A 272,968-nucleotide genomic window follows, 5' to 3' on the forward strand; every position below is an offset into this window, starting at 1 on the left:
TTGGATATTTCTGCATTTACTGCCATTGCACATGAAAGCTAAGGCAAATACAGTATGTGGAAGTTATTAACTGAAGTTCAGGAGGGATAACAACAACAATTCAATCTCTCCCAGCTGTTTCAAATCATCATCCATCCAATTTCTAACCACTTGATTCAATATAGGGTCACGGGATAGTTAGAGTTGTCCTGGCAAGCAACGGGCACAAAGCAGGATACACTCTGGACAGAATGCCAGTCCATCACAGGGCACACACAGACAAGCACACACTCACACCAGGGCCAGTTTTCCCAGAAGCAAATTAACCTTTCAGTTTGTCTTTGGACTGTGGGGTGTAACTGGGGCATGTAACTCCCCACACAAACATGGGGAGAACATACTGTACAAAAAACACAGATAGCACCCCAGGTCCAGAATTAAACCCAGAGCCCTAGTGCCCAACCCTAACCACTGCACCACCATGCAACCCCCTAATCATAATCACTACTGAAATTAGCTATATCAGTATATTAGAAATACTACTAAATTAGTATAGATATTATATATACTAAATATTAGTATAGATAGTATACTGTAGATATTAGTATATCTAACACAAACACCTCCTTTTACATTTATGTCATGCATCCCTCCTCCATCCCAGCTCCACTTTTTAGCTTCCCTTGACCAACTCTTTTGACTAAACAGGGTCCGAGCCTCCTCATTCTGTGCCCAGAGGGCTCTCAATCAAGTGAGTTGAGCCATAACTACCCTACCTAATACTAAGACTTTCACAAAGCATCTGATTTTTGGATGTTGTCGTTCCACTGGAAGACACTAGAAAATATATTTCTACACTAAAAGCTCTTATAATATTAACTTCTCCAGTTTAAAAAAAACATTCCTGCACAAGTAATAAGGTTTATTACTGTTACTGTGGCAGTGATACTTACATGGTTTTTACATAGTTAGCAATAGGAGAGAAATTACACAGAGGCCATTGTTAAATTTGTTTTTGATATGTCATTTTATCAGGGATGTTACTTAATACTAGTACCTGTCTGAAATCTTCTGTGAATCCTTTACCTCAGTGTTATAAGTCAGATCGAAGGAATTCAAATGACTACATTTACAAAAAGTTGATACATTTTTATTTGATTTTATTTGGATTTTGTTCATGATTCATGTAAAATAAATCCAATAAAAGATACTATATATCTCTTCATTTTATATAAGACAATTGACCTTTACTTCATTCTATAATTTTTTACATAACCAGTCAAAGCAAATCAAAGTCTGAAGATGCTAAGAAACCTCCTGCCTGTCTTCTCCCTATTATCAATTGGAATGGTATTGTAATGAGTGTCATCCAAGGTCAAAGAGGACAGTGAGACAATGTGAAAAATTGAAATTGTCACCTACACAGTCCAAAGGTTCATTACACATTAACACAGGCACTTTCTGTCACTGTCAATTCGTCTTCATTTTTTATCAATCTAAGCAAAGTCAGATGAAAGGCATCTCTTAGACTTTTGGTGTACAGAGAAAGAAACTCTTCTCTCATCTACTTGATGTAATGTTCCTAATATATGATATTTCTTTATTTTTTATATATCTAGAACTGAATTTTGATTTGGATTTCTGCCTACTGTGAAAACTGATTAAATCCCCCATTAGTAATAAGTATAACTAAAAGATAATATACGTCCATACATTACGTTACGATACGTTAGTATCTTATTGGATTTCTTGCTATATGGTTCACCTTGCAGCTGCAGACTTGGGTTTTGGAGCATATGGCTGTGCTTCAGCTTTTAAATCCTGTTCAAATAATATGTTTTAGTATGTCCAAAAAACTTACTACAAGAAAAAATAATAAAGAGCCAACCAAAATAGAATCCCAAGGGTGTACCTTCCATTTTAGGAACAGGAATACAAAGCAGAAAATCAATACAATATGAAATGGTTTAAAGTTGGCCCACTGTTCATATCTTGGTGTTACACTTGACTGATCTTTGCCATATGAGACACATATTGAGAAAATCAAGGCGAAAATGAGCTCATAGTGTAGAATCATCAGGCAATTAGCCGACACTAAGTAAGGCATGAATGCATCCCTGCATAGGTCAAGTGTGTTGGCTCTCTGCTACACTGTGATGGAGTATGCAAGTCTCATGTGGGAAAGGTCTGTACAGTACATTTAAGAAACGCTTTAATAGCAGTGTTAAATGAATGGTGTATAAGTTTTTATATTTTGGTCAGCACTGCATTCCTGTATATTAGAAGAATGGCCATGACCACCAATGCCAAACTCTCGATTAGATCCAAGAACTCCAACTGAACATGCAGGAACCTTATCGCCATTACAGGATCTTTCAGTTAATTCCCAGAAGATACATAATAAGGGGATCTAAACTTGTTAAGTGACCTGTGACCTGTGCCTCAGTTGTCACTCAGCATCTGAGCTCATCCCAGAAGTGTTCAATGGGGTTCAGGACTGGCAGGTGGGACATCCATGGCATATCTGTCACATGCTCATCTGGCAGTAAAACCATTGCTACATGACAATACTTGTTGTCCTGCTGGTGTGAAACGGAAACAGAAGCATTTGAGGACCCAGGACTTAATTATCAATTTAATTTATGTATTTGGTACCTTGCAGTTATTTGCAGTTGCAAACAATCATTACAAGCGGGGTTTTGTAACTGAATTACGCTTCTGCCAAGACCCTCAAACTTGGACCTCCCTTTCAACTGGTCTGTTCTACTCAACAAGTAGAATATTGTTCTATATGTCTGTGCCACAGTGGGGTGGTCTGCAAAAAACCTTACTTATTTACTAAATAAGACTTTACTACAGTGTACTCAGAAGGTGGAGGGCAATTTCCACAATGGAAGTTTACAGATGATCAGTATTTGCTCATATTGATGGAATTTATTTATATTGGTGCAACTGTATCAAAGGAAACATATACAATAACCCTTACGATATAATGTAAGTATATAAAGATTAGACTTGTTATATAATGTATTTATATAATGCATTTAATAAACATCTGTGAGATGCAGTGTGCAGAGACAACATTAGAAGGGCAGAAACAAAAAACATTTAATGTTGTTCAAAGGATGGTTTAGTGCTGGCGTTGGTGCTGAAGTGTGAATTGAAAAAAGACGTGAGATCTCCTCAGGCAATTAAAATGTTTAAATATGTGTAAAACATTAAAATATTAAAGAAGAATATAAATATAAACTATTCTGTTTTTTTTCTATTTTCAAATAATGGATGCATTAATAAAATACTGCATTTTATGTATAATGTTTGATAACATACTTTTAAGATAAGGGTTGTAGAAACCTGGAGCCTGTTATGAAAGCAGAGAATACGAGGCGGGACTTCACCCAGTATGGGATTACAGTCCATAACAGGACACACACACACAGTTTAGAGACACCAAATACCCTAGCAAGTACAGTATGTCTTTTGGAAGTTGGGAGGAAATCCAAACACCTGTTAAAAAATATTACATTTAATGCTAAAACAATTTAATTGATTTAAATAACTTATATACCGTAAGCCTGAAGCACAAAAGAAAAAGTGCTAACAGCTTTCTTAAATTCATCTTAAAATGTAAGCATTGAACTGGAAATTCTATCAAACACTTTCAAATATGTTTTATGAAAATTTGAAAGTAATGATAGGTTATTAAAAAGAGCAAACTGGTTGGGGTGTGGATTAGGTTAGGGTTATCCCAGATTTAAGGCTCTGGACATTAGTACTCATTAGGATTGTCAGATTGTCAATGCTGAATGAGAGATAAATGCAGTGTTTGTCATTATCACACACTCCTACACACACAGAAACCGTGCAGCCTATTAAAAGCAAGGCTGTCATTTATGTTCACATTTAGTTTTAAAAGCTGTTAAAAGGCAATACCATGTACTCCAGAACATGCATATACAGTATGTACATATAGTGTATTTTACTGTGGATCTGATTGAACAATTCTAAAGTAAGTTCAATAAGAGTTTCTGACACAGCCCCCACTGTCAGGATAATATGCAGGTTTCTGAAGCCTCAGGATGATTTACACTGCAGACTCCCACACCCTGCAGCGAGTATTCTAGAGCAGGTGCTAATGGTTTTGTTCTTCTCTGTGGGCGACAGGGCCATTATTTCTGCAGCTCCCCATCATTGCTTTCACACTGTTCATTTTGAAAAATACTTTTTTCTGTCATCCCTGCTGTGCTTCACAAAAAATAGGGTGTGTTCTGTTGTCTGAGTCAGTGGAATTTACTGCTTTTGTATGCAATAACAGTCAGGGGCATTCAAAAATAATTATTTTAGAGGTTGAACTTAAAGTTTCTAGAAACAACGTACCGCCAGAAAAAAAATTCTGAATATCTTCAAGTCTTCGGTTCTCTGAGCTGATACCATATTTTGATGTCAAGATTTTAAAAGAATGTCCCAATGAGTGATAAACATATTTTATGAGAAGGAGGTAAGAGAAACCTGAAGAAAATGTAACTGCTCACCATTAAGGGAAATTTCAAAAACATTTCCAAGAGTCTTCATTAATTATGTGTTTCCCAAATTAATAAATCCTTCTTCAAAATCACTATTGAATCATTGCCCATTGAATTTGGTGTTTTAGAATAATTCTTTTTAGTACATATTTCCTCACTATGCCTTTCATCTTTGTTAACTTAAAGGACCTGGCATGAACACGGGCAAAAATAGACGTGAAAGGGAACTAGAGATTGATAGAGGTCGGCTGCTGTATTTGTTTCCAAGAGAAGAAGGGGAAGGTTCACAAGAACTTGTATGATGACACGAAAAATTCGAACAGAAATGACGACACGTTTGGCCTTGCGTAAAAATGGATGGCCGACAAATTACCCGTTGCTGTTAATCATCTTTCAATCCAAACATCTTGTCCTCCAATAACCCTCAATTGTAGCACACAGTGTTTTAATGTGCATGTCCATAATTGTAAATTAATTATTTGTAGTTGGTTCCCCCTGGATAAGAAGCTGGTCCCATCTGAAGGCCAGGCTCAGTTGAGCAGGTACTGTATACAAGCTACCTGTCATGCAGATAAAGTAGTTAAACATTAAAATAAAGAATTACCTTTAAAAGACAAGAGAAAAAAAAAGAGCCCAAACCTCTGTACAAAATAACCTTTGAGATCAATTGACGTAAATTATGTAACACTACCAGCACATGGCTTTGCTATGTTAGAGACAGATATAAGCTTAGATTTACTTTCAAACACCACAAGGGAATCCGATGGTGAGTTTTTTTTTGCTTCTGTTACGCACAGGTATTTATGGATTTCTTTTCTATACATTCTAAAAATGTGTAATTGTCCTTTACAATAGAAAATGAATCTACTTTTGCCACAGCTAAGTTTGATATTTTGTCTTGGGTAACCTACAAGAGATTTGAACATGATGCATGATTTGAATAGTCTGGGACTTCAAAACGCAATGCTCTGAACAATTATATGGACTCCAGAGTATGTCCAAATGAATGTCAAAATGAAAATTTGTGTATAGACTACGTACAGAAAGAGAGCAGAGTTAGCTATCTTCAGTTAATTCTGTAATTTCTAGCCTAAATGAAAACTCACTTTAATTTTTCATTTAATTTTCATTTAAAGATCGACAGCCTTTTTTCTCTCTTTGTTTTTGTCGAGGCACAAGTGAAAATGTATTCACAGAATATATCGAATGCAATTGACAAGTCTTCTACCCATTCTGATGTCAGAGGGATTTCCTTTGTAAGTATGAAAGCATGACCACTAGATCCTTTGATTAATGTCATCTAAAGAACTGATGGATTTTGTTTTTCTTGCTAGAAAATGAAGCCAGACAGTAAACCATGGCACATGGAAACTAATGGGAGTGTAACTTCGACTCCACATCTTTTGCCATCTCTGGATTACAAAGAATATGAGCAGACCCCCAAGGCGCACAAGTACCATTCGGCTTTGCAGACCCTGATTCCTTTCCGGTCACAGTCGATGTGAGAGAAAAAATATTTTACATAGCATACTGTATATACTTTTGGTTATGCTTTAAAATCTGCTTCCTTTGATTATAAGGAATTAACATGTAATATGAGCTGCATATTAGTGCATTGTTCACAAATCAAATCTTTTGTGTTTACTTTCCTTTGTAAGGTCTTCAAACCCTTTAGATGACGCTGGTTTCTTTTCATTTACTACGTTTTCATGGCTTACTTCTCTTTTATGGAAAGTGTTCAGAAACAAGGTAGATGTGGAAAATGTATCTTCTTTATCAGCATATGACTGCACAGATGTTAATGCTAAAAGGTAACTAACTTATTTTCAAATACATTAAGTGTGCTTCATTTTTGCTGATTTCGGTTGATTGTTTTTAAAGCAAATCATCCCAAATACATATATTTTTGTAATTATTTTAAAGATTTTGGAGGCTTTGGAATGAAGAAGTTGGAAGAGTTGGTATTGAAAAGGCCTCCCTGGAGCGTGTGGCTTTCCGTTTTCAAAGAACACGAATGCTAGTTGCTTTTTTGTCATCTCTTGTGTTCATTACTGCTGCCTTCCTAGGGCCGGTTGGTATTTATTTTCTTTTTAGGTTACTGAGGGAACGTGTCTGTTGTGTAAAACAGCTTCTTTCCTGTGAACAACTTTACAAGAACAACTTCATTTTTGTTAAGTGTTTTTTAATTCGGTGGAGCCAACCAAAAGAAAAAAAAAGATCCTCAAAAAAGATATTTATTTGCACTAATTTTGTAAATGTTTCTGTATGGGTAAAATGAAGTATATTACAATCCTTGTGCTATTTAAGTTAAAAATACTATATATAGTATATACTATTAAAAATAATTAATTAATAATAATTAATAATAATAAAAAATATGTATACTTATTTAATTATACTTAGTTTACCACACCAGTGTTTCAGTATCCAATGTACCATTTTCAGAGTATGACTTTCATAGTCTAACTAAAATAAAATTAATATTGGCATTCATAGAATAAAATGGTTCAGTAGTGTTGCTGGATTTACATTTTTCTTTTTTTTTTGGTTTTAGTCGGTTCTTGTTTACAGTATTCTCCAGTACATCGAGTCATCCGAATCCAATCTCCTGTATGGAGTTGGCCTTTGTGCGGCGCTTTTTACCTCAGAGTTCTGCAAAGCATTTTTTGTATCACTGACCTGGGCTATTAATATACGGACAGGAATCAGGCTTAAAAATGCATTTTCTGCTGTGGCTTTCGAGAAAATCATTTCTCTGAGGACACTTAATGACATTTCTGTTGGAGAGGTAGGCTGTTCCTCTTTATTTATACAGTATGCATTTCATGTCAATAACAAATTTTGGTCTCTCTCTGCACAGTTAACCACATACAGTTTAACCCCCTTAACTAACTTACTGTAGGAGCAAACTTCTTAAAATATATTTTGAGATTATACAATGTCACAAATACAGTTACAGTTGCTAATTTTTCATTTGATAGGTGATCAATGTCCTTTCTAACGATGGCTATCGAATATTTGATGCTATAATTTTCTGCACCTTCATACTTTGTATACCAGTCTTGCTGATTATCTGCATTGTATATGCCTGCTACGTTCTTGGATATACTGCACTTTTTGGAGTCTTAGTATATATGGTCTTCATTCCTATACAGGTTTGTATTTTGAATATTTATTGAACCCGTTTTATGAGGAATTAAAAGAAAATTGCAATGTACAAAACATGACAATAAATTACATAAAATTAAAGATGATAACAAAAATGCCAATGTCCTTCAGAAATATTCAAGATTATAATTGAGTATTATTGCTGAGAAAATTGTCCTAATCTTTAATCTATTAATTTGATTAGCGATGGACAGTCTATCTAATATCTTTGTGAAATGATGGCTGTATTTTAATTTCAGTTGAATGAATTGTTCATCTAAATAATATGCATGTATTAGATTTAACATTTAAATTGACATTTTATGTTAAAACGTTGTTTGGTTTAGTCCTAAAACAATAGTGCTACTACTATGGAACAAGTAATAGGTTCATTCCATGCTGAAAAAAGAGAGAAAACACAACATTTCGGCCCACCTGAAGAAGGCTCCACAGCCGTAACGTTGTGTTCTCTTTCTTCTTTTTTTCAGCATGGAATAAACCTATTACTTGTTCCTTTGCAGCCTACGCATGCTGACGCAGCTACCCACCTGAACTACTACTACTATTACTTTAGTCTACATTTTTTGCCCCCCCATGCCTGTTTATAATGACTTTATAGAAACATTACTTTCAATTACTAAGGCACAAGCAGTAATCTTTAATTGAAAGTGAATAATGAATGTACATATTGCATGCACATTTTGTGAAAAGCACCTAAGGAAATTGGAAAAATTAATCTCCAATGGTTAATTGTAATTAACTGATTTAAATAATTGAAATATAACATGCCTATATTATCTTTTTAAGTTTGCGATGGCCAGGATGATAAATGTTGTCAGGAGGCGCGCGATAACCATTACAGACACAAGAGTACGAACCATGAATGAAGTGCTAACTTGCATTAAACTTATTAAAATGTATGCTTGGGAGAATTCATTTGAAAAACACATTTCTGGTAAGTTTTATGTTGTTACAATATTTCATATTGTTTACTTGAAACCATTTTATAAAGAAAGATAATAAAATAATATTGTCATGGGCACACTGCAATAATGAGCCCTTTTGACTGGCAAAAAGCATATAATACAATGAAAAAGTGTGTGTAATTTTTGTAATTGTAAGAATTGGTAAAAAAAAAGTTTCCAGAAAATAATATACAGCCAATGTGTTTTAAACCTAGATGGTTTTACAGGAGTAAAAGGAAAAGTAAAGCAATTAAACAAACTCAGATCATTAATTATAATAATTTAAAAAGGGCTAATATTTCAGTGAAATAGCTCTCTTCCACTATACTGCAATTATATATATATATTAACTTATTACCCATTTATATTAAGAAATGCTTTAATGTGTTTTTACTATATATGTGATAATGGTAGGTGTCATCTACAATAAACTTTATTTTTGTTCTTTCAGATGTAAGAAGAGAAGAAAGAAGCGTTTTAGAGAAAGCAGGATATATTCAGAGTGTCAATTCTTCTGTCACAATCATTATTCCAACACTGTCCACAATTGTCACTTTTGTTGCTCACACAGCTCTTGGCCTGAATTTGACTTCTTCATCTGTAAGCAAAAGACCTTACAAAAACCTTGATTCAAACATTTTAGTAATAATGCAACCCCATTGCAGAGCTTTCTACATGTTTGGTTTTTGTTTTCTTTTTAGGCCTTTACTGTGACTGCCATTTTCAACTCAATGAGGTTCACTCTTGGCCTCCTTCCATTCTCTGTAAAGGCTTTGGCAGAAGCCAAAGTTTCTCTAGCCCGGTTAAAGGTAATATGCAAGATTTCAAATCAAAAAGAGATTTTTGATGCTTTCCTGTGAGATTTTTTAATTCATTTTCTATATAATATACAATTGTGGTGTGGAAAATAACTGAAGTGAGAACAGACGGTTTTATGTATATGCTAATGCATAATGCAATACATTTAAGCCTCAAGGCATTTTAGCAACAGCAAAGCTATTTAATTAGCATTTTTGCTCAAAGGCTCACTGTTGAAAATACACTGTACTTTTAATAAGACTAAGCCAAGAATCTTCAGTCTCTCACGAGAAATATATTGAGTTAATAAGATGTATCTTCCTTTAGAAAATTCTCCTTCTTGAAAATCCAGAACAATATGTGACTCAGTCACAGGGTTCCCCCAATGCTGTAGTCATAGAGAAAGCAACTCTCTCCTGGGGTCGCCCTACAGAGAGTAATGAATCTACACGGGCCGCAGCGAATGGGCTCAGAGGTAAGGAAAATGAGCCAGAGGCTTCGGAGAGTGAACAAGATACAAATCTACCCGGAAAGGCAAAAAACAGACCAACTCTGAAAAACATTACCCTTACATTACAGAAGGTACGTAGGCACATTTTTTTCTGGTTTTCTTAGTAGTTATTGGAAACAGTACATACAATGTCTAATTTAGTAATGAATCTCATTTACATTATTAAAACAGTTGCTGCAGTCTGGATTCAGTGCAAAATCACACATACTGTACACTCTTTTTATTTTGTTGTGTGGGCTAGAACACATGGAGGTATGATGGAGGAGTTTATCTTGCAGCATCTTTGAATTTAGCATAGGAAGGTGTCAGCCACTCTGTTCTTTGCTATACTGCAGATACAGTGTAAGCTGTGGTGTAGCCTTGCTATTAATGCATCTATGTTTGCTAGGGGAAGAGAACAAACATTAATGCCATGGAGGAAAAGATTAAGATACCATGGGACATTTTAGTATTTTGAAGCAAGAACTTGCAAAAACATTGACTTTCTGAATTAGGATAGTTTATTTTAAGTACCCGAATTAAAATATTATTTCTTCTAACTTGCTAGAGCTGCAATTTGTTAACATTTCCATCAATCCCTTTTCTAATCACTTCTTCCAATTTAGGGTCAGGGGGCAGCAGGAGCCTACTCCAGATTTGCAACAGGCACACGGCAGTGTACACCCTGGATGGGACAACAATTAATATCAGGGCAGACAGACACAAACACAGACAAGCACAGATTTAGAGCAGAGCCAGTTTTCCCAGAAGCCAATTAAATGTCCAGTATCTTTTTGGACTGTGGGAGGAAACTGTAGCACCTGGAGGAAGCCCACATGATCATGGGAGGACATACAAACCAAGCAGATAACACCCCAGGGTCCCAGTGTTGCAAGGCAGCAATGCTAACCACAGTGCTGCCTTTGTTAAAATGTATTTGTGGAAAAACAGATAATAAGGAAAAGTATTCTGTCAACTTCATCTCAAAAGATTTTTGAAATCATAAAACAGGATGTTTTCTTACCATTGTGATTTTTTGTATTTTACCAACAAATTAATTTAGTACATATGCTCGTTTAAGGGAAAGCTGCTTGGAATTTGTGGAAATGTAGGCAGTGGAAAAAGTTCATTGATTTCATGCATACTCGGACAGGTAAGTACCTCCTCATTTACAAAAATAAAATTAGAATTTCATGTACTGTATACATTGAAGAAAATAAGTAAAAACATTTAACAATGTATCTGCATACTGTAGATGTCTGCATTAAATCTTTATGGTCAAATAATTTACATTTGGCAAATCTTAACATAGTTTACACCTATAGTTTTCAGAGTTGAGTAGAAAAACACATTTCACCAAATGTTTTCTGAGAAATGATTATAAGAGAATTACTATGGAATGGATCAGATGGCTCCCTTTCATATGATCTTATGCTCTAGGTTTGATACAAAATATTAATTTTCTGAAAATGTTTTCACCTGCTATAGATGCACCTGTATCATGGATCTGTGGCAGTAGATGGAACGTTTGCTTATGTCTCTCAGCAAGCCTGGATATTTCATGGAAGTGTTCGTGACAATATTCTCATGGAAGAGAAATTTGATAAAAAGAGGTATTTTCACTGCTTAAAAATTACAGTGAAGTTGAACAACACAAGCTGAGGTCTAAAGAAAACAAAAGCTCTGCTTCACAACTACATGACCTCCACTTGGAAGGCATTAGAGACCACAGGATCGGTTATGATTCTGTTTTCCATTAAAAAGAGCTTCAGGAACCATAGATAGCAAGGTCACACTAGGGACCTTAGGTTCAGTAAGTTCACAACCAATTCACAAACCAATTCAGAAGGATTTCTCTTCCACTTTGCCCAACAACTGTTTTCATTTTGCCATTTTCTGGTACACTGTTTTGGAGGTACAGTGACAAATATTTTTATTTTGTTCTTTCAAAGATATGACAACGTTCTTAGTGCCTGCTGTCTTAAGCCTGACTTAGCAATTCTTCCCTATGGAGACATGACTGAGGTAAGACAGTAACTAAAAAATATCTATATCTGACTGCTGTGAAAACACAGTACTTCAGGATCAACAGCAGAAGCTTAAAAAGTATGTGTCTGCAGTCTAGAGCCAGCAGAAAACTGCAATTTGTCTGCATAGTTGTATCTGGTGAAGAAAATACACTGTACTCTCCTGACAGTCCATTGTTTTATTGAAAAACAAATACTTTTCCAATGTTTTTTGATATACAGTATGGCACACATTGAATACATTGTACTGTATTGCACTAGTTTGGTCAAATTCTAATTAACACAACACGACAACAAATATTCAGGGATAGTATACTTTAGTGTTTAACGTCTGGCTGAGGAAATGACAGCCCTGGTGGTAAGGTCAAAAATCCTCAAACCCCCATTATGTGCAACGAATAAACCAGAGAGATTGCTGCAAAGGGTAAAGGTCTGAAGAGAGGATTGTTAGAAAACAAATGCTCATCAGGGGAATATTTGTCATATGCAGAATGGATACTAATTCTGTAAATGTTTTTTTTGGTCTACAGATTGGTGAAAGGGGGATAAATCTTTCAGGTGGTCAAAAGCAGAGGGTAAGCCTTGCTCGAGCTGTCTATTCCAACAGGAACGTCTTCCTACTGGACGACCCACTTTCAGCCGTTGATGCCCATGTTGGGAAACACATATTTGAAGAATGTATCAAGAAGGAACTTAGAGGAAAAACTGTCATTCTCGTGACTCATCAGCTGCAGGTACATTTCAAATGGTTCTACCACAGAGTTTGTGAATGTAAATCCACAGTGTTTCTGCATACTACCTCCTTACGAGTATAGAGTATAGAGGGTATTGGTTCATCATGCAGAACAGGGAACAAGTAAGCTGACATTTTTATTACTTTACAAATGGCCTTGACAGCAGATTCCACCATCATTTTGCTGCTAGACATCCTACACATTATACATAATGACTAACATTTTAGCATTTTATGTCTATGGGCCATAGTACAAAATGTTAAAAATCAAAACAGATCATTTCAGGACAATCTATGATAATTGTTTTATCTAGAGATAAACTACTTTAAATTTACAATGTTTTTGGCTTTCTCTAAAAATGTCCGTAAATGATTCATGTTTGTAATTTCTTTGGTTACAGTTTAGTGTTAATGATTTACCTTTTCTTTGTAGTACCTGGAGTTCTGTGATGAGGTCCTATTGCTTGAAAATGGAGAAGTGAAAGAAATGGGAACACACAAAAGCTTGATGGATGCGCAAAGCAAATATTCACAACTTATAAAGAATTTCCAACAGTCAGATGTAAGATGTTACTTCTGTTTTTTAATTACAATCCACAAGTGATGATAAACATACAATAAACAACAGTGAAAAAGTATTTATTTTCAAACAATTTTCTTAACTAAGATGTGTTTTACTTCATTCTGTCTTCACCTGAATTAACCTCATAAACCTACTGCATGTCACGTATCGTTTTTCATTTTTTGTACTGCATTCTAGGAAATGTTTGTGTGTAATTGTAACTCAGTGTTCAAATGGAAATTCAGAGAAGATATGAAAAATTCAACTATGTCTTTACCCAAAACTATGTATAAAGATATACATATCTTGTGAAACCTTGAATATACATGTGAAACCTTTTACATATTTCTTATAATTCACGTCCTTTTTGTTTTTAAATTTTGGATTTCTCTTCCGTTGAATTGTTTAGCATGTTTTCTGTTTCGAAAGGATTCTAATGATGTAGATCGTGAAGAACCAGCACCTATCTCACAAGAAGAGGACTCTGGTCACGTGGCCAAAGGAATAGAAAATCCAGGTAGGTCTTTTTGAGTTATTTTGAGCTTTAGTCACTGCGATTTGTGTTAAAGCAATCCAGATGCACCCCTTAATTATTATTCTTTTTTAGCTTTTGATATGTCAGATGAGAAGATGAAACCTGATGAGCACAATAACGATATCAGCACACACACTGAAAATGGTATGATTTAATTCTTAGGAATTGTGTTCTTTTACTAAATATGTTTATGACACAAAACGAAAATATAATTGCATGCAATTGATACATTTTTCATTTATATTGAAATGTATAAAAAAGTCAGGACTGTGATCTAAGTGACTTAATGGATTTGTGGTTTGATAATATTTATTTTATAGGCTTTATATGAACATACAGTAATACTAATTTATATTATATAATTTAGTGTATATTGTTTACTGCGAATATGAGCAGTAGTAACTGAGGATTCTAAAGATTGATTTGATCATTATTTACTTCTACTGTGACATCTCACATGGTATTCCTATGTTCTACTTTATTAAAGAAATGAAGGACCAGCTTGTTAAAGGGGAAGTAAAACAAGAAGGTTCTGTTACCTGGAAGGCCTATCATCATTACGCTAAATCCTCGGGAGGTAAGGAAAACACATTTCAAGCAGAGTCTCCAGTTCCAGGGCAAACATGAAGTTTTGCACTTTTAGTAAACATCAGCATAATTTATTTTTCTGGGTCTTGGTTACAGTTATCTGTAGTATTACCTTATCTCTGGTTTTATCCTCCTTTTTCAGGATATATTGTGACCTTTTGTGTTTTGCTGCTATTCATCTTGATTGTTGGAGTAACAACATTTAGCAGCTGGTGGCTGAGTTTTTGGCTAGAACAAGGATCTGGGGTAATGTTTTTTTTTCACCATTGTCATTTAATACCATTTGAACTGTAAAGTCAAAGTAATATTGCTTTTTATTAGCAAGAAATATTTCAAATGTTATGTATAATAATATATAAAATACTATTATGCAATCAAAATAAGGAAATGAAACAACCTTCCACACAAATATATATCTTCTATATTCTACATTTTACTGTATATTAAAAAAAAAAGATTGTCACATTGGATTGGATTTTTTTTCTTTACAGTTGCAGAATAACTCTTCATCTGCAAATCATTCTGACAAGATAAACTCTACAAGAGATGTGGGCAATATTACAGAAAACCCAGACCTTCATTTCTACCAATTGGTATATGGAATGACCATAGTAGCAATGGTTGTACTGAGTGTCATCAAAGGATATTCCTTCACAAAAACAACTCTGAGAGCATCTTCAAATCTCCATGACAAAATGTTCCGCAGGGTAAAGACATAAGAATGATATAGATTCTTCCTTTATATTAATCAGCTTTATATTAATTTAAGAAGATCACTTCAAACTACCGTAATTGTTCTTGAAAGACAAAGTTGAAAAATTGTCTGGAAATGCTGGAAAAAGTGTTTATTTTTATTAACTTTTTGATATAAACAATACCTTTCAGATTTATTCATATCATTGCTGAAATATGAACTAAACATTCTGAGTACAGTTACAGAAAGTTTTACAGTTAATGTGAAAATGTGAGGGACACATTTATTTACACCCCTGTAGACAGTTTTATGTCCTCCTCGTTCTAAAGATTTCTTAGGGAAACAGTTTTGACCATTCCTCCATCTGGCATTAAATCCTTCGGACACTTTACTTTCCATTTCCAGCCACAAATACTTGATTTGGTTAAGGTCAGGAAATTGATTTGGCCAGTAGAACATATTTAATTTGTGTGAAATTAATTATTTATTTGTTAAGGAATTTTGAGTCATTTTATATTTGGAAGTACTGTATGCTTTGGATCACTGCAATGCTGGAATGTCCATTTTTGGTCTATATTGCACTTCTTGATAGAGTGGTGTTTGGCAAAAATGTTCTGGTACATGTTGGAGTTCATGATTTCTTAACAAGGGCTCCTGAGACCCTAGATGCAAAAGTTAATAGACCTTCAGCCATGTGTCATTGTGAGCATGTGAGTGTTGGGATTTTCATTCATTCAGTATGTTATTTGGCAAATTCAAGTAATTTCTTTTTGAGATTCACTCTTAGAAGATGCTTCGGTATCTGGAGACCATTGATGAATACCACAGTAGTGCAAGCCACTTAGAATAGTATGTTTCAGCATTTAATAACCTGAAGATGTCAGTTTGTATTGGAGATCTCTAAATGTTGCCACTGGATGATCTCCTCCTGAACGATTTGTCTCACAGTCTGTCGTGACAGGATACAGTATGCCTGGTTGGTTGGTACTACCAGTAGCCTTCAATTTCTTAATAATACACACTACAGTAGAAAGTGGTAGATTCATCTTTATATGGGATTTTTATATCCATCCCACCAAAATCAATGACCTTTTGCCTGTAATCATTGGAGAGCTCTCTGACCTTTACTGTGATGATGTACTGTATGCTACTCCTGAATGGCTTATGTGTGTTACCATGTTTTATACCTCAGAGAAATGGGAAACCTTTAGAAGTTTCTTTATAACCCTGCAGATTTCCATTGCTTCAAGAGAGCAGAAGGCTATTGTAAATTTGTTTTTGTCTGATTTATTTAAAGTTCAGTAGGTCAATCAAACCCTGATTAAGGCAGAAAAGAGGCGTCATTTGTATAGGGAGCATTACAGGGGTAACTTGCCTGGCTGAGAAGAATAACAGCCTGTTCGCAAACAAGAAATGTGATTTGTACATTTAGGCACTCCAAAGTGGGTCAGACCACCTCCCAGTCTTTTATTTTAAACTCCATGAATAGGTATAAGTATGAATAAATGTGCCCCTTGTGTTTTCTTAAATTTCAATGTTTATGATAAATGTTATTTTTCTCACTGCAAAACTTTTACAATTACAGTTTAATGTTTTTAGATTGGTTTGAAGAAAGACACATTATCTAATCCTTATTCTGTTACGTGATACTTTTTGTTCCTTTTTATATCAGGTATATGTACCTTTGGGGGTTATTGCAATTGTTTTAGTATTTGGAATGTTTGAATTAGTTGCTTTGAATGTAATTTTTATTTTATTATCAACTTGTGATATTTTTCAATTTTCTGTAATAACTGATCAATTCCCCTTTTGCCTGATGTATTGGTAAGAAAGATGGTATTGTATATTTTCATTTAACGTCTGTTCATCTTTTAACGATGGGATGAAAGGTGGTTGCCTAAATGATATAGAAAATGACAATCCTACATGAAAAGCTGTCCACATTTTTGTTTTATTTAGATTATTCACAGCCCAATGAGTTTCTTTGATACAACACCAACTGGAAGGATGATAAACAGATTTTCGAAAGACTTGGATGAGATTGATGTTGGGCTACCCTTCAATACTGAGAACTTTATACAGTTCACTCTTCAAGTCTTATTTACCATTGTCACCATCTCAGCTGTGTTTCCTGCACTCCTCATTGCAGTGGCCATTCTGATCATTATCTTTGTGGTCATTCTATCGTAAGTCAAATATATTTTCTCACTACATATGCACAGTAACTGTGTGTACAGGACATTTATATACAGTATTTAATTTAACTCTTTAATTATTAATTGAAAGGCCTAATTAAAAACCTTTTCAGTTGAATACTTACTTGTTATCAATTAAAAATTGAAAGCCTTTGTTTGAAATCCTACAGCGTTCTTTTTACTTTTATATTAAATTAACAATGGAATGAAACAGGTACAAGACAAAAGTTAATACATTATTTGCTATTTACCAGTTGCAAAACAAGTATAACACCATGACAGATGCTGTAATAAATAAGTTAATATAATATATTTGTATAAATGTGTATTCATTTTTATAACATAGTGGAAACATTTTTCATTACAGGTCACACTGGTACATTAGAAAAATTTTAATACATAATCATTCACTTGGAAAAAGCTATTATACTGTATGTTTTTTTCATCTCTATGAGGTTTCTTAATGAGTTCATTCTAATGTCATATTTTAGAGGAATGCCTGCTGTCTTAGTTTAAAGGAAGTTACATTTTTACTCAGAGTTCTTGTGAAGCATTTTCAAAATATATGTCATGTTGTATATTTTTATATTAGCAAGTCCGGATTACTTTTTTTTTTCTTTTTTAAGATAATCGTGCTGCTAACTAAATTTCTATAGCTGTAATTACTGTACAGCTAAAGACTGTCTTACAAGGTTGGAAGAAGACTTAGATACCCTTAGGTCACGAGTGGCTGTATTAATTCTCTAAAAATATTATTTTGTGTTACTGTATGTATTACTAGTAGAAAAAACGTGACAACATGACTAGGTACATTATTTTCAATTTAAAACTTTTTTTTGTTTAAAAAACATTCTAAACAAGATTTTTCTGTGCTATTTTTATATTGTGTTCTCCTATTATTACAATGTGTTCACATTTTGTGGGTTTTTTTCCATTTGGTTCTTGTGATTGGAAAATTAATAAGTTTATTACAAAGATGTAAGTAACCAGACCTTTTCCTTTCAGCATTTTCATGAGAAGCATTAGAGGGCTGAAAAGGATGGAGAACATTAGTAGATCTCCTTGGTTTTCTCATACTACATCTACCATTCAAGGACTCAGCACCATCCATGCCTACCAAAAGGAAGAACACTACATAACAAAGTGAGATTTCATCTTTTTATTTTTTTGGTGATGCTTTGAGGTAATGGACACAAATTCATCATTATTTTCCTCAGCTGTGCATTAAATAATAAGGATTTGTTGACACAAGCATTTCAAGTCCAAAACTGTATTTTAATAAGCAATGTACATCCAACTATTCTTTCTAATTCTGAGAAATGTACCAGTTATTTGTCCAGTCGTAGTAGAAAAAAAGCTGTTTTGATAATTATCAACTATGATTTCCTTTCATTCATCTATTAAGATACATTACTGATTGCTCTTTCACCCCTTTAGCAAATTTGTGTAAATTTTGTCTAATTTTGCTTTCTTCTTAATTATAGGTTTAAGGTGTTGAGTGACACAAATTCTAGTCACTTCATGCTGTTCAACTGTGGCTCAAGATGGCTTTCTTTTAGGCTGGACTTTCTAAGTACTACAGTTACTCTACTGGTTGCGCTATTTGTAGTTTTAAGTCCTCCATCAATTAGCCCAGCCTTAAAAGGTCTAGCTCTCTCATACACTATCCAGGTAGGACAATTAAGGATTGAACAAACTAAATTCTGAGGTATTTTATTAAAATTCAATATTCTGAAGTTACAATCTTATAAGGGTACATTTTCATTATCACAATCATGTCTGAATTCTTAGGGATGGCTATTTTTTTAAATCACATAGAACCAGAATACTGTAAGTCATCCATTTTAATAATTCCCTTATTCCTCAATCCCTTATTCGCAAAAAGAAAACTGTAGTCAAAAATTAACTTCGTCATTTTACAAGAAAGGGACAAGTTTCAAATGATCAATTATTAACACAAAAGGTTAACATGCATGATTAAGAATAAAATGTAATACATTTGAATAGTCCACCTTGTTTTCATGAAATAGTGGAAAATATTTTAGAAAAAAAAGTTTTAATTCTGTCTTTTTCCATTTTAGTTGACTGGAATGCTGCAGTTTTGTGTGCGATTAGGAACAGAATTAGAAGCAAAATTCACTTCTGCTGAGAGAATGTTGGAATATATCCTGGTAAGAAGAAAAAGATTATTATTATTGTTATTATTATTATTATTAGTATTAGTAGTATTATGGAATATCTGCCTACGTTAATGTTTTGTATTCAGTTAATAATTTTTAGCATAGGATCGAACTAGTTGAAACCATATTATGGAAACTATTTTACTCCTACTGTATATCTAGAACCTTCTGTTCTGATGCTCTTAAAAATATGCCCTGCTAATTCATGCATTCATTTATTTCTTTATGTGCTGAAAGCATTCACAATTTATAGCACCTTTGAGTTAAAGTCAGTAATGTTTCTTCTAGGGAACTGTCTCAGAGGCACCCAGGAAGATTAAGAATGCAAATATCCCAGAAGGCTGGCCTCAAAATGGTGCAATTACTTTTAATGACTACTGCATGAAATACAGAGAGAACACTCCAGTTGTGCTAGATGGATTAAAATTAAAAATTGAACCAATGGAAAAAGTTGGTATTGTTGGAAGAACAGGTTCTGGTAAGATTTCTTTTTCTCTTATTATAAATTGTATTCTTATTTTGAATTGAAAAATAACATTCAGATGGCTGTAATTGAACAACTTATATTTTTCAAAGTATGTAATTTTCGATAATCAAAAAATTACATAACAAAACGTAGCATTCATTTTTAGATTATTATAATAGATTATCAACTGTGCCGATTATCAGTTCAATCATTCATATTTAAATTTTCACCTGAGATAGAAATATGAAATCTGTCATTTGAAATCAAACAAAATTTAAAAAGAGATCATGCATACTTGTCCAGTTTATTTTTTAAATCAATGGCTAAAAACAGATTTGTGAAAATGCCCTTTATGATGTTGGTAATTTAAATCTTGTAACACAACATTTAGATGTTCTTTGAGAATTAGAGATTTAGTTGGTTTTGTATCCTTCTGTTTTGTGTGATTAAATTAAGCAACCTTGTTTTTTTCCTCAGGGAAATCGTCTCTTGTTGTTGCTCTGTTCCGACTAGTTGAGCCAGCCTCTGGAACAATCCTAATTGATGATGTGGATATTAACACTATTGGTTTGGAAGATCTGAGAAGTAAACTGGCAGTAATACCCCAGGATCCAGTGCTTTTCACTGGTACTGTAAGGTAATAACTATGAACTTTATAGAACTTTTATAGCTTCATTAGTTTTGGTTCATATGTAAGAAATAACACCATGATGTGCATATTATTTTGAACTTATTTGTTTTTGCACATCTAACATTATATATAAATAAGAATACTGGGAATATTGTATTATATTTGTATGACTTATAACCAATGTATACTGTATATGTGTGGAACCCAGCTGTTCAAATGCTGATTTGTCACATATATTTAATGGTCAGCTTATGATAGAGATAATGCATAAGCCATTGGACTGATAACAGACACGTTTTGGGAACAAGTCTCTGTTGTAGATTGCAGTTGTACCCTTGAACTAGGTACTTGAACCCAATTGCTCCAATACATCCAGCTGTATAAGTGGGAACCTGGATTGCAAGGAAGTCATTCTGTGCCATTGTGTAAAAAAATTGACAAACACAGAAATGTTACATCAAAGTTCTTTTCTAATTGTATACACCAGGGAGAAAAGTGTATTTCCAAATACACTTGTCAGACTATAATGCCAGAGTTAAGCTCACATTCACACGAAGAGACAGCAGAAGTATTCCAATCAGAATATTTGATTGCAAAAGAAAGTCTAGCCTTTACCAAAATGGATCACTTAATTTCACTTCCAGAAATAAAAGAAATGGTGTAAAAATCAACTCCAACAAGGCCACTCTTGTGCAAACATTTTTGTTCACATAGCCCATGAAATGAAAGAGAAAGTGTTTCAATGCTGAAAGCTACCAAACCTGGTGTGAGCATTACAATTGATGAAAGACGTGTGTAAGCTTTAAACTACCTATTTATCTCAGATTGAATGTAATGCAGCACTGTGGAGAAATTTTAAAATATTATTCTTTATTTGGATTAAATGTTGAAAGCTACCAAACCTGGTGTGGTTAAACTCTAATTATTTAGCTCAGATTGAATGTAATGCAAAATTGGTGGAACTTCAACAGAGTGCATCTGCAGAAGATCTGCATATGAATAGTTAAGAAAATAAATGCTCAGTGTTGCGAAAGATTGTAAGCTGAAATGGTAAGTGAAGAAACAGGATTGATTGCTTGACTCAAGAAAAAGTTTTACTTTCTAAACTCAGTCCATGGCCTTGCACATCATCTCACTGTAAACAGCTGTAAAGCATACCCCCAAACAGTCAAAGTATAATTCGACTCCTTCAGATCACAACCAGATATCTCCCAAGATAACACATTTCCAACCTGCTAGAGAATATGCAGGACCTGTTTTGGTGTTCTTAGTCACCTTTGGGTTCATGGAAGAGAATCATCCTTTTGGCAAGGGATAGGCAATAAATAATTTACTTAAAATGGCAAAAGAGAAATAAAATTAGAACAACTAGTTAGAAAATGTCTATTAACATTTATCATTTTTATTTAATGTTTTCAATTGCTAGTGAACAACTATTCTATTAAGGTCAATAGAATAGTACAATAGTACAATGGAATGGAAGACAGTACTCATGAGTGACATTTTGTTAATACAAATGCATTACAATGTGTACGACAATACAGAAGTATTAACATAATGCTTGTTTTAAATGCAGGTATAATCTGGATCCCTTTAACAATTACACTGACAGAGACATCTGGAAGGCCCTTGAAAACACATATATGAAAGACAGTGTATGTGAAATCTACATTGTATTACTTTTTAAAAATATTTACTATTGTAAAGCAAAAAAAGTTGAAACTTGAAATTAGTTTAGTCACATTTCTCCTAACCTAAGTGAAATACAAATACTTGACATTATATGCAAATTGTTATTTTGAGCTATGTGTCAAATAGTTCTGCATTCTGCTGACAAAGTCTGTGTAAGGTGCTGCATTCAATGCAATGAAATTGCCCTCAAGCCTAACCTGATACGCCTGAATAAATGTGACATTTCATTCCACATAAAACCAATAACAAATACATAAATCCATTTAGATTGCATGACATTTTCTGTTTTGTACCTTTCACTCTTCATTTAATTTTAATTTAGAATAAAGAAAATATGTTGCTTTATACAGTATGACTGTAAAAATATAACAATGAGATTATAATTAAGCATTTTATTAACTTTAATATTAACAGTCTTATTCAATTATTATTGAATATTACTTGCAATATTTTAGTCCTTTCTTATTAAATGAATGGATAGCACTCAATTATGTGTACATAAAGTTAAAAGGTTTTTCTATCACTTATTTTGGCTATTAATATTTATACTCTTTTAAAATTAAAGATCTCTAAGCTACCCAAGAAGCTGGAATCTGTGGTGGTTGAAAATGGAGAAAATTTCTCTGTGGGTGAAAGGCAGCTGTTGTGTATGGCTAGAGCCCTCCTCAGAAACTCAAAGGTCAGGAGAAACGTTACTGCCCTGTATTTGTTTGTGCGGATATTGAGTGGGTGTATTAGTTTTTTTTGAGAATTTGTTTGGAGATTCTACCAAAATGTGTTTAGAATTGTTGAACGTACATATCAAATCACAACATGATAAATGATTTATAATTGACGACAAAGACATTTGCCTTTATTTTACATTTAATTTAGTTAATTGTATCTATTCAGTGTCAAAAACGCAATAAATTGACAACACATTTTCCAATAAAAATTGGAACCTTATCTCCTATATGGGCACCTTAAGGAATCGATGTGTAACATAGGGTAGCAATAATAAAACTGTTTTACCAGATTGTGTAAAATCTTAATTGTTCTTGTTCTTTGTTGGAACATTATTTCCCTTACAGATAATTCTACTGGATGAGGCCACAGCTTCCATCGACTCCGAGACCGACGCTCTGATTCAGCACACTATCCGTGAAGCATTTCAGGACTGCACTATGTTGACCATCGCTCACCGCATTAACACTGTGCTAGAGTGTGACAAGATCCTTGTCATGGAAAATGGAAAGGTGCAGAACTGATTTTAAAAAAAAAACACTGCGAGAAAACGCTTAAAGATTGTTTTAGTGTGTAATCAGAGAAATCAACTTGTCAGAATTAGAATTGCTTTATGAGGTTTGTTTCAGATCAGTCCTGGAAATGTTTTCTTATGATGCTGTAGCAATCTTGAGTATGATTTTTCTCCAGACTCTTTTTAGTCGGCTGCAGTGGGACTGAAGGATCACCTTCTGGCTGTGGTAGCTGCCAGTGCTTGGTGCATATACAGAAATCTGATGCAACCCAACCCTGAGTTTTGTTTTCTTGTCTGTTCTTTTCATCCTGTAGGCCGTTGAATTCGACAGGCCAGACATCCTGCTGCAGAGGCCGGATTCATTATTTGCATCACTTCTCTCGGCTGCCAACAGAGTGGAGACGTGAGAGGGATTGAGAACGTAGCTGCACTGCTGTACTCCTTGGTGACTTTCAACACCTAAAGGCACTTACAGTATGTCCATTATGTAGAGGCTTTGTCTCTCATAGTTCTAAAGCTAACAGAAAGAATAACTTATCTTCATTCAATAACTCTATTTTGTCATGTGTCCATCTGCATTCTCTTTAAGGACAGAGAAAGACATGGAGCACAAAAAGATATTATGTTACATTAATTGCAAACACCATTAATGTATATAAGACAGGATCAGCCCCTGTAATGTAAAACAATATTCTTCACGAGGAAACCTCTTATTCTCTAATACCCTTTCAAACTGTAAACAGAAATAAAAGAACTTACCTTGCATGTGCTGCTTATTTTGTTCATGTTACTGATTCTCTTAGCAGTGGGTATCTGCTAAAGCTGGTGGTATTAAAATGATTATAATCATTATAACAGGATATGTTAAAATATTTTAAGTGTTCATGTAAATATGCAAAAGATTAAGATAAAGGTTTTACTTCACTCTGCATGTTTGCCCTTCAATTCTGAAACGCCATTATATTATTTTCTTATTTCTCAACTGTTGCATGAATATAGTTCCTATGAATTTGTTAGATTGCAGCTGGTCAGCACTGTTTAAGGTACTCAGTAATATACTGCATTTTCAAAGATGAAACAGTTTTTTATTAATATATAACTATTACTATTACTATAATATATTAATAAACTACTAGAGTTACAATGTCATTTGAAAGCTGTATGTACGGGTGTGGTGTATGGATTTTCAAGATTTGTTCATGTATTTTGAAATAAGTAGCTATTGTACACAATTCTACTTAATTTTAATTCAAAATAAACTAGCAGTTCAAATATTCCCTTCTCCATTTATCACTGGATTTACCTATTCTCAGATGTTCCAGATCAAATGTCTTTTTAAGATTCACCAGCCATCATGTCTCATCTACTAACAAGTGCAATATAGCAATATATTGTATAACATTTTGAGCTCATATCTATAAATCTGAAGTGTTTATAGTAATAGTTTAACTGCTGTACCTAGCACATTAAAGGTTTCCTCCATTAAGAATAATCACAATGTCTTTTAAAAATCACCTGAATTGTTTCATTCCATAGTTTAGTAAGTATATATCAGCAGAGCCTCAATTTTACACAAGGACTTTACAACAGAATAAACTCAATTCAAGAGGACAAACACTGTGCAGTTTGAAAGTAAGTAAATAATCTTTTAAATCATCCTTACATATTCATTTTTGTTTTGGCTATAACTCACAAATTTAATTCAATAACCTTGAGGTGAGGTCTGCACTTTCATTTGGCAAAGGAACCCATTACTGCACCAACCACAGTTCATAAAATAAAACAAATCAATGTCTCTTTTTTGAAAAAACTACCAGAATAATGGGGTGGTTCATGTTTTTAACACAATACAGTCAGAATTGTTGACTGTTTTTTAAATCAAGATCTCATTAATGCCAAGAAGAAAATGGGCTAATCTATTTTATAGTAGTTCAGATGGGTAGCTGTGTCAACATGCGTAGTCTGCAAAGTCTGGGTAACAATTTTACGGTCCAGAATGCTACATTTTTACCATGGATATCATGTTTTTCTACACCATCATTCCCCACAATGACGGTCTTACAGCCCTCAAGCATATGCTAGAGAAACGCATTGTGCTTGATCCACCCACCCACACTCTAGTGTGTCTTGTGGAATTAGTTCTCACACTCAATGCCTCCTCATTTAATAACCTTTTTTATCAGCAGGTTAGTGGAGTCACCTTGGGCACCAGAATGGGACCCAGTTATGCCAATATTTTTGTCCGTTGGGTAGAAGAATGGTTCTTTGCCTCCTATACTGGCTTTTTCCCTGACCTCTACAAACGATAAATTGATCACTGCGTCGGTGCTGCTACATGCTCTAATGACCAGCTAGAGCACTTCCTGCATCAATTCACTATAACTCTCACCCATCCCTCAAATATACAGTTATCATATCTTCCACCATTCTTCCATTTCTAGACATAAATTTATTTGTTAAGCATCCACGATTCTCATCCTCGGTTTATTACAAACCCACAGATTCACACAGCTATCTCCTGTACAGCTCTTTTCATCCCACTCACACCAAAAACTCTTTCCCTTTTTCACAATTCCTCAGGCTACATCCACTCTGCAGTGACGACATGGATTTCCAGAACCAAGCACTCAAAATGTATTATTTTTTCATCAACAGAGGATACCCCACCCATGTTATCAATAGGGCCCTCACCCGGGCCAAAAACACACTCGGCTCATCAACTCGACCAGGAACTCCCAGGCTCACATCTGCATTCCTTTGGTGCTTCCCTACCACTCTAACAAACCTTCTATCCCCAGGACCATTATTAACAACTACTCCATTTTACAGGGCGATCCCTCCATCGGTACCCTTTTTTCTAACAGCCCAATCATCTCACACCGCCGACCACCTAATCTACGTAAACTTCTGGTTCACAGCTCCCTTGACTACACTCGGCAATCAACCCCACCAAGCACCTTCCCCTGCAACAGAACTCGCTGCATCACCTGCAAATACATATCTAACAACAAGCTCATTCAGGGCCCCTCAGGTCAATTCTGGATCACCCAGATGACATCCTGTACCTCCAGCAACCTCTTTTACTGTATCTCCTGCAAAAAATGCCCAACTATCTACAGTATGTTGGGGAAACCGGAAGGAGACGAGGAGACCGCTTCAGAGAACATGTTCGGGCTGTGAAAAAAATTAAAGATTTCTCCAAACCCATAGTTTCTCATTTCACCTCAGACAGCCATGATCACACTGATCTCTCTGTCTCTGTTCTCAAAGAAGGGTTTTTCAACTCCCATAGCAGAAAGACAACAGAAACGAAACTCATCCTGAAACTAGGTTCACACCATCCCCCTTCTCTCAATGACCATTTTTGTGTAATCTTCTCTATTCTCATGCAAGTTTTGACTTCACACTTTTCTTCATCCTTTTCACTTTGCACTTCCTGAGTGGCCTCTCTGCCCCTACTGCCTCCTCCCGTCTCCCAGCTTTTGTTCTTCTGTGCTATTTAACCTATGCTGTCTGTCCTGTCTTTCTCACACCTGAAGAAGGCTACACAGCTGAAACATTGTGTTTTCTCTCTTCTCTTTTCAGCATGGAATTAACCTTTTACTTGTTCCTAAGCCATTTTATTGTTACACTTACTCTCAAGTCAGGTTATTGCTTGATTAATTGAATCTATTTAGGTGTTTTCAGTTTGTAAGTGCAAAATACCAGCACTGAGACAATATTCACTTTGCTGTTAAAGGTCCTTACTTGCATCTACTGTTCTTGTAGTTAGTCCTTTTCTATATATTAGTTCTGCATATATATCTTTTAATTAAAATACACTTAACAAAAACTTGCAAACAGGATTAAACCTTTGGTTGCATAATATGTAGTTTAACAGTAATTTGGAAGGGTTTTGACTGGCAAATATTTTTTGTTCCTTTTTAAAGACTTCATAATGGTTCTTATATAGACAATATTATATGCCTTTTTGTTCTCAAAACAGTGTATTATACTATTCATATTTCATCACTTTGGAAAAAATACAATGCTTCAGTCATGTGTTAACCACAAGTCTCTCTGGAAGTGGTTATCACACCTCTGTATGTTTTTAACATACACAGTTAGGTATTCAGACTACAACAGCTGATACAGTAATACCTGTAGTAGTACCTAATTATTCCCTTTCACCACTGAAATTCATACACTAAATATACACTAAATCTTTACACCATCTTTGAAACAGCAATATACCTGCAGTGTATATTTTGCTTAGGCATTATTTAAATGCAATGAATTTGTAATGTTGTACAAAATTAGAACGGCTAAATTAAATACATTTTTCATCGAAGACCATTAAACAATCCACACTATCGGAAAACACAGTTTTTGAAAGGTGCCTCAGGGCTCTGAGTCAGCTAGTGTAGCCTGTCGCAAAAACTTGATCTTTCTTTCCTCCCAAACAATGCAGTACCAAACAGTTTGGAAGCAGGCTTTGTCAAACACAAAAAACATTTTTGCATCTTTTATCAATGCATTATTTTTCACATAATTTGTAGCAGGAAATGTCAGTGCTACCATACAATGAAAAAAAGCAATAGTTAAAGAGAGCAATGGAGCCTTTTCACATTACAGTGCTTTCACCAACATAGAGCATTTTCTGTAGATCACTGCATAATTTGAAAAAAAATCAAGAGACACTTATTTTTAATGATGCTATTAGCAATTTTAATAACTGCAATATAGCAAACATTTGTAATTGTAAGTTATAGCAACATCTTAATAACAAAATGGTTCTTAAATTCCAAGCAAGAAACCTGTTTGTGATGTGTAAGAAGGAAAATAAATCTCTCTCATACAGTAGGAAAATGTTAATGTCAGAAGCACTCTCAGACAGGCCTCTCAGACAGTATACTTTAAATGCAAGAAAATCCAATAATATTTTAGTGCCTTTATAATACAGTGCCCATAAAATCGATATGCAGTGAAACTCATGACTCCATGGTGATTTCAAAGTATACACATCTCTGTAAAAAAATCAATCAAAATGTCATTAAATATACAGAGACCTTAATTTAAAAACAGAAAAAAACTGAACTTGAGATTTTTTTCCACAAGGTATTAGAAAACTCAAAAATACATTTCTCAAAACAGTATTTAAAATTGCATTCACCTGTCAGAATAATAACTTTTATTTCACTTTTTTTAACACATTATCACACTAATCTATAATGATATAAAAATGCTTTTAGTAAAATTTTATGCATTTTCAGATGCACTACGGAATGTAAAAAGTAACAACAATTTAAGTATTGCTTAAAGTAACATGGAATGTGAAAGTTAAAATTCTCTAAAAGGCATGATTTTCAAAAAGAAAACACTGAAAAATTTACCTTGTTAAAAATGCTTTGGTGCATATTTAAAATTTAATTTATTTTCAAATGTGTTTGTATCGCATTTCTATAAAAAATGAAAAATCTGAATGTATTCCACTTCATAGTTTTAAATACTGTCTTATTTGAAATGGCATCTGCATGTTCCCTTCTCAGTCAATTCTCATGTAACTGAAGCATTTATTTCTGGGCATTAGGAGTCTGTTTCCTTCCATTTTTGTCCTTCCTCCAGTGGATTTCTTGCAAACATAATCCAAAGAGACAGTGTCATTGGGCTCAAAACTTCCCAGTTATTTCTGTGTCATATGGTTTATAATGGTTCTGCTTAACTCCATGAAACCAAAACCATTCCCTCCTCATTGAAAATCTTTGTTGACAACATTTTCCACAACAGTACTTAAACAAACTGGTTGTAGAAGGAGCCAATCTACAAAGGTCTATATTGTAAGAACCGTTGCCACAGTTATCGTAGATGGTATTGGGCAGTAAAAGAAAAAGCACAAAAGAAATGAGACATAAAGATCAATTATCAATCAGTGGATGAACATACAGAAGTTTGAAGTGTGTGCTTACATGCATTTATTCAGTTTTATCCATTTGTTCAATTTAAATTAAAGCAAACTCAGCTTTAATATTAGATCATAGTGCAAACCTGTATTTGTGAAAAAATATATTGTTTCTTTGCATGCCAGATACATACTTATACAGGAGTTTGCTTTGGTAATCAGAAAAGAACAATCTATACATTTTGGGAAAGTGGTCAAACATAATGATTTCATTTCTTAATCAAGAAACAATTTTAAGTTGTAAAGAGTTTAAGACTAATTAAATTATCATTCATTTTCTGTGCATTGAAACCTCACTTAGACAATGAGAGATGTACTGTATTATACTCAAATATGGTTTGCCAAGAAAAAGGACAGGCAATGCTGCATGAGACCAATTATTATAGACTTATAACTATTATTTTTACACTTCTCCATTGTACACAGTACCCTATCTTTGTCACAAACTCTGCTCTTGAAACCTATAGTTAGATAGGAAGAGTTTAGCCTACAAAAGCTAGGTTAATAAGTAATATATTTTTAGATAACTCTTATTCTTTTATATTACTCTATATTACTATTATTATTTTATTTTACAGTCAAAACTCCTGAGAAAACCTAATATTAAAAAAAACACCATATACACGTACATGAATATGTATAAGGTTGCACAATGGAGACAAAAAATACAAAAAGAAACAGAAACTAGCAACTGGACCACTTTTGACTACTGTGAACATAAACTGCAGTTTTTATATTATTATTACATTTTTCAATAAATTAAAACCTAGTAACTTTTAATTGGCTGAATCTATATCTAAAATAAGTATCCACGTATCTAAAAGCCTGAATAGAAATAATTTTAGCACAGAAAGAAAAACTTGAGCACAGGTGCTTTGCATTTTCAGTTTTATTTTACAACAGAACAAAAGTCTGAACCTCTTTGATATATGGCATTGTGGAATTCTGCAGATAATTAAACGATTAATTTATTTATTGTTTGTGTGAATGTCATGTTTGTTGGCAAGGCACATGTCTGAAAGACAAAATAATCTTTTTTGTGCTGTGATTGCAAAATCTTAGAGTAACAAAGTCATTATCTAACACAAGGATTGCATCTAAATGCAAATGTCCCTTTGTGCCCCTCCTTCCAAACATTCTTTGAGGAATGGAGCATGACAGACCATGAACTGAAGAGGATGAGATTCCAGTTTAACAGCTAAGCTTGAAACAGACTTATGTTTCACTATAAGAGTAATATGACATTTAACATGCAATAATCCTAAAAATATATTTTAGATAATCCACACTTTTGATGATATACGATATACACCATTTAATCTTATCCACACACTGTATCTTGAATTCCTGGTTCACTTGTGCCTTATACCTAAACTACTATGTGAAAAATATAATTCTTCATTTAATTCAAATTACAGAAAGTGGAGAACTACTAGCTTTTACAGTATATTTCCTACGGTATGTGGTATTTTCAGTCGGAAAGTGACTTTAAAAATATCATAATATAAAATACATAATATACAGTATATACACTGTACAGTATATGACGTTGTAACATAACATTTGTAACACTAGTATAAAAGCAAATTAAATTAATCTACAGGCCATATTACATATACACATAAACATTTCTTTTTGAATACTATAAATTTAAGTCCAGCTTCATAATCTGCATACTTATACCACTTAAAAGGGTGACTTCATCATCTCATGCGAATATGGTTAATTAGAAGCCTACATACTTTTTATCTTTGATAGAAACTGTTCTGTAATAATACCCATCCATTTACATGCTGATGTGCAATTACAAAAAAAACTCTGTATATATTTTTAATACTTACAATTTCATTTTCTGGAATCAGAAGATCAGATCAAGTTTAACAGCATTTTTTATTAATACTACTTTTACGTCAAAATAATTTAAATTAAGGGTGATTTTTTAAATGTAATGCTCCTAACAGGATTTAAAGATGCCAAGGTACTTGTCTTGGAGAAACACAATAGAAAACATGGTCTCTCAAGGTTTAAAGTCTTGTTTTACAGTACGGGCTGAGAAAAGGACAGAGTCTAAAAAGTGCAAGCAATGTATAGGTGTGTAGGAAGTTAACAGTGCACTGATATAGGCAGGAAGCAACCATTCAAGTCCTTTAGTGTGAGCAGCAGTATTTGGATTTATTTATTCTGAAATTCCCAGTGAACCAGTGCAAGGAAGCTCATGCATTTTCATCCAAGTTAAGATTTAAGCATCTGAGTTCTGTACTCATTGCAACTTGTTAAGAACACGTCTGGTTAAGCCTAGAAATAACAATCGCATTCATTAGCTTCCCTTCATCAGACTGGAGAGATGTGAATGGATACCAGCAATATTACTAACAAAGAAAAAAGACACCTTCACACCACTGTGAACTTCTAAAATAAATCTCAGATCAAATATGAGACCAAAATGTCTTGAGTACCTGGACTGTTCTTGGTCCCCATGATCACAATTTTCATGCGCCTAGACCACAAAAAACAAGAAAATAAATCTAACATCTCTAAGAACATTAAATAATTTTTGTTAGGCTTTTCCCATTGGCTCCTACGGTCATTACATTGTCAATACTATATGATTACAAAGGAGTACATATTCATGGCAAGTCACTACTGACAAATGAAATGGTACCAGTGCAGGAAAAAAAAGTTTCATTCTTAAAGAACAAGCACTGATTGCATATTGATATGCATAAGTTGTGTTCAGATTGGTTCAAATGATTATGTCTATAATAGACTTGAAATGAATACTCCAGCACCGGGTTTCCGACCGGGAGGGCCTTGTGCACTAGTGACAGGAGCAAATTTGAGATATGTGCTACATCATAAAGTTTTTTACTTTCAAGTAACCCAGGAATAACCCAGGAATGTTAAACCGATGCCACTGTGGAATAAAAATACGATGACAGAAAACATTTCAAGGAGACCTAAAATAAACCACCTGACAGACACTAATGCATTTTGGAGTTTAATAAGGATTACAGTGCTAGAGCTGGGGTGATTTACAATGTATTTATTGCTTTAAAACCTGTCTAAGGTAATAAAGGGTAGGCTTTACAATATCTTCAGGTGATGCTGTGTCATGAGAGATAGGGTAAAGGTTTATGTCTTTGGGGAGATAAGGGTGTTCCATTACATTCAAAGCACATTTAAAGCATGTGTGAATTAGAACACCTATCTTATTTTTACAGTTTAAAAATACTGTGTGTGTTAAAAAAGAGCTAGCCTTGAACTTTATGTCCTGATTAGCTTGTAAACAAATGTAGGGTATTCAAAGACTAAATTGTAACCATCTGACAAATGCATTTTATTTCTCTTTTTTAAAATTAAATCTAACTTAATCTAGGTCTGTCCCATTTGAGTAAATAAAGATGACAGTGCAGCTCTTACTTTTTTCAACTTAAATCAATTTGCAATGAACTGGGTTTTAGATTTACTTTCTTTTCTGCCTACAGGTGTATTTACCAGTGTCGAAATCCTTGTGAATTCATTGAAAGTAAACACCAACAGATAAAACGGTTTCACTGTAATACAGATACTTATCATGCTGACAGGACAAACTCAACAACACTGACTCATTTCCCCTTTTCAGTCTGGTGTAGCTGCTGTACATTTTATTTACCTCAAGTGCAACCCGTAATCGTAAGACTGTGGAGCCAGAATACTGTAAGTTAGTATTGACAATACTGCCAACACAACAAAAAGTTTGTGATAGCAATATGCTAAAGTGAATTGAAGAACCACTCCTTTTATGTCAAAAATATTGTCTAACTTTGCTTTGACATAATAATAATATAGTCCTTAGTATCTTCATGTTTGAACATGAGAATGTAATAATTATCTGGCTACGAGTACTGAGCAAGGTTTATAGTTCCTTGGTAGAAATATGTCTCAAAGAAATAAAGGAAATATTCATTTTCACATTTTTAAGGTTAAGGAAACTTTCTGAATGAAAAGAAAAACGTAAATATTCTTCAACAACTGTTTAATCTGTTATTCACACTTCTGATAATATAATCATTCTGCACTAAACATGTAAACAGGGATATACATAATAAGAACAAAAAAATACAGGTAAGAGTATTTTTATAAATTATTCAGAGCATCCAAAAACTCACTGCTTAACTCAACAGCTCCTAACCACTATATGTGAAAAAATAAGTAGTTCAAAATACAAACAAGCATTAATCACTGAAATGTAAAATGTACTGTAGCTTTCAGGGCAGCCTTTTTTTAAAACGCATAGCACAGCTGTATTGCTGAACATTCATCTGTCTCACAGTCAAAAAGCCTGAATACATGTGCTCCTCAGGTCATCTGTCTCCCTCAATCTTTTAGACTGCATCTCAGACTTTACAGTAAAAGCCTCAAGAAGATTATTTTTCCTTATTTGTATAACACTGTTACACTTATTAAACAGTTTCATTCATGCATTCTAATTTACTGCCTTTTATATTGAAACGACCTCCGTTGCATAATAGTAAGTGAGAGAAACACAGCAGCTGCAGGGTTCATCTCTTTCAGCTGACAGAACAGGGGTCATCATTGCTTGGCTTCACGTCTCCCTCCAGCAAAGCAATCATCACAGCCTTGGTCAGGTAACTAGATGTTCCTCTTTTGCCAAGTGAAGGGGTATTGTAGAATGCTGTCATATCATCCTGCAGAATAAATGTATATTCTGTTTTATTTGAAGACCAAAGAATAGCAAGCTTATATACATTAATATTCCTAAATGAATGTCTAGTAATCATTTTCATATTAATAAAAATCTTTATTTAGTTTTTAAAATTTTAAAGGAGATTTTAAGATTTATCTAAAAACACTAAGTAATTGAAGTTTACCAAACTGGGTCAGCTTCTTCACTTTTTTAATAGCACTCTGTTGTTGTTTATAAAAAATGTGGCAAGAAGAATGTTACAAAGGATAAGCAGGCACTTATTATATCATCATTTTAAATTTTGACATGTTTAGGGAATACAATAAAAAAAAGATTGCTACAGGTGTACATGTCAGTTCTGGTTTGTCACTGCTTGTAAATCCCAGACGTGTGTACCCACCTGTTTCTCCACCCCCTCCAGTCGGCTTCTGTCCCTCTGGAAGTCATTAAAAGCCTCCTTCACCAACTTGTCCAAGTCCACTTTATCCTGAAACTCCAGTTCAGGGTTTCTCTCCAAAACAATAGACACAACCATCAGCAGCTGTAATTACAAAAATAGCAATAATAAATAAGGCATTTCTATACCTTTTAGAACATTTACAAATGAGAGGAGGCCATTCAACCAATCTAAAGAAGTAGGTGGGGTATAAAGTTGGGTATTTGCCAACTTTGGGTATGGCACATGCCATAAAAAGAAATTATATTTCATTTACAGTGGACACTTATTGGATCATCCTGTGAAGCACATATTTAACAATGTGCATTACAAACCCCTATTTAATGTTTAAATCAAGGTTTACTTAAAAGGTTTAATGTTGTCTGAGGTCTTCAAAATCTACCAGTATAACAGCACAATGAGAAGTTATGCAAGTTAAAGCCATTTCACGAGAAACTTAAGAAAGAACACAATCGTGGTCATACCTCCACAATGATTTGCCTGTACTCTGGTTGAACAATATTCTTCAGCATGTCTTCCACCAGTAAGGAAAAGTTCATCTCATACATGGTCATATCTGACAGTGTTGGTTGCTTAAGGGAATAAAGTAACAGTTAATTACTCATTAAACACTTTTAAGAAGCTCCACTAAGTGATTTCTGAGGCACAGTTAGGAGGAGTATATTTAATTTTAAAGACATAAAAATAATGTAGTACGTAGTGCAATTAAACCAATACTCATACATAGAGAATGTTAAGATACATTACATGACTACTTGACTTAACAAGTTCTAATCAGTAGTCCTTTGAATCACACACCTTACCTTTTACTTTAACAAAAAAATGATGCAACAAGCCAATTAATTTGTCTTCATCGTATTATAATAAATACTACTATTAATGCGGCCTTCATGGTAGATAAAACACTTTCATCTAACATATTTCATCTCATAATATTTAAAGTATTTCTACATACAGTATTTTTGTTTTGTTGAAAAACACTTCTTTATTCCACAATAATCAAAGAAAGCACTGGTTATAAAAAAAGAAGCTAAGAAGTCTATCCTAGTTCAAGCAACCATGATGAATAATTTATAACATACTATGCCCGGCATCTTAGAATGAACACCTTTCCAGGCTAGGGTGGGAGTTCTTGTTACTCATTAATTTTAGTTATCAATATTGCATATGGGACAGCACAGTGCTGCTGTGGTTAGCATTGCTGTCTCGCAGCACTAGAGCACTGGGTTCAATTCTAGATCTGGGCGCTATCTGCACAGTATTTATATATTCTTCCCGTGTTCGCATGGTTTCTACCCAAAGTCCAAAAACATACTGGTAGATTATTTGGGCCTAGGTGTGAGTGTGTATGTGTCTTTATGTCTGTCCTGTGAGGGACTTGTGTCTCTTGCACCCTATGCTTGTTGGGATAGGCTCTGGCTCCCCTGCAACCCTGAATTGCAAAAAGCAGTTAGAATGGATGGAAAATGTTTTTGAAAACCAGCTGTTTCATGACTTCTTATTTTGCCTTTCTGCATAAAGAAAGTCCAGGTCAGACAGCACTTCTAATACATAAAATATATACTTCGACTTTATAAGTATAATTAATATTTAAACCAAAAAGTTTCAAACCCATAATTCATTCTATACTCATTCATTCTATTTCATTGGAATTCCACAGCTATGAACATTCTGTGTGTGTGATGTCTATATTATCTTCTTTAGCTGCATTCTCAAGTGGGCTGAGAAACTCATTTGTTCCTATAGCCCTGGAGAAGGTAATACACACCCAAGGCTCTTACATTAAAATGGTTTAATGCATTCTTTCAAAATTGAAACATTAGCACATGAGACTTCACAGAATGATTACAATAGCCTTCTGGAGAAGAGGGTATTTTTACGTGACTAGAGTACTAAAAAAACAAAAAAAAAAACAGATGCCTATTGTGCTAAGTGCTGAATTATAGCTAACTTTGGGAGTACTCCATTTTAAACTTTCAAGCATATCTCCCAAGAAACTTAATGAGCTGTAAAAAATCTATGTCAAAAAGCTTTCTTCATTCAAAGCACTTGCTAACTGCAGTATTATTTCATTATAGTTCTTGGATGTACATCATAGTTGATAATACTCATAAAAAAGAAATATTTTGATAATACAAGAAAAAACTAATAGCAAAATGTTTTCTTTTCATTTTTGTATGTTTTTCTCTTTGTAATCAATGGCCTAAAATAGTTTTCTGTAGACTCATCTAGAGGAAGCTCTATGGCTGGCTTGGCAACAAGAATAAACTCATCAGCATCATTCCTAGAGCCCACTGACACATACAGTGATAAAGTTAAAAAAAACATTTCCCAGGGAGAACTTCATTAATGACAGAACAAAAAGGCAGAGTGTTTTCTGATCTGTTTATCCCATTATTCTGTAACTACTTAATTCTATACTTACAGGATTGTCCAAGAGTTACTGGGTTGGAATCTGTTTTGCATACTAAACACTTTTTTCAGGGTATCTGACAGGTCAGGCCTGCATTCTGAGAATATATTTGTCTTCCATTTACTTATCAAGAAAATCTAAGGTAAGCAATTCCAAGTTGGACAGTGTTTTCAAGAAGATTAGGAATTAACATGCAATTTTTTATTAGAAGTGACAAATCCCTTATGTAACATTGTTAGAAATAGTTTTGTCAGTTTGACATCATGTCCTATTTTCCCTGTATCAGTTATGAGGTAATTTATTTGAGACCATCTATTAACAAATTTCAATAAAATATCTTACTTATTTTTACCTGTGGAAGGTGTACACCAGCAACCATAATGCCATTTGGAGTCCTTTCCAGAATCTGCCACACTCTGTCATAAAAGCCCAGAGGCGTTCGGTTGAGACAGCCATCAATTTGACGCCTATTCAACCAGGACCTTCGAAGCGAAATATGGCAAAGAGTGATATATTACACGGAGAAAAGGAATGGAGCTACATTTGTTAAGGTTAACTGGTACATTTCCTTTGATTAACTCAGATCTGTCAAATATAAACAGTCTCTGCAACGCATACATTATTTTATGAATTATTACTTGTAATGAGCCATTAATATGTCAAATATTAGAATACTGTTTCCCAGAGAATATAAGAAAAGTGGTTTGATGCTGACAATTTAAACACTCATAGTTCTGACACTATTTTATGGACACATTTATCCACTTCAACTGAGAGATTGTAGATTCTCAGTTTCTTCTTCACTACAAAGCATTTTGTAATTTAGGTTTCTAATAAAAGACAGCTGGTTTTCACACCTTCCTTGCTGTTGTGGCTGGAGAACATCCAAAAGCAACTGTTTGACTTCACTGGGTGAGAGCTGATACAGGTCTTGGGCAGGCATATCCCCAGCTCTGATCTTCAGTTCATGCTTCATGGCATGGATGATCCATCTGTAGAAGAATTAATTGATGTTAGATGGAAAGACTGGTGTAAAAAAGTGAAGATATTAGACAGCTTTGAAATAAGATGCAGCTGCAGCTACCATTTTTCTAAAAAGTAACAAAATGAAAAATAACATTAAACTCAAAATCCATAAAACACAGTAGATAAAAAGTACATTATACGGTTTGTAAGGCACATTATAAATCACATCATGAACTGCTGTGACTATAAGCAGCTCTAAAAATATGTAATCCTGAGTTCACTTGTTGATGGTGTTGTGCTCTTCAAGCAAAGTTAAGAAAAACTGTACGATTTATGAATTTCAGTCTATCAATATCTTATTTTGTCCTAAAGAATGACACAGTAAATTATTTCATTTAGCAATGAATGCACCTAGCTGTACCTGTAGGCAACATCATCCAAAATGGATTCATGTGTATGCAAGTTCACTTTCCTAACATGATACTGTTAATTTATTCAACCACTTTATAATTAACAGTACATGTACTGTGCTACACACACATAACATAATTGGAAGGGTCAATAAAAAAAACAAACTAAAACAGCTCTTGCCTTTCCACTTATTGCACGAATTATATAAAGAGAAAGGTTCTCGTACCCAATTCTTATTTTGAGCATTCCACGAAAGAGTTCCGGAGTGTTAGAGATGATCCAGCCGATGTGAATGACAAGCTCTTGTTGGAGGACTGCTTCCCGTTCCCCATGTGGGCTGCACTTACTGTAGATAATGCCTTTAATGACTCCAGGAGACAGGGGGTTAGAAATCACCTCCTCTTCATGGCCAAAGATCCCCAGTGTAACCTAATGGGAGAAAATGTGCCCATCTTATTTTTTTATTACCCACTGTCTCTGCAGTTGTTATAAATGTGATACCACCTTTGCTGGGGTGAATACATACAGTATTTTCTTTAATCTTAGTTTCTTAGATTTCTTTAATCTGAATTGGCTATATTTTGTTCCCCATAGCCAATTCAGAATAAGTGTAGAGGAAGTTCCACTGCGTAATAAACTGTAGTAAAAGAATTAGTATTATTATTAATGAGTTAAGGATCATTTCTGGTTTTGGTTTTAAGGGCTTTGCTTGTTAACTGGAATTAATTATTATTAGAGCAGCAAAGAACACCTACCTCTTCTTCCTCTATACAATCAAAAGGTAGTTTTATTATTGATATGCATATCAAAACAAGGTTAAAGTTATGATTAATTTGTTAACAAACTACATTAAGATTTGTTTGCTAATATTATGTTGTTTGTTTCCACACTGAATCACACTGTTGTGTTCACTAAATTAAAGTGCATGAAATACGCATACCCTGACATTTTGTGTACTTCTCTGACAGTTCTTTAAGAATAAATTCAAACCAAGGGACTTGACATGCTCACTATCACATAGTTAAGACCTATAAGACTAGGAGGCTCAGAGGCAATTAACTTCCATTACTGTCCAGGGATATATTTAATATGAACTTCACCATGTTTTAATGATGGCACTGGGGAATACTAGGGTCAAGGGAGTTCATAACAGTTCAGAAAGTCATGATGAATTAATAACACAAGAATTCATCTTGGGTTAACATGAAGGGCTATGGAATTGGAATTTATTCAAAGAACTACATCGTTTAACAGAATTAATAGCTCAGCTATGCATTACTGCAGAAGATGATGTTAACTGCATGCTGACAACTAGAAGCAGACAAAACAAGCAGTGAATACAGAATATCAGCCTTAATTTAAGTCTCCCATACAATTACCAATATTGTTTCATTTTATAAAACAGAGGCAAATACATTTTGGGCTCACATGAATCAGTGAACATTAAAATTTCTATTTCATCCAATACTGTGTGTGATTGTATATACAGTATTTTGTTTTTTGAAAATGATTTTCAACTTACCTGCTTTCCCTGTACTAATACATTAGTAATAGATGGTGCAAGGCTGTCCACTAGTTTACCTAACAGACTGGCAGCTAGACGTACAACAGACCTGGTGAACAGAAAAACAAGGTAATCCTAAAAAGAGTTCAAACAATATCTACTAGGGTACAACTAGTACTACTTTACATGGCAATTTATGATAACATTTTGTTTTTTTAGTGTACAATAAATAATAATACCCCTTAAAATAATATTGTTTAGTTTATGCATGAGGGTTCCTTATCTTTTACCTAATGGAAGAAAATGAAGATGGTAGAACGTTCTCAAAACAACTTACCACTAACACACCATACTATTTTTTAAAATACTAAAGACCATACTATTTTTTTAAATAAAGGACAAAAAGGCAAATTTAGGTCTCAAGCTCCAAGGCTTGGACTTAACTACAGGGAAGCTATTAAATACTGAAGGTTTTAATTAATGTTACTACAATACTGTATTGACATTTAATGTAAATTAAAAAAATAGAAAGGAAGTTTTGTGCAGTATGTGATATGATTACACAAAAGGCAGAATTTAATTACACATTCTGACTTAACAATGGAAGTACTGCATTTTATTTTAGAATATTTTTCTCATTTGCAATACACATTTGAAACAGCTTTAATGTAGAAAAAATAAAAATAAGACTGCTTCCAAAAGATGCATATTTCAGAAAACCTTTCTTGACAGTGGCATTAAACCACACATTTTTTCAGCTGTATTTTTTATGAGATATTTCTTTTTTCCTGCCGTTGAGAAAAAAATGAATAAATAAATAAACCAAAACATTGAGTGAAGACCCCTTGAGTATCACATTAGAATTCATGAATTTCTGGCCTGAGAAACATTAAGACTCCCATTTCATTCTGAGCTGTGGCACAGAATTAAACATAATGACTTTTGTGAATTCAGGTCCTGCACCTGCAATCTGTGCCCAGACTCACGCAATTAAGTTTTAACATTAGGTTCAAAATTGCAAGATATTTTAATGTTCACTAATTTATGATTACATTATTCGGAAGAGTGGCTGCAAATTACATGTCACACTTAATTGATGAATTCCTATATGGCAATAGCAACAGACATATGTTAAAGTCCTGCAATTGTATTTCAACCACTAAGTTGCAAGTGTGGCAATTAAGGTTTTCCTTTAACTTTGTTCTGAGAAAGGAAAACCCCGAACCAAATTTTCACTTTAAAGCTAGCTTGACATTAGAGCTTTATATGATTTTGAAACACAATTATTTAGACAAAAAGCAGGTCTTGGTTTGCCTTTAAGCCTCATATACGGCAGTTGCAGTTTGGCTGAGCCACAAAGCATATTTATCGTAATATTAAGGTGATCAAAATTTTAAAATAAATGTACACAGACAAAACAAAACAATGTTGTTATAGAAGGTTAATAGTGATACTAAGCACCAGTGAGCACTTAACTGACACAATAAGAAACATGCAGCAGTATGGCAGCTCAAGACCAGAATCTATTACCTGCTTGCCATGTACAACCAAAGTTGTAATATGTGGAGCTATAGAGCTGGCAAACTTCTTTGTAAATGCAGCAGAGTAACGGATGGCCAGCCTAGGTTTTTTTGGTTTGTATTCAGATGAGAATTTGGGTGCAAAACCAAACAAAAACACAAACAGAAAACAAGGACAAGAGAAATTGGTGACGGTTATTGCAGTTTGAAATATATGATGAATGCGCTGGAATGAAATAAGAAATGCTGTTATTTTAAACCGACAAGAATGAATACCGGAATCGTAAAAATATCACCTAATTTAAATGTCTGGAGGCAAAAAGATCATAAGCTTAAGAGAAATGTTTTTTAACCAAAAGCATGATACATGTTTTGGTTAGCAGGTGTCTTAGTGGTTCTTTAGCATTCTGTCTTCATGATCATAAAATGGCTTAATCAAGCATTGAACTCTAACGAGAGCAGAAAAATGAAATGGAAAAAAACTGTCACCTGATACCATTTATGTTACCCACAATCAGGTTTTCTATCATCATGAAGAGAAAAAAAGAGACAGCTTACATTTTTTTCAGATTCAATATTCACTTTCAAAAACTGTCAATTGTATAACATAGGGTCTCTGGACAGTTGGCTGTTTTGTGTTCAGGCTGATAGTCAGAAGGATCGAACACCTTTTCTCTGCAGTTAAACTTAAAGTAGTGAAAAAAGTTGGGTGTGATCATTAAGTACTACCTGAATGTAATTAAGGGTAAACCCTCATACAGCACTACAGAGAATATCCCCTTATTTTGAGAGGACAGTGCTCATAATCATTGTTAAAAAACATTATTAACCATTTTTGCATCTTTCTGTGAGCACATTATTGAAACAGAAATTAAGATAAAAAAGATGCTGACCAAAGTTTTCTACTTCCAGCTCTTCTGTAGATTCTCTCCAGTTCATCCATGAGGGTCCCTTACCAACAACAATTAAGTAATAGATTAGTTTACGCATGTAATTAATGGAATCTTTTATACATATACACATATGTGTTATTGTAACAAAAATTCTTATAAAAGTAGCAATAGGGCTTGATATTATCTGCAGTTATTTCAGCATCTTACTAACATTCAATTTACAATTGTGTGTAGCCTTTCAATTAATTTAAAAAATCATTGACACTATTGTAAAAGTAAACAAAAAAATGGACAATATAATTATATTTAATTATCAAAAAGAAGAATCATGTCTGCAACATTTCTCTATTTTTCTTAATATTTATATCAACCCTACAGGCCAGATATTCCCTGTGGGCTTAATCCATAATAAATGAATAAGTCAACCAATAAAGAAAATCAGGCCCTGTAAATTTCACTTTCATATGCGAAAAACTATGACCATCACCACCACGGTTAAGGCAGTTAGTTATTACAGGAGGCATAGATATCTGACTGACAAAGGTAAACAATAAACACAGAAGGAAGCAATCTGAATCATAAGTATTTTGCTGTAGGGAGCTAAATGCTCTGGACAACTAGTATATATGGCTTCCCTCGAAGCGATTGTATTTCTCTTCTCTAACTCTTACAATATGAAGGCGAACTGACAACTTTTACAGAGGTGAGTTGTACTACATCAACAATAGAAACCTACTGTAAAGAATAAGAGCATTTCGGAACAATCTATAAAAGCAGGCTTATGTTTGCTGCTGGAGTCTAACTGAAGCTTTAATGTACCTGCAGTGCAATTCTTTACCAAAATTTAAATCTTACGTACCATCTTTGACAAAGAAATCAGGGCCTTCCCTTTTCAGGAGTATGCCTGCAAGAAGAGCTTGGCTTGCAAGGCAGTCACAGTCCTCGATGAAACCAAAAAAACAAGAGTCAGTCAAGAGTCAGTTCATGTACACACAGTATACGTAATTAATTTTATATACAATAAGATTTTAACACAGACTGATTTAAGTTACTGACAAATCCAAAAAAATTACATTTAATTTTTGGATGATCTCGTATGTGTTTTTTTGATTCCACTCATTAATGTCGATCTCTGGCTGCTGCTCCAGGTCAGATGCATTGGGAGTGCTGGTCTGCCTCTTCACTTTTGAGTGCTTAGGAAGCTCCAGCTCTTCAAAACTCCTGAATTCAGGGATTCTAGCAGGAACAAAAATACAGCACAAAATTCACATCATTTTCTAGATGTTACCAACAGATTTCCCATTAATTTAATAAAAAATATAAATAAATTAAATAGACTTCCTACTCTTCTGCTTCATTTATGCGAAGAAAGTCCAGCTGTTCCACAATTGCTCCAGATATCAAAGTCTGAAAGATTTGTATAGCACTACCATCAATCACAAAAACTCAGAGGACAGGACCAGAATAAAACTTTTCAGAAAAAAGCAAACATAAATGTGAACGTAAGCCTGCCTCACAAACTGAACTTTAAGCATTTCTTTCTCTCCATGCAGTGATGGGCACAGAGAACAGGGATTAAGCTTTCTGCTTATTGGTAAACTACTGGGATGAGTACACCAGGTGAGTTGTAATGGACTATTTCATGTTTAACTCCTCAAGTAAAAGCACAGAGTGTTACAAAAGTGTACAAGCACAGCCTGGTTTAGAAGAAATCTTTTCATTAGGTTAAACTATGTATTTGCAGCTTTCATATAGTTTTTGGTTACTAATCAGCTAAAAAAATGTAATATAATTTAAAAAAAAACTTCAGAACTTATTTTGTTTGGAGGAAAAAAAACTAGAACATTCACCTTTCTGACAACTCAATTTCTGAAAACATGTTATTTTAAAAAGAGGCAAACAGCAGACCACCTTTCAGCAGAAAAAAATGGGTGTTGAAACTAATGACTTAGAAGAATGCTATGGGAAAGACTCGAGCAAATTAAATAATTCTCAAACGATTTCCAACTATTTGTCATTCATTACTTACGCAGTTCATAACAATAAAAAATATCACCTGAAGTCTGTCCACGTGAACCTTCACACCTCCAACATTTCCCTTCTTGAAAGACGCCAGCATGTCTAAGACTGGGTTGAATCGACTACCCCTGAGTAGTTAAAATAGGCAGCACAATTACCAAGCACCAAATCACATGGTAACATACAGCAAGAGCATGAATATTTAAACCTCATTATTTTTTAAAACTGCACATTTTTTATACCAGTCTAGGAAAAAAAAAAGCACTGAATATTATTTAAGGTTATATATATTTAACGCAGCATTCACAGATTATTCACAAACTGAAAATAAACAAGCTCAGTTAACGAAAAACCCACATCTCTTCAAGACACCTGAGATTTCATAGAGGAACTGAACCCCCCCTTGTTTCCTCCAAAAAAGATTAAAAACAAACAGGTACTTATACTGTCGATATACAGGCCTAACTGCAACAACAACAAAAAACAGCTTAATGAAATTCATACATCACATAAATGTAACAATTTTTCTGTTGGGCTACCTGTTAGTTTAGAACTCCTTCAAAATTAAAAAGACAGAATAATGAGGCTGTAAATAGAAATTCTCTGTCACCAAAGCTCACCTGATGTTGTCTTCTCGAATAAGTACAAGGAACAGAGGTCGCCCATGCATTTTCCAGTATTGCTTGATGAACTGCAATGCATTCTGAAAAGCCAAAGGTAAAACATCACATACTCATCTACACAATCACTTTTCTGTTACAATACTGATAACTCTATGGACATTTCAAAAGAAATTTGGGCTGTTTTATGACTCTACTATGACTCTGCATCTGTTATAAAAACAAATTGCAGGCAGTTTTATAAGTAATCCTTAATGAGCTAAAAACATTATACCAGTCTCATGTAAGTCTAGGTGTTTCCTTTTTTGACAGCTGTGATATATGTATCAGCATTTTCCTAAGCTTACCTTGATATCATCAATCAACAACATGACATCTTGGGACAAGTAGAAGTCACTTAAATCAAAGACTATTGGGTAGCACACCACAGTCTTTCCTAGAATTCGATAAATCTTTGCAGAGAAAGAGAAAAAAGATGAAAAACATTACGTGGGCTTGTAAATCAAGATAAATGACTCTGTGTGCATAACATACGCGTCTCGGTGACAGGAAATAAAACAAAAAATTGATTCTGATGAAGAACACACAAATGGAGTAATAGACATGATGCTTTTTGACAGACTTCTCCCTGATATTTTAACAGAGAAACTATATATTATCTTGAGTCATGACTCTACTTTTCTCAATAGTCAAGACCACTATAGATGATAAAAGAAAAAAAGCTCTATAATTTCTATGCTTCTATAGCTTCAATGCATTAATTACATAAAATAATAACTAATAAATCTAATCACTTCTCTAGTACATCACAAACAAAATGTTTGTATAGTTCTCTGACTGGAGATTTGTTTTGTAAACAGAAAAAACAGAGAAATTTGCTCTTGAGGATAAGATTTTTCCCCCCAAATACCGGTAACTTACAGTATATAAAAATTAATTTACAGAAATTAAAACATATTTTTTCCTTGTATCCTGAAGGCTACAGGTACAAAACTGTGAACCCAAGATTAAAAGCAACAGGGGAACATAATGCAAAAATACTTTACTCTCTTCTTGATTTAAAAAACAAACAACAAAACCACTCACCTTAGATGTCCCAATGCACCCAACTGGCCTCTCTGGCCGTCCACTCAACCCAAGCTTCTTGTTCACAGCCAAATAACGATACGCCTATAATATTGATATGGAGGTACAGTATGTGTACATGAAAACATCTCTCCATTACTTTTACATGCGCTTTGGTATAAACAAAACTGGAATCTGTTTCATTCCAGAATCCACATTCTGTGGTACTAGTCTAAATGTTTCCCCTTTACATGTGTTTGATTCTTTAGGTATGTAAAACATTTTGCAGAACTCTCCGACATTGTGTTCTGTGATTTCCGATTTCTAATTCATTACAAAAGGCTCAAATTATAAATTCAACCAAGAAGCTTAAAGCAAAGATTTTCCATGTCCACCAGAATTTAAATGTACAGTACTATCTGTATTTAAATCATTAAAGCAATATAGCTTCATAGAAAATTTATTAGCATTTAATATTTCTTGGTGAAATATATAAAATGAACATGCTTACACAGCCTTTCTATGGTGTAATTGTAAGGGCCCTACATTTCACCTCATGAGCTGTAGATAAAACCTCAAACACTACGGTGATTACAGATTAATATATATTTTAAATATCAGTTTTAACATAAGACTTCATGGAACAGTCAAAACTTCATGTGGCTTTTTAGTAATCTTTGACAGGTTTGTACTCATTCTGCATTCGCTTTCATGTTTTCTTTGAAATTTTAAGCTACAGCCAAGCACAGTAATCATACAGTACCAGTCGAATGCCCTGTTTTTGCTTTCCCTACTCTTTGCTCTTCATAGACATGAAACCACACACTTCAAATCATATGTTGCTGTTTTTTAACATGTCAAATATAATGCTGTGTAAAAAGAAAGACTTTATGAAAGGTCTGCATAGGTAAGAGAGTGGAGTTACCAACAGCTACTTAACAGCTACCGATGAACCAGGACTCTGGGGTCTGAATTTTTATATCAACTGATATTTGAAGGGGGTGAGGGCATTCGCAGAATACAACGAGAGCAAAACTGGATCCCTCTAACAACAATTTTTCAATTTTTCCTTCCGTATTCTGTGTCTAAGCTACAGTTTTGCAATTCCCATCTGCTCTGGAAATGAATGCTCACAAGGTTTTAATTCTCTGAAAGCTTTATATGAAATCAATTACCAGTGTTCCATTGTAAAGCAGAAAACATCCTAAATGAGTACTGGACTTCAGCTAAAGAAGGATTCTGATTTTATAGCCATTCACTCTCCTGTTCGCCTCAAGGAGATGCCTGTCAGCGGGCAAAGCTCTCAAAGCTGAAACAAATGAAGGTTGCAATTGATAGAGCCTTGAACGTGAGCTTGGTGAAGGCTGAGAATCAATACCGATTTGCAAAGCAGTGCAAACCACATGGGGTGAACTTGCCAAAAGCTGCTCAATAGGATCAGAGGCTGAACAGGCAGCTCACAATTGATTTTATAACACTTCATATTGCATGAGAAACCCAAGAAAAAAAGGAAGATATGCACAGGAGCAGAAATGTATGCCAGCAGCAATTTTGTGTCGTATACGACATATACATGGACTAGAACAAACAGTCTCCCAGCTTAGGCTGGGGGAAGTCTTATGCCTTCTCATTTTATCTTTTGTTGTTTTACAGAAATATGCAATATCTAGAGTATATAGAATACAGATACAGCATTTATGTATAACTATATTCGTTAACTATGTTAGCTATACCATACCCACCTGAACTATATTAGATACCCTATGAAGAGAATGTATAAAAACCAAAACTGAAATGAAAAATTAAATAGTCAGACTTAGTAATTGACAAGAGCTAACAAAGACAAGATAAGGGGATAAGAAATGATACTGCTTTTAGTTTACACAGATAGTTGTCAACTATTGTGAAGGTGGAGTTGTTGCCAATGATACAGAATCTTTGGCAAAGCTACAATCTTCTTCCCCAACTGATTGCTTCTGCCTGATCCTTGCTAAAGATTACAGTGTGTAGGAAAACTTGATCATAGCAGATGCGTAACTCAAAACAGGATTATACAGTATATACACAGCGTGAAAAAATCTTAAATGTTGATAAATATTCACTTATATATTTGATTATTACTCTTGGTCATTAGACAGTTTTATTACATGACGTGCACATTTTACTAGAAAAATATGCTTGTTACTTAATTATATAAATTATTCTTGTTAGTTTTAAGATAGTTATATTCATTGTGACACTAGATGGAGCCCTATAACCCTTATTACTCTGCTTCTTGAGAAAGAAAAAATGTAAAACACTACAAATCAAAAGACATCCAAAAATGATGGAGAGAACATAATTTAAGGTAATCATTACAATGAAAAGATGAAACATTCAATTAAAAATTAATTCTATTGCAAATTTAATTTCAAAATCCCTGGCAAGTAAAGGAAGTTAATGTACTGTGTCTAGGTCTATGTTTAAAACATGTACTTCCAGAAGTAAAAAAGGGTAACAAAAAAACGAAAATCTGATTACCAAAAGTCAGTGTTATTGTTACTTGATAAAAAGGAGAACCTAAAAAGGCTTAATAAAGGGCATGCTCCTACTATAGAATTAGAAGCACAAAATCAGTTTGCAAATACAACATTATACAAATAACATTCTACAAAATAAGATAATATAAAACAAACAGTTAATAAAGAGCAATCCTATCTTTAAAAATGTACAACTGGAAATTTAACAAAATCACTCTCCAAAATATGTTTTTGTAAACCTTTAAACCAAATAATGCAATGCTAAAAAAACAGCCTGTCCTCTGTCTTTGGACTACATTTCTTTTCAAAACAACAGCTAAAAAAAACAAGGTTAGTTTTTTCTGCTCAGTGTAAATCTAAAATACCAATAAAAGGGCTGTTCAAAACAATCCACAGCTTTTCAAAGTTGAACTTAACCATCGATGCCACAATATGTAAAAAAATGTTAATAAAGGCAGGTAGAATCAGCAGTAAAACTGTAATTTTGAATCCCAAGTAGGACAAAAAGGACATACATGAGACAGTAACGTCAGCATAATAAATTACCTTCACTAGCTCTTGCTGCGGCCATATTTGTATGGGCTCCACCTGCTGAGGGGTTTGTGTCTGAATACCATAGGTGTTCAGGAAGACTTGCAGGCTGAAAAACAAAGTCCACCTTTTCATCTTCCTGAATGGAATGTATGACAAATGTCTGAAGATATGTTTTGCAGTGAATTTTTGTATTTTGTGGAAGGCATAAAGAAGTATTAACTGTTGTTGCCAGCAGCCATATCACTCTACAACTCACAACTGGCAACCCACTGAAGCTCAGCAGGTGTGAGCCTGGTCAGTACCTGGATGGGAGACCTCCTGGGAAAAACTAAGGTTGCTGCTGGAAGAGGTTTAAGTGGAGCCAGCAGGGGGTGCTCACCCTGCGGTCCATGTGGGTCCTAATGCCCCAGTATAGTGATGGGGACACTATACTGTAAAAAGGCGTCGTCCTTCGGATGAGACGTAAAACCGAGGTCCTGACTCTCTGTGGTCATTAAAAATCCCAGGGAATTTCTCGAAAAGAGTAGAGGTGTAACCCCGGAGTCCTGGCCAAATTTCCCATTGGCCCTTACCAATATTTTGGTTCTGGTTAGTTCAGTGTAGGGAAGTTAGGGAGCATGAAGACGCCGAAATCTTTAGATTTTTGTTTGTTTGGGTTAGTTAGGTTAGACTTCACTGTATTCGCTAGATCCGTTTGGTTTTGTTATTTTCTTTCCTTTCGCACTGCTCACTTTCCTTTTCTCTGTGCGTTATTGTGTCCTGTATACGTACCAGTCACTTATTCACCTTTTTAAAATAAATCACTTTCGCACCAAACTTTTGTTGTCACGCTTCCTAAGTCCCTCACCAGAAACCCACCTACATCCAAATCCATCCTAAATGTTACATCCCTTAACCCCTGGACACCTGGGGATGAAATTAAATAGATTGCGATAGAGTGCCAAGACAATGGTTTTCTTGTCACCTCACTTAAAGCAGAAGACTTATAACCAACTTAATAACATCCAAATGTTCAACAGATTTTTAATGTGTTATCATACTTACCGCTGGCTCTCAGCAATCAGAGCAACATGAATCACCACGTCATTTTCAATAGGACCCTGGAAAGCAGAGCAAACTTGCATCAGCAACTTGAATCCAGATCTTGTTAGTATAACATCACAAGTGCCATTAAAAAGAAAAGCAGAACAATGACAGCCTTATAACTTCTCTTTAAACAGTTAATTAATAGGTAAGGAAACATGGCATCTGAGATTCTCTCCTGGAGCTTTTTAATCAAGCAGAATGCAAAGATAGCATATCAGCTGTGTGGGATTCAAAGCTGTATATCTTTATCACCCGAGGGGGCATATTGCCAAAGACATTGTAGATGACAAAAGGGCTGAGGTCTGAGATGTGCTGCCACAGATGATTTATAAATAATATTCATAAATGTAGCTATTATGAGTCATCCATAATAATCATCTTACATGTGAATACAAGTTTACCCACTCTGGAGACCCAAAATGCAGGTTGCTTTTCATTTCAGTAAGTCGGTCACTATGATTATTCTTCAGAATGAATGTTCATTAAAAAATGTGTTTCTGTACCGTCTCTTTGTTAATTACAATTGGACAGCATTTTCTATTAGAAGCACACACATCTGGGTTATAGCATGTAATTGAAAAAATATTTTCAATTCAAACCACTACTTTTCATGTTGTGCTATTTTCTTTTTTTTACAAAGTCAGGTCAAACTTTGATCTGTTTCTTAAAGGCTTTCTATAAAAATGACAGTACTTCAGGCTTCACTTAGAAGTATAGACTGCCTTAGCCGGTATAAACAGGGTGAACTTGTCACCTCCCAATTACAAGCACACATCGCACGAGCAGGCATCTGATATAGGCTTTTCAGCTCCAACATACAAAGGTAGATGAGCAAGAGCAGATGGAGCATAACAGCTCTATGGAGACTACAGCTTGGTTCATTGGCAACAGACATACTGTATAACACAGTTCTCAAGGCTTCTATTCAGCTTTGATTTGGAGAAATCCAATTCATGCAATATCTGTAAGTACTTGCAATCCTGTCAGAAATGCTAAAAAGACGTACCCCAGTCCATAGAAAATATAATAAAAATCAACCATCCATCCATTTTCTAACCCCTTCTTCCAATTAAGGATCATGGAGGAACCATAGCTTATCACGTCAAGTAACAGGTGCAAGGTAGGGCACAGCAATGCTTACCACTGCACATGGTGACACCTAAAAATCATTGTTACTTTATTTTTTTAAAATGTTTTTGTTTATGTTAATTTCTCCCTCAGAAAAGACTTATATTTAAAAATGTTTTAGAAACAAAATTAAAGTCACATTTCATAAAAAGTACAGAGATACTTTTGACATTAGGCTAAAGTAGCTATACATTTTTCCACATTAAATGAAAAAAGAAGCTCCACTATCTTGTTTTTGACTTTTCAGCATTATGGTATTTCTTTTTACACAAATTTCTCACAATACACATTTGCAAATAAGATTAGTCATGGGCAGTCCCAGATCACCAATTAAAATTAATTTTATTCAGTTCCATTTTTTCCCCCAATAATAAATTATGACCATACAAATAAAGCACAATATACATTTTTGAGCAATTTAAACAGACAACAGCAACTTCAGTAACCTTTATAGATACTGTAATACCCTATAGTCTATTTTTACTGTATTCATCTGATTAAACAATCTAGGTATTTACCCTACATAGTAAGTCACAAACTGTTTATATTTTAGTAGACATTAAAAATACAACTACCGTGCACATACAACTTTGTTCCTAACTACAATAATAGAATGTCCTTTTAAGGAACATTAAATCAGATTTATGAGTTCTGTATTAAGGAAGAAGATGTGTTATAATGCTTCCCCAGGTACAGGAAAGTGTAATGTTATTTGTCATGAGGATTGGATTCATTTAGATGTTAAGCTGTTACCATCTATATTTACAGTTATATATTATATATAGGCTACCATTAGAGATACATTTTATGTAAACATTTAATATAGAACATATTCCACTCACATAAGATTAAAGGGGTACTGAAACTAAAAAGCACATTAATTAAAATGAGAAGACAACATTCTTAAACAGTCTTTATTTTTTTACGTCAGTGAGGCAAAAAAGCATATACTGTATGTTGTATCAACAGTGCCTTCATCTGCGCTTTTTGAAAGCAGACGGCTGAACTCCAATAAACACTTTAAACAAAATGTGACTAGTTCAATTAGTTTCATCCACATTAACGTTCAGCATTTATATCCTTAAATGAGTTATATGGTAACTGAACCACAGTTGAATCACTAGCTTAGATTTAAAAACATCCGCTAATTAAGGTAAAATTATACACACAGAACACATTGCTGCTATCCATAAAAAGCAGCAAATGCTGGGAAAAAAAATGCTACAGATTTTACTATGCAATACCTTGGGCATGATTTCTTTGAACAGTTATCACATTATATACACGGTACACAGTTCAGCACTTTGTACAGAGTTTCTGGGTCATCACCCATTGCTGAATCATCCATCAAAGAACAGCAATTAAAGGATACTCACCAGGCTATACAGAAAGCTGTCAGACCATTTTTCAATTCCATGACAAATCTTTTTCCACCTTTTTAACTACAGTTACAGTAAGACTCCAAAAAAGATCATACATATAATGCTAGAATACATTATATCAGGGATATATTAGGCTTTATTATTATATTGCCACAGAGACATATTATTTACAGCTACTTACAATAAAAAAACAGATTAACTAAACAAAATAATTGAATGTTTTTTAACAACCCTTGTTGTCCTTGTTGAGGTTTTAAGCTGCCTTATTTACTGTATATTTAATTGAATATGCTCAATATACAAAAAAAAATGTTACATTATCCCCTAGTGTGTAATGAAATAGACAACATCATCACGAGTCAAGAATATTTTTTCCCAAGTCACGTACAATGTATGCAATAATGCTGGGAGGAACAGTCTTTCTACACAGCATGAAAACTCATATTAAAGAAACTAGTTTTCTGTGCAAATTAAAAATGGTGTGTGAAAAAACCTAAAGACAAAATATTTCAAAACATGATGAACAAGTGAACACAATTTAGTTTTAAAATGCAATGTGGGTTATCACTTAATCAATGTCTGTCTGTAGTAATTAATCCTAGAAACATTACCATAAGTACACCAAAATTCCATCCATCGCCGCAGGATGTAAAAAATGTATCGGATACATGGCACATTAAGGAAATATCGCCTAAGGCAACTTCTCAGAATACACAAGGTCAAATATATGATTGGTGGAAGTACTAATAAGACAACAAATTTAAAATGTTTTAGTTGAAAAAGTAAACTAATTGTGAATTCAACAGCGCTCCAATGCCTGTATTGAATCTCTGATTGCTCCAAAGCGAGCCAAACAAAAATGCACATCATGTCCCCCAAAACCAGCAGCCCTTTTTTATAAAGTATATTATCTCCAGAGCCACACTAGATGATCGATCCATCCATCCAGTTGAACCAACTGAACCCAAGGCCCCAGCGCTGTGAGGCAGCAATGCTAATTATTGATTACCTATTACTTATTATTATTGATTAGCATGTTTACCCTCAAAATTGTAAAGCAAGCTACATAGAAGGGGTATGAAAATCTGAAGAGTGAAGCTGGACATTTTCACCAACCTTAAGAAATAAACTTGTAAGAAGATTTCCTCTTAAGAATGAAATCTTCAAGGTTCTGTTAACTAAGGCTTTTATGTGTACAGTGAGAAAAATGTCAAGGGTTTTTGGTTATGTTGCAAAAAAACTCTCAGTGCATTTATTAAATCACCACCATGACACACTCACATCTGTTCACCTAGAGACAAGGCTTCTTTTGTCTCAAATATTATGAAAGGTGGAGGAGACAATGAATAATAATAATAATATAAAAAATTGTGAAGAATGTCTCACTCAAGTACAATTACACCATAACGTAGATACCCTTTTCAAGAACTATCTTCCACCTGGTTTTACATGGTACCCATCAATCTGCTTTCTGTTCAAACTCATGTTTAATGTACAGTATGAACTACTAATTGGTGCAAAGGTTTAGACAGCCAAACCAAATCTTGGATGCTAAGCCATGTTATCACATCTCTAACAAAACCCACAAATCATAAAAAATGCACAAACAACCAACTGAAAAGTAATAGGAATGTACCAGTTTACAAAACTGATTTTCTTATTTAAAGTGCATGCTATTTCCATGCATTTTAATGTCTGTTTGCGTACTTAAGCTTTTACATAATAAAAAAAAAATCATAAAAGACACAATACATCCACATTGCTTATATTCTAGAGAACAGTAAGCATAGAGATGCTTTTCTTAAAAAATGTAGCAAAACTATATAAAAAATAAATTCATATGTACTGTATATCTTGAATCTGTTTTGGGTGCCCAGCAATGGCACTAGTTTTGCTTTGCATGCATAGTATGTTTGATTGTGCTAGTGAGCAATATACAAACACCATGTAACAGCTAAAATGAGGAAAATACATATTATTCCCAGATGTTTACAAGCATCTTGTGAAGATATGTGGAATAAATTGAATTGTTGCCAAGTGTTTGTGATTTTATTTTTTGTGAAATTGTTAATTGTGTTTCCAGACATATAAAGTACACATACATTTAATTGAAGTCAATCACACAGCATTTTCAAAAAAAACATTTAGTACATTCCCTGTTTAATGAGAAACTAAATATATTATACTCTGCAACAACTAAACTGATGAAATGGGTACGATACAGCACTTTCTGTAAGTAGAAAATGTGTATATAGCCTATTTGTGGACTTTATTTCAAACATTTTATATAGTTTAAAAAAAAACTCAAAACACACACAACAACAAATCGCAATGCTCTAAAAAATTCTGATGCGATTACATGGCAATTTTGAACAATGCTGGCAACCCCTTCCCCCTGTGGGCCCTTGATAATCGATGATAACCTACTACAACAGTCAATGAACCTTGCTGTAATAATGCATGACTTCAGTATTCAGGCCACAATTTTCCATTGATTTTATTCACTGAAAATACATTATTAAATGCAAGTACCTCTATTCTTACACTTGCCACATGAGTTTCCAGGGATAAAAGATTAAACAAAGTCCTTCTTTATTTTTAGGGATTCAATCTTGCTGATATTTATGGATCTTTGACACAAATTTGTGCTTGAAAAAATCCTGTCTTGTCAAGAGCTTTCTTAGATCAGATTATTTATAAAAGATAAAATAGTTACATTGATTACCAGGAAGCACAGGCAGCAAAGCAGCTAAAAACATAAAAAGCATTAATGCCACTGTGGCATCACAGACCCTGAAACTTTAATCCAATTTACCTGTCATACTAGAAAAACAAAATGCCAATTCAGCTCCAGGCCAGGTTGCTTGTTATGGGTCTACTCTATGTGCATGTCATTTAGCCATTTGCCTGTAACAGCATGTCACAAACATCTATTGCACTAAATGATTTCTCTCTGCTGAAAATGGTCATATTAAGGCATGGCTGTAATAAACCTAGATAGTTTTACTAATTTTCTAGAATTAACGGCAACAATATTTTCCACACAGAATAATGTCTTTGTCATGAAGCAAGACAGCAAAGTACAAACAATACAATCTTCAATATGAAACCTACTATCTTATGAAAGTTAAACAGGTGAGCTGTTATTTACCATTAATGAGGTTTGAAAATGGATATTTCAGATGTTATTTACCATTAGGTAGATTTGAAAATCAATGAATCAAAGAACAGCCAACAGGTTTCTTATCATAAGCTACTGTTCCAATATACAAGATACAGGTGAACTTTATTTAATGCTTTATCTAATTTTAGTCATTCTAAAATTCTTAGAAACATTAGTCATTCTGTTTACAGTTATAAATAATCTTCGCATCCATTTAATATTCCTGAGAAACATAATTATGTATTTTTTAATTTATATATAATCTTCAGCATTTTGCATTTATAAATTCTATCTTTAACATACAGTACTAAATTTAACGTGTTACTACATCAATGGTGGTCAGTGTAAGTATCAACCTAAGTAACAAAGTATTGAGAAGAGAATGAAGAGCCAGAAAGTCAGAGGCAAACAAAACTGAGATAAAATAATAATGCCCTCGTCTTTTAAATACAATACTAATACAACTATATTAGTGTATATCCTTGCAACATAATGACAGTACTAGACAACACAGTGTACAAATATCTTGAGCTTACAGATGTCTGTGTATTTTGTAATCTCAAGCTCTTTTCTTATCTATTAGTAGAGGTAGTCCTATGAGCTTTGCTGATGCTTGTTATGGTTGTAGAGTAACCTGTTGAGAAGGTCAAAATCTCTCTGGAGGCAGGCTCAGATGAAGACTTATCACTTTCTTTCAAACAATAGCAACCATCATTCATGCAGCACAGACCTGGAAGGTTAGTTCTGGTTAAAGGTTTTGTTTTGTCTCTCTTCACTTGTGGATAGGCATTACAGTATCTTCACCTCAGATCATGAAGCAACTGTGTGGGTGACTGAAAGCTTCTAGCAACAACAATACTTGAGGGTTTTTCCATCAGCCTCATCTTAGTAAAGAAAATACAGAATACATGCATTTCACAACATAAGATATTTATCTTATACAATAACAGTGAAGGTGTTGCCTTTAAAATAAGTCAAAATTGCAAAATTGTATACTTATATAACTTCAACAATGTGTTGGAAATGATTAAAAAAAACAATGAAATGCATTAAAGCAAATTAACATTCTCTGACAGTGATGTAAAAATGTGTTTTTCCTGTATTTTAAACTCTCCTGTGTATAACTGGTATTTCACCTCTGAGCATCTGGCTCCTGTACTACTTTAAATGAAAGAAAACCAAAACCAAAAAGCATAAAAATGTCTTTATTTCCCATCAATACCTAAACAGGCAAGGGAGGAAATTTCAATTTTCAATTTTAAGATCAGCAATAAGTAAGAAAAAAAACATCTTATCCTTGTTTAGAAAGCAAAGCAGAACCATTCATTTTCTTCCTCATAATGAGTCAAATCAAACAGCAAACACCAAAGAGAACAAATACAGACAGATTTATTGCTTGATAGAACTCAATAAATATACCTTGATGTTCTTTAATTACATAATTTTATCACTTTATACTTCTTTGTAAAATGAATAATGGAAAACAGCATCCCTCAAATGATTTCCTTCAATTCATATTGTATAGTTACTGTAGTTGTAGTATAGTTATCTATGAGATGCAGTCAAAGGCTTTTTTCAAGAAAGTTCTACTGTATCTGTATACAAAAAGACCTTGTCGAAATTATTGAACTGGAAAGCAATTTTGCTTTTTTTCAGGGCGTACTCAACAAATCACTTTTCCTGCAAATCATTGAAAATCAGACTTGCTAAAAAAGAATTAAATTTACCACATACAAATAACCACATTCAGACATTCTGTTGAGGTTTTTATAGATCTAGACTAGAACTGTTACTTTTATGGGAAGTGACCCAGACAATTACTCAAATAATTTGCAGCATTGAACGTTTTGCAGATATGCCTCTTGTTAGTTTGGCACAGGGGGTATTGGTAGACCACATATTAAGAAATTCCAGTTGCATCCAGAGAATTACAGCATGCTATATGCATTGAATCAACCATAAAATAAGCCTACAGACAAACAAAGACAAAATGCAAACTCTAGCAATAAAAAATTATATTTGAAATACCGAGTTAGACCATGGAGTAAGTTACATTGCTAATTACTAGGGCATAGACCCTGTAACACCGAGGAGCAGGATAATATAACACAAGTACCTTCCCAACACAGAGGGAGTGGAAATGAAAGAGCCTGGAGAGACAGCTTGAAAGCCATGAAACTACAAGTCACTAGCAAAGGAAACTTGAACATTAATAAAAAAGGCACAAAAAAGGACTATGATGTTTTTTGAATGACTGTCCAAACAACTGAATATTAAGCCTAATATTAGATTTTTTATCAAATACTTAATCAATTTTGAATCAGAAAAGGCAAAAACCTTTGTGTGAATGATGCATTCTTCAAAAAACATTACTTATGAAAACAAAATAAAGAAATTAAAACAAGAATATGACTGCCAAAATTTCTCCAGAAAACACCTATACAACCTGTCACAAACCAAACTTAAATTCTACAGTCTAGCTGTGATTATCTTAACAGTCTAAGCTATTCATCTATTTGAAAAATGTTCTTAAAAGCACAGATCTATGTAATATCACTTATACTTCAAATGAAAATGAAATCAAATAAGATGTGCATACTTTGAAACAATAGACAAGCAACAGTTAGTGTGAATATTATGCAGTTCCATTACAATCAATCTTTGAAGACTTCCAGTTTGTCATTTTCCTTTTTCATAGGCTTTGTGAATAAAGAATAAATACAATCTAAAATAAGAACTATTAAGAATGATTTATTAAGGTTTTTCTAAGAAACAGAACAGGCCTATGATGAATCTAGTACTGTGCTGTACTTCATAATGGCTAATGTGATAATTGTAATTTAGTATAACCCAAATAGTGCATGAGATCCTTAGATCAATTAGACACTAGCAAGCAAATTAGATGGACAAATAGCCTCCTCTCATTTGTAATTGTTCTTATGCTCTCAAACGTTTCAGCTGAGCTCTTCTGAAAGATATTCATTATGTGTCAATGAGCCTGGGATTGATGAAATGGTGGTATCATTATGATTTACCTGATTGGAGTATCTCATGCTGACATTCCTCTGATCTTCAGGTGGCACATAGCGCCTCACTGGGTCAAGGTCTTTTGGGCTAATCAGACCATCCACTGATCATTAATCCATTACATGAAGGGAAAATGAGACAGTTTTGTTTTTAGCATTTCAAAGAGAGTGTAGTTTTAGAATAAAATGATGCAAAGGATTCCTTGCCCTGCTTAAAAGACAGAACTTTTGACACAATAAAGCTTTATGTGGCAATAACTTAACTGCAAAATCTACTCAACAATCACTTGCAAGAAGCAATTGCACTAAACACTGAGCACTTCTTTTCCTGCACTTTTATTTGTAAAAGGCAAAACATTTCACCCATACTGATCTAGTTATTTTTTTTTACTTACCAAGCAGTTTTGCAATGTGATAGAGGGCCTGCCCCCACAAAAAAAGTCTCCCATCACGTCCAGAGTTACTGGGAAAACGCTTCTGGCTCCCATGATTCTTCTGCTCGGCCTCTACAAAATCAGCTGGCACATGGTAATACTTCGGGATAATAGCATGCCCTGTGGAGGTATTTGAAAAATATATACTTCAAAGAAAATGAAGAAAAAAGAAGTATTGTTCATCAGACAAGCAGAGCCAAAGGGCTATGTTTTTTCTTTTCAAAAGAAACAGATGTGATGGATCCAAAGGAGAGACTACCAAGCTTGTCTGTGTTTTAAGCCATTTAATTTACAATGCAATATAACAATATATGGCTTGCTGGAAACAGATATTTCATGTTTTATGCTGTGGCCCAAAAGCCATATTTAATCTTCCTTTTATTATTAATCAAGGATTCATCCCTTAAAGAACCAAATCTCAAGCTAAAGATGCAGCCTAGCATTTTCTACCATTTATCTACATAGTCTAAGACAGCAAATTCTTAACATTAATTAAATGCATATAAAAACATACTTGGGAGAGATACCTTTTCCATAGCAAACCAACCTACACGAGTCCTCAATGGATTAAAGCTATGTCAGCATTATGAAAAACCAATGCATTTTATAAAAAAATGGGGAATTCATTTGCAAGAATAAAATGACTTAAACAGGATCTCAGATGCCACAATAATTTGTTACCATGAAAAACAGTGCAAATGTTTCTATGCATGTACTTTCTTGCATAGCTTGATTTATTTCCAAAAGTCAAAACAATGAATGCAATTTCTTACATTAACACAAGTGAAACTCGAACATTAGTGATATTTTGAATATTATTTTGAAAACTGAATCAGAATTTATAAGTGCCCATATCTATATTTAAAAATGAAAAAAAAAGATTAAGAAGGATATAAAAATAACAAATCGATTCAAAATGATTAAAACTTAGTTTTTTAAAAATCAAAATCCAGTTAAAGAAAAAGAGTGCAGTAATGGAAAGGAATATTGCAGTGAAGGCTAAAATACGTTTTTTTCAGTATTAGAACAGCAAATGAGCCATCAAGAATGAAGAATGAAGCAAACATTTGGAAAAATGAGAATGTTTTTAGACAATGAAAGGGAAATGCGTGACGTAATAAAAACAGTATTCCCCTTAGGTGTTTACTAGCGATTAATTCAACAATACTGTACATCTACAAACACTCAAAGTTAATAAATCCCCAACTTGAGACTTACATTTATACTCAAGCTAATAATACATATGAACTTATAAGCCATTAGTACAAAAGTCAAAAGTCACTGAAGCCCCTCCCCAGACTAGTGAATCGCAAATGTAATGTTCATCAATGTGGTGATAAAAAGTCAAGTAACTACAGACCCATAACTCTAAATTCTATTACATGTGAGGTGATGGATACACATTTAAGATCTAAGCTCTAAAATATCCTATCTTGAAATAATATCCTAGTAAACAGCCAGCATCTTACCATCATAGGAATGAAAAATCACAGGATCCAGCAATTTCTTATATTCTTTCACTTGCTCCGAATTTCCTCTAAAAACACCTTGAATGTAACAAACAATAGAATAAAATGTTACCATTTTTATCCCTCTGAAACATTATAATATTAAAAAATAATTTACCCTAAAGATGTAAGCACTCACTAAAACATGACAGGTACTAATCCTTCTATTTATGAGTTTCTGTAAAGAAGAATAATTCAAACACATTTACCAAAGTGAAATAAAACATTGCATTGATGATATTAATTTTATATTTACAGTTCTGAAATTTGAACTTATTTAGCAACAAAAGTATTTTAAAAAACAAATTACTAGTGATCTATTAATTACTAGTAATTTTTAGAAGCTTAACAACTGTGATAAGGATACATTACAAAGAAGTATAAAGGTAATTTTCATTAAATGGATGATTGTGACTTACCATCAATTATCATGTAGATGTAAAACAATGGAAACTCGCATTCAATTCCATCAAAGAGCTATAAATATATGAACATGTTTTAATATGCAAATCATCTCTATAAATAGTTTAATAATAAAGTACTATACAAACTTATAATAACAAAAAAAGTGCCTTGGCTTTTGAGAAAAGAACACTGCATTAATATGGTTTGTTAAATTACTTCTTTTTTTTTAAATGGGTTGTTCCAAATTATTAATAAGAACCTTCCAGCTGTGGGACTTAAAACAGTTAGATACGTTTATTTTAATTCTCAATATATTTTATCACTTACAGTATATAAGAAATTTAAGTTCAATTCAATTTCAAGTATTCAATTTAAATTCAATGTTCAATTATGAACAAAATGACCAGCATTTTTGTAGCAGGGGCATTGATATGTTATTGAACAGACAGAACCGACATGGGATCAATACAAGCTGTACTGCATGTCTGTGATACATGTTCTGTATCAGGTTGCATACAGTATGTTGCCTTGTGGGCTTTTCACTATCCCCATAACACCTGGAAAAGCATGTGCTTGTTCAATAGTCTCTGGGTCCTAGATACCACATATCTTCCTTCATATACGGTATGTCAAATAGGACAATCAAGGTATAAGTGTCTTAAAATCATGTTGCAAGAATTCACTCTGTTACTTGAGCAGGCAGTGTGACAATGTGTGTTGTCTTACAGGAATATATTCATGTTAGGTTGAGCCCACAGTAAAGGTAGCACATGAGGACACAGGGACTTGATTAATGTAGCATCAAGAAGTCAGATTGCCAGATGCAATTAATTAATTCCTAATGATTAGTTTGTTATACAAAACAATCACATTAGCATATTATTCTGCACATCACAGACATACTCAAGGATGTCCATCAGGGGGTCTACACAAAACCTTGATTGATTGTTCAAGAGAAATTAGCTTCACTGCTGGCAAGACCACCCGAAGTGTTGCTCCAACATAACAATGACACAAAAGTGTTCTCCTCATATGTGGGGCATATTTGTTCCTTTCTGTGATATACTTGTTTGATTTTTGCCAGGCTTAAATTTCAACAGGTTAAACAGGTTTCACTAACGGCTGTAATTGCAAACACATGAGCATCTCATTGAATTTGCTAATGACACAGTCCTGGTCAGGTGATTAAGGAACCCAGAAAATCATCATGCGGCCACTCTTAATGATTTTACTAAATGGTGTGATGACTTGTCTTTGAAGTAAAATGCCTTGAAAACAAAGGAGCTTGTCATTGATTTCAGAAAAAATGAAACATCACACCAGCTTACTTTAATAAATGGTCAGACTGTAGAAATTGTCAATGTTCTTGGGACTGGACATAGACAAAATACCTAAAATGGGACTTCATTTATAAAAAAGGGCCAACGAAGACTGTTTTGCTTAGGAAACTAAGGTATTTAAGGTAGATAAAACAATTTTAACATTTTTCTATAAGTTATTCGTTGAAATTGTTTTAACAATGTTTCACTTCAGTACCATTAAGCGTAATAACGTTGTTAAAATGAGTCAAATACGTAGCAAAATAATTGGTGCAAATCAAATCTGATCACCTTAAATGTGTGTGACCGTGCGACTTAAATTTGTGGAGTGTGTGACTCACCCCATCCACTGCGTATTTACACTACTCCCATCTGTGTCCCCAGGTGTAAAAGTAACTGACTCAGGAAATCTGTCATCCCCTCTGCAATATCTCTCTCAAAGAATGTATAATAAGTAGTCTTTTATCTCCTGTAACACTACTGTACCATCTTCTCAGTTGGTAATGCTCATCTTCCTTGCTTTATTTGTTGTATTGGACTGTGCTGTAAAACAAATTTCCCCCAGAGGATAATAAAGCTTAAACTGAAAATCACCTCATCGCCTGTGTGCTAGATTAACTCTCACTATTGTGGAAATTTTGTAGCAATCATGGTCACCTGAGTGTATCACAGTTAGTCATGAGTGATCATTTATCATTAAGTTATCAAAAGCAATCAGTATACAAAATATGTATGTGTTAAAAAATACACAAATATGTTTTATGTTATATGTGTGTTTGCTGTTATGCAAGTCATGAATGGGTAGAGCCTCTAAAGATATTCATTATCATACTCCTCTCACTAAATATTGGGGTATATTCAATCACTTCAAACCCATGTGGAATATTTAATGACATTTGTAACAACATAAGTCAACATGCAACATAAGTACCCTTATTTATATGTATACTATGCTGTACAGAAAAGACAACAATCAGTTACATGCTAAAATATAACTGAAAATCAGGTATCCAATGTAAGGTACTTGTAAAGAAGAAAATATTGATTGCTTGTTTCACTCCTAAAATTAAATAATGCACACATTAAAATACAAAACGGGCAACTGTGAAAGTGATCAGTCATGAAATTGTTTATTCATTTGTGTAACTGCATTTGCAAATTGTAAAATCATGAAGATTCTCATTCAGACAAGTGTGCATGGAATAATGGAACAGCTTTCAGGTGTTGCTATTTTCTGCAGTGTGAAACCTCCTAGGAATATATTTATTGGATTTGATTACTGCAGAAAACATTCTAGGTTTGCCTTACTAATGCCCAAACAATTTTGAGCCCTTGCAAATGCACTACAATCCAACACAAAGCACCACAGCTTTGGTGAAATTTAATTAGAGGCTGACGCCAGAGTTCCCAATCTCTGTAAGTAATCAGACTAGCAATAAGAGTCTCTAGCTGTTGAAGGAGATTGATTCCACTTTCACAACAGTCGTGATTTATTTGTTTACCAAACACAGGACAAGAAAAGATATTTATTAGTGTAATCTGGGAGGAGACAACTAGAGCTGATAATTCTTCACACAACAATCAAACTTAATCCATTTACCATGTGCACTTAAAATAAGGAGATCAAAGAACATCATTATACCTCTACAGTCTTCAATCTTGTTTTCTTGGTAATTAAGAAATAAATATAAATTAACTAAAAGTTAACCTCTATAAAAAAAAATTCTTATTTAGCTAGACGCAGTACCTAAATGTGTGTTTAGCAGAACTGTTCAATAGCTTTCAAGAATTCTAAAGATTCTAATCAGCAGTTACTTGTTTGGAATTCTTGTTTACCACTGCAGAAATGCAATGTCAATGTCAACAAAATAGGCAAATGTTAGACAAACGAAAGGACGTTTAAAACCTGACCCAAGTTCAAACACTGGGATTAGGCAACTGCTTAAAAACAGGTGTTGACTTAGCTGACTCCGGTAATTAGAAATTGAACATACACCTTATAGAAAGATGGTTACAATGTTTCAAATGATAGGATAATCCAACCATACTTTTATTCTTGTGTAATAAAGCCAGAAAAGTTGAGTATGTTATTTTAGAAATACAACTCAAGATGTGCACTGATTTCTCCATTTACTTTTACACAGTGCCCATTTAATCTGTTAGGTCAAGGCTATAGATAAAGCAACAAATTTAGTACTAAGTACTTAGTTGCCATGTTATGAATTTATATAGGCAGATTCTGCATTAACCTCATTTCAGCTAAGACAGCACAGATCAGATGGAATTGAACAAATAGCAGGCAAATTAATTTGCTTTCCTTCAGCAAAATAAGAGGAATAAAAGCGTATGAAAAAGTGTAAATTTCATGGTTACATACTACAAACTAGGTTACATACTACTCACAGCCATTTATTTCCTGTTCTAATCCTACAATAAATGTTTTTTAGCCCTAATGTTCCCACTTCAATACAAAAAATAAAACCCTTTAAGGTGCTATTACAGGATAACTAAGCTCAAGTTTAAGCATAAAGTTTGCTTCTGCAATCTCCAAACATCCTATGACATCTCAGATAAACATCTCTAGTTAAAAAAATACACTTTAATAAAGTAAGTTTTTTTCACATAGTCTTTCTCAGATGAAACAAAGGAGCTGCAATACAATATTTGTTTTCTAATCATGCCTCCACTTTTACACGTAGACCCTTGGCCTAGATCCCAAAAATGTGCTACCATCAGTCCTGGTCTTTTTACACATAACAGTTCTCAATTTCACACATCAATCAGCCTCAATTTACACATCACTACAAATAAAGAGCAGTCAGACCACCAGTATGTGGAGACTCTGATCACTGTAGGAAATGTGGTTTCCTTATCAATTATCTGATATCCTACCTTGATTTCTGCAGGCTTGTAGTACCTCCTGTTTTTATCCTCACGAGCTGTTCTGTAACCATCTCTCAGAAACCGCTTGAAGCCGTATTTTCCTTTCAGTTTTCGCACTATTTTGTCCAGGGTCTGATTATACAGAGCATCATCATCCACAGCAAACGCAGGGTAACTGATACACGGCAGGAGGGCAGCATCCGTGTTCTAGAAGAAAGAAAACATACTACTGAGAAAATGTAATTTCCTAGCACAGTTCTTAACATCAGATAACTGACATTTAATGTAAAATTAGTCACAGCCTCTAATAAGTGAGCAGATTTTTTCTCCTTAATTATAGACAATTTCTCCTAAATGTATTTTATATAATTGATGTCTTCTCATCAAAGACATAACTAAAATAGTCGTTTCCATACAATTGAAGTCACCCCTCCAACACATATGAAAAGCAGTAAATGAAGTAAATGAAACGTAATAGTCCCTGCGGTTGGATATTCTGTATGCGGTTGGATCACCCTTAATGCCACTGAATTTAGCAATAAAAAAATTCAACCTAGTTTTCAAATGAATCTGAAGCAAGACTATAATTATGTGGAGATTCTGTTTTATGTAACTACGGAACACTTCAAAAACAGAAGTTGAAAGGCTTGCAAAACCGCAGAAAATATGTTTTTATCTACAGTTAAATTAGTGCGCTCCCTTTATTCACATATGTATGTTCCCTGCATGTACCAGTTTCTTCAATCTTCCAAAGACAAGCTGTCTTAGCTAATTGGGGTATACAAATTGTCCCTGCGTGTGTCTGTGATGGACTTGCATTTCACTTGCACCTCATGTTTCCGGGCTCCAAGTTGCCACAACCCTTACTAAAAACAAAGAGCATTCCGATAATGGATAGATGGAATTACTTACATGGGATCTTGATTCTCTAGGGAGCAGGGAACATAGTGTCTGTCGGTTTCTGTTATGAGCATCAAGGTCTACAAAAATGACAGACCATGAGCAGCCCTGCAAACAAGATCAGAACGCAGACAAAGTTAATTTGCTACAATACTTCTACATCATGCCCAGTGATGGACTGGCATCCCATCAATAGTGTATCCTGCCTTGCTAGGATAGGCTCCAGTTCCTCCCCAACACTGGATTGTATAGAGCGGTTAGAAAATGGATGGATGGATTTCTGTATCTTTTCCTGGAGTATTCTTGTAAATAATACATTTGCTTATCAAGAACCCATTACATTGCAATCAGTAAAAAAAAAAACTGGTGCTGACTGAGAACAATTCACCTCAGTGCACCTACAGTAATAATGGCTTTGAAAGAGCAAAACTCTCATGATTTGCCTTTGCTTAAACTATTATTTTAGTGTTTGTTTTCCTTCATAAATCTCAGTTTTTGAGGTTCGCTGGTTTAAGAAAACTTAACATTCTGAAGAAAGACATTAACATCCAAAAATCTAAAACAAGCTCTACAAAAACAAGGCAAAATAGCAAGCAATTTTCCAGTGGTGAATACTGAAAATCCAAAAAGTCCTATCAGAGTTAGAAAAACACACAACCAGATGATATGCATTAATAAGTACAGCCTTTGTAAAAAGATCACATTCAAAATATGCTAATATTCCTTTTACTGTTTATTTATAATATGCAGCAAATGGAGGGTTTGATTTGAACATCTGTGTGACTCTAGGTCAAGTGATGAACTAGGCTATTATACAGCAGATGTTACAATGATTTACAGAGTAATTCTAAAAGCTTAAATACTTTAAAAAGGAGATAAAGAAAAAAAATCTCTAGGACTGAAAGTACTAATGAGCAACAGCTGGTTCCAGACCTCAAGCTCTTTTCTCTTTTGTTTTTCAGTCCATCCCTGTAGCAAATTGTAAGATGCCATAAACGCATTTCAGATAGTATGCAAAAATTCTGTCTGAGAAACTACCAAATTAATATGCAAGACATAAGGGTAAACCATCAACTGTCAATGTACTTTTTACCTTGAACACAACACTGTTTTCAAACACTCAAGAAATTTATTTGACTTTTTTATAAGTAAAAGAGGATTGAGGATTCTTTATATGCATTATCTCAACAAAAAGGCAGAAAAACTAGTGTTTCTTCAAATGAAAAACTGTGACTGGACTGAAGAAAACATATTGCTTAAAATCAACTGCCTTTATTAGTGCTTTCATTGATATACTTCAGGTGATGTTACATTGTCTAGCCATGTAAGCGTCACTGGCATTACCTATTCTGGCCACTATATGGAAATTTAATTCCTGCTAAGTATGGCCTTACAACAGTTACTGTGGAATATACATTAAATGACTGTATCCAGTACTTTCGAGGGTAGCATCTATATGTCATACTGGCTATTAACTTCTTATCCACTGCATAAATCATAGTCAGTGAGTATAGTAATTTTTTTTTCAGGAGTTATTGCAGCTAATGCCTATTCACAGATAACATCAGAGTCATTTACTCAATTGACATATATCATTTACCAACACATCATCTATATTAACATCTGTGCCACAGCAACCGGTATAGTCCACTGAGAAGTACATCTTGGTTTAAATTGTCTATGGCTCCTCTCTGAGGTTATTTGCCTTTGTTAGAGTGGCTCATTTGTTTGATTTAAGCCATTTTCCAAAAGACAAGATTCTAGAGTCAAAGACATCTAAGCCAGATAGCCCTTATTTACAACACGTTCAGTTACTCTGTGCTGTCAAAACCTAATTGTGGAAGCGTGGTAATGTAAGCAAGCTAATCAGACATATATTTGTGAATGAAATTCCTTGAAGAGAACATATATTTATAAATAAACTATTATAACAATTTGCAATGCATCAAAACTTGTCATTGCATTTGGATTTCTTGTTGGTAGAAAATACATCATGTATCAAATCAAATAATTTTCAATTAAGGAAACTGTTGAGCTGTCATTAGTAACACATATGTTAAACATACATTAAAATAATACATTAACATTAAGCATTCAGTAGAAGTACAGAAGTGTTTACCACTTCAATTTTTTAATTGAGAAATAACAGTGAGCTGTTGCTGGAAGCACACATCTGAGTGATCACACCTTGATTCAAATATAAAAGTGAGTAAACTAATGCAGTCTAAGAAAAACTCAGAGGGCTGAAGATATAACTGAGTATACAGCATACCCTTTTATTATTACATAATGTAAGCTCACAAATAAAAATGAAATTATGCTAGTACCATAGTGCATTCTAACTGTGGGCAATTAAATTTTGTAGAATGGAAGATAAAGAAAATCCACCAAAAATATAACATGATTTAAGTAGAGCCAAAAGAGAACTGGGTAAAAATAGACATGAAAAAGCCAGCCATCCTACAGGGGTGTGTGCAGCTTGCGTAGAAGGAAAAGCTCAATTAACAGACAGCTAGAAGTCACTCTTATTCCAAAATGGTTAGGATCCAGGAGAAACATATTAGCTCAAACCTTCATATTTAAACTCATAGAGACTTAAAGTTTCCTTAAGCAAACTTTTAAATCCTCTACATGCAGTACCATTAAATTTAACATGATTAAAATTAACCAATATGTCCAATATGAAGACAAAATATTTACCCTTTATTTAGTTAACTGCCTCAAAAATTGAGTTTTAAACTCAACCATTCACTTTTAGAACAGTAGTCAGCATTCACTAGTATCACTTTTGGCTATTCCCAACACATTTCAAGAAATGTACTCTCACACTAAATGTAGTTCCCTAATTTCCAAAAATCAAATATCTTTCAGTATATAATTTTATGAAGTTTAGTCAGAGGGTGAGGTTTAGTAAAACAAAGGACACTCTTTAATTCATTCACAAAATAAATAAGTATATTTTTAGAAACAAAAACACACTTACATACTTTGAATTTCATGGATAGCACGTTAAAAATGAGCCCCGTCTTAATTAGCTTAACACTTATGGTTAGCATTGTTATGGTTCAATGCTGTTACTTGTAACATGGCAGTAAGCCCAAAGATCTTTAAACAATGTGGAGATAAAAAAAGTCACTGAAGACACCAGACCTTCTAATCCATTTTATATTATTATATAACATTATATAAATCAATTTTAATTGATTCAGTTACATTTAAGACATTACAAATGATTGGTGACAATGTTCCATCTTGTTTGTATGTGTCCCATTTAGATCATATTATGAAGCAGATGGTTGCATTAATGACTTCCAACTACAACAAACAAATTGGATATTATCTGATGAGCGCTTATATAAAGTAAAACCAAGAAACAAAGAAAACAATAAGTAAATAAGCAAATGCGAGATAGTTATACCTGATTTCCAAACAAATTGAATCCATTAATAGCTTCAAGCGCTGCTTTGGCCAGACCCACAGAACTAAAAAAAAGCCAAGGAAAATATATATTTAGATTTTGCTTAAAATCAAGAACAGACGTGATATCGATGTGCCAAACAAATTGTTATGAATTGCAATCTTTTATCTTAAATAAACTTGCCTCACTTAAGATACCAGAATTTATTAAAATAATTTTCTTCTACTTTTATGATACTTTAACTAGTGTTTTTTTCAATTTTAATTTAATCTTGGGACCCCATCCAAATGGCAAATCTACAATATCAATGAATACACTTGGAGATGCTGACCACAATGTTACCCAAAATCTATACAAAGCATTCATTCTTTTTTTTCTTTAAAGAATTAAAGAAACCTGCCTGTGACACAAAAGGAATAGGGCAATAAGCTTAATATGTTGCCAACATACAATTCAGAAGCTGGTATATACAGTATATTTAATGTACCTATAACCCATAAAAGACAATATATAGAAATAGATAACATCACCAGCTGCTTTCAAATTGCAGTCTCATTGAATCCAAAGAAGTCATTCACTCCTTTAGGGTAGATTTTTTTCCTCACACTGTTCATGCATTATTTATTGTTAGAGCTCAAACCTTGATCCAAAAACTGAACTTTAATGCTGGGGCTTAACAATTCATATAGGAAGTCATGCGCAAGAGCATTTTCTACAAGAAGAAAATATGTTAGCGTTTTTTGCTCTTCATAATATTTTTTTTTTATTACCAGAATAATCAAATTCTTTTGCAACCTTGAAAAACTTAAATGAGAGGACTTTTTACACTGTGCCCCGTAATTCATTAACTATGCATGTGTGAAATGACAAAGCAGAGTGCCTTGTAACAGGGACTCCCTGTCAAACCTCCTTCAAATGATTAACTCTTTTAACCAGTTCCATTATCCCTGTATTTCTGATCCCATCTCTATAACCAGTGTGTGTTCCTCTGTTGTTGACTATTTATAGAAATTCCAATTAACAACAAAAAAAATACAATAATTGATTGAACCATAATATCACCTTGAATGCAGCTCAGTACTTCCATTGTTGTATTTACTTCCTCTCTCCCATATTCCAAAATCAGGAACACGGTAAGCTCTCTCTACACAGAACACAAGGTTCTGGATAAAAGCCACCTAAAATAGAAGATTTTGTTTGTTTATAATGGGTAATGATTAAATGTAATAAAGCACAGTAAGTATTAAACAACCTTAAGCGTCTCTGTTTTACATAATTAAATTACATCTTATTTCCCAGATTATTTGACAGCCACACTAGATTTAAATCATTATTTATTTGAAAATAATATATACAATACACATACTCTTTCTTGTATGTGCATATATTGTGCACACCCAATATTACTTGTCTACAGTATATGCATACAGAAGTGTAAAAATATAGTTTAAAATAAATAAAAATGATTAAGCAATAATTGGATAGGATAAAGAAATAATAACAGCCTGTGCATATTAAGCATTTAATTTTATACAACACTGACCATAAGGAAAAAACATGTATTGCATTTGCCAACATACCGTAAGCAACTGTAAGCTTTCAATGAGAGTTGGGTTTTCAAAAGAGTCTAAAGCTACTGAAGAATTCAGCAATGGTTTATTCTGTGTAGTTCAACTAAGAACCTCATACTATTTTGGCATAGGTTGGTCCTTGTCATCATATTTAAAGTAATCGTTCTCAGATTCTAATGGAAAATGTGCACAGTGAGTCCAAGACAAGTGTAGGATGCAGTAAATTAGCTGTATAAATTAAAAGTATAAAAATATTTATGCTGTGTTCTACAAATTATGCAATTTAAACATCTTTTATGCTTACCTTCATTAAACAGAAATATTTTAGTTTAAAATATATTTTTTAAACACTGAAACATTCCTGCACACAAGAAAACCTGAGACTGAACAAAAAACATACAAAACACAAAAATGGGACAAAATACAGAATTCATACATAATTGCTAATTGCCAATACCCAGGCTATTTAGGGAATTGCTTTAAGCTGTGCTATTAAACAGCCTCTTTCCTCTAACAATTCCCTCTGTGTTCTATTTTACAGTTAATATAACAAACAACATAAAATTATTCATTCTCGTCTCTCTTAAACAGATGTCTGAAGTTTTCATGTCTTATCATGTGACAGAACCATACCTCATCTGTATTGTAGATAATCTGAAGCCCAGAGCAGATCATCTCCACAAGGTAGAGCAGGAACAGAGAGACAGCATCAATCTAAATAAAAAGACAAAAATTGACTATCAGCCAAGTTCAAGCTAAAAAAAACCTGGGAAACCAACTCGCATAATGAATTCAAATCAATACATCAACAGCATCGTCAGCTAATTTATTGTAGCACAAGGTCCAGCTGAGCGGGAAAAATGAAGAATGTTTCAATGAGACGCTGATTTGATGTTACCAAGATTTTTTAAAAGCCATCAGTGTCACAGTTAGCAATTATCATGAAGTCATAAATGGGTATGATATAAAGTACCATTTTAAATAATTATATAAAAATAACATATACTGAAAGGAGTTTTGTCTTAATTTTAGAACTACACAAGAAATCAATGTAATTATGACTTAAATTCCCCCCCACCCCAATTAGACATGTACATCATTCTGCTTATGCATTACTTTATTCTGATGTTTTTAATATTAGAAAACACTGATTCTATGTGAATAAATCCATTATTCAATTCTAAATTACAATTCCATTCCAGAACATATGTATATACAGTATAGTTGGAAATACATGTTGTAACATTTTGTTGTGTAGGGTGTTATTTTCTCTACAGATCAGAAATTATTCTTCACTTAACAGTAGTTCCAATTTATACAAGATATTTTATACTTCTGACCATTCCTAAAATATTATTGTAAACAATTTATCGTGAGTGCTCTTGTCACAGCTACAATAAGTAAAAGTTGAGCCCATTCATCACAGTAAAAAATGAAGTAGCTCCATTTCAAGACTTCTGACACTGCTTAGTTTTATTCCTCACTTCAAACGCTAATATAGATGTCCAGATGTCAACTTTGATATTAACAGAAACATATAGCACAGCTGAGAAAAACACATACCTGCAGGTGACAGTATGCATCATAAGAAAAGATTTCATCTCCTGTGTGCACATTGAAAACTGAATGAAGGCATTTTGAAGGACTTGGATCTTGCTTAAACTGTTCTACCTAAAAGAGAATAAAAGGAAAGAGGTTAAAGCAAACCTTGAAAAATGTAACATGATAGAGCTTGCAGCTTAAAAGAGGGAATATATATATACACATTATTAAGGCTCAAAATCACTTATCATTCAAAAAAGGGGTAAAATCCTCAAAATGCTGCTCTTCAACATTAGATCAAGGTGTGTCAAGATACTTATTCTTGTGCTTTTCTGAGACTCTTTAGATTTCATTGCTTGGGAATATATGAAATAAGATCAACTCAACATTAATAACAAAGGAAACAATATCAATCCAAATAAAGATTCCCCAGCTACAAACAAAATCTGTTTAAAACATTACAAGAGTTAAAGAACTTTATTACTAGGAATCTTCTGCCTACAGTAGGTACTTCTGCATATTTCTTTTCTACTTGTAAATTAAATCAGAATGATCAAATCTCTGAAATAATCAAACATTTTCTCAGGCTTCTAAAATCTTATTTATTGAGATGAATTAAAACGAAAACAGATTTTTAAGTCTTCTGGGAAACCCTTCTATCAGCAGCCTGAGCTCTCCATCAGGGTTTTACAATGCCAGCTTGTGAATGAAGAAAAAGGGGGTTTGCACCACTTACACATAACAATGCTGTGCCAGGAATAGGTACCAAGAGTAGCAAAGCCCTACGGTATACCAAAATGTTATAAATAAGTTTTCTATTTTTAGGTCACCCCTCACTTGGTACTTGCTGGGTCACAACAAATACCCTCCTGTCCCAGATTTTTACTTCAGCCCTTCGGCAGCTGTTCAGAGCAAGAACACTAGGGTTGAAACTAATCAATATGCACCAGTCTTGGTCTTTAATTAGAAATGGGAAAAAGGTACAACACTTTAACAATAGTAATAATAATCTATCTGAAATGACTCTTCTGAGTCACTGACAGTCATACACTGTATACATAGAATCTTTCAGGTACAAATTACATGTTGCTGTAGAGAAATTTGAATTTTAAATTAATGGATAATAATATGCTTTCATAAACATACAGAGCATTTTATACAAGACAAAAATAAAATAAGATTTTTCCCCCAATAATTCCCTTGATAATTATTTAGTATTTAGTGACAAACTCCATTTCATTAACTGCTAAAGCTGTTTTCCTTCATTTTGAGACTTAGAATTATTTTTAGATTTCCCACACACAATAACTACCATTATTATATTTGCTCCCCTCATTTGGTATTTATCACTTAAGTGTTTCATATTCCCAGGGTATTGTGAATGTATATAAAGAGCTTTTTTTTTCCTTCTTAAAAGTAGATACAGATGTAAATGGCTTATTGCTGTGCAAACTAATTAACTATTCAACTAGTACATTTTAATTACAATACAGGGAAGGTTTTTAAAATGAGGTCATTAGTAAAAGAAACATAAGGACTGAAAAGCTGTGAAGGTGTTTTTACAAAAAACATACATAAACAGTAGCTAAATTATACAATTTTGCAGTATACAGTAATGCCCCACTTTTTGAAAAAATGAATTCCCCCAAGAAAATGATCACTGAAATTAATGTTGTGCTGTAAACTTTAACATTCCTGATTCCAGCTGCAGGACTCCGAGATATTCAAAGACAGGAATGCAGGTGGGAGACCCTTGGAAAATAAACTAAGGGTTCAATATTTAGGTTGATTAGAAAGCTAAAATTGCAGATACAGTAAAACAAATTGTTTTTTATTCAGGGACTCTGTGCAGCTTGGTAGGCAATCATATCCCTGTGTTATGATGAATGATGCATTTGCACATCAGATGCTAAGCATTAATTTTTTATACAGTACCAACACTAGAAGTCAGTGGAATGCTAAACACCCTCTTATGTATTGAGGCAGTATGAGAAAATAAATCGGCACAGGAATGTTTCAAAGCATGCTCCCTCACTACTTTCAAGTATAGGCCTTTTCTACTTTGACTTGTCAGTTTTCCTTCAGAAAGGTTTACTGCTTCCTCTGGCTCCCAGCAAAGATGGTGGTGTAAACGGGATGTTCACACACACAGTTTCTTTAGAAAATGAAATTAAAATTCCTTAAGGTCAGTTTTCTGTTCATTGTGTTACTCAGGCCCCCTAGAAGCCCAACTCGTAGACAGCCGAGCTGGGCTATCAAAGCAGCCAATCAACACCCTGACTAACGTGGGCATTTGCTATATTGCATATGCTAGGTCAAGTCACTAGAATATATCCGTCATGAATGCTCAATAAATCAAAATTTGGCCGAAGACGTTTAATCAAAACTCAAATTATGATTTAGCGACTACTGCAGCCACCAGCCGACAACGCCTCCAGGCAAGGCTCCAGGGCAGATTCTTGTTCTGTCCCCTTTGGGTGGGTTGGTTTTCAGCTGGGACCTCGTCCTACACCTGTTCATCAAGGGACAGCCTGCCAGGAGTTCTAGGTTCTAGGGGTTCACTGAAACACACAAGCATCTCCACGTCTACAAGGTAACGATGCTCAAGAGGTGGGGGGATCCATAGCCGTCAGTAAAGATTCCTCAAACTTTAAGTTGCCATGAAGCTGAAGTCTTTGGAACAAAACCACTTTTTAAACACCATCAACTGAAAAGTTTTAACTTTAGTGTCTATCCAAAATGGTAAAAATGTGCCTTTGGCACTACCATAGAAAGTTATAAAAACAAATAACACACAATAGAAATAAATGTTAAAAACAAATAATTGCCCTAGCCAAGCAGCAATACATATACAGTACACACATCTCACTCTGCCCAAATTACACTAAACTTCACACCAGAAACAGTCCCTTAGCTGTATTTAATAGTATGCCGATTGCATAGGGAACAACATATTTCTAGTATACATTTCTCTTGGCCATAGGCATTTAAAAAATTATCCTTCATTCCCTTTGACAATGGGAGTGTAGAGGGTGGGAGGGGTAATCAGTAATATCTCTGGCTACCATACCACGCCATAATAGTAAGGAAATCAACATTCAATAAATTTCTCTAAAATGTTGTGACTGACCCCAAACTCTTTCGACTTCCTGATCAAAACTATACACCGACTAGCCTTCTTAAAAATGCAACTGGCATTCTCAGCAAAGTTTAAATGTTTATCTGTTACTGTTCCTAGGTATTTGGAACACTGAACGTCTTCCACGCACTGAATAATAAGTGAAGCAGGTTGAAAATCTAATGTTTTCACAAGCAGCCGGTTCTTTGGTTTTATCAACATTAATCTGAAACATGCTTAAATTACACCACCTTTCTAATTGATTTTTCTGTTCAAAGCAATTGTCCACCCCTTCTCTATTACCCCCAGTAAATAATTAATACAATTGTCATATTTTCTTCTAATAGATTATCACATGTTTTCTGCATTTTCATTTCATTCTTATAGACAGAAAATAGTAAAGGCAACAAAACACAGCCCTGGGGAACACCAGTATTTAAAACAATTTTATCTGAAAATGTGCAGTATTGCTCATAAGAACCTGCTATGGGCAATCTGTTAGAAAATCATTAATCCATTTTATAAGCCTCCCTTTAACATCCAAACCCAGGAGCCATTTCAATAGTTTGTGGATCTGGATCATTTCAAATGCTGAACTAAAATCAATAAATAAAACATGAGCATATTACTTTGCCTGTTGCAGATCACTAGCCCGTCAAAAGTCACTTAGTGGTTAGGGTTTAGGTTTTCAGCTACAGGAATAGTTGTTGAAACTTTCGACTTTTTTGGAATAATACAAGAATCAAGTAGTGTTGATTAGAACACAGCTTTTTGCCCAACAGACCATTAAGCCCAGGTGGCTTGAGAGGCTTAACCTGGCAGAGACGCTCAACAAACTCTGTCTCAGTCGGCTGTATGGATGAACTTACAGGAATCTCCTCCATTACCTCATTGCACATCTCTCTCAAATCAACAGTAATAATTCACAATTGATAATAACAGACCACCAAGTGCTTCAGAGCACTGTAAGGCATGTCAATGAAAACAACTGCATATATAGTGTATTATCATGCTGAAATTTAATCTGTACTGGTTTTGGGATATCAATGAAAACAAGCAGTGGAAAAGAGTATGGATCCAATTGATAAAAAAAACAGGCAAGACAAAAATGTTTTACAAAAGCCTAAAGGTAGCCAAATTCTAGGCTGTAGTGGAGAAGATAATTCTCAGCACAAAGGAAACAGAAAATCCTCAGTTCCGTTACTGCAGCTATAACAGAAGGAGCTTAACTGACTTAGTTGAAATCACCAAGCTTCACTTGGAGAGGTTACCACCCAGCAAATTACTTTGAATCCTGAAAGATTTATAACACACCGGAGCTACAATATAATAAAAGATAGAATACAAGTTTTCTGCAGCCTATGTACATTACTTGTATACTTGAACTCAAGTTAAAGCTGTATTTCTTAACATAGGAAAGCAGATGAGCCCCTTATATAGTATGCTAATCTTACAGCTTCACTGACCTGACTTTTGACCTTCTCTGGGTCAAGCAGTACCCCTGCATTCTTTCTGTGGCAAGTCATAGGTTTGTAGTTCACTTAACATATTTTATGAGTTAATCAAATGCTTTTTTAAATGCTTTGAAATGTTAGTTGATGAGGGTCTGGATCCAAAATATGGACAAAAGGGGCACTTCTGACTTATGTAAGATTTGGGTTATGTAAAGACTTGAGGAATCAAACCCTTGCATAACTCGGGGAGTGCAAGTAAAGATGATTTCCAATCTCTACGAAAAGAAACATCACGCTATCAAAAATAAAATCAATAAATACTGTGAATTGACTTTCCACACCTCCAGCAAAGTAGATGGAATGCCTTCTAAACCAAGAGATTTCTACTTCTTCATAGACTGAGCAGATAAATTCCACTAAAGTTACAGGAACATCCAAAGACTAAGCCATTCCATTACTTAATTGAGGTCATTTTAGTGGTTCGAAGAATTATTTGGTCTTGGCCAAATAATTTTCTGTACCAGCTTAAAAAATATAGAGCTACAAATAAAAGTCTCCTAGAATTTATTAAGCTCCTTTGGCTACGTGATAGATGGTGAGGCCTGGATCACCACAATAGAACCCAGATGCTGGTTTTGTGTTAGAGTTAGTGCAACCAACCAGCAAGGACATTCAGCATGTTTGTACTAAACAAGTACTAAAAATTCTGTTGCAATTCACTTTTCCCAATTAACTGTATTTACAGATGAAAAATCCTTCTTCTCTTGTATGTTGCTTTCCATCTTTTGTTAACTGCAATCATATTCCGAGCAACATTAAAGAGGACAGCAGTATGCATTCGAGCTGCATAACAGCACAGCATACTAACAGCATCATCAATGTTGTCCATCAGCAAGAGTGAAGGGATTGAAAGAGCTTGTCAAAATCATTTTGACTGACACTTTCATAAAGGGCATACAGTACTGGTTATCAGGCTAATAAGCTGGTAAATTACACCTTTATGTTCACAAAGTTTTGCTAGCATATTTATATGACACAGCTAGATGCCTACAGGAAACAGATGATTACTTTTGATTAAAAGCTTTATTATTTATAAACCTGGTCATTCATTACGCATTCAGGAAATAATTGATCAAATTAAAAAATAAGGAAAAACAAATCAATTAACCAATGAACACAGTGTTTAAAAAAAAGAAATATCTGGTCAGCACTGAGGAGCTATCTGATGATAAAAATATATTTTTTTTAAATCAGGGGAAAAAAAAGACCACGATTTCTGACAAAATGGATTTGCTTCTGTAAAGCACCCTAGGTAATTAAAGCCAAAGAATGTCACAAGGGTCTTTGTACACAATGTGGGGAGTAGAAATATCTCATATACAGGTTTTCTGCAGTTTTTCAAACCCTAGTGGTTACCCCTTGTTGTAACATGTTTAGCATGACAGGGTTGCTTTATATTCTTCCAAGGACTTCATATGCTGTGATTGTTCAATTCTCACAGATAATAGGGTGATTTCTCTGTCAGCTTTTGCAGATCATTTTTTCAGTACTTGGATCTTACCTAAGGCATAAATGATATAAATACATTTAAGGAACTGACATGAGGCTAAAGCTAAACATGCTCTGCACTTGTAAAATATTGATACCTGCATATATACACATTTATCACATTTTCACATGATCTGGTTTAATTAATTTGCTCAACTCAAGTGAAGAACTACAGTACCAGTGTTGTTAAGAGATACGAAAACATAATAATGGAGCACAACACATAAAACACAATACTAGTATCAATTTGTCATTAACAGCCAAAAATGTCGAGTTTAATACGGACCACAGTTAAACTGTAAATGATGTGTATTCAAATATTTGAAATTGATTTTAAATGGAAAAAAGATCGCCAAAAATGCTCATTAAATCTTTGAATGCACTTAAAAAAAACACAATTCAGCCTCCAAACCAATTTTAACTTGTCAAAATGATTATTTTTTTTTACTCCCAAACAGTTTTTAAAAAGTTGCTTTTAATCCAAAAGATGACATCCTTGGATATAAAATTAATCCTTTTGAGCAAGGTCAGAGCTCAAGCCCATGCAACAGTGCTTTACCTTATCAGCCTGCCGCATGTAGCAATACAGAATCCCTCTCATACATTTTATAGCAGAGTGCTCCAGCTCATAAGTCCGTCCCTTGTCATCATCAATGCGCCTGGACCAGCAAGATAACATGCAAAAGAAATTGAAAATGTAGGAATATCACTGCATCCTAGCAGGTACAGTGCACAGAACAGTACTGTTATGCATTGCAAAACCTATACAGTGTACATATAAATATGCATATGAAAAGGACATATATATGAGGCAAGAGGTCAATTCAGAGCATACATATTTTTTAATGGTGACTTTGTTTCAATTAGAAAAAAACTGAAGTAGCGGACGTTTAACAATATATACCTAATTCTTTAAACAACATTCATACTGATGCCTTAGTTGTTGTCTTTTATGCTTTTTTCGACTTTTTCCAACTGTAAAAAGAACATTTATATTTGTGTTTATTTTGTCACAGCACTATATAAATATAAGAGCTACATTTTAAATGTTCCTGCTGGAGTAATTGGAATTAATGAGCAGGGGAACATATTCCTCCTAAGATTGCCATAAACATTAATCACAATGAGGTTCCCCTAAAAACACACCCTGAGGCATCAACATTAGTGAAATAAGATAGGAAAGATTAATTACTGGATTACTAAATCAAGCACCAGAAATGTGATAAAATAATAAGCTTCAGAGACAGGACAAAATACGTATAAATAGGGGGAAAGCACTCAATACATTTTATCACTATGAATATACTGTATTTCAACAATTAGCTAATTATCTGTTTTAAATAGCTATATGTATTTGTGTAATGATCAGTTAAATAAAGCAGGCGGTTTGGACTCAAATGCTGTCAGACTGGAATAATTCTCAATAAAGTGCATTAATAAAGGCTATTAGAATAAGTTCTCGAGGATCTTTTGTGAGCCATTGAACATTTTTACACACCCAGAAAGCAAACAAAAACACATGACTAAAATTGTAGATCATGAGCCAAAATGTGCTCAGGTACAAGAACATTTAACAAAAAAGGTAAAGCATCCAGTACTTTTTACCTGTATGCCAATGATAGAGCCCAGGAACTGGCTGCACAATACAAGCTGTCTCGGACTTTAGCCTCATTGCATTCCCCAAAGGTCTTGACTGGAAACAAACCAGTGGTGGGACTCTGGTAGTTGAGTATTGTTGATTTAACTACAGTGGAACAATGAAAAGAAAAATGCTGTGATCAGCAATGCACCTTGTTTTTACAATTCTCACTGATGCTTCTGTTTATGTCCTCTGTATTTTTCCTAAAAAGTGTATTAATTCAACAAATGAGCAAAGACTATTCCCTTCTATGTCTTCATAGGGCAATAGCATCATTGAGTGCAAAAATATTTTTTCCAGAATATTTTTGGAACATTTTATTGTAAAGGTACCAGAGAACACAGTAAAAAGATCTGCTGCTCGTACCTTTTTGATGCAATGCCTGAATTACTTAATAAGGTTTTAAAATGAATCAAACATAAACCAAATGAACCCATTGACCTTCTCTCATTTGTAACCTTTGTTCTTATGTTTATTCTTTCTGGTTGAAAGTTGGATTCCTTTTAGTATTTTGAGCAAGTAAGCATTTACAATACAAACACACACAGGATTCATGAGATAAACAGAAGTGTGTATTAAGGAGTGCACCATCACATGTGCAGATGCTTGATCTCTGGAATAAGAGGAGATCAGTAGTTTCAGGTCATGCCATCATCATTTGAGATTAGTACAAATGTATCTTTTAAAGAGTTTAAATTAAATGTTTTTTTTTCACCATCTATTATAATAATGCTAATAAATACTAGGTGAAGGAACTACAGCCTACATGTTACTGCCTTCTGTAATCTTTCTAGCCATAATCAGTCTTACATAATTATAATACCTAGTACACTTCATTCTTTATCACAGTGTTATGTCAGGGCAAATGACACACACATTATTTTCGTGTAATCTTTGTTAGAAAGTGTCAGGGTCAATTTGGAAAGACAAAGAAAGAGCCATTTCACATGAAGCATGAAAAAATACAGACTATTCACCAGAAAAATTAAAACCACAATATCCTAATAAATAATTATGCAAATTATTTTCACCAAAGCATGAGATCCATTAAATTGTTCTAGAAAATAGGATCACAGCACCTGTTATTTAATGCATGACAATCAAAATTAATGTTTCTGTGTCTTACGTAAGAAAAAGCTACTATCTTACTGCCATATCTGTCTGTTGTTGATGATTGGAAAAACGCCTTTAAAATACAAGTGCAGCATACATTACTTAATGTATTACAATCAATGTCTTCGCACATTTGTTCTTGTACTTAACAGATGCTGAAGAAAAAACTCTTAACTGTATTGTAATTACAACTCATTATTAATCAATTTGGAAAAATCAGTTATCTTTTTTAAGTGCATACAGAAATATTGAGTTTATATTAATGCAACCAACTGTTCATTATAAGGAGCATTACCACCTTCTAGCTTGATCTTATCAGATCTTAGAAGCTAAGCAAAGTTTGGACTTGTCTGTTCTGAAAAAGGAGTCACTGAGGAAAAAACAGGTATATGGTAGTTGGTGGTTCGCTAGGTGGCACTCTTCCCTCTAAACCAGACATTCTAGACCAACGACCCCAGTGTGGGGACAGAAGGCACTGTACTGGAGGAGGTGCTGTATGTCGAGTGAGAAGTTCAAGTGAGGTACTGGGAAGTTGCCCATTAAATGTCCCAAGACATTGTAAAAGTATTGTAAAAGTGTTATAATGTGTTACAATGTGGGCTTGCTTAATCCGTTTACCCTAAAATGTCCCTCTTAATTCAAATGTAGTGATGTCTCAAAGCTGCACTTGTTCTGCTTTGTAGTGGGGATGCCAACATATAATGGTCATTGTGAAGCCATGTACAACCCAAGTAATAGATGCACTTTGGTAGCAGATGAAATAGGTCACCTCCTCTAAATGAAAAGCTTTGCTTTTGGGATGAAAAGTGCTATACATATCCGATCAGCTATTATAAAAAAAAGATAACATCTAATGTTATCTTTGGTAAAAACATTCCTTTTAAGTAAAGGGATGAAATAATTTATGGCATGTCATTTCCACTACAAGAGTGATATACAGAAAGATCCTCAAGTGTACTTGCATCAACTAAAACATGCAGGAAACTTTGATTTAAATCTACGGGATTTAAAAGTCACAAACCTGTCTTGTGTCATCAGTCATTATAATAGCCCTCTCAGTCAGCACAGAATGCTTCCGACTGACAAGTCCATGCGTGATTACATGGAACTCAAAGGCTTTTCCTAAAAGTATTCCTGAAGAAAATATGCATTACTATACCTTCCATTAAAAAACAAGTCTTGTTTTCACTGTTTAATCTCCTGAAACCCAGGAAAGATAGCAGCACTATGCCATCCACTACAATCAGCTGCAGCAAATTAAATTCACTGAAGCATTACAACATTACCACATAAATAACAAACAGAAAGCCATCCAGAAAAAGAACTAGGACATTTGTAATAAGGTAATCTTTAAAGTATCTCTCTTAGAACAAATGCAGATTTCAAATATTCAATATTCATTTTCTTTTTATGGGAGTAAGTTATCCTCTTACTTTTAAATTATAGCCTACTTGTGATTTTGAGGCTTTGACTGAATACCTCAGTCGGTTGAACATTTTAGTTTGCCATACACTCCCAACTAATTCTCAAATAAGAGAATAAGGTATGAATGAGAAAATGTCTCTGGCTTAAAAAAATAAAAACATTATATTGTAAACATAATAGCATTGTATAGAGCTATGCCATATTTGTCATATGTAATGAATCCTGGAACAATATGGGGAATACATTTATTCAGACTATACAGAGGTCTGCATGGTCTCGGCCCACAATATTTGAGTGATCTTTTAGCTTCTCACACACTTCTATCACAAGGAGCAGGTTACCTAGTTGTTCCTAGAATTAAAAAAAGTCACAGCTGCCAACCAAGCATTTTCTTATAGAGCTCCCCAATTATGGAATATCCTTCCCACTGATGTGCAGAATTCAGACAAACTCTCAATGTTCAAATCTAGGCTAAAAACATATTTGTTTAGTTAATTGCTTAGCCTACAGATTGATATTTAGAAAAAGTAGGCCATGCAAACTACCAATCTCTGCTTTCATTGTTATTCACTGATACTTTATCTCCTTTCTATCCAACCCAGACCCAGAACACAGCTCCTTCTACCAGCCGGTCCTCTATAAAACTTTTCCTCCTTTACTTCTGTTAAAGCTGATATTGCACTCCTGCTCACTTGTCAGACTCTGACTTTACAAGGCCACCAGACTGACCAACCCCGATGTACTCTCTCCTGTCTCCACCCCCAAACTCAACTTCCCAGTGAAAATTACAACCAAAGGAAACTGTTTTTACATATTGCATATGTAATGCAATATAGACAACTTTTATATCTGTACATTTTAATTAACCAGTGCTGGCCAGTGGGGGATAGGCTCCCCCTTTTGAGTCTTGGTTCCTCTCAAGGTTTCTTCCTACTTTAGTCTAAGGGAGTTTCCTTGCCACTGTTGCCTTAGGCTTGCTCACTGGGGGTTCAGGCCCAAAATTCTGTAAAGCTGCTTTGTGACAATGTCCATTTTAAAAGGCACTATACAGATAAAATTGAATTAAATTTAAAAAAAAAGTCTCCAATGATTTCCTGTTTCCCTTGGGTATAAAAGGATGCAACACACTAAAGACATTCAGTAGTAATGCCCATCATCATGGTCATTGACACTGACTGAAGTTGGCGAAAGATAAAATAACCAAAAAAATAATTTTTAACTTTCCATTGGAGTGTCCAATATTAAGAATTTTAAGTTTACTGGTATAGTGGTAAACCCACCCAGAAAGAGAAGCTTAAGTGTATCTGCCACCATAAACTATTCTGCAAATAGTTTAAGAGGAAACTGTACATCCAAATGCAATAATTGAAGATTTCCAACACAAACTGGCATTTCCAGTGTACAAAGTGTGGAACACTACCACTGCGACTCAAAACTGCCTGCATGAATGTGGCAATCATGACCGTATGACATGGAAAAAGCCTCTTCTGACATGCATATCAGCATTATGTTGGTGTAAAGAAGCAGAACAAAATACAAATGATGTAATTCGGTGTGGTATTTAAAGTGGATTGAGGTTGTTTTGTATCTATGGGTCCTGAAGCCCTTATTAACATAGGGGGAATCATTAACTCCAACATGAACCAGGACATTTTGGCAAAGACCTGGATGCCTTGGCTAAGATGTTCAAGCATGGCCAAAAATGGGCATTCCAGTATGACAATAATCAAATACATACATCCAAATCGACAAAGGCATAGTTAAGTACCCCCTACATCAATAAAGCTTAATCAAATTTTAAATTTGCGAATCAAAGTCTTGAAGGCAGTTCACAAATGGAAATCAAATGGTCTCAAGACCCCAAAGAAATTCTGCTTGAAGTAACAGTTGAAACTCCTCCTTCAGAAGGACCAACTACAGGAGGTATCTTGTCAGTGTAATGTATGCCAGAAGAGGATTTACAACTTACTACCAGTTACTAATTACTAACCGTTACTAAATTATAATCTTCTGGTCTTTAAATCTTATGTTTTTGTTATAATGTTTTTCCATTCCTAATTCATATATGAAGATTTATATACATATTTTCATTTAATATGACTCAAAGAGATTTTATCAAAGAGATTTAATATGAGTACAAAACATGATTTTCCTATATACTTAGTCCTTTTGGAAAAAAAGCTATTACAATTTGAATAAGCCTGTACATTACTGAGTGACCATTTTTATTAGGTTTAATATCGTAACATGCAAGCTCAAAGGAATAAAATAAAAGTAGAATCTCACTTTCTAAAACAACTTTAAAAATTATCTTTCATGTAAAAAATTGTCTTTCATTTAGAATGTCTTTTTTCTTCAAGAGTTTAATTAATCTGATTTGAAAACTTTCATCTGTAATCCCCAGTCTCATAATTAGAATTTCTGGGAAGTCTTTCAAGGTAATTTTTTATACTCGGTCAGCCATCATATTGGCTGAAGATGTACAGCGTATATCTTGAAAAAATAGAGTATCATGAGGTGAAAGCTTCCACGCCACCTATATATGTAGATATCCAAGAATTCAAATAAGACACTAAAAGTGAAAAATATTGGTTTCTCATGAAGAGAAAAAAATTATTATGGTGTTATATCACATACAGTATAATCAAAAATATTTATTCTATGCAGTCAGAAGTCACAAATAAATAGTGTGTAGCCACCAAGAAGCTAACAAAGCTAATATCAATTTCTATAGCACAGGCTTATGATTTTGCACCAATGGCCTCCATGTTTTTCTGAAAAGGAAAACAGGTTTAGTGGATCCATCCAATTAGTTTTAAATTAAGTTGGTAGTGGATTTGTATACAAAGAAAATACCAGCCACAGAAGTGGGGGTGCTTACATTTTCCATCCGTACATAAGAGACCCCTTATTCCTGATATAGGTTGTGGCAACTGTAGACTAACACAAAAGCATAGGGTGTAAAGGGGAATGCCAAGGCATCACAGGGCACTCTCACACACAGGCCCAATTAAGATTAACATTTGTCCAATTAACATAGCCAGCATGTCTAAGAAGAGTTGAAGAAAACTAGAACACCCAAATAAAATCCAAATGGATATGGGAAGAACACGCATGTGTATTTTACTATTCCTCCAGAGATGTTGCTCAAGAAATTAACCACGTACCATGTGGGTTCCGATGAACTTTCTAACTGACATCATGAAATAGACAGGAAAAGGTGGGGGCGGATGCAAACTAGCTCACAGTTTTCATGCTGTTGCGCAGGAAAATTTACGATATGTTTGTGCCCACAAAAGGAATCAACATTCAAGAGATGAGCTGTCAAATCAATGGATGCCTTGTTAGATTTATTTTCATTTAATCTTCACCTGCCCTTTAACATACATAAGGGAAGGGGAATTAATTGAATATTTAATTCTCCATTTTATAGCATGAAAGGTCTTCAAGGCACCTTGAGCGGATCGGATTTTAAAGAGCCATTTCAGAACCAGATCCGATATTAACCCAATCCAAATCCAAACAACCAGCCAGCTTCTTATCAACAACAGTGTTTGCAACTTTAACGGTTTCGATGTAATCACTAATGTATTATAAATTATGATTAACTTATTTCAAATACCATTATTTGACATCAATTTTTAACTACTGCTACAATAAGTTTCAAGCTTTTCAACTCAAAATTATTCTGCAGAATAAAGAGATATTTACTTTCCAGCAAAGGTAAGACAGCTATTTGAAGAAAGCTGGAGAAAAGAAACCAGACTTCAAAGACTCTTTAAACTCAAATCATTGCTGAAATGCTCTTTGCTCCTTGCCATCAGTATCGTGTGAAGTTCTCATACTGGGAATAGACTGATTCCAGTACAGGTTTCCTGGAGTTGTTAAACATTACTAAGCTGCATGAAAGCTCTCAGAGCATGGACTGTATTAGAACCTTAATTCATCACACAAACTACTTTTGAAAATAGATGATCTAGATTAAACTTCCAATTAGTAGATATTGTACTAATTCATATGAAACTTGGAAAGATGTAGCTCAGATGATGGGAATTGTTGTCTAATTTCCTTTTTAATAATGTGTTCCGATAAAGGTAGCAAACTTGCTCAGAAAAAAATTAAATGCATTGTTTACATTTGGTTTAGAATCTCGAAAGCAGTTTATTAAAGAACCAATCAACACACTACAAAGTAAGAAATGATAAAGCCCAACGTGGACTTATTTAGATTTGCATGCATAATTTAGCTTTCCATATCATAATCTATGTTTTAAATTATCTTTTATATTTACCCTGGTCATAAACCCAAGCATATCCAACTTGGTTGTTTTTTGATACCTGTGCATTTAAAAATTCTGTATAATATCAAAGACATCCCCAGAAACACTTTGAATGACACAGTTGACATTATTTTTAACTCGAGTTTAAGATGAGCTGCAGAAAAAGAAGGTAATTTCAGCTGCATACAGCCATTTTATTCTGTTAGTTTCGACATTAGGGGAAATTCTACTCTTTGTAAAATAATCCATCGATGCTATACATGCAGTATAAATTATACTGCTTCAGAAAAACATTTTCTGGGCTAGTAAACTGTAACTCTAAAACTCTTGTATTCAAATTACTCTTCCTGTACACATGTACCATTATGTACAAGACTTAAAAAGAGCTTTAAAAGTTCATACAATTATAGTTGCAGTCTGTGTAATTGTATTTTTAATAGTTACTGCTGTAGTAATTGTGTCTACAGAAATTGGCTTTAACATACTATGTTTTTGATGTAGCTTTGATGTTTTATACTTCATAGTTAGGTTTAAAAATGAAAGCTGATTGATAATGCCCATTTTAAAACAAACTGCCTGTGAACATTAAAGCAAAGCTAATAGCGAATAATTAAAGATTCCATCAGAATGAATCGGACACTAAATACGACTACATTTCTTTCATCTACACACTACTAAATGGTAACAAAATAACATTTCACTGAAGCACATAACTTTTTAAACCAAAATATATATGGAGAGGTATTATCTCAATTAATTTTCACCATTTGCCATCATTTTCAGTTTCCAAAAAAAGATCCTGGATTCTTCATGCATGCAAGGAAAAAACTAAGGCTAAAAAAACTATTTTTACATTCCTGTTGTGCCTACCTTACAGTCATGCCATTTTAAAATGGGTCATGCATTTTTGCTAAACATGCAAATGTTATCAGAGGTCAGCACAAACTAGGTTCTACAGGTACTGTAACAACGCATGCACAAGATGCTAAAAAAGGTCAGAATGAGTCCGATTCAGGTTCTTACCTGCACTGTAGTATCTGTCCAATTTATCCCATAGAGACTCATCATCTAGTCGAGGAAGATTAACACTCTTCAAAGGTTCATAGACAGAGCCTGAAAAGTAGACATTTTAATTCCATCATGTGAAGTTTAAATTTGACTACTAAAATGTGATAACTATTTTACTGCAACTACAAGCAGACTACTAAAAAGAGTCACCAATGTGACACCTGCTTATATCTGTACTGAAACTGAAGCACTTGTAGGCAGTCCTTAGTGCAGAGCTATACAATTCCAGTTCTGGAAGGCCACAGCGTCTGCATGTTGTAATTTACTCCAAACTTCTATATACATAGTTATTGGTTTAACCACGCCAGTATAACACCTTTCTCAAGTTCTTTCAGACTTCAGGAAATAAAAAGAAACCTGGAAAACCTGATTAACTGTGGCCCTGCAAGACTGGAGTTATATAACTATGTACTAGACGGTACTTTTAAACAAAATATGAGGATAAGGCTTCATAATAATAGCATAAAGGCTACAGAAACAAATACTAATTCAAATGATAAATTCTTACCTATTCATAAATACACTCAGGTGTAGAAGAGAAACATGTTTTTTTTTTAAATAATGAAGTAGTATATAAGTTACACTTCAGATGATGAGATTTACAATACCAAGACAGAAGACAGAAGAAACATTCTAGGAGACAAAATGCAGGATGGTAAAGAAATTGGATGCAGAGACCACATCAGTGCCGTGAAGAATTTAATTTGGGATTAATTTTATATGATGAAACATTAAACAGGGCAAAACAATGAGTGAACAGGGCATGAAATATCTTAGGACAGATAAATTTGAATTCACTGTCAAAGCACTGTGTACTGCTGACAAAGTAAGAATTCTCATTTAACTTGCCTTTTGCTGTTTAGTATTGGGAACTCACATGTGCACAAGGGAAATTGAGAAAATATTCTGCTGTTGCTCAGACGACAAAAAAAAAAACCAAGGCTCATATCAGTGCTAACAAAAGCAACAAAGCATGCAATGACAATTGATTCTCTCTTGTGGACATCAAACTATTTAAAAGGAGCTACAGTGTGTAGGAATAGCACAAATATAGGATGGCAGTAGAAATTCACAATATAATCTATCTTGTCACCAGTGAATTCATGCTCACTTTTAGAAGACCTAATTTTAGTACTCCCTGTATTTGTTGGACCACATTTATAAGAAGTTCAGTGTGATTTGCATTTTAATGGGATCAACCATGGGTCAATACTTCAGGTACTGAAAAATTCATGTAAGGATATGGAAATTAACAATTTCCATTAGCTTGTAAGTAACATGGACAAAACTATTCCTTTTCAACTGCTTCTGTATCAGGAATATATGTTCTGCAGTCAAACCAACATCTTTTTTTCCGTCAAAGTTCTACAAGCTGGTGACAACCTACAAGCTACTAGGGAGCAGTTCATTGAATATACTAAATAATGCAAGATACCTGTGATTTAAGATATGTTTGTACATTTAGTGTGCACATAAAAACCCTGTATGAACCCATACACTGTCATTGTTTTCACTACAGTCTTGATGACTGATTCTTCAAACTGTAATCAGAGGATAACTTTCAGAATACAAAGCTAACGGCTTTTAACTTCAACTCATCACCGTAAACTTGTTACGTCAAATACACTCCTTAGGGCACACGTACAAGCAGCTCAAATAATGTGCTCAAAGGGTTACCTTTGTCTTACGAAAGGCTGACGTACTGAACAATTGAATCTAGTCTTGTTCTGATATTCTGCTGTAAGCTGAAACACACATTGGTAGCTATTGGAGCATAATTCTTAATTAGAAAAGTAACACTTCAATTCAGCTGAAAAAGCATTCAATGCTAATACATCCATACATATAAAAGAGTTAGCTATTACTGTACTGTACGTGACACCATCAATGAGTAATGGAAATTGAAAATATAAAGCATTTGTGACAATGCTTCAGTACAGTATCAGTATTTTAGAATGTGTCACAGAGGTATACATGCTATTTGGAAACAGCAACATAGAATTTATTTCTATTTTAAACCATAAAGAATAATGTTCACCTATTAACTGCATTAAGCAACAACAGGGGTGACAAAAAAAGAGGTATACAACCACCCTAAAGTTTCTTACACTTTCACTTACAAGACTGTGTGCTGGGTACCAATGGAATGTCCCTGTGATGGAATACTTACTGTATCTCTGAAGAATATGATCAGAGCTGGGACACTCATCTCCGAAGCTGGCCATTTTCAATAGGTGTAGTTTATGATAACCGTCTTTCAGCTAAACTACATCAATTTATAAAAACGGTTAGTAATGGGTTAAAGGGAAATTGTCGGAATTACACAGCAAGCACAAAGTTAGCAATGTTAAAATTAATGCAAGCTGAAAATCACAAGTACAATTAGGTATATTGATATCAGGTTAGGCATGTTGACGTTTTTTTATATATTTTATTTTTCTCAGCTGTTTCGTGTGAAAAGTTTCAAGTTACATATTGATCGTGATTCACTTCCATGCGGCATACAGTATCAAGACTTGATCTGGGGTAGGTGCTTAATTATTAATTGGAGATGGAGCACGACATACGCGTATTTCTAAACAGATTTAATCGGTCCAACGTGCTAAATACATTTCAAAATAGAAAACTGGATAAAAACTACAGAGCGTCTTTTCTTTAATGTGAACCGAAAAGTTTACAAGACGTCCATTACTACTCAAAAAACATTTGGAGCAAGACGTCCAGCAGATAGGTACTTTATTTATTTTTACTTTTCAATGCGAAGATTTAATTATCTGAAGATTTAAAGGAATACAGTAAAGCTCCATTGCAATTGCACGAAAATGAAGGCAGGCGATACGTAGTGCAGTGTACTTAAAATAGCTACCAGTGTAAACTTATGAGCCTGACCTTTCCATGGTTGGAAACCAGTACTGTTGTAATCAGCTGGGGAGCTTAGTCTTTTTAGCTAGAAAACACACACACACAATCTACTCCAAGAGCGCATACTAGCACAAAGGCAGCTCACTGGTTAAAATTTATAAAAGATCATGCAAGTGAATAAGTCAAACCTGAACGTTTTGATCTTGCTCTGAACTCCAACACCTTCCAGCTGACTTCTGCCAAACTAGCCATATTTACTGAAGAAACAACGTTGCGACACCGTCGTAAAGTCGGAAGAGAGGCGTTAGTTACGTTATCTCACTGGTGTCAACATAACTCTTTTTTAAAAACTTGTATCCTTAATAGGTTAAAGACGAATCAAGTAAACGTATTATGCGTTTTAATGGCAACGGATAAAAATATTTTTCTTTTAAGTATTAAGGTCGTTCCAACTCTTTTTTGATAGGCAGCCACACTGCCGTAAAATGTGTGCTGCTGTAAGCTGGGTTGTGTTGTTGGAAGTAGTTGAGCAATGAGGATGTGGATATCATGTCAGTTTTTATTTTGCCTTATGGTATCATTTGCCGGCCATCGTGCTGTCCTGGCTCTACAGGACGTGACAGCCGACTTATTTGGATCTGAATATTATGGCACTATCGCTGCCTTCGGAGATCTCAATTCAGACAAGCAAACGGATCTCTTCGTCATCAGAGCTCGTTTGTATTCGTACTTAAATAATTGCTAGCTACATTCCAATACATCGTGTTTACGTTTCCATTTATTGTAACTATAGTTTTTCAGTATAAATATGTTGAGCTGAAAGCTAGAATTGCATTGTAACCTATTAATGCATTAGCTAAATAAACTTGTTTGATCAAAGAGGTGTGGTCAACATCACGTTCATGTTACTAACAACCACCTTTTAACTCACTGAAATCTACAAAAGTAGCTACAAAATGTTATGTTTATCTGTTTAATCGGTAACATGTAAGTCGAATATTAAACAGTTTTGAATTGTGAGGATAACTACTGAATATGTTGTAGTTTCTTAGGGAGGTGATTGCTGAAGCCTTTATAATTATGTGGGATTGTGGGAGAGTCTAGCTTTGCAGTCGTGTACGTGACGAAAGAAACACCTCTTGTAGACAGTCAGTTGTCATTGACATACCTATAAATTTTGTGTTTCAGAAAAGGATTTGGTTGTGTTCCTAGCAGACTTAAAAGCCCCTTACTTCAAGCCAAAAATAAAGCTGTCCTTAAAGTGAGTATGCTGTTTTAAAAGTTCCTTATGTCTTACCTAGTTCACACAGGAAGATTTAATGTTCAAAAACATTGTGGGTTTATTGTTTCAGTGATGTCATCAGTAGTGTGGTTCCTGGAGACTATGATGGAGACTCACAGATGGATGTCCTCCTCACCACCAATCAGAACAAGAATGTCAACAATCCAGAAACATTTGTTATTATCTACTGGGGAAATAATCAAACTCTAAGTAATGCTTTTTAACATCAATACCTAAATTATCTTTAAAAATGGGTCACAGAAACATTTATCACAGAAAAAAAATGCAATAAATTGCTGTATATACATTTACATTTGAAGGAATTTAGTGGGTTTGATATGAGAAGGATTTTACATTCTGTGGCACTTAAACACTGCTGTCTCGCTGCCCTTGAATTCTGGATTTGATTCAAGACTAGGGCACCTAGTCTTGTGTGGAGTTTTTATCTTCTGCATCCGCACGGGTTTTCTTAAGGTACTCTGATTTCCTTCCACCTTTCACAGACTGCTGGCTAAATTACTTCATGCCCACGAATGATGTGTGTGGTATCATTTGCCAGCGTGTCTTTGGAAGACAGAAATTGGAACTGGTCGGGTGTAGTCCCTCCTTATGCTCCAGGTTGCCACGATCCTTACCAGGAAAAGCTTTATTTCAGACAATAGATATAACAGTAGGAAGAATTCAGGTTTCTCTTTATTTTCTTCCTTTATCAAAAGTCAAGTGAAGTGGGCATTCTGCTTACACTTTGCCTAAAGGAGAAACTGGGGCTAGGCTTTAATGTCTGCCATTCAATGAAATTTCCTGTTGTATGATGGAAATTTGGTCATTTAAAATGTATTTTGGAATCATGGTAACATAAACATACGCTGAATTAGAATTTTTGAATATTTTGTAATTTTGTTTGTAGCCTTACACAATACACATTAAAGGGTCATGGCCTTTACTTAATAAATTAGATGGATTCCAGGTAATAACAAATATCTATTTTTTGACAGATCAGTATAATAAGACCCAGCTAAACCAAACCTTTTTGGATCAACCTTTGGTTATGGAGTAAGTATAATGAAATGCTGTATAATATTTGATATATTGATATCTTTTCTCTCCATTTTTAAAGTTTTGTTTTTTTTCATAAGGACAAGGTTATAGATTTCTTTTCTTCAGATATAAAATATATTAGCATTCTGTTTTGTAGTATTTAGTCTTTATTTTAATATTGTCTGTATTTCAAGCTTGGTGGTTTACATTTTTAATTTTCATTTTTCCCGTTCGATCATTCATCAATAAAAAACTAAGAGAAAGGAAGCTAATAAAGCAATTTTCATATCAATCCAATCATACTGTCTCTTATAGGATAAAGACAGTAAAGTGGGTTAAATTGAAATATTAAAAATAGCATTTTTAATTTAGACATTTTTTACATTTTTTCTGTTTATGCCAAAAAATAATTCTGTTTTCTCAATAGTTTTAATGCTGATCTGGTGCCTGATATTTTTGGTCAAGTCAAAGGAGAAAATCTGCCGCAGGTGTGCTATCTAAATGGAAGGTATGTCACTTTCCACATGGCTGAAAATAATTTTATTGCTTTGTTATGGGAAATATTAGTGTGTATAGAACTGTTCATTTAATAGAGTAATTGAATAGAGCCAAAGAAACACAGGCTTTAGGAGGCAAATATGTTGAACTAATTTGCAGTAAGAATAAACTCTTGGCAAATTATTTAATTAGGTTCCATGTCACTGGCACATCCAAAAGTGATGTTAAATGTACTGGGGGATAAAACTCTTAAATGAAAATTGCATAAATATCATAACTATCATTGAAATGTTATGTTTATTTAGTATTAGCAGTATATCTCATTGCATCGCCTTTAAAATTGGCATCAATATTGACAACTGTCTACCAGTTTTTAGTCATATCCATTTTTGAAGTGTTCCTTTTTCAAATTGCTTATAGTCTTCTTTGTGCTGAGAAAATATTATCAAGATATAAGACAATATTATAACTGATTTGCATTGTGACCAATTAAGGTGTAGCTCACGGGTGCACCTAGGCTCTTTAAGGCCACTTTATAAGAAACATAGAAAATAGGCTCTGACACAAAGGCATTTTTTTTTTAAACCCAGGTGCAGCAGTGCATTTATTTACATTCCTTGACAAAACCCAAAACAAAAACAGAAACAAAAGCCTATTTCTTTGTTTAGAGCATTAACTTGATTCCTATCAGTCCTTGACTAAACTGTTGGATGGCTAAGCTGCTTACCAGCTTAAACAACAAAAACATTTTTTTTTTCATTCCTTCAGTCTCTCACTCAGTCTGTTGATGGAATGTTGCAGGTTATCCCCACAGGTTTCTAGGTAATGTAGAGCAAGCAAGATCCACTGTCAGACACCTTAGAAACAGGCATTCCAAGTCTAAAGCTCCCCCACAGTAAAAGGCAGAGAGCAGGTGGGACAGACCAGGATCATGTCAACACCCTGTATGTGAACACAATAGTGTGTTCTGTCAAATAGGTCTCAGATAAAATCATTCCCCTTATCCAGTGCGGAACATCACGGCAACATGTCCCTCCCTTTCCCTGTTTAGTGGTGATTGCAATCCCCATCCCGCAGTTATTTGACCATGTTCTTGGCACTATAGTGACCACTTGTCCTCCTCCAAGCTCAAGACAAAGTGGCACGTTAATGGATAGATAACAGAGATGAGCAATAACAGACAATTACCCATTATCTAACGGGGTTGATATAGTACTCCAAATTAGTGGTGTGCCACAGGGGTCGGTAGTACAACCACTGCTATTTCTAATTTTTAACCATGAATCTAGATCAGTTGTATCTCAACCGCTGTATGAAGGACTGCATAGTCACCAGTCCCAGATGACATGTATGATTTGCCTTTTTGCTTGTTTAGAAAAAAAGGTTTCCCTTCTTTTCTGGTTTCAAAAATTCCATAAATTCAGTTATTTCTTACTGATAAATAAGAATTTGCTCCTGACCAAAAAGCAATTAATAGGTTAATAACACTTAATATATTAGACAAAAACAGGTGAGAATGACAGTGTATCACACTCTCCCAAGATTAGTGCGATTTTTTTCTTATCACACTGAGCTGTTGAAATTGACTATTCAGGTGATGGCACGCAGCAGGTCATTTGTACACAGGCTTCTGGTGAATGCAGTAGTCTGTAGCCTTGCTCCCCACTTGCTGCAGTACCAGAGCATTTATTTGTAAATATGTCAGTTTTGTAAGTGCTTAAGGAGGGATACTGCCCTGTTCTTGCACTGGTAATCTGAAGTCTTTAATTTGTGCACTCAGTGTTGGAAAATTATGTTTTGTATGAATTTAGCATTCAAAGACACTAAGCAGGTCAGCAGAGCAGTACAGCAGAATCATGCTGGGCCTGTTGCCCAGAGGTTGATGGATCAAAACCATCTTCTACTAATTCTTATGCAAGATGGGTTTGAACGGCTTCCCCTCATTTGTAGCCTTTCCATCCTTTACAAAAATACATGTTGGAATCAGAACTGTTTTAAAGATGTGTGCCTCTTTATTTCTCACTGCCAACATATGATAATTTATCAAAGTAAGTCAATCCCAGAATTTTTCATATAGCATCTAAAGCCATGTGATCCATTCTGGTTTATCTATGCATTTTTCACAAGGCATGTATTCCCCTTTCCCTGTGCCGTAGGAGGTAGCTTTAATATGTAATTAAGACCATGGAAAACAGAAACCTGATGTTTCCAATAGCAACTGCTCATCAAACTATATCTGAAATATGGATCATGTCTTTATTGCAATGCTTTCAATCCCCCCACCATAATAACATTTTGTTGGTTTGTTTGCATAATTATCAAACTATTCTTTGATATCAACACATTTTTACACACTTTTAGTGTTATTGGATATATAGTACTGAAGTAATATCTTAATTGAACATCTCTTGGCATCAGTAATAATACATTTGAACTCATAATAATTTAAACAGTAACTTTGTTTCTAACATATATTGATGTTACTGGATTTGGATATTGACGCTATCGGTAACATAAGGCAATTAAACATTCTTTCCAGTTACAGTATTTTCAGAAAACTATGTTGCTTAGTTGATGTTATATATAAAAGTATGTACGCCCGTTATTATTTTGTGCTTTTTGGTTTGAAACTGTAAACAGGGATTTCTTTATAGGTGTAGCAGGTTTCAAAGAGGAAATAAAGAGAATTGTTGATTTCCTTTAAGCTGCCCAGTTATAATTTAACATCTTCCTCCTGAAAGATGCCAAGCAATCTGAATCCTGAATGATATGGTTCTTAACATGCATTTTTCATTGGGGAACTGGTACAAAATACCATTCAAAAGGATTCAAAAAATATTTATTTAAAATATGAAAAAATATTTCCAGTGAATAAATACATAGTCTTTGACACTCGATTGTTTTAATACTTTGCATTAACAATTTTATTTATTGTCCCTAGAACGGTGTCTTGTCGGAGTGCTCTTAATTCTTCCATAAAGATGCGTGTGCCACACTCTAATGCCTTCATTGATCTGAACAAGGATTTCACTGCAGGTAAGATAGACTTAAATGGGGAATATACAAAAAAGTTAAGTAAAATAAGTTTAGGAAATTCTCACTGTTTTCTTTAAACATCAGATATTCAGGTTTCGTGATTTTTTTTTTCCCCAAGTAAAACCTGACCAAAGATTTTCTCCATTATCAAGTCACTGCTCAGCAATGATGGTTTATAATGACAAGAGTTGTAAAATAAGAAGCACTGATCCGCACTCTGTGAGGTTTCTTTCATTTGTTTTCCAAGTCAAAGCAAATGGGTAGGGTCAATTACTGAAGAATAAAAAGATTACAGACTCTGTGTGTAGTGAGTTCTATGTGGTTAATGGAAGTTATTCTTCTTTGTCTTTTTTACTAGACTGTCTATGTACTAGACTGTATATGCATTTGTGTATCACAGTCAATCAGCATAAAGGTGATTTCTATTTGATTGATCTAGGTGATTGATTTCTATTACTTCATTTTTTATTGTATAGTGTTTTTTGTGCAACCTTAATGTTCAATAAAAATATGTCTTGGTACTGTTTAGAAATTTAGCCACTGAAGAGAAATATATAGCCAGGATGCTTTACACTTAATTAGGAACCTTCAAATAAATAAGATAATATACATATGCATGTACATATTTTAACACTTAAAGTTGTCACACGGTATGTATGTTTAACATTTAAAGTGCATCTTAAAAATCTTTAAATGTATTCCCTGAAGGACATGGCTGCATTGGAATGGAAATGTCAGACTAATTACTGCTGTGTAACCGAGGAATAAAAATAGAAAGTCACGTACTGTATATTAATTGAGCCCATTATGGAAGGCAGTGGATTCTTTTATGGATTTTAAAACTTTTAACCCCTGTTTTCTGTATTGTTCAAATGGGTCTATTTTTTTTTTCTTCTTAATATTGACAAGCATATTAAGTATGAAGGGAAAGGAGGATTATTAGATGTATTGGGTGTATAAAGTCTGAAGATGCCTTGTGGAAATCAAATTCATGAATGCGTATTAGATGGTATTAGTGATTTCATTTGGTGGATTATTATCCGTAATCCAGGTTTCCTAGAGTTAAACACCCTGTCTGTTCAACACAGATGGAAGATATTCGGTAATCTGTTGTTTCCATCAATATGGTAACAGAGTGCAGGGAGGTATGGGTCAGGATTAACAGCTTTTATATGCTGGGGACCAGTGACTTTAGACAGCTGTTCAACAAGGTTCCTGTGGATGATTTACAAATTTAGATTTTCTTTACACAGCTGGAATAACCCTTCCCTCAGCATTGTTTTAGAGACTTGACACAAAAGGTGAATCAACCTTGCTTTACGGCACAGTCACACCCGTTTAATATGTAACTATTTTATCTTTTTTTGGCATATTCAGGTAAAAGATTAAATGTGAGTGTATAAGGAATGAGAAATTTAGTATAAGGTAATATGGCCGTCTATTTAATGAGTTGGTAAAATTGCGTTAAACATTTGGCATGTTTATATAGGATTTTCATATACACAGGAGCTGTTGACATTAAATCTCTTCCATATCTCTTTAAATAATATACAGGTTATAAAATCAATTCCTAAAAATGAGCTTCTTTACTTACTGTCCTTACAACGGTAACTCTCATTTTTCATAAATGGTTTTTAAAATCTTCTTTAAAGTGCGCACAATTTGATTAGAATACTTTTCGGTCATACAATTTTCTAGTCGAATGAGAGGTTTTCCTATTTTCTTAGCCACTGAATAACTAAATCCGCTTCCTCCTTGGATTTTATTCATGTTGCTTTGCAAAATGTCATCCAGCTACCTGGTGCTGTGTATTCATATTTTCCTGGATTTTTTCAACATGAGGCAGACACACTGGCTAATGACACTTTGTATATCACAGTGGTATTTGCTTACGGTGCTGTGATGTTTGACTGAAACATTAATGTTTAATCTGGTGGATAAAAGCAAATTATTTTTGCACTGACTCTTGATTAGGAATCAAGTAGGGGGAATCCATAAGAGCTTTTATCAACATATACCGGACGTATGTGAAACCAATGTGTTGGAATACTAATGTTTTAATAGACTCTTGACATACTAATGTTCACTAGAAAACATTCTTAGGAGATGGCAAGGTTTTCATATATAAATGTTAGTTTTAGTAGTAATTTATTTCCAAACCGAACTCCAGAATTATCTTGGATGCGTCCCAAAGTAGCTGAATCCAGCCTGCTGCCCACTGATTTGCAGTAATAAAGAAAAGAGCTTTCTAAATCTCTGCAGCTGTAGAGAAATTGCTATAGATTACCAAAACCAAATGTTGCATTGCAATTATACAAGTTGGGCTCCAACACCTTTTGGTTTCTTTAGAATAAAGCTATTAAACGTAGATGAGCAAAAAGACATTCCAGCAAATAATCATATACATGTTCTCTGTTCATCGTGTACAGTTTGGGTTAAGCCACTTCAGAATTTAGCATGATAATTTGCTCTGTTTTTGAGATGGCATAAATGCCCCATGCATATACATTTATTACAGAATATTGCAGCTATGAAGCAAATAATGGTGTCGAGTGAACAGTTTCTTTATCCAATTCTTTCGTCTCAACTGGGCGATCTCGCATTACAGATGAGAAATGTATTAGGTTCCCGTAATGGCAGATGAGCTGAGTTGTCAAGGCTCATTCAGTGTGATGGGGAAAGATGAAGTGGCGTGCCTTTCTACCATCTCGTTTTCGTGTTCCTTCCTTTTCTACACTTCTGTGCTCTTCTGTCAACAGTTGGAAATAATTCTGCTCATAACCCATGGTAGGTTGCTGTGAGAAGAGTTTTTTTTATTATTTAGCCTTCAGTGATAGATTAGACACTAAAATAAATGTGCTAATATAGCTGCAGTTAACGGTATCTGTTACCTCAATGTAATGACATAGATACCCAGCCCTTGACCTGCACATATGTTTATTGCTCTTTACTTTATGACTATCAAAAAAATATGTTGCATATAATTGTTTTTTGCTTATGTTCAATAAGGTGAAATAGCTTAAAACGATCAAATTGCTTAAGCAAAGCCAGTGAATGTGAACCGAAGCAGGATTTTAATTTTCATGTTCCAAAGTACGAAGCCTTGTTACTTCTAAGATCTGGCAGTTCACTTCTATAAGTTTTCTTTTAACTCTATGTTTTCAGGGTGGTTTCTTTTAACCATTTTACAGTTTATTTTACTTAAGACCAAGCATGCTGTCTGTCCACATCATTTATTAAGACATGCTGCATTAAATCATCTTCAGCACAGGCCCTTGGATAAATACTTTTAAGTATTTCTAATAGGCTAATCCAGTCTGAGATGAGTAGCTTTATTGCTGTAGGGAGCCACGCTAAATTTGAGTCACTGTAACGTTCTCTAAAAGAGCAATCAATATTTTAACTGCAAATGAGCTTGGATAAGCTTCACGCAAGTAAAATACTTAGTGGGATAGCATACTTTCGGCAGCGTAGAACTGTATTGCCTGGTTTTTAGCAGATTTCCAATTTGATAACAGTTCTGTTAAACCTTCATATGGGACTGTAGGCCAAAGTAATTTGTTTAAAAGCTGGTAATAACCAAATAATTATAAAAGCCATTATATTATGTAGTCACATAGATACTGACACCGCAGTATGACTGGTTGCTTAGCAACTCTACATTATAATGTTCACTGCAGCAACCAATTAGCCAACTTTTTCCATGAGAATGAATAGTTAATTGTTAGAGTAATGTGAAGAAACCAGATTTAGCTTATTAAGAGGTTACTGCAGTTGGAGTTAATTAAACGATTAACTCTACTTTAAAGTTATTGTAGGAGTTGATAAGAAAAAACAAATGTGTATGAGGAGGAATCATTGATTTTTATGGCATGCTTATTATGGTGATTTTCCTTGACTTTTGAAGCCTTCTGCATGGTGAATTTATATAAATGCTGTTCAAAAATAGTTTTGTCTTCCAGAACTGTTTGCTTAAAAATGTTCCTAATTTAATGTCCCTCTGAAACTAATCAATTAAATGAATAATGGCTGAATTTGAAATCAAGTGATATATGATACATTGACTATTGCAGATAATTCTATAGCACTCAAATATGTAAAATGTGTTTTTACACATAAACAAATGTCAATGTAAATGTATTTTGAATTCTAAACATTATAGCACACACAAATTCACAATGTGTGGCTATTTTCAAGTATACAACTTCAGAAAAGACAAATTTAATATTTCATATATATATATTGTCTATAGCACTAAATAGCACTATGGAGTTATTAACATTGCATATTAGTATTTTTTATTTTAAATACATAGTATTTAATTGTATCAATATTAACATGTAATTTAAAAAGTTTAATATTATTTAGTGGTACCTTGAAAATAGTAATTTATTTAAGAATTGTATTTGATTTTTATTTAATTGTCTTAAATTGTAGAAAACAGAAAGGGCTGTCCTCATTATTGTTCTGGTGCTTTTCAGCTGTTCTTCAGAGATTGCACTGTTGAATGCCTGGAGGCAATAGTGGGGAAAAAATGGAAAAAAATAAAATAAACTGGTGCATGAAGATGTTGATTCTCCATTACATTGTTATTATGATTTTATTTAGCCTACAGCCGTAACCTAGACTATAATGAAATTATTTATACCTAGTCTTTAAATTTTATGCAGTGACACTAAAATATCGCAAATTTGAAATTTTACGTAATTATTGTCTGATTCTTTGACTGATTAATTGGTTGGTTGAGGTACAATTATATTTCTTTATAAAATGTATATCCTAGAAACAACTGCCTTAGATTTAAGGACTTCAATTAAATTGTTGGTGTTTAATATATGGGAGGTGCTTGAATGGTCATTAATCTTACTTTTGATTTTTATATCTGCTGTTTTAGGAAGACCTTAGATGTTGATATGTGTATGTGTGGTATGTTTGTTGGCTTGCTGTTTGTCTTATATACGCAATTTATAAAACCCACATTGTTCAGGAAATGGTTGATGGTATTTTAGTGAGAACTTTGTAGATGGCTTCAAGTAAAACAGACATTTGAGGCAGTTCAAATTATAAATATTGGCAGTGAGAAGAAATGATAATTGTTAGTTATTCCAACATGTTTTCTTTTTACTGACAGAAAATCCTGGCTTCTGGCTACAAAGCTATTTAAAGCTCAGCCAATAAGTAAAATTTCTAGTGAAAGCTACTGCAGACAATATCTTAACACTCCCTCTGGGTCCAATTCAAGAAATCTGCATAATAAGAAACAATTTATTTAAAGAGAACTAATTGAAACCTGTATATTAATTCTGCTTCAAGTAAAGTAATTTTTTTACTACTGTAGTCCCATGTTAATTAGCCAAGAATGCTAAGATAAACTTAACATTTGATGAAACTTTTAATGACTTCTGTGGTGATCTAGAGGACATCAAAGATCAAGATATCCTTTCATGGTACAAGTTTAAGGTATCTCATCCTTGTCCGAAGTTGCCTCTGCCCATATGTTTTCATTTACATCCTGTTCTGTTTATCTCTTTGTATAATTGAGGTAAAGCTATGGCTACTCTTCTAATCACTTGATTTTACAGATATCAAAATACCGCACTTGTATTATAAAATAATTTAAGTAAAGTTTCACTTGCTGTCTTACAGGAAAAAGTTACAAAGCAACTAGTGAACAACCTAAAAGGTGTTCTTAATATCCTGAAATGTCTGAGTAACCTTTATCTAGGTTTTGATTTGTACTTCTGAGAAGGATTTTATAACCAAGTCCCTCGGTTATTTGCTATTCACCAAAATTACCTATAAACTTATCAGTCTGTCTATATCTCACATTGTATGCCTTATGTGGTTTAGAAAGCCCAAGTACATAACAATGTAGAAATCTGCATAAAAAAATGCACTCGGTTCAGTGTTTACCTGGGAGATTTTTTGATGTCTCAAATGTGTTAGTCTTGTTTGGAAAGAGTGATTGTCTTTTAAATTAAAGAAGCTCTTAAAATTATTAGCTTCTGAAATATGACAAATGATACTCGAGGTTGTCGATCAATATTTGCTTTAGTGCTCTTAACAACACTTTGCCACAGAATGCTTTACACATTTCGGTAGCAGTTTGTACTATAATAACAGTTAACCACTGGGCATGGAGTAGAAGAAAACACAAGGTCCACATGGGAGAAAATAAACTTCTGCAGCCACACACACAATGGTTGCCCCCCTCGATTGTGGAGCATTAATGATAGATCGAGACCAGTTTCTGCAAAGTTCAAAGCTGATGTCCTGCCCTCCTGGGCCTGTTGTCATGGTTATCTGAGTGAGGTAGAGTACTTCAAGTCTGTCATCTTAATTCCAATGCTACAGGTTCTGATGTCACAAGCCGTCAGGATATGCATGCTCAGGGGTAGATCCCAGAAAAAGGATCCATCTAAGCAGTGGTATGGCCCCAGGTATAAGAAATACGTCGACTATTGCTTGCACATTTCAAATCTGGAAAGAAGTAATTCATTACTCATGGGCACAGTATAAGGTCATCTGCTAAATTTCATGTTTTTTTTTAGAACTGAGAGAGCAAAACAAAGCAGAACAATTGTATTGGACCACAATTATTGTAGTCATTTAACATACTCTTAGGTCATTGCTCCCTGTAAAGTTCACCATGATGTTATTAAGTCTGTGATGTAAACAGGAGACTCACATTGCTAGATTGTTCATGATTGTGTTTAAATTTACTTTTGTTCCTTCAGCATCATCATATTGATCTCAAAGGTCCTAAGAAACTATAGTGTTTGAACTCCTTTGCTGTTATTGGTTTTTTTTCCTGCCACAGAAACTGATGAGGCATTACGTTTTTGCTGTTCATGGCTAGAACTCTGAATTAGGATGACTCATTGGATGCTGAGCTGCTGATACTGTTTCCTATTTTAATGACCACATCTACACATATGGCCTCATAGCTATCAAGATCTAGGTCAACCACGATTCTTTGGCATATACTAAATCTCCTATAAGGCAGGGTATGCAGATTCAGTGGGTTTTGATGGTGTTATTCAGAGAAACCAAAATGAAACCAAAATGTCCTTTTTCAACCTCAAATTGCAGTTTTAGTACAATATTGTATTTATATAAGCACTCTTATAATTAATGTGAATCATTTGTGCAAATAAATTTCCTTTTGAGATGTTCACTAATATACATATGTGAATTTGTGTTTATCAGCTCTAGCTGTTGCATTCCAAAAATATTGTGTAATACATATTAGTTGTTGCATGGTGTTTTTGCCATTTATAAACATACCCCTGGTTTCTATTGCTGTGCTGTACAGAAGCATTTGTATCTGCCACACTGTACCATCTCAGAGTTTCTTTTGTTTTAATTTGAACTGTACCATATGAATGCATTTAATGGCTTGTGGTTAGGGTATTCATTTCAATGCTGACTGACACGACATTTTCTTGTTAATGTCAAAGGAATTTTTCTGACAACAGAAACGTGGTGTTAAATGTGGAGGTTAAAGAGGGTTGAACAGAGAAAGTGCAATCAATAGAATTTGAAGAGAGTGTAATAGCTCATCTGAAACTGTCTTTGCTGCTGATTTTATTCTGGGTTGACCCATTTTCTTGGCTCTCTATAGCTTCACACCTGTCTCATTAGTCTCTGAGGTCCATGTTTCTCTTATTCTCCATCTAGAGTTTGCTGGACCTATGAAAATAAATACCTTTTTTTATCGTAACATTTTATAATGAAACACAAATGTTCTTTTGTTAAGCCTTATCATTATATCAATGGGGAACCTATTGCTTTTATTTCTTTAAGTGTCACTGCAAGAGAATAGGTATTCTGGGTTGACGGCACAGTAAATGCCTAACAGATAGTCTGCTTTGACCTATTAAATTCAGAGATAAAACAATACAAACCTCTCATTCATTGCAAAAAAGGAGGATCGTTGTAGATGAGATCCGTAAGATACACAGACAAGCAGAATTCTGGAGACTTGTGGTTCAATACACACTAATGCTGAACAATAAGGAGGAATGTCAAGTCTAGTTCTTGTATCACTGTCTCTGACATAACCCTGTCTATGTGGCAACATGAAAATCTAATCATTGTAATGATTATAGTCCAGGGAAACAGAGTTTTGTTATTATGGCAACAAAGAGCTTACAACTGAGAGGGAAAAAAGATTATAAGATCAGTGTCTTTCATGTGTGTCTTACAGAGTCACAGCTGTTATAAAGTGTAAAAGTGGCAAAAAAAAACTTTTTATAAAGCTTTATGAAGTTAAGACAGTAATGTGGAATAGTGGCTAGGGCTCTGGACTCCAAAATGGAGGGTGGTGGGTCACAATCTCGGGTATAGTGCTGTTGTATATTTTGAACAAGATAGCGCTCCAGTCGATATCCTGCTTCTGTATATAAAATAGTCCTGAGATTGTTATTGTAGATGAGAATTTGTTCTCAATTGATATAATGTTACAATAAAAATAAATGAATAAAATTTAAGGACTTTAAGAAGCTTACATTTTGCTTGCAAGGTTGGCTTTTAGCCCAATCTTAATTAAAATGCATTTATTATTAGATGTGTTTCAGTGCAAATTGATGTCAAGTTTTGAAATGCCCTGGGTTTGTCTACATTTCAGAAAAACCGAGCAGACAGTAAAAAGAGTTTGGAAGTCTCCAGAGATGTACTGAAGTAGCGTGGCTTCAGCTAAGAAAAATACCCTTTTTATTGTTACGGAGCAACAGTGTTAGATATCGATTTGTCCTTTGAAGGTTATTTTTTTTCCAGTGTTTATCATGGCAGTTTGTTTCTGTAGGAAAGGTAAATACACACCAAATTGAAAATGTATCCCCTTTATCTATAAGCTCTGTGCTATTTAGTGTAAAAGGTTAGCTGGTGTTAAGGTTATGAAAGCCACTGTTTTTGTGCCTTGCTTCTTCATGGATGATTAAGAAACAGTACCCCTCACAAGTTAGAAAATGGAAGTCAACAACATTTTCGAACAAGTGGCCTTCATCGGAGATAAACCTAAAAAAGTGGAATTTCCGTTATGCTAGCCAGTAGAAGTATTTCAAAGGGAGATGAAGGGAATGTGGAGGCCATGGCAGCTAGATCAAATTCCATTGTGCCTCTTCAGACCAGTCAAGGATGACAGCAGATCCAAGCATCATAATCCAAAGAAATGACTTGGTGTAATACAAGGTATATATTCTGGTTCCTATAAATGCTGACAGCATGAAGTTGATAATGGATTTAGGACAGCAGTAAGTTATAAACAGTAAACAAAAAAGGCAATTTGTTTACTTTCTTAATTTTTTACTTGTATGGAAACTATTTGACATGTTCTATCACTGTATGATATTTAGTATTACCTCCAACTATGAAATACAGGCTAATTGGGTAGTAAAAAATATTAATTTGGCTCTATTAGGCTATATATATATAAAACATATCACAATATTTTAGATGTTACAAAATATACAAATTATTTGTTGATCTCGTATCATGGTTTATTTTCATACATTTGTATTATTGCAAAGAGTGTTTGACATCACATTTTTATTACTTGTCTTAGGGGTAAGAATATTTGCAAAACATCAATTTCCATGATATTATAATAAACAACACTGTTTTTCAGTATCCCACAAACCCTGGGACGGACATTGACAGTGGTATTAGGCTGCTGTGGTTTTTAAAGATAACTATATAGTGGGACAATAACACATCCAAAATGGGAAACATTCAAGAAGAAAGACTGACCTTATTGAGGGCAGCATTATTAAGAGTGTGAAATGGATTTGCCTTTAGCTTTTTCACCATTCTAAGTTCCAGTCAAGCATTTTAGATAGGTCAGAGTAAGTTAAGATTCTGAGATAGTACAACAAAGAAATGGCAATATAAATGCAGTTGATAATTAACAATAAAAATACTTATTTTTGATCCATCAGTTCATAGACAAAACAATACCAAAACGTATTTAAAATTGAAGTATTTTATGTACATTGAATTCATTCACTTTAATAATGAATTACATTAAAAATTCAGTTTGATAAAGAATTAAATAATAATTGTATTTTTATAATACACCAAGCAGTTCATGAAGCTGGACATTTCAAAAGACTTGACACTAGCAACAATTGAAATATCCTGCAAAAAGGGAGAAGTGTGGTAGTTAGACACAGGGTTATGAATATATAAGAAAATCACTGTTAAAGCATTCTGTTTTAAAATATGTTTCAGTGTTTCAAAATCTGAAAGGGTGTAAATACTTTTTTTTCCCAGAGAAGTGTAAGATGTGCTGGTCGAAGAAAGATTCAAAAACAGATGGGTTTGTTGAGCCCCGAAGAAAAACTGTCTAGTCTTTGGATTGATGAAGACTCACTCATGTGAATATATTAGTCATTCAAGACTAAGCAGCATTTGGACTGCACAACTCCTTTAAAACTTTGTTTGCTGTGTTCAAGGACTGTCGTTTTTCACACGTTGCTTTGTGCCACAAACCTTAATTTATACAGACTAAAAAAATCACTTGTCACTGTCAGTACTTTGTAGAGAGAACTCAAAGCAGATGTATTGTTGTGGAAGTTTAATATTCTTAAGATGTGACTTTCCCCCCCTCAATCCTTTTTTCTGCTGTTCCGCAGCTATCCCGAGGACAAACAGGTTTGCTGCAGTGCAGGTGACCATATCTAAGTATTTAACATACCCATTAAGAGGGTTCAGTGCAGTTGTTCCTATTTAAAGGCATTCATTGTGCTTTATTGAGTATCCTAATGGGAACAAAATACATCATAAGCAAGCAAATGAAGATTCAAATGTGCCTGCTTGTATTTTATATTTTATACTGTACATATATCTAGTATATACCTGTACATACCATAGTATATAACTGATTTCTACGTGTTTCTATGCTCCGATTTATTTTTTGTTACAGGATGTGTCAGGTAAATAATTGGTTCTAGCTTTTATACAGTATATAAGAGGTTTTAGTGTCATTTGTTTTCTGCTGTATTATAAATTCAGTGTCTGCTGATAATCTACGTCTTCTCATTTTTAGTGTTAGAGTTTCATTTGAAGTATTAATTGCGTAGTATAGCTAAAAAGCAGACTAAGTAATGAATTGTCACAGCAAAATCTTACAATTTTAAATAATGCAAATTTAGTTGAAATAATTGTGGGGAAGAAAAGGACTAAAAATGCATTAAAGACTAAAAAGGTAGTCTATAACTACATGATGGAAGTGAATTATTTTAAGTTACACATTTTCCCATGATGAGAAGCTTTCTATTTTAATAATTTAAACATAATGATTTTGATGAATTGCAGTGAAATCCAAAACACTGGGTCTTCAAATGCTGAAGCACATGATTACGTTATCCAAGACTGTTTCTCCCCTATCTTAAGTGAAGTGCAGATCATAGCTACTTAATCAAAGCTTAGCCTGAAGAAAAATCTTGGCATGCAGATTTTGGATTGGTTTAAAAAATGTAAATAGTAAGATTTCTTTGGTGTTTCATGGAGCTTTTCTGCTTAAATCGTATTTTGTACTCTTCTTATCATATATACAATAATGTAAATATTTAATCATCTTATTTTATAAACTGACAGTATAATATACAGTACAGTATAAATCTAAGCAAACTTGAAACTGGCATGACATGAAATTAATTGCAGTAGATGTGTATGTGAATGTAACAATGCCTCTTTTAATTGTATTTGGTAAGCAAAGAAAAAAAACATGAAACAATAAAAAATGCCATTTAAGGTAATGTTTTTTTCATACGTTTAGACTGGACTTGTGTGTGTGTATGTGACTTACAAACCAGTTTATGTTTTTAAAAATGGCTTTGTGGGGAAACATGAAATTACATTGTGGTAAGATGTGTGTTTAAGCTCTAAACAATTTTTCACACACCTTTTAAAATTATTATTTAACTTTATGGCATTACCATAAAAAACTACATACTCAAAATAAATACACATTAAAAACAAACAATAGTTCTAGCCATACAATAATACTTATACACATCTTGCCCTGCCCATATTCATTACATCATTATAATAACCTGGTAGTGTCATACAGGAAGTCATTTAGCTGAGTTTAATATACCAAGATGAGAAAATGAGAAGGTGAAATTAATATGCCTTTAATTTAGGTAAGTATGTACTCCCATGGAAGTTTCTATGGGAATTATTATGTAAAAGAAGCTGCCTCACTTTTTACATTATTAAGATGCTTCATTAATTAGCTTGTTGTTTCTAATGGAAATCAACATTGCAGTTTTGCAATTATTTAGTGACATTAAGAATTACATAGAGATGAGAAGTCTTACATAAATAATTTATGGAATGTGTAAAAAGGCTTATCTTTTTAAGATAATGCAATATTTTCATTACAGATATCTTTATGAGATCTGTTTTAATCAAGTATTTCTACAATTTGGGAAACAACAATTTGGGAAATAGAAATAAAGTAAAATTGCATTTCACCCTCATAAACTGAATTGAAAAATCTTTGTTTTCTTGCTTAAGCTGCTGGCAATATATTAGTAAACCCTCAACTCAAACAAATTGAAATGACTTGTTTATTGTGAATAATTGAGAATATGAAATTTGTCATTAACATACTCTGTTAATTTTGTTGGGCAAAGTTTTTTTTTTTATTTCCTACTCTATTGAATGTTTCATATGCAGTAATAAACAGAATTGCCATTTACTTTCAACTTAGTTTGAAATCCTGCACTGTTTAATTTTTGATAGGTGTATCCAACAAGGCAGAGATAATTAAAATTAGTTTAAAATGGCATTAAATGTCATTCAGCTCATCAGTTGCTTCTTCGCAATCAATATTCCACAGTGCTCCCCAGTCCTTGATTAGCACATATATTTATTCTCAAGTGAGTTTCCATCAGTAAGCTTGAGATGGTAAACGGTACCTGTGGAGGCAATATCTTGAGACAATTTATTCGAAATAGCAGCAGCTTAGAAAAGGGATGATTGACCTAGTTTAGTCCCAAGCTTAGTTCCCAGACAAGTGGATGCGATTTGCCTTGGATAACAAATGAAAGACTTTGATTTCCATTTTTAATGAAGGTAAAATGCAAGATTCTTGAACAAAACCTCCAATTTTTTTCACGGACTTGCATACAAAGCACTACACATAAATATAAAATAAAAAAACACCTGTAACTTAATGATTAGTTCTTGTAATTATTATTATAATTTTGTTAAAATAATTGTTATTAGTCAATAGAGTTTAAATTGCATATTGCTGCACAATAATTTTAAAAGGTTAAGGAAATGAGCCTTTTGATTTCAGGAATTTAATTATGGAATTGAGTTGTTTTAAGTTTAACATCTGTATAAAATGTTTTCGTTTCCTGCTAAGGTACCTATTTTGCTGGACAAATTAGCCTAGCCTGCAGTTGCCTTCTGTTCAGTGCATTCCTTCTATCCCTGTGTGTCTGCTGTGGTCTTTACAGCACCCCTTCACAGCAGCTACCAAAATCTCTCAATTGCCTTTAGTCTGACTTGTGTATGCAGTACCATTGTCCCCACAGTGAGCCTCTTGAGCAATGTCATTGTCAGTTTGATTAATAAAGGCGAGCAGTTCTCATGGCCCATCTCTGCCAGTTATTTTTTGGTACTGAATGGTCCCACAGAGTAGCTTTTTGTACTTGCTAGTTAATATAGGCTATTATTTCATTTAGACAATAAAGGTTTATATTAAATGAGAAGTTCTCAACCCCAAAACCCTTCCTGATAAAACAAGTTCTGTAAAATAGAATGATCTCTAATTTACCCTTAACTGCAGCTGTGAACATGTCAGGTTTAGGTTCATTTTTCCTTCAGTCCTTTTCTATAATATTCTGGGAAGCTTGAGGAGCTCAGGTTTGGTTCAGTTTACATCAGTGTCTTGCTGGTTGGTTTCAAAAACATTTGTTCAGGTTAAGTGTGATTCCATTAGTTATGGGGAAAGTTCCCTTGTTCTCACAGATCTACCAAGTTTTCTCTGAGAAATTTGGTTTTCTGAAAGTTATCCACTGGGTAGTGTGAGTGCTTGTTTTCGTCTAGAGGTAATAGAAATGTTACTTCAAGCATTCAGCTATAAATGAAATAAGCCAGGAAAGCAAATCTACCTAATCTGACAACAGATTCTTGTTTTTAGTCTTCAGCAGTAAACAAGTTTTGATTACATGGCAATATAAATTTGCTGTTTTTAGTGTTTGTGCTTTTATATTTTGTTTCTGAATGGTTTTTTTCACATAGCTAGATATTGGATGGTGTTCTAATGTGCACTGTTTTTCCTCGCATTGTTCTGTGGTCCTTGGTTATATGATGTTTCTATTTAGTTGCTGTCCTTTGGATTACAACTGTTGAATTGGATATTAAATTTACTGTCCCAGTTTTTACACCTGGGCACCTTATTCAGTGGGATCTTTAATAGTAACACTAGTAATGTTCCTGACTTTTGTTTCATTTTAAATATACATATTTATTGTGTATATTGGTTTTTATTACTCAAATGTGTTTCCAGACAAAATACACTTTTAGTATATGCAGGCATAGCTGCCCCTGTGTGACATCAGTGTAGTTCTAATAATAATCATTACTGTATGATCACTTGGCATATACTGATTTTTGTTGTATTAACATGATAAACCAAGATCTATATATAGTAACATTATTATTGTTTCTCAATTTTTAAGCAGTAATTGATGAAAAGCTTTAAAATGTTGTACGAAATCATGTTTTGTGTTTTTTTTTGCAGACTTGTTCCTAACATCCACAAGCTCTGACACCTCTGACATTAACTATTTTGAGACATGGTTGAACAAGGTACTTGTACATTTCCTTTATTTTCTACTTATGCTACAACTTTGATGACAGGATTTTGCAGTAGGACTTGCCAAGGACTGGGTTCTGTGCATGGCTTTCATGGGCTAGTATGCAGTTAGATGTTTCTTCTTTCAACAGTGTTAGCAAATCGAAATTAATACATGATTAAAACATGCATTTTCCATACATTGCTGACATTCTGCAAACTTATTTTCATTCTAACTCATATCTGGAATGCTATGCCAGATGTCTGTCATTTGGTTGCACTTGAATGCTGTGACATTCAGAAAGGCAAGAACTGTGGAATAAAACTAAAGAAAACTCTGGAAAGAGTAAGACATAAATTAAGAAACAGCTAAAGGCCCTGTAATTTGTTTTCAGACATGTCAGGATCTTTATTAAAACTCTTTTGGTCATTTCATTTCTCAGCAAGTTACATGCCTTTGATGTTGATGGAAAATAAAATATCTGTAGCTTCATTATGAAACTGGTAATCTTGTTTGTGATGTCCTCAAGGTGAAACTAGCTTTTCCACATCTCTGGAGCAATATTTTTGATTCTGATCTCTGGGTATATAATTGGGTGTGTAATTAAAGGGTATCAAGGGCTTACAGATAATTTAGCCTGAGTGACCTTTTATTTTAGACAGCTTTTGGGATGAGTAATAAATAACCAGCATCAACTGGCATCTGCTTTAGTTAATTATGTGGCCTTACGTTGCATTTCAAAAACCTGCTCTGTTGCCAGTTTCTAAAGGGAAATTTGGACTTTCTGAACTTTTTTACAAGTATTTTTTCTGTTGTTGTAGCTATAAAAGAGTCTGTCATTTTAATGTATTTTAATTTTAGCTTTCTCACATTCCCAGAGTTGTTTATTTATGTATGTGAGTTTTTTTGTTTTGTTTTTCTTTTGTCAGTCAGGGTTTTAACTGGATTTGCATGGGTCTTTACTTAATCCAAGAAGAATTCACTTATCTAAAGAAACTACTTTATTTCTTTCATTTGTTCCCCCCCCCCCCTTGATAAAAAGGATACATATAACATTTGGATTCTAAATGCTGCTACCATAACACATTGATCAGTTAGGTTTGCACAGGCATAATAGATTTATATTTGCAAAAAAGGTCAATAATGTGTAGTATAATTTATGCAAATGTATTTGTGTGATGCACTTTTTAATAAAAGTAATATGGAATCTGCTTTCTTTTAGAAAGGAATATCTGAAGTACTGAAATTTTGTCTCTTGTGCAACTATCCTTGAGCATCTGTTAATCCATTTGCATTATAATATAGAATCATATTGCAGAAATGGTCTTGAAAAATCGCAGGGAAATGCATAATGCATCAGAAAACACTGAAAATAAAAGAAAATATCTGTTGTAAACAATACTTACAGAAACAGTTCATTCACACAAAAAAGAAAAATTGAAACTGATGAAAAACATGGAAAAGATCTGTTTTGCATAGAAATTCCCCCTTGGTTTAGAAAAAACAATGCATTAGGAATTAGGAAAAAAATCTAAAGGTCACTTTTAATATTGTTTCTTACAAACAGTTTGGATTTTTTATCTTTATTCAATTCTGATGCATTCTGTTGTTTGGTAGTGAGTCACCAAGATTAAGAGAAAATATTGTATGTGCCAAGCTAGTAATATGCTGAGTGTCTGCGATGGTCTTGTCCTCTTTCAATCCCAACATTACTGGCATGTTTATTACATGTATTCTATATATGACATCAATAGCTCAGATTTAGATCACCATGTCATATAATCTCAAAAGGCAGGTTTATGTGTATTGCTTTTCAGTGCTGCCTTTCCCTGTGACTTGGATAGAGATCAGAACTTGGTTTGCTGGTACCAAGCCATGGAAGTCAGTGTTGCTGTCCCCTGCAGTGCTTCAGGGCCTTAATGCTCCAGTGCATGCTCAGTGTATGCACAGATAAATTTCATTTACACTCACGATCCACGGTGTGTTAATAAAGGCACCCAAATTTCATTTCAAGAATGCACAGACTATTTGATATGAAATATTTCAAAGAAAAGGTATTGGCTGGTGTGGTAACTTACAGTAGGAATCGGTAAATGTTCACCTTTTCTACTCGGGGACCATTTCCTGTGAAAACAGAAATAAGGTCAAATCAGTTAAAGCAAATATATTCATTAATAACTCAAAATAATCCCTTGCTTTTAAACTTTTAACATCAGTTAAATACCTGTGTCATAGAAATTAGTTGGCTTATATTCTGAATAAAAGGCAGCCTTCATTATCTACCTGTTTTTGTAGTTCTGATTGCTAAGCTCAGAGTAAATAGCATTCCTGCTGCTGGCACTGTGAAATGCATTACAGATCAGTGCAGAGTCAGTACTGCTGGTAGTTCTACATATCTTTGATTCTTTTTTAGCATTTAATCAGTGTTGAACTGGGCATTGCAGCTATTGAATACTGAAAACATGAACTGAGAACTCAGCTCAAAGCAGTCTCAGTTTGTCTACACACAAGTGTATGTTATTTAGGAATATAACCCGTTTATTAGATGTTGAAAGGCAAAACTGTTTCAGTTGTTTCATAATTTTATTTACCCCATTTTTCCATATGTTACTGAACAGCAGTATTACTTCTTTTGATAGCTTACATGTGTTGGGAGCTAATTTAAATGAACAGGAACCCACATGAATGCTTTCAATATACTAAAATGACTTGGAGTGAGGAATAATAAGAAAGGTTTAAATGAGACTGGATGCTGCTGAGGAGGATGGAATAAAAATATGAACAAAAAAATATATATTTTAGCAGGAAAGTGAAATGTTTTTCATAAAGAGACTAAAGATCATCACTGTCTAAAATATAATACTATTAAATTGTTCAAAAAGATTTAATTAGTTTATTTCCTTGCTTTAAATAAAATATTCTTTAAATAAGATTAAGCCATTTAATTTATATTTACTTTTTGAACATGAAAACATGTTATGTGAATGTCCATCACAAAAATATGAAATTGTTTACAACTTTTGTAAAATAAAATTATTTGTAAAATTATATATTTGAAATAAAATAATAACGCAAATGTTCTATATTGTTTAACTATGTGAATCTTAATGGAAATGATTATATACTTCATTAGGTTATACATACAGTATGAACCTCCAGACAGAGCTGAGCCATTTTCATATGATCTTGCCCACCAAACTTAGGATGTATTTTCTTTTTTTCAGAAATATTTTAAAATTATATCCTCCACATGAACAGATGTATTGTTTCTGTATTTTGTACTTTAAAAAGCAACATTCATTATTGTATTACGCAATTTGTGATATTAATTAAAAATAATAAAATTGGATTTTAGTAATGTTCCACTGCTAATTGGTTCTCTTTTAAATGGACACCCATTAATGCTCAACAAATTGAATTAGGCCAATTAAAACGATACAGCTTAGGGATTTAAAATTATGTATGGGTGTCCATTGCTTAATGTATATTATGTAATGTACACGTATATTGCATGCAAATGCAAATGAGATTAGACATAATTTTATATATGCAAACTGTGCCTTGCAAAATAATTCAGATCCTTCCTAGAGTTTCCCATTTTTTTAATGATGCATACTATTTTTATTATTTAATATTATATTCACAACCTGCATGGTCAAACATGCTCAAACTGAAGACTTATAAGTTTAAGATACGTTATTTATCTGGTGGTGTCCCTACTTGTTTGATCATTTCAGAGACAGCCTGGTCTAGACAGTGTTGTGGTTAGTAAAATGCACGTTACATTTCTTGACGATTGAGTAGTTTGTGCTCACAGGGATATTCAGAGACTTCAACATTTATATAGTTATAAAATCAGTGACTTTATCCCTTACTTGCTCTGAAATCTCCTTAGTGTTCATGATTGCATCTTTTACTCGATATTCAATGACCTGACCAAGGAACCTCACAGAGACAGGTGTTTTATTCTGAAACGCAATAATTACACGCAGGGTGTGTGGCACAAAATCAACTAATTGTTGAACAGATTTAAAGGTAATTTTGAGCTCCTAAATTCATTTTGTGGTTTGAATATGTGTGAAATTGTGACTTTTCCATTTTTCTTTCATATTTTCTGTTTACTCCTTTATCCTTTGAAAGTGAATTTGTATACAGTATGTTACATTAATTTCTTGTTCAGAATGATTTGGCTGCAAGTTTTAAAGCAACAGAAAGTGACAGCTGTGCAAGGGTCTGATTACTTTTGCAAGGCACTATATATAGCGTGAGTCTTTACTGTATATTATAATATGTGGATTGACATAATTGTAGACAATTTTGTGTACATTATCTGTCTTTCAGACTTATGTTACACCAAAACTGTATATTCCATCAGAGATAAATGTGTTTCTATGTAAATAAAAAGGAAATCTCAATCTGAAATAGTTATTGATTGTCTAGGTTCCAATTCAGTATTCGTAATGACAAACAATGGTTTCTCAGCACCTATCTTCTTGTGTAAAAATCAATTAGCAATCACTGCTTTTTATTGTGTTGCCTAAAGAAACCATCCAAGACTGTGCCATCATTATGTTACTGACTATTTTATAGTAGGCAGTATTACAGAATAAATGTTCAGTCCTCTGTTCTTCAGCAGGGGCTGCTCTGCTAACTGTGCCTCACAGTTCCCAGCAGTACATCGGTTGGATAATTGATTGAAACATTTGGTCCATCATAGGTAGTTACCCGCGGTTATCTTCCCCTCTGATATCAAGCTGCTCGATCTCTGCAATCAGTGAGAACAACCAGCACACTGAGCACATGCCTTCCATCACAATCAGCTGCCGCTCATCCATTCTTCATCACTGCGGGTGATTCTGTTGGTTATTTTTTTAGCTTCAGGAGCTACTGTTTCATGCCAAAGCCATTTCGGTAACATTTGGAATATAACAAAGAATGATTTTAAGTTCAGCTTCCATTGTAAATGAGATTTTTTTCAACATTTTATTTATACGCATACTTACAGGTTTCCAGTCTTCATGTAGCACTTGTACCCAAATAACGTTAGCAGGGAAGTGTTTCTAACAAAATCCCTTTGTCTTCTAGTGTATGCTAAATTCATAATGATTCAAGTACTAAGTATTCCCCCGCAGGAATTCTTAAGCACTGAACAGTGCACCCCAAAAGTGCTAATTGTTCGGTTGAATACTAGCAATATGAAATTAATTTGCTGGAATAAAGTCACAGCACATTTGAAATCTTTAAAATACTTTGTCATAATCTATTGATATGACAGTGCACATTGATGGCAGTCACATCTTCTAGTGATGCAGACATTAAAAGAAAACAGTTCAACTTCTTACCTGATTTTTTCTTCTGTGCCTTTTGATAAGACAGCCAAAGGGTGTTTGATTTGGTTAATTAAATGTTTAAATCATCATTTGTTTTAAGATTTAGTTTTGGTCTAATAGTAAATCCATGATTAAATGTTTAACATTAATGCTATTTGAGTGAAAAGAATGTGATTTGTTTTCATCTTATACATTCAGTTTAATTAACTTTAGTGTATGGTACAGCATCTGTAAATCCTATCTATAGTGGAACTAAGTTAAGTGTGTAGATACAACTAACTGAAGGTCAAGTACTGTATCACTGTTAAATAAAAGCTACCACAAGAAACATAATGAGGACTAATTGTCATTTATCTTTAATGTTAGGCAGAAGAGTAATGTTCTGAAGAATCTTTATACAGTAGCTATTTTCAGTATAACAGTGCCCTGTTGTTCTGAAATGGTCTATGTTCTCTTGTATTTTTCATGAAATTATGAATCAGCGTTAAGTTAAATGGTTGTGGTTCAGAATTTAGTAGACGTTTACATTGGTTGACTTACATGACTCTTCAGATGATTTAAGAGAAAGGATGTGGAACATGGGATTAACCAAAAGCTCTGATTGGAGCATAAGAAAGAATGTTTATCAAGATGTAATAGGGTGAAGGGTAAATTGTGACAAAAGCACACATTTGGAGCGCTATGTATGGCACAAGCAGCCTTTGCTGTCAAGAATGAAATGTATCACATGGTTTTATACATTCAGTGGTGGAACTTTATTTTGAAGGGACTTTCAAGATTCTGCACGCCATAAGGCAGGAGTCTTGATGTTTAAAGTCAAGCTGTAGTTCACTAAAGAAACGCTGCACAAGTCTGACTGTGTGACAGCTGAACTGTGAAATCCTCCCTCTGAAAGATAGGGCCCATGACATATCCTAACAGCAAGGGAGTTCTTCTTATAGGTTAACTAACTTGTTGTCCTTGAAGCAAGACGCACTGTGTGGCAGCACTCTTCAGCTTACAGAGATATCTAACCTGCACTGCTTGTTTAGTTTTATAAAGCACTTAACTCCTTTGAACCCGAGTGTGTCTGTTTCAAATACATTTCTAATTACATCTGAAGAGATTTCTGAAGATTCAAGAAACAACAATTGTGATGTCTTAAAAAAAAGTTTATTCTGTTACAATATTATTCTCAGCCTGAACTAGTAAACAAAATTATTTAAATATTTTCAATGAAATATCAAAAACCAAATATGTTAATTAATCTTTAGTAAGATAAAGGGTGTGACTATTGATTGTGTATTACGGATGCTACTCATTAAAATATTATTGTTTTAAACTAGGATGGGAACTTCTCCAAAACCACCATATTGAAAACTCCAGATAAAGTGGCTATCACTGGACAATCAGCTTTTGCGGACTTTGGTAAGATTGTTCTTTCTTTGTTGTACAGTATTAATTTTACTTCATTTTCACATCAGTTCTCTTTCCCATTTCTAATAGATTTTATTGAAGAAATTTAATTCAGCACATACGGGCCAGAAATCATCTTGATATTTTTCTTTAAAGAATATTAGTCTACTTTTTTGGTCTGTGTAGCAACCATTTTTGTCATAACCTCCTTAAAAAAATCCCAATTTCAAAAAGCTTGTTTTGTCTCCTTTGATTTTTTTGCATGTCTGAGATGAAGATTTAGCGCATATGAAACATCTTCAGCTTCAGCCACCCAATCTCTATACCTTTCACATTAACGAACATGCTTTGTATTTTCCAGTGGTTAATTTGTTACCAGAAGCTAATTCTTTACTACTGCAAATCATGAGCTATGTTTCTTGTGGTGGACACAAGTGTACTTTCAGAATTAACAATGCAAATTCAACTAATCTGAATACATAATGTCTTGGGAAATACTGAAAGGTTGGTATTTAACAGCACTTTGGAAGCGTATAATTACTGTAATTTAAATAATTGATTAGAAAGGTGAAATGGTAAGTAAAAAAAAGCTTTTCCCTGTTTGGATTTTGGCCTTTTGTTCAAAGCACTTGGTTATCTAAGCAAACAAGGACTCTTCATTATTATAATCTATTATTTTCTGTGTCACTATGGAAATTTCATTTCATCGGTTACCATGGTTAGGATGATCAATCCTCAGGAGGCTGTGTATTTTTAAGAGAGGTGTTTCTGAAGAGGAGCTAAACAAAGGCTGTGGGCCAAGGTTTTGGATTTCATTTAGCGAAATCTCATTCTTGGTATAGCTTTTAAGTTAAACAATGGCAGTGTTCATAAGCAACAATGCAAGATAAGAGATAGAGCTTAATTGCTTTTTGTCTTGTTTCTGAACCAAGCACTTTTGTTTAGGAGTCTAATTTTCTTAACTTACATAATCATTCCCTTGTTATAAAAATGCAGTTAATTATATGGGCCTATGGGCATAGTTAAATAGAAGGAAGCCATTCAGTCAGTTTGACATTTATGCACTGTGGCATTTATTCCATGTTAAAGACTGACGGTTGAACTTGTAATTTAGGACACCTCATGACAATTTTATGATAAAAACTTCCTATCACTTGTATGTTAACACTTCTGTCAGGGAGTCCCATATTCATGTAATAATAATGTCGAGGTCTTCATTGCTGTTTTACTGTTCGGTTAGATTAATAAAACAGAATCTCTTTTCAAGCAACCTCTTTTCATGTAAATCAGTTGTAAAGAAGGCTGTAACATTGTAATGTTTTCATCTATATTTATTATTTTTCTTTCCTGAAATATGTAAAATATTTCTGTTGCCTGCTATTTATGTGTTGGAAGATTGATTAGCTGTACATCATTTATGTTTTAAGGGCATAGTGTGAAACAGTAGGATATAGGTGTAAAATGAAGTTAGTTGATTTTAGTCCGTACATCCTATGTAATCATGCAGGGGACGTCTTTGCTCAATTATGGAACCAGGAATGGGTATAGGTATCTTAAATTACTGCTGATTTTCTACATTGCTTTTAAGACAGTTCCTAGATTAATAAATGCAGTGCTGGCCAAAAGTATGACATAAGAGATGACCAAATACACATTTTAACATCAGTATAATTAATGTATTAGTTTACACAATTATTCTGAGATAAAAACAACAAACTTTGTTAGTCAATTTTAAACTGTTTTTTTTTTTTGCCTGTGGAAGTAAATTTCCTCTTGTTTTAAATAACCACATAGTCTATGCTTCTAGCTGTAGACAGCATTTTTCTGAATTTGTGATATTCCAGCACTAATCAGAGTATTAATCTCATAATGCATTTTTCTTTAATTTTCCTTTGATTTTGATCTTAAATCTAGGTCTTTGGTTGGTAAGTGATTTGAGAACCTAGGTGACCAGATTATGTTCTGAAGGACACAATGGTCTCCTTGTATTTTCAATAGCATTTCAAAATAGTATGCATTGTCACCTGGTATTTCTCTTTATTTAGAATTGTAAAACAAGAAAGACTTCCTTTTATATAAACCCGTGGCTTACTCTGTTCAGATTTTCCTGTTTTTACCTGATGAGCCGAAGTGATCATTTTATTTTTGTGAATGTCATGAAAGTGATTAACAGATATTAAGTGAAGCATATGTTGTGATGTATCTCGCGAATGTATTTTTGTACCTTTGGATGTCTGCTGCCATGCAACACTATTAATCATCTGTATCAGGAGCGATGCACCTTTACTGAAGATCACAGCAGGGGCTTCTTACATTTCCTTAGGGATCTGTCCAATCCATAGGTCTCACTCAAGTCAAGTTATAACTCACCTGAAGTTGGTTTATGGGCCTTTGCAGCAAAATAGCTAATCAGTGTAAATCATTCAAGTCAATGGACTGCTCTCAGTGATGTAGTAAAGCTTCGTACTCTTCGAAAGAAGTTAAGACTATGGTACATAAAAAGGGTATAGGTATTTTTGGAAAACTGCTGAGTTTGTGAAACCGTATTTGTTTATAGGCACTTTCGGTGTGGCAGGAGGGTAGGGTTCCTCAGACAGGCTTTGCATTTAAAATGGTTGTTATTGATTTCCTGGTATTCAAAAAACCAACTCCTTGGGTCATGTGAAAGCCGAGACAGAAAGATCTAGGGGCTGAAGGGAATGCAGTGCACTGTGCTGCATGCTTAATGATTTATGGGGCTCTGCGTGAAATGTATGGATTGTGACAGGGATATAAAAAATTGTTGGAATACTGTCTTGTAATTAAGATGAAAAAAATAAATGAAAAACAAATGTCCAAGTGGTAGAGAGCCATGTGACATTTGAACCTTTACTGAAGCTTTGTTGGCTAAATGAAAGAAAATCTTATTTGTTTTCCTAGACCTTTTATTTCTTGCACTACTTGCAGTGGATCATTGCCTTGTATCCCCTAGTGGTTCTTTCTCTGCATCACTTCATCCAGTATAATTATAATACCTTATTCTGGGGCACAGTTGCAGATGATGTGTTTTGCTAAACTTAACCAAAATACAGAACAAAACAATTGTTTTTTCGTTAAATTGTCTTAGTAAAAGAAAATAGAAAAATCAGCTCAGGTCTAAATTGGGATTATGAGCTCAATCTCTGTAGTGAAATCATAGATATAAGAGAATTGGCATTAGCAGAAGGACAGCAGATACAATCCACCTCTATTTTTTAAGCCACTTTCAGACATGCAGTTAAGGTTTTCTAAAAGATTTCATGTTTAACTCAGTTCCTATTTATGGTTTGAAAAGAACAATTATAACATCTTATTTTGATATCTTGATTTAATTATAATAAATATGAAGTAATAGTACATTGGGCATTTTAAGATGATTGTTGCACTAAAAATTTAAAGTATGTAGAACTTCTTTATTTAAGACCAACGTGTCTAGCTATCCAAAAAAGCTAGAGCCCAAAGAAAAATATTTACCAAAAGGCAGAGTGTTCTTAGCTGCCATTCCAGGTCACTGAGTGACCATGCCTTCTTCTTGTCCTGAGTGATTCTAAAACTCTAACTTAGTTCTTTAATATTTCATAAATAAGGCGTGAATGCAAAATGTAAATGCATGAAAAATATTGGACTATTAATTTTGTCAGCCCTTGATTATAATAATAAAATATTACTGAATATTTACTTTGAAAGGCAGAAAAACATCATGCTTAATAATATTCAAAACGGTTATTTCATATGAATAGCACTGCTTTAATGAAAGCTTGAAAATACAATTTAAACTTTTTAAAACTATTTTAAAACCCTTAAACAGATATGTAAATCAAAATAATAGGAACAGTAACTTTGTTTAATAATAAAAAAACAGTTATAAACCCTCTGGACAGCAGTTTGTTGTTCAAGATGATTATTTTCTTGAATATAAACTAACATTTTAGAATATATTCTTACCTCTTTTTGAACTCTAACTGTGCATAGTTTCTAGCAAGAAGAAATATCACTGCCAACCTACATTTATTTGAGAGGGTTGTAGTATACATGCATTTTGTTCTCAGTTCATAAACAACAGAGAAATACAGTGCATATTGACTTATACATACGTACACAGGAAACAGACCTGAATTAATTAGTATTAGTTGAGGTTGATTAATATGTATACAATGATGAATTTTGAAGTAGCATTTGTTTTCCAGATAAAATTTTAGTCTACACTTGAAATGTTTTATGAACAATCCATCATTGTTGAGTTTTGTAGGTTGTAATTAACGTACCATTCTTCATTTATCCATTAACTAAATTTCATTAACCTATGTGATCGTAAGACTGAAGACTGAAATTATTCATCTGTTCATGGTCTTGAACCACTCTTTAAAATGTTACTTTTTTATTAATTAACAATTTGTTTAGTTCTGTATGTAGGCCATTTGTGAGACCCCTCTTTATGGTATGTTCTTTAAATACCAATCAAACTAAATTTCCAGACTAATTACTATTAATACAGAGAACCTCTTCTTTTGAAAAACATGGATTTGATCTCAAGGGATCACACAAAAGCAGATTCTTTCCTTTTAAATGTAAAAGAACTTAAACTTCATACAAAATGAAATACTATATTCATACAAAGTGTGAACAAAGTGATGAGTCCTTTAGACAATGTGATGTTTGATGTCCATTTAAAATTATTCCAGGCACACTTTCACAAATTCCTGTGTTTTTTTACTTCTTTTTATGCCACTGTAAAGAATGCTTTCAAAACCTATTCTAAAATGACCTTCCTCTGAGGATGCACACCCTTCTCTTATTGCAGGCAGAAAGAGTGCTGCAATTTAGAGAAAGACCAAAACTTTTTGAACCATTTCTACTACCTGAAAAAACAGAAGTATACTCAACCTTAAATTTTATTTTTTATTGCCCAGAATCAAAAAGGTTGATGTACTCCTAAAGACTGCTGCTTCTATTAACATGAAGGATTGTTAGGAGTCTTGCATCCTCCAAACTCAGCAAATGGGGCTCTCATAACCAAGTCCACAACAGCAGAACAGGCAGAACATGTTCCACCTTAAATATCTCAGTGGATCTTCTGACAGACAAAGGCTGCAGCAGAGAGACCTCAAGCATCTTGGTCTGCATCATTTTGAATCACAATTGTATTCTGTCAAGATGTGTGGAAGAAAGTGTTCAGTGGTTTCTCCACAAATAGCAGATGTCATACAGAGACTTGTTCCATCCCTAGCACATGGTCCAAGCCCTTTGGTGACCAGCTAATGGTGACCGAAGAAGGTCAGTCATGTCTAGAAGCTCATAGTCATGATCTGGGAACTGTTACAAGAGGATTGTCAAGGCCTTGAGTTGAGGTTGAAGTGCATTTTGGCAACTACAACTGTGACTGTGCAGCCCTTCTGAGGATCCACCATGCTCAACCATTCTGGGGGCGAGGCTAGAAAAGGTTCCTGAAAAAATAGTCTGCCTCATCACGTATGATTAAATAGTCCCATACGGAGAAATCACCTTCTTGCCATTGAAAATCACAAAAGATAGTCTAGACAAATTTACACAGAGTGCTGTACTTCATTTGTGGCCCAAGGACTCCAGAGACATGATATCAATATCACCCTAAGTGAAAACTGATTAAATGGAAATGTTTACATTTCCCAAAGCATACAGAAGCCCAAGGTATACAGAAGTGACAATATTTTCTTCTACAAGTGAAAATCAGAGGAAGAATGTCAGATTCATGGAGCTCAGTTTGTCATCAAGCATGAATCATCAACCACATTCATGAGTTACCTGTTGGAATCAGTGAATGCCCCTTAATAATAATAATAAACGTTATTTTATATGCGCATTTAAAGGTGGCTTCTCAAAGCGCTTCCCTTGACTCTTTGTCTCAAATTAACAAGGAGCCATGGTAGGCATCAATACACTAGAATATGATTGAATTTGACATTGCCCATATTTAATATCATGCTTAAAACAGGAGTTCATGACTGCTGGACCCCATCTTATCTGTTCAAATATGTTTATCAAATTAGATCTCAAACACGACCTGAAAAGAAAATGAAAGCTCTCTAGGAACCAACCAAAAGAGAGGAGAATGCATTAAGGAAAAACTCTTCATCCTCAATCAAGAACAGAGGAAAGGTATAAACACTACTTGGGAAGATGTCAAGACAGCACACATGGAGCAGATCCATCACTGAACCATTTGAATTCCAGACAATAGTCAAACTTTGGTGTGTCATCGTCGACTCTGATGTGACTCTGTTTTCATTATTTCTGATTCTAATATAGAGCATAAAGCAAAGAGCATGGAGTAACTTCAGTCAAACTCCAGTATGGTGATGATGCTATAGTATGTGCTTTGACATAAATGGATCTCCAGACAAATGTCAGCAATATTCATTAAGGTATATGAGGAGACTTAAAATTAAGAAGACCAAAATTCTCAGCAAGTGCAAAATTCACACACCTCAGTGACATTGATTTTGATTCACCATGAGTCTCTGAAGAATTAGAGCATTTCTTATACCTTGTGATTTAAGTTTCACAGATGACTGATATTGATAAAAAAAACACCCAGCATCACCTGAAATCTGCAAATGCAGCCTTCAGCTCTTGAGTTTTTGAGAAAACTGAAAGCAAACTTATTGTCTACCATGCAGTCACCATTCTTACTTTATCGTAGGGAGCTGAATAATGAACAACATTAAGGAGACTCATAAAATAATTAGACTTGTTGATTGTAGATACATAAAGATTTTATGTATTAAATGAGAGGAGAGACTCATGAGCATCAGTGCTCTCACCTGCGCCGGCACTAACAAGCATTGAAATATGACCATTCACTATCAGCTCTGTTGGGTTTGTAATGTCATTTGGATGTCAGACTTTGGGCTCCCAAAGAAGGTTCTCTTCTTTTGATCGTAGCCATGGCAGTCACACCAGAAGAAGAATTTCAGAGGTACATTAAAATAATATATGAAGAAAACATCCTACAATCTGAAGGACAGCAAATGATTGCATGAAAGGGTCTTCATTAAACAGTATAACAGTATAATTTTGTATCCAAAAAATGTATTGCAAAATGTAAATAGTTCACCAAAGGAAATGCTTTATTTGAAATGTGCTGTATAATGGTTTCATAATCCCTTTGTAACTGCTAAGTGAAACGTTATAATCACATGTACAACACTTTACAGGGAATTATGAAGCCATTCTACAGCCTCATTCAAATAAAGCATTACTGGAGTTTTTTTGTGTTTTATTGATTTTTTTTTAACATTCATGGGTACCAGACTTGCTTATTTGTGAAAATTAGGTGAGAATTTTCTGTCCGAGATATTAGAAGGCAGTGCTCTTTTTTCATTCATGTGATACAGTTTCCAAGTTACTTCCTGCAGATGTAGTGAAAACCATCTTAGAAAACTACCAAAGCAAATAACTGAGATAATTAGTCTGTTAATGGTTTTAAACCTATAATTCAAAAGTGTCAGTCCATGTTTTTATTTGATAAATGTCTATAAATACACTAGAAGGTTACGTTTTTGCCAAAGTTCTGTTCTGTAAGTAGGGACACTGATCGGCTTCATTCAGTTGCAGCCTTTGTTTTATTATAATGAATCTGAAGACTTAATGGATACAGAACATATGCTAGACAAAACATTCCATCTGCTTTATTATACCAGTAATTGCTTTTTGAAGTGACAGTGCCCTGTTGCATAATTCATTAATTGGATTTACTATAATCAAGAATCACAATGACTAGCACAATATTAGGAATGAAACAACTTGCTTATTAATATTTTTACTATTATTTTGTTGAAATACCTAACTGTACTCAATATTGTCCAATAGTGCCATTGGACACAGCTTGTTATAAATCAGCATTATTTGTTCTTAATAATTTGATCTTATTACAATGTTTTTGACACGAGTAGATGGGCCATCATTCATCACCTCCTTGGTGATCTAATCTTCGAGCAGCATATGGAGATGATGTTTCATGAGAAATCATGTTTAAATCAATGATGACTTTCACAATTGTATTATTAATTGAAATTGACATGGCAAAAAGCAAAAGGTTCCAGGATGTGTTTTTTGATCAGCAAACAAATACATGTTCGATAAATGCCTACATCCTCACACATTTTACCTATATGCCTCTAGGTATTGCACAGGTACAACAATTGCATTTTCCTTAACATTACATCAGATTTTTTTTTTTTAATGTGACAAAAATACAAATGCATATAATTTTAGTTCAGAGTGCCTTAATACCAGAGGCAGAAGTCACATGTAAAAGGCAGTGGGTTGTAATTTGTTGTACTGATGTATATTCACCCGATTATCTGTTGTCTGTAATTCACATTGTTATCATGTATACTTTATTCTATGAAAGTCATTAGGTGTCTGAAGCAGCCTCACTTTTTGTTTCCGTTTTTGCAGATGGTGATGGGTTTCAAGACCACCTGCTGCCTGTCTGTATGGATGATGGCTGTCAGAAAAGTGCAATATACGTCAGCAGCCCAGGGAATAAGGAGGTACTGTATGCAAAAGCTCTGCTTTTAGCAGAAACGTGGAAGGAAACAATTTGTCATATATGACATACAAGGACAAAATCCTTTATTGGCTTGCGACATCTTCTATTTGACATCGTGATGTTGTTTTGTAAAACTACCTGTCTGTAAGTGCTCTTGTGCATAAATGTTGCTGATGGGAGGTGTTGTTTATTTACTGAAGTGCCTCATCACTGCAAAGAGGGTTTCGTGTTTTTTTGGGGGGTACTCGGTGACCCTCAAATTGGTATTCTTTTTTTAAGTAGACTATTTGTGTTGAGTCATTATTATTTTTTTATACTTGGTTTCCAAGGCGAATTTTTGCACACAATTGTAATTGGCAGGTCTTTACACAAACCGTGTCATAGTCACATTTTGTGCAGAAGGTAAAACGGATAGAAAAGAAGCATATTTTGCAGGAGATAAACAAAGTAAGACTTTTTTAGGGAAAAATTGCTGGCTTGTTTCCAACATTATCCTGAAGGGGTTTACAAATCAGACAGGTCTTACAACTTGTGACTGCATAGCCACTTTTTGAAACAAACTGTAGAAACTCTATACTTTTGACACTAGAATTTAACGCCGTTCTGTTTTACTTTTTATATATTTATGCGGTATCGCATAAAACAAAATTCAGATATTACAGTGAATATTTGTCATGTGATGGTTAAATGTCCAATAAATGAGAAGCATCTCCAGCTGCAATTGTGAAGATTAGAGAAAGCCTTAGATACAGTATATCCTGTTTTAGAAGAATATGTGTGATCATATTTGTATTTTACAAGTATAATGTTTTCATTAAATGTAAATCCCATTTATATGGATAAGCTTTGAACAATACTCTTTACAACCCGTGTTCAAAGGAGTTCTGTTTAGGTAACCAGTTGCAATATTAGTAATATATATCTGCCAGGATTTGGGCTGAAAGCAGATATGTTAAGGTGCCTGTTATGCACAGAACAGCCCATAAGGGAAATGCACATACAGCAGAAGCATATGGTTTGCTTGCTGTAATATATCTGGAGGAAAGTCCACCCATAATTCTTTGTTGAGCCATAGACTTTATGCAATTGCTAAAAATTGCATGGGAAGGCTTGAATGCTACATAGTGTACATGGAGAAGGAAGAACATGTGATATTGTTTTGCATTTCTGGAATTCCTCATCCAACATGTAGAAATTTGTTCAATTTTAATGTAGTGTACAGTATGAGATGTTAATTTTCACACACTTGACAATAATTGCTATCTGTCTTTTTTAGTACTTAATTTGTTTAGTATTGGATCAATGAAAAAATGCTAGTCTATGCAGTAAATAACTAGTGGTCTCATACTTACACATGTGTGCTTTCCATTTTTAGTCACGATGTCTTAAAACAGTGAAACATATCTGTCTCCTTCCATGGTGTTCCACAATCCAAGCAATTTCTTAGGTCTCTTAGGTCTGTAGCAGGTTGACACCACAGGTAAGGGTTAAATTGGTTTCATAAAGGCCAGTTATTGCGTTAAATTGTTATTAATAGTCAGACTAAGACTAAACCACCAGAACTAGACCTATGCATTGTTCCCTGCCTGCACATGTATACTGAGTAAAACACGCTACTGCATAAAATCAAGTACAAATGGCATACCCAAACTGAAATAATCACAGGCAGTGTTGTTTTGATAAGTGCATATGTAGAAGACGAATGATCATATGAGCACTGAAGCTTTCGAAATGGCCATTATCATCTCAGTAACTGACTTCTCAAAGCATCATTCACAGTGGGATCAGTTATGGTTGATTCAGTTCTTTATATGGAGAGCTCAATGTCTTCTTTTCAGGGGGAAAATCTTCTGTACAAACCTTCCATTTACATTTTAAACGTTGGTTTCAGCCAGGAAAAGAGACCAGGCAGTAAGGAAAGGACGTATTCATGAGTTCTGACACTTACAGGTGCCTTCAAGGTTGAGAGAGGTTTGTCACAGTGATAGGTGATGATCTTCATGCATTTTCACTGTCTCAACAGTGTCACCTGCACCCCCTGCTACTTTTAATGAGGCATTTGCGTTATTTACATTCTGAGTTCAGGAGCATCTGTAGAGCAAAAGAATTGCCATGTTAGTGCTGAATGAGCTGACAGCACCTTCATTCATTTTGCGGAATGATTCAGCTGAACATTAGCCAAGTGTCAAAGGTTGACATGCAAAATCTTTGAGTAGTCTTGGAGTTTGTCCTAATCCACTTTTTTTCTGTTTTGTGAAAACAACAGCTGCCAAGTTTCACAGAGCATTTTTCGATCCATGAATTCACCAAGAATATCACACTCAGTTTTATTCAGTTGTCAGTAAAGCTGCCTCTGTCAGTGAAACATTGTGTGCTGTTGGGTGTCACTGATAAATAAATAAATAAGTCGCATTAAAGTGAACAGGTTGAACACAATGCTTCACTGATAGAGGTAGCCCTTCTGACAACTGTCAGTCACAGTATGACGAGTCTGTCCTGAAACCACAACAGTGGATCCCGTTAACAAGTCAGAGAGTGTAAATTGCAGACATTGTTTAACTCAATTATGTCCCAAGAAAGCACAAAGTCTGACCCAGCCACTAAATCTTTATGTGCACAAACACTGCATCCATTTTGTGTTTGAATTTATGCCTCTGTCCCCCCTCTTTCACCACCCCACTAACAAACAAAACTTATCAGTGCCAGATGCAGCATTACAGTTAATGTGTGCAGTGTGTACTGCTCTCAATCACTGGTTCAGCCCTTTATCTCAATGTTGAATGCATAGAGAATAAAAACAGAAAAAGCTTTGGCTTCTTAACTATACAAGGTTCTTCAATTTTCAAAAATATTTTTGCAGAATGTTTCAACTCTTCTTTTTTACTGTAAATACCTCCAATAAGTATATATAATAGGGAAGATACTTTATTAATTTATTAAACATAATTTATCATTTAGTTGTTAATTTTAAAGTAGAAGAGATGTAAAATGCGCTGGAGCAGTATCCTCAAATCCAAGCCCCTCAAAGGAATATATCTCATTATATCCATTCAGCAGTTCTCTTCAAGACATAATCTGTACCATCTAGTACACGTGAGGGTTATTCAGAGTTCATTAGGTTTCCATATTATTCTACTTAATTTATTATTGTTTATTTGCAACAAAATACCAGCAAAGAAAAAAGGATAATTCCAGTGTTGATTGTTCATGCAAACTAAGGTAGACTACACCTTTAGTGTGGTTTTCATGTCATACTGAAAGGAGGTTGAATAATGGCATTTAAATTAATCTTTTGTTCACAAACACTCTAGTTATGACTGTTTTTGTGCTAAACTCCTGCACTGTTGGTTCAAACTGGATTCAAAAGTATATACAATACCTTTCTGCCATTGGTATGAAGGAGGCAGGACTAAGTCAGTGCACATTTACTGACTCTCTGGGGTGTTCACAGCCAGTAATTTATAACCTGGGAAAATGCTGCAGCCAGACATGGCTGAATGACAAACCATGATTTAGGAGACTGTGAATGATAATATCTCAGCAAAAAAGAAGGAGAGGTCAAAATGTGATATTTTGGGTAGGAATGTCTAATTGCTGCAGATGTCAATCTGTAACTATTGATGACAACCTGAGTGCACAGAATTACAAGCCTTTTCTCCGGGCTGATTCTGATTTGACAGTATTTCAGCAGGATAATGGTTGTGTGGCAGCAGATAGTTATGCCGTGGATACCCTACTTGCCAGAATTGAGCTCCACTGAACATTTGTGGGATGAGTTTGGAAGATTTGGCATCTAACTATGTGGCTATATGAGGGAACAGGACAGAATACCATAAAATAACATGAGCATCCTGCTGCAAAGCATGGGTTGCAGATAAACAGCTTAAGTGGCTTCTTCATTTTTCCTTCTTCTTCCTCCTCCTCTTCATGGCCACATACCCTGATAGGCTGTGACTTTAACAGTAGACACACAGTGTGAATGCCGTTAATCAACATAATGAATTTAATTTGGTCATGTCTCTTCGATAAAATGTTAGAAAACATGGTACCAAAAATATATATAATTGTTATTCTCCTGAAAACCTTATATGAGTTTTTTTTTTTACATTTAGAACCAGTGTTTCTTCTGATGCTTGGTATATAATCATAATAAAATGAGAAGCAAAATTAGCCAAAAGACTATAAAGGCAGAAATCAACTTGGAAATTAGCAGTTTTCTTACTTATCAGTGCATTCATAAATGATCTCCCTGAGTGTGCAGACCTAAATTTATTGATATAATGTAATTCTTTGTACCGTTGCATTTCTGTGTTCTAAAAATTTAATTTCTCAGACTAATGAAGCATGTTTTATTTTGCGTAGAATCAATAAAATTTAGATTTGCTTGCATTATTATGTTTCGGTTTAATAAACAATTGAATGAAAAAAGTTGAAAGTAAAACACTTTATTAGAGATTGTAAACATCTATTTGGATGCCAATGAAAAATGTTTATATGTATATAAATTAAAGAACTCCTGCTGATCAACTGAGACACTGTTAGCTTGCATTTGCCAACTTGTTTAGCAGGTGTGTGTTTAGAATGAGATGTTTTAATGTTCACAATCTGATTTATTGTGTTTTCAGAGGAAATTAATGCAACTCCTTGTTTAAATTTGATGTTTTTTTAATTTTACACAACTTCAGAGATATAGTTCTGATCTGTGAAATATTCAAGTGTGTTGCATAATACACTTAACGTGATGGTTCATACCCAAAGTGAATAATTTTAATTGCAGTAGCTTGTAATGGTTAGTTGTGCTAGTCTTATACTGGAGTCTTTTAGTCTAGCCATAAAAATTTACCCTCACAGACTACATAGAACATCTCAAGGTTATTGTATTTTTTTATCACAAAAGCAGTACTGTGCAAGTTGGAGGTTGAATGCGTTTCACTGAATAGCCATTTAAAAAATACATACTGTAGGTACTGTCACTTAAATACTATACTGTTGCTGCTGACAGAAAACATCACTAAATATGAGTGGGCAATACAGTCTGCATCATCTTCATCCTAATATGTTTTTCAATGTGTTTTTACTATTAATATGTTTCTTTTCTTATCATTTATATAAAGGAACTTTATAGTATATTTTTCAGTTTACACTCAGGGAAAAAATGATTGATTTGGTGCTGTACATTAATATATTATATGGTGTCACTGGAATGATCAGCTTTTGCCAAAGAAAAATTATAATATAAACTTTCACTATGACATGGGTTAACTAGTCCCTTTGTTTCAGTTTTTAATTGGGCAAAAAAGGTGCCATATGTACAGATCTCTTTGTGTTAAAACCTTGTTATTCCTCTTATTTTCAAGCAAAACCAAAACATGTCGACAGTGTATTAAACTATTTTACCCATCACTAATGCATGTCATAATTTAATTCAAGCACTTTGCTTAATGGTTTACAAATATTACATTTTTGGTGTTCATCTAAAGTGAACAATATTATGATATTATACAGTGACATTACAGTGACTGGCATTTTTGAAAAAGAGTTTAATTTTTCATGGGTATTTATTTTCAAGTAAATAATCTTCATTGTTTTGACTATGCTAATTTGTTACTCAATGTATCATTGCCTTAAACGGTATTGATCATGATGTTTCATATTCTGTTGCTAGTACCTTGGATTACTTCTGTTTAAGATTATTCAAGTGATCTACCTGTGTAGTATATGTGGAATCTGTGTTACCTGTAGATTCAGGATTGGCATAGCAAAATACAGTAAATGTAATTCTAGGCATTTAATTGTTAATAAGATAGTTGCCTTCAAGAAATGGTGTTTCTTACATTAAATTAAGGATTCGTCTTAATTTTTCCCAGTAAATTTATAGATACAGTGGTGCTAGAAAGTTTGTGATCCCTTTAGAAATTTTTTAATTACTGCATAAATTTGACCTAAAATGTGATCAGATCTTCATCTAAGTCATAAAAATAGATCAAGAGAACCCAATGAAACAAATAACACGCAAAAGGATATACTTTTTCATTCATTTATTGATCAGAATGATCCAACATTAAATGTCTTTGTCTGAAAAAGTATGTGAACCAGTGACATGTATTGCCTTCCTAAAAAAGAATCTTCTAGAATAACCCCTTTCCATAAACCAGTTTCTGCCTTTAAAGGAAAGCACTGGCCTCAAAAGAAGGCTGACCCTTTGTGAATTGATTCAAAGTCGTCTGGCACAGTGAGTGTGAAACTGTGCCGTTTCAAGCTGCAGCCACAGAGCCAGCCTGCATTCATATTAAGCCACTATGCCAGAGATGCTCCCAGCTTGGATTTCTAAGATAGACCACTGTGCATCAATAATGGTGCTTACATAATTTGGCCAGCATTAATATTCTGAATGTGTTCAACCTTGTATTTTAAACGAGCATAAAAATGCACATCCACCCCCGTGCTTGCAAATATTTCACAATTTGATTTACATACCCACAATATTTTATTTCCATTTTTAAATTGAGATGTATTTTGTAAGCTTGTTGAAGCTTCTGTGGTAAATGACTTATAAAGTGCTCCCCCTCTTCTCCAAAAATATGCTGCAAGGCTATGTGCCAAAATCACAGATCATGGCTTCTTAGTCACATTGTAAGAAGAGGACTGCTCTTTTGTTGTATTTCCATAGTCAATCGTGGTATTCGTCTTTCTGAATGTTTTTACTGGGGAAATGTGGTCACATCCAGAATCTTGATATATAGGTTACATGTTCAAAGCCCTTTAAGTAACTCCCAATTTGTTCACTACGGGCATCCACACAGTACTCTTTTTCTATTAATTTATCTTCATTTGTAACCTGGCAAAGATTATTTGCATTTGGTATATTGTAGAAAGAGAACAGTTTTAATTATCCTTCCTTTGCATCAGTCAGAGCTGTTCAAGTTTGGTCTTTGGAGCAAATTGCAATATATGTTGCTAACAATCTGGCATAGCTTGGTCATGAGATTGATGTCAGAAGGTCTATTTCTTCAAATTGGAATTTTGTGGTTTGATTCTGTTAAAATGCTGAACTTGATGGTTTCTTCTGATATTCTTTAAACTAATTTAAAAAATATTGTTCTTTTTAATAATTTTGTTGATGGAAAATTGAGTTAAATTATCTTTTGCACAAAATAAGCACACCAATATCGGTCTGACTCACCAGTTAGTATGCAGTGAAGACACCAAAGGCACTCTCACTGGCAGAGTACATTTTTTAAAACTGGTATTATAGGTTTATTTGGAACAAGTAATAGGTTTATTCCATGGTGAAAAAAAGAAGAAAGAGAACACAACATTTTGGCCGTGGAGCCTTCTTCAGGTGTGAGCCTTCTTCTTTTTTTCAGCATGGAATAAACCTATTACTTGTTCCTTTGCAGCCTACGCATGCTGACGCAGCTACCCACCTGAACATATAGGTTTATTGCTATATATCTCAGTTTTCACGTTTTATCCATATGGCTTATCATGGATCCATTCTGGAAGTCCAAACCAGCCGACATTGATGTCTGTTTTTTGGATAGCAATAGTATAGTGACCAAACCTTTAATAAACCATTACTAAGAGATATTTGACTTCTGGACATCATTGTACTCAGGGAAGTATGACAAAGCATGATAAAAGCAACAGTAAAATGCGTTCCTTTACAGCATAAGGAAAACCTCAGCAAAAGTTAGTGGAAAAAAAAATAGAAAACACCTGGGTAAAAGAGTGACATGTCCATTAATTATGGTTATGCAGAAAAATGCTAGACAGGCCTGGAAGCCTACAATTATGGCTGTCATGGCTGCAGACTTAAGTGATTTTGAAAAACGGTTCATCTGGGGGGCTCATTTGGCGGGAGCTTTAAGTAAGTAAAACAGCTTAACAATGCATGGTAGCACGTATTTCAGGATCGTAATATCCATGCATTAAGTTGAAACGTAAGGCAAAATTGGCATACCACTACAGATCAAATGGCTACAAACGTCAGCCTGTTGTGCCCAGCTCCCTATTAAGTAACTTTACATTGGTATTTCAATTTTCTTGTCCACTACCTCAATGTTAAAGAGATATGACAACAGCTTTTTGTGAGGAGTTTAAAAAATGTTTGATAAAAAAATATTTTATTGTTCTCAACATCATTATACTTTATTTTAAAGAGCAGCTTAGTCAGTGTCAAAGTTAATTGTGTACAGTGTATGTGTTGGCCCTATTAATCTCATCTCTAATATATTCACCTTTAGCGTGTGGTAGTAATTTGTTTTGATACTGCATTTGAAGTTTTATTTTATATTATACTGTACTCTGGCTCCAAACCCTCCAGTTATGTCTCTGTTGGGAGCACTTAGGGAATGTCTCAAAGACAAACTTGATTTGGTTTAAGATGAATGCATGTTCTGTAGGCAGATCTCTTACTAGCTAAAATATTTATTTTTGAAAACTTTTTTCCATACCTGCACATCTCTAGAGATACAGGATGAACCGCAGTGTGGTACATAAACACTCCTATGCTGAATTATGTAGATGCCTTGTGACATCGTTGCTGAATTCCAAATCAGTCCATTTCTACTGATTAGTTGTGCAATTCAGAGTATGTTCATGAATTTGTATATATCTGAGAGAGAGCCTAATCTTAGGTTGAATTTTCTTACCCTTGCATCATCATTTAAAGGCTTCAGATTATACACTGGGAGGAGCATGCATCGCATGATGTCAGTATTCAAATTTATGCTTAACTCTTAACTTTAAAGTAAGTAAATGTGTGCTAGAACTAAATAACCCAAAATGGCTGAGTTTTCTAGCATAGTTTAGTAACATAGTATCCACGAACCAGGCACATTGTGAAAAAACAAAAGTGGTATGACTTTAAAGAGAAGGGGCAACCATTTTCTCACAAAATGCAATGTGAAATGGAAGAACAGTCTTACTCTATTCCATATTCCATATTCCAACAGTCAAGATCCCATTTGTCTGGTGTAATGTCATAAATAAATAATTAATAAATAACACTTATACTTATATAATGCTTTTCTGAACACTGCACTCAAAGCACTTAAGTCACAACCCATTATTGAAGCCATACCCGAACAGGAAAATCTAAGAAGGCAAAGAAAGCTTGCTTCAATGTACAGAATGTAACAGAAGAGTGATCATTTTACTATCAACAGTATGTTTGTTTGTAATACATTTATCTAAACAACTGTATTAAAGTTATATTATACATAACTTATGTGTTATATTATATATAACATATTACATATATGTGAATGTATGTGTTGTGTGTTGCACAGAAGAAAACTGTGCCTAAAGGGGTACGAAAATAAAACAAGTACCACACAGTATTTTATAATGTAGGGAGACAACTTGTAATTTAGTTGTGTAGTCTTCATAACAGTGCATGTGAGTCTCAACGTGATGTTCAGAATCATTCTTTTCTAATTTAGATGGCAGGCAATGGTGGTGAAGGTTGATATCGTGTGAAGTTACCACTGGTGCTAGGGATAGGAATGTGTTTAAGACCTTGACTGTTCTGGAAGGTGGCTGAAGTAATTCCTGATCTTATCATAGTCTATATATTTTTTTAATCCAGCAGTATCACCGCAAATATCTTAAGAAAAAAACACGTCTTTAATTAAACGGGGCTGCTTCTTCAATGTGAATGAATGCTTAGTAGTGCTGCTTCTACTAATGGGAATCGTCTATTACTATTACCAATATTAATGTAGTTCCTCTTTCTAAAACGTCACACAGCCGCACATTTCCTGAAAAGTACCACCAAATCACCATAACAAAATAGGTTTAGACTTGTTCTTGTAAATGCCACCAATGGCTTTGCTCATTAAATGCAGGAATTGTTTCCTGCAAATTATATCCTACTTTTTAAATAGGAGCAGATGCTAGGGAGAACTCAAGAGTCCTGAAGATGAATTGTTGGCTGCCATCCTGAAATTTCAACAGCTTTGACTCAAACACCTCCACATATTCTTTGACTAAACACATGGTGCATTGCTAGTCAGTCATTTCCCTAGAAAGATCATTTTCAAGCATCTCATTACAGCATTGAAATGTGTTACAGCCATAATAAATTGATATGATCTATAGAAAATATGTTTCAATACCTGGTAATAATGATCATGAGATAGGCCCTCATAGCAAAGCACTTACTCTCACAATCATACACCTGTTTCTAAATGTATTCATTATTTTCAAACAAAGCCTGTAGCATCTCTTGATGCTGTATACAACTGTAATGGAAATCTTAACTAATTTTACTTTCTTAACCGGTTTAACTAGACAAATTGCATTTACAGTATTTTGTAACAGATTTAAAAGAAATCAGGAAAAAATATGAATACCCCAGGCAAACAATTTTAACATTTGTGAATCCTTTGAACTATAACATCCATCTTCGTTCTTTATTCAAAAGCTAGTGTTTATGTCTTGGGCAATAAATAAAATATGTGCTGCACAAATAAAGATTAATTCTATCCTTTATGTATTCGGCAATTTAAAGCTTTAAAGAATCTTTCCTTTGTAATTCTTATTTCTGCTTTAACCCAAGCAAAAGCCATGTACAGCATACTTACATGCAAAGCATGTGGCCTCTAAGTGAGGAAGACTTTTGAACAAAATTTCCGGGTAATCTTTTCAAATTCAAGTAAAGGTACTGTCAATAGGATTTGTTTTGTGGTTCAACTGTGGCTCTCAAATGATTTCTCACTGGGTGGATGACAATGTTTTATTTATTATGGTTTTTTATGAGTGTTCTGTCTGAATGCCTATCTTAAAAAGATATGCACAATGCTGCAATTTCCATTTTTTTGGCTCTCTAGTGGTCATTCAGGTTTAATGTACATTCCATCCCGATTGATCCAACTATGAGTGAGAGAAGACAAGTCCATCACCAAGGAAAGGCACGCATGTTTTTAAAGTGGAAACGGTGTGTCTTAACACGTCTCATAAATTTTGAGGCCTGATTGTATGTAGATGGCCTCCCTGGAGAAAGCGAAAATCCCTGTTCCATTTTTTATTATTCTGATTGTGTTTTTGTTACCAAAATATCACATCTGGGAAGAGTGGGAGAAAACAGGGCAGTTTCTTTCTCTCATAATTTCCTTAAGCTGGATATTTATTGCAATATTTATGAATACCTTTCACATGAGAGTAAAATAAAGTCAGATCTGTATTTCACGCCCACAGATGCAGGGACTGGTCCTTAACGTTTAGCTTCCTTCAGGTCAAAAAAATATGTCTGACTGATATTTGTTACGCATCACCTAATTTTTGTTTGTCAGAACAAGCTAGGACTATGTTGTTGTACGGGTATAAATTGTGTTTGTCGCTCTGTTTTTTCTAGATCCGGTGGATTCCCATTTTAACAGACTTTCAGAAAAAGGACACGCTTTGGGGCTTTGTTCCGCCTAAAACAGAATCTCAGTTTAACCTTTACAACCCTATTACCTTGCACCTCGGGGACTACAACATGGATGGTTTTCCAGACGCACTGGCAATACTGAAGAACACAACTGGGAGGTGAGTGCGCTGTTACAGCCCACTTATATCAGCAGCTGCCCTGTAGCTAGTAAAGTTGCACTGGTAATTGGAAAAGATTTAAGATAATGAGGTAAAAAGAATCTAATTAAAGTAATAGCTGGAGGCATACAGAGTTTTTAGTTGTCTTTTGCAAATGTGGAATCTGTTTTTAATATCATGCAACTTTTTATGAATGGCCTTGGGTAGGCTGTAAAAAATACTTACACCTATCTTACTGCTACTCAAGACTACATGGTAGGAATTAATAAATGTATCTGAAGAGAACGGTATTAAGGAAGTCTTATATAGCTAAGGAAAGTTTAATCCCTGAGGTGCCAGAAGCTTAACTCTACTGTCTTCTTTGGTCAGTTTAATCAGACACGTGGCTATGTGCTTCCTCTGTTGATTTAATCATGTAATTCTTATCCTCCACAAGCTCTTTTTAATCACTTGTCTGGGTGGATGTACGAAAGCAAGAGTAATGGTAGTATGTGACTGAGTGGAGCACGAGATGAGCACATGCATTGAAGCGCTCAGTTCTGAAAACAAAGCCTGTAGCAGAGTATTTTCAGGCTCTCAAATGCATATTGTATTCTTCATATGGTTGAATACTCCAGTGCATGGTGATGAATGAAGACAGAGTGAAGAACTTATGAGAAGATCTAGTATGTGAGGAGTATTTATAGTGCTTATTGCTAAATAAAGACAAAATAAAAAGAACTCAAAAATAATTTATTATTAATAGTAGTAGTATTACACGTCTGATCTGTCAGATTATACAGTCTCCATAAAGTATCCAGACACTTACCCACAGTTTCCACTTTTTGTTTGTTTAATCCTTGCCGCTTTGACACTTTGGAATATCAATTTCATAAACACTCAGCTTGTACTGAATCATGTTGTTATATGTGCACCCTTCTCTGCACAAACCCTTTGCTGTGGAAAACCTAAATTAATTTAGGTGCACAAGAATACCTTAATAAGCTACACATTAAGTTAAGCATGCACTGTCTGAGCGCAATAATGATGGTTCTTTAATAATTTCTAAATAAAAACATGTCTCTCTGAGGCTTCTTGGTCAGATATTAAATTTAAAACTAAGATCAATATTGAAAAACACAGTTCAGAGGGGCACAAGAAATCAAAGTATCCCTGTGAGCACAGCCTGTTCAATCATAAAGAAATGGAAGGTACATCATAGTACCCCAACAGTGCCTAGATCAGGCAAAATTGAAAACTGGTGTCACTGCAAGGCCCATGACAGTTTTGAAAGATATACAGGGTTCAGTGAAATGGGAAAAAATGTGTATCAGTCAACCAGTCCCTACACAAACCTGGCTTATATAGCACAGTGGAAAACCCATGTCATATGCATGATGGTAGAAGTATTAACCTACAGAGATGCTTCTGCTCAGCAGGGACTAGAAAAACTGTTCAGACTCGAGGAAAAATGGATGGAGCAAAGTACAGGCAAGTCTTAAAATTCCTGTTTCAGTCTACGTAAGACTTGGTTGAAAACCATGTTGAAAATTTAACTTTGAGCAGGTCAGTGATCCAAAGCAGCTTTACACTGGAGTAGGTTAAGAATAAGAAAGTGAATAGCCTTCAGTGGCCCAAAGTCTTGACTTTGAATCTGACTTGATTCCTATTGAGAATCTGTGGAGGGACTTAAAAAAAATTTCCATAAGGGTCCCAAGCAACATGAGAGAACTTGGACAAATCTGCATGGAAGAATGGGAAAAATTGCACCAAGATGTGCAAAGTTAATAGACTTACCAGACAAGACCTGTGGCTGTTTTTGCTGCCAGAGGTGCTTCCACCATATTTTGAGTTCATAGGTCTAAATATTTTATACAGCATATATCTGTCACAGCCCACTTTATTTAAAGCCGATATTTACTGTAATGTGTCTTACATTTATACAATAAGTCTTCAGTTTGAGAATTCAGATTTGAATAAAATTAATTCATAAAACATCGTTTTTGTAATTTCAAAATGGGGCACCATTGAAAGTGAATACTTTTGCAAGTCAGTGTGTTCTTATTTAAGTGCTTACAAAATACAGTATTAGTAATCATAATGTCTCATCGATAAATGTTATTCCTTTGCTCACTAAAAGTATTATCTCAAGCTTGTGTCATTCATTCAAAACCAAATACTGGAGCACTTTGTAGTTTAGGTTTTCTGGGTGATGATTACACTTTAGTTCTCTCTCTTTCTTTCCTTAATAAAAATAATGATAATGGAAAAATAGTATTGGAAGTCAATTTAGTTTCAAAATACAATTTTCCTTTTTTTTAAGTATGGGCTATTACTGCAGTATTTTGAAAGGGTGCTTCAAAGCTGCTGTTTCTGTCCATTCTATACTGGGAAAAGTGACAGCAGCCTAAATTAAAACATGTAATTAAGTTTTAAATGTATTAATATCATAAGAGCCAGCATGGAGGTTTTCAAGCTTGCATTTTCTTGTCATCAAAGCCATTGACAGCCAGGAAATGTTATCTTTTTTTAACAGCTTCAGAGATTAGGGGATTCATTTTAGGTGTTTTTTTGTTGTTTTCTTGTTGTCTTTTATAGTATTTTCAGAATAATATCATTAAATAATGGGAACTATATGCCCTTATTTATTTTCTGAATTTTAAGCATCTTTCCTACTTCATGCTTTGTAGTCTGCAAAACAGTGTTGCTAGCAGAAACCTTCTGATTTAATTCTACTGGGCTTCCCACTTTTATTTAGTGTCTGCTTGCATCTTGAGTGTCATATTGGCACTTGATTGTTTAATCTTGATTTATTTAATCTCCCAATTGGGAGAGTTTGCCTCATACTGCGATTTATGAAAGAGAAAGGAACTGAAATACATTTAATTACCAAATAAACCTAATTTGATTTCAGTTTTCACACAGGTTGTTTAGAGACCTTTCCCAATATTAAATGAAGAGTTATTATGCCACCATAGCTGTGCTTTGTACAGTAATTGCTGTTTCCATGTTTTTAATCTTCCTCCCTATTCTTTTCTGATTATTATTTTCTTCTTCTCCATTCGATTAATTACTCTCAATTAACCCCCTGTTATATTTATGTATACAACCTTTTGACTTCAATGGTGCTGTGCAATGAAAATCTTTAGTAACGTAACAGTCACAGGAAAGAGTCAATTCTTAGGAAGAAATTTAGAGGAATATTTTGTTTTTCTCCACGTAAAAGTTGTATTTTCTGGGGGAAAAAAATTGAGAATCCAGATCCACCCCACTCGTGCCAGATGCCCAGCTGACATCACACCTGACCTCCATCCTTTGCCTTGTGGGTGGTGAGACCACACAATGGCTCCATGTCACCATTTTGGGCAAAGCCAGTGACTACCACCCTCCAGGCCTGGTCCAGGTGTGGATTGAAGTGTCCCTGATCCGGACAGGGTTCTCTGCCATCATGGAATGCTGCCAATGTAACCATCATGGGAATATGTTTGGATCATTGTTTATCTATCCACAACAAAGACCAATTTGCCAAGGATAACATTACCAGGAGCACAAAGCTCCTGACAGCATAGCTCTAAAACTCTTTCTGGCACTCAACCCCCTCCATCGTGACAAGGTCACGATCCCAGGAGGTTTCTCTGTAGGGCTGCTGGACCTACTCTGTGTGACAGGGTGAGGAGCTTGGCCAACCATAAGGACCCTGGAATAGAGTCACTGCTTGAGAAGATCCAATTGAGGTGGCTTGGGCAACTGGTAAGGATGCCTTCATGCCTGCCACTGTAGGTGTACCAGGCAGTGGCCCACTGGGACGAGACTCTGGGGCGAATCCAGGACACACTAGAGGGACTATATCTCTTGGCTGACCTGGGAGCACCTGGGAGTCCCTCAGAAGTAGCTGCTAGACTGTTGCTGGGGGAAAGAAAGTCTGGTCTGCTCTGCTCAGCCTGTTTCCACCATGACCCTAACCGGGAGTAAGTGGTTAGAAAATTAGATGAGATTAGAACATTTGTGACGATAGAAAGTTGATTGTTTTTAGCTGGGTCTCGGAATACCAAAAATCTGGTTCCAAAGACCACTAGCAGGAAAGCCGTCTAAGATGGAACCTGAGGTTTTTACAATGCAGGGTTGTCGAATTCCGAGCAAATTACCTCTGAAGAAAGACTGTTGTCAAGTTAAATTATATTTCCTAAGAGGTTCCTAGAAAACTAGTAAGTTTTATTACTCATTTCTAGGCTCCAAATATCACATATTGCTGTTGCTATCTGCCTTTGCTTAGAGCTTATCGTGGATTCCTCAGTACCTGTAAATGAATGCCACTTTCAAGCACATGACTCAACATTTCACTTATTTGTAGAGTGCACAGTTGTGAAAATCACGCATTGTAGCTGTCAAGTAATATTTACGTCTCAGAGTCAAACAGAGATTGAATCTAACAGTTAAATGTTTAAAGGCAAGCACGTTATTATGACATTTCATCATGTTGGAATGGAATAGAACCTAAATAACAAATGTATTGTATTGAAGAAGTGTTATGAGGCATTATGATCAGTTGCAGTGCTTTGTGACTGCTTTCCTTTTCCCCTCATGCTCTTTCAAATGTATAACAGGTTGTAGTTTCTCAACAGTATTTCTTCAGGGATGCAGAAGTTGAGATAAAAATATAGTGATCAACAGTGGATGTATATAGAAGGCAGCTTTGACATTGGAAAAATGTCAAAATTATATCATAATTGTACCTCAGTATGGCACAGCAACAATGGAACAGGGAATTCTGTGCTGGACGCAGAGATGGCACAGAACAAAATATACTTTTTTGATATTATACCAGTCTTAAGTGTGAATTTTAGAGACTTGCATGCAGTTAAAGTGTTTAATGCAAAAAAATGAGCTCCTTTTGTTATTCTCCAAAATGTATTTCAATTATTAGATTTAATTATGTGTACTTGCCTCTTCCTAAGTGTGTGTAGCACATTATTATGTTGTAAGGTGCAATATACTGGAAATCCTGAGTGTCTATTCTCAGGCAGCATTATTGCACAGAAATGGCATCCAGTGCTATGAAAGTAGTTTCTACAATAACATACAGGTCATGTACAAGTGCTACCATAGATTTCTGTTTCAGTGTAAGCTCCATCTGCACTATCAGCTTGATTATACACCCAGATTACTTGTAAACATGGGTGTCCCCGCTTCATTTTAAATCAAATAACTTGCCCTTTAATCTGTTTCTGTGATAAATCTCATGGGGAATTTAACCAGATTCTGTCAGTACACTTCAGAAAGCATCTGTTCTGTTATGACAGTGGTCATCAGCATGTGCATGAATTTCCCAAAACTGTTTTCTTCCTGATATTTTACCATTCTATCTATCCATTTTTGTGATGGAAAAATAAACAACCTATTAGTGTTGGCCCTATATATGGAAAAAATGTACTTGTTTTCAGATTTTTTCCATTGTTAAGTTTCTTTAATGTACAGGTAATTTAATTCTTCCAGGTACTACAGAACTAAACAACATATTTAAGGTTTTATATACAGTGTGCCAGCTATTCTAATTATCCATGACATGTCCAAAAGTATATTGTTATGTGTGATAACAAAATTAGCTACTTATGAGTAGATTTGATTTAAGAAATCAGACACACTCTGTGCTCTTGATTACTGATTTCCTTACCACACTCTGAGGAAATAGTGTCTTTTCATATACTGTGTTTACATTTAAATTTGTTGCAATGTTTGCAAGATGACACTTAAAAGTCTACATAGGTAAATCAAAATCATCTTTGTCACCAGAGTAATGCACTTAACAGAAATAGAAATAGCAACCACAGTGAATTGTCTTCCACAATCCACCTATTTAGTGCTTTGAGGTTAATTAATGTTATGCATTGGCAAGGTTTTTTGTCACTGTGAAAACAGGACACAGTTAGTCTCAACAGTGTTCTATGAGGTGACATTGTGATTCATACTGCATTGGGTTTTAGCCTGTAAGCATTTCCTGAAGTGGAAAACTTATAAGACAAAGTTGATTGAATTGTATTTATTGATTCACTAAAGAAGTCATTATGTTGTCACAGACTACCAATCCATCAGATGAGAGACACTGTAGTCTTACAGCTGCAACTATTAGATGGGGAAAAAGCTCATTATGTTCATCAAGAACAAACTTGACACATATGAAGACAGAAAATGTTTTGCTAGCAAACATTTATAAAGAACATGGGTAACATAAACAGGTTCTAATTCATGCCTTATACCGAGGATTACATCACGTCACCATCGTATCACTTTCAATAACTAATTCAGCGTCACGGTGGCCTGTCCCAGGAGGCACTGGGCGCAAGGTGGGACACCAGTCCATTAAAAGTCGTGCACAGACAAAATCACGGACACACTCACACAAGGGCCAGTTTTCAAAGAAGCCAATTAACCTACCAACATGTCTTTGGACTGTGGGAGGAAACCCATACCAACATCGGGAGAACATTCAGTCAAGCAGATGGCACCCCAGGAGTTGAAAACAGTACCCCATCTCTGCGAGACAGCAATGCTAACTACTGCACCACCGTGCCACTCTTCTGAGGTTTACTTAACTTGCAAATCTCTCCTTTACCTCATTATAAACCTACATTATACAATATAGTAACTATAAAAATGGTTTAGTTAAACCTCTGTAACAGCCATTCTATTAATGGCACATTATACAGTGGATAAATGAACAAAATAACTGAAATCATAAGTTTCATAGGTACCTGCTTGTACCTTTTTATTAAACCAAAATGCATTTAAACCAAATGCATTATCTTAGTTTTATTAAATTAAGACAAAAATAGTCATATTTTATGCATTTTATGCATATGGCTTCCCATTAGCTATACTGTATATTGAGCTCTGCCCCTCCTGGGGTTCAATCGCTGTTGATCTCCCACAGGTGACCCTGTGACAGCGGCCCTGTAGACAGCAGCTACTTCAGCTCAGCCCAAAGATTGGGTCAGAATTCTTTACCATCTAGATTTTGAGGGGCATGCTAGCATTTCCATAACATTCACTGCACTCAAACCTGTTACATGTAGAGTAAGGTTATTGGAAGTTCATACTGTCAGATTCTGAAACCTTATCGATGACACAACCATCAGAGTGGAAATGTTTCAAAATTAGAATAGACCTAATAGCATATGATTATGGTATTTGAAACTACTATTTAAAAAACTGTGTGTAAATGTGTTATTGAAAGTTGTGCCTTCAAATGAGTTAAAACTATGTTACATTGATGTTATTTGTATGTCACAAGTAAACAATCTGGTACCTTCACTGTCCCATGTGCATCTCCTCTCTCTCACATTGAGAACCAGGCATCTTGTGATGTACAGATTAAACACGGTCCCAACTGCAGATAGCCTATCCATTTGATGAAGCAATTTCAACCTTTATTTCAGCTCCAACCAAGAGACTCCCCATAAGAAAGCTGAGTTGTAAATGAATCCTTTATTGAAACAGTGTGAAAAGGAAGTCCTTTGCAAATAAACACAATGGTCTATGAGCTATAACACTCCACATGAATCCCAGCTAAAAGAAGTGTTACTTGAGCCTACGGGAGTTTCAAAGGTACTGCTGCTTTATACCAGCTGACTGCAGGTTCCTGATATGTCTCCTCAATTGTTTTTATACCTACTTGTTTTCATTCTTTAATGTGACAATCTCAAGTTTGGGAATAAGCCTATTTAATAAACTGACTTAAGTGCAAGGCATGTTTGTTTTAGTTTGTTGTTTGGAATACCCTTCCAGAATGAATGAATGAATAAATAAAAAATAAACTAGATAAGTAGCTAGAAAATAGGTCAAATATACAGTTTGTGGGTTAAAAATGTATCTAATGTCATCTTTGGAAATATGCAGCTCACAGTGTTGAGATTGCACACTTGCCATTGTAAAACTCCTCCCTTTGATGCAGAATAGGCTCTCCAGATTGCTATTAGTGGCTGCTAATAGACCTTGTCATAAAAAGCTGTTCAGCTTCACAGAGAATACGCATTTCTCAAAACAGCAGGTGCATATTTGCAGCTTCAGCAATGACAGCACTTCTCCATGTTTCTCATCCTCTGACATTTTCAGCTACATGCCAGGCTTCTTGTTCAAAATAATGTTAACTAGCAACAATTTGTATCAAAAATGCTCTTTGTCCCTATAGGTATTATGAAATTATATATTTTTTTCCTAATGTAGATTTTTATCTGTTTTGATATCTGTCATTTTTTCCAAAATGCATGTATAATTAAAAAAATAAATTTTGAAGCAATTCAAGGCTGCCTTTTAATATGGAGTTTCACGCTACAGACATGCCCTTTTGAAACATTGCTGTGTTTATCAGCATGATAATGCAATGTATCTCAAAAGGGCATTTTTAAAGTGTAGCAACCAATGGTGCATATTTATCCACATTTTATTTGCTTATTTTGTGTTGCTTATTTTTTTGGTTTTTTGCCTGCATAGCAGAATGTATAGCTTTAGATTTATTTGTTTTTCAGAGAAAATACAGGATAGACAGTATCCTCTCATTGTGCATATTTTTTTTCCATAGTTGTTTTTATCATTTTGTAAAGTGCTTTGAGAAGCCACCTTTAAAGGTGCTATATACAGTAAAATAAAATGTATTTATTATTAGAAAACCTATAATGTGTTTGCTTTGCTACTTTAGTTTCTTAAGAGCTACCTAGTTCTCATCTTTAATAATTGGAGAGTTCTTGATGTTGGCCACATGGTTTGAAATGTAGTCGTGAATTCCTCTTATCATAAAGGCACAATCTGCCAAATGTCCCCGAGATATTTGGAATCCTACACAGAAAACCACTTTTAATTACCAACCAAAGCAAAAGCACAGTGAGAGGGGCAGATTGAGACTGGGAGGAGAAATAAACTCCTCCTGCCAACTATGATTCTGTATAATGTTTGATCATCGAAGGGTAGCATGGACTAACTGCATACTAATGTACTGTTGTGTTATTAATTTTTTGATGTCTGTATACTGTACTTGCATTTACTGAGACATGGTTTGATGTGACAATGAAAACTTAAAGTGATGGGTTTTCATTGCACTGGCTGAATAGACAATAGTAAGCCACAGGTAAACATGTAGCAGGGGTCTATCTAATGGTAAATAACCTTTGGTGACTACATATTATTGTCAGAGATAGTGTATGTACGCCTCCTGATTGTCTCTGCATCTCTTCTATCTCCCTTTAGTGTTTGCCCAGCTTTTTATAACAATTCCATTCACCCTGAAGCCACTGTGGAAGAGGTGTCTGAAATAATTTTTGATGTTGCTTAAAAATTGCATTGCTAGGAACTACATCCCTAGATATTCCTGAATTAATTCTGGGAGATTTTAATCATTACACTCTAAAATATGCTTTCGACTTATCAGTATGTGATTTTCCCAGGTAGGTGTACAGAATTATTGATTGATGTCTGCTCATCTCTTACAAACCCTTCTTTAGGTAGGTCTGTTCACAATACCGAGCTGCTCAGGCTTGTTTATGAATGAGAGATGAGATCAGTACAAGACTTGGAAAAATAAAATACTGAACAGTTAGAGGGTTGTTTTAACAGTGCAATGAAATGTATCCCAAGGAGGATATCCATGAACTTGTTGATGTGGTGTCTGAGTATATAGTATTTGTGTGTCAACTCCTAAACATTTAAGTGCTAAATGTGGAATTATTAAAAACAAGTTTTTTTCTCAGGGAGATGCAGAGCTTAGGAGTGCAGAAAGAAGTGAATAGAAAAATCAGTAAAGCTAAAAGTCATTACGTACATAGAACTGATGGTGCATATCAGGTGATACTAGGGTTCCATGGCAGGGGTTTAAATCTATGTCCAGGACTACTAGAAAGAGCAATGTGAATATTTTACTTGTGTTGAATGTCCCGGAAGGCCAACATCAGTCAAATTATCTAAACATGTTTTATACCCATTTTGAATTAAAAGCTACAATTACCACAGATACAAATGCCGACTTCCCTGAATCTGAAAATTTTAAGATTGACACAGTAGAGGTTTGTAGGCAGTTTAGGAGCATACATATAAGTAAGTGTACAGGCCAAACTCTGTGTGCAGTTCTTTTGGACATTTTAGGTGTGTGATATTTTTAGTTGACTTTTTCTGCTTTATATTTATAAATCATCTCCTCTCTTCGAAATAATAAGAATAAGAATAATTGATTATTCCAATTCCCCAAAATACCAGGCCAATTGAGCTTAACAACTACAGGCCTGGCCACCACTCACCCCTATAAAAATTCTGAAGAGAATAATAAAACAACTCTTTATGAAAGACCCGCAGGACCTTACTGATACCCTGCAGTTTGCGAATGGAAAAAGGAAAGGAAATGATGATGCAATATTTACCTTCTTAAACATGCTTTATTAAAATCTATACTCAGCAAAGTAATTCTTTTATTTTCCTCTACTTTTCATTCAGCCACTCGTATTGGCACAGAAGCTCTCAAAGAAGTTCAAATTAAATGGTAACTTGATTGGAGGATTTTTTCATTTTTAGTGGGAAAATATTCTGATGTGTGTTGTACTTCTATATAGATCATCATAAGGCTGTGTCTTGACCTTCTTGCTGTACATTTTTGTAATGTATTGATTGTGAAAGAAAACATATGTATTATAAAGTTTTCTGATGACACAGCCTATCAGTTTATTAAGGAACACACATTATTATGTGCCTGTTCTAAATAATTGTATTGAAGAGTCTGATGTGTATTTGTATTTTGTATTCTTTTGTTTTCAAAACTCAACGTGGATTTTGAAAAAAAAATGTTTTTCTAAACCCCACTGTAATTAATGGTCAAACTGTAGAGTTTAACGATGATTACAAGTATTTGGGATACTAAGATAGGGTATACTCTATGTTGTAAAAACTATTTAAAACAGGCTCACAGATACTTTTTTCTAAGGTATATTTGATTTTTTAAGGTGGAATTAATTCATTTAATACTTTTCTATAAATCATTTAGATTTATTCATCATATCAACCTAAGGGAATGTCCTAAATGCTGTCTTCTGGAATAGGGTTCTTAAGAAAACTAAGAGCATAATGTAGTGTGTGGCACACCCTTACCACCGTGAATTTGCATTATGCCTCTGTGCCCTAAGGCGCAATGGAAATAGACTAAGAAAATTGTTTATCCCCTTGCAGTTTCATTGTTAAACAATATAATATAATTAATTTATAGATATTGTGTGTCCTGACCTCTTTCTTGGGGAGGGTTGTTTTTGCTATATTGTTGTGTTGAATTCTGAAGCAAAACAAATTTCCCTTAGGAAATAATGAAATTTGAATTGAATAGATAAAGGATTTAAAATTGCCCCTTTGCGATGTATAGGATATTCTGTGAAACTTTCTCAGTAACCTATTCCATTGCTTATTTAAATGGCCAAGCCTCCCCACACACCACATTGGTTAACTGCAGTACTTAACTGTGATGAGTAAATTGTACTTACTATGCAAGGGATCTCTCATGTTCTCTGCTTTAGGTTAGCACTTTTTAAAATTGGTTTCATTTTAGATGTACAGAATTGGTTATGCCACTAATCAGAACTTTGTTTTTAGAGAAGCACTTCCAGAACATCTGTGATTTAATGGGAACACTTTATGATTTAGCAGTCATTGTTTCTTTGCAGTCATTGGCTGTATTATTTTTCATGCCTGCTATCTGAAAACAGCTTTTCTCCACTATAAATTATTTGAAACCATATTTGAGCAAATATTTCCTGATATTAAGTGAAATACCAATTCACATTTCATGCTATACTGAAAATAGTATTCTGTATGAATCTAAGTGTATTTTGTTTTACTTGCAATACAGTATTTGAATTCTGTGTAGGAGAGTGTTTATTATAGATTCTGGCCACCTAACCGAGAATTTTATCTGTCTCTGGAAGGCTTTTCTTAGGATAGTGATACATATTAGAAACAGCAGTATGCAAGCCTATCACAGAAAGAAATTTGCCATCAGCATTCCAATGTGTCTTGAGAGTAGCTTGCAAGACTAATGGAAAAGCACTGTTTGTTTATAAGAGGACTATGAAAAGTGTCAAAGGAACACCATAATATTGTCAGTCCAACAAGTCGAAAGATTTACTGAAAAACATAAAACCATAGGTTTAGGTAAACACATACATCTGAGAGTTCTGCTTTGCATTGTGATTTTTAAATATAGATTTAGTAAATATGTGATCTTTGGATCTTTTGGTAATATGTGATTACAAAATGAAATTAAAATGGATGTTGTGCTACAAAATTTAAACTGAAAGATAAAATTCTTGATAGGCAGTTCCAAGCACGTAAGATAGTTTTCAAAAAGGTTTTATTTGTCAGTACTTCAAGGTGGAGGGTGCAGTTCATATGAAGCTTAATAGAATTGCACTCACTGCATTAATTTAAACTTACCATTTTCCTTTTCATCATTGAAGAAATTTACATAAACTGCATCTTTGCACTCCCAAAGCAAGGTTTGAAATCTGTAAAGTAGGATTGTTCGTGCAATTTTATGAAGCAGTATGGGTATTTCTGCTAGGATATATTGTTATGAACACAATTTTTCTACAAAGTTTACAATAAGAAATGTTGAGGGATCAACTGTAGCCATTTAGAGAATGCCCAAAAGGTAAGAATTGGAAAGGAATGCAATGCATTCTCTGTGCTTTCTGTGTGTCGCTCTTTAATTGACTGATCAACATGAAAAATTATCCATGTAAAGTGTTGGATAGTGGTAGCTGAATAAGGTATCCTTAATATGCTGCAAGGATAGTTGTTGGAAGTTGTTGGAACAGAAGAATAGAAACAAAATGAAAAGTTAAAACTTCAGTAAGTAAACGAGTAGTATTTATTTTCCAGAAATCTGCAGCTTAATATCTTAATTTTTTAGAACTGTTTTTTAGGATGTATTTGAGTAGTTTCTAATTATATTAAATATCTTCCTGGCTGTAAGATTATGAAGAATATTTTTGTGGGGAAGCATCTCAGCTTTTTAAGAATAGGGTTATCTTGTGAGTGTAGACAGATAAAGTAGTAGGTATGTTTTATCCTGTGTCTCCTTTGATGTGTACCTCTATAATTATTCTTTAAATAGTTATTAAAGTTACATATATATAAGAGAGGGCAGGGAAGCCTTAAACTGCAATTCTGAAAGGAATATAAACAGGCTCCTGGCTGGGAGTGCAGTAACTAAACATTCCAATCAAGAAAACTGTTGAGCTGTCCACATGCTTGCTTTACTTATCTTTCTTGACGAAAACTGTGAAGTAACAAATAGGAAAATTAGGATTGGGCTTCTTTCTTCAAAACAGAACTTCATGAGCATTCTTGTGGCGCTCCCCTTGTATAACAAGTCTGAAGACATCAGACAAATTATGTATGCATTCTAATTAAACCTTTGCGCTTGAAGATTACTTGCTGAATGTTCCACATTTATTAAGGCAATGTACTTTTAATTGGGTAAACTCCAGTATCACTCAGCTGAAGACGAACTACTAATGCACTGTGTTAAAGCCTGAGAGAAAACCGTGGAAGGCAGTGCCAATTTTCATAATCATTTACTGTACTTTATAGCATAATTTTCACCTTCTATTCCAGAAATGATTCAAACCAGCATGCCTGTAAAGAACCTGAAATAATTCAAGAATACAGTGGCTTTTTTGATGGTATAGTGCTGAAAAAAGCGAAGTTTTAAAATTCAGTAATTACAATAATAAAAATGAATAAATTAAACTGTTATTAAATATGTATCTCTATACTACTGCTTCTCCTTCTTCAAGCACCAGTTCAACAGTGAGATTGTCCTGGATGTAATCACAATTGTTTAGTGTTGCTAGGCAATACCAATTCTTGATATCTATGTGCTGTTAAGGTCTAAGGTTGATGCTATCATAGTGGAGCTTGCTGTGGAAAATATATATGGTTAGAAAAAAATGGACTGCTACTTTATGATATAGTGATCTATAGAAGAGGTTATAATATCTTGTTAAAAGCTAAGGTTGAAGTATGCATATGGCATGTTTAGGTGTCATTCTAGTTATAACTGGGTGCTAAGATGAGTATTGAATTTTATAAGACCATGAAGCTGGAAGAATTGGCCCTGTGTCCTAGGAAGTAATGTTATGTTCACATCTAAGATGATAATTGTCAATATTATTGCTCTTCCCCTCTTTGGAAGACCTTGAACAACCTCTGCTCTGTGCCCTTCCGGGACGTTTTTTTTGTTTTGTGGCAAGTAGCTCACCCTTAATACCAATTTCCTGGTGAATTGAGAAGAGTTTGAAATTTTTGCAGATGTTGATCATTCACAGAAACGGATTTTAGACCTTCCACCTCCTCTTCAAGTGGAAGGAATTGTGGAAGTAATTATAGCCTGCAAACTTAATTATTAGAACCCTGTGACGATGTTTCATGTAGCTAAAAGTGTTAGGAGGTAAGGAACAGCAAATGGTATGTCATTACCATCAACTTCTCCCAAACAATTTTAAGAAATAATTAAAAGGCCAGTGTTTCTGCTGCTCTTCTGGCAAACTATGATGAACATTTGCTTTCCCAGCTTCCAAGGGGTAGCTCAGAAGACACTGAAAAATTGGAAGAAATACAAATGCTAGAAACTGCAATCAGCTAAAGGTAAATTAACAGGTCGAGACCAAATTGCTTCTTGTCAGGTGAAAGGATTCTGGTAAATTGCAGACAGAGGGAAGTCCTTGATTTGATGAGAGAGTAGACTTGAAAAGCAGGTTCTAATGTGATTTTTAAATCGATACCAGAAACAAGCTCACTGTTTTCTTGGTAGAAGGAATCCTTTTTAAATCTGTCAGAAGGAAGTTTCGTCTACTAAGTTTACTATGAAATAAAGAAGCTTGTGTTGCATGTTGTGTTTTTTAAAATAGTTTGTACAGCTGCATCACAAGGTGAAAGAAGCACAAGCCTAGCAGTCCTACACTGTGTACAGCGAGTGTCTGATCCATCTTTTTTCTTGCTGAAGGATTAGGTCTCCTTTAAACACTGGTTCACAAAGGAAAATCTCTTAGAAAACAATTGTTACTTGTAGCATAAATTTCTTTTCATAGCCCTATCTCACTGGTTCTCTGTGCTCAGGAGAATACATTCATAAGTCTAACGTTCCTAGTAACACATTGGCAGTGAGCTCTGTTAAGATGGCAGTGACATTATTGCGTGAGAATGAGGCACAGGATAACTTGAGCACAAGTGCAACTGCGAATTACCTGTCTTTTTGTTCAGGAAAAAACAGCTGCTGAAACAAGGGTCCAAAGTGACCAATTAATGTAGAGCTGAAATGTGTTTTGTCAGCGTGGCCCTTAGACATGACAGTGCTTGGCAGGGAGAGTCTTCTACTGCTAGTTTGAAAACCAAATCTTGCTGGTCTAGAATACAATTACAGTACATGCATTCAAACAAATGTTTGTTTTCTCTACTTCTTTCCATAAAGTAAACATAACCAGAGGAAACATCATTGTATTATGTGAATTCAGTACATGTTTGAGATGGTCCCAGAATCATGGTCTCGTTTACCACAAGTCTATACTGAATATCTATCCAGTTCTTACTGCAGGTCTATAGTGAACCCTTCTAGATCCTTGTCATTTGATGATAATTGATTTAAAATATTTTTTTAATGAAAAAAATGCATGCTGCTGAAGTCTAGGACTAGTTTTAGGTCGTTTTCAGTTGAGCATTAAGGTGTTATTAAAAATCATACATAGGCAAAAAAAACATTTCTTTATACTTCCTAGAAGTCCTACCTCTCAGTTACTCAGACAAATTCATTATTATCCCTTCTATATTCAAGATTGTTTATGTATTCTTCTGAAGTAGAGTAGTGAAGAACAGCATTACAGTGGGCACCCTGCGTGTTAGAACTCAGTAGCCATTTCAGTAGCCAGTAGAACATTTCAGATATAATAGCAAAAGAGCTATTCAATGACAGCTCAATGTTGGAAGCTCCCATTTCACCTCATTTTATGTGATTAATGTGTGTTCTGCCATCAGTAGTAGCAGGTAAAGAGATGTAATTAAAGTAAAGAGAAAGAAAACGCAGGAAAAAAGCTACAGGCATTGTAATACATATTAAAGAGGTTTTAAACACCAGCTGTACTGCTGAAGAGGACATTGTCAAGACAGCTCGTGGGTGTTTTATCAGTCCAGTTTTAATGCACAAACCACATAATCATAACCTTGTGATTTCTGTCTTTCAAATATCTTTGGAAAAGAAACAACAGAAAGGTACTACAAAGTCTACAGGTTATGAATAACAATGATTACCTATAATGTCTTTTTTTTGTAGTGAAAATTTGCAGAACTTCAAAGGGTTCTTTCCTTACACATTTTTCGTCATGTATTCAGAGCACACAGACAACAAATAGCCTAGAATCTGAGATGTAACATGACAGAGTACTATCTTGAAATGCAATGGTACATTATTAATGGTCAAAACCACGAAAAGGAAAGTGTTAGGTCTTTTAAATAAAAAATGATGGTAAGCATTTTATCTGGTTTCTGGTTCAGTACCATACACACCTCAGTCAATTGTGATAATAAATAGAAAGATGGAGTCCCACTCTACTGTCCTGCAAATGACTGTTTTTTTTCACTTGCCTAATTTGAAATTTGATGTCCTTGTCTTTATTTTTAAATTAGTGTTTTTTTTATTACACCAAAACTCTGTCATGCTATATCCATTGTATTTAGTTAACCACAGCTGTGCTCAGTACAGGTAAATAAAGTAATACATTAAAATTGAGTCTACATAAAGTATCACTAAATTATTCAATGGAACAATTAAGGTTACAAAGCAATTTTGTGTACTCAGTTTCATTCTTCAGCGGTACAAAACATAACCTTCTGAAATCTTGGTGTTTACTTGAAAACACCGTAAAAAGCTTTAAGTATTGTCAAAGGTGACAAGCATTACTTAGAACAAAAAGTGCCTCAGTCTCTGTTCTAACATGCTATCCTGCAGTGCTAAATATACACAACCTAGTGTGTTTTAACTGTAAAGGCCAATTCAAGTTAGTTAAAAGCATTTTCCTCTGACTTTGAAGACCACTTCAACTAGGATAAAGCACACAAAAATAAATAACCTAAGGTATAACAGAACAACAACTAGAGATAAGAGATTTTTCATTTTGCCGTCTCGTGCTGTCAAATTCATAAAGGCACAAAAGAGAATCACCCAAAGAAAAATAAACACAATAATTGCTGTAGTGTTCAAAATATTTTCTTTCTGTACCTCTGTAATCCTATCTAAATTTGAAGCTTTTCTCTATATCTTTTTTTTTTTGATGCACTGCAGCCTTGTGCTTTTACAGGTTAGTCTGAGGTGCATTCAGGCAGCTCTATTTTTATCCCCGACAGTCAGGTTTCTTTCCTTTCCTTGTCAGGATCCTTTTAAGTGTATTTTCACTCAACATAAAGACTGTCACCCTGTGCATTGTTCTAATGGGCAGGAAGCTGCATGGGTAGTGGTCAAATCGTGCTTCAATTCCGAATTCCATGAAAGACCTGCATTACAAAACTTCTGATGCTGCTGCACAATTTTCAGATGGAAAAAGTTTATATCACAATCAGCCTCTTCTATGTAGAAGACTGAAACGTGCTAAAAATAAAACAGTTAAGAGAGTCAATGTGTTTATTTTCAGTTTTGGTGTTTTTTAATGTGTGTTTTTTTTTTTGCTATTCAGTCTCTTGTTCTTCTACAGATGCTAACATCTTTTTTTCTGTCTCTGTTTTATTCTGTGTGTCAGTAATCAGCAAGCCTTTCTTTTGGAGAATGTTCCATGCAACAACGCCAGCTGTAAGGACGTGGGACGAATGTTCAGGGTCTTTTGGGACCTCTCCGACCTGAGTCACATTACCAGTGCTGTGGTGGCAACCTTCTTTGACATTTATGAAGACGTGAGTGCCACTCTTTTTGCTGTGCCTTGTTTTTCTGATTGTTTTTATCTTTCGTTATTTAAAGCCTAACAGCAAATCATTGTTAAAAATGTGGAAATCCATGTATGAATCCTGGTTTAAGCTTTGCAATTAATTAATTTCGTGGATGGTAGTTGATCAAGCAGTGGCAAATAAGTAGAGCTATCGCATTCAAATACTTTAAGATTAAAAAAACTACAGGAATTGATTATAAGGAACCTGTACCTAAGGGGGTTATTAAGAGTACATTTAATGCAAACTAGTAATCATTGTATTATAAAGAATAAAGGGTGTTATGTTGTTAGAAAGGTAATTATTGTGGATTAACTCTGTAAACATATATGATTAGATGTAAGAGGCTGGTCGCCTAGAGGAATGTCCTTCCATATAGAATTCTTTGGGTTTTTTTTAAATTAACATTGCTGAAACCTTTTAATATTATTGTCTTATCAGGGGGAAATAAAAATAAAGTATAAATGCTCTATAAGCACAAATGCAGTTTGCAGCAAATTATACTTGCAATATTTTCTCATAATACCCCTTGCCTAAGACATCTGATGCGCTGCAGGACACAATTAGTTCAAGATGGTCCATGACTGTCTTATAATTAAGTGACAGTGCATTAGAGGAAAAGCAGAACCTTGGGTCCCCAGAGGGATGGTGTAATCTCATAGCTTCTCTCCCTCTTAATACTTTTTCATGTTTAAAGGCGTTTTGACAGTATGTTGGAGGTGGGGAAGCAGAAGTGGTCAGTGGCCAGTAGACCACCAGAGAAATAACAAAGGCACAATAGTATTATATAATGTTGTGCCATGCTCTCTAAATTAGACTTCAAGTGATCCCAAATGTGAAACAAGTAGCTATTTTGTCCTGCCACCACAGTACACATAGACATAGAACCCAATAAATAACTTCTGCAGATCTAAACAGGAGGATCAAGGGAAATCTGTTTCAGTCTTCATCTGCCAGTAGAGGTCACTGTGTCACAAAGATCAATTAATCTTATGGCTTTTCCTTCACTGTGTCATAGTAATAAGCCTAGATTCCCTTTGGTTTGTAACCATAGCCAAGCTTGGAAAGTTAACCAGCTCAGCCTCAGGAATGTCAAGTGACATAAATATTTACAAGGTAATGTGCTGATGTGAGGATAATGATCTGTGGGTGTATATATCTTGTATGTATATGTGTGGTGGTGGCAGGTTTGGTGTAATAAAATTTGTCTGGGCATTTACATCATTAAAATGTCAGAGTTCACTGCTTTTTTTCTGTTTTATAAAACATCTAACGGTGTTGTGAAAGTCTTGCACAATAAGAAAAACAATCACACTAGGTCTTTTTATAGCACTTGAAGAAGGTAATATACCAATCACTGTAGGTCTTTTTATAGCACTTGAAGAAGGTAAAATTCAGCAATAAAAAGCTGCTTATCCTCGTTTTGTAACAGATTTAATCAAATTTATCATTACAGGGAATATTAGATATGATCGTGCTCAGCAAAGGAGGAGCAAAAAATGAACTAGCAATCCATGCTTTGAAAAACAACTTTGAGGCTGATGCCTATTTTGTAAAAGTGATTGGTAAGTTATTTTATTTTACTAGTTTCAAATGAAATTGAATTTTAACTGAAGATGTTAGAAATAGGAAAGTCTAATTTTGAAATCAGGGCCTGAGTGTAGAAAAATGTTTAAAATAGCAAGATCTTTTACAGGCACCAGTTAGCACTGATGATTATGGGCCTAGCTGGAACAAAAATCGGCAGACACAAGAGCCCCACAGTACCAGGATCACTAGAGAATCACTAGTTTAAAGCCTCTTTAAATGCTGAAGAAAACTGAATTTGAAGGAAAAGTCGGATATTATTAGACTGCACTTTGAAGCAATATGCTTTTTTTTAGGATTTAGATTAAAAATCATACTTTTGATTAAACCAGGTGAGGTGTACAAAAAAACAGTCAATATTGCTGTGTATTTAATATGATGTTTTTTTCCTCCGATCTGTTATTGTCTTTTTCAAGTTAACCACTCTAAACTTTTAGTGAGAAATTATCCATCGACCATTGACTATAAGCATGTAGTGTTTTATTTCTTTATTCACTTGAATAATACGAAGTTGCCATGCAGCTGTCAGATATTGACATACAGTTGTTATTGTGAACCTCATCTGTATTATTTGAAATTATGTTTTAAAGGCTTGATTGATTTTCTTATTCAAAATATTAATTAAAATGTGTATTAACTTTATATAAATTCTGAGCATGGAAGCTCTGCTGAATCTTGTGGTGGTTGTTTCTTTGTTTTAAGGAAAGAAATGGAGTGTGAAGATATATATAGAAGATGTTAAAATTGATAATGCTGACATTTAGAAATAGCAAATTGTCAACAAATAGCTTTAGTGCCCTTTAATCTGTGGCTCCAAGGTTTTAATTAAAGATGAACCAACATGTATTTTCACAGTGACAGGAGTCTTGCTTTGCTGCTTGGTTTTTGTCCATGCTGTAATCAGACCTGGGATCCTGTCAGGTTCAGTGAATGTAGACAATTGCTTCAAACTACAGATTAGCCATGTCTACAGGTCTACAATTAATTCTTTTTTGTTGTGTTAAATGTTTTTTTTTATTCAAAAGATTACATAAATAATGCAGCAGTTTTTTAAAATTAAATAGTACATTTTTCCTTGATTTTTCTTTTCTGTTTTTAGTGCAAATACAAGTAGTGGGTTTCCGAATGATTATGTGTGCAAATCACTAGCTACTCTCGAGTGAAAAGGAGGAACAGCAAAATTTATGGCAGATTTGCATCTGCTCCCCTGCCAGGAGGACTATGCTGATTGCTACATTATATGATGAAGTTGTCAAGCATCAGTAGAGAAAAAAATACACTTCCCTGAAGCTCATTGTGTTAGAAAAAAAATGCTTCAGTGCTTCTAATGCCTGCAGAGCAAAAATGTATATGATAGCATTTGTAAGTGCAAAGGGAAAACTGAGTTGATACCAAACCCTGTTTGGGCTCTAGGGATAATGCTTTGGAAATTTACATTTGGACAGTTGAGTTCAGCTTTCAAAAAGGTCTGAGCTTTCTTGTGCAACACTTTACCTAATGACTGTTTAACAAGGTAGGCACTTGAATCAGTATTTCTGACTCACCAATAAGAATTCATAAAAACATGGGAAATGTTGCAAATGACAAGAGATAATCTAGCCCAGTTTATTTGGTAGCTGATTCGCTTCATCAGTATAAAATATTATCCAGCCATTTCTTAAGAGAGTTTGGGACTCAACCCTTTAGCTGGGAAGCCTCATTTAGATATCCACAACACAATGTGTAAATCAAGGTTATTTATACTTCAGCCTACATTAATTCACTTTTATTTGCCAATTGTAACCTCATGTCCCCCTTTTAAAACTGAGTGTGACATAGTTCCTTTATTGACTAACTATGGTACTTCTCTCTGTCTAATCCTCTCAGCCTCTTTCGTTCTAGTTTTCAGACACCAGGATCGACTCATATTCTTATTTGAGCTCTTTTTAAGGATATAATATCCTTGTTTGTGGTATGCTCACTAAAACTGAGCACAATATTCTAAATGGCGACTATTTACTAGTATAGTATAAAACGGGGGTGCAATTTGCCTTGGTTTTACTCTTTGTTTACTCTTTCTGTCATATAAGCAAATATTCTTTTTGCTCCGCACAATATGTCCTCATTAAGACTACTGTAGTTGAATCTCTTCTTAAACACCCAGATCCTTTTCATGCATATCATCCTGCAATACAGTACGTCCCTACTAGCTGTGAAGCTTCAAAAATCCGTTGGTACTTATATTAAATTTCATTTGTCAAGAGTCTGTCCACTTCATGATGCTGTCATCTTGTAATTTCTATTTCTGTGTTTGCTGCTTCCCTTATTTTTTTAGAACATCTGCAAATTTAACTAGTTATCCAAATCAAAATAATTGATTTTTGACCTGTAGATCAGGAAGAGCAAAGGGCCTAAAATGGGTCTCTCCGGGCTGCTTTAAATCTGCCCAATTAGTGGTAGTACCCTTAAGATAACACAGTTGTCTAGTGTTCATTTAACCAAGTCTTATCTTAGATACCTATGTCTTCTAAGAATGAAGCTTTTATAAGGGACCTTATCCAATGTTTTCTGGAAATCTAAATGTGTCATGTAATATGTTTTTTGTGGGGGGGTCCTTGTTGCTTCTTTGAAAATTTGTATGATCCTTCCTTTCTAAATCCTTGTTAGTTCTTAAAATGTTTTTGGTTTTTTAAGTACTCTTCTAATATAGCTTTAACTGTGGTTTCCATAACTTCACCATTAAGAGAACTAAGATGGACTTGCCTATCATTACATCCTCATTACTTTAAGTATGAAGAATGGAAAAATGTCATCAGGCTTAGGCATGTTATTGTTTTTTAAGATACCACTTGAGCCCCTGTAGATCTGTAGATTAAGTTACACTAAAATAACCCTGCTGGAGCATGTTATTGACTAAATTAAATTTTCTTAAAAAGCGAAACTTGTATGTCCTGAAAAAAAAACTCTAAAAAGCTACCCAAGTTAAATTTAGTTTTTTACCTATAAATGCTGTAACTTATACTCTGTAAGTTTTGTAAAGTTCTGTTTTCACGTGAAGATCAGCTATTTTTATCAAAAATAGTATATCAACAATCAAGTTATTGAATAAATGATTTTATATTTTATTATTTTATATGATTAATAAATAATCAAACTTAATATTTTCTAAAAATATTAAGTGGAGGTTAAGCCTTAGTACAATCAGAAACTGCCATAGATATCTGGATAACTTAGATGAGAATACTTATGATAGCAAGAAACTTTCTTTAACTGTGTCTACAACTTTATTTAATCACAAGGTTTTACATGCTTGAAGCATCTTAAAGATTTTGCTGAAAGGATAAAAGAAACAGATGTTTCTAGGGGTATTACAGGGGTTGAAGAGACTGAAATGAGAATGTAATTGCTAGTCTTTGACAGCTCTCACTTGACTTCTTTTCTTCAAGGACAGCAGGCGATTTCCGCCAGCATTAGTTCCCAAACTGTTATCGACCAATCAGCTTTAATATTGACTTTACGTCTAGGTTTTTTAGAGGATGACATTATAAAAGATAGGTTTCGGGATGTCAGAAAGATTGAACTAATTGCAGCATTCAGCACTAATTCAAGTCATGGCTTCATCATTTGAAATACACACTCATTTGCCTGCTGTGCTGGCGTCATGTTGGCGTTTTATAGCAATTAATCTGAGAAATCAGTATCTTGTGGCAATTAATTAAAATAGCTCCTCTTATTTTTGTCTTTTACTGTAGCTAAATTCTTTGTTTTACTGTGCTACTGGCACCCTTTATTGAGCTGTAAAATGTATTCTAATCACTCCCTCTTTTAGATTTTTGTTGATCCAAATTGACATTTAATTTAGAGGAGTTAATAAACTGTAAATTGATTAGGGGCAATATGTCACAAAAACCTTATTAAGAAGCTACCCATTGCTATGAGGGTAAGAGACAGACCATTAACTCAGCATGTGGGTCTCAAGCTATTACAGAACCTATGGCTATTGTATTTGTAGACTTGCAGTGTGATTGTATGCTAATTGAAAGAATGTTAATCTGTCATGCATAATATGTTGATCAAGGTTTAATTGGTTTTATTTTTTGTCCAGGTTATTTTTCTTTTTAAGCATTTTCCAGTAAACTGCCTTTTATTTAAATGTGTTAATTGTTCTCTTCCAAGAAAAATTTTAAACCTGAGCATTGGCCCAGGTGTCTCTGATGTTCATTTCACAATTATATATTCATATGTACATAGAAAATGTCACCCATTCCATTATATGTTATATGTGCATCTATATTTTTATATATAAAGGGAGAATGTGGTATTAATGTTGAGGTTGCGGTGTTGTCAGTGACAGCTGCATGACTAGCACCTGTCTAGGCACTCCAGGTCTTGCAGTGTGAAAATTCACAGCTTCGCCGACGATAGCCTGTGCCACAGGAAAACACGCAGAAGCCCCATCCCTGTCCTGCTGGTCCTAGCGCTACATACAAGTTAATGGGCAATTTGAAATTCCTTTTAAAAATGTTCTTTGTGAATCCAAGTTTAATTATTAAGGAATAAGTCATGAAAAGAAAATGTAAAGTATTTAAAGAAATCAGCACTGTTTTTTTTTGTATGACACATGATGTGTCATTTTAAAAAGCCTGTTGGTAAGGTGTGTTTCTTTTTAAACTCTAAAAAGTAGCTGAATGACAGAGATTCAATGATTTTGAAAGAAAATCTTCGTGTGATCTTATCGATTTCTTGCAGCAAAGCTAAATACCACTCAGTGAATTAATGCCCTCCCTCCTCCTTTGGGAGATTATATGGTCAGATTCTGAAACCCTTATGGTATTCTGAAATTATGGTATATGAAACTACAAATTAAAATTGTTTTTCTTTATGTTGCCTTGTTCACATGTTACCAACAACAGTGGCTTGCAAATGTGTTGAAAGTGTGTTACATTGATGTTATGCACGTCAGGATAAAGCTCTCTGGTACATCTAATGCCCTCTTACATCCATTCTGTCCTTTCACATTGAGCTGCAGCATCACATGATTTACAGACTAACCACTGGCTCATTCTCGTTATATTGGTTTTTTTAATACAGCCCACTGTGGTTGCTGTATAGTTATCAGGTGCTGAGATACTGTAGTATGATACTATGGCACAGCCATGTTATATTAAAATTGGAAGTACATTTTAAAGATAACACTATTCACATCTTCCCAGTAGACACATGATTAACGTAATATTTCACTCTTTAAGAACTAAGACACTCATTTCCAACCAGATTTTTGATGGTTTCAAGTTCAACTATTTGTAAAGAACCAACATATCACAGTGTTTAATTAAACAACAGTGAATCAATAGTGATTTATTGAGAAATTGAAAGGGGACAAAAAAAATCAGTCTCATTTTGCAGAAGAACATCCTGTCAAAAAAATAAACCAAAGGAGGTGATTGCACTTCTCTCATATTGGTATGCAAATTGCACATAATTCAAATACATCTGCAGCCTTTATCCCGTCAGGAATGAAACCTCTTGAATTGGAACTGTGTAGCCATCTGTCACTAATAAAATTGAAATCTAACACGTCCATAAAAGTAGTTATTGTAAGTAAAGAACTCCTTCAACAAAAATCATTGAGCACACAATACGCCTTTTCCTTCTAGTATACATTTAGTGTCAGAATGTTCATCCATGATGGTTTCTCTAAGCAAATAGTGGTCTTTTAGAGCAGTACTAAATGATTATGTACCATGTACTACAAAAGAAAATTGACAGTTTTAAAGCATATTTTTCCTATAAAAGAAAGATTAAGAGTTCTTTTATCCAAGTGAACTTATTTCCTTTTACAATTATTGTCCATATCTCTAACAGTATTGTCATGTTTATTCCAGTGTTGAAAGAAAGCTACTTTTGTTGTAAACAGATTTTGTTGTAAAAACATTTTTTTTTATAAATGCTATAGGTTTCTCAACCAGTTTTCTTCAAAATTTGGTTCTTAAATTATAAGAATCAGAACTCTGCTGCCTCTCATAAATTCATTTAACTGCTATATAAATTATTGAACTTTTAAAATGTATTTTTTGTGTTCAATTATGTTTAAGTTTATTTCTCTTCAAAAATCAATTTTACTTGCCTAAACCAGTTTCATACTTGCTTAAAATAGGATTAGGTTTATATTTACCTCCTGCCCTGCAAAGTAATTGATAAGAGTTATAGGCAGAACAGGGCTATAAAACTGGGCTTTGAGTTTCCAGCTAGCAAAGTACAGTTGGTATGGTTCCAGCTGTTGTCATGGTGAAATTAAATTTGGTTTTGAGTACAGCACAATTTGTTATGGAACAGAGTTGAAATTTATATACAGAGAAGCATAATATAATGCCTATAAGAGGCAAAACAAGGGACCACCTGAACCTGAGTGACAGTGAAATGAACGTGGGCGAATTCTCAGTGGTTACTGTTTTTTATACTGAACTTTTATACATACTGAACTCATTTAGAATAACCATTCCTGCACTTCTCAAGTCTTGGTTTGGGGCTTCAAACCCCCACATTGGACAGTGGGGGTGCAGGCAGAAGCGTCCAACACACCCACTTTTGGCCCACTCATCTTTTAACACGTCACAGACACTACGACTCTGTACCAGAAGTAGAACTTCTGAGAAGAGGTGCAGCCCCTGGGAAGAGGCAAGGGTCACAGTGTCAGTTTGTGACACGTGACCTAGGTTCATAGAGCTGAGTCAGACAACTGAGGCGATTTCCTTTACAGGTTGACCACTCAGGAGCCCCCTTGATGTTGACTCTCAAAAGCAGTGTCTTAGAAACCACTGAACATCCTCAGAGACTACCAAGGGGACCCCCCCAAAAAAAGAAACTTTTCCCCATATGTAGTAGTCTAACAACGTACGAAATCCGTACACTTTTTGTGAATGTGCTCTGACAGTTCTTAAGTCTGGACCTGTTGAGCTGCAGTACTGCTTTTGTTTCTCAGTGTAATTATTATTATTATTATTATTATTATTATTATTATTATTATTATTATTATTATTATTATTGTAGTTGTTTAATTTGATATTGCATGCAAAATAGGATGTCTTAGAAATGGACATTTTGAAGGGAAGGTCTTCAAGTTAAAAAAAACCTTGATCTAAAGTATATTAATTTGATGGAATAAACTAAAATAATATATCAGTCACTATTGTCATAATATACATAATTGTTTTTTGCATAGACCTTAGGAAAATCTTTATTTCTTCTCTATAGGACTTCTAGTATGACAGTTACTCCAGAACCTTAGCAGGTGGTTTCTTATCTTTAAGAGCTTTAATATATAAGAATAAAGCTAGACAAATAAGACTTTTATAAAGACTACGGAAATTAACAATATTTAACCTCCCCCTTATGTCTATGTATGCTCTTCGGCTTTACATAATTCCACTTTGTTCTGAGGTTAGGACCTCAGTTCCAGATTAAGGGTAAGGAAAATTAATTCCTAAGACTTTGAGTTCTTAAAGTGTGAGATTGGAATTTGTGACCTTGCCTGTTTTGATATCTGGTGTTGTTCTTGCTATTGTTTTCTTTATCAGATTTATATTCTCTACATCTGAAATCACGGTAGTTTCTCCTTTCGCTACTTGTTCATTCGCTCATCTATCCATTTATTCATTTAATCTCTCATAAGAAGATTTTGTTGGTTTTATTTAGTTTTTTTGGTGTTTTTGTAATCCCAGCAGTGAGAATATGGAATGTGTTCAAAGGGATGCCTTTTTAAATATAGAAATTGTTATATTTCAGGGATTCTGTGATAAGGTCTGACTCACAGTTAGCACTAATGCAGGCCATGCTTGAGTTAGGGATTAAATACAAATCCAGATACTTTACAGTTGTTCTTGCCAATTCTTTCACCTATTTTAATATTTTGAAGCACAGGAACTGGCTTCAGTAAAGGGAAAGAATAAAAGCAAGATGTTTAAGGCTCTTGTGGGGTGTGATGATGATGTTATCCAGTCAGTCGGATCCGACTCTCTGCGATTCTATAGGCCATCTCTCGCCACTCTTTCCGGTCTTGGACTTTCCCTTGTGGGATGTAGGTATCTTTAAAATAAACTCTTTATTTAATTGTATTGCCATCTTCAGAACTTCTTTCCTTAAATCCTGAGGTAGTCTTAATAAACTGAACCTTTTATATATCGAAAACATGGCTTTCCAGTTCTCAACCAGGTTGGCCCGTAGTCTACTGATTTTAAATCCAGCTCCTCTTGCAAATGTTTGAGTCCTATTATAAACTAATAATTCGATTAATCAGACTTTTGTGTTTCTTATAAGTTACATCAAGTTAATGTGAAAATTGCATATATAGCTTCCCTCTCAGTTGTAGATTAGGTTAATATGTAAGTTATAAACAAAGTCAGTTTTTCTACTGTGTAATTGTTTAAGGATTTCAAAGTACACAATCTTCTTCACCTTCACACAGCAGCCTGTGTACTGTTAATTTTTTCAATTATTTTGTTTGAACATCAAACAATCACTTGTGGGTGAGTAAATATCTTCTTGTTAGGTGTTTGAAATTATTCAAACAGGACGTTTTTGCAGGAATAGTGAGCATTTCTACACTACATGCAAGACAAATCAATATTTGAATTTTCTTTGAATTGTTGAGAAGGAAACAACTAAAACAAAATAACAGTTCAGAAGGACTTGGAAATATGTTTTGTTGAAGAGAGTCTATTGTACTTATAGAATGATATGTGTGTGTGCATAACACCATGAATCCTTTAGATGAACACATTCTAGAAAGCAGTAAGCAGTGACAGTATCAATCCACCATAAGCTGCCTTTTTACTTCATTGATTTATAGAGGCTGGTCCAGTGCGGTATGAAGATGTTATCTTTGTGACATCTGGCCTGAAGAATACTTATTTTCTAGAATTCAGCCATGACCCCCCACCTCAGCTTGAAGTTGGTCTCACAACATGCATTTCATTCTGCATATGGATTAATGAAACAGTTACCCTAGAAAAACACACAAATACATTTAAGTTTGTAGTGAATTGCAAGGTAAATATGGTAGATATGTTATGATCATTGACTCCTCTTTACTAAGCCAGGGTTTTTATCATAATATCTGTAGTATGGAATGGACCACAAATGCATTCGCACTACTCTGTTGACATATTTTGAGAAATGGCTTGGCAGGCAGTCTTAACTTTCCACTGTCTATAACTCAATGTGAGGTCTCAGTTCACTGCCTTCAAGAGAGTGACTTAGTACTTGGAATGCACCGTGGTCTGGTTTACAAGTGTATAGCGATCTTAAAACATTGGCATGACATTTTTTAATAACGGTAATCGTAGAGCTAACATGCTATCTAAATTATTTGTCATCTGTCATTTACGTGAATCAAAGATTGAGCAGTCCTTCATGAGTAGTTGAGCTGGAAAAAAAGAATCATCCATTAAATTACATTTTTAATCTCTGTGTAGAGATTATTAAAGACTGTGCATATTTGTGCACCCCTCCTACAGATCTAATAGTCTTTTTTGAGAAACTGAGAGATGCATTCAGGAACTTGTGAAATTATTTTCTTTTAATTCTTGTTTTGGCAACAATACACTCCAAACGTCTGTTTGATACATTGGCTCATTTAGCATATTCTACTTTCTGAAATTGCCATCAGTTTTAACATTTTCCCTTATCTTGGTACGCAAAATGAAAAACGGCTCGCTTCAGCTGCCTCTCAGCTAGGCAGAATTCAGATGTGCAATTGTATGACTGCAGAGAAAATGTAATGACTGATAATGCTATGTTATGGCTCCAAAAGCTTTTACAGTACATACTTGTAGGAGAGCTCAGGGGCTAAGTTTGCTGCAAGCACAGCAATGAAACATTGATGGAATTCAGAACTCTCTATTTGAGCTTTGTTGAAATAGATAATAGTTTAAACTAAAAAGAAAGAATCAAAACAGACATTGTCAGAGTATAGATATTAAAACACTGGATATGACCACAATGGGGTTCTGCTGGTCTCATAGGAAACCTGGATTTCTGTATGACTAATATGACTGTATCAACGTAATTTATCTCATTTATATGTCTGGTTCTGCATTTGATTACTGCTGATCATTTGGCTTTAGAAATGTAGCTGCATTCTGATCTGTTATAAGGTTCAGTGAGATCAGCCTTATGAAGTCCAGGCTTTGGTATTTTAATATTTAGCCACAGCCACATATTTTCATTAAAGGTGATTCGTATCTGTATCTCCATTTGACCGAATGAAGTTGTGTATACCTCATGTAAATAGGTAACTGTAAAAGGTTCATTTGAATTCTTGATCCATCATTAGCTCAGTCAGATTGTCTCTCAGTCAATTAATAAAAAACAGAAAAGGTTTTGGTTTATACTTAAAGAATATGAATTCCACACTGAACAGCTGTCATAAATATTGTATTAATGTTTCTTCACCTCAAAGTCTTTCAGTCATTCACTTAAATAATGATGCACCATGTTTTTAAAAAAAGCCACTGTTCACTTTGTGTTGATAGCATTGAGTTACACCTGAATAACAAAGTGTGGTATTTCACTGGAACTAGTACTAGTGATCTTTTGGCTGTGTTTTTTAATTATAGCATGGTGATTGTTTAAATGTATTTTATTAACAACCATTTTAAAATAAAATTGGTTTAAATGATATTATACTGTCCATACAAAATCCACAACATAAATATAACTGTCGCAGACTGAATCATAAGTGGGTAATGTCATTCAGGTCATAGTCTGGTAAACCTTTTGTGAAGTACTTTTTCATGAACCAAGAACAGATTCTCATATTTGGTGGCTTTTTTTCACATAGTACTTTGTCAAGACTAATGTTCTAGGACTGTTTCAAAGATTTATTAACTGACTTCAATTTTTAGCTAACGATTCTATCACTGTAACATCTGCTGGTTTCCCTTCTCCATTAGTGGCTCCATTTTCATTAGCAGCATTCACATTAATTTCCTTGAAGTATCTTAAAAGAGTAAATTTAGGAGGGTGGTTTATGTGAAGCATGGCAAATATTGAGTATAGAATTCCGTGTAGAATAAGGTTCATCAACCTTTAAGCTTCACTTTATGTGTCTGTCTCACTGTGTATATGCCAGTCAATCCCTATGTGTTTGTTTACTGTACCTGTTTTTTTAGTTTCTGTCTTTCTGTCTGTCTTGTAGTTTCTTTGCCAAAATACGTTGTTTGTTGATTAGCCGCAAAACTTTGGTAACTGGAGATTTTCGCTTGCTTTGGAATGTGTGGTTGTTTTTATTACAGATATTATCAGAACATACACATATGCTTTTGAAATCCTAATTAAAGTTTTATTCATCAGTGAAACATCAATAGTCAGGTCCACAGAAGCCAATCAGTATGCTAATACTAATTCCTCTTATTACTGATTAAAGATGTATGATTTCTTCAATTCGCATGCTCTTGGATATGCATAATGCAGAAGGAAATTGAGTTAGGTTTTAGTTTGCTTCGACTGTTACATACGTGAATATCACTAGAATTCAATTTACATTTTAAACCTATAAACTCCTAAAATGTCATTACATGCAGTATATACAAATTTGAAAGATGTGCGTTCAGTTATCTTTCTTAATCTGCTGTTTGGTCAAAAATCAATTTTGATTATGATGTCACCTCATTCACCTCATTCTCTATTTTTTTTTTGTCTTTTCACTGCCCCTCTGGCTGGAAGCCTTTTTTGAAATAAACTTTCTCATGAAAACAGAAATTCAACAGCAAAAATTCAACAGCAAAAATACAAACTGAGTATCTCAGTGCTTTTGGTGCTGACAGTTCTTATTTCTGCTAAATTCACTTTAGTGTATTGTAGAGTGAAAATACTGAAGACATCACAGATTGATTGAGCTGTGTTGGTGCTGGTTTGCTTTCTCCAGAGTGCTGGTCATAGGAGGTGTAGTTGGAAGGTGAAGGATTAATTGGAACAGCTATCCACAATGTGGCACTGACAGGTCACATCTCTGCAGAGAGCTCCCATCATGAGCAGCTGGCCTCTCTGACTCTCACCAGGAGTAGCCTATGGGTCAGCAACAAATTTAGACTTTAGTCAAAAAATTCTGTGATATTATGAAAGCAAGGACATGACTAGTTTAATACCATGTGAAAAATATTCCTTTACTTCAGTAATTTGTAATCTCTGATGGGGTTTCACTTGACTTGGTAAGATAACAGTTTTTTTGCAAAGGTGTGGAGGCTTGTAGGATTTTATTTTTAAGAAGCTTTCTTTCCTGAGTAATATTGTTGATAAGGTTGTCAAATTTGTGATATGATTTCTCATGTTCCCATTATTTAGCACTCATTAATATAGTTAAAATGGTTAATACAATAAAATACCCCGTTGATCGCTGGAGTCTGGTTAAACGACAATATGGCATTGTTAATTCCTGACGAATGTATCGCAAAACTATAGTTATAGTTGTTATACTATATAATAAAATCATTATTTAGAATGATATTTTTATACATTTAATGAACATAATATATCCTTAAATGTTCTTGACTGTACTTTCCTTTAACCTGAAGCATTCTTAGCAGGAAAGATATTTAGCTGTTTTTGTTGCTGTAAAGCAACCAAGTTTTTTTTTTTTTATATTACGTTTCATGGGTTATTAATGCAAGTGCTTTACTTTTTTTCTCAAGTATCTGTTATGTATTACATAATTTTAAATTAGCCTTTTTGATTCTCCATCTCAGACGGACTAAAAGCATGAGAATTAGATTTTGCAAGACATTATTAGGCTCATACTGTGTAATAAAAAGGTTTTTATGTATTTATTCTAATTGATAGTAAAACAAATGATCATTTTTACTTTTTCTTGTTTCAGTGCTCAGTGGACTTTGTTCCAGTGACTGCCCAAGGAAAGTCACAGTAAGTCTCACTTACATATTTTCTCATAGAGTTGTCCATCTGTTAACAGAAACCAGGAAACTGCATATGGCTTTGTCACGCTGGTAGAAAAGTAAACCATCAAGGTATCTGCAGTACCTAGTACACTCATAGAATCATGAGAAGATTTTTAGATCTGATTAAACAGTCAGGTGAGTGCTAGGCAGCTAGCTGTGACTGGCAGTAATGGAGTTCATTATCATATGTGTTTTTAAATGGAATTGTGTTCAACTGGCTGCCCAATTTGTCTGATTTGTGCCTGTGAAAATGTCGTAAAAATGTATCATTTCAGTTAGCAACTTTGAAGTTAGAAAGGAACTATTGTGATTGCTTTTGAACACATTAAATCAAAAGATATTAAAAAATATCAGAATACCCCAGATTGCCAGAGTTCAACAGATTAACAGAAAGATAGTTTACTGAATCTGACTTGTATACTGTATTCTGTTTAGAATACAGTTGTCCGAATAATAAAGTCAATTCACTTTTCACCTTTTGCCCATAGCTAATGGGATCAAAAACATATTTACTTGTTTCCACAATATCTGTTCACATTCTCCTCAAGCATCAAACTGTGGCATGCAAAATGATTCATTCGTGTGACATCCAACATCCCAGTGTCCTTTTTCAAAAACATAATTTGTCTTTTTTGTGCAGTGCTCTTTCTTTTCTTTTATTACAATCCTCACACGTCGGTTTAGGTTTCTGTTTGTTGCTGAGCTACACACCCAGCTAAGTGGCACTAACACAATTCTTTGCTGGGCATTCAACTTGATCTCTTAGTTTCCTCTGCTGTTGTATTGTCTCTTGTCCGATGATTTTACAGACTTGTTACAATTCAGACATCAAGCACCTCCTGGAAATTAGGTTTTATAATTCACATAGGATAGTATACCTACTAATAGATAGGATAGCCCAAAATAAACTACAATTAACACATTTAAGAGTCTTGTTTTTAGAGACTGCATAAATGCTTGCCAGCAGGAATGTTTTTTTTTTAATAAACAATGCATAATTCTTACATTGAACCAATTTCAGTAGTGTTCTACTGGACAAATCCTACCATATTCTTTAATTGCATTTGTTACATTATATGCGTAGTTCTTTTTTTTCTACAATCTATCAAAATCTTTTTCTTCATTATCCTACAAACAAGTGTCTTAATTTTGCCTTTGCCAGCATCTTTCTGAGATCTCCACAGTATCCTCCGGAAAAGACACTCAAGCAATAGAATTATAGACTAGTCATGAAGGGCAGAATGTCTCTTCATTAGTGCTGACACATAATAAAGAGAGGTATTTGTCTTGAAAGCCACTGTTTTTGCAGCTTTAATGAAAAGGTATCACAGTCTGTCAGAGGCATTACTGCAATCTTTAAACAGCTCTAAAACACATGCTGTAACTCAGAGACTACTCTGAATTGAAATGACTTGGTTCCTACAGGAAATTCAACCTCACTTTATATTGACACAAATGCCAGGAAATAATATACTGTATATATATAGGCTAAATCTTTGGTTCAGCTGCAATAGAATTTTTCTGCTTCAAGAACAGTTTAGTTTTTTTCTCCCAGTGCTTCTGCTAGTTTTTCAGATGTATCAGCTTGGTTACTTTGGGCAACTTCTGGTACTTTTAAGTGTTGAACCAGCCCTTCTGGCAAGACTGCATTTATCCACACAACTTCTGTGGAAGAATTAAAAAGTGTTAAATGTTTTTAATTTTAGGTCCTGTAGCCTGTAGATTTTTGTATAGATATGAAAATTAAACTAGCTCTTATACATTTTGATGAAAAAAGAATAAAACAAGGCAATTTCCCTACGATAACATTTGTGAACAGTGAGGAAAGCAAGTTTTAGCGCACAGCTTTATGTAGGTTAAAATTACAAGACCTGACTGGCTTTGAATAGCTGCTGAAATTTTGTTTGACTGTAGAACTCTGCTTACCATTATAGTAATAATTTTATTTTAATCCATAACTATGATGTATTTTTATATCTCGTAATAATTATATATATTTTATAGTTTCTCAAAAATTGCACATAAATGATGGCAGATAGTCATTGTAAACACTGACTTTCTATAGACTGTTTATTAAACTCTTCATTATTTATTGCAGTTGAAAGGACAGTAAGTCTGAATAATATTCCGCAAGGTTATACATGAATGCAAATTTATATCACTATTAATGAGTTTATCTTGAGTACCGTAGGAGCTTTTTTCAGTACAGGGTGTAGTTATACGAATAAATACGTTTTGCATCCTAGGTTTGTGTTCGGTAAACCTTTGCTTGTATGTTTGCATGTAACATTCACTGTTCATAGACTGTGCACCTTTTTTGTTGTTTAGGAAGCATGTTAATCAAATAAGTTAAAAGAAGGAAGATATTTCTGTACTTACGGCATAGTCTATGAGTAAGTTTAAGACGAGTTAGGACCAGGACCACGTCCATTCTGTTGTTGTTTTTAGGGATTAAAGAATGTTCTAGCTTCGTACTGCTGCCCACACCTATGATATTGATATCCTTTTTTGTCATGCGTAGGGGGAAGTTAGTTAAAAGACATTTCTCTGTCAGTTAATGTTTTGCATTGCTGGCCTCCTAATATTGCTGTCTCTAGTACATTTAAGGGTCATGTGAACCAAGGAAGGAGATTGATGCTTCCTCTTTGTCTGTTTTTGAAAGATCATTGACCAACTGAAGCAGCTTGGCCATAGTCAACCCAGAGGGTGGTCGCATGCGGTGGCCTTTTTCTTTATCCCCTGGCGTTCTGCCTTCTCTGGATCATACACCTCTCCCCAGTCTCCCACAATCAGAGCGGGTTTTCTTGAGCCAGATCCTTTGTTACATCTAAGGATAGTGTGGCCTGGCTGATCACACCTGAAACATGTTTGTCCCTTTGCTCCCTCTGTATATATAATGGCTGCCTATCTAATGGCTACCTACTTTGATGATTTATTTTTGTAGTGCATCATATTACTTTTCCATAGATTTTGTTAACTGGAATTCCTATCTCCAATATTTCTTGATGTTGTGTGATTCTTTCAGCATTTCAAGAAAGAACTGATTCTTTCTGCCTGTGTAATATAGACCTGATTGCTACTTATAGGTAGTGGTTTAATGGGTTTTCCCTGGCTTTTCACTATACTGATAATGGTTCCCTGGTTGCCTTGTACTGCTCCTAAGGATATACACTCAGACACTTTTATTTCTTCCATTGTCTGGGGGATGTTAAATAGTAGGCCGCTGGTCCAGTCCCCAATCTCTGATATACTACTGCACTTCCCCAGCTATTTTTGGAAACGAGACTTGCACAAGCTCATGCAGATCCTTTGAATGCCTTGCATTTACAGTACTTTAATCATATCTTCCATCTTATCCCCTAACTCTGTATGTTAATTTAATTCTGGGTGTATTTGAAAGTGTCATCTGCATTTTCCCTCCTTTCCCCTGAACCTCTCTCTGCCTTATTCCCCCTGCCTTTGGTATCGCTTCTGTCAGAGCTACATGGAGGTGAAAGATTCCAGTATTGTTTACAGTTGCGCTGCCAGACCTTCTCATCTAAATCATCACAGTCTCTTTCTCGCTACTTGCTATGTTAGGGTTCCATTGTACCTGTAATTCTCACAAAAGCTTGACTAGTCTTCTCAGTTTTCTTCATTAATCTGCAGAGGTCCTTCTTTAAGCTTTCTAGTTTTTCTCTGTTTTCTCATTTTCTCTGCTTGTTTTCTCCCTCAGCATCAGTTCAAGCTGTTTGTTGCCCTCTTTCAGCGCTTTAACTTGTTTATTAGCTGAACTGCACAGATGTTTGTGAGCATAGCACAGCAGTTATTCCTTTTTCCTTTTTATCTTTGTTTCTTTCTCTCACCAATCTTTTTGCTGGCGAGGGTCCCAGTCTGGATTTCATCCAGCTTTCATCATCTTCTCTTTAGTCTTACTATTTTTCTGTAATAAGAAAATCAGCAACTTGTCTGTTGTCTTCTATAACTGTAGTAATATGTATTTTTTGCTATAACTTAAAATGTTTCTACACCTCCTTATTACTGCAGCTCCCTGGTTTTGTTCATCCTGATAATAAGACAGTCCCACTGGAAAGACACACTTATGCATACTTAACATACTGCTCAATCCCAGTGGCTGCTTATCATTTGTATTGAGCTTTTAGTTGTCAACATCACATTCAGTCTCAGAGGCAACATGGTATGTTTGTATTGAATCTCGTTCAATCTCACAGGCGACAGGTTACCCTTCTATCAGCTGCATGCTGTTCACTGTGCCCTCCCTTGTTCTTTTACCCCTGCAGTCCCGGTAACTTGTTCAACACCAGGCCCATCTGTATAAGAGTGGTAAAACTAAATGTCTTGTCTCTGATGTCTGAAATCATAGGAAATTCGCTTCCTGCCCTGTGTCCTGTCCCTGCATCCTGTTTTTGACGCAAATTTGCTCAGGGAAGTTACCACTCATGACCCTAAAGTTAACTTTGCTTCTTTATTTCTTGATCACTGGGAGAATCAGTGATATACTGGTTTTCACTCCACCAGCTCAGCCTGCAGAGATTACAACTCAGTTATGTACTCAGAAATTCTCAGTATATAAAAGCAACATATTAAGTTTATATACTTTATAGAGTCCATAGACTTGGCACCCTGAATGTAGGTTTGCATATATGCAGTCACTTAGGAAACCATGCTCATTCTTTTCATGTTTTCTGTCTCAAGGCAGCATCAGAGAATGTTCCAGTTCAGCAGAGATTCAGATAGTTTCCAAGGACATTTGTTAAAAAGCAACTTAGAATACAAAGACTGCAAAGTCGATAGCAAAAATGGGTAATAATATCAACTAAGTGGAACAATACAAGTTTAGTTCACAGAGCTCACAAAAAATTCCAATAACACGTTCAAGGGCAGATCTCAAAGAATAATGTAGAACTTGTAACATATCTGAAGGGAAAAGTACAGATGTGATTCTTAGCTGATTATTACAAGTGCAGTTGTTTGTCTTTTCAGTATAATACAATAAAGTCTACCTAGTCCCTACTTTTCCAGTACAAAATATATTCAAGGAAACTCTGCAGAAAAAAGTTAAGGTCAGTCATAGTCCAAATACTGTAGAATGAAAGATCTCCTTTAAAAAAGTACCTTGTTCTGACATGGCTGATTATATTGCCTGTTGCTTGTGTTTTTATCACAGCCCTTTGGTGTCAATCAGCCTGGTCCGTATGTCATGTACACATCCGTAGATGCAAATGGATACCTCAAGAATGCATCAGGTAAGAAAAGAGTTGTTCAATGCTTGTTATTAGAGCAGTGCTAAGATTTCCAATGTACAGGAGATGAGGCATTCTGACTGAAGTGCTACAGTAAACAAATATTGAGAGCATACAGTGTCTGCAATGAGGTTTTCACAGGTGAATCATCTCTCTGTTTAGAAGGGAAAAACCCCTATCAGGAATGCAGTGTGCGGGGATTAATTGACACTTTCTTTTATCCTATTTTTCTGATAATTATGTTGCCACCCACTCCGAGGTTATCATTGGAAACCAACAGCGTGGCTAGAGCGTTTTTAAAAAGAGGACAAAAAGAGGATGATTGTTTAATTCCCACCTACATATTAGCCTCAGCAGCGGCCAAAAACAAAACAATTGCAATGAGAATGATTTTACATTATAAATGAGGAACAAACACAATTTCAAAACACACATTTTTAGGGAGGTGATGATTCTGGAGTCGCTGCCTATCAGTCCAGTTCAAGAGCTGGTCATTCCCCTTATTCCATTCAAGTATTTCAATGCCTGTATGAGCCCAAATTCTGCATGTTCCACTTCAAGGGTGTAGGTCATCTACGTTATGTTTTTTTCTACTTTTTTGTTATGTGATTCAAATCATTTATGGTAATGACTCACAGATAATGAGCCTTTGGACTGAAATGTGTACTGGTGACAGAAACAATCACACATTTACAGATCCAAGAGAGGCAGTCACACTGTCAAACCCCACATAAAACACACCATACTGCATAACCTCTTTGTTAAATATAATTTGAACAGTACTGAGTGCATGGCTTTTAAGAGATGTTCAAAACTGTTTGAAGTGGCAGAACAGTGCTGTTCACAGGTCAGAGCAGTTAATATGTTTAATGCAACTCACTCTGTTGCTTTCAGAGATGACAGAATCATTTGAGAGATACATTATTAAATAGATTAAGAAGCCACATTATTTTTAACTATATTAAAATGATGGATTTTTTAATACTTTGACTGTCATAAAAGTATTCTGATGTCAGGGAAATCTGCATTTAAGAATCTTTCCTGAACAGTTTGCATCCAGTAGAAGCTGTTATTATTTTCTGGACCATTCTTATAGAACCTGCGGATTGTTATAGGACCTCACCTTTAATCTTTAAGCTCCTCATCTAATCATTCCTTTTCCACAATACAGAATAAACAATGTGTAGTCTAAATGTCAATACATGCTTCTACATGCCTCTTAAATACTGACTTTTATTAAAAAGTATATAATATTAAGTATTTACTTATGCTTGGCATTGACTAAGTTCTTTATCACAATTTCCTTTTTGCTACAGTTGTTCTGCAAAGCCATGCAGTATGACGCCAAAAATAATGAATGTACATAATCATGCAAATCTTATATTTTTGTAAAAATATCTAATTTGCTTTCTTCACTTAATTTGTAGTCTTGGCACCATTTTGTGCCAGGTTTAATCCAAGGAAAACTTGTCACATTCCTTTTTTTCCACAGTGAAGAAAACAATAATAAAAATGGTGTACATTGCAAGGAGATGAAGTAGACTGAGCACCTGCTGTTCTGGATACCTTCTCCTTTGTTTCATTCTTGTTTTATTTCTGAAAGTAATGTACTGTCATAAATTATATCTCAAGAAACCTTAACCAAAAACTCTGTCTTGGTAGATGCCCTCTTTTAGCTTTGTAATGAGGTAACCTGCTTTATGCATTAGAGGTTTCATTGTATTTGATTAATTGTTTAATTATATTTTCATAATTCACAAGGGTTTCTAGAGTTGCTTAAGTGGAAATAAGGTGCCGTTTCTAGAATTAAAAATTAATTTCCATCTGCATGACCTGTAAGTGTTATACATCATTTTGCTTTTTATATTTATCGCAGCAAGATCCTTTTAAATACAGCTTGTCTGTGTTAAATTAGCTCAAGCATGACTGCTTGTATCTCAAGTGATGAATATTTCTACTTAAACTGATACATAACTGTTCTTCCAAGGCCTGTATGAAGTCTTGAATGTCATGAAGATCTTTCTGCTTTGCTGGGCAGAAGATTGGCAGCATTATTCTGTGAATTCCCACCAAGGGACACAGTGGGTTTTGAAGGTTTAATACTTGGAATGCAGTAAAGGGCTCTCTGCATCGCTAGTTACTTCGGCTCAGGAGCATGTCTTCAATTCACTTCTCCTGCACGATATGACGTGGAGTGTCTTGCGAGTTCAGAAACAATTCAGATAGATGCTTGCAGTGATCCCTTGGCTGTAAGCACACAGGAATCAAAAGGGCAGGGAAGCAGGAAAGTCTTGTAATGGCAGCAAGTGTTGAGATTTGTGGATAAAGGAGAGAGTCATTTCACTTAAAACCTTGTCAAAAAAGCTTAAATGTTTTTTTTGGTATATAAAAGATTTTGCACTTCAAAAAGGATCAACTGTTTTGCTTTAAACTGCTGATAGTCTCATTCTATAAAACCTTTACATTGCTAAGGATTGACCCACTTCTTTTCTCTTTAATTGTGTACCTCATCCTCTTGAGGCAATGACATTGTAAATTTGCCATTGTAAAGTAACAACAACTAGGCTGTAATAATTAGGGGAGGTAGTAAAGCAAATAGAGTGAGAGCTTTTGTATTGGATTTTTTTTTAATCCAGGATGTTTCTAAGGTTAAAAGCTTAAGGTCTCCTAAATGTTCTGGTAAGACATCATCTGCTGTGATCATAGCACTGTTCTTCTAGGCATATCTGAGCATCAGGCAAGATGGTATATTAACAAGAAAACAAATGCACACCCTGGAGAATTCTGGATTGAAAAGCTATTCTTAGAAAAGCCCATTCCACTCATTGCTTAAGTTGAAGCCCCAGAAGAGCATTAGTATTCATACATAGTTTGCCTCTGCATACTGACAGCCTGCACCAATTACACCATGGAGACGTAACATTGATAGGATTCACAACTGTGACCACTATCTCCTGAATCTTGATCTTTGGGCCTTCTACACCTGTTATTTGATTTTAAAATAAAAGGGCATCATGTTTCTCTCAATGCTTGGTGTGAAATAAAGCTTTTGCCCTCATACCAAATTTTCGTAAGACTCAGAGACTCATGTTTGTTGTGGTAAATTGAGACATTCACAATTATGGTAATCTGGGCATATGGCATCACTTTTTATAACCATTTTTGTGCATGTTCTAACCCTAACCTTCCTTATGTTAGTACAAGGGGAAAGGCATATCAAATTAAATCTAAAACCTGAGTAAATAGCAGAGTCTACTAATCCAATAAGCAAGTAGCACTGAGTTCAGCTAAGCAAGTTTAGGCATAAATGCCAAAGGAAATTTCATTTTAAGATTTTTTTAAGAGGGAAACTGGGAACCTAGACTGGTGGGAGTCTAAGCTTTCATGGAGCTGAAGGAACAGATCCAGAGACTAGAAGAATTCATTAATTGCTTAAGTAGGATTACAGTGTGAAAGTTGATTGCTAACTAAAGCAAGTCTTCAACATCACCAAAGTGATTAGTTTAAATCCTATACTTTGTAACTGCCAAAAGCACTGGCAACAGAGATAAAGTTTTAAGATTAATGGCACCCCCGGATCTGTTTATTCTTTTGGGTGTGTCTGTGTTCTTTATTCATCCTGGCAAATGAATCTTGCTTCTGGAAATGTGTGCAAAATAAGAGAAAACATCAAAAGAAACATGTTAGAGTGATTTCCTTTACTAGTTACTTAGTATTATAAATTGCTGTATGTAATGAAGTAATTGATCCCATTACATATAAAGAAATACAATTCTATATTTACAGTTACAGAATATAAACAGGTAATTAAATGCAAATCATAACTGGTAATAACACTAATAATGAAACAAATTTCTAACAAAACAAAAAATACATGCAAAAAAAGAACAAAGCAAAGTTTTGTTTTCTATAAATTTGATCAGATGAAGGAAGTTGAGCACATTGCATCCTTACCTTAATAGGTGTTCATAAAAAAAACACATTTTATTACAGTGTTAAGCCTAAAGAAGAAGTGATAATAGAATGATAGCATTTCTCTGATTATTCATATTTTGTGTGTATTGTGCATATGTAGATGACAGTGAACTGTTTAATAAGCAAATTGTCTTGTAAGTAAAGGGGTAGGATAGGCACATTTGTCCGCAGTTTCAGGTAGAGATACTGTAAATAATGTGGATCCAGCCAGCGTGTTCGATTTATCTGTCAGATGGCTTTGGTGAATCTGATGGTTAATTGAGAGGAATGCTCTAGCTTTGCCAGCAGTGTTGAACTTGTGTGATTTTTCTGTCTTAATAGTGAAGGACTCCGCTCACTCCCAGTTGTCAGTCTTGTCATGTTTCTGCCACATGTAGCCTTGGGCTCAGATGTCCCTGGGGGTTGACAGTATGCACGCCTGTCTCTGGTTCTGAGTGTACAACAAGTTCAGTGCCACAGAATTAAGTCAAAGAAAAATAATTGGGCATTTGCATTTGCACAGATCTGCAGTCACAGACCTAAACCTGTGAAATGACCGAGTTTGTGAGTCTGTAATATTTTTTGTATTTGCTATTTATTCCATGTCTGCTGGAGGTATTTTAAATACTTTGTCATGAAAGTCTGAGCTGGAAGTGCAATGCTTCTTATTTTCCTACACCTGCTTATGCAGGACAAATATATCTACTGTGCCAATTTACTGTATCCTGACTGTAAGTCACAGTGTTCTGCATCATTGTAAAACATGGAACATGGTGCTATAATGTGCAATGTCTGGTTTTACAACACAGTAATATTGAAAGCAAAGAAATTTTAGAAATCTTTGTGAAAAAACATGTTAATTATGACTTGCTCATTACAATAGATGACAGTGGACTATATGAATGAAAAGAAAATTAAAGATGTTTCAGGTATTTCATGAATATGTGGTGTTTTTGTGGTGTTTCTGTCAGAATATACTAAATGCTATCATGTTATGGTAATTCTAAGCTCCATCTTATTGTCTTCAGTTTGGTATTCCATGCTTATTGTACAGAGAAGACTAAGTGCTGCACATTTCTTAGGTTTACATGTCTGGCAGTCTTTTGTGGGGGTCTGTGGTGCTGTAGCTCCACTGTTGAAGCTCTGAAATGGTCTGGAAAATGAGGTCAACAAGTAATCTGTGTCCCTAGAACTGCAGTCATTTTTTAATAATCAATGGTTCAAGTGAGGGGTGAAATAGCTCTGGACTCCTAGTGCTGCTGTGATGTGTCTCCACCTACATCACTCCCTCCAAACAGGAGTTTTGCTTGGAAATGAACTGAAAACCAAGAAACATTTTAATTTGAAACCTGTATTTCTCTGATCAAGAAGCTTTATTTAATTATGTGTTCTGGGTGTGTAGTGTTTTTGGTGGTAGATTTGTTTTGTCATCTTGCATCACTTTAAACTTTACTTTGGCTAATTCTGATTCTCTTAAATAACATTTGTCCATGATTTCCACCTCGATAATCTCTTTGGCACATGATGTTTGCAAGTGATACCGATCACTCGTCCTAGAGCCTGTCAACCTCAATTTTCAGGTCTACATTTTACCAGTTGATATTTTATATTTTTGTAGTTGATATTTATGTCTTATTAAACAGGTAAATATAAACAGCATTTCATTTTCTACACCAGCAACATTCTTTTCAACAAAACACAGATTTGGGTAATGTACAATAAAAACAACTGCAGTACTTACAATAATTAGGGTTAGGTAAAAGACATCCTTATACCCAGAGCCCAAATTGGGGATAACATAATGACTGCTCATTGCAAATTTAAAGGGAGATATCCATCCATCCAATTTCTGTCCTCTTCCTCCAATTCAACATCGCAGGGGAGTTAGAACCTATCCTGGCAAGTAATGGGCTCAAGGCAGGGTACACACTGGACGGCATGCCAGTCCTTCATCGTGCAGACAAGCACCAACACTCACACACTCACACCAGGGCCTAAAGGAAGATGTGTTATTGTAAAATAAACTGAACATAAAAAACACTGCATATTTTAATTTTGAATTTGGGTTTTTAGATCAGTGTAGTTACTTATTCTTATTATTTTAACATATCATATTTGCCTATATTAGTCACTGGATGTAAATTAAATGAAATAGGGTACCTGTAACCCTGCTAACCTGTCCCTGGCACCCTGTAAAGACAAGCAAACGAGTGAATGAAATCTCGTCCCTGGACATTGCTGTTAACATAATCCAGAAACCCATAAAAAAATCCATATTTTTTTAGTGAATCAGAGTGAACAAACGTAATGATTTTCTCATTATGTGTGACGTAAATGACCAAGTGTCCTTTATGAACTTCTAAACCCATCTTCTTTACTTATTTTTCTCCTGGGTTTTATTAGCAGAACGTTGGTGTCATCTTCCGCTAGATTGTGTGAAATGAGATGAAACAATCCATTTATTTTTTACATTAAAGAAGATGGATCTTTCTACCCTGCCTGATCTTTCGGTCTGTTGCCTGTGCTACAAGCAACATGATGCTCTTTAGACAGCAAAATAATCTGAAGTTTGTAAATAATATTTTAATAATGTTTAGTCATTTCCTTAATCAGCCTTATTTCTAGTTGCTCAATCGCATAGAAAACACTTTCAGTTAGGATTGATTGTATAAGCTCTTGCTATGGATATGATAAATGAGCATTATGAAAAGGAATCGGTTTGCTGCTCACTTTATAACAAGGCTTTGGCCAGATAGATGGAAAGGAAAAAAAGCATGGAACAAGGCTGTATAAAAACTTCCTTGTCCTTCAGAGACTGTGGCTGTCAGGCTGATGAATGGGACTTCTCTGCTGTAGGTCTGAGGAATCCCCAGTCTCACTCACCTTCTGCCTGGCTTCCTACAAGCATGGCATTCTGAAGGACGAAAGAAAAGAGGCAATCACGATCGATAGCCTACCTCTGCTACTGCACTGAGTAGATACTTTTAATTAGGGGAATTAAGGAAAAAACAATTATCTATGCAATAACAAGTTCCAATTCACGAAACCCCCACACACACTCAAAAACACACATACACTTGCTAACATGTAGACTGCCCCTCTCCAAGTTTGTGCTACCCAAGTTGAACTGAATTGAAATTGTTAAAACCGCTTGGATTCAGCCAAGCTAACCAGCTGTAGCGGGAAGAGGGATTATTATTGATCAGGGCTTTGCACGCTGAGTGATTTCGGTTTCTGCAGTCAGACCATTAAGTTCTTGCTTGTCTGAAAAGAAATTGTGTGGAGGCGAAGGAAGCAGTGCTACAAGGAAGCTGGCACAATGTGCTGGATTAGCCTGGACTTGGAGAACTCCTACACAAAAACACACACTGGCCCTTTATCTCACATACACACAGAATGCACAAGACACCCTCTCACATACACATACACCTACACATGCTACTCCAGCACTTGGGTTGATTAATCACAGAGACTCATGTATGGTGGAAGCAGCAGCCGCACAAAAAGATAATATTATTCAGTTCATAAATGCTCTCTTTAGATGCTATTATCTTCCATTGCTTTATATGTTTCTTATTATATAAGGTATATTACTTTTTTTAAATAATAGTAATTTGATAATTATTTAAACTCATGTAAAGGAACATAGCTTGAAGTTAATTCTGGAACAATTAACTGAATAAAGATATGGTTAATTGAAGATTGTATTTTGAAACGATTTTGACATTTTGGTGAACTGCCTTGTTTTTTCATAAGTGAATATTTCGATAGTTTGTTATAAATTCTATGTTAAGCACAACTTAAAAAATTGCAAGAACATTTAATGAGCTAATCACAGTAATATACTAATGTTGCAATCTGTAGTATTCCTGAAACATTGCATCTACCAGCAGATATACTGTGTATATGCATGATGTATGGCATACAAATCAAAACTGCAGAGAATACATTTTTAGTCTACAAATGTAAAGCATTCATTATAAAAAGCCACTAAATAATTTTTTGTGTTTAACAAATAATATTATTGTATTTCTTCTCACATTCGACTTACGATTTAATGCCTTAAGCCAGAATTCTTCAATGCATGAGCAATGCAAGATGCCTTAATGTTGAAAACACTGAAGCCATTCTGAGAGATCTTGACCTGACTCTTTGTCCATTTTGCCCTTTTTCCTGCCTCTATGTTCTAAGCTCGGTTGGTTGCTCTCGTTTCAAGCTATTTCAGGCTTTCTTGTTTAAAAAACTTTGGCCTTTTTGCAGATCCCTTGTTTCCTCCTGTGTTTTTTTTTTCCTGTCTAAAACAATCAAAAAACAATGCACAAGTCCATAATTACGCTGTTAATCGCAAAGCAGTGCACAAATCCATAATTATACATTTGCATTGTAATTATGGACTTGTGCGTTTGTTCTGTTTTTGTTTTTGTACAATAAATAAGTGATGATTTGGCTATTTTTGTATGCTGGCTGTTACAGAACTGTGACAAGCCAGCAATTGGTTTCATTTATATCATGTGATATAAATCCTACTGCTTTGAGGGGTTTTTTGTACACTCTATATGGCTTTTCTTTCATATATTTCTTGAACAAATAGTTTTCTTCCTGTAATTGTGAGTACATTTTCCACATGAGCATATGCTTAGCTACAGTACAAGAGCTGTTCATTGATCTTTGTGTTTTAATCAAGGAGCTCAACCTCATGTTCCCCATCTTTAAAAACTGGACTTAATTATATTAGAATTTGTGTAAGGGGTCAATAATACGATGGATTGAATGGTGCACTATGGGTACCACATCTATTTACAACAGCCACAGATCTCTGCTTTCCGGCAAATCAATGTTTAAATTTCCTGTCATTATGTGAGCTATAAAACGAACTTCAAAGCCCTTGGGACAATCCTGCATCAATGTACAACTTCATCTGTATAACACCCATTATCCTTAAGACCCAAAATCCTATCTGGGATTTATTATTAATCACCATGAAGTATCTGATTGAAAGATGAGTAGCTTCAGCAGCACTGAATGCTGGTTCCTGAGTTTCTGTAGTGCAGGAGGAAGATAGTTTGTAACGATAGAGGAAAAGCATATTTTTCCCAAAAACCTTGAGTTGTGTAGTCTGGTGATTATATTAGTGAAAATGTAAGCATTTCTTTATATAACTGTGTAAAACCTGTCTTAGGTGAGAGGGCAAGGATGGGCTTGATCAGCTGCCATGTCAGATAGTTGAGGGGGAAATACATAACAAAGTCATGCATGAAAAAACATGTAAATGTATACAATTATAAAAACTGGTAAATAAATGTACTTACCTGTTATTCCGAGGCTCTTTCTGGCATCTGTACTGGCAATCCTGATCACACATTTTGAAGGCAGAGGATTTCTAAGACATAGGCTACCTCTTGACAGAGAAGCCAGTGCACTTGCTATTATTAATAATAATAATAATTGCTTTCACTTATATAGCACTTTTCTGGACACTCCACTCAAAGCACTTTACAGGTAATGGGGACTCCCCTCCACCACCACCAATGTGCAGCATCCATATTAATTTATTTGAATGTCGCTTAAAATCGTTCAAGTGACTGTAGTCTGTACCCATTTATATATCTGTTTGTGTTACCAGAATAATTCCAGTGAAATACCTTGCTTGAGGGTACAACTGCAGGGCCTGACCGGGGATTTCGAACCACACCCTTCACGTTATGAGTCCAGAACCCTAACCACTGCTCCACACGGCTGCCACGAAAGTCCTGAATTATCCTTAACATTCTGAAAAGACAGGATCAGGGGTTTGATCAATGAAATTTGTAGTTACATCTGTTCATTGGAAAAATCTCTTCACTGCTCATTCACCATGTGTTGTTGCACATATTCAACCCACGTTCACCATCTTTTAGTTTATCAGATAATCCAACGACGGTTGACCTAGGTTTTACTGTACTCGTTTTTGGTTACCTCTAAGTTTTGAAGTGTGACTGCCACTTGATCATGTTCCTCACTTGGAATGTGTGTGTTGTAATGTGTGTGTATCATTTAGATAGTTTTGAAAGCTTATTCATATTTTAAGAGCTGTGTGTTTAAATGTTTGCTGAAGACACACTGGAAAAGAGCCCTGTAATGTCGGTACCCACATTTACAACATTTGGGCTATGAGCTGTTTAATCAAACCATGCTACGTTGGACTTGGAACATCTTCATTTTGAAGATACCATTGCTGCTGCAGCCTGGCAAATAACTATTCTCACTGTGAATATGTGATAATGAGCTGTGCAACACACTGCATTATATATCAGATTGGGGTTATATAATGACTGTGTAATCAGAAGTTCCATTTAGAAAGGGCAACACACTTCTCTTTGTAAATAATTTATGGCTTATTGCGATGTATGTGCCAACCTCTGTGGAGCATCATCAAGCTGTGTGCCAAGAATCTGACATTATCTGGTTACTATGGGAAAAAATGAAATCATAATTGTAGGTAATTTTTTTACAGCGCTGAGAAGAAAGTTTTGCTATAATGTGAAGGTACATAATGGAAAAGAGGTCTGTTTTTGTTTCATACGTTATATTACAGGAGGGGTGTGCATTTTCAGAGAAACCTGGAGCCTGCTACTGTATTCCTTCAGGAAGATCACATTGTTTTACCTGCCTGAAAGGGCATTTTAATGTTGGTTCAAGCAAGGACATGGAAAAGGAACACTATTACTGAGTATTGGCTATGTTACTGTTTCTAAATGTTCAGAAAACATTTAACGCCAAATCAGGGGAGCTCAGTACCATGCTGTGGAGTACCATTTTCCACTGGAAATGGGCCACATGAATGATACAATTAATTTAGCACTTGAATGAGTTTGTATTGTTTCAAATGAAAACAAAATATAAACATCTGGCACAGGGAAATTTGGCTGTCCTAATGTCTTCAGGACATAATCAATCTCAGGAGGTGTAAAGGTAGACCAGTGTGTTTATTTGTGTTTTTTGTAACAGTTTTTGTTTTTCTTACACATTTAATTGTCTCTTTATCTTTAGGTTATGTCATTGCTGTTCTTTCATTTTCTTGTTTTTGTGTTTAAATTTGTTCATGTTTTATGTATGGTTTTCTACCTTATATTTTTACTTTGATAAAAAAGAAGAAATAAAATCCCTATTATTTTGTCATTCACAGCCTTTATATGGATGCTTTTGATCTTATGAGTTAAGATTAGATGTTAAGAGTTAAGATTAGATGTTAAATTAAGATTAAAAATTTGATGGGTCAATTAAAAGAAAACAGAGGACAGTGAAAGCAAATAACAATTTTAACAAGTGATAACCATCAGCGATATCACCCTGCAACTCACAGCTGGCAGCCCACTGAAGCTCAGCAGCTGAGAGCCTGGCCAGTAACTGGATGAGAGACCTCCTGGGAAAGCTAAGGTTGCTGCTGGAAGAGGTGTTAGTGGTAGTAGTAAATCATATGAGTGCATTTACAAATTTAAAATATTTCAGAGGGAAGTTGTAAGCAAGCAACTCTGATTCTTCCTAAGAAATATTCTAAATAATCAAATTAAAGTTCTTCATTCAAACACATCTTACTTAGGGTTAATAGTTTTAGTTTTTAAATTACATCATTAAGAGAAATCTTGTCTGTCTTAGTCAGATAAGCATTTCCCTGACCTTTTAAGTTTTGTTTTTTTTCTTGGGCAGCAGAGTTCTTATCCATTGCATATTTTGTGTGTTACTGAAGCTGCTGAGTTGAGCATTCATAAGGGAATAATGCTGCGTCTGTTAGGAGGATTTTGTGAGTAAAAAGATCCGCCCTCTACTAATACATTATAAATCAATTATCAGTGGTGCCAGGCTTAGATTTCTTTAATGTTTTCTTTTTATCCAATTAGGCTGTCTAACTGTGTGGCAGTAGGGAATTAGTCCCACACAAAATTCCATGCTTACAATGATATAAACTAAGATGCACACACGCGCAGGTGGAGTGTGCCAGTTATTCTTTCACTTTTTGTTTTCAGACTTTTCAGTGTCTTATGTCAATGTCTTATGTTATATGTCCTTAATAAAGCAAAGTGTGGTGAGAAGCATAGGACACAATAATAGCAAAATAAAAAAGGTTTACATTGGGTTTTATTATTTGTGAAACTCCTAACCATTCATAACCAGATGCATTGTAGCAGCTTAAGAAAGCTGCTAATGCAACTGTTTCCTCTCCAAAATTATCTGGTCATAATGCCCTGCCTTTTTATTTAAAAGGTTAACATTGCTGCCTCGCAGGACTAGGGACCTGGGTTCAATTTCAGACGTGCAGTAAGGGTACTGTCTGCATGAAGTTTGTATATTCTCTCCATGTTCACATGGTTTTTCACTGGGTCTTACACTTTCTTTCCAAAGTCCTAAGACATACTGGTAGGTTAATTAGTTTCTGAAAAAGCTGGCCCTGGCATGAGTGTGTACATTATTATGTCTGTCTGTGCCCTGAGATTAGCTGGAGTCTTGGCCAGGGCACATTCCACCTTTGCTTGCTGGGATAGGCTCCCCTACAGCCCTGTATTGGGTAAAAAGTTTTGAAAATTAATGAATAGATGGATAAAAACTGCATGCAATCTCAGCTGTATGTGACTCCTGTTTAAAAGCCTTTGTGCCTGATGTTAGCCATCTATAAGTTATCTGTTCAAATTAAAATGCTCAGGCACAATGCTCTCAGCTACACAGGCTTTCTGTTGGCAACAGCAGGCCTTATACAGGCATTTATAAATGTTCCTGTTTCTAGTTACGTCTCAATAATATAATACTACAGCATTATAAATCATTATGAATATATTATGAAAATATTATGAATTATATTCTGATTTGCAAGTGTTGATTGCATATCTGAAATCCAAAAAGAGTTCTTTGCAGCCATAGTTCTGACTGTTATTATTTTGGTTATGGAAACAATTGGTGTTTTCAATTCTTTACCAGCTCCATACAGTACATGTCAAGTTACATGTAAGGAATGGTTACGTTTCTGAGACTTGAGTGATAAAATCACATCATTAAGGCTATGTTAGTAATTTTCATCTCTCAGCAGAAGTAAGAACTCAGTGATACACAGATGCCAAGTTGTGTTCTGTTTTGAGCATGTTGTAAAGTGGGACGGGGTCTTGTTTGAGAGAGAGAATGTGTGTGTGTTACTTAAGAGACATACTTAGGAGGGGATTTGTAGGATACATAATGGAAAAGATAAGCCAGGCAATCAAAGTAAATCAATACAGCAGGTGGTTATTATGTTTTGACATAAGGGTTGAACAGCTTAAATCAATTCTGTAAAAAAACTAAAAAGAATAAGTTATTCAGTTTCAATGCATTAAAGAATGTACTGATTTTAGAGTACTGCACTCCTATATCATTGATTGATCTTTGGAGAGAGAGTAAATTAAACGTAAGCCTTTAGTACAAAAATTAATGATTTTTATGATTGATTGAGTATGAGTGGCTTTTGCACAATGTAGCTTGGAACTCGTGTACAAGATAGTCTATTTTAGATAACCAGTAGCAAACCCTGGATCTATTTCTTTCTATTTCTATTACAATTACCTTACACTGGTTGTTAAGACTGTCAAAGATTTGTCACTGATCAATTTTTTGTAATTTCTCTACATGACTCAGCCTGCCAACTTCAAGACATTTAAGTATAACATTGCCTTTAATGGCATGATTTAAATGACATACGTATTTCATGAAAACAACAATGCTTTTTATCTGTATTGTACCTGAGTTGCTATAAGCAGATTTTTAACCACAGCCTCATAAGAGTTGTTGTCTTGGTAGGGAACAATAAATAGGTAATTGCTTACACATAAACATATATCTTAAGAAACGTCTTAGACAAGCCTTTAGGCACACTATTTTTAAATACATGAAAGCTGTTTCTTTCTTCTCTTTCTCTGACAGAGGGTTCCAAAGTAAAAATATTAATAGAGAAACAAAATAAAACCTTGCTCACCAGCATGTTGTCTGGCACACAGACTTAAAAAAAAAAAGCAAGCTGATCACAGATGCCAGTCTACAAAGAACTCGCTTTCTGCCAGTACAATCTCGTTTCAAGTCATATTATACACAGGTTATTTTTCCATTTCTTTCTGAAGTGGCTTTCTGTTTTTCTGCTCTGGAAAGGTTTTAGGGCTATGAGCTGTAGAGTGTCTCTGTCTGAAATAAGGTTGCTGGTATTATGGATTGCCATAGCTTCCCCCTGCGTCTTCAATTAAAAAGAAATGTGGTCTTCCAACTTCCTTAAGTGCCTCTGAATAATTTCTTTCTAGTATGTTTTTTTTTTTATATTCAAGCCACAGGTAGTCTATCTTAGGTAAACAACTTTATCCCCCAAAAAACAAATGGCGTGTGCTGGAAAGATAACGCAATAATTTAATTTTCTGTAGTATTTTTCCATCTGAAATGTTTTGAAAATCTTTGAAGCCTAAATTCAAAATCACATCAAAATAATGAAAACAAACTAAGAACTCGCTGTTCGGTTAACAGAAGGCATTTTTGCATAAAGAAGTTGAATAGAGAGATATTTATATACTTGATGTACTTTTATGATGTCAATAATAACATTTAATTGCCAATTTAAACAACTAATACAGAAATCAAAATATCCAAAATTCAAAGTGCCTGTTTCTCAGAAAGCAATTTATGTAATGTTCATTGGACGTTCCAACACGCCACAGAACTGTTCAAAATTCAGCACTGAAAAATATGATTGCAGTTTTGTGTGGGTATTATGTACAGCTTTTATGTGGCAAATGGGCTTCAATGGTGGTTTTGTTTGACTTCCAGCTGGACAGCTCAGTCAGTCGGCCCATCTCGCTTTACAGCTTCCCTACACAGTGCTGGGACTAGGCCGCAGTGCCAACTTCCTGGATCATCTCTATGTTGGGATCCCCCGTCCACTGGGAGAGAAGGTAATGGCAGCTAATTCCAATGGTTTGTCTGCAATATGTAGAGTATTCCACAGTTTGTTTATATCAAGTGCATTTTTCATGCAATTCCTCATTCCCACATATACTGTACCACCTTTCAAACAGCATTACCTTTGAAACCCAGATTATCACAAAGTTTAAAATATCCTAATTTCTTGAGAACTCCCTCCAGTGACTAATTTAAATTTAAGAACCATTTTCTTCTGGCACTGAGAGGCTTTACTAAAATGGATTAGAAATGCCAAGAGTTTCTTTCCTCCTGTTTTCATTAAACTGTTTCTAGAGACATTTAAATTACATGTTTTTGCATCATAATCAGAGGAGGAATTCTTAGAATAGCACATTAATGCATATTAGTCATGATTAAACAGTTAAAAACAGATATTTTTTTTGTTTACTTGTTTTATGTAAACATTGGTAAAAATGTAGCAATATTTTCATGCTCTCATACTATTTTACCTGAGTTATTCATGTGAAAAAGATCTTTTATTTAAATGTTTTTTAAAATCAGGTTTGTGCCTTGATTTAAGCTTTGTAATATTCATAGGATTAAATATTCAAAGCACACCGCATGAATGCTTGATGTGTGGCTTGACTGTGTGTGTTGGTGCCTCCAGGGAGCTTCTTGCTAAAAAGGTAGCCTCAATGAAAACAGAAAGCTGTCCTGGATAACGAGATTCTTCAACGTAACTAATAAAGTGTAGTCTGTAATCATGGCTGTCCAACCTTATAGCAAAGAAGAAACCATGTCATAAATATGCTGGCCATTACGAACTCAGAATGATGCCACTGCTGTAAAACAGCAGTTTAACTGGGCAGGGCTATATAAATAGCAAGAGGTTTCAAATCAATGACAAAACAGCGAGTCAGGTTGCACACATTACTGTGGAACATGTTTGCTGTACACTTAAAGGAAAGAATAAAGGTCAGAAAACCGTGATACAATGACCTTGCAATGCAAGGTCAAAAGCACCATATTTTAGAGCAAGGATTCCCAATCCTAGTCTTGGGGACCCACACACCTGCTATTTTTTTATAGTAGCTGAGCTCTTTGCGATAGATTCCTTAAATGAACCAACAAGGTGCTTGATTAGTACCTCTGAAAGTATGTTAGTTAAAGGGAAATCTCGTACATGTTCAAGAATATCTCATACATGTTCAAGAGAACTATTCGAGATTTCAAATTAAACCTATTATTATATCTACTAAGGCACTCATTATGTTTATTTGAGTGCTCAGGTGTAACAAAAACAAGCAGTATCCCAGGAGCAGGATAGAGAATCTATTTCTCGAATTTATGAGTGATTGTCACTTATATTTCACCTCTCTTCTTTTATTACACTTGCCCTTAACCTGATGTCATGATGGTGTTTTATGACAAAATGTATTAATTTTTAAGCCATAGTAACTGATATCAAAAAGACAAGTATCCACAACTAGTATCCACAAGGAAATATAAAAAAGAATGCCTGAAATATGCAATTTATTTGTTGATATCAGTAAGTGAGTTTCTAATATCAACAGTTGAATTTCAGGTATAAGCAATTCATGTTTTTGATAACAGCATGTTTCTTATTATTTTAAAAAGCATAACATTTAAGTTATGACTTCTGGTCCTCACTTCATACTTTAAAAAACATTGAATGTTTTTTTTTCTCTTTTTAATGATAGCAAGGAATTCCATTTTTTTTGCCATTAAAGCCGTGTCAGTAGGGAATTGAACACCAGTTAATTTTTCCATATTTCGTATCCAATAAAGGGGGGATTATGTGTCAGAAAATGAAAACTGCTGTATCTGAAATATATTCCATGCACCAAAATAGGTATGTTATTTAAATATATACTGTTGGAATCGATTTGCATTGTATTTTGTGTTTAATACTTTAGAAGAAAGTGAAAAAAGAACACACACCCAGAAGAGAGAAAATCACAAGCGTTCATCAGGACAAATGAGACAGTGACAAGTGTTAATTAATAAATTGTTTTAGAGTAGAGAGAGTGTACAGTTGTGTTATGAACTAGGGCTATGATGCCACTGATAATACCATTGTGTGATTAAATAAACTCTTCTAATACATTAGTTTATTATTAAACATAGCAGTATGTACAAGGCACATAATCCTTATCATTAAGATAAATTGAAAATTATGTAAGGCGGGCAAAAAGGGCAGTAAAATCAATACTAGGACAGATTATTTGCAGAGTCAATGTAGAAAATAATATTAAGCACAAAAATATTTTCATATTGTTACACTGGATAATCAGTAGTATTACTGCTTCTATAAATATAAAGGAATTTAATCATAAGTATATAATTATAGGGAGCTATTGGCGAGTAATGCCCCATTTAAACACCTGTTTTTGGATTCTAATCCTAGAACTATGAACTATGGTTTTGTGTACTGGTTGCTCTAAGATGCGCTTTCACTCTCTTGACATCTGTGGCTATAAAAACCTTAAACTTTTTCTCAACATATAGTATGTAATCATGACATTTGTTTTTTTCCAATTTATTTCCTAGCAGCATTATGTAGAAACTGTTTATTCATGTTTTACTAACGTAACATGCATTGTGCAGGAAATAGAGACTACTCTCTGGTGTCTTCATCAATTTAGTATACATTGTATCTAATTAGTGTTCTTTCCATATATCAAAGATACAACAAAAATATCAAAAATTGATTTTTGGTATTTGGTAAATGGATATAAAAAATCTTATCTTTTAAATATCTTATCTTAAATCTTAATATCTTATATCAATACTTTGACTTCTGATATGAGAAATCTGATTTTTGGGGACTTAAATTAAAACATATCGCTATAGGGTTTATTTCTTCTATTGCCAGTTTCACATTAAAATAAAATTTTACATAAATGAACCCCAATCTGAGTTACTGCCAATAAAATGGTCTCCTCATCCTTCTTGTTGTCGACATGCACATTCTGCAGCAATAATTTTTGAAGAGGAACTAAAGGTTAAATACATAGGAGTAGCGCTTCCACTTCTGTAACCTGTAACCTTTAACTGTTCAGCTGATAGCATTAACACAAGTGCACATTTCAGCCAAGCCACAGTTGTGACATAAGTGGGGATTTCTGTTGTTTTGTAATGTACTGCGTGCCGTAACTTTATTTTATTTTTAATTCTTCGACACGTATTTTTTTTATTTTAAAGCTTTAGGTGGTTTTCCAGACTCTGGAGTGTTACTGAAAAGTTGACAAGTGAAAGATACCAAATTACATTACTTGAATATCACTGGTAGTTTATGTTGTTAAATGATGAATGTTTTGTTAGAACAGAAACCAAACTGTTTTCTACTTGGGTACTCTGGAAAACTAAAGATGACAGGGAAAAAAATGGAAGGCACTTGTAAAAATTCAAAGCAACTTGCTAGTTTTATGACATGCAAAGCTATTTCCACAAGTATAGGTTTTGGAATTGGTATTGATTAAACAGTCAGTGAGCTCCCATCCTGACACTTAGGAAAAAAGAAAGAACTCCAAAGCTTCTGTTGTTGAGCTTGTTCTGTTTCTGAGCTTGCTGTGGAATCTTAATGAGAACTTTGTTTTTTCTCTCCCTCCAGGAGATTCGCAAACAAGAGTGGACTGCAATTATTCCAAACTCCCAGCTGATTGTCATTCCATATCCCCACAACAACCCTCGCAGGTAGTAACAATTAAATAAAAATTAACTTGTACACATTACATTGCTGCCAATCTTTCCTCCTACCTTCCAGGGAAATAGTCCCTGTGTTTCTGTGTATGTGTGCTCAGTGGTGGGCTGGTGTCCCATCCAGAGTAAAAACCCCACTTTATATCCTGTGTTTTTAGGAAGGATTCCAGGTTGCTGTGACCCATGATATTCATAGACATGAATATCATGTGTCTTTTCGTTCCTACCTAACAGAATGGAAGCCAGTGCCTTTCAGTCCTAATGTATGCAAGCTGCATGCACTTGATTTATGGAGTTGCTATATAGGTGCTTAAACAACAATAAATCATGTCACTCTGGTGGCTTTTATAGGCAGTTTTTTACAGAATGTAAAAATGGTGAAATTGTCCATAATTCACTGATTTTTATCTCCTGAAGTATTCTCTCTTAGTCATCTATCTCATAAGAATAGATGTGGAGTGACTTTCCTCACCATCAGCAAGGAAGCATTTAGAGATAGAATAGCTATCTTAAATTATTTAGCTATGAGCAGGTTTACTCCCCCACTCAGCCACCTAGCAAGTACAAGTATGCATGTATACAGGATGTATAATATGGCATTACTTCAGAGATACTTACTTTAAAATAAAAGAATACTCCAGAGCTCATTATTGTTATAGCTATTTATAGCCTGTGATGAATGTATTCACAATATACTATTTTATGACATTTTTGTATGTAATTTATCTCATAGTTAAATCTTGACAGTTACTATAATAAAACATTGGGCTGCCATCAATGTATTTACAGTGTATTGTTTAAATGTGTTTTGAAATTGCATTCATTTCGGTATTCTCTTGTGTCAGTAATTACAATGGCTGATTATGGTCCACCAAAATATAGAGGATGACTGCAGAATATTGTAATACAGAAAGTTTGACTTTGCGATCCAGTCTTTCAAGCCACCCATGTATAAACTCTTCTTGCTGTAATTACATAAATATGCAATATAACTTTGGAAGAAACTATTACGGTTAGGATCTGCATTTTTGCTAGTTACGTACTAAATAAACGTTTATTTAATGTTGGCATGTACAGATTTTAACATTTCTGACAAGCGACAAGGTGAATTTGACTCAGAATGAACAATGAAAGTGTATTCGTGGCTAATACCAGATCCAATCCATTTACCTTAGAGAGGTGTAAGGAAACTCTACACAGAGCAGAATGCCTAAAGCCAGAGCATATTAAGACTTTCTGCAAGACAGCAAAACCACCATGCTGCCCCACTCTCTATGAAAGCTGGATTGCCCCAGAGTTTTAAATCCATACTCTGTGGAGCTTTGACTAAGTCTAAAGGTTTTCTGCGGTTTTTTGAGGTCAGGTGCTCATCTCTTGGAAGTATTCCCCTGGCTCGCAGATGTCACTTAAGATTCTAAAAAAGAACTTGATGTAACTTAGTGGCTCAACTCCATAGCATATCTGAGGTGCACACAAACAGAATATCTTGTACTTCTGCGCTTTGAACATTTTTATATTATTTATTCGTAACCAAAGACTCCTTCTTGTTAACTGATAAAACCAAGGCTTATTTGTTTACTGCAAGGCAATTTCCACTTTTTACTTCATTTGCTTGCTTACTTACACCTAATATAAATTTTAACTTATAAATTGCCCTTGTTAAATATCTCTCCTAAGCAGATAACGAGTCTCAGTGGAATGACCACCATATTCACAGTGCCTTTCATGCCACAAGATTCAAAGTACTTCAAACAAAACTATAATAGTTACAACAGCAAAAATGATTGAAAGAAAAAAGAACAGATGAATTTGGGAAATGGGGAATCTCACAAGGCCTTCTTAGTACTAGGATAGTAGACTTGTAAAGAAATCAGACTGCTGCTTTAAATGGGATTAGTGGACCAGTAGGTAGCACTCCTCTGTGTGGACCAGAATGTCCTAACTAATGGCCAAGAGTGGTGATCAAGGAGACTTTAGGTAAGGTGGCTTCCTTCAGAGGAGATTTGAAAATCTTGCTAATTTCATTATTAAGATCCCATGACATTGTTCGTAAGAGTAGGAATTAACATTGGGATAAATTCCAGTCTCAGTTGGTACAAGGTCTACCTAATGTTCCTTTTTAATTCAAGGAGTTTCTCAGTTCTTTGCCTGATCTGCTGTGTAGTAGTGCTACTGGCACATAATGGCCATTGGGCATCATCCAGGTGGTGCTGAACTTCACTGGCAGATGTTCAAGTTGTTTGGAATTGTTTCAGATAAACAATTGTGGTCTAAAAGCAGTAAATTATTATTACAGATAACTCTTGCTTTAAAAAAGCAATGCAATCATTCATCTTCAAAAAATAAATGAAATTTCTTAAATCAGAATTGCTTTTCACATTAATTTGAAAATCTTAAAATTAGCAATATATTTTGGACTGTTGTTGCAGCTCTATTCCTAAGCTAAAAAATACACCGATACGTCTTTCACAATGCAAAAATAAATATGAAGAATATACATCAAATAGTGAACGGACAATAATTTAAAACAGATAGTTTAGTCAGTTTTGCTGGGAGAGAACTTTCAGTGCTTTGTTTTGTAGTATTTTGTCTGCATTATTCAACATTCTTGTTATTATTATCAATTATTAAAGAAGAAAACACAAAATATGGGCTAAATGTTTACCTTTCAGATTCCCATTATTGGTTAGCCATCTTCATATTTAATATAATAGCTTTATGTAGACTCTTTGGCTCTCGTATATGGTCACTGTTTACATTATATTTTTTTAAATTATAGTTAACTATGCATTTTTTAATTCCCATAAACTTACAGGATTAAGCAGCATAATAAATGTTCAATAAACATCATGAATCTGTACGAATACTTGGGTGGTTCTGTTTTTTTACTTTTTACGGATACCAGATCTTTTGGTGGGTCATGTGAAAGTTCATTAACATAGAAAATTCAGTTTCAAAGTTTCCGGAATTTGTGTCAATTGTGTTTATGCCAAATTTAATGAACATCACATTCATAAATCTAGGTAAACCTGTAACAAGAGAGCAGAGATCAGTTGTTTATTTCACTGAAAGCCAATTTTACTTTAGTGTAATTTATTTTATATTGAAGATGTTTGTTTCGTATAATGACATAATGGTAATAGAAATATCAGAGAGTATATCTCCGTTAACTCAGGACATAGGATTCTGAAACTGTTTTTTCCATTTTTAAAATACTTGAACAGTACTTTTATTTCAAAGGAAGAGTGATTTGCCAGTAACCCAGGAGTAAGTACATTTCCTTTAATTAATTGTTGCATTAGCAGTGGAATGGAATCTCCTGAGTGTTTTTCTCTTATATTTAGCAATTAATGGTAGACGTGAGGTAAGAATGCACCACAATTAACAAACCGAACCTTTGTCCATGACTTGAATTAGATATATTTGTCAATCTTCAGTATTTTGATCATTTTAATTCTTATTCATTATGACAGTGGAGTAACAAAAAGTGAAAGATTTAAGATTGAATAGATACTCACTCTGTTTTTTTTAAGCTATTGTTGTCAGTTATAAAAAGTAATTATTTTCTCTCTCATTTTTGTTCTCAGGTGGAGTGCCAAACTTTATCTGACCCCCAGTAACATTGTGTTGCTAACAGCCATTGCCCTAATTGGTGTCTGTGTTTTCATCCTTGCTATAATTGGCATATTGCACTGGCAGGAAAAGGTAAGTGTAGTGAAGTACTAATGATGCTTTCACTGTGATTCCTATTTCATCCTTTGAAGGCACTAAAAGAGTTGTGGTCCATTTAAAAGAAAACATACAGAGTACATTGTTTTCCAGTTATTTTTATTGTTTCCTGTTTAATTGCCTTTTTTTTTCAACACAGCCTGTGCAGTTGATCTTACCATGAAGGGTTTGCTACAGAGGTGTGCTGTTTCTGTGGCTTTAACCAGCCTCCATAAGCCTAGATTTGAAATACCACGACGAAAAAGAGGCTGCACTGGCACCTTTTCAAAGCAGTTTAAAATTGATATCTTATTATGCGTACAGGGAGGCATAATTGCTGTCTGTTAAGGGAAATAATTTGGGGTAGTGCGTTTATTGCAGTAGACTCGGCATTTAGCTAACTTGCTGGCACCATATCTAAGGACCTGCAGATCATAATTATGTTTTTAAATAATATCTCCTTGCCAACTCTTCATAGTAATTGATTAAATAACTGTTTTCTTGATGTATGGGTTTAAGTAATAAATAGGCATTGTTCATTTTCATGCTATTGAATTTGCCAGGCTCCCTCAGATTATGTTTCTCCTGCTTTAGCCTGTTGTTTTGTGTGCTGTTGCTTTCATATTGCTGTCACCCTTGTTACATAACTCATTGTGCCCTATAATGTTCAGTAATTGAAGTAGCCACAGAAAGTTAGAGATCATAAACTACACCACCAGGAAGAATCATTGTTAAACACAAATCCTACTAAAGATATATTCCCCAAATACTTAAATATTTTTTTAGGTTTTTAAATTCTTAAAATGAAATAATTTTATTGACTGCATTATAATTGAATCTGGTTTCAGGGCAGCACATTTCTTAATTTTTCATAAACTGATGTTTAGGAGACACAGTCGCAAAGGGATTAGTATCGCAGTGCTGGGTTCCTGATTTAAATTCCTGACCCATGATACTGTCAGTATTTCTCTCTGTGTTCATTTCCTCTGGGTGCTCCAGTTTTCTCCAAGAAACATACTGGTAGGTTAGTTGGCTTCTGGGAACACTGGCCCTAAGTGTGAGCGTCTGTGTTTGTGTCTGTATGTGCCTTGTGATGGACTGCTGTCCTGTACAGGCTGTACCCTGTTTTGCACCCTTTGTTTAATGGGATAAACATGGGATCCCCTGTGACCCTGAATTAGAAGAAGTGGAATGGATAAACTATTTTTTGTCATTTTGGAGAGGACATAAGGTCTTTCTAAAAATAGGAAACATGCTTAAGAATAGGAAGCTCCATTATAAATTTGTTTTGCTGTGTATATCTCATATAACATACCTCTTGAGGTTTCTGCATGTTTTGGAAAATATATTAGACAGGTCCAGAATAAAAACAAAAAAAGTTGTTGTTTTTCTCTGGTGTTCAAGATTCAAGTTAGTTTATCAATCTCCAAACTAACTTAATTGTAGAGTTTAGATTGTTCCAAATTTATAATATCAAAGAAGGATTAAAATGTGACATTATTAACTTAAAAAAACAGTTGTTTTAACTAGACTTTATTGTCTATTGATTATCACAGCAAACAAAATATTTTAATATAATTTAATTCCCCCACTCCTATTTACAAATTCCTCTCCCTAGACAAATGAAAAAGAAAACACAAATACAGTTAACCAGCACCTTCCCAACAAAGAGAGAAGAGCCATAAGACACACAAACAGAAGAATCCCCTGTGAGAAATGTTTCGTAGCAATAAAGGACTGCCGGCTGCACTTGCAATGGCGGTAAATGCATTACAGCAGCTTACCAAGACAGAAAAATAGGAATGCAAGATTTATCAAGAAAAGCAGGAGAGAGCTGGCAGACCCAGCACAGCCCTGAGTTTATGGTCCGTCTTCTGACAATTAAAACCAGGTGCACAGAGCTAATTCTGTACTTGAAAAAGATGGAAAGGAACCTTGCATCAACATTCTAAAGAGAAAATAGCTTTAGAGCTTTGAAAAAAGCTCAAGGACAGGCACTCTCTGAAAGGGTCATTTATCTGGGAAGTTGAAATAGTGCTCTGATGTGTCATGTTCATTGCTTCTCATTGTGAATATTTTTTTTCTGATCATCTTTTATTTTGTACCCAAAAAAGAGAAGGGACAGAAAATAAAATAAAAAATTCTGAACATAAAATTTTAAATGAATAACAATAGGCTAACAGAAATCAGAAAAAAGGTACAGTATTCATTTTACATAAAAGGTGTACTGCTACAATGGTACAGTCAATTCAGCATTGCTCTCACTGATTTAATAAAAAATTCATCCCACATTCGGCACATCTTAACATTTGAGCTGGGTTTCAGAAAAGCTTCCCTGCCTGTGGACAGACTTTGCTTTCCACATCCTTTCTCCATGTGTAAGAGGGTAATCATACAACACCTGCTCCTCACTCCCATCTGCCAGAAGGGTAAATTAGCACAGGTTATAGGACTTACCCCCTAAGTGTCAGTCTTAACTTGCTTGGCATTATTTAGACTTCAGTATGTATGAGTCTAACAGAAGAAATCAGATGAATCCTCTCAGCTAGTTTTAGGCACACCCAGCTATGAAGGTTGCAGTCCATTTTAAAAGCTGAGATCCCCTAGACAAGGAGACCTTTCAAGGATTTTCTTGAATCTAGTGAAATCTTTGTGACACAACCATTTAGCCACAAAATGCATTCAAGTCATTTTATCAGGACAATTATTTTCAGCTTGTCATGCAAGAGGTAATGATTAATAGGCAGTTCTTGCATTACAGGGGTAGGCAGTTGAACCGAGAAGATAAAATAAGAGTGATGTTGAGCTTGCCATTCTTTGCCTGTTTGTTCGGCCCTCTGATCAAGATGGCTTTTGCAAACGGAGTGTGATGATTTTTTTCACATTGTGTTCCATTTAATTTCAAAACTTATATAGGTGCCTTTGTTCTTCAATAATTATTCCTTTTTGATGTGACTGTGAAATTACATTTCAAGGTCACAAATGTAAATACAAATCAATCTGAACATTTTTCCTGAGGAAAACTAAATTAAATAAACTGATCACTCCAAATAGGTAAATTAAGAAACTTTCAGACTTGTATGAAGACTTCCACTAATTCTGTCTTTTTCTATTTGCAGAAGGCAGATGATAGGGAGAAACGACAGGAAGCTCACAGGTTCCATTTTGATGCCATGTGAAAAAATCAAAAGGGAAGATACTGCTAAAAACGTCTTGCTGTTTGATAAGCTCAGATGCAGTCTGGGAGGTTGACTTTGAAATGAGCAATTTCAAGAGTACGATCATCTATTGCTATTTGTTAACCCAAAGTATTTAATTTGTTTGCTGGCTGCTTTAAACATTACAATTAAAGGGAATTGAGGTGTATCTGAACCTTTAATATGGATGGTTAAATCGGCAGGACAGAGCACACTGTGCAGTTTTATACTTGATTTATTTGTTTGTTTTTCTGACTAAAGATGGGAGGTTTTGTTAAGTCATTCTTTCCATTCCTAGCATAAACAATTTAGAATTAACACAAACCTTTAAGTAGGGCAGAATGTAATTTTGGGTTTGAGAATTCTTGGGATTAACTCAGAATTTATGCTTGTAGTATTATTGTGGGTATTATTATATTTTTTATTTGATTTGGGTTGACTTTGTTCTAAGTTAGGAAAATGGGATACATTTTGCACTGCAGTTAAAAGCATTTGAAAGTCTTGCTCTGTGCTTTTCAGCGATATATTTTGAATTGCTGTGCTGTTCTTATTCCATAATTCTACTCATGACTATTTAGAATTTGCTGAGTTTTGTCAGTCAGGTGATACTAAAAAATGTTTACTTAAAAATCAGGTAACTGGCAAAATTAATCTGAAATTATTTATGATCTGTCATTGCAAGGTTAATATGTGCTTTTTAATTACATTTTGTATCATTCTTGTAAATAAGATTATGGCATTACCAGTGTTTGTATATACTGTAATTTGTTTGTTTAATTGAATATTGATTTAATTAGAACTTTATATACTCCAGTGCTTACCCTGTTTAACTGGACAGTCAGCATAGCAGGTTGCCTGAGATATTGTGAATGTGATTGTGTTGCACTCATCCATGCTATATTGGTGTCGATCACTTCATTTGTAAGGTAACTACTTTTGACTTTTGCTAGCATGTCTCAATCTTTGTTTGCCAAGCTGATTTTCAGCAGCAGGTTTTTCAACTACTGTAATTGAACTGTACAATGAAAGGAGAAGGACAGCCAACTAAAATTTCTAGTAATTTAGCGGTACTGCAAACTCCTGTTTGATTTTATGGTGATATTTTCTTGGGTGCCAAAACTGTGTACTTTTTTTTATCTTACCCTTTGAGTGTTGTAATGAAAGTCTCAAATGTGTGGAAATGTTTTAAGCTTATTAGAGCAGTAGAAGTAACTTCTTTATAAAGTGGCACACACTGTATGTTTAAACTTACTTTTCAAAATTTTTGTTAAAAGCTGAGATTTTATGCAATAAGTATATTCTGTCGAAAACAGTTTGATGGATTTTAGAGATGCAACCCATAGCATATATTGTAACCTGTACATCCAAAGACAGACTAGTCTGATGATCTTGATAAGGAGCCAAGATGTTTCAGAACAGTTGCCTGCACATTCCTATACCATGGAACAGGGAACAAAATAGCAAAAGCGATTTTAATTCAGCATACCAGCTATAAATCTTTTCAACTGGCGTGGGCTGAAGCACAGCTAGGATCATCTGGAAATGCTGATCTCAAATATGAGAAAGAGGACCTGCTTAGGCAGTGTTATTGGAAGGTACTTGTCATCATTAACACCTCTCACTCGCTTCTTGTTTAGTGAAATTTAAAGTGGGTGCTGTAAATTAAGAAAAACTGTTGTTAGAATTTTCCATTTCAAACAAGAGCCAGAGATGTTGGTTTTCCAAATAAAATATTGTTAGATTTAACAATTGATTAGAAATGATCACATTTGAGAAGCTTTTGCATCACGTTTGAAACAGAGGAAAGAACATCTGAATTATTTTCAGTGGAGCCCAAAAATATTAATTCATGTTTTAATTCTAACCTTGAATTTACTTGAACACTCCTTAAATTAGTATTGCATTTATTGGTATTTTATTTAACAATCTTGATTCATTCTGTTACTAAATGTTTACATATAAATGCTATGTTTAATAGCTGTTTTGTGCACTTTTGTAATGTTTAATCTACTTACCATCAACTGGAAAGAGCTCATGAAATACTTCACACTGAATCATTTCACAAACTGCATAATTCATTGAGATTGTGTCAGAACTCTCAGCTGTCTACACCATATGTGTTAGTAAAATCACTACATTAAATTACGGATTTGAAAGTTTTGCTAGTTTTTGTTCCACTTTAATTTGCACCTGACATGGTCAGTTTTCTGTGAAATACAATGTAAAAATGGTTAATTCAGAAATGTTTGTGTTAAAGGTAATTGTTAGTGAAATTAATCATTAAAATGTTTCAAAACTGGTGTATGACATCTATTTTCATTTTAAACAAAATTATTGAAGGCAAAATATAAGAAATTAAGCTAGCATACATTTATTTATTCAAATAAATGAGTTAACATTGTTTTAGTTATTATGAAGCATTTTTGGATATAATATACATTGTACATGTTGTACAATTTACTATACAATGTACCTTGAGATGTCAAAATCTTGTTAGGTACACCAAAATGTATACAAAAGCTTTTTATATATTGTAGAATTTGGTGTTTCACAGTTCATAGCTTTTTATAGTGATTGAGAAAAATATTTCAGTGCATCTTAAGCAGTTTTGCCTGGGCATGGTTTGAGAAGTGATGTCTTTCAAACCGCAGAACCGTTAGTATATTTTTCCTTTTTTGTCTTTAAACTACATTTTTAAAAACGGCTATGCTACAGTAGCTATGCATCTGTTTAGCTGCGATAAATGAAACACCATATGCAACGTTATAAAACATTTCCCGGACACATGTACATGAGTACGCTTTGGGCAGACTGCTCAAACGTTCAACACACGTGTGAATGCAAAACAGTCCAGGAACTGAAAATCAGTGTCTTCCACACAGAAGAACATACTGACGTGGAGACTCTGCTACTTATTTGCCTTTTTTTCCTCATAGCACAATCCCATAGTACAGGGGGAGTGTGCCTGCAGTTGGATTGTTCACTCGGTGAGGGGGTGCATGCGTACAAGCTGCTCATTCAGGCAAACAGCGCCCAGATCTTAAATGAGCTTCATTTATTTCCAACATTTCATTTCTGCCGGGAGAACCAAGCGCACTCGCTATTGTTTGTCCGTCTTCTCTCTGTCTTTGACAGACTTTTCGCTTTCTTTTCAACTGGAGTATTGAATGCCTTTGGAAATATCCAATACCTATCTTAATGGGATTAAGGACTGGGCACCACGCATTTTGGGAGGGTGTTGAAGCTCTTGGGGTGGTTTCCGGAGGGAATTCCTATTAGTCTCTCCTTGCATGGGGCGATGGGATTAAAGCGATTGAAGAAGTTTGGATTGTGTACGAGTGACTCTACGCTTTGGTTTCACAAAATGGAAAAGCAAGGCTACTCCGAAAACTAAAGAAAAAGAGAACATACAGAATTAATCAAAGAGGGGAAATGCACGGAGGTAAGTTTGGTGAAAGAACAGAGAATTTCAATGGCTCTGTTCTCTGTTGAATACAAAGGGTTTATTGACGACCAGGCGCCTCGTATATAATAGTACGATAAAATACAAATTTTGCCTGTTTTTGTGTTGTATAGTTTAATATAAATCAAAATGTTATTGTTTTAACAAAACAAAACATGAATTACACTAATTGATGAAGATAGTATTTAACTGAAAGTATAATTTTAATTACTAAATGGTTAAGTTAGTCTGCACTTAGAAACCGCTTTTTGTTCTTCAAACTCAGAATAACATCGCCATCTTCAGGACAGACACAAGGTGGCATTTCGAATTTCAACTATACAGTTTTTTAATTAAAGAATTTCATGACTTTCAAAAGACTGCGTCGAAATCTAAATTATTCAATATCAATCAAGTAAAACGATTTCCAGGTAGAAGCGGTCGTTTCGTAGCCCGTTTCAGTATTTAATCTCCTGAATACAATTTGGTTTATGTGGTTGTATTGTTTTACGAAAGAATATATCCTATAACATGCAAAACTATTTGTTTCCAGATGATTCAAAAGGCAAAGTAAAAAGTGTAGATTATTCACACTTCTTAAAACCTGCCGCTATTCATAGAAGGTGCTGAAGTGACAGCTCCCGATTTGTAGTGTCACATCTGGAAAAGGAATCCCCATCTTACGACTCCTTCCAGCCGCGGAGCGCCTTGTTTGTTAGATATATTTATTGTTTCTACCTACAGTACTAAATTCCAGTTGTCAAAAATCACGAGAATTAAGATTTAACCTGCGTCTACACTGTAATTAATTTTACACAAATTCAAATCCGTCATCAAATAACTGAAAATTGTACCACTAATTTAAAAGTGTTGGTTTGTGCAACCGACAAGATCAGCATAGCACTGTATGAGCACTATTTTGACTGCTGTCAGAAAAACATGAAAAGGTCATTTGTTACCTTGTTAACGAAAGACACACCTACTCGGTGACGCTAGAAAAATACAGTACTTCTAAGTAATCTCTGTTGGATACAGATTTGGAATCACAGTTCGATAATTACCCTTTAACCTACGGCAGAAATGTAGTTATAAGGTCGAACTTAAGCGTCGCCCAGATTTAACACGACTAAAACTGTATTGCTGTTTTCTAATGAAAGTAAACGTTTTCGAAATTTTTGTAAATTGGTTTCTATTTCTATTCATTTTTTACGTTCATGTTGTTATTTTTCAAGTACTGTACGTTGTGGGTGTTGGGTTCAATGTTTATCTATTTTTATGTATTTTTGCTTAAAGATCTTTCATCATTTCAAATACGTTGCGGGTGGTTGCATTACAAGGAAAGGGAAGGTGGTATAAAAACTATTTTATAGTATACCATTCTTCATTTGCAAGGACTATCTGATAGTAGTACTATCACACCGCCCCTATAAACATTTTTTTGAATAACCTCCAGAGTGAAGGAGTACAGTTGGGATTCTGCAATTATTTTTTCAGGAAAGGTTGCTAATGTGGGCCTGTGTAAATCATGACATTGATCCAAAAGAGATCAATTGACTGCACTAAATCTGCGGATTACAGTGTTTTGCTAGTTGGCTTTCTACAAAAAGCACTTAAACTCTGTGTTCATCTAGCTTTTTTATTTAAAATAAATTAATCAAAAGTAGTTAGCATCCCTTCAAGCAGAAATATATTTCACTTTTTTAATATTAGAAAAGCTTTCACTTTTTATTTAATACTGCTCCACCAAGAAGAGTTGTAACATGTCATCCAATGCTATTTATGTTTTGAATATTCTAATTTTTTACTTGAGTTTTTTTTCCCTCGTTGACTGCAAGATCACATGCTTTATTTGTTGCAATGGTATTATTATTCACAGTCGCGGGTTTTCTCTTTTTAGGCTTGTGTTAGGTATGAATTCATTGTGTTTGAACACAATGACACTATTAGTAATAGTTTTGAAAGAAATGCGTTCTTTGACAATAGTGCTGATGCAGTTCTTCAAGCTGATATATTGTTGCATATTGCAACCGAATGATTTATTACATGAACATTAACACCGCAGAGAAGAAAATGAGTTTGGTATCCCCAAATACCAGGAAATTTCGTCAATGACATAATGATACTTAATATGATGTCTTTAATATGTCGATTTTCAGCAATCAGTACATTTTTGGGAAAAATATGAAGATATACTTACTGTATGAATTGTGCAAATAACGTTTTTAATCCTTTTTAATTAAAGACGTTTCTTGTTTTAGAAGCTCGGAAAGAAGATGATGAACCCCATAATTTTTAAGTTTTTTCTAACTCAAAGAAAATACAATATGTTGTGCTACTTTCCTTAGAAACGTTAGATGTTTCCTAATACGAAAACCAAAACTGTAATGTCTCTATAGGTATTTTTTTTATTTAAAAAAGATATTCTACTTTTATTAATAAAGTGAACAGGGTCTTAATCAACACCTGTACATAATGGTATTACTAGTGTAGTGACAGCGTATGTACATATATCATGCTTTTAGACAAGTATAAGATTAATTATTTTCAGCGCATACTGTCAATCGTGCTCATTCTAATATACAGCAGTAGTTAATTGTACCCATAAATTATTATCTAAAATCATAATTCTATCTTAAACTGTCTCCTAAGTGTAGTGGATACAATACTGATGCAGAACGGCTGCAGAGATCGTAGTACATTTGCAGAGAGACACCCCCTCAGAACCTTTTTGCAACAGAATTTTACATCATAACGTAAGAAAGGTTATAGCTCGTAGTTATTGACTACCCAACTACCATAGTTATTCCATATTCTAACATTCCTTCACGTATTTCTTACAATGTCTGAATGAAGGTAAATTTTGATATTTCTTTTCTGTAGAACAGTTGCATATTCAAATCTCATGCTCATTTCCTTCCATAATGTTTGGTGGAGTATTTGCGTTTTGTCATATTCACGGAATCTCACTCAGTTTTGAGTTGAGTGATGTATACAATACTGTCTATATAAATCCCTTTTGGATGAGTCAGGTTATGGGATAAAAAACAGTGTTAAAAATTGAAGTTAGAGTTAGCATGGTGTTAATAGTGATGCTGTATTTCTCTTGCCCGGTTGTAATTGGGCTACTACAAGCCTACAAGATAAATCTGATCTGTTCCAGTGTCATCTTTATCAAGTCAATGGATTAGATGCATAGCTGCTCCTTGATAACCGGTAAAATCCAAGAGCAGTTTCATTCCTTCACCATATTTTCCTTGTTAAAAGGCTGAGGATGTTCAGTTTTCAATTTCAGATTGTGCTGCCACCTGCTGCCCGACGTGTCCCGTTATTACACTTCGAACGTGTGAAGCCGAAATTGAAGTAGCCAATTGAAAATATATCGCATAGTTCTTCTGTTTGCAGGTCTAGAAACATTTCTTAAAACGTTTGCGTTCTATATTTTTCCAATTGAAGATTAAATTAACATAGAAACATTTTTTTCAGAGTTATCTGTTGTCGCGAACATAAAAATGAAGTTTGCCTTTTTTCATTCAGTTGAATGCTTTTGTCGCACAAGATATTACAGCTTTGTAACGTATTGCGACTATTACTAGTACTAAAAGTATAGATAATTATCAGGTTCTCAAAGGTTAGCAATGTTACCTGAAAGGGGGAATTTCAGAAATGACCAAAATGGGTTCATTATTTGTCACAGTCAGTGAATGCCTTCGGATTTACATACAAACCCTTATGAGGGTTTACTGTAGCAAAATCGCAGTGTTCTCCATTTTACCGCTGGTTCTTTACAATTGACTTTACTATGATTTGCCGTGATCTGAATGATGCTAGCATATCTCTCCATCCTTATCTACCAGTATTTAATGGTGCTTCATTTCATTTTACTTTGGTTCAAACATAGCACGCCATGGTAAATTTGTTTGCCCCTTTGTTTATTAAGCTTTTCATTGTAAGACATTTAATTGAAATCATATTTTATAAGGGGAAAAGTCCAGTTTTCCATGTTGAAGTCCTTAGAAGATTCAAAGTGTTAATTTGGTAGAGGTTCCACCTTTTTTACCGGAGTGAGTATGCTGTTCTCGTGATAAAGGAAAAGCAGCTGGAAAATTACACAGTTTATATAATTTAGTACACAATTTCAAAATATGGAATTGTTTGTATTAGCTGAAACATTTTTAGAAGACAGAAAGTATTTTAGATTATGAGTTTGAATACAGATTTTACCTTACTACCTTATGTTGATTTTTCATTAATATATTATAGAACGGACAATCGCCATATCTTTTAAACTTTGTACATACAGAAAGTGGCCATTGCTATTCAGGAGAATGTTTTCCTGTAACACTGTGGAATCTTCTGTAGTATGACTAGTGATTTTTTTCATATGAGTACATTCCAAGTGTTTAACAACAGCGAACTAAATTTGTGAAGGTAAAATATGTAAATCTTTTTCTTATCATTTGTGACAGCCTTGGTTCTACTCGTTCTGATTGAAGAAGGATTTGCTTTGGCACAGAAAACAAAAGGTAGTTTTCATTTTGTTATTAACATTACTTGCTTTGTTAGAATTTATTTGGTACTTTATTTATTTTGCACATTTTGGAGGGAGATGGTGTTTCAGAAGGGTGCCTGAATAAATCACCGTAGAATTCAATGCTTGTGCATATCAGACAATATGAGATTACAGTATATCTGTCTGCAAGCATGTACAGGCAATTTAAAAATCATTTACAGCCATGAAACATCTATACAAATACTTTTTATCAAGTTTTTTTTTATTATTTTTGCTGGTGTAGAAACTTGTTACATTAATACAGTACAGTATGTGTCTAATGATGAATATGTTTTCAGAATCTCACGTGGGCAATATTTTCATTGCTTGTCTTTAAGGCTTATGACATGTACACAGCTTTTATTCTAAAGGAAAATGTGAATAAGCACAGTATGTGATATGTGAAGAAACATTATTCTAAGCTTATATTTACCATGTTATTTGCATATAAATATTATATTTATGCATTCAAGTATTTTTTTATTCTGACTTCTTCAGAGGTCCAAAATGTCGGTGCAAAGCCTAAGACTTCAGCTCAGTGTGGACTATGGATTCGAAATCACAATGGAGGATTCTTTACCTCTCCTAACTACCCTAGCACCTACCCACCGAACAAGGAATGTGTTTACATTTTGGAAGGTACATCAGATAGCTATTGTTCTGCCAAATTATATAAGACAAGCTTAGAGTCTTTAACTTTTTTAAGTCCTAAATTTGTTTCACAAGTGTCCAGGAAGACCTAGTTTTTAACATAAAGATGTTTAATGCTTTCTCTAACTCTTACTTTGTTAGGCGTACTATCGAGAGCACCACATGTAACACAAGCTACAGTATATAGAAATGCAAATGCAGCATTTCAAATATTTATTTCACCACTTAATAGATTTGCCACAGGAAGGGACAACAGTAACATAATACTAGCCTCAGTGCCATTCGCATGATTCATCATTCACTGTACTGTAAATAAGATTAATTCAATAAATAAGATGATTTTAATATAAAGGGTCTTAGGTTGTCTCATGCAGTGTGATCCATGGGTTATGCTATTAAAGGCGGATCATACATCTTTGAGAATTCTCCTCACTCAATAGTTGTCAGTTCAGATGAGAACTATCATATGTAAAACTGAGAAAAGTCTGACATGCAACGACAGCATTGATGATAGAACATGGCAATCATTCTCTTTGTTTTGTAGTTTATAATGCTGTCCGGTTGTAGCAGATCTGCAGATGTTTCTGTCAGGCCATACTGTCTTCAGCATGTTTACCTTAGGTATAGCAGGGAAAAGACTACATTTATTTTCCCCTGCAGAAGCAAAAAAGTATAACTTCATCAAGACTCTTGCTTTCATCTTTTTATTTTTGTAATGTCCGTGAGCCATTTGAATAAACTAATCAACCCTCTTGCCAAGGAAACACTTTTCCAATTTTTATGAATTTGCTTTGCAATGATTTTCACAACTTAACAAGGACAGTAATGTTAAGGAAAGGATAGTTTTTTTTTCTTTCACCAGTTCTGTAGAAAGGAAACAGCTCAAAGCTTTTCGAAGTTCAAAGCTGAAGGCCAGATTTGACCTTTGTTCCTGTCTTGGCCTCTCATTAAAATATTCTCTGGGCTTGATGCTTGTGAGGCATTTTCCTAAATCCATGTAATCCATTTGTCTGAAGAAAGAGAACGCCATGATATTGTCTTTCTTTCTACATTTTCTTTGATTTTGAAGAAGCTGTATTTATAATGACTAATAGATCTTGCTGCTTATAATATCTGGTACTAATATGTCGTTGTCGCCTCAACCTACCTCATGCTATTTAAACTCTGTGGAGGAGAAAAAAAATTAAAATGTTGCATCAATAAAAAGACTGAGAACTGTAAGTATAATATAGAGTAAGATGGATTGACACATTTGGATTCAATTTAATTAAAATCATTTAAATTTTACAAGAATCCAGCTATGAAGGATATCGTTGTATGCATGTCCAGAAACTAGCTCAGCGGGACTCCAAGTCCTTTGGATTTTAAGGTAGAAGGTTACTAAGGTGTGACACCAATTTGTATATCATTGTTTTGTTTTGTTTTTTGTTCCATTGGGCAGCTGATCCACGTCAAAGAATTGAGTTGACCTTTGATGAACCCTATTATATTGAGCCTTCTTTTGAGTGCCGCTTTGACCATCTGGAAGTTCGGGATGGTCCTTTTGGTTTCTCTCCCCTCATTGACCGATACTGTGGCTCCAAAAGTCCTGATGTGATTACGTCAACGGGCAGGTTCATGTGGATAAAATTCACTACTGACGAGGAGTTGGAAGGCCTGGGCTTTCGGATCAAATATGCATTTATACCAGGTACACGGTCATCTTCAGGGCTGGAGTCTTCACCATTTTCCTTGTTTTGGGCATTGTAATATTTTTAACCCTTAGCTGTAAGGCTTTGAGACCGGTGGTGTCACAGTGTGCAGCAATGCGAATACCTTAATGGAAGTAAGCACCAATGGATCTTAGCGTACTTTTAATACCAATATTATTGAAGATTTTCTGAAATTACTGTGAAAGAAATTCTCCTTGAAATATAGTTTGGTTTACTTTTTCTTAATGATGATGTTTCTGATGGTTTCAGATTTTTTAAATCAGTTTTATCCAGTGTGTCTTTAAGTATTGTGCCAATGACATAAGACTTTTTAAGATAAGATACACAAAATACATAGATGCATAGACCTTAAGAGACACTTATATGGATTGATTTTTGCCATTCTGATCTTGCATTTATATAAAATATAATGTATTTTATTTAAACTGCCAGCATGCATGTTTGATGGCCCTCATGTTTGTTTGTTTTTTCACAATACTGAATATGCAAACCCTGTTCAAGATCAGGATACCCTATCTACTGTACTTGTGCTACTAAAGCAAAAATCACAGTGGCTTTGCTTTGTGTTTATTTCTTTTTTCTATATTAACTTTTTCTCTCCTTCTTTCACTGTAGATCCAGATTTCCATTATGTGGGAGGAATCTTAAATCCAATTCCAGGTTGGGTCTTCAATATTTTAGTACTTTCTGTCATTAAACTTTAAGCCATTCTTTGTTCTGGCACTGGCTACAGGCTGTCTGTTTCTCCAGATTGCCAGTTCGAGCTCACTGGCGCTGATGGACTCATTCGCTCCAGTCAAGTCGAGCAGGATGAGAAAATAAAGCCAGGCCAAGCTGTCGACTGCATTTGGACAGTACGAGCCCCCCCCAAATCAAAGGTGTGTATGGAGCCAAAGGTTATAAAGAGTACACTCGGTCTTCACCAAAGAGATATTTTTGTGTGTTACTGCAAAATGCATTTGAAATGTAGTAGCAGGCTCAGTGTGGGATTTCAGTAATCCTATCTAAGGGACATATGAAGATGTTATCGTTTGCTTGATTTTTTCTTTTGAATCGTTTTGTCTCAGAGGAAACTTAATTTCTTAAACAGCATTAAACATTTACTTCTGTATATCTTGAGGTTGTTTTAATGAGAAAGCTTTGGCTACCGACACAACAGGAATGTTTAGATTTGTAACTCACCAGTTCAGCAGGGGAGGAGAAATACATTTCCAATGAATATTGAATTGTTACAATAAGTAAGCAGTTGTAGGAACCTATTTAGATTTACTTTCCTATTAAATATTTACTAAAGACAAAAGTGAAATGATAGCCAACCTTAATCAATCAAAAAAGGGACACTGTAGTCTCAAATTAAATACTGTACTTTATTTTCTTTCTTCTTCCATTGTGTGTTTTTTAAAATAATTCTTTTGGCAAAGGGTTCTCTCCAAACAGTTTGTGCTGTCCTGATGTTCTGAATCTTGCAATTGTGCAGTGCTCAGGGATTTCAGTTCCTTCTAAATGATGAAACTGCTTTGGTTTCATACCACCCTTTCAGACTTACATACTTGTGTTTGTACACTAAAAATATAATCATCAAGTAGCCTGTTTTAAATGCCACAGTTAGCAGTAGAGTTCTTGACTTGAATCTGACGCGATGGCAGTGTGTCATTCCAGAGCAGCCATTTGAAGTCATGTCATAACCTTCACAGATTTACCTGAGGTTTCTTGATTACCAAATGGAGAACTCCAACGAGTGCAAGAAGAATTTTGTGGCTGTTTACGATGGAAGCAGTGCCATAGAAAACCTGAAGGCCAAGTTCTGCAGCACGGTTGCCAACGACATCATGCTGGAGACGGGGGTCGGGGTGGTGCGCATGTGGGCCGATGAGACCAGTCGCCTCAGCCGCTTCCGAATGCTCTTCACTTCCTTCATCGACCGTAAGCAGCGGCCATCTTCCGTGTTTTCCATCCTTTTTGTCTTTGACAGCACAACACCCGTTTTTTCTAGAAACGTCTACACTACCGATTCATTTGGTGAGAAAAATGAACAATGTTCAGTTAAGATTGATGACGTAAAGATGGGTGAAACCACGAAGGTTCAATGGAAACAGATGTGCACTATCGTTAAGGGTTAATACATGCTTTTCCTATGCAGTATTGAAGAAAGTAGGACAGTTTTATTTGAAATAGCTCCTAAGATTGAAATCTAAATCACATGCTGCATATCTTTGGGAACTAGGTTGCATACACTAGGGAGAGCTGAACCCAATAAAATAAAAAAATAGCAATTGGAATACAGCGTGCTGGCTGTAAATTACAAATATTGGAATCTGTAGCCTCCTTCTTCTTTTCTTTCAGACTGAAATATGATGATGTGTTGTTTAGCCTTCATACTTCATTCTGTTTCGTTGGTTGAGTCAATACCTTTATGGGATTTGTAATGTAATTTTAGGATTTATGATTAAAATGTTAATTTGTAGCTCTGCAAGCTGCCAAGGACACCCTCATGGTGTATTTATATACAGGTTAATACTGCCGCATAACAAAAGGCAATATATTAATTTTTTTCCTTGTTTTGTTTGGATTTATTTTTATTTCATTGGACTTGGAATCCCTGATGTTATACTACCATCCACTTCTCTTAGAAAATAAAAAGTTAATTACAGCAGTTGCTTACATGCGCCTGGCATTGAAAAGCCAATTATTTCTCTCCCTGACTTGAATTACTGAGTAAAATGATAACAAGTGCTCATTATGGGTGTTGGTGAATAATACCTTTTTCCTAATAACATGGGGTTTCTAATGAAAGCTGTAGAGTTACTTGTTGAAGACAGGAAACTAATTTTAGGTCTCCTGGTACCCCACGTAACATTTAATAGGAATATTACTGATGAAATACAGTATATACAGGTAGAAATACAGTATATGCGACTGATTCTAAAGGCTCCCAGTAATACTCAGAATCAATTTAAATATATCATTACAAGAACTGAACATGAATCATTTGACTTAAAGGAGAGGTTAAATTAAATAAAAAACTTTCTCCTTCCTTCTGGCTCATTGTAGGTTATTTGGGAATAGTCCACCTATAGCACAAACCACCTACTAAAGGATTTTATATGGAAATATTTTTTATATAGTGTAACGCATACGGCCTCCATTGCTTGCGAGAGCTGGCTTACCAGAGCGGTAAAGTCACCGCCCTTCCCTGTGAATAGCAGGGACTGCAGCCGCTGGGCTGACGGGAGATTTCCCTTTGGCTCAAGAGGCTGGGTCCCTGTTGAGTGACTTTGGAGGCCCGGGTCCCCAACGGTGGGGGGCCGACCTGATGCAGCAGCGGCGAGGGCGCCCACGTGAACCCCAAAGCGTTACAATATACTGTAGTTATACTGTATGCATAATTAGACTTCTTCAAGGTATAAGATAACAGTTTTTGTATAATCTCTACTCACAGATATTTAATCTGTGGTGTTTGGTTTAAATACCTTGTTACAGAATACATAATAAAACGTGTGGTCTTGAAGTATTCCACTGGCTCAAAGAACTGCAGTATGAAAGGAAAGGAATATTAACAACTGTCATAAAGATGTAATAGAAACAACAATTATGTGAGACAACATTGTACAACATTATATAGTATTTTCAAGGAACCAGGTACAGAGCAATCCCAAAAATACATAGCCATTGCCACAAATGTGCTGACTTGAAAAAATAATCACTGTCCTTCAGTATTCTTCTACCCACAGAATACATAAAGTTATTTCACAATGGTACTTTATTCTGAGTAATGAGTAAAACATATTAGTCTATAAAGATACAAGAAAGCAGACTACATGGTAAAATGAAGGCCATTCTTACACTCAGAGAACAGGGCCTCCTGCTGCACTGCTGTCTTCCCATTGCTTAATTTGAAGTACCTGCCTATCCACAATCCTTATCCTTGCTTGCCTTAAATCCCTTGATAATAACATCTTCAGACAGGGCATCTTTAAACTGCAAAGTATTCACGGTCAGTCTTTGCTCACAAAATAATGGTTTAGTGTTGCCTTGAAAAAGTTGGCGTCTGCTGTGGTAATTTATTTACTTAAAATCTCCAGACTGTTTTGTCTTCTTATGTGATATTGAAAACCTGCCTTTACACAGTGAAAAAATAATCTGTTCTGTCTTATCCATTGTCACTTTAACCATGTTAAGGCCTAAAGAATAGATCAATCTACTTTATATGTTGGAAGATATTGTGTGTATTGATTTTTTACCTTTCTGATTTGTGGGTTATTATTATTATGAATTTCCACATTCATCCTTCAATTATTACAAGATAATAAATAATGCTTGCACTTTCTTTGCTTTTCTTGGATATTTCTGTCTGTTTTTGCCTTTCTGGTCATTTTTGCTGTTCTTTCTCCCTAAAATAATAAAACATTGTTTTCTTTTTTTTACAATTCACTACATTAGACATTTGTGAAATACGTTATCTTAAAATACCCATTAGAAATCATTTCTATGCAGCCAAAAAGACAATGAGATACTTCCAAATGTTCTAAAGATTAATAAAGTTCAATATATGTCTGGAAAGAGTGTAAAATCTAGGAGCTGCAATCAACATGTCGTAGCCTGCTGTTAAGCAGGCTCAGAAGCTACATTGTGAGCCTTCATTCAACTGTCAGAACAGTTTAGGACTTCAGTGCAGGACGTGTTGTCAGTCTGCACCTTAATACAATCTACATGACGGACTGATGTCCTGCTCAGCCATGTGTAGTTAGGATCTGATGGGTAGCATGTAGGTTAGATGTTCCACTTATAAGGAATTTTGTGATGCATGAAAATGTCTGTTGAGGCCTTAGTTCAGACTTCTTAAATTCATTTTATTTCCTGACTTCAGCCACATTCAATTACCTTCCCCTATCCAGCCTCATGACCTTCATTCTAAGAAGGTTGTTTGACAACCTTTGAACCTTGTCATCCATGTATCCTAGTTTGCAGCTAACCAGAATGTTGCTGCCGACTCACTGCACTGCACTCCGCTCAATTGTGGTATTATTTACCTTTTTATAAATCGACTGTGAACGTCTGCTGGCTGTGTGAAAAAAAATGATGTGCCAAAAAACGCTTTTGAGCCAGTGCTAATTTGTATGTCTTTGTGCTCTCTTTCAGCTCCTTGTTCCAGCAATATGTTTTTCTGCCACAGCAACATGTGCATCAATAATTCTCTAGTTTGCAATGGAATTCAAAACTGTGTTTATCCGTGGGATGAAAACTACTGCAAGGGTTAGTTTTCTAGTAAAACTGTTATACACTCCCAAAACACAATGTGACAGCATTGGCTGCTGTAAAACACTCTAGTATTAGAATTCCAAAACAGCCATTAAGATTATGTGAGTTATAATACACAGTCTCTTTGGATCACAGATACAATTTTAGTCAAGCGGGTCAGAGACATATTCTATTTATTTATTTTATTTATTTCCCAATGAGGAAGCCATTTGTTGAAGCATTGCTTTTGGCAACCCTCATTTCGTTCATAATAACATCATGATTCGAATTGGTCATGCATTGTATGAATTTCTTGTTTTCTTCCTTGACGTTTTTTTTCTAGAGAAAAAGTCCAGCAGCCTGTTTCACCAGATCACAAAAACACACGGCACCATCATCGGTGTGTCATCTGGTATTGTCCTGGTGCTGCTGATCGTTTCCATCTTGGTTCAGCTGAAGCAGCCTCGCAAAAAGGTGGTCGCTCGGAAGCCGATGTTCAACAAGGCGGGATTCCAAGAGGTGTTCGACCCACCTCATTACGAACTCTTTTCCCTGAGGGACAAAGAGATCTCTTCTGATCTGGCCGATCTGTCTGAGGAGCTCGAGAACTACCACAAGATGAGAAGGTCTTCCACTGCCTCGCGATGCATCCACGATCACCACTGTGGATCCCAGCCCTCCAGCATCAAGCAGAGTCGTACCAATCTCAGCTCCATGGAGCTCCCTTACCGCAATGACTTCTCCCAACCCCAACCCATGAAGACCTTCAACAGCACCTTCAAGAAAAGCTGCTATGGCTACAAACAGACTCACGACTGTGCTGAACAAGTCATAGAAGACAGGGTGATGGAAGAGATTCCCTGTGAAATCTATGTGCGAGGCAGCAGAAATAATGATGCAGTACAGCGATCAATGTCTATTGACTTTTAAAAAAGGAGAAATCTCTCAAGGAGATCAATACCTCTGCCTATTTATTTCTTTTTTTTTCACTCACATGAATGAATTCTCATGTGCTGAACCAGCCTAATCTCCAGCCAGAACCACAAACTGCACTGTTCGCAAAACCTGATTGATCAGACTGGCTTTCGAATTTGAAAGCATCGTTTTGAAATCAATGGCAGTGGAATTGTAATCATTTTAATTTATTTGTATGGGTTTATAATTTTCTTCTCTAAAAGGAAAGAAAACGTTTTGTCTCATGTCGTTGCTTGGCTTTTAATTGATGATTTTTGTGTTGGATAATTTAATGAAGAACTTAATAGCCATGTGTAATGATAATGTAAATAAGGCTACTGCCATTATTAATCTATATGTCGAAGTCACTTCCTTCGGATACTTGCTTGAACTACATTAAAAGGAGCCCATTAGACATTATGGAAATATTTTTTTTTTAAGTGCGGTGTTTTGTTTTGAATAAAAAATATCCTAACTTACCTGACAGTCTGTCTTTGTACGTTTATTAAATGTAGATTAGGGAATATAACATTCTGATTTTCCTTCTATTTTTGGTAAATTGTTAATTGAATATTTAACTATTTTAAACCTGGTAAGTTGTTAAATCATGCTCTAATGAGTAACTGTTTTTTATAAGACTGCACAGACTAGTCATAGACATAGTTTCATTAATAATCCAGTATTCTTGATAGAAGATTTTGAATGTGTCTTTTATTTCTGAGATGTCATGGATGCACCTATCCACTCATAACACCCAACTTCTCCCAGTGTCCATTAATAACTGTTGACATTTCTATAGAGCTTTTCATCGCAAAGCACTTCACATCTACTGTAGGAGGGGTCCCACTTCATCTACCACTGAAATGCAGCATACACATGGGTAACTTGTGGTAGTCATTATGACCAGCAGCGTGTAGACAGCAGATCAGGTTGAGCAGTAAGAAATTCAGATGGACAATTTTAAATAGGCAGGAGTTTTGAAAGCCCATGGTAATACCTCTTCTCTACTGAACAGTGCCATGGGATCTTGAATAACTATGTACTCAGGATCTCAGTTTAAGGTCCTTATCACCACATAAAACCATCTGGAATTTCTGGTTCAGAGGAAAGAGTGCCACCTACTGATCACCAGCATGACTTTCAACAGCAACCTGGTTTTCTTTAGAAATCTGATCTCAGGTCAATTGCATCACAGTTTTAGACTCAACCTTGCTTAGCTTCTGAAATCTGAACAGATCAGGGTACATGCTGGTATTGCTCCTGTAATGTTTTGCAAATACGTAGATACATAAAAATGTACTGCACATACATTTCAAAAGTTCCTTTTAAAGTGTGTCAATTTCTAGGAAGTTATATCCTAATACGAAAAACAGAGAATTAAAAAATATAATTTAATGGAATGCACTTACTTCCTTTCAGGTATACTCTATTTGAATTAGATGTTAGTATATAGCATTATTGTCTGCAGTGGGAGTTTTGACATAAAATATTAGGCATTTTATTTATTAGCTTCCTCTATTTTGTATTTTATTTTAGACATGTCATATGCCATTATCATACTACAGATGACCACATTTTATTATGAAATCAGCAAACCTGATATTTGTTTTTTAACAGAGGATTAGTACTGCATTTAAATGATTTCTAATATATTCTAATATATAACATGTTTTAAAATACAATTCTATAAACTTATAAAAGAGCTAAAAAAGTAGTTCTAAGAGATATAAGGATTTTCAGGAACTGAGTGTCATTTAAGAGTGAGCTGTATTTCAGTACAGTCGTTGATTTGTCCATTTCATCCCCCATGCTTGATTTGCTTTCAGTGATCCTGTTGAGATGTCTTTGAACATCATAACAAAGTCTTTGATATTGCATTCTATTTGAATCTAAAAAAAGCCCAATCCAAAAAGTTTAAAGTAGAGACTTACTTGATGAAACTAGCACCCATTCTGACTGTTTAAAAGCAGTCAGCTATCAGTCCTGTGAGTGAAGCGGTGCACTCACAGAAAAGGCAGAGAAGAGCAGGCTCTTAATTTTACTCCTCATTCAAAGAGTTTCATAGCACATTTGACTTTTTAAAGCTTTCTAGTCTATGCCAGGGTATACACACACACGTACAGTGGGACAATTTAGAAATGACAATTATCCTGGAGAGCATGCCTTTGGACCTTTAACTGGAGAACCCAGGAAACATTAAATTCAACATACTGAACAGCATGGGCACAACATTCAATCTCCGCACAAGAAGACAACCCAGGCCAGAATGAAACCCAGCACCCAGGGGTTGTGAAATGGCAGTGCTGACTACCATTCCACTTTAATGCCCAGAAATGCCTTAATGTAAGAAAATAAGTACATAATTTTAGAGGTCTTCATGTGGCAATAAAAACGGTCCTTTAATGTTCCCAGATTGTGATTACCAATGGACTAGTCTGAAGGTCTCCACTCTGTAATAACATTTTTTGGTTCTATTGTGACAAAAAGGAGATAATTTTAATTCCTATTTAATTCTGTCCTTATTGAGAAAGAAAATGTGTGGAGGTGTTGAGACTAAGCCTGTGGACTAAACTAAATCATCGTGGTATTAGGTATTTGTCTTGATTGCCTGCTTTAAGCACAGGTGTTTGATAAGCGCACATATAGAGCTTATCTACATTGACACAATGATTAAAAGTAAACATTCTACTCTCAGTTATCATAACAAATTTCTAACTTCTCTGTTTATTTTAACCAACATTTTCACAGTTGTATCTATACTACATGGAGTGTTAATTAATTGTATTTAGAGTTTTCTCTACCAGCTATTAGATCCTCCAGCAGCCTAGAAAATTGTTCTATTGAAATGTCAAAGCGTTGCTTCAGTGGTTTGCAGCTGCTGCTCTATGTAACTGCAGAGTTAGGTTCATTTTTCCAAAATGTGATTTCCTTTAATAATATATTCAACTAAACAAAATATGGCATGGCTCCACAGAATGGAGGTGACAATCATTTCTATGTCATTTCTACACATTTTGACTTCATGTAGCCTGAAAATAACAACAGGAAATCAGGGAACAACAGGGAATCAGAGAGGATCACATCCCAAAAATTCGGTTTATGGTTAAGAACGTATCGAGTGCTTGCCCAGGTTATGTTGCAGGTGCTCTTTCTTTTAAACTCTTAATTCAGTGCCATCCACACTGACATGATTGACATGGCTCATCTACAACGTCTTTACCTCCATATTGCTTTAATATACAATTACCTGTCTTTTTAATAATACAATTTCAAATATTACATTCTGTAACTTTTATCTTCTTCACCCTTCAGTCCTTTAGAACAATTTCATACAGAACTGCACATGAAAAATGTACTACTGTACTCAGTTACTGGATTCTGTATTTCCTATACCAGAAAAAAAAATGCATTAAAGAGAAAAATGTAAAAATGACTTCACAGTGAAGTTGAATGATTTGTATTTTCATTTTATTTATGTCAATTATTGTTTCTGATGAGTTTGACAATAAATAGTACGCAGAAATTACATGTAGCTTTTTTCCTATAAACATTATCTCAACAAAATCTATTGATCCTAGGCCAGGAGAGCAACAATACATCATTCCCTTATCACTTTTTTTTATTGTACATCTGGAGCTCTGCTGATAGAAAAAGTGTGCCTGCCTGTTTAACCTTCAAGAACTCACGATGCACTGCATGATTAGGCTACTAAACTGAGCAACAGAATGAACCCCTCAGCCCAAAGCTTGACAGAACAGGCTCGATGTGATACTGGATAAAAGCCCTACAAAAATACTGCTGAGTGTGAATGTATTTTCTAGTTTTCAGAGGGGTTTATTAAAAAGCATACCTTTTTAAGGAGTTCTAATTTAATCTCCAAGTTTAATTATGAATGAATCCTTTGAGGTTACAGATTTTTTAAGTGAGCTTTCAGCTGTAATGCCTGACACCTAATGAATGGAACCTGCACTTTCACTTTTTATTACAGTACATCAAACATTTTACTCTGCTCTTTAAGTAATAAGTATAAGTTGCAAGCAAAAGTGCGCTGACTATTTTTCTGGAGGAGTCCATTCCTCTAAAAAACTGACTGTAGAAAATGTAATTGATGGGCATATTGGTTTCTGTGGTTTTTCCGATCAGTAGTCCAAATCCCTGTACTTTATTTTTGCTAATAACAGTGACATGTTTCTTTTGGTGCTCAAAATATATATCACAGTCAAACCTCATGGGAAAGACAGAAGCTAATTTATTTTTTCAAAAACTGCTAATTAAAATGTAACTGATACTGTACACAATAAGGATAGGGAATGTAAATAAACTGGTACAGTACTCTCAAATTCAGTAAATGGTGCATGTAACATTAAGAAGGGTATGACAGAAATTGTCTTACAAGCTAAAAAAATCTTAAAATTGACATAGCACTACTGAAAAAATATTTTATTGTTCTAGAAATCCTGTCTCTCTGTACACAAACACTCTAATTTAAGTGCAATTTATTATTGAATTTTATTTTCTTGCTTAATCTAACAAAGCATGCACTGACTAGTGACTTATTCCTTAATTAGCATAAATTGTTTTAACTTATTTCTATATTAAGAGATCACATTAAGCTGCAGCAAACTGAATCATTTACTGTCACCTTTTAGTACAATTACTTTCAGCTGTGATGAGATCTGTTACTTTAAGTCACCTTTGACTACATCGAAGATTAAAGTTTGGAGTACTTAGTTTGTCTTTTGTGTCACAAACAGCATTATGAAAGAAAGAAAACTATTTTATCTTAATATTATGGAAAGGTAAAGAATGATTTCTTCCAAATCAACAATACATTCAGAAATAAGCCATTTCATTATACACATACACCTGTGTATGTTTATATCTGTGTATACAAAAAGCTCTTTTGTCAACATTCGTTTCAGGGAGATTCTAATATGATTTGTCCCCTAATGTAAATTGCTTTAAAAAAACCATTGACAGAATCAGGACTTTGTCAGTCATGTAAAGCATTTCTCAGTAAATCAAACAGGTTCTCATTTCACTTGAAGAAGTGCTTCCAGAATTGCACTTCTAATGTAATTTACCAGTACTGATAATGTGTTTGCTTATACACTTTTCATATCTGCAGGGTTATATACTTTGACTATTAAATCAGTGTGTAGGCACAGCTTAGTAAACTTAATAAAAAATATTGTTTTACATTATACTGAGTATTTATCCTAGATTTACTTTCAAGAGTGGATTTATGCTTTCTTTAGATGTGCAGGTGGATTTATAACTACAATATCTCACAGTTTGACAGGTGCATGTACTGTACAGTTAAACTAATTTCTCAAGTGGAAATTCAATCAAGTAATGAAAATAAGGATAGCATTAGAACAAAGTTAAAGTTCCTGGAAAATGATCACAGTTTTGTACTTATCCTGCCTAAAATGTGAAAATAACTAGTACAACCAACAATTTATTTTTAAGTCAATAGATGTTTTAATGTGAGACATTTTACCAATGGGTAAGACAAATTAAATACTGCTTGCCCACATTGTACTATCACTAATCACTGACCAGCTTGGAGAGTACTAAGAACATTTTATATTGATGATCATTTTAGTCTTTATGACTAAATGAGGCAGAGCCTGCTAATTGTTAATTTATTACAGGCAACAAAACCACTTTTCATTTGGACTAATTGGCACGATCCTTAAAATATGAATATTATAAACGTTACAGATGAGAGCAGAACACCATTTAAGTCATCTCGTTCATCAGGCTGTAGAAGTTTAATGACCTCAGAAATCCATCACAATTTTCTTCATGTTCTCAGAGACTCAACATCCACAATATGAATTTAGTTTGTTCCTTTGTGGAAAAGTGTTTCTTGCTCCAAGTCTTTGTAATAGGTGCACATCATTTCAATTCATGCTCTTTAGTCATGATCACTATGTTGAGCAAGAGGGTGAGGATTGTGTAACATTCTCAGTCGTTTTTATATAACATTTAGACTAAATACACAGTCCTGAGTCAGTGCCAGAGTATTTTCCTGGGGCATACGTATCTACAAGCATGGAGATATATTCCACCACATTCCAATTCTAGAGCAACAACAGTAAAAGGAGCTTTTGTGTTTTATAGTCAATTATATTTCACTATTCAAAACGTTAGACCTCCTTAAAGATCAAAACTGTATGCATGGAAATAATAAATAGTACCCCGTTGGGATTGACGTGCTGCGTTGCTTCGTTTACAATGATAATAATCAATATTTTTTAAACATCTTTCTATTTTATGTCAGAAAATCATAAACATATATCATGACAAATACAGCAGCCTTTTAAGGACTTTTGTCGACAAGGAATACGCTGGAAAAAGACAGCGTGTATCTTGCGCTGCTTTATTCACACGATTAGCAAGCGCTTCCACCTACAGTATGCCATGAACATGAATTTCTAAGGACCGAAGCAATGCCCAGCTCCCAACTCGTCCCGCACTTCTGTGCCTCTCCAGGCTCCGTCATCGATCACGTGAGTCAACTGCACACAAGTGACGCAGGAACCGGTAGGTTAAAGTTGACTCGTTGCGCGTGACGTTTCCGGCCGGCTCCTCTTTCTCTCCTCCGCTTCCCCTGCAGAAGGTCCTTCTCTGTGCTCCATCATGGCGAATGCCGTTGATACTAAACTCTACGACATCCTCGGTGTGCCCCCCAGTGCTTCTGAAAACGAGCTGAAAAAGGTACAAGGGAACGGGAGCATTAAGTGTGTTCGCTGGTGTCGGTTACCTTAGCGTCGCAAACTGCGGGGAAGTCTTTAGGAAGAAGGAAGCGGGGGGTTGATAAATGTGGCCTAGCAGCATTATCCATATCCATTGTAAGACACTACCGGGCCCAACTGAAAAAAGAAACAAACTCACTGCCGGGCTATTTTGTGATCATCTTCTTTATTTATGTGCAACACTGCTTTGTCATTCAACCCGGCGTTACCTTTCAGTGAGTTGTGGTTTCACATCGCTTTATTTGAATTCCGTGTAAGGTTGTTGCCTTTGAAGAGGAAAGGTGGTCACAATAAGTTAATCGAAACGAGGCTCGATTTTTTTTTTTAAGGTTGGTTTTCATTTTAGGTAAAACTGTTGAACCAAAACTGCTGAGAACGACAGGTCTTCTCGGAGGAGGGGAATGATTTTTAAGTAGACGTAAACAAATGCTGGACTCTTTTTTTTACATTTATAAAACTCGTTAATGGCTGGTAAGCCGCTGTGAGTTGGTGATTAAAATCGTTTTCGTTGTTTCATTTTTTGCTATTTTGACATGAAAATATTCGGTTGATATCGTGCGGCCGTCTGCTTATCTCTCTTTTATATACGTTTTTGGGCCACACATATTCAGAGAGCCGCTTATTTCTATACGAAGGGCGTGAGAAATCACAAATCAAACTCCAGGAAAAAAAGCCGGTTAAAATTACGTCGTTATAAGAGCTGTGAAACGGTCGTTTAAATTCTACCCCATTTTTCGAAGTGGTGTTCTCCTGCCCATGGAAGGCTACCTTAGTATTCTGGTTTTACTTCCTGTGAATCCCACGAAGGGGGAAGTTGTAGGAATGTGCAAATTATCTAGGTGGATCCTTATAGAATTTTTCTGGACTTTTCACGCAAGCACTTTACAGGTAATGGGGACTCCCCTCCACCATCACCAAAGTGTAGCCCCCACCTGGATGATGCAATGGCAGCCAGAGTGTGCCACTATGCTCACCACACATCAGATATCACTAGGGAAGAGAGCAGATTAATGTGGCCAGTTCATAGATGGGGATTATCATAGGGAGGCTATGATTGGTAAAGCCTGGGGGTATTATTTGGCAAGGACACCACGGTCAACACCCCCTACTCTTTTTGAGAAATGTGATTTTTAATTACCTCGGTTTTACTTCTCATCCAAAGGTCAGGACAGTTTTACAATATAGTGTACCCATCCCTTAACTGGCATTAGGATCCTCACAGACTGCAGGATGAGTGCTCCCTAGTGGTCCCGCTAACATCTCTTCCAGTAGCAACCTTCGCTTTCCTGGAAGGTCTCGCATCCAGGTACTGGCCAGCATCACACCTGCTTGGCTACAGTGGATTGTCAATTGTGAGTTGCAGGGTGATACAACTGATGGCTATATTCTGAGCTAGCTAGATTTTACTTTAGTTTTACAAAGTTGCATTTGACATTGGTTGAAGATCGCAGTACTTTGAGTGAGGGTTTATATTGTACCTATTGGTCCTTATTTTCTTTTTAAAATATGGTAGCCTCTGTATTCATAACCTTTCCAGGGATATTTGACTACTGTAGTATTTTGCATAGTCTGTATTTAAACTCTGCTTTCTTCAGTTGGTGCCACAATTTGTCATCAGTCTCTAGCAGAACATTTAAGAGCTTTGTGCTTTATTTTAACATGACACAGGCTATTGTAAAATCCACTTGCGGCCAAGCTTAATCTTCTAGGCACCAATTTGTGTTTGGAATATCTTGGGAATCACTCTACCAGCTCTACCTAGAGAATCACTCTACCAGCTCTCTTGTAGCACTACTATGCTACAAGAGGATGCAAAACTGCATTGACACTGAATGTAATTCTGTTCTTGATAAGGAATGGCATCCCCTTCATCATCAACATGAAATTATTTTTGTATTAATCATATCACTATATTATGATTATCTAAAATCTGTTTCCATGGAATCGCATTGTTTAGCGCCATTTGATTTGGGAGGTTGCCATTTGGCAAGTGTTTATGATGCCATGGAATTCTGCCACAGACTCCAGATTAAGGGGGTCAAGCTTTAAAGGAGTTTTGTCCTGGTCATCGTTGAGGGTTTTTTGTATGATACACAATTGTTGCCTTTGGCTGTGAATTGACAAACACGGTCACCAAACCAATTTTCTGAACACACTTTCAGGTATAACTATCTTCTTCCTGACCAACCATAAATTCTTGATGGAGACAAATTAAAAGTGTGGTCTCTTCTAGATATTTTTATAAAGTTAAGGTAAATCACTTAAGTCTTAAGAAAATTATTAATTTCTCCATGATGTGGTATTTAGTGGTTCTGTGCTCATTGTGTTCTTTAACACCTGGTGGCAATTAGCATAACTTTCAGAAGCATCTATAAACCTCGAGGCTTAAGGTAGCTATTAGATGACTGAAACATTATCGATATATCAGTACATTTGATTTTGGGTTTTTAAGAAACGAATTCAGTAATTCAAGTTTAAAATTCTTAATGTACTTTCTTTTGTTAATTCATGTGTGAATACTTTATCTTATTTCTAGCTATGAAATCAGCTCAATTGGTCCCTAGTGAGTACATTGAGCTAAAGTCGTGCCAGTTGAATTAGTTTTTGAATTTTACTTAAGACAATGTATATTGTGTATTTCTGGTTTCCGGTATTCAGTGACAGTAGTCTTACCAACTTTGATTTCCCTGATCTCTTGGTTGCTCAGTAGGTTGGAAAGTCTTAAATGTCTAATTGAGCAAGTAATTAGATTAAGTTGGTATTTCTTCAGATGTAGAAAAATGCTGAAAACGCCTAAAACCCTTGAGAAATGGATTTTGTTATTCATGTTGTAGATAAGGGGTCTGTACCAGTCAAGAATACCTTTTGTGCTTTAAAGGCCTTAAGCAATATATGCAGTATGATCTAACCAAGCATACTGACAATGTTTTATTTTTGGAACATCTGTTTGCAGATGTATAAAAATATTTGCAGTGTTATCTCAGACAATGTCATGAGTACAGTAAGACTAACTCCTGCGAAAACATAGCATATTATTTGTGTTGGGTCACAGGGTTAACATTATTGCTTATGTTTATCTGAGCATATCAGCCCACGTTTATTAGATTTGTGTGGTTTAATCCAAGTATAGTGCCTCGCAAACTAAAATTGTTTATTATATTCTTCCTTTAGGCATACCGCAAGTTAGCAAAAGAATACCATCCTGATAAGAATCCAAATGCTGGAGATAAGGTAAGGAGAAGAGTTTTTACATGCGAACTGCTTGATGGAAACTATTTGGAACTTCCCTAAAAGTATGATTTTGTAAAATCTAAAGAACGTTAACAGGGTGTTGCAAAGCTGTACTAAGTCAATTTTTTGTGCATAAGGTCTTTAAGACGTATAATATTTTTCATTTTTAAATGGCTTTTTGTCGGTACCAGCAGTTCTTTTGGGGGTGCTTGTTTTTTATTAACATCAAGTTGCACCAATTGCCTCCTTCATCCCACAGATCTCAGATTGTAATCATGATAATGGCTAATGTCTTCTAATATGGAGTGGTCCTGTGTTGTAGATTTTAAATGCATCTTGAATATAGGCATTATCAAGACTTTCTTGTTGGTGGTATGATCCTACAAATTTCAGACAATCACATTGAGTTGAAAGCAAAGTGAGCGTAACTGGCTACATATTAACCCTTGTGCATATTGGTGGTTTTAGGTTAGTTTGTCATAGTTACAAAAAGTTAAGAGAAAGTCAGGGCAAGTTTTGAAGTTGTAATATTACTAATGAATTTTAAAAAATCTTTATAATACCAGTCATTTTGTGGACGAATATAAATAAGGCTTCATAAGACCTTAGGGTATTCGACTGCTTATTTTTAATGTTAGCAAGCATTGTGCAGTGACCTGTTATTTTGACAGCCCGTCCATGCTTTTGTTTTATGCAGTTTAAAGAAATAAGCTTTGCCTATGAAGTACTGTCCAACCCAGAGAAGAGAGAACTGTATGACAGATATGGAGAACAGGGGCTGCGGGAAGGTGGTGGAGGAGGTGGTGGAATGGATGACATCTTCTCTCACATTTTTGGAGGTGGTCTCTTTGGGTTTATGGGTGGTCAAAGCAGGAACCGAAATGGAAGACGAAGAGGTGAAGATATGGTTCATCCACTCAAGTAAGTTGGTGCCTTTTATAATTACAAAGAGCCATTTTAATGCTCCACCTTTTGTTTAACATCTATGTTCCTCTGTATTAAGAGATGATATAGAAATTTCATGAAAAGGTTCTGTGCTTCCTCCAGAATGAGAGAACCTGTAGCTTGTATTTTTCACTGATGGGCACCCCAATATTCTAAGATGGTTGATACACTCTCTTAATGAAAATATAATCCTGCAAGTTAGTCAAAAGATGTTTGTTGCCACAAGATGTCATTCTGTAGAACCATGCTCTTAAGCATTTTTCTAGTGGCAAAATTATTTTTTTGCTTCCGTTTTCAAGAGTTTCCTTGGAAGATCTCTACAATGGGAAGACGACAAAATTACAACTAAGCAAGAATGTTCTTTGTAGTGCCTGCAACGGGTAAGTGCAACAAAATTTGCTGCATTTTTTCTTCCATCTGTGGCTTCTTATATAAGATGTGAGCGTTTAATAGGTGAATTTTTGGACATGAGTAAATTGGATCATGCATTTACACTAACTAAAGCAGGGCTGACTTAAAAACATTAAATGGGTTTGTTGTATATGTTGAGAAATTCTTCTGAACGAGTTTATCAGTGCACTAATTTTCACGCTATTAGCAACTTTCCTAACCCTCAATCTATTTAACATAGTTGTGTACCTCTTAGGTTTCAGACTTAAGGAAATTGCTGGAAATTAAGGAAACTGTTGTAGATTGTAGAGAAGTCATTTAAAAGAACTCTACAATTGTCCGTCTTGTTTTTTCATACAGCCAGGGTGGAAAAACGGGAGCTGTCCAGAAGTGTGTGGCTTGCAGGGGCCGTGGTATGCGTGTCATGATCAGACAGTTAGCTCCAGGCATGGTCCAACAGATGCAGTCAGTTTGTTCTGATTGTAATGGAGAAGGTAAGTTTTGTTTGACAGAATTATAACCACATATGGAAAAGACAACATTCTCTAACCCATCCTTTGTTGTGATCCTAAGGATGGTATACTGAAATGTATTTATATTTACACATTTGTGAATCCTGTGTTATTTTTAAATGTCTAAAAGCATTTTTACATCCTATTTTTTGTTCAGGTGAGGTTATTAATGAAAAGGATCGCTGTAAAAAATGTGAGGGTAAGAAAGTCGTCAAGGAAGTAAAAATCCTGGAAGTTCATGTAGACAAAGGCATGAAACATGGACAGAAGATTACTTTCGGTGGAGAAGCTGACCAGGCACCTGGTGTGGAACCTGGAGACATTGTCCTTATACTACAGGAGAAGGAGCATGACGTAAGGCTGATGGATTAGTTCAATAGAGTTTGGAATGCGTACATCAAATAAAGTGAGATATAAGTTGAGTTTGAGAATTGTGATTTCAAGTGCCCTACATATGAATTTTGTGAAATTAAATTTTAGGAATTATACTTGTAATGGTAAGCAAATATTTATACGAAAGGCCACAGTTACAGGCTTACCCAAAGGTCAGTTCTTTGTGCTAATTATAGTTTGTTGGTTTATATTTTAGTACAGTCTGATTAGCATCATTGGTTAATCCAGATATAATCAAATATAAAGTTCAGTCTTTAGTTGCTTTACCTTATAAGCTTTCCACTATTTTTGTACTTCAGGCATTATCAAGTAACTGTGCAGTCTTTGTATTAAAGTGTTAAATTTCAAATCCACTGTTTTTTAATATTTTTCCCATTTCAAAAGGCTAAGTAAGGTCAATCACAATAGTGCTGTTTGATTCTTCCCATTTAGATTTGTAATTATAAGGCCATCTGCCCCCTTTTTGCATGAAATCCCCTTGGAAATAGACAGCTTCTATCGCTAGAGCAGCATTATGTGTTAATACACTTTTAGATGTAATCCAGTAACTATTTCACATGTTTGGCCTAGATGCACTCCATTACTGCATTTTTTAAAATGTGGCAGGTTTCAGCACACCCTTTGCAAATACTTGTCACAGTGTTCTTTAAATAACTCTTTAAAAGCACGTTTTGGGCATTTTGTATTGACTTCAAGTGTGATCAATTGTGTAGTGTCTACAGGTATTGCATGATGCTGTGATTAATAGTGTATAAAATTAATCACCTTATTAAATGTATTTCCTGACACTTCAGAAAAAAACATAGGTACCTAAACCTTAAATATTTTAGGAATCATTACTAAAACGTTTTTTCTTTCTTCAGATATTTAGGAGAGAAGGCAATGACTTGCACATGACCCATAAGATTGGTCTTGTTGAAGCACTTTGTGGATTCCAGTTCACATTGAAACACTTAGATGGAAGGCAGATTGTCGTCAAATACCCTGCTGGAAAAGTTATTGAGCCAGGTATATATTTGAGTAGCCTGCTTGTCAACTTCAGTTTAAGTTTTAATGTATAATTTCAAGATACTTCACTTTAAATTGTAACATAGTATATTTTTTGCTTTTGTTTAAATGTGCTTATGCACAAAAGTTTTTCTAAAATTCCGTATTGATTTGTTTTAGGCTCAATCCGTGTGGTGCGAGGTGAAGGCATGCCACAGTACCGTAACCCTTTTGAGAAGGGTGATCTGTATATTAAATTTGATGTGCAGTTTCCTGACAACAACTGGATCAGTCCAGAAAAAATGACGGTAAACTTTTCCAAATAACTTGTAGTTTTCAATATGTTTAAAGGGAATGTGTATTAAAATGGATACGTAAGCTTCTGATTATTTCTGTTCAGAAATACAAAATGATGAATATGAATGTGTTCTTCGTGTGTCAAGCTCAAATTTGAGGCTTTTTGTAAAACATTACAGTAGGTCATTTTTTTTACATTCTTTTAGGAACTGGAGGATTTACTCCCTGCTAGAGCTGAAGCCCCCAGTGTTTGTGGAGAAATAGAAGAAGTCGATCTTCAGGATTATGATGTGAAACATGGATCAGCAGGAGGGCACAGGCGTGAAGCTTACAACGACAGCTCTGATGAAGAAAGTGGGCATCATGGCCCAGGGGTACAGTGTGCCCATCAGTAAACACATGAGAAAACTAAGTTGCACAGAAGGGTGTGGTTTCAGATTTTTTCTGGGTTGGATTTGCCATGTTTTCCTGTGAACAATCCAGATTGGATCTAAGGTCATTTCTTTCTGCTCTATGTGTAACTTACATTTTGTCATAGTATTTACAGAGTTAATATAAACTAACCATAAATGCAGATGTTTTGCCTCAAACTCAGAACTTTGTCACAGAGATTTGAGAAGGGGAGAGAAATCCTTTAAAAAGAAACAAATGTTCATTACCACAATTTTAGGTTTCTGTCTGTATTTGTATCTGTGCTTGATTTTTATGAGTTTCTTTGTAGATTTTTATTTTCTTTTCTTTCTGTGTATTTTAAAATTGAAAAACCTTGTGTACAAAAGTGTCATTAAGCTTTGTATTGGCTGCAGTCACACAAGCTGCTATTCTAAAATAGAATAAACAATTCCATAGCCTGTATCGGTCTTTAACCCAGGTGCATGTTAGAAAGCATTGGTTTTCTGCACTGATGAGCAAGATAGAAAAGCCCTTAAGATGTAAAAATAGGGGATACCAGTTGTCGGTGTTTTACTTCTGTGAAAGAAAAGTTTCTGAAGTTGATAAATAAAATATTCTTCAAAATCTTCTGAGTAGCAGAGCACGTCATTTGAGAAGTCAATTAAGTCTTCATTGAACAGGATACTGAAGTCTCAAGTCTGTTTGTGTAGGCTATATAACTGCATAACATTATGGAACATTGCTCCACCAGCTATTAGTGAAATGAATCCCAATTTTGTTTAAAAATGTTGTCTGCAAATCTATATGTTTAAATGGTGCTGATGGAAAACCTAGGCAGGGCCAAATTGCTTTCCTGAATATTAGTCAAGCAGACTTGCCCAGCAAGTGACTAAGAGGGTTTTAATTGAAACTGGTGTTAGGCAAAATCTCTACAAGAAATGAGTTTTGATGAAGCTGATTTTTGATTGGGATGGAAAATTGCTTGACAGAAGAACAAGAGTAAAAAGTCTAGAGTCTTGTCATAGCTTTACATAGTTAAGTCACTCACAGTGTTTGTCAGTCTTGGTTATGGGAAAATTGTGGTCTTTATTTTTGGAATGATTGTAATTTTATTTCTGCTTCTGCACTTTATGGGGTTTTTAAGTGGTATGAACCTGCTACCCATGCTGGAGTTTCAGAACTTCCCTACTTTACCTGTTAACTGAAATAAGTGTCTAAGTAAAAAACATGGATGCTTGGTAGGGAATTATCATACCAGTCATCATAAGTGATAAGTTAAGGACATTTTTGCAAGATGACAAATTTAAATAGCAAGTTAGTTGACACTACTGTATGTAGTTGGAAGTAATGTACTATGTGGTATTTTTGACTCTAAGGACAGCTTACTGTCTAATCAAGCAAATTTATCAGTTATATGCATCAATTACCAGAGGTGATTAATAGCCCAGTTGGAATGAAAGCCAGACAACTGTTCCATGAAGACCAGGAATAAGAACTGCTCTTCTTGAGATTTAAAAAATTTTTTAGAGATTCTCAGTCTGGTTTTTGTTCAAACTGAGCTCTACTATAGCACTGTTTATGAAGCTTTTCCCTAATTTGCTTGTTTAGAGTTCTGGTTTACCCTGCACTTAAATCCTGTATTTTTAAAGATACTGAACTTGCTTGCTTTTTATTCCTAAACAGGTGGTAAATTATAACTATGATGAACCAAACATAGGGAATGACAATAGGTAATGCCAGACTAAGTCTTAAATGTCAAACTGATACAGGGTTGGTAATTATAAATTCAGTCTTGAGAGCAGAAGCCAAATTTTATAATATGCCCCATATTGTAGAAAAATTAATGAAGCTGACAAGAGTGTGACTCGAGCAGGAACCAAGAGACCACAGTACTGCACCCAGGATTGGTACCACTGCTCTAGAACTTTGATTTCTCTTGCACCCCTATAAGAAGTTAGTGTGCACATTGTATTGCTGTAAAATAGACTGGATGGATAAAAGGTGTACATTGTTTAACAAAGTGTAGCCTTCATACAAAGAATCCTCTGTGTACTGTGATAGCTTGCCTTCTGTTTAGTACAGAGGCTGTCATGTAAATCAACTGTAGCCTGGCCTGGTCCTGTAGATCCACAACCTAACAGATTACAGGTGATCCTCAGCTCAATTTGTAATGATCCATAATGGGTAAATCAGACACTGTTCAACAGAATGACACTGTTGTTCAAATGCTACAGCCTGCTGCTATTTTAATTTACCATTAATAACTAGACCTGCTTAAGTGGCCAAATAAATATTTTCCATGCATTCCTAAAGTGATAATTTAAGGGTAATCATGCTAGATTGTGGCTTTTCAGGACAAGAGTCAACCATTGACTTCCAAGGCAGTTTTAAAGCTTTATCATTACATGGAATTTCCTTCCCCCATGGTAACATAACTTTGTGGCAGAGTTACTGAATCACTCATGATGAAAGATATTAACCTAAAAAACTGCAGAACATATTTTGCATTTATCCAAACTGTAGAAGCCTGTTTAGAAAATCTTGTAATTAAAATATTCAGTCTTGATGCACATGTTTACTTGTACAATAAAATGTGTTATGTCAGCTTTAGGTATTTAACTTGTTTTTGCTATTTACAATTCTTTCTCTGTGTACATAGTGGTTACTGAGATCCATCAACTTACATATAAGTAGTCTTCCCTGGTTCCAGTTCTAAAAACGTGAAAAAAAAAAATGCCATGGCATTTAATGATGGCGTCTTCAAAATGCAAAGCTGTTCAGAAGAAAAGCATGTAAAGTTATTGCCTAGTTTCAAAATATGGAGACTCTGGATAATTGAGCAGTTCATGAAATTCCCCTTTTGAATACTGCCATTAAATCACACAATTTTCTTCTTCATCCATGAAATCAGATTTCACAACACAAGCATTTTGCTCATGGTTCTAAGAATCCCCAGTTCTGCAGGTTTTATTGCTCACCCTTAAAATCAATTTGTAAAGACTTGGAAGGATTTATGATCAATTATACAAGTGCTTAAGATTTCTTGGAAGCAAACTCCACATACCCTTGCCCATGAGAACTGGCACATCCTAAAGTCATAAGTGATCCTAATCTTTAATTTCTTGGAGTTAGGCTGACCTATAATTAGACTGAAGCTCTTCCAGAGGAGGGTTGGTAATCATCTCTGAGAATGATTTCTGCATTTAATGAAGTCACTACAGCAAATAGGAAGACATCCTCTGACACTTGCTGAGCAGGGAGAAGATGTTGAATAACATCACACCGCTTGATTGGTGTCAGGAAGATCATGATAGGACTACAAGAGTCTGCTGTGAACCACACAAGAAAAGAAAAAAAAAAGTCCAATATACTGGGAAGCATTTGATGAATGAAGCTAGGAATTCTACAATTAAGAAGGGATAAATGAGATGCAAACCACCGGCATTTCATCTAGGGTTTCTAGAGCCTTAAAGCTTTTTCACCTGGCCTCCTGAGATCATATCAAAATTGAAACTCAAGTATTCCATTCATTCAAAACGAGTCACCTTTTATCCACAAAATCTGTAGTCTACAGGTTCTCCCAGTCAAAATCAAAAGGCATTTTTAATGGTCATAACTTGATTCCATTTTGGTTACAGGTCTCTTAATATACAAATAAGCTAGCACATCACTCTGGAAGGCAAGGGCTTTTCTGCCACATTTAAAGCAGAGGGCGTCAAATCAGCACAGTAATGGATTACAAATACAAGTCAATTTATACATTAGAAAACATACTTTTATTTAAATAGACCATTACATAACATTCATCTGAAGATAAAACTTTCAATAAAGTCTTTTTCCATCCTAAGAAACGCTTAAAGTCTGTCAAATGGGCTTTAAAAATCACAGCATTAAGTTGTTTTTTTTCCTGGTAGCACCTCAACTTGAATTCACTTTGGCTTTACTGCACAGGTAATCCATCAAACTCTGGGAGAAAGAAAAAAGTTACATCAGAATGCTTATACTTGTTCCTATTAGTCTGAAAAAATAGTAATGTGAACTACATAACTTTTCTCTGTAAAATAATGTCAGTCTCCCATGTTATGCTATTTGTTGGAATCCCAAAGTGTAAACAGCACTAACCATTAATTTCTGCATCTGCGTTAAAGCAGTGTCATCAAGCATCTCCAGGTCAATTTCATCTTTTCCCTCATCAGACAAGGTGAAAGTCTCACAGAAAAAAGAATGAGTTTTAATGCAAGCCCTTTTAAAGATGGACATTATGAATCATTTAGAGGTCTAGCATGAACATCAAGCTAAAACACAAGAATACGTACACATTTCAGTACAAGTTTTGACTTATAACTTAAGGGTTACAATTCTCCCTACACAGAAAGGTTTGGGTCTCCAAGGTCTCATTCCAATATTCACACTTGCGGTCTCATGGCCTCCATATGCATGCCCCCCCCCCCCCCCAATTTCTAGTCTGCGTTTCACAAGGGTGTTCACAAATTCCCCAGTGAGCCCTTCTCACATGTCCGCATTAGACCAGACTTCACTGAAGGGTACTACCCAAAACCCCTTGCCAACCATATTCTAACCTCTCAAAGCCAAGTGAACCTGCCATGAGGAAGGAAATATTCAAGTGCAAGTTAAATTTATCTTATGGTTGTAAAGCTTTATGTAAAAAAATAATTATGTACCTACTGTAAAAGCAGGCTGTGTATTGTAGGTATGAAGTGTTGACAAAGCTATTTTATTCATGGACTACCCAATTTCAACTGATGAACATTCATTTAACTATGGAGTATTCTGTACATGGAATGACAAAGTATTTAATAGTACAAAGAAACAGAGGTATTGACAAGTTTACCTTGTATCATAACCCACAAGAGACATCATGCAAGGGTGTCCCAATACCCTTTTTATAATGGCACAACCTCCAATGCTTGTGTACCTTAAGTCCACATCTGCTCCACGTCACAAAACTGTGATCCTGGAGGAAGGGCTTGGGGCTTAGTGGGACTTATGGGACACATCATGAGATCTCAATGAGACTTATGCGATTGTGGTCTTACCCGTCCATGAGACGTAGAAATAGTGGCAATGGCAATTCCTAACTGGGAGTTACCAACTATCTCCCCATCACTCGCCAGCCTGGTGGTTCTGTTAGAAAGGAAAACATGCATACAAAGTCAACACACGTAACGGACCAGCCACAGACTGCAGGAGCTTAAGAAGGACAGTACAAAAGTGCACATTAAGTAAGGAAAAAAAATGTACAACCAGATTTTCAAGAAGCAATTTGAGAAGAAAAGGGGGGAGGGGGAACCTCAGCTGACTTTCACTGGGCAATGCAGTCAAGTTTGTGGCTTTAGCAATCCGACTATGAGTCCTTCTTGTTCTCAGAGTGGAGGCTGGAGCAGCTGGACTAGCCCTGGAAAAGACAACATGCCTTCAGAAAAGGGACTGACAAAGCAGCTTTTCCTGCAAGCTTGAATAATGGCCTTAAATGGTACTTTTTGGAGGTTGATCCCATGCATTAAGTGTGGGCAGCTCTGTATAGTGTCCCGGCATTTGTTTTCAAAGAGTTGGTTATTCAGCATTAGCTGGGAAAGCAAATTACAAAGCAATTCTAGTTAAAATCTTTGAAGAGCTTCAAAATTGTACAGAAATAAAGAGGCATAAGATATATTCCTACACTCCCTCCACCCCTCAAAAATAGTATGGTATCAAACAGCCTTCTCTAAATTTTTACCTGGGAGGTGTTGGTCTCGCACATGTTGAATTTGAGAAATCCAAAGATCGGGATTTTGTCACCGTCTGTAAACACAAACACTGAAAAGCAGTCTTGGGGAAATAGCGTTAATCAGGTTTTTAAGACATTGAAACTTTATACCAGTCTATATTGCAAAAAATATATATACAAGAAGTTTTGTACTTACAGTATCAATTAACATCTTAAATTTCTGCGGGTTAGGGGTTAAGAGAATTTTGCCAATATTAACTATACCCTACTCAGAAAGGCCAGTCACTGCATAGTTTACCTTTCCTACCGTCTCTACAGTCTTGTTGCTTTGCACTGATAGTATTCTCCTCAGTTGTTTTGGGCGAGAGGCTTCAGATTTATTAGCAATCTGGGCTAAAAAAAAAAAAGTTAAATCACTGAAGATTCTGTATTTAGATCACACCGCCAACACTGAAGCGCCATAAGAGAATTGCTCACAGATAGGCAAGTAGTCTTGTGTCTTTAAAAGGGCGTTACCTTTTTTACCGATTTTCTTTTTCACCGGTTCAATCACTGAAGAGTCTGCCTAAAATGAACATTCAATGCGGTTATCCTTTCTTGACAACAGGTGGCAGCATTTTCCTTTAACATACAGCCAATATGATTTAATGAATGTATATTTGCTATTTATACAGCGTAATTCTTCGTGAGTGGACGTTTATGCATTGCAAGAACTAGCACTTCATAGTGGTTTTGTTTCATGCTTGCTTGGCAATAGCCGCCTCGATGTATGCTGCTGCTATAGTTACTTGTATATAACCGTAGGCATAAAGGCGTCACTTGATTTGTTAAAATACTATGTTCTCTTAATTATCATTGATCCTTCAGAAATAATTCAGTGCCACAAAGCTCAGCCACTGACTTACGAACTCTAATAAATCTCATTTTTCCTAGACAAATAGGGGGCAGTGATCTTTACAATTCCTTTGTAAAGCACAATATATTTTACAGTGCAAGAACATAATGCAAGAAAAATCGGAGGGCTGAGATGGGGGCACTATTATACCCAGCTACAGCTTGCCAGTAAATAAATGTTTATTTTCCCCCTCTCAAGTCCAAGCACAAGTGCAACGTAAAACATTTACCTGCATTGCAATTGTAACTTCCCCAGCTTGGGATTCGTCTTCTGCAGCGAATAAATACATGGATTTCAGACAAAAGGATAAACAAAAGGCTCAACACTGCTCCGATTTCATAATGCCACCAAGAAAAATGTTCATTTTCTTCAATAGTTTTCCCTTACCACTCGTCAGTTCCTTCACGCTTTTGCGCTGCAGTGACGGGGGCATTTTCAATATTTGTACTTTGAAAGCTTTTTCCACCGTCGCCACAGTCTGCTCTAATTTTTCTTCCATTTCTTTTGTTCTTTCCTGTGCTGGTGAGGAACGAGTCACGAAGGGCTTTTAGATCACTTCGCATTTGGATGGAGAATGGCTTAGAGAAGAGGTGCGTCTTTCAACAACACGATTTCACTTCAAGGGGCCAAAAAAGGTGCAATTTTGAAAGTTAAAGCAGTCCTACGCTGAGAATGCACCGTTCTTAAATCGTTACATGAGCATAAGAACTGGTTTGAGAGATACTGGTGTAACATTCTAGAAACTTTGTAAAGAACGACAGCGCAATTCCGTGCTCCTACCTTCTTTCTGGAATTGCTGCATGAATAGTTTAGTTTTCTGTTCCCTTTGCTCGTTGTTCAATTGGCTAACGCCTTCAACTTCAGTTGCTGAAAAGTTTTTTTTCCATTTCCTAGGGGCCATAACTTCGTCTCTCATAAATTTAGTATACCTCTAAGTTCTCCTTACAACATTGTTTTATCTTATACCTTAAGCCGGTAGGCTACACGTGAAATCGTTAATGGTCAAACTCGCTTTGTCAATTGTTTTGATTTGAGTCGATGATTACGGGCGTGAGTGGGTATGATTTTGCCTTTAGCTAAATAACGTCTAGGAAGCAGAACCAACCAATATATTTTACTGCAGGAATTCAAGTAGGGACGTTAAGTGAAATATATTGCTAGCTAATTATTTGATATAGTAAAGCATTTTCATTTTTTTTCCAGAAGAGGGGGTCAAGGTACTGCATTTCGTAAAGACTTAACCAAACAGAACATGCAACATAAAGTGTCCTACGTAATTAGGAATTCGATTAAAAAAACATTTAATACTAACAAAAAGTGTTTTGCCTTGATTGGGTGGGAAAATGAGAACAAAAAAAACAGTAGTTCTGACCAATTTCTTCAAAATATATCTATAAAAATCCTGTTGCAAGAAACACTGTATAACTCGTTTTCTGATATCTCACATCAAATGTCTTTGCGATACAAAGAGGTAAATTGGACAGAATATACTACTAACCTGAGCTGGGAGATCATTCCACACTCCTGGAGCAACAGAAAAGTAAGCACAATCTCCCAGTAATCTCTGTAACAGATCCAATACTGCGCAAAATAAAAAGAAACCCAACTAGTAAAGTAGTGAAGAAATAATAATAATGCTATTTTCTGTACATCACCTTTAAAAGAAACAAAACGTTTTTTACAATACCTCAAAATGCAATGCCAAGAAAAAGCAGACATAAATGATAAAACAGTTGTATGCAACCTTTTTGAAAAATAAACCTTTTCCGGTTAGACTTAAGCACATAATGCACTTACAGCCTGATACTGTATCTTTTGGGATGGTGCTCTGTTGGGGTACATCAACAAAAAGACTTGCCTCCTACTGTACGTTTCCTAGGAGTGGGAACATATTGTAAAGCAGAATCAGCAGTCTGAAGGTCACATTCAGTTGAGTACACAGATAGCACAACAGCCAGATACTGATGTTATCAAGTACATTATCATCTGTGTGTGACATTGTCAGGATCCCAGCTGCTGAATTCTGAACATACTGAAATTTATGTGGAATTTTAGAGATTCCTGAGACTAAGGCATTACCATAATCAGTCCTGAAAAAGCAAAGGCATAGATCAGTGTTCCACTACAGTCACAACATGGCATGTAGTGTGGCAATATTCTGCAAATGAGCGTCAAACAATTAATACAGAACTGAAGATCATCCCCAAAATCTTCATTTTGAACTCAAATTCAGGAACTGTGTCAATTGACAGTTACAGTATTGGTTTTAATTAATATGTGCAACAAATCGTCTTCTTATAATGAAAATTATTCAACACAATTTGAAAATACTGACACTTGAATGAAGTAATTTAAACATTTTTTATATTTTATATTTTTAATATTTTAATATTGGACTAAGGGGAAACAAACGCTGAATAGCTGAAAGCCCAGTACTGAACCTTGTGAAATGCCATATAAAACAACACAGCCTCAGAAGTAAAACCAAGAGGAGAGAGCTATTTATGGTATTAAGCGGCACTAAATGAAGAAATGGGAGGAAATTAAAGAAAATGGTATCAATCAATTTAGGAGGTAGGTTTTATGTACGATATCAATTCAATAAGATAGCTGATTCAGTCATCTGTGTAGTGAGAAAGAGGGTTTACTCCAGCTACTCCTTAATTATCTAAGTGATCTTCGCATCTGGATAAATTAAGAAATTACAGTCAATCATTAAAATCATTGGAAGGGTCAATGTCCAGTATGGCATGGAACGGAGATGCCAGGGTTACACCAGGTGTGTTCAATACCAATTGTCTCCAGCCAGGAGTAGAGAGGCTTTTTCCTATGGGAGCTTATACTGAATGAGTCACAACACAAAAAATGGACAACAGTTTTGTTTAATAAATCTTCATTGTTTTTACTCAACAGTCCGAGGAGTAAACAGAGTTCAAAGGAAAAAAGAACAACATTTCAGAATGATTTAGAAAGCAAATGATCAGCAAAAACTTTATTTTACAAAACAACTGATAGAAGCAATGCAAAAACCCCATTACAAATATTAAGTAAAAAATAATAATTTTAAGATACAATTATCTAAACATGTACAGACAAATACGTAAACAGAAAGCAAGGTTAAGCTTCTCCAGCAGTATAACAGTCAATCTAAAAAAGCAACCCATGAACAAGGAAATAGTATTGGGGCATACTAATCTAAGACATTTGCCTGCTGATTTTTCTAAGCCCACGGAAATTAAGTTTTTATTCATCGTTTTTCTGTAGGTTTTTGTTCAATTTAATCCACAGTTATCCAAATATCTAATGTTGTCCATTTTCTGATCTGTGATAAGTTTTACTTTTAATTTTCCTGTTCAAGAACACAAACTCAGACTGCCACTCCTCCATAACAAATTGCGACAATGTAGAAAAGTAGTGAGAGGTTTACAGATAAAGTTGTAAAAATATTACTTTTATCCTAGAGTAACTATCTGTAGCCTTTGCAGTAACAATTGCTGTGAATTAAAAGAACCAAAATTAATGCTGTATGTCTCAACCAATCAATATAATGCTTCTACACTGAACATAAAGGCACCTTAATTTTTAGAATACACTGAATAACAGGAAGAAATACAGAATTCCTGAAATTGAATGGAACGGGGCAATCATTGTAGCATATCCCGATTTCTTTGCATTGAATTGCCTTTCATTTGTGTCAGGTCCGTGAAACATTGTATGACTGTACAATGTTTTATGTAGAAAACCAGGATAAAACACAATTGGTTCTTTGAAAACCTTTGAGTCAATCTGAAAACCAGGTCAATTTGAAGCACATCTTAGCTTGTTATTAGTTCTTGTAAACATTGCTCTATAAAGTGACAAAAAGCAGTTCAGGAAATTGTATCCTCCCACTATGTCCTGACCAGCATTCTTTTTATAAAAATGGTGTGTGAGAACTGAGTGAAGAGTACTTTACAATTGCCTTATCTGTACACATCCTAAAGGTGAGATATTTGGATTTGAAACCATTTCTTCTCATATCCAGGTGTGCAGTCATAACTGTGCAAGCATTTCATTACATTAAACCTATATTTAAAAGAATGTACCTTTTAATTATGCTGTCTGCAGCATTAGTAACTAGGGAGAATGGGGCTTTGTGGTTGGGAAGACTGCTTTTAAAGAACGTATTAACAGGAATAGACAAACATACTGTTACAGAAGACTTTTTTATATCCTTTTCCACGTGCAGAATTTTTATGTACACGTTTGGAATCAAGTACAAATTTGCAAATGCATTTTTGCATCCATTTGCAAGCTTTTTCCAGTCATAGACATTAAAAAGGACTCTAGTCCCCTAAAAAACCTTTCACAGTTAATGTATTTATGTCATGCATGCAAAACAGAAAAAAAAAACAATAAAAAATTGAGGGGCAATCGTTCACACAAATTTTTCAGCAGTTTTGTAAACCAAAAACTACTAAAACTCAACAAATTCTGTTGTTTCCAGTACTTATTTGCGTTTTTAATGCCTCTCTGTATATGTACATATTTCTGTAGTAATACCTATCCTTTATAACACATCTGACTTCCTGAAAGAATAAATTGGATCATAGCTGAAAACTTTGGATATCTTGGTATGCAGTAAAGAAGTTTTACATGCCTCAAGAATTTCATATAAAGCACTTTTAATAGGCATGCTAAAAAAAGAAGCGATTCAAATATTGTAAACAAATATTAAAATATAAATGACTATTCCGGTAAAGATTATCGTTTATATTTTAAGACTGTAAGTTTTCATTAACATTCAATATTTGTTCAATTTATTTAAAAGTTGTAGCTGATGCTCGCTGTATCAGAACGTACTGTACATTGTAAGGTTTTAGAAAAGGTTTTGGCACCATTCTGAGAGGTACAGCACTTTTTAAACTCTATAAAAATATTTGTATAAATAGATCCAGTAAAATAAAATAAAAAAACTACTGACAGTACTTTGCTTGGTAAACGTTGATTCATATTTTAGGAGTCTGAGGCAGTACAGCAAACAAATTAACAGATAACAGATTAAAAAATATCTTCAGAGTGATTAAAAATGTGGAACCAAGTTAGAGAAATTATTTGTGTAATTTTCCTTAGATGTTTTAACATACAGCTCAATCAAGCGCAGGTGATAAGAGTTAAAATGTAGTGTTCGAATTGTCCAAATACTAACTATTAAATGTATGCTTTTCCTTAAGGACCTTATCATCCACTTACAGCATACTCCAATGTCTGACCCAGGCACAGATGTCCTTCAATATTACAGTATGTCAGGCATTCTTTGGAGCGTAAGGGAAAAAACGTTTAACATGGAGTCTATTAAAATGTTTTTCTATTGTTAGTAGTCTTAGTGTTCTCAGACTTGGACTATCCAGATAATTAATACTAAAGCAGCTCTCTTCTCCTGTGACAGTTCATCTTGGAGTGCTGTCCAGGGTCGAATACTCCTGTAGAAATTTTATGTGGAAATCTCGGACTTTCTCAAGTAGCAATTTAAGCTTTTCAGTTGGTGGCAAGATTGTCATTCTGGGGAGAAATGAAACGCAAAGCATAAGTTCTGAAGCTGCATTAAATTCTGAATGTTTGAGTACTCATACCATAATATAAAACACTTTGAATCTTTTCTTGTTTTAAGCAGTGGAAATCTTTTAAAAACACTGAGATGTGGAAACAAATATTTACAATATCTGTTTATATTTTAACAGAATGAATAATACTTATTGTACATAGTGAACAAAAAGCCAGTTATATTGTGAGGACAAGCCTCAATCACCTACACAATTACCTGAAATGGTAGGTTCCTTCCTTTTGTCCAAAGCCACTGCCAGGCACAATACATATACCAGTCTCCTCAAGTAGCTTTAGACAGTACAGCATGTCTGGGGGCATACCTAATGCCTGCAAGACACAGTTGGATTTAATTGGCATTGCATTAATAACTTCCAAACACTTCAGCATTGTTCAAAATTCTAAACCAGAACAGATTTAGAAGCTATACACTTGACACAAAAACACTGCAGCATTCACTTTGAGGGATAATGCATCAAAAACATGGCGCGGCAGCCAAGATTACACTGATCTTACTCCCTTTCCTTTGACGCATTTTTCAGACTGCTGAAGTGAATTTTTATGTCATGTGCAAAGGGGAGATTTAGAAGGCACAGCAAACCTTGGCCTCTTCCACTGCTCTGGGAGGAATGAAGATCCTGGGAAAAGCATACATGGCTCCCTGCAGAGGGTTACACTTGATCCCAGGAAGTGTGTTCAGGATCTTCTCCGTCAACTTGGCCTTCTCAGCAAGAGTATTCAGCACTGCGTTTTTCTCCTGAACAATCAAAAGCAAATCACCCACATAAATTTTAGCTGTGCATCACTTGTCACGGTTACAGCTGTGGTTATTATTAAAAGAAATACGAGTCAGAATTTTAAGACAGATAAAATTTAAGACAGATGACTGCTATATTTGGTACATTGAAGTATTTAGTTGAAACGTTTTGTTGCTGCTCGAAACGTTTTGAATCAGAACTCAGTGTTGTCACAATCGTCATTCAACGCAATTCTGCTTCTCTCTGCCTCAGTTTGCAAAAAAGCTGGTGTAGAATTTGAGGGATGAAAAATCTGAATTACATTCACAAAATCACCCCCAAAAGAATATGATGCTTTCAAGGCTGACCTGGATAAACTGCTCAAACGAAGGTTCACCAGGTCGTGGGGGGTTAACGATGACGTCCATGGCTGCCTGGCCAGACACTGGAGGACAGAGGCGGACTGAAAGCAGTTTGACCATCTGGGCTTTCACCTCAGGGTCCAGATTAATCACCTCCATGTAACCTCCCCTGAAGCCACACCTGGGAAACAGGGAGAAAGAACGCGGCTGTTAAAAACAAACCGATGTGGTGATTTTGTGTTTGTCAAGTCTTTGGCCCCAGCATCACCTAGATTTAGGAAAGCTGTGGTTTTCTGCAAATGTTGTGCATGAAACATGATCCCTTTTAAATGTCATGAGTACAGAATCTCTGCTTGTTTACATAGGAAATGCTGACACAAGGAAAGAATAGGAATGCAAATACTCACTCGCCCATATAACCTTTTGAGGTGGAGTGGAAAGAAGCCAATTCAACTGTGTTGAAGTATTCTGGCCCCATCTCATACAGGACCTTCTTAAAGGAATGGAACTGGCACTCTGGAGAATAGATATTGTCCTGATAAACCTGTCAATTCAAGCATGAAAGGAATTTTTAAATATCTGTAAAAATAAAGACAGCTGAAGCATGTGTCCCTTTTGAAATCTAACAGCACCTGTTAGTATTAGGACTCTTGAATTTCATGTGGAGACATGACAGAAGCATGTCATGTGACCACATTCCTTCTGTGACTAGGGTCTTTATGTTTTTATCCTCATTTGAAATGCCTTGGCTTCAACTATAAGAGAAAGATTAGACTGGACCCTCTACACACCCTATTCTTGTATTTACTAGATCATTCTAATGTGATGGTCAGTTACCTCATCTGACAGTATGAAAAGTTTCTCCTCGTAAGCAAAATGAATAACGTCCTCAATGCACTTCTTGCTTTGAACTTGACCTAGAAAAATCAACAGAACAATAGGTTATATTAATCAGAAAAGTACTGCCGATGGGAACGAAATGCAGTAAGCAAGGAGAAAGAAGTGAAGTGAAAAATACACAGTTTTACAAAGGTATAAATGGACAACATTACACATTAAACATTCACCCTGAAGAGCCTGGTATCTTCTGTTTTTTGTTGCACCTGAGCTCAATTACATACAATGACCTAATTATTTTAGGGAAGTGTCGAATTATCATACTTCTAATCAGGCTTCGGAATCCAGTATCCTGAATAAAATGAATGCTTTGAGAAATCGGCTATAAAAGATCTTAAGAAAAGTCCTGTTTATGTCTAAGAACTGTTCCATTAACTAGCCAGGTGGGAACACGAAACTAGGAGACGCCACTCCCTCTGGAATTTCATACCGAAGACTCATTATGACAATTTTCAAAGATGGCCAAAAAAAAATGAAGGCATTCTATCAGTCTCAGTCACTGATAAAGCAGGAGGGGAAGACCTAGTTTAAAGCAATTAAAAGCACACACCTGTCGGGTTTCCTGGATTTATAATGCAAAGCACTTTAGGATTGCAATACTTTCTAGCCGCGCTTAAAGCTTTGTGAAGCTCATTCACATCCAGGGCCCAGCAGTGCTCTTCATCCAGGTAATAGTTCACTTGCACTGCCCCCAGCTCAGAAATGGCGGCAGAGTAAAGAGGATACTGTGGAATTGGAATCATCACCCCAGTGCGAGAGAGCCCTTCTCCGGCAACCAACAGCTTCAAAATGCTCTACAATAAATCCAAATAAGTAAAGAACATATAAGAGGCTGCAGTTTGGTTATTTAAACACAAAACGTTACACATTATGTATAGCTTTTATCTCCTTTGACACATTAGAAACATCCCCTGACCAATACAACTTTAGAACTAGGATTTTTCATACAAAGCCCGAGAAAAACCCATAACAATAAATTACAACCGGATTTTGGATATTTAAATATTTCAAAGTGTGTAATTAAAGCCGGCCTGCATGTATAAAAAGACTGTTCCAGATACATACAGTTATAGGAAGAAAAACAGAAGTGTAATTAAAACTATAAGTGAAATTATATTTAATATAGAAAGGAAACAATGCAAATAGTATTTAAATGTCATATTGCATGTGATAATTGTATGTTTTTTCTCTTTCCTGACTTACTGGCTACTAAATAATTCAACTAATAATCAAGCACATGATCAATGTAAGAGCCTAACATTAGATCAATGTAGCTTAACGTTATTGCATTACATACTATAAATCACCCTTTCATATTGGAACACTTCATTATAAAGGCGACTCACACAACAATGAAAAAAGACCTACCACAATGCCATCACTGGCGCCAGTGGTGAGGTAAATATTGTCAGGGTTGGCGGGAACACCTCGGTCTCTCTGCTCCATATACAGTGCAATATTCTCTCGGATACAGTCTAGACCCTGACTTGCACTGTATGACCCTGAAACAAACCATCTATTAAAAAAAATGTTCTCTCAGCACTACACATCTCTGGGAAACAAACCTCAATCTAACAAAACCAAAAACTACTTCTAATGTATGTTATCTAAAGGTATTCTGTTACTTTTTCTCATGATACATAAGTGGACTTTTTGCAGTTACTTGCAAAACCTCTCATCTTCCTGAGAATTCTAGCTTCTCCATAAACACGTGCAAAACAGGGGAGAATGGGGGTAACTCAAAAGCAAGAAGACATGGTTTTACTTAATCCAGAACTTGTTTAGATATCGGCAACAAAACTATTTTGGGTGTGTATTAATTTACAGCTCTAGAAATGGATAAGACATGAACAAACACCTAAGCTGTTTCCCCCGCAGCTCTGGAGAATGCGACGAGCTCTTTTCTTGGCATCTTCTGGGAAAGCAGGGCTGTCTAGCAGCTCTGGGCATGTGCACAGAGCAACGACCTGAACAGAAATAAGGGACATTGCATCATTTAAGTACCGTTATCCTCTGAAACAGAAAGAATAATTATACTGTGCTGCCCATCTAATTTTGGCCTGTATGATTCTTTGAAGCACTCATGAAAGCCTTTTATTAGGCTAACTTCTCAAAAGGACACCATCTGTAATAAATAAGGTATTTCCATTAGAAGTAAATTAAAAGACTAGGGTAAAATGAAAATGAAAAAAAAAAGACAATATCGCTATTTTAAAAGCTTTTCACTCACAACAAAACAGCCCTGGACATTCTTACTGGTGTTCTGTATTAGCCCTGAGTTGGAAGCTGGCAGGGGAGTGCTGGGGGAGGGAGCCTGGACTGAAATCAAGGCTCTGCTCTGTGGTGAGGCAGCAGGAACACCTACTGCAGCATTAAATTAATGCTTTGTGCTCTTTGCAACAACACAACAGCACCATTGCTGTTTGCCTACTGCTAAAGGACAGAAAGAAGAGACCAGACACTGAATAATACGGTGTACATTACTAACATCTGTATGAATATCATCATAATATGACTGCCTTAACTGGAACAATATTTATTTCACTGCACTTCCAAGTTCCAGGTTACTTCATTGTGATATTCTCTGGAAGCTATTTATAAAGAACCCCATTCTGAGGCTGACCTGAATACAGTACATTACATGAGGCTTTTGTTCTACTGCTAAAGCACAGGACACCATTGTGTTGGAACCTCCATGGTAACCTGACATTCCCATCATTCAATGGCAAGAATTAAACAATCACACATCCCCTCACAATGAACAGACCCATCCCAGGGATCTCTTATTTCATCCTGGAAATTTCATCCAATAGTCTTATTCCGTAGCTTTATGCCGACGGGCAGAATTTGAAAAGGGGCTTTAAAAAAATGGCTTTCCTCCAAATCTGGAATTTCAGCACAGTGAATAAAATGTATAACTAATTATGTTTAAAGGCAAAAGACAAAGGCTCAAGTTGCAATTTCATATTCTAGGGGATGCCTTTAAAAATAGAAGTATCTTGACTAAAAAAGGCTAGGTTTATTAAAGTGAGGGACAATTTTGAAACTTTTTTCAAAGCAAAACAGAAAAAATACACTGAATTTTTGTACCGTCAAAACCTAGTTCTCGGACATGACACACTCAATATTCACTGGCTAAAAAACATTTTCATTTGATCTTTGCTGCACTCTTTCTTTCCACCCAATATCCTGTTTTGTTTGTGTCAGTATTTTTTAATCTAACAACACAAGCCAGAATGAAAAATAATCCAAGTCATTAATACATATGAAGATGGAACACCTGCTAAAAATAGCCAATTAATTCCAGAAAGGGACTACATCACTACATGCTGAAGAGAGCTGCTGAATGAGTACAACTGATTAGTGCTGGATTGGCTTGTGACTGCTTTTGATAGGGTTACTGTGCATCTTAGACTTTTGTAAACTCTGTGAGAAGTACCCTTGATAAATAGAAGTTTTCTTTTCTAAATGCTTCAGAGACTACATATAATTCTTACCTGGCGTAGGAATGTTATAGGTTTCTGTCCCATGGCATGGGCATCACCAATATTAGCTTTGATTACTTCTGTAAAAGGCTTCTTCACACCCTGTAAGAGAATTTCTCATTTGAAAAAGGTTTTACAAGGATCAGATATTTAAACCCTTGCTGCTCTGCTCAGCTTCTTCAGTGCAAAATTTAAATCCTAAGTTAACCAGGATCCTGCCAAGCAGGGAACTCAAATGTTAAATTATTTTTAGCTTCCCCTTTGAAATGCTAACTGCCTCATTTGGCATGAGCTGTACTAGACCACTTCATATTTTCTTTTTAGAAAGAAAATTTTATTTTACAAAATGCATGTTAAAGTAATTCATCCTTGTGGAAGGAAAGGAAAAACATCTTACGGATCACAAGCTAGATGTACATGTCACAATCAATGTCAGGGTTTACAAAATCTATTATGAAAAAGTAAAAACTGATATGATATAGGTTTACATACTCATATACAAAAGCATTCACTGAGAAGTATTAAAGCTAACTCAACTAATTTTAATGGTAGAAAAAGTATACTTTGTTATATAGTTCAGGTGGGCTAAAGAAGGCTGACACCTGAAGAACATTGTGTTTTCTTTCTTCTATTTTCAGCATGGAATAAACTTATGACTTGTTACTTTGTTATATGAATGTTATATTTTGGTGCCATTTTATGGGATCCAGGCTTTGTTAGCATACTCAAGAAAAGTGCATTAGGATACTAGCACAAATCATAAATGAATGAAGAAAACCCAAACAAGGCCATCTTGGTTTACTGTTACTGGTCAACATTACACCATAGTAGGGTAATACACTACAAAACAAAACTGCTTCATACATCAAAATCGATTATTAGGAAATACAGTCCCTTGTTCTCTAACCATGCCCAAATCAATTCTATTGAAACCCATATGTGTAAAAAATCAGACTCAAGGGGAGGGAAATGTTTTTTTCCCTCCATATTAAAGTAGTGATGTGAGGACAAGAGCATATTTCAGAGAGCTTGGGTAACTTCCCGGGTAAATTCCACCGCAGGCTAATCCAAACTTGACATCTCGCTGGATCAAGTCAGCACAATCGTCTTCAAAATACATTCCCTTCCAAAATACACTCGCTTCACGCTTTTCAGTTTAGGTGAATGGCAGAGACATATTGTGTCTTGTTCACTAGAGTGCTAAACTATTTCATCACGCATAACTAGCAAATTAATGAAAGAGGCTCATCGAAAGCCTTTTTCCTTCTATTTCACTGCTCAATAAGCCTAATTAGGACATATGAAAGGTCACACACAAGAAGACGGTAATCAGTCCCTTCTAGCTCGTTAGCTAGCACCTCATTAAGCAGGTTCTCCTGCAGTTGTGTTACAAGTTGTAGACCATAAAAATGTTATGAATATGAAAGGCAGTTCTTCGTCCTTCAAATCAATAAAACTGCCTTGTGGCAAATGCTAGCGGAATATTTCATTAAAACCAATATTGTCTTATTCCGCTGCCTAAACCGCGTGCCTGTTTATAAGCATCTATTACTCAGTATCGGGGGATGGATATGAAAAGCACACTGCGTGCTTTTATTAGCAAAATCGGATTACTTCAGAAACCTTTTGGCACCGTGGTCAGAACCATCGCTTGCCAGCGGCTTACGTACAGTCCAATCTGAAGATGAAAAGGCTTCGGTATTTTAAGCGAAGCGGGCCTTGGCAGGTGCCAGAACTGGGCCACGCTGAAGGTAGTTTTGGTAGTTTTAGACTTCACAAGGCGATCCATGATTATGGGCGCCTTTATTAATCGGTCAAATCCGGCCTGTCATCAACACCAAACAGTGCAGTGGGCAGCTTCAGAGGAGACAACTCCTTCGACTGCACCAATCAGAGCGGTGGGTGTGTCGTCTCGGCACTGAGCTCCTGTAGCGCAAGGGCATCATTTCAGATGATGCAACCACATACCGGTAAATACACTCTTAAGGAAAATAATTAAATAAAAGTTTCATTTCCGTCTCACTTAACGGCGTTACGATAAACCACACCTTAGTTATTTTAATTCATAGACCAGTACCTACTAAACGTCATTTAAGTTTAATTTATTTTAACGTTTAATTCATTAGCCTTTAAATCATCACGGCGCACAACTATATATTTAACGTAGCTATAATATTGTTTATTTCCAACCACACAATGAGGGCAACAGTTACGTTGGATATACTACAGAAAGCACGATCCACTTACCTCTTGTAGCTCTCTTTCAATTTCCCCAGCTTTGATGACAATAGGTCCCCTCACCGCATATTCCACTGTCTTTATCTGAGGGTTCATAGTCTCCATCGTCAAGGTTTTCTCGCGAATTTTGCCATTTTCTCTGGCTGCTACAGATGCCTCCGCCGTGCTCAGCCTCCTAACTCCTTGCAGCTCAATAACGTGTCTTTTGAGTTTCAAGGGCTGTATACTGCAATGTGTTTTCACAGCATTCATTCGTACAATACACGAGCAGTGGTCGAAAACACCTGCGATCAAAGACCTATTTGCCATGACCTGAAAACGATGCATTTTGTTATTCGGTTGGAGAATTAATCCAAAACGTCTGTACCACTTTTCAAACGGCAAATATTTAAAAGAAACCGGTAACTTCGCAGAATGATACGATTTCTCGGTACATATAAATGCCCACGCTGGAAAAAAAACAACAAAATGAAGTCTCAAAAGCCACAAGTCATTCGTTTTAACCGGTCGTTAGTATACCAAATGTTGCCACAACCCTAACACGTTTAATCAGATCATATCATTTTCTTGCACTAGAGCCCTAATCCACAAACAGCCCCGCTAGCAACTTGGTACAGTATGTCTGCAGCCCTATCCAAATACGCGATTGAAACTCGCTCGTTTTTTAAGCGGCTGGATGTATTATGGCAGACGGGTGAGCTAATGAATGCTGGGTGTTGTAGTCATGGTAGGTGTGTGTCAATATGACATACCAAAAAGTGTTTAGGGTCAGTGAACTACAAAACCCAAGTCGTAAAAGGGCTGTCGGTAAAGGAGACCCCAGTCTTCGTCGTCCCTCTCCAGGACGGATTTATTTCGCCCAGAATCCTGCTGGAGTGCACAAACAAGACGTATGCCTGATTTGAAGGTACGTCCGGCTTAAAAAAACATTCACTTCAGGTTGAAAATTGTACATCCAGTGACCAACCAAGACGTATGCATGTCTTTGAATTACACATGAGCTTAAGGGATGCCTTAAAAGCCGGAACAGCAATACAAACAGTAAACTTGTTTTTTTTTCTCCCTAAAACATGCACGTATACATAAAGTGATACGTTTCTTTTGAAGCTCCGGATATTAAATGAATGTTTTACTCAGGCGTTTACCAAGGTAGTGTGGCAACATGCCTCAGGATCAGCGAGGACAAAGTGAAGAAGAGGTGATGTTGTTAAACGTATAGGATACATTTTAACACATAAGGGAGAAATCTCCTGGGCATGATTGTGTCCTGTACATTGTACTTAAGGACACGAGAGGTGATATTCATAGACTGTTAACAAACTACTAACAGTCCGCTCAGATATGTGTCATACTGGAAAAATCCCATAGATTGGAAAATTGCTAATGTAGTACATATTTAATAAACAGAGAACTAAACTGAACGTACTTATAGACAAATATGTCTTACTTCAGTTACACTTATGAAGTTAGCTTATGAAGACAATAACAAGACAAGCAACAATATTGATGCAAAGCATATGATTTGGTATATATAATATTGATATATCAATGTTATATATGGTATGTATGATATGGTGTATTTTTCCAGAAAGGTTTTAATCAAGTTTCTTATAAATGATTAAATATAAATTGCAGGCGATATGGGGGAAAGAAAGTTTACTGATAAGCTATGATTGCTCAATGAGTGAATAAATGAAGTTCCACAGGGATCTGTACTGGAACCATTGATCCTCCTAAATTAAAAGATTAGTTAAGCTAAACTAGGCAACTATGCAGATTATACCAAACAGGAGGATTCGTTCACACTGTAGGGACGGCCAATGAAATTCAAGAATAATTAAATTCAAGGCACCTGGCAAGGAGATGTTTAAATAGGAACGTCAACACAATATTTATTTGTCTGGGATAGAAAGAATCAGCATTAATGAGTGCATTTCAAACCACAGTAAAAGTCAAATGTACACAGTAACATGTAAAGCCTCCAATTTACATCACAAAATAGACAAAATTTCCAGGTATGGACAGCGCCATATTGTGCGATTCAGAGACATCAAAACTTCCGGTGACGTGAAGTGGCCTTCTTTTCTTTTTTTTTATTCATATTAAACGTATTTAGAATTTACAAATACAACTACAACCAGAGGATCAGAAACAGGTACAAGAGAAAAAACACAAACAGAAAAAAAAAAACATTTAACTGCCAGAGGTAATGAAGTAAATTATGTGATTAAATTGTATTTTTTACATATATCATGTTTTCCATGTTTTTTATAGAATTTAAATATTGTTTCAGCTCCATCTCAAAATAACTAAAAGGGGGAGTAGTATTAGACCATTTTGATTTATTGATGTGAAATTTACCCAGAATGAAGTGACCTTATTACATTGTAAAGAACGAGGCTTGTGGATACATCTCTTTCAATCCAATAGAAATACTGCTTTCAACTTCAAAGGTTTTGCCGATAAATAGAACTTACTTGTTAACTGCGCCTGCAGATCACGTGGGAAACTTTCTGCAGCGAAATATCTGCTGCACAACCCGTGCTCATTCGCTCGTACATCGTATTACATTAATCATTAAATCATTAGCAAGCAGGAACGCACTCATCACATCACACCTCGCCCGTGGCGAGACCAGGGGTTTGCGACAATATGGCGACTTATAGTACTTTCAATTTTGTGCTTAATTCAAAATTTGTAATTTTTTCTATGTTTTCCATGAATTTATTTTGTTACTGAGATTTAATAACTGGTCGGAGAAATTGGGACTCCTATCTAATTTAGATAGGAGCAGAGTGTTACATTCAGATAGCAAAATGCTAAAATATATGGGAAAACACTGCAGTTATCTATGAAACGACAGATGTTCATAATAACACAGTAAGTTTCATTTTCTAGACAATTTGGGGAAGAAAGAAAAAGGGCCATTGGAACATTGGATATATCATAACATTTCAATATACAGTATTTAAATATAGTTATAATGTAAAAAAAAGGGAATTTATAGAAAGTTAAAATGCAATTGTGTGAAGTCCCTTTAAGACATTGTCAACAATTCTGGTCACTACATTATAAGGTTCTAATCTTAGGTTAAGATAAAAAGGTTATTTTCCATGCTGAAAAGAGAAGAAAGAAAAACAATGTTTTGGCTGTGGAGCCTTCTTCGGGTCTCCCTAATTCGAGATTAGTTTTGTAATAGATGATAAGAGAATTACATCTTTTAGACTTGATCGTGAATGGACCTGATTTAAGTATCCTGATCCTTCTTTTAATCCTCAAAAGCATTGTTAAAATCAATTTAGTGGACTACTTTTGAACACAATAGTTTAATATGAACAAGGGAGCACAGGTGGACACTAACTGCAAGCTTTCCCGAACGTTGTGGGAGTCTGGAGCATGTTACCCATGTTACTCAGCCATGTTGACAAGGCTTATACTATTCTTTCTTTGACAGCTTCTTTCAAGGACTGAGTGGATGAGCTCTTTGAATCACTTAACTAATGGCCGGCTCTTGTTTGTAGCCTTTTCATCTTGTGACTGAGACTTTCACAGAGCCACAAACTGACCTAGCTGGCAGGGCCGGATTTGGGTGTTTGTAGGCCCTAGGCACTTTCACTTCGAAGTGTGCTAAAAGAGAGGTAAATGCCAATTAAATGCACTTTAAACTATTCTAATGCTAAACCATATGATTGAAGGAGCGAATCCAGCGACCATTACTTCGATCCTTCTTGTTTCTAGAAAAGCTGCTAGATTGCGTATGATTATTGATTTGCAGCACCTAAAGTCGATCGCAAGCATGTTGTTTCAGCTCATTTTTTGTTAGTCACTAGTGTTTCCCTCCTTCATAGGCCCTAAAAATGTTGTAGGCTCTAGATACTGTGCCTACAGTGCCTAATGGGAAAAACTGCTGACTGGCTTGTCTTGCGCACAGCTATATAGTTGCAAAGGAACAAGTAATAGGTTATATATATAGTTGTAGCTATAAGCTACTGTATATAGTTGTTGATGCTAGATAAGGAATCTTCACGTTTCCTCTCCTGGTGCCTTTAGTTCTAAATATTGTTTATATGGAGCATCTGTTGACGAGATTCATAGTTCTGCTGGAGGCGTGGCATGCTGCTGTTGATATGGTTAGGTTTTAATTACTCTTTACTTCCATTAATACAAAATCATCTAAAAGATTTCAGTCTGGAAATCTTGGAGGGCGGATTTCACGGGTTGGGGAAACTGTTGTTTTTTGTTCTCTGTTTGATATATAGTATGTTTAAATAAAAATATAAATTGCACACGAAGAATGTTAATGGGAGATGCATGCAAATGTGGGAATAGAAATGTGTGATTGTGCACTTGGAGAATGTCTACATCAAGATAGTAACTACTAACAAGCACACCATGTGTAGAAATGTAAATGGACTTTTTTAGAAACCAAATGCTCAAATATAAAAGTGCCCAAAGCATGTTTCAGGTCTATTGTCACACCATATAGAGTTTTAGTTTGGCAGAGCATAAATACTTGGATAGTTTAATATTTAAACTACAACCATCCTTAAGTCTAGAGCTTCTCCAGAGTTTCATCCTGTTAGGTGCAACTGAGAGCGAATGACTTCCCCCCCTCTCTTGATATGACCCCAGTCAACAGCTGTGTGGACAAGAGCAATCGGCGTAAAGATTATCACTTGAGGTGCATCAAGTGATAATGCACCTCTGCAGCAACAAGACATTTAACCCCAAACCCATGAGTCCATAGACTTACCCCCTATACCATGCTGCCACCCAGAGTATGAATAATTATTAATAGAATGGAAATCTATGAGAAGTCTCAACAAAGAGGGGAATACATGTTTTGCTCATATGTGTAGGATAGCATTCTTGTAACTTCACTGGTAAGGGCAGTGACGTTTGGCATACAGTATAGTATTCAGTGCAGGTTGCTTTTTGTGCCTGTGCAAAAGTTAACGATTTAGCAATACCAGTCAGTGTATCTTGCAGTGTATTTTTTCTATTTTTATATAATGGAACGATATGCAAACTGGATGCAAGAAGTGACCTGGCCCAAAACCTAAGAGCAGTGAGGCAGCTGAACCAATCAGTTCACTAACAGTAATATTTCCTTTCAAAATTTTTGAAATTTGTTTGTAAATTTGTGACATACTGGTTTGTTTGCCCTGCATGTTTGCAACCAGTCTGAGTAGAAAACTTGGAGTATTGAAAACACTATTTAATAGAATAATCCACAGACAATAATAAATGCCACTTAATGGCTTACAATGAAAACATCTTAACAATAAGTGAAAAACATGTTTAAAGACTTGTTCTGTATTTTATATTTTTGTAACTTTTTTTCCATCTCTCTGGAGTCAATCAAAAATTCGTAGAAGGCCATCTACTGGATAGCTTGGTGTATTACACCATTTGTACAATGTTCTAAACCCACTTTAAGAACTACGCTTTGCATATTGTAGGAAAGTTTTTTTTTTACCAGATGCAAAACTGAAATCCCCTTTTTAAGGGTATCAATTTTCTAACTACCCTTCTTGCTTGTGATTCATATTCTGTCAGGTTTAATGTTCCCTTCTGTGTTCAAACATTCTTCAAAATGTTTATTTAGCATTTTGTGTCTTAATTTAAATACTAATGTTCCAAAATACACTACTAAATCAGAAGGCAATGACACTCTGAGACAACAGACATATGGAAAGATTGTGCTTGGGCATTGCAATGTCTGTTTTTCCTGCCCTAAAACCCTACATTCCTAAAAATAATTTATTTAAACATCTAACCATTTTTTGTAAACAAGTTTCTGAAGACAATATATTTTATTTGTTTAGGAAAATAACCCACAAGCATAAATACATGGCAATCTGTCCTGGTTAATCCGGAAAATGTGGGCTCTTTTTTTATACAAAATAATTAAGGGCACTTTTTCATACAGACACATATGAACATACAGTATATATAAAACCCATCATATATAATTCCACACAGAACATTATATTCTGACTTAGAAAGGAACCAGCTTTCACTGGTTCATTATCCATCTGTGCTGTCCATGCATTATATTTTAATTTCTTTTGTATATAATCCTTAGATAACGGCTGTAATGATCATATTGATTTCTTTATTGTCATATATTTATTGATTTATGCCTTTCCAGGCTGAGGAAAAACTATTCCTGTAAATATAAACTCTGGATATCCCTGCATGTGAAATTCTTATATTGGTCATGGCCTAATTATACAAGTTATAAAACAAAAGCAAAGAAAAGTTGCAGGAATGTGGCAGAATCATTGCTATACCTAGCACGTTGGGTTTGTAAGAAGTGCAGAGGAGGGATAGCCTGGCCCTTACTCAGATGCCAGACTGAAGCATGAGAAGTGTGTGAAGATAGTGGACTAGTGACCTGGGAGTTAAAGAACAACTGGGCAGGATCCAGATGATCAATTCACAGGAGAGCACTACGCTAATTCAGGAACAAGCAGGTCACCACTAGCAAGATGAGAGCTTCATTTCTAAAAAAAAGAAAAGAGTTTCTCAAACTTCATGATGCCTGTAGAAATTAGGAAGATGAGCTCTGTGACAATGCCAAGATCGGCCAATAAAAAAAAACAAGAGATCAGTGCTCTTACAGAGAAGAAAAGAAGAGCCCTAAAAAAGTGCCGAAAAATTCAATTTAATTTTGCCATACAAAGGGAAAAATTAATTTTACTCATATCAGTTTTGGTGAAACATCTATCACTGTGTGGGCCTTCTGTATCTCACCATGAAAATTTGTGTCTGCTTGTTAAAAAATAAGAACTCGGGTAATATTGTAAATGGGAGTAGTTAGTAATTAATAGTAATTAATTTATCCAAGAATTGTCATCTGACTGTTTCCTGAAAGATGCCAGGCTATCAGCTTCAATAACATGATTGGGTAGCTTGTTCCATACTCCCATAAAGCTGTAGCAAAGTGTTACACTGTATTGAGTTATTCATTATCTAGTTCTTTCACAAAGTAATATAATAAATAGGTTTCGTCATTTGTCACGCTTGACACTTCTCTTTAACTGAGTGTTTTTAGAATGTACAATTTGTTGCTTTGTACTAAAGATACTTTGCACAACAATCCTACATTTTGCATGTGAATTAGCCAGCTTCCCTGACACCTACTCATGTCATATTTAACAGATATTTGTTGACTCAACACATCTAACTGCATGCTTGAATATTTACTCTGATGTGGGTGGTAATTTGAATAGAAATGGTGTCTCTTCAAAATTCATTCAGAATATGTTTAAGAAAACGTGATAGTAAATAACTCAAGCACTGTATAGGATAATGCTTCAAATGATGTTAGACAATCTCAATAAGCAAAGATTTAATGTAAACTCTTTGTTTTTACCAATTATAGTTCTGTATTAAGTTTGAATAGTAACTAATATTGTTTAGGAATACTTTATGTATAATAATAAAATTTAGCTATATATACGTAATATAAATATACATATTTAACTAAACTATATAACTAAAAGCTAAATAAACAAATTTTGCTTTAGAAAAAAATGCACCTTAGAATTATTCTGAAAGAATAAATAATGTTATTTGAAGTTGTAATGAAGTGTTATATTCTATATATGTAAAAATTAAATGAGCTTCAGTTTACTTTGTGTATATCACATGGTTTACGTTAACTGAAATTGTGATCTGTTAACCTCACTGGTTCCATTTATGGTATTCTTTGAAATGAAACTGCTTCTGTAGAAAAAAAGGGTTACACAGTAGAGGGTGCTATAAATTTGCTTTTACAACCACAGATATGGTTGCTGTATAGAGCATTATCAAGATGCCTGACCTAATTTTCAAGAATGCTTTCTGGCCTCTTAAGAGTAGTAAATTAGTAGGCCTACAGCTACAGCTGACTTAGTCTATAGCATTCAGTGTATTTTATCATTATTTCTCAATGTGCTTTAATAAACAGGCTTGAACAATATACATTAAAGTTTTAATTTAATTACTTTTTTAAAAATACAGTTTGGAATTAAATATACAATACCTTAAATATTGTCTTAGGATCAGCTATGCAAGTATGCTTTCATTTATTCAATTAAAAAAGACTTGTTTATTTGCAATATACAAAATAAAAGGTTTTCAAATGAAAAAATAAGTAAATTTGAAGGCATATTAGCCTATTTAATTTTTAAATTATAAAATTGTTCTGTATTATTGTGCAACAAATGCAAGCAATTATGAGGCTGTTTTCTGTTTGATCACTATAAAATTGCAACACAGGCACGGAGAACAAGGAAATATCAGGACTGTGTGGCAGTTATGTGGAAGAACCAGAGATACAGATCAGTGTTAACAGACAGAACTGTGACTTTTATCATGTTGAACTAGTTGACAGGGAGTGAATTGTGCAAAGGTTTTGCAATAAAAATATATTATGTAGTTAATAACAAATAATTGTTGATTAAACCAGAAGTAAAGGACATAATATAAATATATGGTTTTAACTGTTTTAGAAAGATAGTTCAAAATATTTCAGAACAAATTGATGTAAGTTTTGCAGATTTATGTTGAATAAATAGTTGTAATTTGAGTCTTACATTCAAATTAAATGATCTGGGATTTAGTCAGTGTGGTAGTGGATGTATTTATGTTTCCATATGTGTATTGCATGTACAATATATAGATTCAGGATCTTCAGAAGCTTCAGAAGATGCATTCTACCAGTAATCAGTAAAATCTCCATGGTTTTGCTTTTATGATAAAACCCCAGACAGATTGGCCACATCCTATTAAAATAAATACTGTAGAAAATATGTACTATAGAATCAAATAGAATGTCAGGAATCTAAATTAGTTGGCCATTTTAAGTTGTTTTATTTTAAAGAACAAAAAAAAACAGATTAACCCTCTCAATTTCATACATTATACCTTTAAATCTGCTCGTTTCAGTAATTTTCTTGGAGTTATTCTTTAACTTTACAAACCAACAGATAGGCACGTGTGAATGATTATTTTTGCTTTTAAAACAAGTGGGTCTTAACAACAATAGGATGATGGTAGATCTTTTCTTCAGTATGTCTGAGCTGCCGAACCTCACACACAAGCAAATATAGACTCTACCTTCCTCAGCAACTCTGGGAAAGAATGTGAAAGAATCACAATTTATATATTTGCTTGTTTTTAAAAAAAACATAATTTATTAATAATTTTAAATGAAGAAATGATTTAATTCAGTTCGAAATGTATAATTATTATGGTTAGTAATAAAAATAGCTGCAGGAAGCTCTGTTCGTAGTAAAAACAGCTGAGTTGCCTATGGCTACAGCATGTTTCCAGTATATAATGTATGGGGGATGGGCTACTCTGCTAATCTAGTTTAACTGTTCTTGGTTTGAAAGATAAGCATTTTTCAGCCCGAGAAACGTCTAAAATCAATATTTTAAGAATTTAATTCACTTTTTAGTTTTAAGGTAAATTGAATTTATAAGGCAAATTACTAAAATAGTGGCGTTTAAGAAAGTCCACATTTTTGTATGTTTAAAGTTGAAATAATTTTAATATTGGCATTGCATTTAATATTTAATAATCGGCACTTCAGCGTTGTCTTCAACAGACATTTGGCACAGCAGTTTTTTTTTTTAATTGACCGCATTCAAAAAACAAATATGACAGCAACAACGATACAAGGGGTACTTAGTGTTTATTTCCTTGTGTTCAGCAGTCGTTGCTCCTTGGCAATGAGACAAGGTCAGAACCTAAACGCATGCTCTGTGGAGAGCACGGAGTTTCAACGCTAAAAACACAAAATGTATTTTGTAAGTTTTTTTTCCCCCCCTATTGAAGTCTTGCGCATGCCTGCTGCTACAGTATTGGGGGAAAAAAAGCGAATGAAGGTCTCCGCGCTCGCAGTGCGCATGGCCAGTGTTTCGGTGTGATTGATGTCGAGTTGGTGAGTGTTGGAGCTCTCGGGTCGGATCAGCTGCACTTCATCGTTGCTGGGAGAGCAGCGGGCTGAAATTTCAGTGCAATATTGCTGGGATTGAAGTACGCGTTAAATATAAGCACCCAACAAAGAGACAGAGAATGTCGGTAAATAAAGCCAAGAAAGTTAAAATGGCTACCAAATCGTGTCCTGAATGCGATCAACAGGTGAGAAATTATGCCTACATTTATTATTTTACTTTTTAATTTATCAGTCTAGCTGGGCTATACCGAGGTTGCTCGGCTAGTACGAAAGGAAACTATGCATGTAAACAGAAGTTGGACTTATAATGGTTGGGTGTGAGGAGGATAGTTTTCAAGGATATCACAATGGTTATTTTTACATTAAATGACATTTTGCATTCAGATACACTGATACGTGTGGTATGTATATTTAATAACAGCCTTCGTGGAAATGTTTAATTTTGAATGAATGCATAGTTATTACAGTTTAGGAACCAGTCGGTGCTATGGTCTTGCCATTTCCTGCCTTGCAATATAAAATAGATTCTTATGAATATACTGTCGGGTAGATAATATTAATCTTACAATACGTCATCAATTTTTTTTCATCGGAAGGTCGCATTGCTCGCATAATGAGTTGTTCTAGTAAACAATACAATAACATGCTTAAAAATATGGAAGTTTTAATTTCGGAAGAATAAAAAAAAATAGCTAAATTGCTTTCCTGTATGTCTCGGGTAGTAAATCTATACGGCTTGAAATTGAACCTTTCGTCTGCAGTGGTTAATATCGTTGAACTACTGCGTTACTTACATTCTTATTTGCTAGATTATAATGATATTTACGTCATCTTCACTTTTTATATAGCAATCATTACTTTTGTAAATTGGCGACAGTCCAGATTTCTAGCGGTGGTTTTGTACTAATACGAACTCGCACATGACGCCAAAATGAAAGCGCAGAGAAATGTAATTTACTGCTTAAACGATATTACGTGTAACCTGTCTGTACTTTATGCAGTTAAACTGATTTTCAGAGTTTACAGCCAACAGTTTCAGTGTAAAATAGGTGTATAATCCTCCAGCATTTTTAATCTTGAGTGATAAAGATGTAGTGCATTTAAATTTAACCGATGGCATAAACAAAGGGCGCCAGTGCTTAAAGTTATTCTTTTCAATTTTTATCAGATTCCTGTAGCATGCAAGTCATGTCCCTGTGGCTATGTGTTCATTAGCCGAAAACTTCTGAACGCCAAACAATCTGAGAAATCGCCACCAGCAATAGGTAATTACAAGTTTTCTCCATGATTAACAAGCATCACTAAACGAAGACGATTGAAAATGAGACGTTTTATTGTAATATCAAAGCTATTCTGTCTTTTAATTGCTATTTTGAACAAGGTATGTGACTGTACTTCTGCACTTAGATATGGTTACGATTCATAGAGTTGTTAATACAATTCACAGTGTATAGTTATTGTCAACGAACTTCCCTTGTTTAGATTAATCAAATATGACTGGTATGAACCATTGTCCTAACCACGTGGTAGTTACATCAGTGTGTGTGTATTTCTGTGTGAGAGCTAGTAATAGAGATGATGGTGACAATAGGCCACAAAAATGTTCTTAAAGTTTAAAACAGAAAAAGCCTTCTACTGATTTAATTATTCAGTTAGGGTGTAGACCTAACACAGTTCTTGGTTTTTAAATTGAGTACATATTTGCTGCTTGTACTAAGCACATCTGATAATGAAAATGTTAGTTTATTTTTTTAAGCATTTGTATTAAACTTGAAATACAAATGACTATTGTAAGATTTTAGACTTGTCAGGTTTGTAAATGCAGGGTCCTGTTGAAGATTTTTGTGTGCTTTTGCACAGGCTAGTTTTATCTGTCTTGGCATCTTTTGTGAAGCAATCATAAATATTTAAAAGTAAGTAACGGCTGTCTCTCAAGTTTTCAAATTAGTGTGCAATTTGCAGTGGCTTAAAGGCTGACAACACTTTTCATGAGTGAATACAGGGAGAGGTGGGGGATGGGACTTTCATTTTTAATTCCAGGCTAATGCTCTCACTCTGCATGTACCCTAATTCTTTCCATTCTCCTGTCTTAAAGTTACAATTTGAATCCCATCAAGAGAGCTCATTCATTCACTGTAGTTTTATTTAGCAATATTAACATTTGAGAACTATTCATTTTATACTTTTCACCTTTCACTTATTTTTCTTACTTCATTTATGAAGAATGTTTAAGATCTTTAATATGGTGTTCTTTAAAGTACAGCTTTAAATATCTTTTAAAATTAAATTAAAATAACTTTTTTTTAATGAGCTGGTAAATGTAGCAATCAGATTACTAAGGTTATTACCGCTGTTTTCAAATAATCAGTGTCAGATTTTCAGGATATTTTAATTAGGTTATGACTGCTTCTCCTTTGAAATGTTTGGTTACAATATTTAAAATGTTATTTTTAACATGATTTGTTGCTTAATCTGTGTAAGTTTGTATTCAAAGTACTGGAAGAAGGTTTTTTCAGTTCTAATGTCTTGTATTATTTCTGTCATTATGCAGAATAAAAAGTTTTCCTTTGATAATTAAGTAGCTTCCTGTGTTGATGAAGGCTGGAATGCTGTTTTTTTCCAGTAGTAAAGGTAGCTCAGATTACAGTCAAACCATTTAATGTAACATGTTGTCTTTTTTTCAAAGGAGGAGTTAAACTCACTTCTCTTTTCTGACAGTGTTCTGTTTTGGGGGTTAAATTTCAATGCTAGTTTACTTTCCTCTAGGTTGAAAATGGCCTTTATCATAGTGCTCCATAAGAAATCAACTAAGAAAACCTCTTTTAAAAGTTTAACAGACTCATATTCTAAGCCTGGTATTTTGAAAATGCACCAGATTGAAACCTCAAGTATGTACTACAACCTGAAAAATAATTGATGGTTTACAGTAGTATAATATAACTGTGCAACATCTCAATCTGGCAACACTGAGAAGGTAAAAGGCTAATATACTTAAGGAAACACATTTCCAGACACAATGTTTTCTTGTGTATGCTGTCGGTTTCTGTGCTTCCAGAAGTAAATGTTTCTAACAGTAGACCTGCCTTCTGATTCAGGTAACATCTTACCTATGGCCAGTAAGGAGACAATTCTGAGTACAAGCTCCTCAGTCACACAGCTTGTCCAGTGGCAGACAGGAGAGATTAGAGCAGAGAGCTGAATCAGCACTCTGTGCTGGAAGAGGAATAAGTAGAGGTTAATTCCACACTGGAACGTCAAAAGCAAAAGTGTGAAATACATAAATTATCCACAGCCAAAACGTTGTGTACTTTGCCTTTTTTTTCTTTTTGCTGTTCCTTGAGCAGAAGAGGAGTTTGATTTATTTTGTGGAATTTTTAGTGTTGTCTGCCCTGCTAAACCAAGTCTGTTTTACGTGGAAATAATTAGAACCTCATTGGAAACTTCAACAAAATTTAGCTTTAAAAAGAAAAAAAAGCCTTCAAAAAGCTAGAAGACGTAGGACAGGATTGGTTATGTGCCACCTGAAGGTTTCTTGAAACTTGAAAGTTTACAGAAACATTTTTTGATGGAACAGGCTTCTGGGGATGTTTCTTTTTTCTTGTGTGCGCCGTTTGTCCTAAATCTGTGTAACGGAAGCAGCAGTAAATAAGCTTGTGTGTCAGTGTTTCTCGGAAAATTGGATAGAATGTTTGCATTTGTATACTGCTTTCTATCCCAGTGGGTTCTGAATAGCCACATATATACTGTAGGAGGGGGCCACCCTGCCCACCACTGAATTGCAGCACCTACATTGCTGAAACACAGTAACCCCACAATACAGCAGGTCAGGTGGAGAAATGAGGTATAACATCTCCAATTGAATTAAATTGACATCTCAGGGAGGTTAGGGTGTGCAAACCCAAAATGGAATTTAACCAGGTTGGATATAGTATCTTGTGTGAACAAGGCCATGGGCTCTATTATGACTTATGCTGAAAGGAAAGTATGTTTTCTTCAGCTTTATTGTTACAATGTGATATTGTTAGACGTCAAATAAGGAACAGCAAAACAGGCAGAAAATAAGGAACAATGATGGAAGTGTCTTTCATATTCTTAAATATTCTTTGTTTGAGATACAACTGTTTGCTTGATGTGAGGTGATGCAGTCTTAAGGTTGAGAGACAACCTTAAGCAAACACATTAGTCATATCTATGATCTCTTCAAAAAGGCCTTTGTTCCTGCTTTACATGCAGTAGTAATCTTAATGTGTAGAGCCGAGTAAAGACTAAGTGATATACAAAACAAGCCTCCATAAATATTGAAGTTGTTTTTTTCCCCAAACTGTTTGTATCGCTCAACAATGTTAAATTTTAAAAGTATCCCTATAAATGTGCATCTTGTTCAGTATGTAGCACCTCTTTGAGTAAAATCATTCTGAATGTTGTTAAACCTCTTTATGAACATTAACATTTATAATGTTGAAAAATGTTTTTTTCCATAGAATTGGAACCATTTCTTAGTCAAGTTATAATGGTTTTATTTTCTTAATGAAAAGAATGTTAAGGACCAGTAGACTGTGGCTCATGAGTCATAGGAAAAGCAAGGGAATCTACAAAACCACAGAAGTTCTTTATTACAAATTGTAGTATTAAAAACCTTTACAATTGAAGTAATAATGAAATCCCAGAATGAACTATGTTCCTGCACTTTTTCTCTGGTGGTTTTTGAAAATGTCCGTGGGGAGGGCTTTCAGTCCTTAATTTAAGTTTTAAGTAAGGAGAGGTGAATCAGTTATATTTTGTGGTTTATAAATGCTTTACTCTCTTGATCTTGTTAAATAATTAAGAAAGCTTCATTATTTGTAATGTGGCATATTTTCAGATAAATCAGATGCGAAGAGGAGAAGAACAGAGAGGATACGCAGAGAGAAAATAAACTCGGCTACAAACAAAGACATGGAAAACAGAAAGCGCTCTCGTTCCAACAGCCAATCGGAGCACATCCGCAGAGGAAGGGGCAGGCCAAAAACAACAACCCATAAAAAACACGAGGATGAAAAAGGTAACATTCATGTCTGTCAAAATCCTGAAGTAGAACAACAATTTTACGTTCACTGTCGATAGCATGTACTTTAGGCTGTTTTCATTTTGACAACACGCTTATCAATGAATAGTCAAGTGATTTTTGATGCCCAAACTTTCAGTAGTTTGAAAAAAATATTCCATCATTAGGCAAAAAACAAAAACCAGAACAAATTGTTGAATTAATTTAGGTATGTTGGTCAACGGATAGTTCATAGATAATAGAATGATCTTAAATGTCTGTATGGACATAGTGCTAATATGGTTTTGGTACTTTATAACCGTCTTTGAAATTTAGCAGCAATATACTATGACCCGTTTACATTTAAACTGTGTGCATTAATCATATTATCATAGTTAAATGAATTCCTAAATCAAGAGTCATAGATGTGGAGCCAAAATGTTCTTAATGCAAATGATTAATGATGGTGAACAGAAATGTTTTACTCATTTGACTTAATTGAATATTGTTTAAAGTCAGTTATTGTACCAACCCTTCGTTTAGCAATATGGGTGAGTATATACACTGATAATGCAAAATACGCAACTTTGTGGTTTCCTCAGTTCTCAGTACAGAAGGTTGTTTTTTTCCCCTGATTAGCTGACATGTTCACACACACTAATGTTAGCGTTGTGATCACTCACTCGGCTTAAAAAAACATCTTTTGGTTGTGTTTTTCAAAATGAAAGCTTTTGGATTATTCAGTGTAAAGAAAGATGATTCTAGTTACGTTTGGAGTTTTTGATCAATTTAGCCGTTAAGCCTATTTGTTCAGTACCATTTTACAATGTTGTTGCTTTAATGTTGTGTAAGAAGCGAGTCTTTGTGATTCAGTACAGCTTGGCTTGGACAGTTTGTTCAGATTAATGATTTACAAAGTAGTCTCTCTGCTGCTGCATGGCTGGTGAATTAATCATGATATCCCTAGGAGAAGTTTTATTTTACCAGCTTGCTTTGAGCATAACATGAGACTTTCTTTTACAGTTATTTGCTATAATTAATTTTAATTTGATGATGCAACTTTATTAATCTGCTTCTGCTGTATACTGTTACCTTGGCATTATTTGTGAATTTCACTTTTTTCCTTTTGTTTTGTTCTTTTCAGAAAAACAAGAAAAAGAGATTGATATTTATGCCAATCTTTCAGATGAAAAAGCCTTTGTTTTTTCGGTGGCTTTGGCTGAAATCAACAGAAAAATTATTGGTCAGAGACTGATTTTGTAATACCAGTTTGTAACAGATTGACCACGAAATGAAGCTACTCAGGACTTGAGCTGCAGAAAATTGTGAATGACCACAGAGGACCTAGTTGGGTGAATTTTGACCCAGAAGTTCTGTCGTTTTATGAAGGACTTGCTCAGCTTGCACACTAGGAATGTGGGTACTGGGTATGCATTTGTATGCATAAATTACTGCTATTTTGAATAGTTTCCTAACAATGTATTAGGAAATACATTTTTTTACTTTTAAATCAGATTTTTAAAAATATTGTGTATTTGTTGTGCTTAAAAAGTCTAAGATTTATCAAATGGAAATCTTTTTTTCTGTATATTTAATTTTGTACTTGGGGGAAACACTTGAAGAGAATTTCGGTACTGTACCAAATTTAGTGCAGAAAAGGCAATTCTTAAAGGTTTACTCCTCTGTACGGCTTTCTGATTATCATAAAGTTTAGGTGCAGTTGAACCATGAGATTTGATAGATGCTTATGTATTATGTGTAGATTTTGGGAAGACCATTCTATTTATTACACCTACACCTTCTTAATTTGGGTTTTATTCTGTTTTCACAAATATATAATCTCACAGATTGTTTTTAAAATATTTGCTCTGTTCTTTAATAAATTGAATGTTTAAAAGGATAACTGCTTAAGTTCCTTTTAATAGTTACAGTACATACCGACTTGAAAAGAATGTTCTTTTTTTGCTTTTAACTGCTGTGCATGTGGTGATTGTGTTGGATGGATGATTTACTTACAAGCTTTTGCATGCAACATGAATTATTGGTTTTTCCGCATGTTCCAGTTATTTTGATTTCCAGCTTTAAAAAAAAAAAACAATTAACAGACAGAAGATCTAGTTTGCAAAGAAATGGAGTGAGCTGTTCATTGTAGAAAAATGTTTTGGAGAACCATTAATTCTCTCCTAACACGTGAAAGGAAATTTTTTCCAGTTAAGTTGTGTATTTTTTAAAACAGTGTAAAACATTATAGCATTTCTAATGCATTTTTCCTTTACCACACAACATTTTGCAGGTTTTAACCTGTATCTACATGTAATTAAATCAAAACCATATTCTGTGAGTTTTGTAATTGTTGGATAATGTTTACAGTTTTCTCAAACCGTAAAGTTTTGTCCTTTGGCAGAGGATAAATCTGGAATTGGTTGTTAAATAAAGTAAAAACATTGTGGTTATTTTGCAGTGCTGTTGCTATTCAGTTACTGCAGAGTAGGAGTTTTGAAGAATACTTTGTTCTGTGTGTTTACACAAGCAGTTGAACACAGCTGTTTGTACACTTTTTCTGACATAGATTTCATTTTAATGTGAAATCATTGGATAATCTGACATAAATAGCCAGGATTATTATTAAATGTAATAAAATGTCAGTTTGGTGAAGCATAGGTGTGTGAAATGTATTCTCTACAGGTATTTAGTGTAAATGAGTGGAATGACTGGATTTAACCATCCTTACTAATAGCTTTAAAAAGTTAAGAGAGACTGTGGTAACATGAAGCCTCTTTTTTGCCTGCCAGGGCAGGAAACTCCTAGGCTTTAGTAAATTCATTTCTTATTCAGAAGCATGTCTCTGCTAGTCTTAATCTCATCTTTATTTTCACAAAGATGGAGTAAATCAAAGACTTTGAAAAGGTGGTAATGATGTAATGATGACGCACCTGAAGACGTTTTCTTAAAATAATAAATTTGTGGTGAATAAATACATTTCTTATACAGTCCATTTAAACATAAAATGCAAACTACCAAATGACTGTTCCGGGAAGTATTAGTCACTGCTTAAATTTAGAATTGTAGAAATGTAATGCCATACTTTGCTTTTATTTTAAGGGATGTCTCTATTCTACTGTTTGACATAGGGCCTTGTTTGTTTTTACAGTTTCCAGTTGGTGTAGTAATGTACTCCTGACGACATACCTTTGCAAATTTAGGAATGCAAATATCTAATTTGCTCATTATAAAAATGAATATGAAAGTATGTCAGCAAGAAATACATTTGAGTGTATTTTTGTAAGTGCTCTTTATTTATTCATGGCTGTTTTTAGCATGATAAATGGGGAAAGGAGTAAGATCGTTTCTGGATAAAATTTTTAAAAGTACAAGCTGAATGTAAATATTCCTTATTATAATTCTTCTGTATACAGGCTTAACGTCTTGCAATTTATCAAGTTGTCATTCATTAACCACTCTATCTCATGTGCTTCTAAAGTATTTACCATTGTTACCTCCACCATTAACCAGCTATTTAGGACTTTTTTGTTGTCATTGTCAGCAAACTAAGAACAGCTGCAGTCCTCTCTCTCTCTTCGACCCACTAATAGTCCATGTTCACATATTGTTCAACAAGCTGAAATGTTTCCTAAATCCGCTTGTTCACAAAATAGTCTTAAATCAGACAATTGAGGCACACAAGTGCTTTGACTTATTTACCATTTTGAGAATGAACTCCATAATAAAAATAAACCCGTTGAAGTATGTTTTCATTAAATAAAATCACAAACTATATTCATTTATATATAAACATTTCAAAATTTGGATTGATGAAGCTTACATACAAGAAATCTGAACAAACCCTTTGTTAAATATTGCTTAAAAGTAGAACAAGGCTTTAGAAAATATCGAGAGAGATTCTCACAATGTTAAAAATCTTGAAGGTTTTCAGAACACCAACAAAAAGAAATGTTTTAAAGGCCATTTCAAGATACCACCTCTAAAACGAACTTTTAAATGGCTGAATTCACAACTGTAGGAAATACTGCAGTTTGAGGTATGTTAATCCCAGCTGGATGGTCATAGCCTTTTTTAAGACCTTGAATTGAAGAATATAAGAAAAAAGCTGTAAGAATGGAGATCTTTTTTTCCATTCTTCAGAAGTTGCTCTGATCAAGCTATTGAGTGCACAAATGGTTTCCCATGCTTTGGGAGGGAGAGGAAATGACAGTAACTCCCAGGAGTTTGTTTAGGCTTGATTTACATTGCATTTGATTGATTTTCTTTTCTTCAGTGAGCTGCTGCTTCTTTCATGCAGATTTCCGTAGCCCATTTTGCACTGAGTAATCAGAGGTCGACCAAGAATATATAGAATACTATAAACAAGATAACTTAATAATTCTCTGTTATCTGTTATGGCTATGAATATATATCTAAAACATTTAACTGAAATAAAATTCAGTTCTACATTTTTTATACATGGTCTAAGTAATCTCTTCTATAAATCCTTTGTTCAGCCAAATATTCAGCGACATTGAACAACACTTATAGTGTTTGCCATGTGTTCTCTATTTCTGTTGCTTAGCAACAAAGATGAGTTCAGTCTGACAGTTTCTCAACACAAATATTGCTTTATTTGCTATTGCTGGGTAAGTGAAAGCTCATAGCCCAGTGTTCGGTGGTATTTGAGGACAGTTTTGCGTCAAATGTTTTGTCTTAAAGAACAAAAGATTTTTTTAAACACCTTTGAGAAACCTCAGCAAATGCCAAAAGTTCGTAAATTTGGCAGTTTTTGAGAACACTTAGAAAAGAAAACAGCTTAAATTCTGAATAACAATTTTGGCTCCAAGTTGAAAAACAATTCCCAGAATTTAGTATTACAGTTTTAACAATTACTTTTTCCATTTCAAAAGCTATTTTCTTCTATACATGCTTATGTGTGTATGTTTGTTGTCTGAAAATATGGAGGTTGAATTAGGAACATTGGCGCTTTCAAAGAGTTGTCTCTTTATGTACCACAAGAGGGCGATCAAGTAACACAATGTTGTCAGCCTGAGGACCAAAGAGTCTGTAGTTGACACCCAAACAATAAAAGGACAGTAAACATTAAGCAAAAAAAAGCCAAGAAATATAGTATTTACTCCAAACTTTCTATGAGTACCAGCAATATATAGCTTGAAACACTTTTCATGTTACTGTTAAGTGTAAGTGGGTGATTTATGCCTTGTATGTGTTTTCTCAAGACAAATGGCACATAATATCACAGAGAAAACAAAGGATTGAATTGTTTTTTCACTGAATGTGGAGATCTGCACTGGTGTCCTGAAAACCCCAGGATTACTCTTTGAAGAAATATCCGTCTTGCTACTACAAGTACCACCTATTGTAAGTATTCTCTTCCCCCTTCAGTAACTGGAACATGGAAAAACTACAGTACTGTATGTCCCCTGCTCCATTGACCATAGCAGTCAGGGTCAAATCCTTCAGTCGGTGTCGGATTGCGGTTCGTATTTGCTTGTTACCTTTGTCTACACAACGGGGCTGTCCGTGGGAATGTATTGTTATTCGTTTTTGTCTGTCGCATGGGATTACCAGCTTCATGCCTGCTGGGAAGTTTTTGATCAATTTGTGACCTATGTGTTCCTGCAGTTTTATCACTGGTATTTAGCTGTTGTTTA

General features: G+C 34.9%; 8 protein-coding genes across 13 annotated transcripts; 5 read left to right on the forward strand and 3 right to left on the reverse strand.

The window, feature by feature from the left end:
- Window positions 1-5,143: 5,143 nt before the first annotated feature.
- On the forward strand, window positions 5,144-24,716 carry abcc12 (ATP binding cassette subfamily C member 12). Of its 2 annotated transcripts, none has more exons than XM_088613821.1 (31): window positions 5,144-5,268; window positions 5,675-5,758; window positions 5,837-6,003; window positions 6,161-6,313; window positions 6,426-6,573; window positions 7,057-7,290; window positions 7,484-7,657; window positions 8,457-8,604; window positions 9,066-9,214; window positions 9,316-9,423; window positions 9,740-9,994; window positions 10,984-11,055; window positions 11,391-11,515; window positions 11,855-11,927; window positions 12,460-12,663; window positions 13,096-13,224; window positions 13,654-13,741; window positions 13,832-13,903; window positions 14,247-14,336; window positions 14,490-14,593; window positions 14,839-15,054; window positions 17,001-17,227; window positions 18,242-18,379; window positions 18,721-18,907; window positions 19,318-19,407; window positions 19,705-19,894; window positions 20,360-20,519; window positions 22,090-22,168; window positions 22,771-22,884; window positions 23,276-23,440; window positions 23,757-24,716. In XM_088613821.1, the coding sequence occupies exons 1-31, from the start codon at window positions 5,266-5,268 to the stop codon at window positions 23,847-23,849; spliced, it is 4,239 nt and encodes a 1,412-aa protein (XP_088469947.1). In that variant the 5' UTR covers window positions 5,144-5,265; the 3' UTR covers window positions 23,850-24,716. The 2 variants fall into 2 exon arrangements, with proteins under 2 accessions (XP_088469947.1, XP_088469948.1); XM_088613822.1 differs by having other exon boundaries at window positions 5,164-5,299.
- Window positions 24,717-33,378: 8,662 nt separating this feature from the next.
- phkb (phosphorylase kinase, beta) lies at window positions 33,379-91,584 on the reverse strand. 4 transcript variants are annotated; one of them, XM_088614188.1, is made up of 32 exons: window positions 91,448-91,584; window positions 90,568-90,658; window positions 88,353-88,442; window positions 80,479-80,617; window positions 79,433-79,532; window positions 72,775-72,882; window positions 71,845-71,925; window positions 70,703-70,818; window positions 69,641-69,704; window positions 66,235-66,330; window positions 65,332-65,529; window positions 61,135-61,192; window positions 60,677-60,754; window positions 59,169-59,327; window positions 58,783-58,877; window positions 50,033-50,088; window positions 49,001-49,094; window positions 45,957-46,040; window positions 45,218-45,322; window positions 44,871-44,953; window positions 44,288-44,378; window positions 43,577-43,638; window positions 43,305-43,467; window positions 43,091-43,172; window positions 42,232-42,289; window positions 39,837-39,927; window positions 38,541-38,743; window positions 37,795-37,929; window positions 37,290-37,419; window positions 34,989-35,096; window positions 34,468-34,608; window positions 33,379-34,068 (listed from the first exon to the last, which is right to left on the reverse strand). In XM_088614188.1, the coding sequence occupies exons 2-32, from the start codon at window positions 90,620-90,622 to the stop codon at window positions 33,931-33,933; spliced, it is 3,261 nt and encodes a 1,086-aa protein (XP_088470314.1). In that variant the 5' UTR covers window positions 90,623-90,658; window positions 91,448-91,584; the 3' UTR covers window positions 33,379-33,930. The 4 variants fall into 4 exon arrangements, with proteins under 4 accessions (XP_088470314.1, XP_088470313.1, XP_088470311.1 ...); XM_088614187.1 differs by having other exon boundaries at window positions 90,568-90,663; XM_088614185.1 differs by lacking the exon at window positions 90,568-90,658 and having other exon boundaries at window positions 91,448-91,553.
- Window positions 91,585-91,733: 149 nt separating this feature from the next.
- Window positions 91,734-204,250, forward strand: itfg1 (integrin alpha FG-GAP repeat containing 1). The gene is made up of 18 exons (XM_088614189.1): window positions 91,734-91,975; window positions 92,448-92,520; window positions 92,612-92,751; window positions 93,537-93,594; window positions 94,007-94,087; window positions 97,019-97,113; window positions 111,875-111,942; window positions 118,585-118,666; window positions 127,112-127,206; window positions 138,565-138,740; window positions 156,527-156,677; window positions 158,164-158,272; window positions 171,148-171,191; window positions 176,394-176,472; window positions 191,230-191,354; window positions 194,957-195,039; window positions 198,633-198,750; window positions 201,873-204,250. The coding sequence occupies exons 1-18, from the start codon at window positions 91,792-91,794 to the stop codon at window positions 201,930-201,932; spliced, it is 1,821 nt and encodes a 606-aa protein (XP_088470315.1). The 5' UTR covers window positions 91,734-91,791; the 3' UTR covers window positions 201,933-204,250.
- Window positions 204,251-204,825: 575 nt separating this feature from the next.
- Window positions 204,826-218,975, forward strand: neto2a (neuropilin (NRP) and tolloid (TLL)-like 2a). Its single transcript, XM_088613806.1, has 9 exons — window positions 204,826-205,392; window positions 209,859-209,915; window positions 210,440-210,580; window positions 212,034-212,282; window positions 212,920-212,964; window positions 213,055-213,182; window positions 213,999-214,227; window positions 217,444-217,557; window positions 217,886-218,975. The coding sequence occupies exons 1-9, from the start codon at window positions 205,383-205,385 to the stop codon at window positions 218,470-218,472; spliced, it is 1,560 nt and encodes a 519-aa protein (XP_088469932.1). The 5' UTR covers window positions 204,826-205,382; the 3' UTR covers window positions 218,473-218,975.
- Window positions 218,976-225,062: 6,087 nt separating this feature from the next.
- dnaja2a (DnaJ heat shock protein family (Hsp40) member A2a) lies at window positions 225,063-233,034 on the forward strand. Its single transcript, XM_088613686.1, has 9 exons — window positions 225,063-225,222; window positions 228,432-228,491; window positions 229,189-229,412; window positions 229,736-229,816; window positions 230,187-230,320; window positions 230,496-230,692; window positions 231,595-231,739; window positions 231,899-232,026; window positions 232,222-233,034. The coding sequence occupies exons 1-9, from the start codon at window positions 225,145-225,147 to the stop codon at window positions 232,408-232,410; spliced, it is 1,236 nt and encodes a 411-aa protein (XP_088469812.1). The 5' UTR covers window positions 225,063-225,144; the 3' UTR covers window positions 232,411-233,034.
- A 3,127-nt stretch (window positions 233,035-236,161) lies between these two features.
- cdca9 (cell division cycle associated 9) lies at window positions 236,162-239,974 on the reverse strand. Its single transcript, XM_088613484.1, has 10 exons — window positions 239,812-239,974; window positions 239,419-239,550; window positions 239,261-239,301; window positions 238,653-238,701; window positions 238,435-238,529; window positions 238,146-238,210; window positions 237,720-237,824; window positions 237,466-237,553; window positions 236,531-236,617; window positions 236,162-236,374 (listed from the first exon to the last, which is right to left on the reverse strand). The coding sequence occupies exons 1-10, from the start codon at window positions 239,945-239,947 to the stop codon at window positions 236,327-236,329; spliced, it is 846 nt and encodes a 281-aa protein (XP_088469610.1). The 5' UTR covers window positions 239,948-239,974; the 3' UTR covers window positions 236,162-236,326.
- A 1,923-nt stretch (window positions 239,975-241,897) lies between these two features.
- Window positions 241,898-253,012, reverse strand: gpt2 (glutamic pyruvate transaminase (alanine aminotransferase) 2). Its single transcript, XM_088613483.1, has 11 exons — window positions 252,343-253,012; window positions 250,108-250,197; window positions 248,469-248,577; window positions 247,979-248,112; window positions 247,161-247,404; window positions 246,551-246,630; window positions 246,121-246,257; window positions 245,720-245,894; window positions 245,216-245,371; window positions 244,832-244,944; window positions 241,898-244,572 (listed from the first exon to the last, which is right to left on the reverse strand). The coding sequence occupies exons 1-11, from the start codon at window positions 252,658-252,660 to the stop codon at window positions 244,461-244,463; spliced, it is 1,668 nt and encodes a 555-aa protein (XP_088469609.1). The 5' UTR covers window positions 252,661-253,012; the 3' UTR covers window positions 241,898-244,460.
- Window positions 253,013-253,121: 109 nt separating this feature from the next.
- hdip1 (HDAC and MIER1 interacting protein 1) lies at window positions 253,122-269,211 on the forward strand. Of its 2 annotated transcripts, none has more exons than XM_088613486.1 (4): window positions 253,122-253,240; window positions 263,454-263,550; window positions 267,147-267,326; window positions 268,453-269,211. In XM_088613486.1, the coding sequence occupies exons 1-4, from the start codon at window positions 253,226-253,228 to the stop codon at window positions 268,569-268,571; spliced, it is 411 nt and encodes a 136-aa protein (XP_088469612.1). In that variant the 5' UTR covers window positions 253,122-253,225; the 3' UTR covers window positions 268,572-269,211. The 2 variants fall into 2 exon arrangements, with proteins under 2 accessions (XP_088469612.1, XP_088469611.1); XM_088613485.1 differs by lacking the exon at window positions 253,122-253,240 and adding an exon at window positions 262,101-262,470.
- Window positions 269,212-272,968: the final 3,757 nt, after the last annotated feature.

The sequence above is a fragment of the Lepisosteus platostomus genome, chromosome 20 (assembly GCF_059453375.1).
Source record: "Lepisosteus platostomus isolate fLepPlt1 chromosome 20, fLepPlt1.hap1, whole genome shotgun sequence".
Taxonomy (NCBI): Eukaryota; Metazoa; Chordata; class Actinopteri; order Semionotiformes; family Lepisosteidae; genus Lepisosteus; species Lepisosteus platostomus.

What these genes read in the sequence shown, in the direction of transcription:
- abcc12 (XM_088613821.1), top strand. An exon ending in CTGCTGCCTTCCTAGGGCCG is followed by an intron (nt 6,574 to 7,056) that starts GTTGGTATTTAT and finishes TTTTGGTTTTAG; the next exon opens with TCGGTTCTTGTTTACAGTAT. An exon ending in ACACATATATGAAAGACAGT is followed by an intron (nt 22,169 to 22,770) that starts GTATGTGAAATC and finishes TTAAAATTAAAG; the next exon opens with ATCTCTAAGCTACCCAAGAA.
- phkb (XM_088614185.1), bottom strand. Translation starts at nt 91,511, where the DNA reads ATGGCTAGTTTGGCAGAAGTCAGCTGGAAGGTGTTGGAGTTCAGAGCA. An exon ending in CATCTACATGATAATTGATG is followed by an intron (nt 60,755 to 61,134) that starts GTAAGTCACAAT and finishes GTTACATTCAAG; the next exon opens with GTGTTTTTAGAGGAAATTCG. An exon ending in ATGCTCAAAATAAGAATTGG is followed by an intron (nt 37,930 to 38,540) that starts GTACGAGAACCT and finishes ATTCTTCTACAG; the next exon opens with ATGGATCATCCATGCCATGA.
- itfg1 (XM_088614189.1), top strand. Translation starts at nt 91,792, where the DNA reads ATGAGGATGTGGATATCATGTCAGTTTTTATTTTGCCTTATGGTATCA. An exon ending in CCCCACAACAACCCTCGCAG is followed by an intron (nt 195,040 to 198,632) that starts GTAGTAACAATT and finishes TTTTGTTCTCAG; the next exon opens with GTGGAGTGCCAAACTTTATC. An exon ending in TATTGCACTGGCAGGAAAAG is followed by an intron (nt 198,751 to 201,872) that starts GTAAGTGTAGTG and finishes TTCTATTTGCAG; the next exon opens with AAGGCAGATGATAGGGAGAA.
- neto2a (XM_088613806.1), top strand. An exon ending in TTTGGCACAGAAAACAAAAG is followed by an intron (nt 209,916 to 210,439) that starts GTAGTTTTCATT and finishes TGACTTCTTCAG; the next exon opens with AGGTCCAAAATGTCGGTGCA. An exon ending in AATCTTAAATCCAATTCCAG is followed by an intron (nt 212,965 to 213,054) that starts GTTGGGTCTTCA and finishes CTGTTTCTCCAG; the next exon opens with ATTGCCAGTTCGAGCTCACT.
- dnaja2a (XM_088613686.1), top strand. Translation starts at nt 225,145, where the DNA reads ATGGCGAATGCCGTTGATACTAAACTCTACGACATCCTCGGTGTGCCC. An exon ending in TACAGGAGAAGGAGCATGAC is followed by an intron (nt 230,693 to 231,594) that starts GTAAGGCTGATG and finishes TTCTTTCTTCAG; the next exon opens with ATATTTAGGAGAGAAGGCAA. An exon ending in TCAGTCCAGAAAAAATGACG is followed by an intron (nt 232,027 to 232,221) that starts GTAAACTTTTCC and finishes ACATTCTTTTAG; the next exon opens with GAACTGGAGGATTTACTCCC.
- cdca9 (XM_088613484.1), bottom strand. Translation starts at nt 239,947, where the DNA reads ATGAGAGACGAAGTTATGGCCCCTAGGAAATGGAAAAAAAACTTTTCA. An exon ending in AAGTTACAATTGCAATGCAG is followed by an intron (nt 238,702 to 239,260) that starts GTAAATGTTTTA and finishes TGTTCATTTTAG; the next exon opens with GCAGACTCTTCAGTGATTGA. An exon ending in GCGAGACCAACACCTCCCAG is followed by an intron (nt 237,825 to 238,145) that starts GTAAAAATTTAG and finishes TGTCTTTTCCAG; the next exon opens with GGCTAGTCCAGCTGCTCCAG.
- gpt2 (XM_088613483.1), bottom strand. Translation starts at nt 252,660, where the DNA reads ATGCATCGTTTTCAGGTCATGGCAAATAGGTCTTTGATCGCAGGTGTT. An exon ending in GCGCCAGTGATGGCATTGTG is followed by an intron (nt 247,405 to 247,978) that starts GTAGGTCTTTTT and finishes GATTTATTGTAG; the next exon opens with AGCATTTTGAAGCTGTTGGT. An exon ending in CGTTTGAGCAGTTTATCCAG is followed by an intron (nt 245,372 to 245,719) that starts GTCAGCCTTGAA and finishes TTGATTGTTCAG; the next exon opens with GAGAAAAACGCAGTGCTGAA.
- hdip1 (XM_088613485.1), top strand. Translation starts at nt 262,405, where the DNA reads ATGTCGGTAAATAAAGCCAAGAAAGTTAAAATGGCTACCAAATCGTGT. An exon ending in GTCCTGAATGCGATCAACAG is followed by an intron (nt 262,471 to 263,453) that starts GTGAGAAATTAT and finishes AATTTTTATCAG; the next exon opens with ATTCCTGTAGCATGCAAGTC. An exon ending in AAAACACGAGGATGAAAAAG is followed by an intron (nt 267,327 to 268,452) that starts GTAACATTCATG and finishes TGTTCTTTTCAG; the next exon opens with AAAAACAAGAAAAAGAGATT.